This window comes from Aquila chrysaetos, chromosome 7 (assembly GCF_900496995.4).
Source record: "Aquila chrysaetos chrysaetos chromosome 7, bAquChr1.4, whole genome shotgun sequence".
NCBI classification, from domain to species: Eukaryota; Metazoa; Chordata; class Aves; order Accipitriformes; family Accipitridae; genus Aquila; species Aquila chrysaetos.
Window position 1 is genome coordinate 4,292,459 of NC_044010.1, and position 287,075 is coordinate 4,579,533.

The window sequence follows — 287,075 nt, forward strand, 5'->3', positions numbered from 1 at the left end:
ATTAAAGCAATCAAACTGAGCATACAAGCATAATTAAGGCGCTATTGGTTTATGTACCCTGCAGGCGTTCTTTTAGAATAAATGACTTTTTGGTTTAATTCAAGCCTCTTCCAAAACATCACTAAAACAAAGGGGGAAAGGAATTTCTCTCCATATATTCGCCAGTAAAACTACTTAGTTTTCAATCTCATAACCTAGTTTACACTGTTAAAATTTCCCCACACTGACAAAATCTAGAGGGTATTGCTGAATAAAGAGTGTAGCTTTAAAAGAATAAGTTGGATCTGGACAACAAGAATCAAAGAGGAGCAAGAGAGACTTCCCTGGCTCTGGATCAAGCCCTTCATAAAAGAGGAATCAGCTCTGCCGTGCCAGCGTCGGACATGATGTTATGAAAGTGCCTTCTTTCCCTGTGAAGGAAAGGTACACAGAATAATTAACAAGGCTGGAAAAGTGTTTCCAACCTAGGCGGGTGGAAAAAGGGGAGAGGAAAATCAGGAACATCTAGTGAGTATTGGGAAGCTGCAACTCTTCTGCCCCTCTGTAAGGCAGGAGTAGGGTTGGCTATGGAAGAGGTTGAGCCCCACTCATGGAGCTCGCCGGGTTAAGCCTTGGAGTAGAGGTTCAGCTCTGACTTTCTGAGGCTGAGCGTCTGCAGAAAGTAGCCACAGCCTGTCAGCTTTGGGAAAGATGGGCTCGGCGCTGTGTGCGCACACACGCGGGGTGGTGGTTTGGGTAGTGGCAAAGAAGCACAGCTACCACCCGTTAGAAGAGTGCTGCTTGTTGGCTCCTCATTCTGCTGGAGGAATACTTCTGCTTCTGAGCCTTGTAGTTATGATGGCCAATTAAGGCCAAGAAAAGACGCGCAGGGTTACCCATGGGCCAAGGCAGAGTTGCCGTACAGTGGGTTGTCAAAGAGTGGGTATATATGCAAGTGAGAAAAATATGCATCTTCTGACCTGGCTGCCTTCAGCTCACAGGAAGGTTGAACAACTGGAGAAAGGGCAGGTGGACTTTATTCGAGATTGATGTTAACTTCCCCACTGATGGGAGGTCAGGGTGTCTGCTAAGTATTCCTAGTGGTCTGGAAAGAAGACTCAAATTTGACCATCTCTAACAGGGATTTGAGGCTACAATATGTTCTCATAAACGTCTTCCTCAGGGCCAGTCTTCCCTGGTTTGTTGTACTGAGGGTCTTTGATTTATCCTCTGATGAGATCCTACACAAATACTCAATCTGACTAGTACAGGCCTGTCATGGTTTAACCCCAGCCAGCAACTAAGCACCACACAGCCACTCACTCACTCTTTCCCCCCCCGACCCCATTGGGATGAGGAGGAGAATCGAAAAAAAGTAAAACTCATGGGTTGAGATAGGAACAGTTTAATAATTGAAATAAAATAAAATAGTAATAATAGTAATAATAATTGTAATGAAAAAGAAGGTAACAAAAAGAGAGAGAAATATAACCCAAGAAAGACAGGTGATGCACAATGCAATTGCTCACCACCCACTGACCGATGCTCAGCCAGTTCCTGAGCAGCGATCTGCCCCGCCTGGCCAACTCCCCCCAGTTTATATACTGAGCATGACATTCTATGGTATGGAATATCCCTTTGGCTAGTTTGGGTCACCTGTCCTGGCCATGCTCCCTCCCAGCTTCTTGTACACCTCCTTGCTGGCAGAGCATGGGAAACTGAAAAGTCCTTGACTTCGGATAAGCACTACTTAGCAACAACTGAAACATCAGTGTGTTGTCAACATTATTCTCGTACTAAATCCAAAATACAGCACTGTACCAGCTACTAGGAAGAAAATTAACTCTGTCCCCGCTGAAGCCAGGACAAGGCCAGAAACGTACAGAGCCAGCTGTTGGTGGTGCAGATGGGAGGACATGGCCACTTGCTTTGAGGACCTGCTTTTCAAGCAGGGTTATCAAGGCCCCCGTTAGCACCGTAGGGTCACTGTCACTCACGGCTATTCCAGCCTTAGCTGTTTGCCCATGGGCCAGAAAAGTGACAGCTCCACAGTCGGCATCTCCCACCTCCAGCGCCCTGACTTAGCTGCTGTGAACTGCTGACTAAACTCATCACACATGTTCCTTCACTCAGATAACCTGGCGAACAACGGGTACTGCTGCAGCTTCCTGGTCCTGGCACTGTCCTCACAGGTGAAAAGTGCCATCTGTCAGGACCTGAATGTTCTGGACAGCTGAGAAGAGATGGGCAGCCTAAGCCATGGAGGTCGATAACAAACTCTGAGTTTTCATTATAGTTCTTCGTGCTAAAAATGAGTCACGGTAGGAGTCAATGGATGTACCCTTCCTCTCCAAAGCTGACTCAGCAAGAGGTTCCAGGATGCAAGGGTCATTTTTTGCCTCAGATTTGAGCACGCACGTGAAGGTGAGAACTGTGGAGATCACAGCTGCCTTTGCTCTCTCCAGGTCTGGCTAGGATCTGCAGGCTTAGTGACGGGAGCGAGCAGCTCCCTTATCCCAAAGCCTTGCCCGGTCAGTGATGCCGCTGCTTCCCCCGGTTGCCTGGCTTAGGGCTGCTGCAGTTCCTGGCCAGGGAAGGAAGCACAGGAGAGCCCTTGTGCTGGCGGATCTCCTGCAGCACCTCCGCAGAGGGGCACCGACACCAGTCCCCTACCTCGCTGCTTCTGTTTTTGTCCCCTGTCCCTGCTGCGTGTTGCCACAGCTGATGTACCATCTGTACAGAACAGACTGATGGCTCTTTCTCTCGCCCCACAGCCTCTGCGGAGGCAAGGGGCTGGCGACTGGCTGCGACAGACGTGCAAAAGGACAAGGTGAACGTCACAGGCAGGACCAAGAAAATCCATCCGAAACCCTGTTCCATATGGAGAAGCACAGTTCCAGCTGTTCAGCCTTTGCAGTAAGCTGGCTCTGAAGCTGCTGCTACCCTGGCTGTAATGCCAGGCAAGCACAGACCCATCAGAGCTGGTGAATAGGGGGAAAGCAGTGGGGGTAGCAGCATCACGCTGGTACAAGGAATCTCGTGATGCTATTGCTCCCCATGATTATGCTGTTAACATCCAAGCCGGGTGGAGTTTAATGAGCAAAGGTAGATGAGAAAAGGAAAACAACTGAGACAAATGATGTTTAAATGTGATGGCTCATTAAACAAAAGCTCTCTGCTATGTTTCTTTCCTTGGTAGCAACAAAAGGGACAATGGCCGTAAGTAAGAGGCAACCCACTGACAACAGGAAGGATTTATAGAAAGGAACACAATTTAGCAGTGCCACCACCAATGGGGAGAGATATTTTGCATCAAGTAACTCAAGTGAAGGGGTTTGCAATGTCTTTGCATGAGGCAGAGAGCTCTTTTCAGCCCAAATCCTAGGAGCTTCTCACTGAATATCAAGGACCAGTCCTGCTTTCCTGCACATCCGAACTCCTGCTGTCTCCAGCAGATGTTTTGGAATGCAGAAGTCAGTGCAGCACGGGCCACGGGTCTCATACTAATGCATCCATGGTCCTCTACGGCCTGGCTTACCAATGCTTGCTTGTAGGGCTTTGATCCTGACCAGATCCTGTAGTTTTTGCTGAACTGTAGGCCTTAACAGACTTTGAGAACTTAGCCTAATCAATCCCCCTCCAAAAGGCAGGAGTAGCTTCACTGGTGTCCTTCCTGCCAGCTGTATAAACTGTTCCCAAATCATCCGAGGGGTAGAGACTCTGCAGACCCCAAACTGAGCAACTATTCCAGCGTTTCATTGTCATTATCCACCTTGTCAGTATATTGTCCTATCCAGCCAGGATATGGAGGACGGATTATTTCCTCCCTCTTTGCCGAAGCCTCAGTATCGATTTTGTAATAGACTGCCTTTCAGCTTTCCAACAACATGCAAGAAAAGATCTCCATAATGTTCATCTGTCTTACAAGGCAAATGGCTACTCTGCATTTGTATAAATCATGAAACTGGGTGTGATCTTCTGCCTGAGAAAAAAGATGCAATCTATCATATTGAAGTTTCTGTTGTGTTATTTATGAGAATGGTAAAGGCAATAGTCTTCAGACATAAAATACCTGATCCCCCAGGAGCTTCCCCCAGTAAGCTCTTGAACTGAGGAGGTGGCCCTGCAATCCAGCAAGAGTGGAGGATGGGGCCCTGGGCTGCTTTGCCAATTCAGAATTTGTCAGGAATGAGAAGAGCTGAGTACATGATTACTTCCGATGTTAGGACATCTTGGATGGCAAGAGAATAATATCTTTACTGCTTTTTTCTTCTTTTCTGCATGGGCAACCTAGCCTTATCAGAAATTACATTTCCAGTCCAGGACTGGAAAATTTAGCCACTTGGATGCCCTAGAAAGTATGCTGCTAGCTCTCGCCATAAGAAAAAAATCTTAGGAGCAGACACAGAGATATCAGATTTAAACACCTTATTCATTGGCCTTTTTGAAGGTCAGGCACCACGGCACTAACCCAGATTCTAGGATTCCTGCTGAAATGGTGGTGCACAACAGCAGTGGTACAGGCCCTTTTGTCAGCTGTGCTCTGCACGTGACTGCGCTGACATTGTAAACCACAGTAAAACAAATAACTTTGTTGTAACTGCTGCAACAGAAGGTCTTCTGTCTCCCAAACATCATTTGATCCAAGAGGGATTGGACTGACTTGAAAGCAGCTTTCATCAACACCCTTTCTGTTCCAAGTGAGGAGCTTGCACCGCTGGAACTGCCTATTCACAAAGCTCATGGGAAGACAGCCAGCAAAATACAACGTCCATAAGGAAAGTGCTTATTGGTTAAAGAGATGGCAACTCTGGGGACAGGAGAAATGTTGCTGAGACAATTTATCCGCAGTGGGGAGTTTAAACATCCAGTTCTCACTCCACTGTATCTCCTGTTCAGTGGACGTCAAAATGTTGCAGTTGAGCAACATCTCATTTTGTGCCGACAAATCAATGGTCTGATTGATTGCCCTCAGACTGATTTTTGTTCAAAATTGCTGAAGCCCCATTGCCTGGATGACAGGAATCAGAGAAATTAAAGTCGCACTGATTATGATGTTATAAAGCAACCTGAGTCTGCGAAAGAATAACCTATATATTTGATGTCAGGGCACGCTGTGTTTGCAGTCGACGCTTTGAAGGCAGATACCTAACGTTAGTCAGAGCAACCTACGAGAAAAACAGGACGCAATGGCAAGGCAAGGCCAGCTGGACATGCAGTGACTGAAGCGTGTCTCGCCTTGGCCTCTGGCAGCGAGTGAATTTCCCAAACTTCTTACTGAGGGCAGGCTTTAGCTCCAACTCCATCGCTCAGATGTGGGCGCGTGGAAAGCTCTGACATCGCAGCCAGCAGAGATCCAGCCAATGCAGGCGGTGCAGTTTGGAGTGCTGCGCTGCTCTTGCTGAAGCAGACACGGTTGGTTGGCTGACCGGCTCTCCAGACTCCGAAGCCTGCATTGACTCGTTTTTTGTTGACTGTAAGCAGATGTTTGGCCCCTAGTTCTCACGTAGGTACCTACAGTCCAGACTCCTACATCTCACACTGGCTGTAAGTGCACGCGGCTTAACTCACTCCTGAGCCGCAAACCTCACCCCGGTGTGCGCCTTGTCAGTCGATAACGATAGCAAGCTCCTGTAAAAAGTGGTTACCCAAGCATAATCTCTGATTTCCTGGGAATATCAGCTTAGTATTTAAGACCAGTCCTTCCACTTCATTTCATGCCATGAGGATGTAGAAAGTATCTGGAAACTGAGTCCTCAGCTAGAATGTCTTCTGAATGGTGTGTTCACAAAACATTCAGTCCCAGAAGTCAAGAATGTATAAATATGTATTTCTCTCAAACTTTTCACCCACCTTGCCTATCTTATAAATGGCTGCTTCTCCTGGTTTTGCTCTGATGGATTTCCTAGAGCTTTCCTAATTCTTTCCAGGTGGCCTCTCTCCAGTTTCACATCTACCGATGACCACATTTTCTTCCTGCATCAACTGAAAGCAGTAACCCCTGTATCTGTTCCAAAACACCTCCCCATGGACAGACCCAGGGGGCTTCTGATGACAAACAGCAAACTGATGCTCGTTCATGTTATTGCTGACATGTAAACCCACCAAGGATGACCAGAACAAATGGGACCTGACTGTCTTCATAAATTTCCTCGAGTGCCTGGTGGGAGGCAGAACATGCTCTTGCCAACGACCTCTGAGACTGCAGTATAAAAATAACCTAAAGCATTTAAAAAGCAACAAGAGGGGAAGGATGCATTTTATGTCAATTCAGTCAAAAAGTCCTCAGAATTAGTTGCCTGAAGTGTTTGGGAAAGCTGACAGAGTATAATAGCACAGAGACTATTTTCTTGCTTCTCAGCAAAGACAGCATTAATCGTCTGGGCTTAATATAGCCTTCCACATGCCAACTGGGTGCAAAATTATGGCTGGTATTAGAAAACCACTTACCATGTGGACAGGCTTAAAGTGCAATAAGCTGTGGGGTGTGGATGCAGATGGAGTATGCCTGAGGACATACAGTGACCTTGAGAATTGTATGCCGTGTCTCTGGGGACATAGTGCCTTTTCATTACAGACCCTGACAGAGATGGAGCTCTTCATCAGTGGTGGGGCAAGGGAGGACTTGGATTTGGAGTCAGGCTTGAATTTTTTGATCCAAGTCTATCTAGAGACGTCTGAGCACAAGAGATTTACCGGGATCGGTTGTATACACCATTATAATATCTCTGTGCTTAAGACATAGACCAATATATGTCAGGATTGTGCCAGGGAGAGAATCCACAGCTTTGGGTGTTTGCAAGAACATTGCGTACAGAAAAAAACAGAGACCTGTAAGCATTCTCCATCGTCTTCTATACCCAGTCTGGCTTGATTGGTGTACCTTCTGCCAAGTAGCTACCCAATAGCTACACTTGCTTTGATAGAAATGGAGCAGAAATATGGCTGGGTATCTCATCTTAGACTTTTCTTAGCTTTGAAGAATGCAGACTATGACAAATAAGGTCAAACCCTTTAACATCCTGTATTGTAACATCTGTACAACACAGCTTAGAGATTGTTGTTCTAGTATTACTACCTAGTAAAGTGGGCTCAATCGCTCAGTGCTTATGTAACGCTCGTTTTTCTGTACATGAATTGTGCCTCAATCCTGTTTTTCTCTCAGTAGATTTTCTCAAAAGTTATTAATAAACAGTTTTGACTAAGAAGTTACAGGTTTTGCAGGGAATTCTTTGTCGTTCTGTCTGTAGTTGGCCTCCTTGGTTATGCAGTGATCTCCCTCTGTGATTTCTGATGAGGGGATTAATTTTAAGAGTATGATAATAAATATACGGTTGGTGAAGTCTTTTGGACAAATGTAAATCTTTGCTAAAATTAGAAGACATTCAGCCTAGCATTTCCGTGGTTATCCAGATACTGACATACAATGACATCATGCAGAGTGAGTCAAGCAGAAGGCTGATTCACGGATCAGGATTTTTGATAATCAACCAACACTAGTATTTAGGTAATTATGTCTGTACAGGTTGTTATGACATGTCTATGCTACATGTAGTGGCAGTTACCGAGACAGCTTCTTTTTATTACTAAAATATACCTTTCCTGCCTTAAAACATTATGACAATCGTGGGAATTTCTCTTACTCCTGAACCACCTGCCGCCTTGGTGAAGGTGACAGGGCTCAACTTGTGTGAACTAATGCTGAACTGGAAGCACAGAGGAGACTACCTACGGCTCCTCATCTGCCTCCTGGAAGGTTGGAAGGTTTGGCAGCAGGGCTGGAATTGAGAGAAGCGATTAAAAAGAAGACGGGGAAGTGAGAACATCCCAGGTTTTTCTAACGGTCATCTTCTGGTGTTAGCGACCAAACTGAGTGCCACTGAGACCCACTAAGCTGAGGGGCTGATCCACGTCCCACCTTCCAGCTGGGAAAGGGGCCCCAGGGAAATGGCTGGATACTGTGCCACCACTTGGCTATCGCAGCTATCAGGAGGTACGAGCATCCTTTACCGCCCTTGTGCAAACCCCTCTCCTGGCCACCGTCAGGAAGGGAGAGTCGTCTTCACAAAAAGCAGCTGCTATGCACTTAACGTCTTGCGTTGTCATCACCGGCTGCGTTGGTTGTTAGTTATATCGGAGATCCGCTTTCCTTCCCAGCCTGAAACTGGGAAGCATAGCTGTGCTCCTCAGCGCTAGGCCACCGTTTGGGCTGTGCACGGAGGGTCAACCCTGTCTCCAGAGCACAGATACGCATCTATCTCTGACCCTTTCACTGGGAATCTTCCAACAAACTGTCGCATGTTCGGATTTGGGAAGAAGCGGCCTTAATTGCCTGCTAGACCTCTAATGCACACATTGCAAAAACTACAGGAGCCTGTCTGAAGGGCTAAATAACAAGGCGCTTGCTCTCAGGCTGGACTGCCGTAGCCGTGCTGGTGTTCATCTGAACCCCGCCAGTTCGAGGCCGCTCACTGTGCTCCTCCCGCTGGAAGACTCCTCACCGTTCCTGCTTCCTTCTCACTTTTCCCCTCCCCATGCAAAGCTCCTTGGCTTTTAGGTGGGGGCACATCACGGCAGATGTGTGTTCTCCTTTGAGACTCGCCCACTGTTTGGCTTAATTAATCCTGACATGTTGCAGTTGTTGTTACGGAAGAAATGTCAAGCGAAATTAGACCAGCTGGTAGCATGAAAACCAGGGAAGCCAGGACTGCGCGGTGCCTCACTTTCCTGGAGAAGTTTGATTTGCTTTCCCGGCGGGGGCGGTGGGGGGCTGGACGGCTGCGAGCAGAACAGGCTGACCTGTGTCACCCGCTCTCAGCCCAGTCCCCTTGCACTGGGATCCACTGAGGGGACAGCGAGGAACCGTTCCCCAAATGAGCCCAGCAGGAGATCTAGCCAGCAGCAACTGGTGTGGCTGGGCTTTCGTGAGAGCTAGGACAGCCCTGGGATTTGGCTTGGTTTAGGGTCCCGGTTCCCTGAAGCGTAAGGCTGCGAGGAGCTCTGGAGCTTAGTTGAGCTCCTTGGGGAGGAGAGGAGCATTGCCGAGTTGCTTCTTTATCTTCTTTTATTCTATCTATGAGCACCTTCAGCTGCTGTTTCTCACCACTTCCTTCACCTTTATATCTATTGACTTGAATGATTTCATACACCAATCAGTTTTGTTGGATTTATCAGCAGCTTTCATGCTTTTTTTTTCTTAAAGCAAACAACCTTCATATTTTGGCTTTCCATTAGACCATCACATCTGAGCTCTTTCCTTTCTGCAGTGATCTGATTTAATAAAACGAGAAGCTAGTGTAATAATACACAGTGCAGCTGCACAATGCGGATGCATTGTAAATACATATTTCCCCCTATATGAACATGTCCTCCTCTGCGCTCTCCTGTGGGACATCTAGCTTGTAAGCCTGCAGACGCCAAAGGCTGGGAATAGAATTGCAGTTACAGAGAACTGGCTTTGACACTTAAATATCACCCAAAGTTCGGGAGCGTATTTTGTGCTGTTTGTCTTGGGGATGCAAGCAAGTAAAATTTTCCTTCTGCTTGATGCATTGGCAAAAAAGTCTCTTTGTTCTACCACAGACAGGCACTTACTTGCCAAAGGGATGTTACTCATATTTAAATATGAAGAACAAGACCTTGCCATGGCATGGTATCTCTGGCTTGCCAAGCTCAGAAGTAAGTTTGGCTTCTAGTAGTGTGGAAGGAATATATTTCCCCTGTTTTGAACACCCAGGCTGCACGTCCTGTTGCAGGCATTGGAAGTCTCGCTCCTGATGTCTGCGCTGGAGTCAGTGCAGGAGTGCTTCTCTGGGACTCCTCAGGGGAGCGGACCGTGAGCTGCATTGCACCACGCAGCAGAGAAGGGAGCAGGGACTCAGAGACGAGTGTGGAGAGGAGGAAAAAGAAGGATGGTTTTGTGAGGGCCCTGCCACTCCACGGGGGACAAAGGGATGGCTGCAGCGGAGGTGCTGGCTTTGGTAGCCGTGATGGCAGTAGCTGCTCTGCACTGTCGGGCTTCTTTGCGCTGCACCAGCGAGCTCTGAGCCCTGGGGCTGCTCAGGGGTCGGTCTAGGCACAGGGTTACCCAGGGCAGCAGGTTATAGGAGGCAGCAAGACAGTCGTGGTCTCTTTGCCACTATACCTATGTGTGCAGAAGAAAGCTGGGCTGTTGCCCTCTAACCTGCAGCAATCAGTGCGTCCTGGTTTCTATGTGTCAGCCAAAGCTCAGCTCACCCCTGTGAGAGCGGTCCCACGGTCTTGTGCATTGTGTCCCTCACTCCCATCCCACTCTATGTTCCTCAAATGATCACAGCATCGCTTATTGTCCCTCTGTCGTGGTCAGGGCAAAGAGAGGTGCCCTGTTGTGCTGTAGAAGATCTGGTTTGTGGGGACAAGCCCTCCTCTCTCGCTTAGGGCTTGATCTGAACCTTACTGCACACATCCAAAGTGTAAGAGGGGAAAGGGAATGTGATATGGGGGCTACGAGAAACATGGCTCAGATACCGGTCCCTGATCCCACATCCCTTCACTTCTCCCTTCACTCTGCTCTTCCAGAGGTGCTGCTCTGCTAGGTTGAATGTCATCAGGCTGCACAAAACACTGTCTGCGGTCACAGCAAGTCTGCCTATCCTCTGGGTGATGAGTTTCTAATGAATTTATAGAAGGGGACCTGAACCTGGTAGGCATCCCTGCTCCCTGGATCCTAATGTCCATTTCCTTGCTGGGAGAGCTTCAGGAGCTGCGAGTGTGGGGAGCAGCCTCCTAGCCCTGTATGAAGGGGTGCGTATGTTTGCACGGTGCTGATCACGCCGCGTGAGGTGGGAATGCTCCTCTGCCTGTGTCTCTCCGCACACCAGGGCTGCCCCGCAGCACGGCTGCTTTGCTATTTTTTTGCACAAATCAGGTGTATTTCACCGACCAAAACTGCCCACGATTCAGGGGCTGTGCTAGACTAGAGCTGCCAGTTTAAGGCATTTTAACACAAGCGCACACAGAGCCCCTTGGTGCTCTCAAACCGGGCTCCGTCTTGTGTATCAGAGTGTTTTCCATCGGAGCCGGTGAGATGCTGAAATCCTGGGAGCTCGGGAGCCGTTCTGTGCACTCAGAGCTATCTCAGGGCTTCTCAGCCATGTCAGCAAGACTGACTGCTTCAGAGCTGAAGGACTGAGGCCAGGCCAGGACTTTCGAGAGGAGCTGCCTTTGGTGGACCATTGGAAGTGTTCCTCTTCTTTTGTCCTTCATGCCTACAAGTCCGTGTCCTGCATGCTATAATTCCGTGTCCTGCATGTCTATAGTTCCATGTCCTACAAGTCCTCTGCCTGCTTGAGCACAGCAGTAGCCAGCCTGGCTCAATGATTTGGCTTAGGTGAAGCAGGCAGTGGGGTCATTGTCCCATACTTTAGTGGGCACGGTTGATGGTTGGACTCGATGATCTTGAAGGTCTTTTCCAACCTAAATGATTCTATGATTCTATGATTCTACTTTGCACCCTTTGGTCTAGCCTACTTGGCTCAAGAGCTGGGCGCCGCACCTGATGGAAGCCCTCCTCCGTCCCTTCCCTGCTGTTGGGTTGGGCACAGCAGGCCACTGCCGCGAGTGATGTGGGCTGCACTGGCATCCAAACAGGTTTTGGTCGGGGGGTGATGCCAGTTGCCTTTATCCCAAGCCTCCGCAGGTGAGCAGAGGTAGCTGTACTGATGGAAAAGGCGGCTGCCCCAGCTCACTGGCACTGCTGCCCTGTTGGAAGCTGCGCGTTCCGTTCCCTCATCCAAGTTGTGCAAAATCCTCAAGCTTAGCTCACGTCAACCGTTTTGATGGCTTCAACTAATCCGTTTGCTTTCTCTGTGGCTCGGATTTGGGAAGGTTCCTGTGAACTGGTCTCCCAGCAGCGCTGTGTAGGCTCTCGCAGGGGCAGCGAGAGCAAGCTGAGGTACATCTGCTCTTCCACTGGCATGGCTGAACCTGGGAGAAGGCACGTCTCCATCGCCCGAGGCCTCTCCCACTCACAGCCTTGCCCTGCGTTAGTTAAAGCAGCGCAATCTCCACTCCGAGCTCTCTCATGTCAGTATAAAAGTGGCTTACATCTGCTTTTTAATTCATAATTTCCTTACAGACTTAACTTGGATCATCATAAGCTGTTTCCAATCCTAGAGTGTGAGTGAAGGCGGGGGGCCTTCAACTAAATGCATGTAACACCAGCACAATTTTATGGGTGGGCGAGCTGCAAGCAATGTGACTGAAGGCATGTGAATATTCACAGCCATTAAAGTCAAAATAGATACAGTGCGGATGGCCTAATAGATTCAAGCAGTGAACGCAGTAGCAGGAACTGCTGTCAGTGTCCATGAGGAAAGAAACGCAAAGTTCATTCAAAGAAAAAAGAAAAGTATATTCACTCTGCGTTATTCACCCGACCGCAGCTTCTTCTCAGGGAGACCAAGCTGTTAATGGCTGGAATGGGGGAAGGCAAAGCAAAAAGTGCAAGAGAAGTGGCAATAGAAACAAAACATTTTTTCATGTTTCACCTATTGGGGCTAAACTATTAAATGCATTTGCTCAGGGCGGGAGGATGTGGTCTCTGTGAGATGTGGAGCCCGCAGGCAGGGACAGCGATGCGCAGGGATACCCCTGAGACTTTTCACATTGGCTCTGAAGGGTGCTCAAAGGAGGGTTTTCCACTGGACCCCCTCGAAGGAGGGAGAGAGCCCCCCACCCTTGACTGTGGGACTGCAAGGTAGTAGGAACGGAAGGATTAGCACCTGGCTGGGTCAGGAGGGAAGACCTACTGATGGTTCTCTTGTCCTTATGCCCATGCTGTTGAGTAAACCACTAGGAGTTAGCTATCATTAGTGTCTCAACAAATTACGGTAAGTTTTGGGGACCAGCTCCTCTGGGCGCTTTAGTAAAGCTGGGCTTTATTAGACATCTCCCAGAAAGTCAGCAGAGTCTTTGCACATTTGCTTCAATGTTATTAATTTACAAGGGTTACTCAATTAGAAGAGTCCGCTAACTCGTAAAACTTTACTTATTTACACTGTTTCTTGGAGAGGGATTTTCTCAAAGCGTGATGATGATGAGCTTAGGCATTACAAATCCTCTTGCTGCTTTTGTCAACAGGCAGCTTGAGAGCATTAATCGGAGAGACGCACGCTTCCCGGAGGTGGCTTCGCTCCAGTTCCCCACTGCCGGGCACGACCCTGCGAGGCACCAGCTTCCCCCCGAGTCTGGAGGAGATCTGCACACCGGCATTAGTTTTTCCCAGGGCTGGAAACCCCATTTGAAAGGCAGCAGCAAATCGGGATGTTTCTCATGACCCCCTTTTTAGGCAACAGGCAAGACAAGGCTGTCTTTGCCTCAAAAAGCAAAGCACTCTCCCTAAAGCGTGCATTTTAGCTCAAGGCAATTTTCTTGCACCATACGTGTCTCTACCGCATGAAGCTTCAGCAGGGCAAGATGCGAGGTATGCTTGGGCTTCAAAGCACGCTCCAAATTACTTTCCAGACAAGGGGAAAATCTCGGTTCAAATGAGTCCTGCAGAGAAGAGCAATGGAGCGCAGGGTGAGGAGGACTGGGAGTGTTTGTGACCTCCAAGCCCTCAAGACTGTCTTGATCACCTTGACGAGTGTCGCAAGCCCTCCTTGTTTGTCTGGGAGCCTCCAAGTGATTTCAGTCCAAGCCAGTTATGCAGCTCTGCATTATTCACACAGCAAATGTGGTAGGTAAATGCTGCTGATCTGCTGCTCCTGGGAGGTGCTGGTATACATTAATGGTATGAGGAACTTGGCGCAACTTCTGCCCTGCCCCAGCCCGGGGTGTTATTTATCCCTGTGTCACTGCTACAAGTGAGATTTAACAAAGAGGAGTTTCTCATTCCTGCTAGTTATTGAGATTTTGCTCTGGGCACTTGGTGAATCCTCATCTCCCTTGGTGTGCAGACACTGTTGGTGCACGAAGCGTGAAGTTTGAACCCACCCGGCAGACTGGGACAAGTCCTTCCTCCACAATGGATTCACTGAGATGGTGCTGGGGAAGGTAAACCCATCCACTAGCTGGTTTGGGCAAGAAAGCCACTCTCTCAGGCAGTGAGAAATAAGGGTAGCATCAAGCTGCCCAACCAGGCAGATATTAGACACATGGAGGCTTTGACACAGGTTGTGTAGAAGTGAATTATTGCTCCTTTTGACCCTTTGTCCAGTGTCTGCCTGGCTGGCTGCTCGGACTTCTTTATGTGTTGTTCAGAGCATTATTCTGTGTATTGACATTTGCTGCCTTTGAAAGCTGCAGGGAGAGGATAACCCACTGCCTCCTTAGGTGGAAAATGCCAATAATGAAATCGGATGCAGCGGGTTCTCCCTTCACTAAGAGCTCCACGGTTTCACGAACGTGTCACGAGCGTGTTGGTAGCCTTTGCTGCCTTGAAGGGGTTTGCTTCTTGAGGCAAATTGATTTCCCCTCAGAGTCAACATGAAAGCAAAGTTTTTCAGCCCTGACTGTTCTACAGGTGCCAGTGCAAGATCTAATATATGTGTTAATGTGCATGCAAGGATGTTGCTAGGAAACTTGTGAGAGCTAAATGAGGAAATGCTGTTAATAGAGGCAAGCGACAGGGCCTCAAAAGTCTGTCTTTGCAGTCTTGCTGATGGTCGTTATTATATAAATGGGGCCAGCTGTGAAGTTGGGTTGGGTCATCCCCTGGTGCCAGCAGGCCTGCTTAAATAGCAGCAAGAAGAGGCTTGGTCTGGCTGTTGTGGTGGGGTTTTGCTGTTGTCCTGTCTCAGATAAGTTTTGCTACACCATCTGCTTCTGGAAAAGATAGGTAAGTGCTTTTTTTTTTTCTGGATTAGCTGCTGGGGGCTTTGCTCTGCCCTGTTTCACTGTACCTATTTGACACTTGCTGGTGACCAGTCTGACCCAGCCTGTTGCAGACTTGTCTGAGCCCCAAGTTGGGGCAGTGCTTTCCCAGCCAGCCTGAAAATGTTTTGTGGTGCCTAGAGCGCTGAGGGAGGTGACTTTTTGCCACTACCTTTGTGTGTGTCCAGTGAGCCTTTTAGAGTTCAATTCAGCTCAAAGGTGATCTTGAATGAGAGATTTTCCTCCCCTTTTTGTGGTGTAAGAGGCCTATAGAGCCCAAGGGATGCAAAGTTAGCAGAGACTGCTAATACCTTACATTTGGAAGAGGCCAAAAAACTTTTGGCTCAGGTTGCCTGTGGATATACTTCATACATGATCAACCCAAGTTAACTCCTCTAAAAGGCATATTATTTCTGTAACAAGCGTTGCTCTTTCTGCCATTACTGACCCCAAGAAGCAACCCTTTTTGCTTCTTACAGAGGGTTAGGGAGTGCTGAACTTCTCCTTTTTTGGAGAAGCATTAGATTGTGTATGTTAGGTACTTTCCAGCTGCTGTAGAAGTTAGGGCTGGCAATCCTGGCTTGCTCCCAGCTGAAGCTGTGACTTTCTGCTACTTTAGCATCTCTTCTAACTTCTGCAGTACATTGTATTTCCCTTCATGTCATCACTTGTTGCATTTTTTTGGTTTTTCCCTAGCTATTTCTAAAAAAGCCAAACAAATTAACTACACTCCAGCAGCAAAGGTGGTTTTTTTGGGTATAACCATTTGTTCTCTCAGCTAAGAGTGGCCTGCAGGTGCCTGCTGTCAGCTGGAGAGGGAAAGTCTTTGCTGTGGTGTGATGTGTGGATGGGAGCAAGTTGTGTGCCAGGTAAGCTTTTTTGGAATGAGTTGGGGATGGAGTTGTTCCTTGTGTCTCCTGAAGTACAACTTGTTTACGTGGCTCATCCTGAAGGAGCCCTGATAACTTTTTAGCCCACTGCATGCAAACTTCTATTGCAAAAAACTTCACTGGAATAATTAATGAGTTAAAAATGTTTATTGGAAGAATTATCTCCTCCTTGGCTCCCTAGTGTTCTGATCCAGAGACTTATTTTTTTAATCTTGAAGGCTTTGCATGCCTAAAAGATTGTCTGGGTTTTTTCCATCTCTTAGCTGATCTAATAAAAATTAATTCCTTTCCCTACAAACTGTCTCAGCTACAGCCTAAAGCCTTCACAACTACAACAATACTACTACTGTGAACAAAGTTGCCTCCATTTCAATGAATCCAACTGTGCAGAACTCAAAGGGAATTAGCTGTGCAACCATTTAAAAATGACTCAAATGCATTTCTATGCACAAAAAGTCATAGCATTAAAATCTTGAGTCTTTTTAGGACATATGTCCCCTTTGTGCAGCTGTGCCCTTCCCTAATAGCATGAACCTCCCATTTCTCTCCCTTCACAACCATCAGGCATTAAAGATGAGAGGGTTTTTGTTGTACAGGGTTTTTATGCCTAGAAAAGCATCACTTGCCCAAGGCTGAATCTGAATCTTGTCTGTCCTGAGTGGGGATAGTGTGGGGAGAAATGCCTTTGAAACTGATGAGTTATTTGTAACACTAGAACACGTCTCGGTGAAGATGGATTAATGGGTAGAGTACAGCTAAGCTGGTGAAAGGTACATGATTAATTCAGTTTTGACAGGACTGTATCATTTATAGCCTGGATCACACCTCCAATTAGGCATATCACATTCTTTATTTCCACAGCTGTAGAGTCTAGGAATACCATACCCGAATGTCAGCCGTAGCGTGCTTGGTGCTGTACAAACAGAACTAAAGATACAGTGTGAGAGAGAGCGCATCTGAAAAATGTTGAGGCTCTTTTTGGAAGGCAATGCTGCTCACTAGTAAAATATTAGACTATTGCAGCTTTCATGCTTAATGAATTCCTGACTATTTCCATAAAAGTCCCAGTTTCTGTCGTTGCAGCCATTCCCTTGCGGAGGCCAACTTTGATTCCAAGGAGAAATAAGCTGAGGAAGGCTATTTAAGGGGGCGGGAGAAGCGCTGCAAAAGTGGATGTCTGGTGATGCTGTCGATGACGTGTGTTTTGGGCCCCAGGGTCACCAGAGGTTGAAGTTTTGCTCACGAGGGATGTGTGGGTTCCTGCCTTCTGGTGGGCTGAAACTGGAAACCTACTGGTGGGTGAAACACAGGACTATAGAAGAGAAGGGGAATTTGCCTGTAAAGAAAGCGGTCTGTCCCAGGCAGAAACAGGTCTCTGCCTCGTTATTGGCATGACCAAGGCAATGAGGGAAGCTAGTTAGGCTGGAACTCCTGGTTCCTAGAAGGGCATTAGCTGCCTTTGCTGCGGGCCCATCTCTCCCCATCAAGCAACCTAGGTCTAGCAGGCTTAAACTGAACTGCTGCCCCTTTACGCCGTGGGGAAGGACCGCCTGCCAAATGATTGCGAAGCAGATGTCGGTCAAAACCCCGCGTTGCGCTGAAGACCTTGCTGTTGTACCTCTAGCTGTAGGACGTGCGAAGCTGTCGTAGGAGCTCTGCCGCGCGTCTCCCCGTCACACCTTGGGGCTGCTGTTCGCTGCACAGCTTGTGCTCCCCTTGTTAGCGATTTAGGAAGTATCGCTGCATAAATCAGTATGCAGGGAAATAATTTGGCGTCTCTGGCAGGTGTCTCTTTTCCTGTAGTCTTCCCCAGTATTCCAGACTGGATTGGTAATGAGCAGAGCGCTATATTTGTGTGGAAGTGAGATGCCAGCTCCTTAAGGATTCATTTATTGGGCTGCGGGCCAAGGCGTATTCTGGCCCTTGATTGCATGGTACTTGCTGCATTTACCTAATCCAATGGGAAAGGCTTTAAATTTTCAGTCCGACAACATGACTGCACCATTGCACAGTCCTCTGATTTTCTTACAGCAACATGTGTGTAATGAGGAATGGGGCTAAGGAGGAAAGAATGAACAGTGGTTTTTGGTCTGGGGAGGGTCAAGATCTGCTCTATGGCTCTGGGCTCCTTCTGGCACAGGTAAGATAAGGACTGTGCTCTTGTCTCATAAAATGGATCCTGATGTTGTGAAAAAGGCGCTTCTGAAAAACCTGGTTTGTAGCTGCTTGCCTTTGCCTTCCTAGAGAAAGCCAACTGCTTTGTTCCCTTTTGGGAGAAGGATTCATCCTTGGAGATGACACCTCCTGGAAACCATTATAGAACATATCAGCTCCAGTTACCAGGGATACTATGTTCTATACTCGGAAGAAATCTGTGCCATCTTAAACTGGAATTTGGATGGGTGGGGGAGGATAACTTCAGAAAAAGCTGCCCTGAGCCGCTGGGGGTAGGATCAGGAGTCCATGTGAGATGTCCAAATGTAACCTTAAGCGCAAGTGTAAACCCAGTCCCAAATTCAGTAGTACCTGCATCATTTTTCAAATGGTGGTATGTCCAGGGAGGTCACTTAGATCTTTCCTGTCCTACATACGTGTTAAGTTGTTAAACTGTGTTAGTGCAGATTCCACTCTGAGAAAGCTTGAGTTGGTTAGCATACCCTCTTATCTGGATGAGCTTGCTGTCATTCTCTACTGATTAAATTGGATTGAGATCAAGTACTGTTGCAGTGATGTAGAGGCTTTGGTTCACTACCATGTGTGAAAACAAGGAGAAGCTGAGGAAGCTTGGCTTCTTCAGCCTGGAGAAGAGCAGGGTCAGGGGAATACCGGTCTTCCAGTGCATATGTGGAAGTCATCAAGAAGATGGAGGCAGGCCCTTTTTGCTGAGGATAATTAGTCGCTGGAATAGGTAGCTCAGAAGTTGTGGACTCTGTGTCCTTGGAGGCTTTGAAGAACTGACTGGTCAAAGCCCCAAGCAACCTAGTCTGAACTGGATGTTGACCCTGCTGAAACTGTTAATTTGCTAATTATTTTTTTGAATTAAGAATTTTTAAGTTACTTTCCCCCCCCCCCCCCAACTTAGTTGCCTCATAGGCAATACTTTTATTTCAAAGCTTTAAGAAAAAACTTTCAAACCTTTTCTGTATTTGAGAAGCTTATGCTGGAATCTCTTGACAAAAAGATGCAATGTGAAGAAAAACACTTTTGGTAAAAATTCAGTTGAAAAACTTGGATCTGGTCTGTGCTCAGTTTTAGATGTGTCTAGACAGAGTGAATAACACCGGGGGTGGTAACTAGGACTTCTCAGAATTATTTCATATTCATATTCCAGTTGCACCCAAGGGCCTGCTGGTAATGAAGCCTCCCATAGGTTGGTCCAGCGCATGCCTTTGAACAACATGCAGATGAAGAAAAAAGTGAATTTATTATTAAGGGCTTAATTTAGCTAAACTGAGTTGAATCTGTGCTACCAAACTGAAAACTCCAATTGGTTTCCTAAAAGCCTGATCCTCTATAGCTGTCCAGCTGGGTTTGAAGAATGTGTTTCTCCCAGCAGAACATGGTCTCTCTGCCTGACCAATGCTCAATTGCTACTACCTCTTATCTTTTTGGGAGCCTGCCGTTTTCAAAAGGACGATCTCAGCGGAGGTCACACGCTCCCTGCTCCTTATACCAATATAGTATAGAGAAATGCAGGCGTGGTATGATAACAGAGGCCTTGAAAGAGGGGACAGACAGCGCAGAGGAGAACAGGCATGGGGTGATGAGAAAAGAGGTGCAGGATACCAGCAGAGACCCCAGCTCTATAAACAGCTCACCAGTGGTCAGATAAAGAAATGCGGACATGAGAGCTGGGCAAAACCAGTATTGGAGGAAAAAAAAAGAACAAAATACAATATATGTAAAGGTTCTCCATATGTAGTAGTCCTGGTTTTGGCTGGGGTAGAGTTAATATTCTTTTTAGTAGCTGGTACAGTGTTATGTTTTGGATTTAGTATGAGAAAAATGTTGATAACAGATTGTTTTCAGTTGTTGCTAAGTAATGTTTACACTATGTCAAGGATTTTTTGGCTTCTCATGCCCAGCCAGCAAGAAGGGTTGGAGGGGCACAAGAAGTTGGGACAGGGACACAGCCAGGACAGCTGACCCCAACTGGCTGAAGGAATATTCCATACCATGTGATGTCATGTCTAGTATATAAACTGGGGGGAGTTGGCCGGGGAGGGGGTGGGGGTAGACTGTTGCTCAGGGACAAACTGGGCATCGGTTGGCCAGTGGTGAGCAATTGCATTGTGCAGCACTTGTTTTGTATATTCCAATTCTTTTATTATTACTATTGTCATTTTATGATTGTTATTATCATAATTTTCTTCCTTTCCGTCCTATTAAACTGTCTTTATTTCAACCCATGAGTTTTACCTTTCTCCTTCTGATTCTTTCCCCCATCCCACTTGGGGGTGGGGAGCGAGCGAGTGGCTGCATGGTGCTGGCTGGGGTGAAACCACAACAGTAGTAAATCTGGATGCAGTGTGGACTTCTGGACCAAGGAAGGAGGAGTGAGATGTAAAATGTTGCTAGAAAATGTATAAACCCAGCTCCATATGGACCTTAGATGGAGGAGGAAGAATACATCGGCATTGTGCTCCTCCCTGCAATGAGAAAGATGGGATGTTTGCCAGGAAGCATGGAAAAGAATTTCGGACTTTTTCCAAATAGTAGTCTTTATTTTTTCCTTTAATAATTAGATCTAGGCAAATAATATTTCTTAGATTAGACTGTTAAGATTTCAATTACACTGACAGTAAACTCTTGGGTTTGCATATAAGGTCTGTTTCTGTCTATAGCAAGAATTTGAGTGCAACAGTGGCGCTCAGCAGGTGAGTGGTAGCCATGAAAAAATAAAACAGAAACAATGACCAGAAGAGGTAATAACTTCCTTGGGCTCAGTTTTGTGCCCTCTGGCATGAAACATTCTCCTGCCCTTCCAACTTGCAGTACTCCATGAGACCAAGCTCCTCTTGTGATGTTTTCTGGAGAAACTGGCAAGGGAGAGATACTGCAGGCTGCTGCCAACTGTAAGTCAGTTGGCACTAGGGGAATATGTGAGATGCAGTTTTCCTCTAAGGCTGGGGGCAAGCAGACATTTAAATTGTTGCCTCTGCTAGTCCAGTCCTGAACTCGGGGCTCTACTTGCTGCATCTTCATTTATTGCTCCCTTAACGTGAGAGGGACCCTGTTATGACTCCTGGAGACTTGACTTTTGCGTGCAGTGGCTGTGCTGCAGCAACAGCTACAAAACCTAGAAATGCTTTTGTTGGTGTGACCGTTCTGTCCCAGACCGTTTTGCTAAGATAAGCAAAAAGTAAGGCAACTGGTGTAGTGGGTTTTGTACTGCTGAGCGAGGCACCTTGCTGAGACTGCTGGTCTCGTTTCTCATACTGTAATGGTATTGTTGTTGAAAGCGTTCATTTTCATTCACCTTTAGGAGTTTAATTTGCATAATCATTTTTCTTGCAAGGCTTCAGAATTGGCTGATCTGGACTCTCCACTTCAAAATATCTTAACTGTGCTTTTCAATATGCGCACAATGCTGTGAGCTAGAACAAAACGATCTTGTTGTGTTACCATAGAGACATCCAGGGTCTAAGAAGGGTTCCTGCTTGAAATTGGACTGTTAAAGGGACAAGGGGCTGTTAAAATTTGATGGAGGGCTTAATCCTTGACCAGGCACTGGTATAAATCGGTGCCATCAGGGTGAAATGAACTGGCAGTCCCAATGTAGTGCTTTACAGACAGCATTCTTCAGTCCAACTGGCCCAAAGGGCTGTTGTCTTGGTAGATTCAGAAAAAAAAAAGTGGAGGGAGGGGGGGCAAGGTCCAGGAAATTAACTTGAAAAATGTTAAATCAATTTACGCTTTTCCTTCATTTCCCCCCTTCTTCTGATTTGAGTGCTAATTAAGAGGCTTTCCTTTGCACTTAGACAACTCAACTTTGCTTTTTAAGCATACATATTTAAAGCACCACTAAATGAAGGCAGGGGTGAGGGAAGGTGCAGGGCTGACAACTCTGCTCTGGAGACTGAAGTCCTATGTTCACGATTAAAGGCAAATAGCGGGACTATAGCTGCATTCCTGTGACCTGGAGAAAACATGATTTGGACTGAGAGGACACTACCTTCTATGAGCCTGTCGAGTTTTTAGTGTTGGTGCTGTAATTGCCAGCTATAATGACCATTTTGTGCAATGGAGGGAGAAGAAAATGTCTTGCTATATACATAAAGGGAAGCAAAAATTGGTTGGGAGTCGATTCAGCAACAAAAACTTTTGGTAGTTAGCACTGTCTTTGCTTGGGACTACAGTGTCTGGGCTACCTATGGGAGTGTCAAAAGGGTGCTTACAAATCCTACTTGCCAGCTTATTTACAAGCCCCAGTGCAAAATGGAGAGAGAGGCTGTACTTTACCCCATGTTAGTTAATTGATGAGGACTCTGGAATTGTAATCCCTAAATGGGCATTTGAAAGAGCATTGGTGAACATGTTTTGAAAATTCAGCTTTTGTTGTTGTGTGACTGGTGGGAGATGCAAATCTGCCTTGTGTTATACGTGGAGCTATTCCTCTCCTCCCCAACAGTGGCTGCTGGTTCAGGCTCTTAGGACTGTCTGGTGAGGGCAGAGTTTAATCCTTCCTGCTGTCCTTAAGTCAGCCCTGATGACTTCTTCCTCTGGCTTAAACCCTGGCCCTGATGGACTCCTGTGGTGACTGTTTTGTTGTGTAGCGATCATGGTAAGGTCTCTAAGAAAAGACACTCCTGCTGTCTCTCTGCTGTGAAACAAACCCTTTCTGGCCCAAGCTAGTGTGAATTGGGCACACCCTGCCTTGCATAGGAAGCCATGGCATACTGCGCCAAAGCAGTATGTTCAGCGGAGCTAAATTTGTGCACGTCCAAGATGCTATTAACTCCTCAGGCGCCACGTACTCTGACAAACACCGTGTGGCCCATGGCTAGCGCTAAGCAACGGCAGGCAATACTGTCAATAATAGCTTGGGAACTTGCATTCCTGTCAGCGGTGATTTACAGGGTGGTTTGGAACTCCTTCCAGAAGAGGTGAAAGGAAGATCAGCTGGCATGGGCGCAGGGCAGCTTCCCAGCAGCACAGCAAATGCTGCTACAAGGAGCGGTTTGAGTCTGAAGTGGAGCACGGGCAACCAGAAATGTTAAGCAGCAGGTTGTGTCAAAGTGCGAGCTTATGTTTTGTTCTTATATTACTGTATTCTTATGTTGCTTCTAAACAGAAGACTTCATTCGTTGCCACGTGGCTGCTTAGATTTTGGAGGAGTCACCCTTGGGATGTGGTTGGCTCCTTGCGTTGGAGGATCAAGTCAGACCCAGAAGTTGCTGAGCACTTGTCCCATGAAAGCACTGACAGACAGGAGAGAGGCGCATGCTCCCCAAAATTTAACAGTCGCTTTGGTGTGGTGGTAGTAAGTAGCATTATGCCTTATAGGTGGGACACCTTGCCCAAATTGACCTTTATGCCAGTAATATGTAACCCCCCCCCAATCACTGCATGGGCCACCTATCTCATCTATGGATACACTGCACTGTGAAGACCAAAAATCTGATCTCTCTCCTGCCTCGGTCCAACAGAGTTGCTTTGCTCAGCTGCAGAGTAACATAGACAGTATTGTGGTCTGAGCCAAGCAACCCTCCTGAACTGGGAGCAGCCGTGAGGGTGCCACGGACACCCACGTTGCTCTATGGGCTTGGCAAAGTTGGTGTTTGAACGTGGAAGTCTCTGCCCTGTGCTCTCTAGACTGTCCTGTATATCCCCAGGGTTTTCACCATTACCTGGGATCTCTCTGGCCTTTCTAGATAACTTACTGGATTAAAAGTTATCTCAGCAAGTTATTGATACAGGCACCATTAGTGACACTAAGGTTAAGCAAAGTGGCTGTATGTCCACTAGTGCAAGGATTTTAGCTGCTTGTTTTCCCAGGCTCCCTATTCTTTTTTAGTCCTCACAGTAAAAAGTGAGTGGCTGAAAGACGTTATGTGTGGTTACTAGTTGCCAATGAACATCAAACAGTTAAGAAATGCAGAAAGCTGCAATATCTTTTATTAGACCAGCGGATGTAATAAGGAAAAAACAGATGAGTTTTCAAGGATGGAAGCCCTTCTTCAGGTCAATGTGCCCAAAAGCGTGTTGGTATTTTTCAGCTACATCAGCTGGTCTAGTAAAAGTTATTGCTTCTCTGTAGAAGTTATTGCACCTCACATATCTTTAGACCATCACAGCCACAGCAACACTGCTACTAAACAAGATTCTCGAAGACCCATTTTGTATCCCAACTGCAGGAATATGTCCACATGAGTCTTAACTTTAGTGTATTTCTTCTCAATTTTGTCATCTATTTATTTTCTGTCACAGCTGTGTGTAATAAATTCTTTCAGCAGTTCTGGAAAAAAAAAAGGAAGAGTGATTGATTTCCATTTTCTGAGCTTTATGGGGTGTGCTACTTAGAAGACTTGTCATTACCACCATTTGCTGGTGTTTAGCGGAAGATTTAATTCACCTACTGTAATGATTTGGGGAAATCTGTCGATGTACAATTTAGAAAGTTATTATGTAAATGGCAGCATTATGAAATGCTTTTATGTGGATGCAGCATCCACCATTTGCTAACAGGGGTGGCAGCATGTGTCTGACAGGGTACAATGGACAGTTGTTAACCACAGCAAGAACAGCGTGTCCAAAGAAAAGATTTAGTTGAAGCCTTGGGGAGCAATTTGTTCCAAACATGTCTGCGTAGACTGGGTTGGGGGGAGCGGAGTGAGAAGGAGATGAAGGATTTCAAAATGTTGAATAAAAAGCTTTGGTTTTCTAGACGTAGGCTGAAACACAGGAGGGCTCTGGGCAGGAGGAGGGAAGCAGAGAGGATTTTGTAGCTGAGGAGGTTTGCTTTAACTGTGGGAGCAGCCAAGTAAAACTCGGAAGATGTAGAAAAGATGAAGAGAATTGACAAGATTGTGGATTAACTCAAAGCGCATTGGGATGCTCCAGGGATGGTCAGAAACCACAGAGATGGGATGCGTAGAAACGCATTTTTTCCCCATGCTACTGAGGAAAGGAGCATCTTGCAGCGCGCTAAGCAAAGCAGGTGTGTCGCGGGTACTACGTGCCTGCGATGGAGAAACCAGACAAACCAGTGTGCCCACGAGGGTGGAAAGGTGGAGGGGAAGCAGTGCCCCAGCCCAGCTCCTGCGTGCTCGCGGAGCTTGGCCGTACGGCTCCCTTCCCATCGAGTGGGGACGCGCAGAGAGAGCCTGCTCCCAAGGCGAGGGTCAAAGTGGCCCCAGAAAAAGAAACGGCGCAGTGGCCTACTTCGGCGCTGCAAAGTTTGAAAGTACACCTAATCCACACGGGTTTCCATGGACACGTCCGCTCCTGCCATCTGGCATCGAAGGAGCGCGGACATTTGCCGGTTGTTTTGGGGCTGGTTTCACTCGGATATTCCCAAGGTCTCGCTGCGTGGCTGACGTGCAAGCAGAGGTCATTGCTGTGGCAGGGATCGAGTTATCCTGACGGGCAACGCTCGCCCGAAAGCCTGCGTCGGCGATGTATCGGTGTCATGGTGCCTGTGTTGGACTCTGACTCCGGACAGTGAGGGCAGATGAGGGTAAACTAGTAAATACCCACCTCTCCCAGGCCTGAGGCTCCTGCTGATTCCAGTATGTCGGCTTTCATAAACTCAAACCTTTGTGTTTGGGACAGTATTCCTGTGTAACCATCCCTGTGGCCAGGAGAAAAAAAAGAAAAAAAAAAATCTCCTGGGATAGACGAGTTGACAGGAGTATTGCTGTTTCTTCTGGTTAGTGACATCTGTTTTGTATACACAGGCGTTCAGCAAAATAAATCTAGGGTTTTGTTTTATTTTTTTGATTGAAAAGGTACAGAGATAGTTAATTGGGTGTATCTCTGAAGGTCTGTCATATTTCTTCTCAGATAGGATTAAAACCGTTCAATCTGCAAACTCTATTTCCTCTGTCAAAAGGAGATAACCAATTCCACAGACTGAAGTTATTAATGATCAACTGAGTGAATTTTATCCATCTCTTTATATCTTGGAAGGACACTTCACTGAAGCTGATTTTGATCAATTTGTAAGCAATGTCACCTTCAATAAATTCCCATTTGACAATAGATAACCCAGTAACAAGCTGGGAGACAGCGAAGGTGATGTAAGACTTGGCATCTGTTGTAGCTCTTGAACCCAACTGCATCCCCACTGTTTGTTTTTAGAGCCATGTTAAGGGAAAAGGGGAGGAGGAAAAAAAAGCATTGTCCTGGAAAAAAGCTGCCTTTTCAGATTTGATTCGGAAAGATGGTTTTCCCTGAGACATGAGAATTGCATTACTTATCATAATTCTTTCAAAAGAAAAAGCAGGTGGGAGTGGTTTAACTTTTTTTCCTCTTTCTGTCCTTGCCCAGCCTAGCGTGTAGTCTTGGCAAATATCTTGGCCACTCAGTTTAAGGATCCCATGTCTGCTCTTGTGAGCAGTGTAACACAACTGAGTCCTGCAGTGGTCACCTGCCAGCATCCGATGCTTGGCATATCGCAGATGTATCTCCTCTATCCACGATGTACTATTCCATCAGTGCTAAGGAAGAGGTATAGATGCTCACTGGTGGGAAAATAGAGTGCTGGAGCAGCAAATATGTGTCTGCTTGCAGCTCTAGCATCCAACAGGCTGGAGTGTGCTGCATTCCCTGAATAAATGGTTGGCATAAGGCTAATATTTTGGGGAAGGCTCAAGGGCAACTCAAGTAGAAATTCAGAGTTCCAGGAACAATATCTCCTCGTCCACGTCCTTTCTGTACAATCTGCAAGCTATTTTTGGAAGTGGTGGTAAGGTGGAGAGGGAGCCAGGGTGAGAGGACTGACTGGTGCATCTGAAGATTATTATTCCCTGTGGCTGCTCCATCCTTCTGGAGCGTGGCCACAGATTGTTCTTGCAATTGCTGCGAGAAGCAGCTAAAGTCACTTGCTGTGTCACTGTGTTACGCGGGTATGACGTAGTATCTGCTGTGGTGACGGGATTCTAAAGGTGATTAAAATACTCCCTGCTCCTACCAGCTTGGGTCAAAAAGGAGTCGTTTGGGTCCATTCTGGGCAGAAATGCTTTCTCTGACCACCAGGCTCCTGATTCACATTATGCTCGCTGCGCTCTTTAGGAAGCACATTAATTCAGCCACTGTACAGGGCGAACTGATCTTTGCTGTTTACCTGCCAGCTGATGCACAGCAGGTCGCAAGGAACAGTCCAAGGCGAGCTGGGATGGCATTTGCCAAATGCAGTGTGTCCTTATACTAAAAAACACACTTATTTCCATTAGGTCAAGAGAGCTTCCAAGTCTTGGCAGATCAGGAAAGCAGTGCAGCAGTCCTAGGGAGAATATGCGGTTTTTCTTGTTTGTACTTGATTTGTCTTTGCCTCTTTTCATCCCCAGAAGTTTTCTGAAGGAGTAAGGGTAGTGGCAGGCCGTTATGCCCAACATGCTCTGTGCTCTCTGCCGTTGACTTTGGTGAAGGAGGTTATGTTTGGCGAGAAACATTCGAGAGCTTTCATTGTAGTTGGGAGCGTGGACGTACCCATTGCGTTCCTCCAGGCGGTCACTGTACGTACCCACGAGGATGGGGGTCTGCTGGAGCTGCTTCTCATCAATAAGAACATCAGGTTCCTCTATCCTTTTTCTGGATGGAAAATACAGCAGGTCGGCTGAAGGAAAGAGAAGCGGTCTGAGGGAGTCTGAGAAAACTTCAGTCCCCATATTGCCGGAGAATGAGGGAAGCAGCTGGGCTACGACTCTCCCTTCGGTGCTTTTCTGAAGTGTGTTATGCTTCAGCTGCTTGAGCCTTTGCCAAGAGCTGGCTCCTTAATGGAGCAAAACTACCTCTTAGCCCGCCTGCCTGTGGCAGGGCTGGAGCGGAGGGTGTTTTTGCAAGAGTGCTAGACCTATGAGACTGTCCGCGTTGTCAGGTTTGATGCCTGAGGATGTGCAGCAGGCACCGACACCTGGAAAAGACTGGGGCTGCATCCCCTGAATCACTGCGCGGTGCCTTCTCACCCCATCGTACCACACCACTCATTGAGTGACAACCCAGCCCACGTGGGAGTCAGCAGGAGTTTTGCTGCCTGATAAGGGCAGGTCAACCATTGCTCCTCATAAATAGTGATTTTTTTTTTTTTTTTTTTTTTTTCCCCAGAACCAAGAAAATCAGCAAAACTGGTCTGTTGGTGTGACACTTTTACCTAGTCCTCTGGTAGAAGGGTGGCAAAGCTTGATGCTGGGCAAGGCAGAGCTTAACCTAGGCTGGTTAGGTGGCAGCTAGTTTCCCACTTACTGATTCCACGGGCACCAACCTACCTTTTTCATGTTGCTTAAAGGAATTTCTGTTCTGCTACCCCAGATGCTTTTCCTTGTCATCTTTGCTCCCAGGTGCAGCTCCCACCTTCTCAGTGGGAGTGTGGTCACATAAAGGGTCAGCACAGCTTTTGAGGCAACCGAGGAGGTAGAAACCTGAGGGGTGCTGGGCATGGGGATGCTCCCAGGGCTTCTGGCTGGGAAGAAGGTAGGGAGAAGCTTCACAAGGTGGATTGGCCGCCTGCAGGATGCAAAGGCGGCACGGCTGTGCTTTGGTGGGGAGGAAACTTTGGGTAGGGGAACGACGCAATGGTGCGTTTTGCAGAATTGTTAGGGGACTTTCCTAGCCAAACTGCTTATTTTCACAAAGCAAAACTAACGTGGTCAGACTTGGACAGGGAGCTGGCTGTGTGTGAGGAGTCGGTCTGTGCGAGCTCTGCTTTGAGCCTTTCCCTGGATCACCACCCTAAATTTGGAAGGGGCTCCTTTCCTCCCTTCCCACCCTCTGCTTGCACGCTCGATGCTGGATTTTGACTGATTTTTCTGTGTAGCCTTAAGGACTGCAATTAAGCTCACGACCCTAAACGACACAACTTGTTGGTGACTCTTGTGTTATTGTGGGGCCCCAACTCCAAGAACTGCCTTACTCCCTTCAGAGGTATCTTGGTCTGTTTTTTAGGTGTAGTGAACGCTCGCGTCCCCCACTCTTGAATACCGGAGTAAGGGCGGCTCATACCTTTGAACAGCAAGCCGGCGATGTTTATACCGTGTGCTGCAGCGGTGCCCGGTCCCACGCAGCCCGTCCCAAATAATTTGCTGCGTGCTGCTGCTCTCTTCTTCCCTGCAGCTGTAGGCAGGCCCTGGAGAGAAGCAGCCCCCCCCCCCCCCCCCCCCCCCCGCTGAATCTGGAAAAGCTGTTGGGGTGCAATCTCCAATCTCGGACCGCAACTCCTCACCCTGGCCCGTGTAGCATCCCTAAGGATGCAGCGGCACCGGGTTAACGGTGAGGCTGGGGGGGGGGGGGGAACCCGAATTAGTGGATGGCCAGCGCAGAGAAGGAGGGCTGGTGGGATGTACCGCTGTTTGCTGGGACGGGACGTGCGGGGGCTGACAAGCCGCAGCCCGGCGGGTTGCGGGGGCGGCTCGGGGCCGCCAGGCTGCGCTCTCGGGCCGGTCGCCGTTCCCCGCCGCCCTCCCCGGGGCTACTTACCGGGGCTTTGGGGCACGGCGGAGCCTGGGAGCGGGCGGTCCCGGGGACTGGAAGCGACGCTGGTCCCGGCATCACCGTTATCATCCCCGGTGGTACCTGCCGGGGGGGGGGGGGGTGGGGGGGTGGGGGGAAAAAAAAAAAAAAAAAAAAAAAAGGGAGAGGGGGAGAAAAAAAAAAAAAAGAAAAGGCAGGGCTCGGCGACCCCGCTCTGCTCCCCTCGCCCGGCCCCGGGATGACGCGGCGGCGCCCCGGAGGCGGCGGGAGGTGGGTGCCGGTAGCCCTGGTAGCTCTTCTGGCCCTGCGAGGTGAGTTGCTGCACGGGTGGGAACGGAGCGCGGGAGCCACGGACGGGGCATCACCCGTGGGGTGGGGTGGGTGCCGGGGATGGGGCGGGCGGGGGGGGGACCCCCCCGCCCGCCCCATCCCCGGCACCCACCCCACCCCACGGGTGATGCTCGGGAATGCGGCGGTGGGTGAGGGTTTTTTTGCAGGCAGGCGTGGGGAAGGAGCGCTGCTCCGCTCGGCTCCTTTTGCTGCCTCTGCTGCACCATCCTTCTTACTATTTTATATGTATATATATAATTTTTTTTTTTTTCCTTACTGTGCTGTAAAACTTGCTTTAGGCCGGGCTTCGTTGTCTGGGCCTAGCCCCTTGATAAGCTCACCTGGGTGGGAAAACTCTGGTCTAGCCTTCAGGCCCTGAGGCAGTGGGGAACTTTCTGCAGAGATGGTGACAGGCTGCCCCTCTGTGTGTCCCCCCCCCCCCGGGGCGGGGGTGTCTTTCCCCGGCCTCCTCTTCCTCCCAGGTGCACGGCAGGTTCCTTCAGCTCAAAGTGCCTACCCCTGGGGATGTGGAGAGATGGAGAGCACTCCATCCCCTCCTACCCCCCCCAGAAGCCCTCCCGAAATAAGGTGCGTACCCCCCGGTCCTCTGTGTGGAAAGGGAACGAATTGCATGTGACAGATGCTACTCGCATCGCTTGGTGCATTGCTGGAGAGCGCTAGGAGATGCTGTGGTAAGGGCAACAGGAGAAACTACAGAGCGCTAAATGTTCGGGCTCATCTGTTGATCAGGTGGCAACGCCTTCTTTCAAGGAGTGCCAAACTTCAGAGCAGGCCCGCTCCGTTGCCTTTTGTCGAGGTCTACAAGATAATTTTCTTAAGGTCCGCTCGTTTGTGCGGAGGTTTGCTAAGTAGTTTAGTGGAGGTCTGCCCAGCAGTGAGCAGTTCTGCTGAGCCAGCCGGGCACTGCTGCTGCCCACCTCTGTGACTGGGAAACTGGGAAACCTCCTGCAAGTGATCCCTGAGAGAGCAGGAGGACAGTAAGAAATGACGGGGTCTCCCACAAGAATACCGGAGATGTCTTGGCAAGGTCTGGGTGAAATTTTCTTGCAGTCCGGGTCTGGATGGAGTCTGCTGCTTGGGTAGCAGTGCCTTGGCTCTCGGTGCCCTGCGAGGCGCAGCGGGCCATTCCTCTCTGCCCTGGACCTGCCGAGAAAAAAGTCTTGTGGTGGACGAGGTGAACTTTTCCCAAATGCCTCAGCCCCAAAAGCACCCTGAGCACCATCCTCAGGAAACATTTGGGAGTCTGAGTTGCATGCATTAAATGGAAATTGCACCTGCTGACTTCAGAGAGGTGAATTGTGGAAAAAAAAAGTTTATTAGCATTTAATTGAAAGAAATGATCTCCGCTGTTTCACACGTCATGCCATTTCTTTACTTTTTGAACTTTTCTCAGTTTGGGAAGTGAGTCCAATGACTTTCAGGTTCTCGATGCCACAATTTTTTGTCTGCAGACATTGTAAAGGTGTAACTCTAGAAAGTTACTGTGCCTACTGCAGTTAGAGGCATATAAGTGATGAAGCGTTTCTGTTATGTGATATCACCGCTAAAACATATAACAGTAGCCAGATTTAAGGTTAAAATTAAAGGGGTGTTTAATTATCTCTTTAGGCAAAAAGATTGACTCGATATTTAATTTTGGGTTTTTTTGGTTGAGGGCAGGTAGGGACAATGACAACAGAGACAACTGGGCACAGAAACATACCTTTCCATGAAATATTTATCTGCAATAGTGTAATAGTTTTTCTTGTGCTTTCCTTAAAGGCTTAAAGATTACCTGAATGAACCATCTGTGTCTCAAGCTTGTTTTTTTTTTTTTTTTTCTTTGTCTTAGGAAAAGTCTTTAGAAGGTGGTGGTAGATGAAAATAGCTATGGTACACAGTTACTTCTGTGTTACACAGTATGGCCATATTTTCACTGGTTCTTGAATTTGAAAAGAAAACCCTGATAAGGTATAAGGAACAGACAGATACTCATGAAAGCTGAAATAAAATTGAGAGAGTTTTTTCTAAACAACATTTGCAGAAGATCAGTAAGTGTATTTCTGCTCTGGGTTGCTAAGTCTGGTAAGGGAGAGTGATTTTTTTTTTCCCCTTTTTGAAGCTTTATATTGGTTTAGAGGATAGAGAAGAAATATGATGGGGTCACATGCAAAGTGATACCTAAATGGAAGGTGAAAGGTTTAAAAGTTAAAGGATCAGAAGCTGTAAGAGTGTATATACAGAAGAAATACTTAATGCCAAACAAATGAAAAGTGTGGTGGAGGAAAGGTCCCTGGAGGTCGTTTTGTCATTCTTGCACTTTATGCCTATGATAAAATACAGTCAGGCTTTGTAGTGAAATGTCAATCAAGTATTATAGTCCCATTTTCTTACATTGTTTTGCAATTTGTAGAATAGCAATGATTCTTTTTAACCGGAGCTAGATGACTGCTTTTTTTGGGCCTTGTAATACCCATGTTTAATGCTCTTGGGACAGGGGCAGTGTCTGTGTTTTCCCTCTAAAGCATTATGAGCATAATAACTTTTGTGGAAATAATATTTTTCAGGCTCCCTAGAGAAGTTTAGGGAAAGATAGGAGGGAATTCTGTTTAGAACTTTGAAACCAAACCTGTGATTGCAAGTCAATCCTGCTACGTAGCCAGAAATAGCATGCTTCAAATTGTCAAACGTGTTAGAAATCACACATCGGGTACAGCTAAACTGCAGAACCAACTTTTTTTTTTAACTGTATGGTGTTTGGATCCTGTGACATAGTATTGCAACAGGTGAGATGTCAGCATGTTAGAGTCTGTTGCAGCTGGATCTTGCAAGATGGGGGGTGGTGGTGATGGTGCATGTGCATGCCTGGCAGTATTGCATTGATGCAACAGCTGGTCTGCAACTTTTTACACAGGTCGGTCTTTCCAGTCCTCACCTGAAGTCACCCTCCTGCCAGTCTGAGGTTATCGCGGCTGAAACCGGGTGTTTAATTTTTGGCCTTGCAGCACCCTTGGGGTAGCCCATGTATCCTTTCCAGCCCTGCACCAGGTCCTCGGTCCTAGCAAGAGAGGACTGTGGCAGTCCCTCGCTCTTCCATGCTTATGCATATTTTTTTTTTTTGGAACAGATTGCCATTTGTGTCAAGCTGTGTGGTTTTGTGATGTGTAGATAAATCATTTTGCTCGCAACCTGACCTTGGTCCCCAGTGGTAGGCACAGATGCATTAACTACTTCTTGTGTCTCTGAAGTGGGCACCCTTCCCTTATTTTGGAAACTGATTCTTTATCTCTGTTTCTTCAGTATTGCCTCAAACCCAATTTTCTTTTGCAAGATTCCCTTCTCCGAGGGATCTCAAAGTGCCTCGAGAACAGCTATATTTAGCTGTTCAGTAGCGGTATGGATATACAAAGTATGGTATAAACAACTCATTAAGAAACTTAGAAATCAGTTTTCCTGCCTTCACTGGGGAGATGTGTGGGGTTTTTTTTATTATACCAATAGTACAGATGGAGAAAGTGAGGCTCAGAGGCTTCGTGACCCACTGAAGGTCAGCGGCTGCTAGTAGTAGTCTTGAGTGTCTTGGTCCAAGCTGTAACCACAGGAGAATGCTTAAATTTATGCAGCAGGTTAAGCAATACTGTAATGGTACTCTTTAGGGATGTTCACTACTAAATTGTGGTGAGTCATCTATATTTAGCAGGATGCTACTATCATTGTGCTTTTTAAGTAAAGTGCTTTTAACACAGTTTATTTCAAGGAGAAGTGCATGCACTGAAAATCTGTTCTTTGTAGTTTTCTCCTCGTGGAGCATTAATGCTGCCTTCCCTTTTGTAAATGTTCAGAGAGAAATTTAGCTCCTGGTTGTTTAACAGACAGTAGCGTAACAAAGACAGTTCCCTGCTTAATACTACCTTGTGTTTGCACAGTCATTTACAAACATTAACTAATTGAGAGCCTCCAAACTTACTTTGTGAGGACAGTCAGTTTGATTTATAGCATGGAAAACTGAAGTGTACAGAGGTGAAATGATTTGCTTGCTGTCAGGTAGGACATCTCCCCAGCCTCTCCTTTGGGGAAGTCACAATTACAGGGCTCCTAATCATGTGCCACCCCACTTTTCTCTCACGTTTCATGTCTGATGCACCAGAGAGAACACAATATTATTAACCATGCACAGTGAGCTGTTGTGGTTGTGTTTTTTCCTTATATGTTTTAATCTCTTTGGTTTTGGAGGTCACTTGTGTCCATTCTGGCTCCTGCCTTGTTTTTCATTGCTTGAGCTGGGCTGAGGACAAATGCTTTCTTTTGTCAGGATTGAGGAATTTGGCTTTGTTCTGAAGGGAAATACAAGTTAAATGGTTTGATGGTTTTGAAAGGAAATTTTTGAGAGAAATTCCATCTTGGGACAACCAGTATTGTATTTCTTTGTGGAATTGTATTATTATTATCATACAAGAAAATACCCTTAAGCAAAAAGGTATTTTGATGTGAAAAGTCAAAACTTTTCATCCCAAAGATGCTTAAGTCGGATGTTTCTGTATTTCTGACAGTTTTCCCCTGTTTTTTCTTTTGAAACACAGTTATGATTTTACAAAACATCCCACGTTTGATAAGGCTTGGTTTAGTGGAAGTAGCTACAGTAAAAGCTTTTGTGGCCCCTATTGTTTTTCTACAGGGCATTTTAAAAACAGCAGCAGTAAAAACCAACTTGCAGCAATTGGTGGTATCTGTGTACGGTCTGTCTATTATTTTTGCCATCTTGACACACGTATGCAAACACCATATACACGTATATGGCATTGCCCGTGTCCTTTCCTTACCTGTCATGCTGTAGAACGCTGCTTCTACCAAAAGAAGCAGAATATGGTGTACAAACTAAGACAAGTTTCTATTTAAGAAATACATTATTTCTATTTAAGAAATACATAAGAAATATTAAGAAATTAAATACTTTGTTAAAATTTGTTTCCCCTTTTGGAGCAGTTGCTGGAGAAATCAGAGCAGGACTCGCAGATCGAGCTCAGTCTCGTTACTAGCGCACGTGCAGAGCCACAGCTCTCCTCCTGGCAGCACAGCAGTACTTGTGCGTTTGCGTACCTGCATGAAGTTAATTTCAAGTGTAATTTTGGTATTAGATTGATTAGATCACTTACTTAGGGATAAAAACTTGTGCATTTTTTTTCTCACATCCTCACGAGTCACCCTAGCTCTGAGAATGTGAGCTAGATTGTGTTTCACAAGCATCAGCAGGAGAAAGCTGATGTCTGAACTCCGCTTGGTTACATCTGGGCTTTGGTTTTACTCAAAATGCCAAAGCCAGGGATGTCACTTTGCAGGGGGGGATGACACACTGCTTAGAATGTGTGGTGCGTTTGTCTAAGCAGTGCTGGGTCAGGTCAGACCGCTGGTCTGCAGAGATGGATGCTTCACCGGGGGCTGCCGAAACCCCCGCAGTGCGCAACTGGTGCCAAACGTTTAGCAAAGAGGAGTCTGGTGCCGTGCCAGTGCTACAGGTTACCCTAGAAGGAGGTCGGTGTACGCATCGCTCCGGACTTCAAAGCCTACTGAAGCCAATTTTCTCTTAATTTCAGGGACTGCCCACGCTCCACTTCCTTGCCATAAAATGAACCGAGTCAGATATTCCTCTTGCCAATGTAAAGCGAATAAAAAGTCCATCCCCTCCCTTTTCAGAGAAGCCCCCTCCGCTTGCAAAGCAACAGGCACCAAACTTTTCCCCTTGTCAGAAGCGAGGCCGAGCTGGGCTCACCGAGCCCCCTCTTGCAGCCTCTTCAGTTATCGGGGGGGTGGGTGCGTGGTCCCGCTGGGCACCCAAAACTCAGCCTCCCCAATGGCGTGGGCTGCCCGGGCTCGGCTCTTCCCCTGCCTGGTCTATTAGCAGCCTCTGCCAGGAGCAAGTGGGTTGGTACACCCTCTCTGCATGCCCACTGGGGAGATTACTTCCTAATCCTTGTTAATTAGAAGTTGGCTAACGCCTGGAAGCGTGAGGGTGTAGTGCTGCTATGCTTTTTTTTTCTTCTTTTTTTTTTTCTTTCTACCTGATGTATCTGTGGATGTTCCCAGTATCCTTATAAATGCACAGGCCTCCGTGATTTCTGCTGAGCTCTTCACTTTACGATAACATGGGCTAATCATTCCTGGTAGTTAATTATGGGCAGTCTTTGAATAAGCAGAAAAAGTAAAAACAGAAAAGGAAAGGAAAATCATCATCGTTTCCTTATGTCTGGTCACATTTCCTGCTCTTGTGTTGTATTGAACAACCTTTTGTCTTTCTCTTAAACCAAACTAAAAACATAGAAGGACCTGTTTCACTTCTTCATACCCCTTTGATAATTTCTATCTAACTCCTTTCCAGGTTAAATTGTCCTAATTTTAGCTGTGCTTGACCAGTAAGTGTTATTGACTGGTGAATTTGGTGTGCCTTCTGTGTTTTCAGGTGTGCCATCCAGAAGTAACCGCAGCAATTCCAGCTGAGGGTGCACTGTCAGTGTTCACAGTGGCATTTTAATACATCCAGCATCCTTTTCAGCCTCCGCCTTTAGACATCCTAACAGCTTGCTTGCTTTTTTGACCACCATTGTATGCTGAACAGATGTTTTCATTGAGCCGTTCGCAGTGATACCAAGATATTTTCCTCAAGTGATTACATTTGAATTAGAGCCCCATGGTATATGAGTAGTTCAGATTATTCTCTCAAGTTCTTATTACTGTCCATTTGGTAACGTTGAATTTCATCTTGCATTATGCTGCCCACTTGCCGAGCTTTGTCAGATCCCTTGGAAGTCTCTCTCAATCTTCTTTTGTCTCAGCCAGCCCAAATCACTTCGCCAGCTCCCTGTCTCTCTTCCAGATATTAAGGAATAGATTAAACCACCCCAGAGCTGGTATGAAACCTGGGAGTAATCCCTTGTAATCGGGGCCAGAGCAAGGGCAGGGGGAGAAGGGCTCCCGTGCCCGGGCACCGAACGGTGGGGCAGCAGCTCTGGGCTCAGCCTGAACCCGGCTGGCATGAAACCCACCTGGGGGGAAGGCAAGGGGGGGTTCCCACCTCTGGCAAGCAGAGGATGGGGCTGGCACCAAACTGGTATCCTGCCCGGAATGGTTTAGCAGGTGCGCTTTGAAGTGACTGAAAATTAATCACTTAGTCCTGTCCTTTTCCTTCCAAAACTTGAGTGGATTGAAAGGCCACAAGTTTCTCTGAGCAGAGATTAAGCTGGTTTGTCTCCTGTTGTGTACTTCTAGGGGCTTAGGGAATTTGACTGGTTTTACCGATCCCTGCGGACACTTCCAGGTTAGCCTGTACCCTCCCTTAGGGAAAGGACTGCTAACTTCAAGGAACACCTGACTTAGCAAGAGCTTGCATGTCTTCGCTAGCAGCGCAGCCACTTGAGAAATGTCATTCTCCTACTGTTCAGCACTTCTGGACTTGTCCTTTGAATATATTGAAATGGTTGTTTTTTGACTTTTGCAATTTGGCCTTCAGTTTTGTTCTCAGCCCTCCTAGCTACCATCTTATGAAGCAACTGCTTAGACTGAATGACTTCTTGTTCCTTTTGTTTGACCACAGTGTGCTTGCTTCTCAGCAGTTGTTTTTTGGGTTTTTTTTTTTTTGTTCAGGGGCACTGACTACCTTTTCAGGATGATGCTGAGATTGCTTCAACACACCACCATACAGAGTGTAACAACTTTAATTCCTCTGCTTTTGGGGTTAGGCTGTTTTGACCATTTTTGCTTGTAATCATCTTTTCTAATGTTTAAGAAGCATGATGCAAAGTTCTGGTACTGTTTTTCTCAGAAGGATGTTAAATTTGATTATGTAGCAGTCAGTGTTACTTTGACTCAGGTTGTTCTTTGCATCAGTTGCAGCGTTTTAGCTTCTGAGTGCCCTGGGACTGGCTGTTCCAAGCCCTACCTACGCTCTTTAAGACGCTGCAAAATTGTAACCTGCTGTGACACTTAGCTAATTCCTGTGTGTGTTGCTGAAGTCGCTATTTTTTGCTGTTTTCTTTGACTTTGTGGTTCCTTTGCTTTCACTCCTCGTTGTGCAGTAGATATTCCCTTCCTGATTGGGAGGCCAGTGGTAAATCCAGGTTGCTGTACTGAGATTTGGTGTTTAGTTAACTTTTCTCCCTCTTCAGCCTTGACTATCTAGATGGGATCTGTGCATTACTCATCTTGCAGTTTGATATCTCTGCCCTTTTGCCCACGCTAGATTTCCAGGCAGGACATTACTGTCTGAATTCTGCAGCTGTGGGCCCACGGACTATGAGAATGTTGGACACTTCAGCCGTTAGTTATCGTGGCGATTTCATCCCTTTCCTGTACTGTATAAAGCGGTTATTGCATCGTGTCGTAGAGATAGGTTTGCTGCAGGCTTCAGCATCAAACCTGAAGTGCTCCTTGGAGCCTTTTGCTCCAGCTTCACACCGCCTGCTCCGACCCGTGTTCCCGTGCGGTCTATCGGCGTCAGCCGCCCTCTATGAAATGTTTGGTTTTGAAGCAATATCCCAGAAAATACACTCCTGCTTCTTGGTTAAAGGGTCTCTGTGCATCGCTCGCCCTGTGCCAGTGAGAGGGGCCTGAAGCTCCCAGTGACCCTTGAAGAAGGAGAGAGGGATGGGTGACAGGCAGACCCTGTTTTTGTTTTTTTTTTTTTTTTTTTTTTAGTGAAGCCCTGTGAGAAAAGGTGCCGGAGGGCTTCTGCAGGGTGCTGCTGGGCTTATGTGCCTGCTGGGCTGCTTCTGTAGCTGAGCGTGTGCTTGAGCTTCGCTGTCTGACAGGGTTTGATGCCTGAACGTCTCTGTTGGTTGTGGAGCTGCTAGGCTGCAAGCTCGCTTGGTTTTCTGGCTGTGTCTCGGGAGCTAGTGGCTCAGAGAGGTTGAGAGGACCTTGGCTACTTGGCAGAGGGACAGAATAGCCTCAGTCTGTCTGCAGAATCATCATGTCCTTGGCTTGTCAAGGGCAGCCCTTCCTTTTGCCCCTGAAACAGCTGGTGTGCCCTGGGCCCCTATTATGGGACTCATCCGCAATGAGCGCTTCCCTCTCCTGCGCTGAAAATGCCTCGGACACAGAGCGTAGGTTTGTGTTTCTCAGCTGCATGGAGTTGCAGCGAGGCTGTGTTTTGCTTGTTCTTTTGGGGAATGCTCTGTGTTTAGTTCTTTAGTAGCTTTTTCTTTATGCATAGTCTCATCTGCTGCTCTACCCCTATTCTCAGTGGCTGCTTTTTTTTTTTTTTTTGGTAAGACTGCATTTTGGCTGCCAGTTGTCCGTGTAACCACAGAGTAGGTTACAACATGGGTAGGCTTCCCCCACCCACCCTGGTCCCCATCCTCCAGCCCTCTTGCACTAATCCCCCATTTCACCCTCCCTGGGTGCTCCAGCCCTGAGCCAGCGGGCTGAAGTGGAAGGGACCGCTGCGGGTGAAAGGGAGAAGGAGCTGAAGCATCCCACAGCCACCGGCTTGTGTAGCATCCTAATTACAAATAGCCCTTCTGGCGTCAGCAGTTTGTGGGAATAATTGACAGGAGGTGCCGGCGAGGTGCTGAGTCAGAGCGAGGTGTGCTTGCCAAGTCACTGCAGCAGAAGGAGCCCGCTCGCCTCGCGTGGAGGGAAGCCAATGGACGGTGGGTTTCCTAGCTGCCTTTTGGGCCTCTTTCTTTCCTTTTTCTGAGGCTGCAATCAGGCAGCAGTGATGCTATGTATGTAAGGGAGAAACCAGGCGATGGGGGGAGCTTTTTTCCTTTTTTTTTTTTTAATTGGCTGTCAGCACTGGGGATTAGGAAATGCAGGCTCTGTTCCCACCTGCTGCCACTGGGTCTCTGCTGCCATTTCCATGCCCTGAGCAAGTAGAAGAGGTAGAAAACACATGTTGGGGGTCAGGGACAAGTGAGTGGCCCTAGTCACAGGTTGATGCCTCCTGGGTGAGGAAAAGGAGTGTGTGACACCCTCAACCGGGCAAGGGGGATAGCTTAGCAAGCCAAAAAAGCTGCAAAATAAAATGACTGAAAAGGTGTTTTGGCTTGTCCTTCCTGAGGGTTGCTTCTGCTGCAGCGTCCTACCGTTTGTTCAGGGGTTTGAAATGAATTGTTTGACATGCAGGAAGATGAGAGCTTGTCCTATATATATCCAGCACCTGATGGACCTCCAGGTCAGGCTCGTGAGAGCTTTGCTATGTACTCCTGACCTTCTTGTGTGGCTGGCATCAGTGTTTATACCACAGCTGAATCTGTCCCAGAGACCTGGCTCCTTTTCTTTTCCTTGCTCCAGGGTGACTTCAGACTTCTTTGTCTTTTTTCCCCCTTTGTAGCACGGGGTACCACTTTCCTGCCTCAGACAAAAGTCGGTAGTTGTTTGCGCAGTGATCTAAATATATGTGTCTGATGTGTGCTGCTTTGTAGGAAGGGTCTATTATTTTTGCTTCAAGTAGCCACTTTGTAGAAGGAGATGAGGAGCATGAAGGAGGCCCACATATTTTTCAGAACCTTTCATATCTATGCTGTGTTCCACCCACCCACTTTTTTTTAATGCTCATCTTAGTATAATCTTTCTCTCCACTGACTTAAGTAACAGCCGTGTTATCTAGATCATCATGCAGCTGATGGGAAAACTGAGGCCCAGAGATGGGAATTGCCTTGCTCATGGTCATGCAGGATTCCCATGGCCAACCTGGGGTTGGAGCCTGCATCTCCTGACTGCCAGCTCGTCCCTTCTCCACGGGAGCGTGCTTGCCTGTCTGCTGATTTAGTCAGTGGCCTGATGAATATTTTCCCTCCTGACTTTTCGTGGCAGTGGCTCTTGGATGGTTATTGATTTTTTTTTTTTTGAGTCTTTAAAGAAAATCTGCAGTGACTAAATCAAATGCGGTTCTTTCATCCTTGCCTTGGCCACCTCCACAATGAAAGTCATGCCCGGGGACCCCCGGAGAAGTGGCACTGGGGGCACTGGGGAGGGGATTGCATCTGTATGTCTGTCCTCCTTGCCTCCAGCTTGCTGCCTCTTCACATACTGGGTGCAACCCGTGATGCTGGTGGCAATCTTAAACAATCTGTGGCTTGACGATGTTTTGGAGGAAGCCTTGCCCCACTGGGTTCTGCTGTGAGATCAGATGGCGATAGCTTTGCCATCAGGCTTGGCTCGAGAGGCCCAGCATGGTCTGCTGCAGGACTGGCCTGCCTTCAATTTGTATTTCTGTGTGAGTTTTGCCATGGATGGTGGAGATGTGCTAGCCAGGGCACTGCTATAGAGATGAGTGGATCTGGTCCCCCTGCATTTTGAAGAGTCGCCTTCATTGCTCAAGGGAACCTTAGTCTCCATCTGGCCAAACACAGCCCTTCCTCCTTATCCACTCTCTACCCATGCTGTGGCTTCACTCTGGAAATGGAAAAAAAAATAAAAAAATAGAGCGTTGTCTGTTACAATTGGGATTTTATAAGGTACCTATGGGAATTAAGACTCAATTCCCTCAGGTTCCTTTTAAACAGCCTTGGCTGATGTGAATTTATGTTGAAAATCAGCAAGGAGAGGAAGCAGTCCTGTCAGCAGTGCCATAGCTATTCTCCCTGTGTTTGATGTGGCAACTGCTGCGATAAAGCTTGCTTGGCTTTTAAGGTCTGTGGGTCAGGAGCTGGGACCAAAGTCTTCAAGAGGTGTCCAATGTGAGTGGACCCTATGCCCTTGCCTCTTCTGGCCCTGTGCTGAGGGTCTTTTAAAGCACTCGTAAGTACTGTGGAAATACTAGTGTGTAATAACACTGTATGTAGGGACTCTGTGCTGTTTGGGGCTTGATAAATGCACCTCATGTCCACTGGGCCAAGCACTAAGCCTGCTACGAGTTGGTCCAGGATGACAAAGGTCTGCGAAACCAGCTTTTCTTTCATTTCCAAGGAGTAAAAATATGTATGCGTGGTGAGGTGTAATGTTTAATTGCAACCCATTGCCAACAGCAGTGATAGCATTCGCTCTGGAGACGATTGGGAGAATATTTTGACAACTTCAGGAACCTTTTTTCACTCTCTTCCTCCATAACCAAATAACCACAGTTTGCATCAGTTTTGCACAGAGAAATTCAGTGACAATCATCATCGTTTTAATTAAAAGTAAACAAATATGGTATTAAAAAAATAACTGCTGAGAGACCAAATGAATAGTGGAGCATGGCTGTCACTTAGAACAAGTCAGGAAACAAACAAGACGCAAAAGCTGCCTTCGTTCTTGGTTATGAGTGAGAACCCTTTCTGGGATTTTGTTTTCATGGCTAAAAAGAATTGTGTACTGTATTTTAAGTTCCTCTGGGGAATTTCTTCCTCTGGCCATATAGCCTGGGCACAGCTGGCGGCTAGTCTTGCAGCTGGAGGAGGGGGAAAGCGACTGGGGTGGGGATGCTGCTGACCCTGTGGTCTGGTGCAGAGCCAGTGGGTCCTGGGCAGCCACTGGTGTCCCTTGCCTGTGATCCGCTCCTAGCTCCTCCTCGCCCCTCAGCTCTCTGTGTGCCTCCTGCATCTCTCGCCTTTACGATGAATGTTTGCTGTGTGGCTTGACGGATGCAAAAATACCCGCTCCTCGCTGTAAGTTTATGTGAAATGGACCCAAATTGTGGAAATCTCATGAAATTAGCCAACTGTGTAAGATTTCTATTCGTTTTGGGTTTGCTCAGAGAACAGCTTGGATTTTTCTCCTGGATTTGAAGAGTTATTCAGCCTTGGAGCTCAAAATCAAATCACAGTCTAAAATCAGGCCAGGTCTCCTTAGCTCAGCTTTTAAAACAAAAATGTATTACACTCAAAGTGCATTAAAGACAAAAGGCTGCCTTAATGCAATAATATAACTGGACAGTCAAAATAAAGCAGCACTGAGAAATGCATAAGTTAATGATGCCTTGTTATGTATCCTGTATCTTTTATGGCATGAATTTTATAGTTTAAGTGGTAGTAAGATTAGAGGTAGGTGAATAATTTATAGCAAATAATTTATTTAATGAATTCCTCTTCCATTTCTATTTGCAAAATGTTTGTGAACATCCTGTGGTTTCTTTGCATTTTACTTATTTGAAATTACTTACTGAATAGCTTCTACAAATAATATTTGACATACTGCATGCTTATGAGCAGAGGGTTTTTTTTTTCCTGTTTCCTTTGGGGGGGGAGCAGTATTTCTGCTCCAAGTTTGGTTGCTCGGCACTGATACAGAGCAAAAGTTCACGCCATAGTATTTCACTGTCCTGACAGCTTAAAGTAATTGTTAGAAGTAAGCTGTTTCTGAAAGGTACTGAGAATTAGCTATTACTTTTAAATAATTATTCAGATAATTTACGTGGCTGGGCAAGTTCAAATTTCACTTTTGCCAGCGTGTGCTAAAATTGCTTAAAATGTGTTACTTCCTTGTACATTCACGTCACTAAATTAGAATAGTTGCAGAAACGAACAGAAAGATGTAAGGTCCACAGTCAGCAGTGTGCTGTGCATATGCTTGACTGCAGGCATATTCCTGAGTAGATGCATAAGTGGTAGAGTGGCAAATTATGAACTTCAGCATATGTTTAAGTGGTTTGCTGAATTAGGGCCCAAAATATAGAACAAAGCAAATTTATCTTTCATGAAAGTGAACATATGAGAGAATTTTGTTTCCTCATCTGAAATTATGGGGTAGTGCATCTTTCAGATGGTGGGGGGGGAGGTGATGATATAAATATTGCACTAGCTTTTGCAGTATTTCTGATCTCATCAAATACAAGACAGTTCATCTGAAGTTTTCCACGTGTGTCATTCTGTGCTTTTTTCCCTTAAATATTGGGGGAAATAACATGAAGAATTGAACCCCCCCCCAGGGATTAGTTTTATTTATGATTTTATTTAAATCTTCATCTTCCAAGATTTCTCAGATTTCAGAATATTTTCCATGTGCTTTTATTGGCTTATCTGTCTTAAAAAAAGTTAATTCAGAAATATTGAATAATGCTTGAAAAAATGACCCTCACAGAAAGGAAAACTTTCTCTGGGTCTGTAAGGAATAGGTATGAATTGCTTCAGCATCTTTAAAGGGCTGTTTTAACAATATAAACTGGGAAAGGTCTACACTTTTCTGTGCATCTTTTGGAGGCTACGCATTGTGGAAAGCAGCTTCTGAAGTTGTGATGTACCCTTCAGCTCTAACACAGGTGGCTTTTTGTTGGCCTGCCTGCAAAGCACAGTTAAATAATTAGTTTTGTGGGTTTGTGAACCAGCGAGACCTCATCTCCTTTCCATTTGTGCCTTCAGGCTGACCTCTGTGGAGTCTTTTATGTCTAGTAGAGGGTTGAGCGTGGCCTGGTCTTTCCAGCTAGCAATGAGTATCTCACCTGTACCTGCCCACCTAATTTCATGAACCTTATGAAAAGAAAAATAACATCTTTGAGGCCTTTTCTCTTCTGTGAGAGGAGGGATGGGTCCAGGTGCCTCACGTCCCAAGGAGACAACTCTTTGTGGGCCATGATACCCATGGGCATATCGAGTGGAGTAGCTAGCAGAAGACCACAGACAGTTCAGACCAGTGTGGTCTGGGAAGAGAAAAAGCCATCTCTGGGTAATGCTGTGGGGGAGGCAGCTGCAGGAGTAGGGGCTGACTTTTGGGTGAGGAAGAGTGACTGTTTCTGCTGACTCGCAAGAGCTCAAACGACCTCTCTGGAGCAAAGACTCAAAGGAGTAAGATGTTGTTTCTTATGCCACAATGATCAGAAATGCATCCAAGCCATGCTCTGTACCAAAAGCCAGACCAGATATATCACAAGGACAAGCCAAATGTGGTCATCAGTGTCCATCAACTCCTTGCATGCATCGACTTACACCATGTACGTGAGAGGAGGGCTTTTTCCAAAGGGAGGTTTTTTGACCTCTGGACACATTTATTGCCCCTTAGGGTGATGGCCTAGGTCCTGATCTTGCACATATGGAAGTCAAAGGGGCAGTTTTGGCTCTGTGTGGCTGGGGAGGTGAGGGAATGTTTGTCGGGCAGAAGAAAGCAGCGCTGGAGCTGGACTAGCAGTGTGTGCTGTGGGGAGGACTGGGGAGTCCCTAGACTGATGTGTTTCCCCATCTATATTCCTATTTCTCAGTCTGTGCTCCTTGTCCACCTGTCCTCTTCCATGTCCTGTTGTGTAATTCCAGCTCCAGGGACGGAGAGGACCCTGCAAGGAAAAGCTGGCGGTGGAATTCTGAATTTTGCACGGGCAGTCTTCTCTTCTCTTTGTAGGGCTTTCAGAACATTAATCGCATAAAATTTATCCAGGCTTACTGCTCATCCCCGGCACCTTTAATGACCCCAGCGATGAACATTGCGAAATTAAAAAGCAATCACCTATACCAAACAAGATAAACAGCAAATGGTCCCAACACTCTGCCATGTGTCCTTACATGCTACAGGGATGCCTTTAGCAGCAAAATAAGTAGCACTGCGTTAGGTTTACAGCGGCAACGATGCTATATCCTGCAAGGGCTGTGGGCATTCGTATCTATGACAGGAACAGCATCAGGAGACTTCTTGAGGCAATTGCATCCTTGTTATTTTGGGACCAGAGCCTGGTCAGCTCAGGAAGGTGGGAGATCAAAGGCCACTTCTGAATTTAGCTTGGGCTCGCTTTCATAGAGCCTTGGGATGAAAATGGCAGAACAGGTGAGTTTGAGAAGTGTGGCTATGTCTCCATCCAGTGGCTAGTGCCACTGATGACGAGTTGGCATCCCACAAATTCAGCTTTATATGGGGAGATCTCCCCAAAGGATGATGTGGCAGAGGGGAGCCTGCCTTCCTAAACCTGACTTTTACAGAGGTCTAAGATGTGTCTTAGCTTGTCTTCTGCCTTTCTCTGTTGCTCCCTCTTCAGTGTTATAAACATAGATTTGTTAATAGTAGCAATAAAACAATAATATTATAATAATAATTATTATTAACTGTTTTACACTCCCTTGGGAAAGATCCTGGTTGTACAACTGGTTCTGCAGTGACTCCTATGGGATGGCGCACAGTTTCAGACCTAAATGGCTGTGGCCATACATCAGGCTGTCTGTGTGTCTGTCACAGTCAGCCAGGACAAGTCGAAACAGGCAAAAGGAAAGAAAATAGACAAATTTCCGCATCCACAGCAGCTGGAGTGAATGTCAAACAGATGGGCTCTTCCACCCCGATTATCCTAACCTCCTAAATATAGAAATATGGGCTTTTTTTTCCTCTTCTTCTCCTCTATTTTTTTTATAAATTTAAATTACCCGAGGGGGTGGTGTTAGCTCATGCTAGGGCAGTGCTAACGAGTGCAAATAGAAGTCATCTGCTGACAGAGTCAGATCACGGCTTCTGCTCATGACTACTCCCCCCACCCTGCCCACACACGCTTTTTCCATTGGAAGTGTGGGGTCCGAAGCTGTCCTCTCTGTGGGGCAGGGGAAGCTGTATGTGTGCGTGAGCAGGCTTTTATTTCAAATCCTGCCCGTGGTTATGCAGATACACAGAGTAAATAAGCACCAAAGAAAATGGGTAAGAACTGTATGTCCTCGCCGCCTCCTGCAGATGGTTTGGTAAGTAGATGGGGCAGCTGTACTTCAAGTCGCTGGAGGAGTTTGCAGCTTTTTTGGTTATCGTTGCACAAGCACACTGATAGGTGTGGGTAGAAAGGCGCAGGGTCTGCTTTTATCCTGTCCCCACTCGTATTTTTATGCAGCGTGCAGAGAGATTGAAGGGATGACTGCTGTCATCAGGCTGGCTGGCCATTCCTGAACACCCTCATCCCTTTTGTCCTGCAGTGGTTGACACCAGTAAAGCAGCAGCGAGGCAGCGTTTTGCGTGATTTTTTTGAACTTCTTTTGATGTACGGAGGACTTGCATAGGGAAACTGATTTTTTTATTATTTTTTTATTTCTGTTTTTTCCCCCTCCAGTGGGGAAACGCAGCACCTCACCAATGCTGTGTTTTCCATTCATCTTCCAGATTACTTTTTTTCCCTGCGTTTTCTTGTCCTGGGACTGAATTTCATACCTGTTCTCAGGCTGTTGTTCCCTGACCAGCCATGGGAGCAGGAGGCAGGGAGAGGCAGGAGGAGGTTCTGCTTGGAGAGCATGGTAAGAGGAGCGTGGAGCAAGCGTGAGGCCGTGTGTCTTGCCCTTGCCCTGTTGGTTACGTGCACCGTGGTGGGTGCGCATACCTGGGGCTTGCTCTCCCCACCTCTAGGAAGGGAATGACGGGGGGCTTGTTTCCGACGATGCTGGCAGGGCAAAACATTATGTCGGCGCTATATTGTTATTACTGCCGTAACTATGGCCTAAGATGTGTTATGAGGATAAAGGTTTGCAGCAAAACTGCCCTGACTTGGGGCCCAGCCAAGCAGATCTGCGATGTTTTTCCCTTGTCATTATGTACAAGGGTGTGTTGTGCTCTGTGGATGTATCTACACTGGCATCAGTGCAGATATACAAATAGACCATGAATAAGACTTCAGAGACTCTGTGAAGAGATTCTTTATCTTATGGGCTGCTCTCCATGTAAGGAGAGCGCATGGTTTATTAAAACTCCCAGGGTTCATTTTGCTTGTGTGCTCATGCTCTCCCGCAGAAACCCAAACAGTTGCAGCCTTAATCCCACGTGCCAGAGCACCATAAGTACCGTTGCCTTCTATAGGATCTGCATCTTCCTTGGAGGTCTCCTACGTGCAGGAGGGGTCGACAACCATTGAAGGAGGCTGGCTGGGGAAGGTATGGAGTTTCCACCATGGAAGAAGGCCTTTAAGAATAGGTTCAGCCAGCAGCTGGCAGGGTGACAGAGCTGTAGGAAATCCTGCCTTGGGGCAGAAGGATGAAGCTGGTGATTTCCTTAGGGTTGCTGCGCAGGGAATTGTTATCCCTGGGCTTTTCAGGGTAGAGCGCTTCCCTCGTAGCACTGAGGTCATGCAGAGTAGCGTTGTCTGGACCGTGAAGCACCCAGGTGCTATAGATACTGGGTAGCACAGGGAAAGAAAATGCATCTGGAAGCCTCCCCTGGAAACAGTGTGTGTTTTGGCATGGTGCGGGTTATTCCACCGATCGTAAGCCCTACTGGGGCCATGCTGATGTTTGCACTGTGTTCCCTAGAGCCTGGGTCAAGAGAGGGCTTTGCAGCCTGGACGCAGCACCAGACCTGAGCTGGCTTCCACGTGTTTGCTTGGGACCCGGGATAAGCTCTCCCAGCTACCACGTATAAGGGAATCACGGCGGAGAGACACCTAATTGGCTTTGCAGGAGAGGAGCTTTGGCACGGTTTATTCACTCTGATTCACGAGTGGCTGTATCAAACCTGGCTGGCACGGCGCAGGGTCACTCAAGCGTTTCTGCGCTGTGCACTTGAGTATTCCTGACCGGCAGCAGCTCAGGGGTGCGGGCGCAACCACGCCGGCTCTGCCCGCTGCCGGCTTGGCAGAGATGCCTCGCTTAGGCTCTGAGCCACTGCGTGCTCGATCCGTCTCTCGCAGCGGCTTCGCCTCCTTCATGCTGTGCAAGAGCCGGGGCTAGTCGGCCAGCCGGACCTGCGGTAACCCCGATGGGAGCCACTGCCGTATTTCTGCGCCGATGGCACGGTTAATTTGCAACCTGGTTAGATCGTCTCTGGAGATAATGGTATTTTTAGGAATTTAAAAAAAAAAAAATAATATTGCAATCAGGGAGGCTGGTTGTGCTGCTTGTGTTTAAGGATACCTGGTATTTTCAGTTACACTTTTTTGCCTTTTCTTGCCTCAGTTTCACTCTTGATAAATGGGGTTAACAATCCCCTCGATTACAACTGTTGTCCCCTGAGTATCTGTGGTGGTCATTATTGTTATTCTGTCTTTGCTTTGAGACACTTAACTCTATTGCCAGGTTTTAAAAAGATGGGCTGAAACTCTCCTGTCTCTGGATTCTAGCTCAGACTGACTTTGTATGGAAAATCTTAGCTACCTCTCTCCTATTTTTGAGAATAAGCTTAGGGGGGAAAAAAGGGTTCCTGCATTTTTGAGAAGGAAAATGTTTTCTTTTGGATGCTACCTTTATCATAGAATCATTTAGGTTGGAAAAGACCTTCAAGATCATCGAGTCCAACCATTAACCAAGCCCACTAAACCATGTCCTTAAGTACCCTGTCCACTCGCTTTTTGAATATCTCCAGGGATGGTGACTCAACCACTTCCCTGGGCAGCCCATTCCAATGTTTGCCAAACCTCTCAGTAAAAAAATTTTTCCTTTCTACCATGTTGTGCAGCCAGACCTTGAAACGCAGCAGAAGGGTGGTCTGTGTGACACAGGTGTGCTTTCTGCCACCTTTGAGGAAAATCTACCTGAATTTGGCTAGGTAAAGAGCCTTTGAAAAATCAAATCTGATCTTCCATGCGCTCAGCAGATGCACTGTAGAATTTAGCAAGGAAGAAAAAGCCCTTGAATTTTCACCCCCTTGCAGCTGCTGTGTGTGATGGGGCTGTTCCTCGTGCTCCCCACCAGCATGCAGACCGCGCTGAGCAGGTACTGGGACAAACCCAGTCCTCCCCTGGAGATGCTGTGAGCTGAGCTGGGGCTGGTCTCCAGCCGTAGGAGCGGGATGCAGGTCCATGTCTCCCTTACCTGCTCGGGGGATTTCCTTTGTCATACCTGGAGGTGATGGAGGAACAAGCCACCCTGCTCATCTTCAAGGAGACAGGGAGGTGACTAAGGCAGGGGATGCCTGGGGACAAAGGAGCGCGGTGGGAGCGGGACTGCGCCAAGGGATTTGGGGGAAGAACGGCAGAAGGGGAGCCAAATGGGACTGGATGGAGATGGGGACTCACTGGGGGTGAGTCACATCGATGGGGAGTCCTCTAAGACTTCTCTGCTTCAAGCTGTCCCAGCTCTCTCAGCCTCTCCTGTGGGGGACAATGGTCACGCAGAGGGATTGAGACTGGGAGAGTCTCAATCGATTGGACTGAGATTGGGCTGTGCTTTGCGAGGGACCCCGGCGCCTGATGAGGCTCGGAGGAGAGGGGCAGGATGAGTCCGGGACTGGCTGGGCAAGCAGACCTGCGTCCCATCCCAGAGGAACTGAAAAACTAGAAGAATTTGCTTGTGAAGGATGTGGGATGCTATACTGTTGAGTACCCTAAACCTCCACAGGGACTCAGCGATTCTATATTCTCACTGGGACTTGAAGGTATACCACAAATAAAAGCGGCAGTCACACATTTAGTGTAAAGTCAGTAAAACAGAGGATTAAATATATGCTCAGTTTCTGTCTATCCTGGAGGTTGAAAGAAATAGGAGCAAACGAAAGTACATGATATTTCTATTTTTTGTTTTAGTACATGGTCAGCTATATTTTAGCAGTGCCAGTGTGTATGTGGTGTCTGGTGCTGTTGCTTTTCTGGCAGCCTCTGGGCTGAATACCTAAGCTGTGTTGGTACTTGAGTGATTCAACAGTTTGCTTAAACTACTGTGGTGAAGGCTGGTACTCACACAACAAGGGTTAAAAAGGAGGTGAATTAACATAATGAAGTGATAACTATTAATAATTGTTATATTAGTAAAAACAGTGATCAATTTAAAAAAATCCAGAGAGTTTAAATCTCTGCAAAGTAGGTTGCCCCTTTTGTCCTTTCCCTACAAGTATGTTATATTGCTGAAATTTCTCTTGTTACTTCTGCGCTGAGCACTTACTGGTGTGGTGGTCATTCACTGCCTGTTTGAGGTTTGCTGCTGTCCCGTTTAACAGGAGAAGAGTTTTGGTGCAGTGACGCCATCCAGCAAAACATTGTAGGACTTTGGCAGTAAAGGTATTTAATCGTTGTTGCTGGCAGTATGGGCAGAGTCTGTTTCTTCCTTCAGGAAATAAAATAGGAAGGAAAAGGAAAGAGATGACTCTAGAGGAAAGTAAATGGCTTCAGCTGATGATTGAAAAATGTGGAGAGGATGGTGGATGCGAAAGTGATAGGCACTGAATTTCCCCAATATCTGCATGTGGTGGGTGCAATATGTTTGTTACCCAAATGGAGGAATCGCAGCTGGGGTCTCTGGCAGCAAGGACTGCCAAAAGTGGTGGGTGAGCTTACGTGTGCCGTGTTACCTGCACTTCTAGTCTCTTCCCAGCATCGCGGCATCTGGGGAAGAGGAGCCACCCAGTGAGCTGGGGATACTGCTTTCCCTGGCAGTGGTCAAAAGATGCTCTTTGGACATTAGTGCTCTTCCCTGCTTTTGTTTTTATTTAGAAGGGTGGAAGTTGAGTCTCTTGGCTGGATGTGATGTGTATTCTGTGGAGGCTGTCTAACCCAGCCTTTTGCCAAGGTGCACGGTGGGACTCCTGCCAGTTCAATTAGGCCAAATATACCACACTTGGGTGCCTAAAGCTGGACACCTACATTTGTATTGAGGCACATCAGGAACCATCACCTCCTCTTCAAAGCGATAAGCTGCTTTCTTGGGAGGCTGAAGTTTAGTCCCAAAGCAGGTGCTGAAGATGTTTGGTCCTGCTGAAGCAGGAACCCCCAAGAAGTTAGGTGTCCCTTCCTTTATGACATGAAAGGGTTGGTCTGATTCACTCTTACTACCTGAACTTAAGTCCCCAACCTACACTAACTTTGAAGGCTTTTGCTCAAAGCCCTTGTTCAGAAGCAAGATAGATTGTGGTGTTTTTTCAGAGCTTGGGCAGAGAGCAATTTGTACAGCACGAGGTGGGCAGACAGGAGGGAGACCGAAATTCCCAGAGCACCTTCCTCCTGCCTCACGTGGTGCCTGGGGCTGCAGCAGGTCCCTTGGAAGCGAAAGGGGAGGCTGATCAAACACAGTGCTGGTAACAGTTGCTGGCATGGTGTTCTCCCTCCCTCCCTGCTCCTGCTTCTCCATCGCAGAGAAAAGGCACTAAGGCCTGTGAAACATGTGCTGAGATCACCATACCTTATCAACTCTAATGAGCTGGCCTCCTGCCACTGAATGGGGTTTGTAAATATTCCTTACTGTCCTCATCTACCTGCTCCTAAGTCTTTGTACAGGCAGGTTCAATTGCACGAGTGTTTGGGAGATGGCTGTTCACTGCACAGGCATTCCTGGGAGCAAGCAAGAAAATTTTCTGTTTAGCTTTCCTGGCCCGTTGCTCTCAGACTGTGTCAGGACCCAGCACCCTGTGATCGAGGTTACCAGTCACGACCAAAAAAGCTGGTGCAAGCAAACTCTCTAACTCACTCTCTCACATAGAAAGCTTTTTTTTTTCCTTAAATTATTCACCAAGAGATTGCAAATTGAGAGTAAATCATTTTCAAACCGATTGTGAATTGAGAGTAATTTTTTAAACTATGTATTGTGAAGGAATCACGGTTAAAATGGGCACCAGGCGTTACCTGGAGAGTAACTGAACCACTTTCTCCTACAAAAGTCAATGGCAACAGGAGAGCATCCTCCCCTTCCAGCCCTCTGGTCTCCAGGTGTTTTAGCTGTGTGTGAGTCCCTATTGAAAGTATGAATGGGACTGGTGCTGTGAGAAACCCACAGATAGTGACTCTTAACTCCGAGGGCCGATACGCATCTAGAGAGAGGTTTTATTGCTCTGCAGAACACATTAGTCTTTCCCAACGTGGAAGTGTAGCATTTTAATCTAAAGCAATCTCCCTCCCACCCTGGTGAGCCTTGAAAAGATGCATTTCTGTTGTGTCTGTCCATGGCACTTTGCGCTTCATCTTAATGGCTTAAAGAAAGGCTTTCTTACTTACTGGGGGGGTTTGGAGACTGCCAGGTTTCTGGGCAAATGTGAAGCCTTCCCTGTGTTTCTCCATAGTTTTATTTCCAAGTATGTCCTGTTGCCTATTAAGAAACAGAGCAAATGGGAAACCTTGGGAGCAATTACTTTCTAAAGCGAAGGGTGAAGGTGGGCAGGACACGCACCCCCATTTCATTTGTTCCTTTGATTCTTGCTTTCTACTCTTCCCTTTTGAATATCTTTCCTGTGGATGACACAGGGGGTTCCTGGCAAGCCCAATTAAGGGTCAGAGTTCAGTGTATCATTTGTTCTCTCTCGTGCCCTGTGATCGTGGTGCTGTAATAATTGAACTTTGGAGTAAGTCCCAGTCTGTTATCCCATTACCAACACCAAAATAAAAAAAACCCAACCAACCTAACTCTTTGTTTTTGCTCCTGCCTGAGAAAGGAATGTGCAAGCTAAAGGTCATTTTTAGGCTCTGTCCTTTTCCCAGTGTCCTGCCCAGAGAAACTGTGCATGGGAGTGGGGTGCCATCAAGACTGGGGGAAGAGATGTTTCCTTGCCTGGTCAAGCCTGATCCAGGATGAAGACTGGGATGAGGAGAGAAGCCTGGACCTCGGTTGTTGGACTCTGTAGGACAGCCTCTCCCTCCCAGGCTGTTGTTGGGGTTGTTCAGCCTGGAGAAGAGAAGGCTCCAGGGAGACCTTATAGCAGCCTTCCAGCACCTAAAGGGGGGATGCAGGAAAGCTGGAGAGGGACTTTTTACAAGGGCATGTATTGATAGGACAAGGGATAATGGCTTTAAATGGAAAGAGAGTAGATTTAGGTTAGATAAAAAGAAGAAATTCTTCACTGTGAGGGTGGGGAGGTACTGGGACAGGTTGCCCAGAGAAGCTGTGGCTGCCCCATCCCTGGCAGTGTTCGAGGCCAGGTTGGATGGGGCTTTGAGCAACCTGGTCTAGTGAAAGATGTCCCTGTCCATGGCAGGGGGTTGGACTAGATGATCTCTAAAGGTCCGTTCCAACCCAAACCACTCTATGATTCTACCTAGAATTAATTTAGACTGATAGCACCACAGGGTAGCACAAGCACAGCTGTGAAATTAAAGCCACAGGTCGGCTTGTAGAATTTCCTGTGATTGAAGTCATAATGTCTCCTCTTAATTAATTTAATTCAGGTTTAATTTATTGAGGGTTTGCCTTGATTTATTCCATTGCTGAATTGCTTGCTCAGATGGCTTGTGTGAAGAGCCACTGCATCTTCTTGCAGCCTGGAAAGGCGTGCTATCATGTAATGATCCAGCACAAATTACTGATGATACTACCCCCATCCTCTAGCCTTGTTCCACCCCTCCACCAGGAAAAAGAAAAGTGAGAAGGAAGGGATGGATTCACAGGTTCTTCTGCTTGAAGAAGAGAGAGAAATTTCTTGGGACTCGATAATTTTTGCACGGGGTTATCAGCATGTCTCTGTACCAGACCTGCTACAATTCTGTAGGCACATGGCCTTACTCCTTGGGGCTGTTATTTCTCCATGGGTAATGTGGGTCATTTGTGTTTGGGATGTGCTTTTGGGATCACAGGCATGTTAGATGCCTGACCTTACCGAATTTACTTTTCACGGGGCAAGAGAGCTGAGCAGTTACACCCAGTGCCCCCCTCACCCTCGCCGGGGAGGTTGGATTCCCTTTATTCCCCCAAAGGGTTTTTGTTCTCTCCCCTTCCACCATCCACTTGTGCAGTGTGCGTGCTGAAGCGTATCTCCCCCTCCTCCATCCCCTCCCTCCCCCCTATCCTTTCCCCCATCCGAAGTCTCCCCGTGGCCTCGAAGAGCCGGCGATCCTCCTCCTTTTCCTCCTGGCTGGGTGCGAGGCCCTGATTTCCATTTCAATAGCAGGCTTTCTGCTGAGGCTTCCCTGGCGAACAAGGAGCCCACTGTCCGTGGACGGGATGTTCAGCCAGCCCTGACGTCCCCACCGTCCTCAATGGGGCTTTTCAGCCCCTCTGCCGAAATCCCGGGCGCCGGGCTGGTGGGGGGCAGGCTCCTGGCCCTGGGCAACATGCCACTCATTTTAAGCGGCCCCAGCCTGTCCCCACTTAGGGCTTTATGGTTTATCAGAGGCTTGTTTGACTCGCAGCTGGTTTTCGTGTGGTGCCGAGGTAATAAAAAAAAAGGAGGGATAAGTCAAACTGGAGTGGCGGCAAGGGATGGGGGATGCAGTAGGGTCCTTTGCCAAAGGCTGGAATGATGCACGGGGGTGAGCACGCGTCATGCCCAGGGCTCCTGTCTTGCGAGTTCACGCCGATGCTTCAGGTCAGAGGCAGACCTGTGCCTCATCCCTGATGTTTTCTTCTAAAAAAAAAAAACACATCCTGCCACGCAGGTAGCTTTCTGTATTGGTGTTTTTTTCCAGACACGCAGCTCTGACTCCCCACCTCTGAGATTTCAGGGTAAAGGCAGGACAGAGGAGCAACATCTAAACCCCTGCCCTGGGACCTCTGAGCCTGAGCAAACCAAACCCTCCTGCCCCATCCCACCACGCCGAGCGTGTCCCCACGCGGGACCCCACAGCGATCTGGTTGGGTTTGAAGCGCTGGAGTCTCATTACTGCAGCCAGATGCAGATGAGGGCTGACAGCCCCCTCTGCTAATTTTTTTGGAGCTTGCCCTCCAGATGATGCTGGTGCAGGTGTCATGACAGATTGGTCTCTGCCACAAAGAAGCTCCTCTCCCTAGCGAGGTGTGGGAGAGCTTGGCTGCTTCTCCTGCTGCTTTCAGCTTCCAGGAGCTCTTGGTGGCACGAGGAGTCCCAACTGGAAAGCCACAAAGGAGCTCCCAACGTTGTGATGTGCCAGAGTGACTGTAGGTGCTGCTTTTCTGAATGGTTTTCCTTTTTTCTTTTTTTTTTTTTCCCCTCTATGGGTAGAGGTAAGGGACTCCAGGTTTGTTTGTGTTTTTCCCCAAACAGTGTCACACCGATGACATTTAAATTCTGCAGAGCAGGCACAGAAGGGGCAGCAGCAGAGCAGGCTTCCCTCTCCGCTGCCGAAGGAAGAGCCAGCTGGAGTGTGGGGACAGTGATGAGGCCAGGCAGACCTCTGCCAAGGCTGGCAGCAAACAAAGCCCACTAAAACCGGTTACAACGTGTTAAATCGCTAGTTCACAGCAGATGAGAATGAGAAACCTTTCTCTTCTGTCAGTATGGGTAAATTGCTGATAAGGAAAGGTAATGCTTGCTTCTGGTCACTTAAAGTTTTAATTTAGCTGCGCCTCTCTTTCTCTTTCTTGATTTTTTTCCACCGAGTACTCTTTGTCCTCCACTGATGCCCTCTTGTGCGCTGAGCTCTTGCAGTCCTGTTTTCCCCTTGCTAACGAAGATGTTAATTAAAGCGAGCTGCACCCCTCTGCAGCATGCAAACGGTGAAGCGTGTGCAGGGGCCCGGAGGTTTTGCCTTCGCCCCCTCCGTTTCCACCCCAGCTCTGGCAGGAGGGTAGGACGAGGGTGGCGGTGAGTCCTGCGAGGAGTATGGGGCTCATCCGGGTTGGTGGTGGAGGCTCGGAGCAGATTGGCGACTGCTTCTCTGCTGCCAACGGAAGCACTGGAAATTCAGCTTTTTTTTGATCCCCAGGCTCTGGGGGTAGGTGATCCGAGCGATGCTTTCGGTTACCCCGATGCCCTTGTCGTGGAGCCAGCCCCGTGCGAAGGACAGGCTGATGTGGCTGCCTGCCTGTGCCCATGGGTCAAGGGGCAGAAGGGAGAGTACGAGACAGACCTACAGAGGTGTGGAGGCTCCTCGCTTGCTGTCCTAGAAACCACTGACTTCAGGAATTAGGCATTGAAATATTCCCAGCACCTGGACATAAACAATTAGCGCAGACTTCGAGCAAATTGGTGGCAGTACCTGGGAGAGGTACCACGTCACCTTCCCAGCTTGGTGGCATAACTGCAGGATGATTCCTCCTCCTACAAGAAGTCCTCTGGCTGCCTGTATTAGCACTGACAAACTCATCGTACTCTCAGCTTTCATACACCCCTGATGAGTAAGAAGGGCTTTCTTTTTAGGATGGAGTCTCCCAATTGGGTCTCAGCCTAGAGGAGGGAATTTCCAGTTGTTGATTTGGCAACATTTGTGTGTGTGTGTGTCTTTATGATGGAGTGGTATCACTATGCTCTGAGAAGAAGGTGCTGTGGGGTTGGGAAGGATGGTGCCTTTATTTTGATCTTTTGGGAGGGGTTATTTGTAATATGAAAGCATGAAATTTAAGTATGTAGAAACTCAGTCACATTTTCTTTATTAAAAGAGCCCTTCTTGCTCTTTCCCATGAGAAAGGGGAAAAAAAAAAAAAGAACAGGAAACAAACTGAATAAAAAAATGTATACAAATTAGTGTTAGTAGCAGCACGTTTCGAGGAAGTGAAGCACTCGGTGCTGTTTGAGGCTATAGGGGCTGGTACGCTGTTATGCTCAGCACTTCACTGGAGGAGCTACGATAGCTGACAGTCCCTGTGGATGTGCCCAGGGAACACTGCGGATGCTCAGAGCCCAGCAGGATCAGACCTTCTATTAACATTACCAACTTGATGAAGCGCAAGGGGCCCAGAGGAAAATAAATTTGAGTCCCACTGGAATTCTCGGGCTCCTGTGACAATTTTCAGTATGGAAACTTTAGGCAAGTTTTAACATAGCCAACAGATTGTCGAAATCTTTGTACTTCTGTGGAGTGCGTAAACTCTGCAGGAGGGGACCTTCTTGCCAGTAGCTTTTAAATGCTGCACTCCCTCTTACAGAGTTTACACTAGTGAAGCCTGTGGAACTTGTTCAAGCTGAGCAGCTCCAGTTACACGTAACTGATAATACTTAACTGAACTGATCCTTTATTTTTTTTAATAGTGGAGGTTGTGGGGAATTCAGGGAGAGAAAAATATACATGCTTGTGTTACCGTAACATTAATGTCTCAGACGAATAGGTTTCTAAATTGTGACATTTGGCAAATGTTATCTTGTCTTCATTGCGCTTGGAGAAGATTGTATTTTCAGTATAAATATTTCTTTGTGTTTTTTTCAAAGACTGTTTTGCTGGATGTTGGGTATGTAAAATGCTGAGATAATGTTACTATGAGAATCCTTGGCATTTCATTTCCAGATTAGGAGCATTTAGCTATGAGACTGTGATGATAGTTCAGCTTGTTGCGTTTCAGTTTTACAAACCATTCTGCACATGGTTATCACCTTGATGACTCACAATTAAGTAAAAAGAAATGCAGAAGTCACCCCCCCAAAAAAACCAAACCCAACAGTAGCTCTAAATACTGTATAAAACCCTCTAAATCCAGCTGTAAATATGGTCCTGGAAACAGCTCAGTGTTTTCTCTGACAGCTGCATTCTGAATTCTTAGGACTTTGAACTTGCATTTCACCTGCTGGGAAGGGAGCATCCCTTCACCAGCATCTCTGTGTAATTCAGCAGGACACGTTCACTAAGAAAGGAAGCGCTTCCCAAGAGGAGCAGACTCTTCAGCTGCACAATAACTGGGCACTTGAATTCAGGTTATTTATTTTTCTCCTTTTTTTAATACTTTTTAAAAAAAATAATTTGTGACACTTGTATCTGACTTGCTTTGTTCCTTGGGGGTTTTTTGTCCCTTTTGGACCCATAAAGGAAAAGGGTCCTGGGAACTGTTTGTTTGCCCTCTTTTGCTTTCCCGCATGACCCGCAGTGACTACCATTGTGAGCGGGCGGCGAGGGGAGAACAAACTGCTTACGTTTGTCAGAGTTTTGTGGGTTTGGTAACAGTGTGCCCCTTGTTTTAGATTCAGATACGTTTGTCTGAACAGCCTGGGAAGGAGAGGTGGGTTCCCACCAGCACAGCAGGTATATTCCTCCAGCAAACCCGGGACCCTGGCAGCTGGCTGGCTCCCGGCTCCTGCTGCCTGCCACGCTGAAGAGGGGGGACCGGGAAGCTCCGGTGGGCTGGCGCTTCCAAGTATTCATCAGCAAAGTAAATTATTCCAGTAGAAGCCATTTCCCTCCCCGCGGCACCTTCCTGTCTCTTTTGCGGAGAGGATGCTGCGGCAGCAGCTACCGCTGCATTTCGGCAAGTCTGTGCAAATAACTCGCAGCAAGTCGCGGAGAAAATGTCTTCTTTCTGCAGGGGTTTAATTAGGCTGTGAATCACATTAGCGGAGAGGGCATACTTACTGTGCCATACGGTGGACATCACTCAAGCTGGGCGTGAAAGGGCAGGCGCCGCGGGGCGTGCAGCAGAGACCGAGCCATCCTGATTTTGTTCCCGGTGACTCGCGAAGGCTGAATAAAGCGCAACGCTTGTAGCGGTGCACCTTGTTTGAGCCTGGTCGCAGGATACGATGCCAGAACTGTGCTGGACCTCCGGAGACGCGAGTGCTCTGGCAAGAGCATCCTTGCGGAGTTGGGATGTGTTTTGGGCAGCGTATGCCTGTGCTGCTGTGCGTACGCGTGTTGTCATCCCGCTGTCCTACTAGGTCAGGCTGTGTTTTAATGGTGCGTAAGGGAACGTGGTGTTGGAAAGATCGCTTTGCTCCTGTGAGTGGGCTCCACGTTGCCCTCCGAGCCTGTGTTGGAAGACCCCTAAGCTTTTTGTCATCTGTGCTTTAAATTGGCTTATGGGCAGGGCAGTGGGGATGCTGTGGGGGGCTGGAAGGGGGGACGTTGGCCAAGCTGGGTCTCAGGAAATTTTTTCCTGCTCTTTCCTTTGTAATTCTTCATGAGAACTTAAAATCAGGGGATGAAACAGGAAACAGATCCCCCCCCAATGCTATTCTCAAACCCAGTAGTGATTGGAAGGAAGAGAGTGTGCATAAAGTTAGAGTGTGCAGGGAAGGGTCTGGGCTGGTTTATTCTGTGCTTGAAGCCTGAGCAAGCAGCTGGTGAGTGCAATCACATACACGTGCACACACAAACATAAAGCTCTGCGTTTAACAGTAACAGCGCAGTAGCATGGCCTCTGTATATGAAAGATCGCGTCTGTGCTAAAGGGGCATCACCCAGGGAGATTCATGTTTTCAGGGACTAAAAAGGAGAAAATCACTGATATATATTGCTAGAAGACCAAAAAGGTTGCAGGAGCAGAACTAACTGTGCTGTTTAGGCTTCTTTTTTACACTTTTAGTTATTAAAATGCTCTAGATGCAGAGGAGCTCTGCTCATTATTTATGAGTATCGCTACCGCCTTGAAACGGAATCTGCAGGCACTTTGATAAATGTGGTGAAAGCTTGTCTGGTGTCACTGCCACTTCTCTAAAGTGCCTCCTGCATCCTCTGCTGAATTGCTGTTTCATCAGTTTGGACGGCAGCGTTCCTCAGCGAATTGCAGTAGAAGTCTGGTTGCATCATCCCACGCTAATGGGAACGGAGCAGGAGGGAGTGAGTGCCGCGAGCGTCCTGGAAGAGCGAGGCAGAGCAGGGGCAGGAGGAGGGAGACAGCCTTGCTGAGCCCCACTCATCCCTCCGTCCTGGTGGGTTTGGTTGGATAAAGGTTCCTGTTCAGTATTGCTGTGAGCACACTTTTCTCTTGCCCTGTGCTGGCAGCTAGGAATGGCACTGCTGTTTGAATCGCCCGTGCCAGAGAGCAGAAATTAAATTGTTCCAGCGGCAGCCCCTCCTTCCCATCATCCTGATGCCCATGGTGAGGACAGGGCTGTACGTGGGGCTGTCCTGACAGCTGAGTGCAGGGAGCTTTTCAAGGGCTTAAAGATCCCCTGGGATCAGAGAAGACAGAAGTGTTGATGTTGAAAAATCTAGGGACCAAAACACAAAGGGAGAAAGTTTGTTCAGAAAAAAAAAAACCAAACCCGAACAAAAACCAAACCCAAACAAACCAACAAAAACCAATCATCGACAACAAAAAAGCAACCTCCCAAAACCTCATCTCCTCCTTTGGGCAGAAGGAGTTCCTCTTAGCTGATCTTGCTAAACAGGAGCTGTGCTTGTGCTGAAGCAGGTGCCTGTCAGGATGATGAGGTAATGGAAAGCTTGTCCTACAAGGGGAGATTAGAAGAGCTTGGACTGTTTAGCCTGAGGAAAATGGTTGTGGGAGTGTGAGAGTGATCTGTAAATATGTCAGCAGGTAAACAGTGTGATGGGGGAAGAGCCTTTTAAGGCTAAGGGAAGGTGCTGGCAGCAGTACAGGCTCCTATAAATCAGTTGTGGTAATCTAGTCTGGGAATTAAAAGCAAAATTTCAAACCATTAGCTCAGGGAAGTTTGGGAAGAAGCTCCCAAGCAGAGTAACAAGAGCAAAACACCCATACAGTCTTTAAGATAAATCTCAATCTGTCTGTGAAAGGGATTATACGATGGGGGCCGGGCTCTGTGTGCTAATAGATTCTGTCCTACGCTGCTTCCTATGGTCCTAGTCCCACATTAACCGTGGAGGCTTTATGTATGAGATGTGCCTAAATAGAAATCATAGATAAAACTTTAAGTGGTTTGCAACTTCAAACTCATTTCTTGTGTTTTCTTTTTTTTTTCAAATGGCTCCTTTCAGGCTGTCCTTTTGACCTGAACATGCCGCAGCAGCATTTCACCCGGTGCCCAGGTTTCCCCTTCCCCCTCCTCGAGCCATCTCACTTTTGCGCGAGCTGTTTCCACCAAAGCATAGCGCAGCTCAGCACTTTTGAGGGGCTGAAAGCTATTTACCAGCTAAGAGGGCAAGAGTACAAAACTATTTTCAGTGCCGTGACCCACCTCGGCCAATTGGATTGTGCGTGGCAATCCTATTTGGTGGAGATGGGGTCACGTAACCTGAAATAGTTTCTGCTCTTTGCCTTCACCTCGGGCTCGCGTGCCTACGCAGAGACCAGGTTGCGGCGGCTGTGCTCTCGTACCTGACCCTCTGGATGGGAGAAGGGCAGTGTGGGGTTTTGGGCTGAAGCTCCCGCTCTCTACCGGGAGGTTGCCCCTTTCTCCTCGTTGATGCCCTGAGGAGCGGTGTCCTCATGTCACGACATGATCTCTGCCCCCTCTGGAGTCAGGCAAGGATGTGTCTAGCTCTGACCTTCAGCTCACTAAGCTTTCGTCCTTCGGGTTTTTTGCCTTGCTGAAAATCGGTGGGGCTTGTGAAGTGGCTGGGCATCGAGGAGCGGCTGCTGGGCGGCGTGGAGGAGTGGCAGCAGGCTCTGCATCTTGGGTTACTGGCCCCCCTGGAGCACTTGGGTGCTTACCAAGGAATTACTGACACTTTGACCCTGAATCCCAGCTCATCCTGTGGAGGCCCCAGAACTGCAGTGGAAGAAGCTTAAGCATCCACGCTTTGTGCAGCCATCGTGGGAGCTGATCCCTGGCTGCGCGGTGGCCGCAGGGGTGATCCGACACAAACCCGGTGCGACCGAGGAGGGGGAATGGAGCGAGGGCCAGGGCTAGGAAGGAGCCTGATGATGTGGGTTTGCTCAGTGAAGCAGCTGGCGTTACAGCCTAGGTGCCAGCCTCAGCCTAAACCTGGGTTTATAAAACCTGGGCTTATACCCATGGTTTTGGTGGGGAGTGGTACCTCGGCATGCCACTGCAGCCCTTCTATTCTTGCCTGCGCTCCCGCATCCTAATGGCTTGTGTGTCCTAGGCCAGGTAGGAAGGGTTCAGGAGTTAAGTCAGGTAAAGAAAGGCACATCAATAATCTCTTATACAGTTCACTTCAAATGTTTAAGGTTATTTAAAAGTCCTGAAAAATCTATTGCCTAAATGAAGCCAAGAACGGGAAGGGCTGCTTAGCCCAAACCGTGCATTTCAGACAGGATTTGAGGCTCTCGGTTTTTTCTGGGTGCAGTAACTGAACAGTGCACTTGCAGGATGTGTTTTTAGCCCAGTTTTACTGGGAGGGAAGGATGGTGAAGGTGAAGCAGACAGTGCAACCTTATAGCTTTCTACCTTGTTGGCCCATTTCAGCCCTGTTTGACAGGAGTCTCCAAAATACTGCATTTGCTAGAATAAATCAAAACACACAACCAGATTAAGAAAGGAAACCAAGTTAATAACCCCACTGAGGGAAAGGAGCTCTGTAGCGTGAACTTAGGTAGATTATTAGGCACAAGAAATCCCAAGCCAGTAGATTGCAGGAACCTAGACTTCAGTCCTCCTACTCAGGGATTCCTTGAGTATTTGGGATGGGGGTGTGTGTGTGTAGCTTAAGGTCTCTCTCTGAGCTTGTACAAGACTACAAAGTGGGAATGTTGCTGAGTTTTGTAGTTACCGGTTATAGCTCAGCTCAGCTGAGGCGCTTTCTGGCCTTGATTGCTACAGCTTTCAGTCCTTTGATTGACAGAGGGTACCCTGCACGCTGAGCTGGGCTCACATGCCTGACTTCTCTCACATCAAAGACGAACAACTGTGGGCTAATCCCCCGGGCAGCCCCGATGGCGATGAGAGATCCTCCGCTCTCCTTTGAGGGGTAAGATGAGATGCTCCCTCTGGCCCCGGCACAGGTCCCGCAGGTGCCGCTTCTGACTTGCGCCTGTGCTCAAGAAAGCCATCCCATTTATTTCAAGACGTAAAACTTTGCACGGCAGAAGCATGTTCTCTGGAGGAGTGGGAGGAACAAGAAGGCTGTCTGAGGATAAGGTGCAGTCTAGTATGAAAGACTTTTTCCCTAGCTAAAGCGTAAACTGGAGTTTGTGCTGTGTCACTAAAACCAGCGTCGACTCAGGCACGGGACTTTTGTTGCCGTGGGTGCTGGACTGGGCTGAGCCTGAGTCTCGATGCGTGTGTGGCTCTCTCGGTGTGCGGTGAGCCTTTGTCCGCCTTGCGATGCGGTAAAACAGTTGGCAAGTGTCGTCAGAAACCAGTGCCTGCAGTACTTTGCACTGCTTTAGACAGCGCTTTTCATCATGGGCCATTGCAGATGCTGAGTTAAGCCTGGCAAGAAACCCAGGAGGTAGGTCAAGTATGCTGCAAGCTGGGAGAGTCAGACTTGTGGAGTCACGGGGTGGGCAGAGCAGGGGCAGACCCCTGGCAGACTCCTTCTTTGCAGCCTTCAGACTACTGGCGTTGGCTACGTGTTGGCTTGGCTGCTCCGAGCTGCAGCTTCTTCCTCACCTGCCCCTCTGGCCCGTACAGCAGTAGCTGCTGCGTGGGAATGAAGCGCTTTTTCTGCTACACTAATCGCCAGCGCTGCCAAATTGGGCTAGAGTTTCTCTCTTTCTGCCCCAGCCCAGTATTCTCATTCCTCTGTGTCTTTGCAGGGATGGTATGAGCTCTCCCAGAGACATTCAGCAGTGGCATGTGATTTATCGTGGTTTCTTTTTCCTGCCTTCTCACAAAGGAAAACCTTTTTCTTGTTTCAGTGTTGGCAACAGCAGGGGCATTGGATTTGGATCCAGCATGAGGATTAGCAGCCAGCATAAATCCTGGGTGGGTTTTTGGAATAAAAAATACACCCAATTCATCTCACTGTCATTTGCGCTAGGTGTCTTGCAAACCAGATCTTCAGTTAGGCAGGAAAGCCTGAACCAACTGGAGATGAAAGGATCTTTCAGGCCTGAGTGCTGGCATCCCTGGAGGGATTTCCTTCCAGGCATTTTCAGTTTACCTGGACAATACTCATAAGCTTAGCCTTTCTTGCCCATGCTTTAATCTCATGTTGCAGACTGCCTGTTGGTCATCTGTGTAGGGTCAGGAGGGCATTTCTCTCTCTGATCAGCATGGCAGGATCTGCTGTAATCTGGTTGGTTTTTTTCCCCTCCTCTGTACTTTGGGGCATGATCCAGTCTTTCAAATTTCTGGGCGTTTTTGCCCAATGAATTCTTCCCGATGGTGAAGACGCACAGCAGAGCATTGCTTGCAGGGTGTTAGTGGAGCACTTCGTCTGCTCTTCTGTTCCTGGGCACTCTGTAGTTACAGCTTTGGATCTTCTACTGTCAGGGACACAGGACATCAGGAGGAGGGCGAAGTTACTCTTTGTGGGGCCTTTCTGTATCAAAATGTCCATTGCCAGACTGCCAGCAATTACACGGTGCTGCATTTGGTGACCCTGATGGTCCATTCCAGTCTCTCCTTCTTAGCGGCTGGGATGCAATTCATCCGAGGACTGGCAGGGTGCTCACAGTTGGACTTCCTCGGAGACTGCCATTGTGTTTTCCTGCATCCTGCTCCAAACGGAGCCTATGTCCTTGTCCTGCTCAGATTTGAGCGCTGCTGGGCTCCCCCATCTCTCCCTCCCTCTCTCCCACTTGAATCTTTTTGTTCGCCTCACTTCATTCTGATTTGCAGCAGTCAGGGTATTAAAAAAAAAAAAATCTATCAATAATCTGGGTTTAGAAACAAGCCTCCAGGGTGTTTAATTAAACCCAGTGTGATAGAGGCAGCCAAAAGGCATGCATGGGGGGAGTGTGTGTGTGCACAGAGAGCTGGCCGTGGGGGAGCAGCAAGTGTGTACGTGTGGGTAAGAGAGGGAATAAAAGATCTGGTTAAATAGATCCTTTCTATCCATGCTCCAAATATAATGTTCTTAAACGTGTAACCCACGAGAAAACAACAATCCCCTTATGAAATATGCGGAGAGGCTTGTGCCAGGAGAAGGTCAGCAGCCCGGCTTCGCGTGGCTAGCATGGCTGTGGGCTGGGGCAGAAAAGGGTTTTGAAGGGAAGAGGTGTCCTGGCTGATGCTTTCCTGGCACAGGGGCTGGATTTTCCTGCCAGGATCAAGCTGGAAGGCTGATGACTCTCACCTAGTTTGAAAGAGACTAAATGCAGCCCGGGGAGGGGATGTGCAGGCTGGTGCTTTACCTAGGCATCGGCTAGTGGCAGAGAAGATGGGAAAAGTGGAGTGGAAACAAAGCTCTGATTTTTCACCTCCTGTTTCATCCCTGGCATCCATAACTTCCATGTCTTTTTCCTTCATGAAGTACTTACTACCTGGATTTCTTAAAGAACAGACTTTTTTGTCATGAGTCATTCTGGAGGAGAGAAACAGGGAAACCTGTGTGCGCCAGGATGGAATACTTCAGTGCTAGCAGATATGCCTTTTCTATTTAAATTAATTTCCCTTTCACCATCTTCGCGCCTTGTCCAGTTTTTCTGCTTGTGTGTTTTATTTGCCAAAAATCGTTGGGTTCTGCTTCCCCTTTGCTGCTGTGTACAGTCACTCCTCACCTCCCTTCCTCTGCTGCCCCAGTAATGGGATGCCTGAGACCCTGGTGCCCAGCAGCTTTCCCCGGTGAGCAGGCAGGATCCCCAAGGATATTCGCCCCTTCCAGGCAGCTGAGGGTGTAAATGGGGTTTGTGCCCACCGCAGTGGGTCCCACAGCGCGCGGTTTTCCTGCTGCCGGCGGTACGGGGCACGGGTGCTACAGCTGCGTGCAAAGCCAGCATCGTTTTCACGTGCCTGGTGCCCATTTAAAAACAAGGGGTGGGGAAAAAAAAAAAAAGGCTTTTTGTTTTCCAACTGAAATAGCTTCGACAAGTCACAGGCACCACCTCAGTAAATGCAACTGTTGTGTGCGGCCCCGCGATGACCGGTTTCGTTGTGCTCGTCCCCACGCGGCCGTCGGGCCCCCAGGGGCTCTTCTGAGCCGGGGTTTGGCGAAAGCCAGAAGACGTGGTGGTGGAGAACAGGCAAAGGATGGCAACCCTTTGCAAATAACCTTGCAGCCCTCGAGGGTTGCCGAGTGTGAGAGGTAGCCGCTGCTGAGCTCTTCGCCTATACGAGAGCAGCAAGCCGTCGTGCTTGCAGCGCTCGCTGAAATAAAAGGAGTATTGCAGAAAGGTGTTACCTAATGATGGTTACTTTGCATTCTATGAAGCCTACAATCCTGCGTCTTCCCTGAAATTACGGGATGGTGAAAAGGGTTAGGGTGGAAGGGCCCATCTAGCCTACTCACAGGCGGAGCAGTGCAGCATGTAACTTTGCATTAAGGATTTTCAGGCTTGGTGACTGCACTACCTTCCTCTTGCTTTCCAGCGGTCTCTTGACTCCCTGAATGTACGTGGAGCCGTTGAGTGTGTTGGGCCATCGGGGAGGTTGGCTGCTCTGTCGAGCTCCTGGTTCAAGCCTTCTGCTGGAGTCGCTGCTCCTCCATGATGCCGTTTTCGTGCTGCAGCAGGTCACGCAGGTTCTCCTCGGCTCTAATTAATGCTCCTGGCAGTGATGACAAGTGGCCCACAGAAGTGTGAATCTAGTTTAAGGAGACTAAGAAGCCAAAAAAAAAAAAAAAAAGCCTTCTAATCTGATCATTATGCTCAGGCCAAGGGATCAGCAAAATGATCAAGTGAGGAAGAGAAACAACTTCTGGCTACTAGATTTTGCATCCCTATCCAGGCCAAGTGCTGAGGGTAACTATTAACGATTGCACCACGGTGAACATCAATCTTGTAACAAGCCTGGATAATACCCTCTGGTGAATTAACAAGGACCGCTGATATCTAAGTGCTTTTCAGCTGTGTGTTGCCAGGAATAAGTCTCAATTCTGGGGGGCCTGAGTCTCTCTTCAATCTGAGTTTAATTCCCTCCCATCTGCTGTCTGCATTTCCCGACGATCCTCACCCAAGTAGGGCACGGCATGTGTTTTGAGGGGAGCGGGGACATGCTGGACTCTCGGTAGGCTGAAATTTCCTGGGGGGGGGGGGGGGAGATTTCTGCCCTGTGGGGATATCCACGGTCTCTTATGGTCTTTGTACCCCCGCATGTGCAACCAGGCGCTGCCTCAGCCGAAATGTCCTGGGAGCCTCCGTGAAGGTGGCTGGTAGAACAAAACCACCCGAGCTGGTGCAGTCTGGAGCGTGGGACAAAGGCGGTCTCATTCCCACCATTGCTGGGAATAATGGGGATAATTATCTCATTATTCCTGCAGCCTCCACAGCTCCCACAGAAAGAGTAACTGGTGTGCAACAATGCCTCTGCTGTAAATAATGCCCTCAGCACATTCCACTGAAGCAGAAGACGGAGGTATAAAACGCTGCCTGCCCTCGGACCACGCTCAGATTCACCACTTGGGTTTTGGTCCACTGAGCTTTAGGTGTTTGGTTTGGTTTTTTTTTTTTTTTGAAAGCAGGGGAGGGAGCACTGCGTGGGCTTTCTAGAGCTTTATTTATTTATTAAATCAAGGGCACGGGTGCATGTTCGGTTTGCAGCTGCTTGGAATTGTGCAAAAAACCTGTGCCACCCCTGTGCCGGACATGACTGGCAATGTCGCGGAGTGGGCAGGAAGGGGAACCTATGTCCTGGCTATGCCAGTACAAAATTAGGGGGTGCCACTTACTCGTCCTGGACCCGTCAAAATACATTTTCATCTGTAGGCCTCAAAAATGTCCCTGAGAAGCTTGTTTGGCAGCAGGCAAGGCTAGGGGGTAGGAAGGGGAGAGATTTTGCCAAGGTTTGCGCAGCCTGGACGGAGCTAAAAGCAGAACCAAGTGCCGTGACTCAGGTTTGTTCGCTTTGCCTTGTTTTAAAGGTGTCCCATAAAAAGAAAAATATACTGCCATTAGAAGCAGAGATGTTTCTTTTGTCAGACTTCTGCACATTTCACTGATCCATTGCTGGTTTGTGGAGGTTACTGCAGCGCTGCTGATGACTGTGCCGTTATCCATGGGTGTTTGAAATCCCCTGGAGTATGTTTTGGTTCTTTTCTCTACTTGTTATTCACATGAGAAATATCGGGAAGCTGTCTCCCGGGTTTTCCTGGAGGGCTTCTGGGAAGATTGGAAAGGTGTATCATGAAGTTTCCTCACCCTTGTCTGAAAATTGTATTGGCTTTCAGGAAAACAGTTTTTTCTCACGAGCATTTGTCAGGCAACTGGCTTAAGTAAGTGTTAACATAAAGCAGAGGGTGAGTTTTCAATGGTTCCTCCAGTTCCCTGGCTCAGGCTTCAGTTCTGTTGCTTGTGATGTGACTATTTCATTAGCTCCCTGGAGACGTTTTTGGCAAAAATTAGGAAGCTGAGACCTAATATTTCTAATGTGTCTTAAAAAGAATTTAAAAAGCAGATGTAAAAAACCTATCCATGCATAAATCTTTCACCTAAGCCCCAGACTATTGCAAACTGATAAAAACAAAGATCCAAAGACCGAAGCATCTTTTTCTTGCAGCCCTGCTGGGAGCAAGGTTGGTGCTAGCTGGCATGTGAGTTTTCTTGGTGTGACCGCTGTGCCCCAGAGCAGGTTGCAGGGAGCTGGGGCAGCCCCCATCGCTTTGTTTTAAGCTCTGCCACTTTGGTGCCTTGTTTTCCAGCAGGTAAAACTGGGAAGGGTGACAGTCGCTTGTGGTGCGGGGAGGCAGTGTGCAAATTAACGGGGCTCGTGCCTCTGCAAAGTGCTGGATGGATGTAAAATATCCTTATTCCCTGTCGGGTCCCAAACCGAAAGCCCCGTGAGGCTGTGCAGAGGAGGGATCCTTCTTCCTTGCATCCCATCTGCAAACCTCTCCTGCCAGCAGCCTCTGCTGTTCCCACACTGAGCCGGCACCTCGCTGGTACGGTGGGGTGGCCAGCCCTGGGTGGATCTTTCTGAAATCCTGGCCGTAACCTTGGGAAGTACAGGCTGCAGCCAAGCAATAAGACTTCTCCATCTTTGCAACGCCATCTGTCTCCTCTAACTTTCTGTAATCCTTCAGCTGCTGGATTAGAAATTATCACTGGGCTGGACTGAATCCAAAGCAGAGTTCCTCCTTCGAGTGACTCGGGAGAGGAGAGACTCGCTGAAACCTGATGTCTTCCCACTCCTCCTCAGGGCCCTGCAGGTTGCCATCAGCCCAGCTTGGGGCATTCTGGAGTGGTAGAGCTGTATTTCTGCTTCGCATCTTGGCATCTTCTTCCTATGCCACGTTGAGGTGTAGAGAGGATGGTGCTGGGGGCTGAGCAGGACCAGTGCAGGGAGGGGAGCACAACCAGTTGTTTCTCCTTTGGCCTTGGCTTACTGAACAACATGTCCAATGCTGGTGTGCATGTGGTAGAAGTTCGAGTCCTGCATTTGCTCGTTATCAGTCTGCCTCCCTGGAATCAAAGGAGAAATTGATCTTTCCTGTGCCTTTTTTACAAGACCACGTATTTTGGGGAGGGCAACAAATTGCTTCCTTCCCATGCACCTTTTCCAACATCCACATTATTACTGTGACATGCCTACCGTTGTCAGATGTTTTAAGTAGCAAGGAAACATCTCCCCCCTTTTTTTCCAGCGCTGATGGCAGTCTTTCCGCAGGGGACACAAAATGGGGTGACGAGGCTCAGTGCAGAGCGGTTGCTGCATGGTGCTGCCGGTGTCACCCAGCCGCTGGAGCAGACCTCGTGCCTTTGTGTCACCAACACATGCAGGGCTCTGGGACGCAAGAAAGCATCTTTCCTGCTCTCACCCCACCGCTGGTAATGCCAGTTTTAGCAGGGTGAGTGCTGCTAGCTTTTCCTTCATGTTTCCCAGTTGCGTCTGGAAGAGGATTTAGGGACCTGTGGCTTAAGTGTCCATCAGTGACACTGAGGTTATGACGCTTGCCTACCCACAGAAGTGCTGCCACACCAAAGAACAAAGCACGTGCCCGGGGTCCCTCAGGCTGGAGAAGTCGGTGTTCTGCCTGGGATGGTGGGGAAGGAGGCGGTGAACCATCTCAGTTGGAGGACCTGGGGAGATGCCTGGGTCCTCGTGCCAGGGCATGAGCTACAGTATTGAATAAAGGGCTGGTGCTGCTGGTTATAGGCATTACTTTAGGACGTGTTTTATTGATGTTGAAATTTGAACCAGAAGAGGAACAGCTCAGTTATTCCTGCTGGTACTGCATAACCAAGGAGCCATTAAAATGTATCTGGGTGAGCAGCGCTGGGCACATACAGAGGCAGCAGGTCTCGGTGGTGAGAAGGGGTCCTTTGGTAACAGTCGTTTTTCTGACAGAAGCTGCACTTTTGTTGCCGCTTCCACAAGGTGCAGCAGGGAAAGGATGACTGCCCGGAGGATGCTCCTGGGAGGTGAAGCCATGTATGGTTTCCTCAGGGAAGAGGTGGTTTCTTTGGTGAACCATCCCTCTGTGTGCGTGTGTGTTAGTGGTGATGAGGTGTTACTTGGTGTCATCCGTCCCCACCTCCCAAAAGAACCTGCACTACAGAGAGGGGAAAAAAGAAGGATGAGGAGCAGGGGATTTATAGGCTCGCAGGGAGGAGACGTGGGCAATGCCTTCATGATATATTGCAGGTAGAAGCTCCCTTGACCTTCCATCCGAGCTGGTGGATGAAAGCTGGTCTGAAAGCCATGAGGCTGCTTCAGTGGAGTACTCAGCATGAGCTAATGCACCTTGCATCTCAGCATGCTAACCACAGCTATGCAGCTTTATCTGCTCAAAGGATCGCCAGGGCTTGCTTCTGGTTGCAATACACCAGGTAAATGTACCTGTGGCTTCGCTGATGCCATCTTCTTATTATAAGCCCTGCTTTTCCCAAAGTGCAGCTCACCTCCAAGTGCATGTTTAAGGGAAGGCTGCTCAGGCTGCCCCCTAAACAAGTAAAATGGCTCTAAAGTGCACCAGCTGGTCCCATCTCCTTCAGATATAATTGTTTAATGTGCATGTTGCATGTTAGTCTCAGCTTGGCAACTCGACAGTTACGTTGTGATTTGATCCTGTCATGAGTTCACACGTGGATCTCAAATATCACAATGCAAAGTTGCAATATGACCATTAGTCTTGAACTGTACCTTTAAAAATAAGTCTGAAGCTCCTAATTTCTGTTTCTCTATAAGGTTGAATATTCCCACGTTGTGGACACCTTTGGAGTCCTAGCAGATGGCCTGCAGAGTGTCAGTGTTTGCGAAGTCACTTGCTACGGTGGTTGGAGGATTAAGTTGGGATGGGGTGGTGTTGCCCTGAGAAATGATCCCCAAAATGGGTAGTTTGGAGAGTCCCTTCTATACACTGTGGTGGTTTGCACGCAAACCTATATTCATCTATTCTCCTCCTGGGATTTGCTGTTTCTAGGGAGGAGAGCAGATGAAGACTTTTCTGCAATTTCAATGGAAGCTGGGGAGCTCTTAGGCAGGCAGAGCAGCTCCTGGCATCCCTGCCTCTCTGCTGAAGAAATGGGATGACTGCTAACAGAGATGTGAGGTGCCACTGTCCCTTTTCATCCGAGGGCTGAAAAGCACTTTACAGGCATTTAAGCTTTACAAAAATCTCCCTGCAAGGTGTAGAAGGAATTCTTTACAGACGGAGAAACTGAGGCAAAATGCCTTGCTCCTGCTTGATCCATTCATCATTGAAAGAATTGGGGACAGGAGCTGGGGGTCACCTATTCCTAGCCCTGTGCACTGACCACAGCATCTTCCCTCCTGGTCACCTTGGGAGGGACACAGCCTACACGGTAGTGCTCCTGGGAGGGCTTCCAGTGTCTGCTTTGGTCAGGAGACTACTCTGCAAACGCTTCTCCTCCATTCATGCGATGACACGTTGTGTCTGACATGGTTGTATTGTTTAACCACCCCATTTCAGGTCTGACAGCCTGCAAGACCCATCCGTATGTGCCTCCCATTCCCTATCCCTCCCTGCTTTCAGTCTATGCCAGTGCGCCGATTACCTGAATTGCAAAAACCCCCCACCTCGTGTGGGCTTTTATTTATCTCCTGGTGGCTCTGTGCTTCCCTTTCCAGGTTGCCTCGCCAGCCGTGGGTGCAAAGAAAACCCGTCTGTGGGGGAAGGGAGCAGGTTGGGAATGCCCACCCTCTCGGGGACACGTCTGGTCCTGCATGTTGTGAATGAGAGCTGCTATTCCGTCCTCTCTTCCTCTTCCCTGCAGCGAGCTGACCATCTGCTTACCTTAATGGACTAGAGATTAGCCCGGGGGTTAAGTTATCAACATAATTAACCTAGATTTCTCCTCTACGGCTGAGACAATTTTTACTTATCTACTGCTCAGGTGATGTTGTGAAATTCGGACGGCTCTCTAGGAACAACAGAAACTGGAGCAAGTGGAGGGGAAGGCTTTCAAAGTTTGAAATTACCCTGAAGCCCCCAAGGCACAGAGATGAGAGATGATGAAGCTTGCACAGGGTCACATATGTTCTCAGCTGTGAGAACGGTATTGCAGAGAAGTCTAATATATTATTAATACTGCCTATGCCTTATGTGGAGGGCTTTTCAGCTCTGTGTCTCAAACCAGGCAAGACTCATTAGCTCCATTTTATGGAAATTTGTTCCTGGAACATATGCAGAAAGCTAACAAATTGAAAATATGTGACATCCCTGCCTTTCTGCCCAGCGGGCATAGTGCAGAAGACTGTCGTAGGTCTACCTGTAGGATGCTTCCCAGCCTGTGCTCTGGGTACAAGCAGGTCAGTGACAGGCTATCGTTCGATACTGTGGTCATGTATCACCAGATACTCTTTTCGTTCTGGCTTAGTATGCTAGAGCTAATGCGACTCTACAGCCATGCGTGGGTGGCTTTTATGCAGCCTTTTCCTTGACACTAAAAGATTGCACTTGCCACTTCAGAGCATCCCCAGCTGCCTTTCCTGCCCTAGATTCAGTCTGTGTTTGTGGACAGTGCTGTTGGACGCGTGCACAGGCAGTTTTCCTTGGCAGGGCCGGCGATGGGAAGGCAGTGCCTTAAATTTCAGAGGGCACCAAGTTCCTGCATACACCCCCTGAGGCTCTCCTGCCCGTGGCTGTGGCATTTGAGCCACGCATATGTGCTCTGGGCTCAATTTGCCATGGGTGGAGGTTTCTCGCAGAGGCTGCGAGTGTGGGAGCGCTGCCCGACCCATCCCTGCGGGCACTTCCCATGCCAGAGGACGTGCCACGAAGAACCGGAGGAGGGCTGGCGTGTCGTCAGGCTTCAGAGCCGGCACTCAAACGATCATTGTAATTACCGTCCTGAAAGCTTTTAATCCCTTGGTTAAATAAAACCAACAAATGATAGTGGGAGTAGGAAACTGCAGACAGCCGCGCCACGAGCGATGAGATGTGCGAATGAAGAAACACCCGCGCCCTGCCAGAGACACCTAATCTTGCTAATGATGAAATTAGCATGCAGCTTTGGTCAGATCCCACCCAAACCTCCGTGCTCGGCTCCAGACATTGTCACAGAGGCAGGCAAGTTAGAAGGAGTTCAAAGAATAACAACAACGATTAGGGTGCTCGAGGGGCCCCGAGGTATGAGGAAAGATTAAAGCAACTAGGTGTGTTTATCATGGGTAATTGGTGATTAAGGGGGGAAACTTAACTGTCTTCCTGTAATTTGAAGGGTGTGAACTTCAGGGAGAAGGAGCTGCTCAGCGGGGGTAACAGGAGGTATATAAGTAGGAGTGATGTGATAAAGCTCAGGGAAAGAAATGTAGGTGGAACATCAAGAAAAGCTCCTAACAGACATTTTTTTGGACTGGCTTATGAGTGACAATGGTAAGAACATCACTCTTCGGGGCACGTATATACAGACAGGAAAACGCTGGAGGAAAGACCCCATGGTAAAGTATTCTGTACAGCCAGGGCTGGACTGTTTGATAATACATACATGTTTTGTCCCTTTGTCCACATCTTTTTTTTTTTAATATGAAGATACAAGCAGCACCAGCGCTTGTGATTTTTGGTGGAGACGTGTTGCAAATGTTACATATTCCAGTAACGCTTTACCCCACACTGTCACTGTTAAATCTGCCTGCTGTCAAACTGTAGTAGGGTGTCAGTCCTCCTGTCTCTTTGATAAGGTCTGGGAAGGATTTGGTGGACGTTGGCGGCACCGCACCTCCCCGGACTCTGCAGAGGGCAATTGTCCTCGGTCAAATGGGGAGAGCTCTGGTGGTGCCGAGTTGCTTGGAGATAGAAAAGCCTCAGAGCGTGCCCACGTTGATTTTTGTACGCGCTGCTTGGTTTGCACTGCCAAATCGGCGTGCCCGTCATGCTGCTGGGTTTGCACTCTGCCTTCCAATAAGGCTTAAAAATTGCAGACCTTTCCTTTTGGACAGCAGAGCCTCAGTCGCAGTGTAGGGAGGTTCTCCCTTATCTCGGGCAGGAGGGATTTGAGTTTTCTTACGAGGGGTTTGTACACCCAGTCTGTGCTCTTGGAGGCGTTCAGAGGGACCACGGCCGGAGCACAGTGACAGCCACCTAACGCATTACTCCTTCGTTGTCCCACGATTGCGCCTGCGCAGAAAAGGCAACATCACTCTCTTGACAGACAGATGAAATGTCTACTTGAGTGCTTCTAGTGATGGCTGTGCTGGAGCCTTCTTACTTGTTAAAAATATAGCCTACCACTCTTCCCAATATTAAGCCTGCCTGTACGCTGCTGGGGACTGCTTCCCATATACAGCTGATCCCCTCCATATGCTTACACATCCCCCCCCCAGCTGCCTACATGTCTTCCATAGAGTTCGCTGAGTTTTTGCTGGCAGAAAACATTGCCTAGAATGGATTCCCATTGCAAGCATCTCACCTCATTAATCTCCAAAACATAATGTGTTTACCAAGTTTACAGCTGCCTATGGGAACCTATCTGTAACGCACACAAATTCCTCATCTCGTACCTCGTCTGTTCTCTGTTCCCCTCTGCCTTTCTCCCCAAACCTGCACGATGCCCCCCTAAACGCGTTCCTGTTTTGCGCACCAGCTCTCCGGAGGCGACGGCTCCAGGTACTGGCACGGCAAACGCTGTGACGTGGTGCCCGTGCTCTGCTGCAGCTCTTACCCGGGGCGGCTGCTCCCCATCTTCATCATCCTAACGCAGAGTGACTCGGCTCGAATGCCCCTGCAGTAACCTGCTTGGCTGTAAATTGGAGACCTTTACAGCTGAAGGTTTGCCTCTGACATCTTTTTTTTTTTTTTAGCTTGCCCCGTATTCTCTGCTCTGTGAGTGCTTGCAGACGCTGTTGCAGGTTATACTTCCAAAGCAGACTGCATTGTAATTAAGAGGCCCCAGAATGAACTCAGCCTAGCAGTAACAAAATGTAATAAACTGAGCTCCTAACAAGACTGATAGGAGAGCAGTCAAGCTGCACTTGCCTGGGATGTTTCAGCATCCACACAGACATTTTACCTGACAGAATAATAGCAAGTTTCTTTCAACTGTTATGTTCACCTTCTCTGCTAGGGTCTGACAGCTGCTGTCACCTCGGAAATCACCAATGAAGGGGTGAATCCTTGTCTTTCCAGGGAGGTAACAGCACCAGCTAAACGATAGAAGCTTTCATCCTGGAAAACTTCCAGACACCTCTAGAGAGGAAAATCCTGCCACTGACGCACACTGATGGTAGAACTGAATAATGCAACCAACGGCAACTGCAGGATCGATCCTTTGCCTCCTTCCCACAGGCAGGCAACCCTGGACAACTGCAGTCTGTGGCAGAATGCAGAAAATCAGGGTCTGTAGGATGATGCTGACACAGACATCCAAATTTTGAGATCTGATGTCTTGAGGAACTGCAGGCATCTTTCAAGTAGAGTTGTATCAGCTATTTCACAGCCAATACGTACTGGCTAGGCACTGTAATGTTTGCTGACTTGCAGCTAGCCTGTTGGGCTGGGAGGTTCCATCCCTCTGCGTTATGGCCAGCTTCTGGTGCAGTCTGGTCTTAGCTTGCTTCAGGACATGCAATCGAGCTGCTAGTCCTGGCTCCACCAGTGCGCAATGAACCCCTCGATCAACTGGCCTGGATAAAATTTGGGTGGGTCTTGTTAGTGGGTCTTGCCTTCCTTGCCTGGCAAGGTCTAGTGAAAAGCAGCTTTCTTGTCATCATGTCATGTCATCATGTATCTACGAGAGAAGGCAGATGGTTGTCTAAAGAGCAAAGGATCCTGACACCCCACAAAAGTCTGAAGTTCTTGTCCAGGCAAAGGTCAAGACTATTCCTTGAAGGCATCCCAAGCCCACAAGATCTTGTGGGACAGTGTGAGACAGCAGCTTGTTGGCTGACAGATAGTAAAGATCGAAAGTAGTCGTCGTCCTCTGCGTCCGAGCCCATGTCAACTCAGGGAGCCATCGGCCTTTGGTGAGGCCGGTCAGGGTGATTGCACGGCGGTGAGGACGTGTGTGCCAGCAAGGAGCAACCCTGGCCTGACTCTGCACCTGGGAGCAAACCTATGTGCGCAGAGAAGGTCCTGCTCTTCTTTCCACCGGCTCCCGGCCAGAGGATGGGGCAACTCCTTGGTCGGGTCCTTCTCACGGGCAGCTTCGGACGGAGGGAGCGGGTCGTCGGCTGCTGGGCGGGTGACTGGTGTCATGCTGGAGGGAGCTGGAAGCGCTGGCGGGGGTACAGGGCCGGGCGGGAGGGTTGTGTCGCAGGTCGGTGCGGTTGTGTGAGCGGCTGTCGGTCTCCTGGCATCTCCAGTGGACTTGACAGCTGTGCAAACAGTGCAGGCGAACTTATCCGAGGGGAAGTGACAGCGAGGAAATGGAAACGTCTGGAAGCATACCAGGGAGTGAAGCCTCATCATAATATACCCCCAGGCCAGATCAGAATTACTTTAGTGCAATGATACATTAGGTTTTTTTTCCTCTGCTTTCCTCTCAGGGAGGAGACGGTACAGATCTTGACTGGTATTGCTGAGTATGTAAAATGTCATGTTGCACAGTTGAAAGAGATGCTGGCCAAAGGAAATACGAGGCCTGCACAGAAGAGCTAGCTTGAATGTGCATTTTTCAGGATAGCAGAGCCTGGGCTTTCTGGACTCAACCTGCTTCAGAGTTCTCTAAATTTTGCAAAAGGAGCCCAAGTCATTTGGGGCTTCTGCTGGTCACTCATAAAATTCCAGAAGGAGTTTTCCCTACCCCCTCCTCCCATGTATATTTACATTTGATATTGGAGAGTGGGGTGTGTGATGTATTTTCACCAGGATCGGATTTACTTTGGTGTAACAGGACAAGATCTTGCCCTCTCTTTTAATATAGCCTGGACAACATGGAGAGGTGATAGACCATGCGGTGACCATCTCTCTCTTCCCCTTTTACCATCCTGCCAGAAAAACAGCATCTGGTCTTGATTTTCACCTTCCCCTGAAAGGGAAGAGAAAAGATGGGAGAAAATAGCGCACTGGACGTGTGTGGTGGTGCTGCAAATGTCATTAGGAAACCTTTGAGGCCAGTGGGCATCTCTGGTTGGTGGGTCATGTCGTGATTGGGGACCGATGTTTGCCCGCAGTGGGGCTGTGACGAACAAACACGTTTCAGCTTTTTTTTCCTCTGCGTCGTGATCTAAATAAATCTGAGTGAAAGGCGGTTATGATCATTTATCATTTGATGAGCTTCAGTTTTGTCTCTGGCAGATACTAATAGAGAAAACGTTGTCATCCAAACCCAAGCAGCCTTCAGCTGGAGTTAAATTACAGCACTGCTGAAGAGCGACAGATTTGGGAGAGAAAATAATAACAGGTGGGCAGATTATTAAAATACAATGCAGACAATACCTGGAGGGTAAATATAATCAGCTTTGAGATGGCAATGAAATCTGAGGAGCGTTTTGAAAGTGGAGAAGGCTGGTATACATGTGCCTTCACAGTGAGGACCCCTGGTTACACAGCTGGAGAGCTGATATCTTTATTTTAGCAACTTGTTTTCCATCACACAGGAGTGCTTCTTGTACCTGATAACTCACAGGCAGCCTGGATGCATCTTATTTTGCCACGTTTCGCAGTGGGCTTCCCGCAGCATCCCAGCAACGTCTTGCTGCAAAAGCAAGTGCTTCGAGAGGCATCGCAGGGTCTAGCTGAGAGCCAGCCCTGCGAACCACGGCGTAGCTGTGAGCGCGAGCAACGCCGGTGTTGCTCACCCCTGATCCCAGAGGAGCGGTCCCACAGCTTCTTTGGGTACAGGCGACGTCTCTCTCCGGCTCGGGAGTGCTTTCTTCTCCACCTCGTGTACAGGCTCAGCCTCGTTCTCCCAGGCTCCTGCCCCGTGTATCATGCAAGCTTTTTGCTCTGCCTGCCCTGCACGCTTTCAGCTGTTTGCTCTACCATACGTTCACTTCAGAAGGCCGTCTGGGGAAGACATATTCACGCCAATAAAATTGCTAAACTGCCAGCGAGAGCGAGATACGGTTTTAGTAGCTGGCATAACAGTGAATTTGCTGACCTGGCACAGGAAGGGGAAAGGGAAAGGCTGGTGAATTAATTACAGTGCTGAGGAGAGCCTGGCTTATCTTGGAAGCGGTTCAGTTACTTGGCTTGAGATAGGCGTCCAACTGTCGTACGCTTGAGGAGGTAACAAACGCACGAGGTTGCGAGTCAGGGCTGCTCAAGACGTGGGTCTGTGGATGGCATAAGCTGTTTTGAGACCATGCTGCAACCCTCTGCCTGCCTATCCGTGACTTCCCACCGCCTCCCCTATCCCGGCATTTGCAATCGCCCCCCTGAGCTGACTCTTTAGCTAGCGGCACAGTCGCTAAGGCTGACGTGAAGGAAGCGGTGGGAAGGTGTGGGCAAAGTCGGGACATCAGCAAAGCACGATTTCAGTCTGTTTTGGTTCCTGTTCCCAGCTCAAATCCCAGTTCTAGCTCTGCCACTGACCTGGGCGATGGCAGGTTACCTCTCCACGCCTCAGCTTGATCTCCTTAGCCCAGAAGTGCTGCCTGCCTTGTACACCCAACGCTGCTCGCGATCATCCTCGGAGAAAGAAAAAGGGCAAACTGCTGCTGTGGTCGGTCTCGCCCATTGCGGTCAGCATCCCCAGATGCTTCCAATTGACTACATAAACCTGGTACCTGCCTTGTTTTTTCAAAGCCGAAGCTGTCCCTGGAGCACCCCAGCCACGCTGCGGTCCCCTGTCCCACTCGTGGGGCTGGAGGAGAAGGACTCGTCTCTCAGCACTGTTGCTTTCTCTCCTGCACCTCATCCCGGGCACCAGCTTGGAGAAAACAAACGGAAGGTTACTATCTCTGGTGGAGTGTTGAATGGGGTGGCTCCAGTGCTTCCTAGTTTTCTAAGAAATTTCAGAGGAATACACAGGGGGCAAGCGAGCCTCAAACACTCTACCCATAGGAGGCTTGGAGGGTTCAGGGCTCAGCAGCACGTACCAGTTCAAAGAGAACGGCATCGTGTTGAACAAAATCTCCAGTGATTTCAAGTGTACCATGAGTCTAGAAGGAAGAGTTTCCCTTGCGAAAGGTGTATTCTCTCTAAAAGTAAAAAATAATTATTACTGTAGTGGTGTGATACTGTTACCCCTCACATTTACAAATCCTCATCACCAACGGAAGAAGATTTGAATACATTTTGAATACAAGTGGTCTCCTTAGGGATCATCTTATCTGTGATGTATGACTGATAACTTGGCCAGAAAAAGGTTATTGCAAGAAATAGACTTGACCTTTTAAGCGTACAACAGAGGTTTGCAGCAATAGTGAGCACCGCACTTTCTAAATGAATGTGTTAGCAGGCAATGAAAGCAGAGGATTGCATCTAATTAAAAATGTATGTCAAAGAAAATAGATGGAATAAAAAAGGGTAAACAAATATTAGAGAAGATAAACATATTGTCATAACAAAAGTTAGAGCCAGCCAGCATGGGGAGGGAAGGGTCCTACGTGGAACAAAAGCAGCCATTTTGAGAGCTGTGCTTAGCACTAGATTGCAAAGAAATACAAAAATAAAATGCAATTATGACTATACAGCTGGAGGACAAAGCTATTATGATGATGGTGCAGAGCCATCGGTAACTGTATGATGAGAAAATGCAAAAATCTTTCTGCCATCTGGTCAAGTCCAGTACTTACGTAGTTCTCGTTGTTAATGGTCCTCACATCAAGTATGTATTGTAAGGCTGCATCCTTAGCAATATTTTAAGGCTGGATCTATAGCAATAGGACGTATGATTAGACATGCAATCAAATGCACACAAATCTCTAAATTTCTCATCAGCTTTTTAAGAGAGCATTCTGCCTGGTAGACAGTTAAAACACTTTTTTGCTGATCTGCGCTTGTCAAAGTCTCTTTGGCTTCAAATACCTCTGAACAGAGTCTTCCCTGAGCTTGGCTTGCTGGTTTTGCTGTGCCTCCTCTGCAAAATGAATAAGTTATTGAGCAAGTATTGGCTTGCTATTACTCCATCCAGTCTGACCTGTGGAGGGGCAGGGGGGGGATTAAGATAGGGAGCATGTAATCACCTGAGCTGGAATTTAGCCATGACACTGGGCTTATCACTTTTAATCTTGTAAAAACAAAACAAAAAGGACCACAGGATCTCTAATGGCTAGAAGCGGTCTGGTCCTCAGCTTTACCTCTGGCCTCAAAGCCTGGGTTTCCAACAGCACGGCTCTCCCGTGGGAGAGGCTGCTCTCCCAGCCAGGGCTTGGCAGAGAGAACAACCTGCTAACAACTCGCCTTGGGCAGCGTTTTATTTTTTCCCATGAAGGTCTCCTTGCTTTGCTATAGGCTTTTGCCTGTTTGGGCTCAGTGAATATGGGAGCAGAGCCAGCGGGAGACCGGGCTGTAGCAGGGCTGTTAAGGAAGGGTGGCTACAAGTTTCTCGTGTTTACAGGGATGATTGCTTTTGACATCGCTTTCGGTGCCTCTCTGGGGAGGGCTGAAGGGAGACGCGATGTCAGAGAAGAGGGGACCGAGTATGGGTTGGAGCGAAGCAGCTCTGTGAAATTGAAGGTGGGATCACCCTCGCTGCTGCCGTTAAGAGCTTTGGGGCAGAGCACGGGAGGATTTCGGTCGCAGCATCTCGGTGTCTCCTGGTGAGATGCCCGTTCAGAGACGCGATTCCCCAGCGTGGTCTGACCTCTGGGGGCCCCACTGAAGAGGGCCGAGGGTGCGCAGCGGAGGGATGCTCTAGGCTGTGTAAACACTTTTGATTCAAAGTGATGGTTGCCCAGCGGTAGCTAGCACGAAGGACTACCTGGCATCAAACGCCCCACGGAAAACTCTCTCCAGCCGCCGTCGGCTCGGCTATCCCTGGGGGTGCTGTGGAAGGAGAGTGACTGAAGTAGTGGATTCGGTCCACGGGGACCCGTCCTTGGCCTCAGCAGGTGCCCCAGACCCCCCGGTATGGCAGGGGCACAGCCACTCCGAAAGGGTCGCTGCCTTCCACGGCTCTGCTGGCAACTCCGCTGGCTGTGCACCGGGGACGCAGGAGGAAGATGAACTAACGGTTTTAGTTGACAAGGCTGTCTTAATACCTGTGTAGATCTATAGGCAGAGTTGCCTGAAGGAAGATGAAAAATTAATGGGGACATTTTCACCCTGGCTGGCTCACATGCCATTTTAATCCCGCTGCCAACGTGATGGGCGTTTCCGCCTGAAAAGAAGTGTTGAGTGAAATCCAAATCGTTTGACAAGGAGCAAAAACAGCTACGGATGGGGCTTGGGGCAATAAATCAGGTTGTAAACACTCTGCACTTTGAGGAAAGACTATAAGCAGATTTTGTTTCTACGATGGCTCAGGCCAAGGTCTAACCACCTCTAAAGTGTGGACTGTCTTCAGCAGAAGGCAGTCTCTGCTGCAAAGGGGTGGTAGTGGGGAAGCCTGTTTTATTCCAGATATTAAGGCTTGGTCTGTGTGCAGAGTAGCACCTGTGTAATGGAAGGTATGATTTGCTAAAGTGTGCAAATCTTTTGTCGGTTCCTTTGGTTGAAACTTAGCACCTCAATGTTGAGGTGGTAGGTAGCATGCACGGTGACAGCTAATGTCAAGGGAAGTATCATAAAAGCAAGGGCTGCTGGGTTTTAGACAGAAACGCTGAACAATGTGGTGAGCTCAAAACCTGGGATGAAATAGAGGATTAATTACTTCTGGGGAGATGGCAGTGGGGTGTATAGGTGCAAGAAAGTTAAAGCAAGAATTGGGAAATGAAAGAGTATTCAAGGTTCGTCCAGGCCATGCAGTTCAGGTTATTCCACCAGCTCCCAGGGATCTCTACCTGGGAGCTGTGGGGTGAGGAACCAGTGAGTGCACCCCAGGGCTCAGGGTGAGAAGGGACACGCTGCTCTCCATGTAGTCCTCCAGCACTCACTGCGTTATCACAACTCGTTCTTTGTAAGCCAGGCCAAAGGACTCATCCTCTTTCCAGAGAGATCAAGCCCGAAATGTAAAAATAGTCCGATTTGGACTGGAGCTTAAACCTAAAGTGATTACATGACTTCTATTAAAGCAAAAAGCAAACAAACAAACCCTATTTTCCTCCGGTGATTACATAACTCACAAATCAGATGAATGGGCAGTCTTCAAAGCCGTCACCAGAGGAAAGCACCTGTACAACTCAAACCCAGTGGCCCTGGGCTGCGGGGACTGGTGCTCCGGTGGAGCCTGAGCCTCGGAAGCGCAGCGCTCGCCCTGTGCGTACCTTGCAGCTTGCTGCTCCTGCTTTGCAAGGGGATGCGTGCCTTTTCCCAGCTATATTAGGTGGCCTCGTAACTTTGCTTTTAGAGTGGCGTTTCTTATTGCCGTGCTGTCTCTGCGGTGCAGGGTATAGAGCTGCAGCGGCAGGCGCTTGGGCTTTGGAGGACCGCTAGCCGAACTGGTTTTGCCAGTGTCTCTGCAGCAGTGCGGGAGCTGTGTATGGTACTGGGAGAGGTGTGAACAGCAGAAGAGGTTACATTCCCAGATCTTCTCTACACACACAGTGCAAATAAATAGTCCCGGAGAGCTGCATGGGCAGTTGATCTGAATGGCAGACCAGGATTTCACTGCAAAAAGCTTCAGGGAAGACTTGCGTAAATCAGTACCTGCTGGCGTCCTGCTATGGAGATTTCCCATAATACAGGGAAGTTTACTTAAGTGGAGCTGACTTACCCCAAATAATGTTTTTTCTGAACCAACAGCAGTAGAGAGATGGCTGCATGTTGCTGCTCATGCTCTGGGGGATTTCTCGGGTACCTTTATCCTCGTTGCAGGTCATCAGTCAGTCTCTTAGCTGGAAGTTGCTGAGTCTGCTACATGTTTTTGTACACGCTGAGGATGAGGATATGATCTTTTATCTTTCTGATACATAGCTTGAAGGGCTTTGAATTTTTCCTGCCCTGAAATCCTGCTGGAAACCTGGCTTGCACAAGGTCATCGTACAGTGGCAGATTTGAGTGCAAATCTCTGAATTCAGGGTCCTCCCGGCCATAGGCTGGGGGTCCAGCGGGTCCCTGGCCCCGACACGTGGTAAGGTGGTGGTGGAGGAAGCGAATGATTTCCCATCAGCTTCCTTTGCCTGCCGCTCTGGAAGTGAAGTGTTGATGCAGGGGACAGCATGGCAAAATGTGTTAGTTAAAGGCTGGTCTGGGGAAGATAGGCTTGTAGGGGATAAGGGATATGTCGGGACTGCGTAGGTAAGGCACAAGGTGTCATCTCGGTAGGCTTATGGGCAGGACTGGGGGACCCCTTGCCCACACTGCTGAGTAGGTAGGGGTTATCTGCAGGAGTGGAACCAGCATGTGGGTTTTAACCTGGACCCCTACCGAGGACTGAGCTCGTGCCAGGTCCAAAATGTGTGTGCGTGTGAGCTGGGGCAGCAGCCACAGAAGAGCTGAGGATAACCCTGCAGCAAAGGTACTTGTCTCAGGGGAGGTGAGGAGCACCGGGCTCTCCTAAGCAGCTGGGCTACTGAACCTGAGACACTGAAATAAATAGGAAGCTGAGTAATCCAACGTACAGCCTTGCACGTTGGTGATGGTAAGAGCTCTCTGCCCTGTGCTGCTGTCCCTTTATAGGGTCTTTTTCTTGCACTTTAGCCTCTTGGAGCTGTATCCTTGGGCTGTTTGCTTTTCACAAAGGTTGTCAAAGTTTCACTCCCAAGAAAGGGGTATGGCTGTCCTCTGTCTGGGGAGAGTTCACAGGCAGAACTGGGTAGAAACAGGGGCTTGTGCTCCTTTATGCGAGAGCGTTGGGCATCCTGCCTCCAGCAAAATGGCCAGCGCCTGCTACTTTGTAGGAAGGCCCCCTCGCCAGCCCCGCTTGCCTTTATGTCACAGGATAGATACAGGCAGACAAAGCTTTCGTCGCCTGCCTTGGAGAGGGTTTTGAAGCAGCCTAAGATACGCAACAGTAAATTACTAAGGAATTTCCTTTGTACGTTTGTGTGCGTGCATATGTATGTGTGTCAATTTGTGTATGTCATCTATTTCTCATCATCAGTCCTCCCAGCTGGTTGCTGAAGCTGGGTGATTATTCTGTGGTCAGAGTGGGCTGAAGGTGGAAATGATTTTATTCAGAGAATCTCCTTTACCAAATACAGCACTTCTGCACACCTTTTCCAGAACATGTTTTTTTGTCTCCTTCTGTAAGGGTTTACTATTGCCTGTGCAGACAATATTTCCAGACAAGATCTGTTACTATATTCTGCTTTGTGCTCTGTTTTGCCCCTCTTTATCTCCTCTCAGATCAGCTGTCTAATTCCTTCTTCTTCTTCTGTTAGGCCATTACCCGATCTCCTCTCTCCGAGTGCCTCTGCCACCCTTATGGCCCTAGCTGCTGCCAGGCTTGCAGAATTTCAGCAATACTGACAAATCTCAGTTTCTGTTAGATTTTTCCCCTTCCTTTCAAGCACACATCAGAGGCAGAGCTGGATGTTCGAGCATGTGGTGGGGGGCTCCTGAGTTTGCAGCAGATTTTCTGCAATAAGTTGCAGAAGGTGTTTGCAATGGTTGCTCTTGAAGGGGCGAGCAGACCAGTTCATCCAGAGAGGGGTGAACTAAACCCAAACATGTAACTGCTGGCTAGTTAACTCCTTAATCACTGACCAATAATATCCAGCAAATGCGTGAATACCTCAAGTCTTAACTGCCTCCAACGTATTGCTGAAGTGTGAAGAGCCCTGTTGTCTCATGCTCAGCTGCTACAGCCTCCTGACAGCTCCTCTGCTTCAGAGACTTCTCGTGAAGTCGTTGATAGTTAGGGGCGGGGGGCGGTGGAGGAATATAGGAAGGAGCTGAATTAAAGCGCATTTTCTGTAAAAGCAGTTAATATAGATAACCGCATCCCTCAGCGTGTGATGCACCTTGCATTCAATTTGCTAAAAACTTGCATATAGGTGACACGGCTGCTGCCCCTGTGTCAGCATGTCGGTGTCTGGCTCTCAGTTGCTGCAGAGTACTCGGGGTCTACCTGATCCAGTTTGGCACCTCTAAGCCATAAGATTGGTGAAGCTTTGAAGCCATCTGGGGAGGGGGAGGGAAGCCGCCCGTGGAGAGCGGCTGGTGAAATATAGACATAATGCTGCTTCCAGTAAACCTATCTATGAAAAAGGGCTGTGTTTCTCTAAACTAAGGCAGTGCCAGCAAACCAAGGTGCTCAGTCTAGAGCACTAAAATTTCTTGTTCTTGAGGTATTTAAAGAATCCTGCATTATTGATCATGATATCCGTAGGTATCGGTTTCTCTAGACAACTTGATTGCTCCAGCAATCTGTATTGATTGCATTTATTGCCACATTAGCAAAGGTTGGGGTTTTTTTTTCCTGAATAGCTCTACCTAAATGTATACCTTCTTCTACCAAATGATGCATGCCCATTCTCTGTGTCGCAGAGATGCACTGCACAAGTGACACCTTGATTGTGGTTTTCCAGGTTACTGGCAGGCTTTGTCCTTCTCCTGTTACCCCGTCTTTTTTGATCGCTCTGTTACGCGTGTGAAAGTGCCTTCCATTATGTTAGACCTGCACTGGCTGCTGGGTAGTGAAGTAGATCCATTGCTCTGCTGAGTCTGGTACCTCACACACAGATTATATCTAGAGTTACCTCCTTATAGATTTATAGCTTTTTTTTTTTTTTTTCTTCTTGTTCATGGTCTCATCGGCTTTCTGCATCCGTGGTCTGTCCCATGGTAATGCAGAGCAGCTGGATCAAAAGGGCTGCAACCACAGGTGAGCTCTGTCTCTCACAGAGCAGATGAAATACGGGGTTCTGGTCCGAACCATGATGGGGTGTAGCACCGTACTCAGAGTTCCCTCTGAAAGGTGAAGCACCAAAGCCCAGATCTGAGACTGAACTCCTCCAAGGCTCCTGGACTGAGGGCTCCAGCCCACCAAACTGTCCCCTTCACCAGTCCTCTCCAGCCTGATCGGTCTCACCACCTCGGTAGTCCCGCTGCCTTGCACACTGTGCTGCCATCCTGCCCGTGCTGTGCGCCTTGCTCATCACGGTGCTGTGCCGTGCTGTGAGAGAGGCACGTAGGGTGCTCCTCTGACCTGTTCGTGTGTGCTCTGCACTAGAAATGCCTCATCTGCTCAGGTGGAGGGTGGGTTTCTTTTTTTTTCCTAGTGCATCATTGGTCTCATAAAAGACTAAGTGACTCAGTTCAGTGGTGCAGAAAAATGGAGTCTGTGTTTTCTGTCTAGTGGCTGTTGCTTCTTTTTAGTTTTCTCTGAGACTCATTTGTCCCCAGTCTCCCAATTCCTCCCAGTCCAAGCCGTGCACAACCAGGGGCTCTTACCCTTGCTCCTGCATTTCTCCCACAGCTTCCCTCCCTGCTCCTCCTTGGGTTTACGCGCAGACGCGCTGGTCGTTTGGTCGTGGGACTTCACCCAGTGTCTGGTGCGGGATGCTCGAGGGCAGTGGCTCCTTTTCCAGCCGTGCCTATCCGAGAAGCCTGGCTATCTCCCAGGCTTCATCCCATTTATCCGCCAGCCCCAGGCCACCCTCGCCTCTTCACCATCCGTGAGCCCTGGGCAGCTCTTCCCTTTCACTGGTGGCTCCCAGGGTGCTGTGCAGATACCCAGCCTCTGAGCCCGCAGGATCCTGGCGGAGCTTGTACACCCATTTTCACTTTACCTGTGATGTGGCACCATTTTTACCCGTTGGGAGCCACGTCCCAGGAATAACAGGTCCACAACAGGGTATGAGCAGTGCCTGCCAGCGCTGCTGAAGGGCTCCCGGCACGCTTGGTCTGACTTGCATGTTGGAGTTGAGTCCGTATTTGCTGTGTCTTTGGAAAATTTTGGGAAGGGCAGAATGAAATTTGTTGGGTTTGGCGGTGCGCTCTTTCGGCCCTTCCTTCTGCTCGGGGCAGGGGTGAAGTCCGTGTATTTTTATCTCCACTTGGGTGCTGAATTCCATGTCTTTATTTGGCTCGCCGTCTTCGTCCCTCTGCCAGGATGCCTCTGGCCGTACCTGGTTATATCCAGCCCTTAGGCATGCGTTTGGGGATTCCTAAGAGGGTGGTGGCCACCCCCTCCTTCTCCACCTGTCATGAAGATTTGGGGATGGGGTGGGGATAAGGACTCGGGCAGCAGTTGTGCCTGATGGATAGAGTTAATCCCCGGAGTCTTGAGTGTCTCCTGTTTTGCTGGCCCGCCGGGTTTCCTGCCTCCAGCCCCTGCCCTGCTAGGGTAGGGTTACCGAAGATGCGGGGGGGTGGGAGCCGTGGCGGGGAGCGTGTCTATTCTGAGGAGCCGTGTTCGGTTACCGCTCCAAACCCGCGGCATGCCAGAGACGCTCGGGTATCGCTGGCGGGGAGCCGTGTGGTACCGGGGCAGGAGCTGCAAGATGGGAGCAGAAGAGAATAGCCAAGGACCTGCAGGGCTGTGTGAGCCTTTTTTTTTTTTTTTTATCCAGACAATTACAGATATAAAACGTGTTGGTTCAAGACCAAGAAGCAGTGGCACTAAAAGAGCATAGAGCAGTTCATCTATTAACCTAAAATTATTCCTCTTCCTGAACTCCCCACTACTCTACCTCCTTGGCAGTGAGGCAGAGGATACGGATCTGGTTTTTGCGTGGATAGCCATGGTGAAGCGACTTGTCTGAGGATATGGGGGGGTCGTGGTGCAGGGATGACCAAAGCCTCAGTCACAGATGGCCTGGTAGATCTGTAACTTATCTGCGAGATGGTAACGCACTTTGCAGAGGTTGCTTGCAGATACTCAGTTGTTCCGAATATCTCTACGGATAATGATCAGGCATCATTCAGATGCGAAGTGCTGTTCAACACACTTTATGAGCCCCTGAGGTACAGCAGCTCAGTTTGGAAATAGAGACAAGAGACCTCATGATCTCAGGGCCAGGGCATAAGGCAAGGATGTGACGAGCAAGTGTACTCAGCTTGGGCTTGCTCTGATTTCTCTGTGCTTGCTGGCAACATGTAGGTGAATGAGGACAGTGCTGCACGTACATGTGTAGCTAATGGCACTATGCAGTGCGTGGGCATGCCTAGGAGGAACTTGCTTACACTGATTTGCATTTGTACCTACCTGGTACTTACCCCTCTTTTATAGACCTTTAAAGAAAATAGTCATTTCACCTGCTGACATAAAAAGAAAAGCTCATTTGGCAACTTGGCTGCCTGCAGGTTCCTGTCCTATGTCCCCAGCACTCTTGCAACGCTATCTTCTTCTGCTGACATCCCCAGGATCAAGCACCACAGCATTTGCTGAGAGTCCACACATCTTCAGGCACCCCATGCCATGCCAAAGATTTCCACCCCCCTGCCCCGGTAACACTCAGCTCCTTCCTACATCTCTTGTGACCTTTGGAAATATCCTTTATTTTCTCCTCTCCTTCCTATTTGCTTGACCAGGTACTGGGCTGGCAAGTACTTGGCTTTGGGGTCTGTGTGTGGCGATTGACTGCCTGGCAGGTGAAACCAGGCAGCTGGCTGTTGAGTTGTTACAACGGTTTGTCACAACACTAAATTTACTCATCCCCTCAATGTCACGCAACTTACAGGAACCTAAATCTTGGAGGTGTCTACTGCTTTGTTAAATTTTCTGACCAGCAGGTTTGAAAACTGTGTGGGTGATAAAATACTGACGTACACCCACACAAACTCACAGTGTGATCTCAATAAATGACATAAGTGTTGTATATATAGACAGTAATCATAGCTTTTTGGCTTAAAACCAAGTCCGCCTCTCTAATTTCACTACCAATCAAATTTCATCATTTTTCCTTCTAAATTATCTGTGCAAACTCTCCTGGTCTTTTCTGAACTTCTCTGGGGTGGATATTTAGTGGGTGGTCATGCTGAGTCCCAGGTCTCAGGGCTGCTGTGGTCCTCTGGCTTGGAGAAGACCCCAGGCATCATGTCTGTACATAGCTCAAGTCCCGCTGGGTCAGCTCCCTGCCCGTTTCCCAGGCACAGACCCTGTGTGCAGATACTGTGAAGTCTGTGGCAAAATATCTGGGCTTGCTTATCTTTGTTCCCTGCTTGGCACTGCATGTGAAATTCCTGTTTGAGAGGGATGTAGGAGAGCCGTATGGGAAAACATAGCACTGTTTTGTGAATAAAAGGGTATTTACAAAACAACGGGGTTTGTTACAGCTACATGCAGGCTTTATACCAGACAGCGATGCCAGCATTCCTAAGAATCAGCAAGCAGAAAGACTATTCACAGGCACAGTCAGCTGATTAATTTATTCACTGACAGTAATTCTTCAGGACAAGCATTCTGGAAAATAGTATTTAGGAAATAAAATCAATAGTCCTTTTTAAGAATTCCAGAGCTATTAGGGAAGGGAAGCAAAGTTGCTTCATACTTTTCATTATGTGATGCTTGATAAAGCACAGAGGAATCATATTCTCTCAGTACGAGCATTTTCGCATACATTGCTACAGTAACTAGAACTAGTGCCTGCTGTCTTGCAGCTATTACTGATTGTGCTGCCTTCAACTGGTATGTTCAGTTCTTACTACATCTTTGCCTGCAGACTGCCAAAGTTTCATGTTTTTTCCTCTAGATTTTCACCTATAACTCTATGTCTGTACCCTTGCTATGAGCTTTTTTTCTACAGGGTGCTCCTCTGGTGTCTCCTGCTCTCTCAAACTTCTGTCCTTAGTTTTAAAACTTTCCTACTTTAGCCCCTCCTTCATGCTTTTTGTGTTCTTTCCCCCAAGCCCCCCACCAGCTCTCCATCCAAATACAGTTTATTACACTCTCAGTCATCAGTTCTGCCCATAGATATCTCCCTTTACATTTTCTTCTGTCGTGGTGTTTTTTCTTTTCAATCTTGCCCTCCTTTTTTTTTCCAGGTCTGTGCTACCAACTTGTTGTGCCCTGTTTTAGCTTGTTTAAGACCTCCTTGGAGCCATCTTTTACTCTTAACATTATCAAAGACAATGACTCCCTGGGGTCTCTAAGTGCTACTGTAGTACAAATCCATACATAAAATTCGTCATCTTGCTAGGGCACATTTCTGATGTCCTAACCTAGCAATTTCCTTGCTCTTAGTGCGTGGGTTTTTCAAATGATGTGATAGAGAAGTATATTGTAGTCACTTAGCAACCAGAACTGGCTTTCGAAAGCGAAAATCTTGGTTTTGTTTTGTAATTTTGGTTTCAAGAACCTTAAAATTAACAATTGCGTGCTCAGGAAAACAATGAAGCATTTTGCAGGGTTGCAGAACGAAGATACCCTGTTGGTTTATGTGCTCGATTGCATGCGTGTGTGTGTGCATGCTGACTCGCTTGCTCTTCCTAGTTACAGATGGGACAGCGTATTTTCTTGCGCTCTTCTTTTGCACCTGATTTTTAGGAGCGTTGTTGAACTCCACTCACAGTCAGTGGGAACTTTGGTGCTCCAAAAATCTGGAAAAATCAGTTCCTCTGCTGCAGACGCAGGCTGCCTCCGATGCATCCCCAGCTGTGAAAAGTTCCAACTGCCCTTTATTCAACAGCCGGCGCTTCCAGCTTTGTCCCTGGCAAATTCTGCAATGCAGCTCTGAGTGATCAATGCAAAAGTCTTTGGCATGTGAAAACTAGAAGTGTGGGGCCAGCGCAAAACAAATTGAATTGCAGAAGAAAAGAGCGGAGGCAATTCTCCCGATTGCATTATTCAGCTTCGCATTTATTTAATTAAACCCCGGCATTTTCTAATTAAAACGCAGCCCCTGCAGAATTTCCCGGGGTGGGGGAGGCGGTGGGCAGGCTTCTCCGCAGTGGCCACCGGGGGCGAGGGGACCTGGGCCGGGGGCTAAGGGTGGTCCTCTCCTTCGGTGGGGATGCTGAGGGACAACCGGGGGGACACCCTACCCAGGGAGGGACACACACACACACACACACACATATATATATCCCTTTTTCGAGGCAGCGCACTGCCCTCTAATGCTGCTCCCTGGTAGTGGAGGGGGGAAGCCCTCCGGAGGATGCTGGCTGAAGGATGGAAGCCCTGTGGGCTACCTGTCGAGGCTTTGGGGGAGAAAAGGAACTTTTTCCATCCTGCCAGGGATGGGGGGGAATGCTTCGCTGTTTTGGGGGACTCTCCGAGCCCAGCCCTGGTGTCAGACCCATGGTTTTGCCTCTCCATCCCTTTGGCGTGCCTGGCGTTGCGGCTGGGGAAAGCCTTATAGAGGGGTTGCTGTGATGCCTTCTGTACCCAGGTGACTTGTGCTTTTCTTTTGGGGAGTAAACCTTTCCTGAAATTTGCTGTAAACGAGCATCGGGCCAGAAATACTGCCACAGGGCTTTCTTTTTAGCTGTGACGACCTGTGTCAGGTGAGGCAGTGGCTTGAGCTGCTGTGGAGACAGCGCTGCCCTTTTTCCTTTCCCCGTGCTTCAGAGAGGCACGTCCAAGCTGCGTATTGCAGTTATGTCAGAGATATCCAAAATAACTATATCTTGCAGATCTGGGCCGGGGAGGGGGGGAGCTTCCATTGCTTGAGCCTGTCTCTGAAGAGAGGAGCAAGATTTGCTCCTTCTGCTTCCTAGAAATGAATGCCTAGAGGTGGATTAGCCTTTGCTTGCTTTGCCAGGGTGCCATTGGGAAGGGGCTTTGAGAGGTGCAAGAAGGCTCTGGTGGCCCTGACTGTGGGCTCATCTTTTTTAATCATAGCTCCCCAGAGGGAAATCACTGCATCAGACACTGCCGGCGTTTTAGACGCTGGCTTGTGGAAGCCACGGTGCAGCACGGAGGAGGCTGAGCACAGCCACGGTGCTAGCAGGCGAGAGCTGGAGGAAGGCTGTGGAGATGGGTGGCTGCTCCGTCTCGCGTGGGGTGACCTCTCTGTGGCCCGGGAAGGAGACCCCAGTGCGGGGCGGAAAGCTTCTGCCCGTTGATGGAGGTCACTGTTTTCCTGACCTGAGGGCAATTGGGTAGGAAGCTTGGCTGGGAATGGCTCATCATAAGACTGTCATCAGTTGGTTTAAGTCGATACCAATTACAAGGTTATTAATTAAAAAAATGTGACTGCTGTGAATAATGATTGTAACCCTTTATTTTCCAGGCAGTCACATTGTGTACATCTACATGCACTGACTGGGAAAGGCTGTGCTCCCTTACACATGTCTTTTAAGTCTCATAATAACACCCTTTTAAGGATTAGGACTGATTTTTTTTCTTCAGAATTGGCTTTCTCCTGCCTTCAGGAATCTTCTCTGACTTGAGACTCCCTATTCATTCATCTCCTGCTGTCTGAGAAAACATTAAAAGTCTCTTAAACGCAGCCTATCATGAAAGGGTGACTGTTCAATCAGGCACGGAAACCCGCCTGATGTCATCTCTCATTCCCAGGAAAGTTTTCTGGCGTTCCGCTAAATGTTCCTATACTTTCATCTGTGGGAAGGAGATACCGGAGTAGTCACCATCCTTCACTGGCGCTGAGATAACAGCTTGGTGCTCGTATTATGGCATGTGAGTTGTCTTCTGGGGTCAGCCTCCTGACCGTCTGGTTGCCGTGTCCTGGAGGAGGGAGCTCGGGGCTGGCTGGTCCACATGAGGACAGGAGTGTTTGCTCAAGCAATTACTGTGTTAGACCCGTGCCTCTGACGAGTTTCCAGCGTGGCCCGGTGGATCCCTTTCCACGTTCGCAGAGGGGGCACAGTCTGCGGGGGGAGAGAGGAATCGAGGGAGGTGGCGAAAGGACTACCTGTACGCTGTGGTTTGCCGCGTGAAGCATGGCTTTAATCTTGCGGTACCTCATTTCTGTTCTGCACAAGAGCAAAGAGGTACCTGGCTTTGGTTTCTGGCTTACCAGCCAAACTTAGAGACGGCTCCAAAATGAGCGTATCCCTGCCTCCAAACCTCCTGTCTCCCTATACCTCTAAGGCAAACTCTAAGCCTTGCGGTGCCGTTCAGCTGTGCCCAGAAAAAGTGCAGTTCCCCCGCTTGCTGACACACAACTTGATGGACTTGGGGGCATGAATCCTCCTCGGGGACGCACGTAGCCCTGGCTCCATCACCGCTGGGCAGGACAGATGTGAATCCATGTGCGTCGGTGACGCAGGCAAACTGGATTTGGCCAGCTGCCGGGGCTTTGAATGTTCATTTTAGGGGAGGGAGGGAAGGAGGACAGAAGAGGGGAAAACCTGCCTTCTGCCTGCTCCTGGTGCTGGGGAGCCTGGGGAGGGAAGGGGGGGCTGTGAACAGAGGAGGAGGGCTGCTGCTTTGCCAGGACGTCCTTTCCCCGTTGGATGGCAGAGACGTAATATCGTGGGGCCAACGCACGGGAGCCCGGCTGGAGCTGTTTGTCCTTTCGCTGCATCCGATGGATTTGCGTGCGCCTGTGTGTGTGTCGCTTTGTTTTTCCACCTTGTGTTTTTTAGTAATAATCCCCTCCAAGGTTACAGAGATATCGTTTGTCAGGCAAGCCGACAGAGCTCTTTCTTACTATGGGATTACATAAGAGAACACAGGCTTTATTACCATTTTAGGACGTATTAGCATTGTGGATTATTTCCATAGAGACTGAGCACAGCGGCAGCCTTCACTCCGGTCTCCCTCAGCCTTCCGCCCCCGCACCTCTTACTTTTTAAAAATAATATTCATTAGCAAACAAATAAGCAGGAAGCATCCTGGGAAGCCCGGTCCGTGATCGGTGGTGTATGCGGAGGGCTGACACGAGTGCCAAGAGCGCATCTCAAGAATGCGGATGGAAGGAGGGATCTCAAAAAAGACGATGCAGAGCAGCAAGAAGGCAGACGTGCCTTCTTTATTCCTGCTCGTCCGTGTGCCTTCTTGGGAGGCTAGGGAGAGCCACTGCTCCTGCCTTGGTCATTCACTGCCTGTGGGATCATGGCAGGTCAGGTTGCTGCTTCGTGTCTCAATTTAACAGTCTGTAAAATGGGGGGTTTAATTATACTGGGGTATTCTGTTGGCCAGAGTAACTCACGAGCCTATGATTTATTCACAGCATCTTTTCTGTGACAAAAGCTGATCCCAAAACAGCTGTCTCCTGCTGGCTGTGCATCTTTTGAGCTGCCGGTAGAGTAGGAAAGGAGTGCGAAGCATTGCTGTAAATAAATGAAACTGCACATTCCTCCCTTGGAAAAGCATCTTGCCATACATTTAAGTCCTGCATTTCTGAACGTGTGCTGTAACCATGCTGTGGTAAGATCTCCTCCGTGGATGGACTAGCAGGGGATATTTTAGTTCTTTCCCCTTTTCCATCGAAACTTGCAGAGAGCAGAGATGTTCTTCCTCAGCAGGTCTAGGGGATCGCTGAACTGTAAAATCTGGAAACCGGTTTCCTCCTCTTGGCTGTGTCTCTGCTACAGCGCAAAGTATTGGCATTTCTCACGGCATTTCTCAGAAGCGGTACGGGAGATTTTTGGCCTTCATCTGTGCTGGGGGTGTCCGTTACACGAAGCGGTTCATCGTGGGTCTCAAGCTGCATCGTGTGGAGCTGATAGTGGAGTAGATAGACACGACTGCCAAGGCCAATGTCGGTTCACCGGTCAGTGACTAGTCTCCAGGTCTGGAAGGGATTCTTTTGTTTCACCTCTTGCCTGGTCTTTTCAGGGCTCATAAGTCATCCAATTAGTGTTTCTTCTCCTGATGCTGCTCATATGTTACCTGTAACATGAAATTTGTACTAGATCCTGAGTAACTCCCAGCTTGGGGAACACCTGCAATGTTTGCACTGCAGTCGTATGTCACAGCTATCCCCCAGGGCCAGTCTTACAAGAGAGCAATCAGACAGCTAACTGCATGCAAGAAAGAGCCTGCTGCTCTGTTTCTTGAATGCTTCTGTTCAGACCTATGCTCTGATGGGAGCTGCACCTGCACACCTCTCCCCTACCAGTGAAACCCACAGGCTCCAGGTAGCAAATATACTCCGGTGGCGAAACAGGCTTCTGCAGAAGAGGCACTTTCTACAGGAAGAGCAAGAGCTAACCAAAAAGTCACCGAGGCTCAGTCATTCGTGAGTAACTTGTTGAAGACAGACAGATGGGGAACTCATGGTCATTGGAAATGGGGTGGGAAGATGCTATTCAGTTCTGCAACGGTTGCGGTGGGAACTCAGATGAGTTAGTGGACACCTGAGAAGCCGCATACCGGATGGTTGTAGGAAATCGGTCTTCGGATATTCTGCTGCTCAAGAAGCCTTTTGTTCCTCTTTTAAAGAATAAATTTAACCAGAGTGCTGAGGAAGTAGCTGTCCTGTTGCACCTGGGAGTTGCACCATTTCTGTGATTTACCGGCACAATGCATGATCATTAATAGCATCCTCACCTGGGAAGTAAACTGAAAACCTTGAGCTTTACCTGCAGGCTAATTGCACCTGAGTTTTGGCATCTTTGCTGCTGTTTCAAAAAATTAAGTATATGAATTAAGTGTATTTCTTGCCTGTGAATATTCTCTTTGCTGCTCTAGACAAGTGGGTCCAAGAGAGGAAAAAAAGGAAGTGAAGTTCTCATCTTTGTGACCGGCCTGGACTTACCACCCTTGTGTTCTCTCCTGTGCCAGTCTCCCGTTTTCTTCTCGACAGAAAGGCCTAAAAGCCTTTAAAACCCCTCAGAGACGCCAAGTTTCTAGCTAAAGACTTGTGGCCGTGTAGGTAACAGAATGCTTTGCTCACACCTATAACGGTTTTGGATCTTTGAAGATTTTTAGCCGGATTCCTCGTCCAGTCCTAGGCCACTGGCTGGCCAACAGAAAGTGTCCTATGAGCTTTAGTTTCTACAGGGCAGATCAGGTGTGATGTTTTAAAGACTGATCTCAGTCCTTAGAGAAATCTATTTACAAAAGTCCTCCGTAATCAAAGATGTCTTAGCCTAGCCAAAGTGGGCTACTACAGCAGACCCCAGTGACAGGAACCTATTTGTGGGAAACAGCCTGAGGAAAAGCTGTTTGGGCTGGAATAAAAGTCCATAGGTGCTTGAACTACTGAGACCTATCTAAAATGTCCTTACTGCCCACCCTGTTTACTGCTGCTTGTGGAGTTAATGTTGAAGGGATTCAGGTGTGTCAGAAGATGAAGCCATCGATCCTAGTGGCTGGCAACCTTACCCCAGAGACCTGACTTTCCCTCAGCTGAAAACAAGACAGTGAGGAAGAGCTTCCTTAGGTTAAATTTGCTACAGTTCAAAAAAGACTTGTTCTAGGATGCTTCTTATCAGCTTGCTGAAATCACTAAGGAATCCCTTAAACATCAGATCCTAGACACACTGCTCTGCAGGGCTTAGGGCACGCACTTTTCTTCCCGGCAGCTACGCAGCATCCGTACACTACACCACCTTGGTCTGTTTCTTGAAGATTTTGGGTAATTGCAGGTGGACTGCAAGTGTTTGTGCCTTGGACTGATGGCTGACTGAATGAGCAAATCTGCAGGCCTATGCAAGCTGTGGGGCTGGCTGTATTTCTCATGCAGGCACACACAATATGCATTTTTCCAGGGGCCTCAGGGAAGGGCACACATCTGAACAATGGACCGTCTGTGGCAATGATTAGTATCTATTTATCACAGCTACTGTGAAAGCAGGGTAGCAGATAAATAAAATGGAGAAGGACCTTCTTTCTACCACATCAGTTGCACGAGTGCTTTCACCTCATACTTGCTCATTCATGTGGCACAAATCAATTTTCCTTGATGCTTAGCCGGATTGCATCTGCAGAGCTACAGGGAGGTGAGCAGGCATCATTTCTGTCTCTTGTGGTCCTCAAACCCTCCTTGAGCTAAGTTCTGACTGCAGATTCTCTAGTGTCCACAGCTGCTGAAGATGCAGGAAGACATCCATCTTAAAGCTTGACTACCTTGTGACTTGCCCAAGGCATCTGTGAACTTTGGTGCAGTGGGAACCCTGCAAAAACGTTTGTCAGTGGTGGAGGGTGACCACTCGAGGTGGGGGCCGTTAAACTCTGTCAGAGCCTATCCTGCCCAGGAGCCCTGTGCACACAAGCTACTGCCTTGGGAGCCAAAGGCGTAACTTAATTCTTGGTTCTCTGTTTCTGTTTGAGAAATCCCTCACCAAAATAAGTGTGCACGAGGGCTTGGGGTGCATCAGACCTGCTGCACTGATGACTGTCTCCTGCATGGAAATAGCACAAGAAAGCTGCAAACGTGTCCTAGCTGCAAGCAGCCTCGCACTGCATGTGGACAAAATTGTTCTTTTTTTTATAAGTCTTCAGACTATTCCTGTACAGGGCTGATGAAGCTCTAAAAAGACTATGGCAATAGCCAAATTTCTCTTTTTCTGCCCTCACGATTTTACTAGATGAAGAAAGGAGAATTTGTTGAGGGGCACCCTGTCATGCAACCTTCCTGAGGGTATTGTGTTGGTGTGACCCCTGTGCGGCTCACAATATACCCTGCAACCTGGGAGAAGCCTTGTCCAATATGAAATTCCTTATCTACTTACTCTGTGTGGTCCTGCCTTCATCCACAGTGGGAGACCTCTCAGGGACCTTAGCAGCCAGCTGTGGAGCAGTTTTGCACATCTGTTCCGAAGGACTGTGGTTGTGATACCAAACCCCTCATGCCTGCATTGTATTGAGACCCTGGTGTTCTTAAAAATTGTCTTTGTTAGACGCCTGTCCTTCTTTAGTGTAGGATTTGAGCATTATATCTGTGGTGTATTTATACTCACCATACCTCTAAGAGTTGCTTTATTGTCAAAAGTCTTTGTGCTTTAGTCCGTGAAACGAAGATAATTATTCACCTCTGGGCAAATTATATGGTATTTGGTGGTCTGAATTTCCCTCTGCATGGGCTTGCCTCTGTGTTGAGATCCTCTGAACTGTGCCTGAGTTTGATGTCTTGAGTAGGCAGCGCGACTGCTCTTCCAAGTGACTTCCAGGGTCACATATATTACTTGCGGCATAGAAAGGAGGAACCAGAAGCCGAGCCTTCAATCTCAGAAAAGCATCCTCATTTCAGAGCTGTCCTCCCTTGCCAGGTACACTAACACTAACGTTTCCATTTGTGGAACCCAGTTTATCTTTGCAGCACGGAGAAAAACAGCCTTTGACTTATAAATTGAGCACATTTAATGGGGAGCAGCACAGGAGGAGTCATTATTAATAATTATTTGCATAACAATAGCCTTTCTTCCGTAGATCTCACAAAGCTGGGCAAACATGAATTAATTCAACCTTAAACTACCCACACGGGAGGACGCAAAGTATCATTATCCACATGAACAGTTTCTCTGCATGATTTTACTAATTATAGTATAGCACTTAGGTGTTGTTATATGTGCTGTATAAGACGGTAAATAACGTTTTACAGAGAGGAACAAAGGGCATTTCTTGCCCAATCAGGCTCTCTTTCCAGCACTCACACTATACCGTCTCCAGCAATGGGGAGAATTATTCCAGCAGAAGGTGGAGGAAATGGGCCATCAACGGGCAGCATGGCCAGAGCTATAAATTGGTGAAATGCCTTGCCTAAACCCCGCAGAAGCGGGCCTGTCAAAGAGCTCAATCTAGATAGTAACTCAAGTTGCACACCCTCCACCATACCAGAACAGCTTTTGCCTTTCTCCGTTTGCTTGGAGGAATCCCATTCCTGATCCTAGCGAGGCACTGTAATGCAACCTTCCCCAAAAGGCTGAGCTGTTCCAGTAGCACTGCCTTAAGATGTTACTGGGCTGGTCCAACGAGGTGTGGGAGCATCTTCTGCTTCGTGATGCTTTGAGCGCTAGGGAAACAGCTACTGCCTCAGAGCCCTGGGGAAGGGGCACTGAAATACTTCCAGCCGTCTGGGGGCCTGTGTGTATTCCTCCTTCCTGGTATCCGAGATTTCCAGCAAGGCCTTTGCCATCCTTTCTCCCCTGCTAAGCTCATGGAAAAGACCTGGCTCTAGGTTTTCCTGAGGACAGCCCAGCAACTGGGCATGGCGGTGTCTGAAATAAATATAGTTTTGGAGGAGAGTTCATTTCCCCTGAATTAATGCAGCCTGACACAGAGCACAGGAGCATGTGCCATCTGGTCAGATCTGCCTTGATTTTGTGAACAAGGGGGAGGGTAACCGATACTTTTATGAACTGCGGTTGCTGCACAGGCGAAAACAGTAATCGCCTAGGTACTGAAAATGCGAGATGCTAATCTGAAATTAAAATGGGTAAACGCGCACAGGCCCGGTAAGGTCGTGAAGGTCAAAACCTTGTTCTCTAAGGAAATGAACCTTTTTATCTTGAGAAGCCCTGGGCACAGCCATGTAGTCCATCAATTTAATAGGAGGCGGTGGGGTAGCGTGCTGCTCTTTTATTTCAGAGCCAAGCTTGTTCCCTGTACGTGTAGAGCGTAATGTAATTTCCTTCCTTCATCCCAGGATGTATGTGTCTTCTCTGCAGAGATTTCGCTCCTGTATTACCCGTCCATGCCCCCTGCCCCACCTCGGGCCCTGTTTTGCCATTGCCTTCCGATGCCGCTGTATAAATTGGGCTGGAGGCGTCCCTCTCGCTACTCCTCAGCGAGAGAGTGGGCATCTAATTCCACTCTCGCCTGTAGTCCTGCCGAGCACATAATGAAATGGCCAAATTCCGCCGATTCTCCCCGGGAGGGAGTCGGAAACGGTTTTCAGCGGTATGTCGTAACGCGAGCTGCGATGGCGGGGAACCTGGAGGAGATCCTCATCTCTTTCCTCGCGCTGCCCGCGAGAGCAGGGCTTGCGTGTTCGCGAGCAGCGGGCGAGGATTCTGCACAAGCTGCCGGAGAGTTCAAGACAGCCATGTGTGCCCCACGGCCATGGCTAGGAAGTCACGGTTGGCCGTGACTTCGGTACAGGACGGGCTCCTACGGCCAGCCGTGCTGGCCTTAATTTAGCAGATAATGGCTGAGTAACCCAGAGGCATGCGTAAGGCAGGAACGGAAAGCGTTTGCCTTGTTTTCCTAACGAAATTGCTCTCTGGCCGCGTGCCTTCTAAATTTTCAGCCATCGTCCTGTAGTACAAAATAGCAACCAGGGCTCTGAAGCTTCTCTGCGGATCAGGCGAGGCTGGCCCGCGGTGCCACCAGTAGCAAAAGGGAGAGCGGGGAGGTGGTAACAAGCCTGCTTTCACGTGCAGAAAAGCGGTGGGGGAATCTGTCGGGGTGCAGGTAATAAGTAATAGTCTCTTCTTACCTCCCTGAGGTTCGTAGCACCTGTGCTGCTCGGAGGTAAAACCTGCGATCCTTTCGTGTACGTTTGGGATGAACCAGAGCTGTGGGCTAACTGAGCGTAACAAAATCGGGGTGCGGGAACAACAGATGTGGTCATTGCGTTTCTTCTGGGAGCGTTTGCACGCACGCATGCCCGAAGCCTCTGTCATCCAGGGATTCGTTTCCCCGAAACGCAGCCCCGCACCTCCCACCTAAGGGGGTAATTTGTCTCCTGCAATTAGGTCTTCCCTTGCCGTCGTGGGTTCAGCCCCTCGGTGGGCAGCGGGCAGGGGCGCAGAGCCAGCGTGCGCCTCTTGGCGTTGGGGCGAGCGGCGATTCACTGTTAGGAAGGACAAAAATTGGGAGATGTATTCTCTGTGCGGTTCGTTCAAGGAGAACATCGCAGCTCTTCTGGCCGGGAAAGATATATGGGGAGAGGATGTTTCTCCCCGATGGCTTGGTCGTTCTTTTGCCCTGATGAAAAGCAGGAGCAATACCTTGATGCGTTCCTCCCATTCTCAGATGGAGTAAAACTTGCTTGGCTTTTTAGGGGGAGGCACATTACAGTGCTTGGGTGAAAGATGCTATAAAAAAGGGTGAAGGTTTATGTGGCCTGGCAAAGCCTAGATAAAGGGTCAAGGTTTAGGTTTAATTCATGACAGGGAGATTCTGGCTCAGGAATTTCCATCAGTTTCAGAAGTGCTGAGCTCTGATCATCTGTGCAGAGGGCACATTTCTGTAAAGATACTGTATTTGTTCCTGCCCCCAGCCTCCATCTTTTCTCTTGGAAAGGAAAAATCTCCAAAACCAGGCAACTTTAAATACCTCTTCTCTTTTTTTTTTTTTTTTTTTTAATCTCTTGCTCCCAACCTTGGTTTTGTTTCTGGACTGGAATGCCCGATACTATCATGCAAAGGTCTTTTATTTATGTTTGGCTAGGAGCTGACCAGATGCCCCAGCCTGTGAAATAATCACCATCTGTTGATTGTAATCGCAAGGCAAAAGCCTGGAAGGCTTTTTCAGTGATGTATTCAAAGAACTGTCTCTTGAATTTTCTGAATAAAAACAAAAGCTTCTGCTTTGGGTCAGATTTTTTTTTTTTTTTAATACCTCCCCACGTGCTGAATGCCTATGAATAGCTCTGCTACTCATTCCCTCCTTATCAGAAGCAATTTGGCTTTGCGCTTTCTTTTTTTTTTTTTTTTTCATTGCTGTCTGAGAAGGTGGCACCATTGCTGTGCCCTGGTGCATTGCGTCCATCCTCTGCAGCTTGGCGCTTCAACGGGGAGCACGCTTGTCTGAGGTCCCGTACACAGCGAGTTTCTTCTCTCCCTCTTTTTGTCTCTCTGACATCTTGCCATTCTTACATCAGTCAAAGATGTCTCTGGGGAAGAAGGACAATGGCGAATACTGCAGGTGCAGTGAGAATCAATAATTCATTTAATCATAAATTAATAAATGATGATGATGCTTGGGGAGAAGGGGAGGAAAAGAAAGAACATTAATAAAGTGGTTTCCAGATCAATTCCACAACTCTGAGAGACTGAAGAAAGGCTCCAGAGGGCCTGAACTTGATAATTGTCAAGGTCTGTGGGATTCCCTCGCTACCATCATTGCTGCTTCTTGGGTTTAATTCAGTGATACGGCCGTTATCTGTCCCCCTCGCCTGTGGAACGTGGAGGCTGCAGAACTTCGGTATTTGCAGGACTCGGAGCAAAATGCCTCTGGGTGGGGCAAGTGAGCTGTATAGAAGTTTTTATGCTTGCTGGATAAAAGCTTTGCAGTTCCTGAAGTGCTTCTGCCAGGCATTGAGAGGAAGGCAGGTCTCCAGTCCTAGCCCCCAAACAGCTGAGCTTGCTTCTCTGGGACCATGGGGCGCAACTGAGTACTGCTGCCACCGGGTGAGCTGGGAACGCTTAACGCTGCGCTGCATCTGGTCCTGCCCAAAATTCATGGTGGGGAATGCACATATACATCCCATCTGCTTGAGACTACAGCATATGAAGGCAGGGCAAGCCAGGATTTAGCCATCAGAAAATGAGGAATGAATATAATAAGGATATTAAGTGTATTAACCTCCAGAAGACATCTCTCAGGCAGGCGATGCCTATTTATTTCAGTAAACGGGCAAAGACTCCGAAAGCCCCTATCACAGCGCTCCTTCGTCCTGCGGTAATGGGTGTTAATGGGTGGCCGAATTTGTCACATGAGTTACCACCAAGCAACGTTGCTTTCCAGTACTTTCCTCTCCAGCGTGCTCTGTCCTTCCCTGCGCCTGCAGTTGCACAGACCTTTCGCAGCAGCTTAGATGAAGGTCCTCGGGGCTGCTGAGCAATGTTACTCGTTTTCTTCTTCGTTGACTCTTAAGTAACAGACATGGACATCTCCTGACTTGAGGGTTAGATTTGTCTTTTTGAAAATACGTAGCACCCCGAGGATGTTCCTCCCTGGATTTAGCGCTCTGTGGGCATACCTGCAGTTTGGGCTGATTTAAATTTCAGTGAGAGATAGGAATGTTCATTTTCGTCATTGTCCAGGAGAAGAGGTCAGGTCTGTTTATGCAGCGTGGTAGTGCTTAGAGGGATTCGGAAACCGTGTCCCCCTCCCAGCCCTTCTTGTGGTCAGCAGGCATCTGGAAACATGACCTCCCTAGGGACAGGAGGTCTTTATTATGTATTTGTGTGTCACTGTATTAATAATGGTAATGAATAGTGGAATTAGAGCCTTAGTATCTCTTTTACGTAACTCTGCATGTTGCTAACGGTCGGAAGATTAGCCAGAGCTGCTGAAACACCCAGCAATGCTGTTTTGCCTCAGTAGTGGTTTGAATTCTGCCCAGTGCTCGTGTACCGAGTAAAGCGCTTTTCCTAAAAGGAAGGAACAAATCGATGCAACCAAGAGTGCTGCTGGAGCTTGGGAGCTGAGATCTCAGACAGTGCAAAGACTGGGAGAGAGGGAAAGGATCTCCAAGATGTTTTCTCTGGGTGTGCTCATAGTACCTGCTTTCTATGCCCCTTCTTTCCTTTCTGTTGAGTTACTTCTAATTTTCACTGATGCAGAAGCAGAACTAGGCCAACTTATTTCCTGATATAAGGTTTATTCTTTTTATTTTTTTTCTTTTCTTTCTGGTTTAATCTCATAACTTCTAGTTATTACCTCCTCCCACTCTGCAGTATTCACATGCATCAAGTGTATTTTACAGTTTACTTCCTTGGGGGTCATTCCTCAATAAGCTGTACACATTTAACCCTTCTTAGTCTTCTTCATAGATTCTTCCAGGTCTGTTTATCAATTGTCTCTGATGTTGGTTTTTTTTTTCTAGTTTGCTGCTCATTTATTGCTGATGAGGAGAAACTGATGGAATGAACAAAATTGAATCCTTGGGCTGGTTGCATTGAAATGGTGCAGAAACTCTTTCCTCCCTCCCTTTGCTGTGATGGGATGCCCCTCTGTTCACCACCCAAAATTGCAAGAGCCTGTTTTGCTAATATAGCACGTCAAGATTTTTTTATTTGCTATTTTCTGTAACCTCAAGTCTCAGAGAACAAAACAGCTTCCGTGCTTTCTCCCTCCTGCTGAGTATCCATCTTTTGGATTATTGCTCTCTAGGGACATTACCTGCATTTTTCTATTTTGTTGGGTTCAGCTTGTGGCTTTGATGAGTTTAGATTCAATCACCCTCTGTCCCAGTCATGCTACTCTCTGCTTTAACTTTCGGACCATTGCCCACGCATGCTTAATTTTAAGGAGCTCTGTGCTCTGTGTTCGTCGAGGGCCTGTTTCTTTCTCTTCCATTATATTTGCAATTTCTCTGTAGGGTGTCAGCTGCAAATTTCATGGACAGTTAGTGTTCGTTTCCTGTGACACTGGTTTAATAAGATCAACATGGATGCAAACCCTTTGGCACATCATTTGTCATTTCCCAGTCCAACAAAGCGTATTTTCTTTTGGTACCTCTGGCCAGTTTTTTGATCCGTGGGCTGTTGGTTCCATTCAAACTGACACAGTGGGGCAATGTCAAATCCTTCAAATTCATAAAGCTTCAAATTCCCAAAGCTCCACACTCCCTTTACTACCTTTCCTCTGGGTGCTAGTTGTGCATGTGTGTTAAAAAGAAAAAGACTTTCACTTGTGTATCGCATGTGATTTTATTCTTCAGATTCTTAATGACCCTTCATATTTGTTTCATTATTTCACTAGGGATAGATATCGACTTGGACTTAAACATTGCCAGCTCTGTTCCTTATTGAAAATCTTTATTATGTTTGCTTTTTTGTTGGTTTTGTGGAGCCTCCCTTGCTCAACGTAAATTGTCAGATTATTTGTCACTGGGATAATACGTTTGTCAATGCCTTTGCCATAACAAATTAGGCTCCTGATCCTGCATACATTTATGCAGGTGCTTATATGTATAGATTGCTTAATGTTCAGCCCTGTATTAATTCTGTTGAAGTGAAAAATACTTTTAAAAAATGTCTCTGTCTTTTCTGGATTGAGTTCTAGGATGTCGTTTGCTTTATTTGGTTTGTGAACATATCATTCTTCAAGTTCTTTTTCCTTCTGCTTTTTTTAAACTTGCTTTTTTTTCCTTCTTTCTAGTCCAAACTTCCTCTCTCTTTATTCTTCTGGCTAAGGACAGATTTAAAAAAGCTGCTCAGCCATTTCTGAACCATTAATTTCATCCTCATCCTCATTTATTAATGAACCTACCTTCTTTCTGGTGCTTCTTCTCCTCCTGATGAATTTGTAAATCCCTTCTTATTCCCTTCAGTGCCTTAGGCAACATAAATTCATTTGCTTTTTTCCCCTCGCCCTTATCTTTTCCCTACAGCCTTAACTGACTCTGTATGTTCTTGTTTAGTCACAATCTCCACTTCCATTTGCAGCACAGAACTTTTCTTGTGATTTTCTTAATGAAAAGGCGTCAGTAGGAAAACACCGTGCTGTACAGTGCAATAAGATCTGAAGTGTTTCATTTAGAAGTTGTGTGTGGTGGAGCTTTCTCAGGGACAATTTATGCTAGGAAAGTCACTGTGTGGCAAAGCCAGCGGTTTAGTTTTAGCGTGTCTTTGGCTGAATTTTTAAAGCTCTCACCGTGACTTGAGGAGGGCAAGACGGGTGGCTGAGCAAATGGGAATTCCTCTTCTTTCTGAGTGGTGTCATCCACTGTGCTGTGTTGGCTGTTCATTGCGAGAGCTGCTCTCCTTCCCCGGGAGGAGATGTAGAAAAGGCTCCCTTTTGAAGGAGAGTTCTTCTCACCCAAAGAGGGTGGTAGGGGTCTGTGAGTGCTTCAGCCACTTGTTGCTCAGGCAAAGGCAGAGTGCCAGGAGAAAACCTGAACTGAAAAAATGAGCAGCTGTAAGAGGAGAGAGGAGACAGGAGGTCTTGCCATCCTTCCGAGCTCCACTTCAGGATGGGTTGGCAACACTGCTACACTTGAAGGCAGGCATGGTCTTTGAGCTCCGTCGCAGAAATGTCCCATGGCCCCCGCGGCTGTTGCTAGCAGAGATGGAAAACCTGCCCTTGGGGAGCAAGGCTGGAGACTGTCTGGTGGAGAAGTTGCTTCACAAGGTCTGGAAAAAATAAACTTGGAGGCTGATTTTGGAGGCTCGTTAGAGAAGACCTATGCAGCCGAGGCTGGTCTTGTGACCTGGAAAAATGTCTGTAACTCAGATCATGTGAATGGGGCTGTGCCGTGACCTCAGAGAAGTCTCTCCTATGTTCCGTTTCAACGTCTATAAAATAGGGACAGCGATGCAGGGATGCGGGGGTTTGGCCGACTACTGACTGTGAAATGCTCCAAGAACCTGCATTGAAATGGCAATATTTCTTTCTTGTAGGGAGTCAGCGTGAAGGTTTCGGCGGGGCAGGGCAGGAAGGAGTGGGTTGCATTTAGTGGTTCCTACCACCTCTTTTGGGGATGCTCTTACCCACCCTTCTCCCTCCCTTCTTCCCTCTGTGGGTGCCATGGAGAGCAGCTACAAATAAGCAAAGCTTAATGAGAACAAGAGTTCTCATGTGCCTCTGGGACCAGAATAGTACCAGCCATTGCTTCTTCATCTTCCCACATCACTTTGGCACCCTTCCACACTTCCTGAAGATGGTCAAGTCGGGAGTCGTGCAAAGTCCTGAGGAGGTGAAAGAAACAGCACAAAATATGCTTAAAAATAGAAGTTACCTCCATAGACCCATACTTCCCCCCTTCTCCTGTGCCCCATAGCGTTGTGCTACAGGAGGGCAGGGAGTCTGCCAGAGCTCTGGTCAGTATGTTGGGTGTTTGCTCAGAGGAAATGTCTTTTTGTTTACATGGGGGAGCAAGAAGCTTAGAGAAGAAACCTGGCACAGAGCAGTTGGGATTCGGTTAATCTGCTTAGAAATACATTAATCGGAGGATCGGATGCTGTCAACAATACTCTTTCCCCCTCACTCTCTTCCCTCTTTCAGTACCTTTCTCATTGCTGCTCCCACTGGGTCCTGCTCCTCACCCTCCTTCCTCTGTCCCTCCTCTCCCCTGCTGTGAAAGTCAGGGAGTAACGAAGGACAAGGAGATTAAAGCAAAATTAACAAATAAAATATAAATCCTAGATCTAAATGAAAATTAAAAATGGATTTTTGACTGTTTGTTTGTTTCCCTAAAAATAGCCTTGTACCCCAGCCAAACTAAATGCAGCCAGGATTTCCCGGGAAAGTTCTGGGGGAAAATAGGTAGGTCCCAAAAGATGAGCAAACAGTGGAAAATAGCGTCTGCCCGCTTCCCCCCCTCGACTCCATCCATCTCCCCCCACTTCCACTGGAGCCTGCAGGAGAAGCTGTGGGGCCACACTGGGACATGGCATTATCACAGCGACCGGAGAAAGGACTACTCCAAAGCGTCAGCCCTCATCGCCTTCAGGGTACTCGGCTTCTGGCTAATCCCTCTTGGTTAACGATGGGCATCCATAATTGTCAGCGGTCACAATTTAGTGGGTGCTCTGATTAAAACTGGAGCCAGGCGGTTCAGATTCTCTTTTCTGCAGTTGGGATAATAATATGCGCAAGGACGTTACTTGTATGGGGAGAGAAGCTCTGAAAGATGGTGTCGCTGTTAGGGACGTATTCCTCGACGTCTTGTTGCTTTCCTGCCTGGCCTCTGGTGAATTGGAAAGGATGCTCAAAGGTGGCATCCCGCGGCTACACGGAGCTGAGATTGAGGCTGAGTCTGCTGCTTTCTGAGCTCTGTTGTTGTAGAGTAACTGTCGTCAGAGGAGTATTTGTTCTACATGCACTGTCTTCTTCTAACACTTTTGTTTTATTAATTTTTCAAGAAAAGCACAAGAACAAAAAGCATTGCAGCGAACAAGATATCAGTACTGACTGCGGGATAAAGAAAGAGGTAGATAGTTACTGCTATCTACTCTCAATGTTTGCTTTGCACTCACGGTGTTTTATATTCCTGTTTTGTTCTCAGATGTGCAGCGCTCGGTTGTTTCCTTCTCTGTATGAAGGTATAATCATAGACAATGCAGGATGTGGGGTATGGCTTACTTAATTTCAAGAGAAACCTTTAACTTCAGGGATCTCCTGACGTTTGAGCCATTGTTTTAACAGCATTACAGTTGCATTAATTTTGGAGACTTTGCAATCCCGTGTTAACCCAAATTCCATTGAAGTCAGTACACAGACACCCATTGTCTTAAGCTGGGGTTGGTTCAGGTCATTACTCTTCAAACTGGGCGGAGGAAAGGATGGGGATAATGGGAAGGATGCTGTGGTATATCAGAGCTCGGCTTCTTTTTGTGCTTTCATGGGTGAAGCAAAGGCTGGCTAAGAAAAAAATTGAGGCGGGTAAATGTTTTTACAGGAGGATTTTTTTTTTCTTTTTTTTTTTTTGTGACGGAGCAGGAGGCATGAGGGGAATACAAGGCTGCTGCCTAAGAGTGCAGCAGTACTTGCACTAAATGGGAACAACAGAGTGCTTTGGCCAGGGAGTTCTTGGTGCATCATCCCGTCCATGGGAAGATGTGTCCTTGTGCCAGTTCCCCTCCTCGGCTCCCTCCTGCTGGACCGCTGCACTGAAGAAAAAGTGACAACCCACCTCCGGTTCTCCTCAATCTGCTTTAGAGGAAGATCCAGAGGAAACAGTGCCGTTCCCCTGTTTATGCATATACGTGAGCAGGTGCTCTCAGCTATTTGAGGACGTGTGGACCCCTTTAATCTCGATGCACCCCATCTCTGCTTGGCATGTCTCCTCTGTTCCCCCAGCCACTGCGGTGCACCGTGACCCAGCTGCTGGGTGTCTCAGTGTGGGCAGAGGTGCCTGCCGGCTGTGCCCTGTGGGTCCTTCGCAGGTCTCCCTTCCCTAACGAATTCGTTAGTGCTGATCTCGTGACCCGTACTATCCATAAAGCCTCGATGGTCTGGGCCAACAGCTTCACAAGACCTGGGCTTGAGCATTGGCCCTGCAACCAACAAGTGGTCATAAGACTTTCTAGAAGGCAATGTCCAGACGTTGCGCCAGCAAGGCAGAAATGCTGAGTTAGCAAGTTCACACATTCCTGCATCTTGGCTTTCTCCCAGCAAGTGGGAGGTAGAGAACCAATAAACCTCGCAGAGATGTGTGCCTTTGACAGCAGCCCCATGTACACGAACTGCTCTATTGCTCCTGGGCAGGAGCTGGGGCTCTGATACCTGCTGGATGAGGTTGTAGCACCGAATCAGTGCATTCAGGGATTTTGTCTGCCTGGGCAAAGGAAGGTGTGATGGCATTGCTGCATTAGTTCTGTTCAGCAGGAGTAAGAGTCAGAGGGAGGACGGGGCAGCACAGATCTCGCTGTGAGCTGCTATCAGGAAAATACGCAATGTCCTTTCCAGAGTGGCGTCCCTGCTGGTTTTAGCATGCCAACTGGATTAAACCTAGTATAGACACATGTACTCATGCTGTGTCTGAGTTTTCCTTTTGCTGAGGACAAATACTTCTGGGTTCGGGGCTAGCCTGTATCTTCATCTCCAAAATGTGTGGAGCTGGTCCAGGTTTTTCCTTCAGCTGTATGTGTTGATGAAAAATGGCTTTTTTAATCAAAGACTTTCCCAGAAGCTTCCATTACATTCTTGTCTTCTTTTCATTTTTTCTAAGGAAAATGGTCAGGGTAGGAGAAGGAAGCGGGACAGGTGGTTTTTAATTTTTTCTGACACAGCTTTCAATTTTCACTGAGAGGAAAAGGGAGGGAAAAGAGGACTGGAAAGAAGTCAAGGGAAGAAAGGAAAGGAAACCTTTTTTGTTGCTTTTTTCATGTAAGTGTGGTGCTGGAAAACTCTTGGATACTTTTCTCCTTCTTTTCCTCTTCATGATCTTATTTCTTGTTTTCCTTTCCTATAGTTTCCCCTCATCCCAGGCAGTCGCTTTCCTGAGAACATAAATAGCCACAATTGTTGATATTTGCATGGAAGGCTGGAAGGGAAACTTGCAGGAAAACCCAGTGACTGAGGTAGAAACGTGCCTTGGTATCAGCCCTGCAAGCTAAGCTGGTGACCTCTTCTTGATCTCTGAAGCTGGTCACCAGTCTGGCAAGCTGCTGAGCCAAGAGCTGGTGGATGGGCTTTGTACTGGTGTCAGTCTGGTAAGCCAAAGCTAGAGAGAGCATCACCCGCCCGGCTGCTCCCGCTTTTGTGTAAGCAGGCGAGTTTGATCAAGCGGAGCTGCCCCTCCTCTCCTGGAAGAAGCAGGAGAATTTCCCCCTTCTCTTCTTCCCTGCATGTGGAGGAAGGTAGTCTTTTCCTATCAAGTCTGCTGGCTCGAGAAGTGAGGAGGATTTTAAACGGGAATGGTGCCAGGCAGGGAGATTTAAGACCTCTTGTTATGCTCCAGTGCTCCCGGCAGGAGGTTTTTATCCATGGTTGTTCTCTGCCCGAGATTAGCCACTGCTTTTTCCATTCTCTTAATAGCAGTGGCTTTGCTGGGTCTTGCCTCAGGCCCATCTAACCCTGTAACTGGGCTACTGGTTGGAATTTGCATTGCAGCAGATACTCAGAGAAAGAAGATGTTCAAGGAGGCATCTTTTCCCATGTACCTCCTCCCTGGAGTGTCATGAAGAGAGAGATGGAGAGTTGCTTGCCACCAACTTCTTCCCCTGCCCAGGGTGTTGCCACTGGCTTCCTCGCTCATAGCCAAGCTCTAAAATGACACAGTTCGGCCTGATGTGCTCCACCTCCAGGCTGTAAGTTGGTGCGGATGGTGGATAGTGGGTTGCTGGACTGAGAAGGGGAGTTGGAAGCACCAAGGAGATTGCATCTCCCAGCGTGGCTACGTACAACACGTGCACTACTGCTGAGCAAGCTGTAGGTCCCTGGGGTGAAGTGGGCTTCCTACACATCCCTTTTTTTTCTGTGGCCTCCTTTACCTCTCCTGGAGCCTGTCCCTGCAGTTGAAGCATGTACAAAGGTAGAGCTGCAGAAGCTTGAGAAGAAGATCTTGGGACATCTTTTTAGGTCACTGATATGCGGACTGTGGTCTGCAAAACTGAGATGAGCACTATGTAGGTAAACCCTATTAAATTGTAGCTTTTACAAACTCAGCGGTTTCATGCAGCTGCTCTCCAAAAACCAGATAGTAGATAGTGGGCCAAATGTTCAGGCACTGATCTGGTCCGTGTGCTGCTCAGGCTAAGTACCTGGTTAAGCCTCAGCCTGCCCTACACCCTGCCTTCAAAAGCTGCCCGAGGTGGAGTTTTCACAGCCCCCCTGGAACAGTTTGTTTCAGAGCTTTGCTGTTGTCATAGCTAGATAGCTAGTCTGAGATCTCGCTGCAAATTTTGTTGCTAATAAAGATGATCGGTGAGGAAAAGAGAACTATTTTTCTCATGCAAATTAAAAACATACTACATTTATCTTTTAGCATTTTTCTATCTATTTTTCTTCTGTTTCTTTTCTGTCCCTTTGATGTATCTCCCTATCTCTAGCTCATTTCCTACCTTCATTCCTCCACGATGATCACTTTCTCCTTTCAGAAGAAATAAGCATCTGCCGTGTTTTATGGGTTGCCACTTCATCCTGCCCGATCCCCCATCGTTAGAAGGCTCCTTCCCCTCTCTGTGCCTGGCACAGATGAGTATGGCAGATCCCTGCAGAGGGTCCTGGGCTTTTGGGATGCTTCCCAGCCAGCCAGGCAGCACCTCCAGCCCCATCTCCCTCCTCTCTTAACCCGAACAGCTCGTGCTCAGACCCTAATGTTATCGCTCTTTCCTTTTAGCGTGGTGATGCCTGGAGCTTTCAAATATGTTCATTAATTAAACCTCGTGGGGTGTATTCCCTGCTGGCCACTCCGTGTACGTACGTGGAGCCGGCGGAGGGAAGGAGAGGAGAGGGGAGAGGACATGCCTGGCGCCGGAGCATACGCTGCGCATCCTGCCGGTTCGCAGGCTCGCTTTAGCAGTTGGTCATTCCTTAAAGCCTCAGCCCCCTGCAGAAGTCGAGAGGGCTGGCATGCCTCGAAGGGGCAAAGAGACGCGATCGGGTTTGACAGGATTTGCGCCGCAAATTAAGTGCTGAGTGTTAACGTTTGACACTCCAGCTCCACGGAGCTTTTGGGTAGCCCCTCGCAGAGAAATCTGTCAGAAACCCAAGCATCCAGAAAGCAGGGGGAAAACCACCCTGCCACCTCCTGTTTTTCGCTTCTCGGAGGATGCAAAACACCGAACCGGTGCTGCGTGGCCTTGTCAGCTCCAGTGAGCACCCCGACTCCGTTGCCCTGGGGAGGAAGGTGCTGTCCTGGCAGGGAGCTTGCGCGCTGCCGTCCCGCGTCCCCGTGTTTGCTGTCTCGCCGGCGCGGGGCTGGAAGTATGGGCTGCAAAGTGAGCGTCGATCCCGGGGACCGAGGATCCATCTGATGTCCTTCAACTCGGGGGCATGAGTTTTCCCCTCGGCCCCTTCCCGTGGTTCTCACGGCCGCGGCCAGTTGCGCCGTTGCAGTGGTGGGCACAGCCGCGCTGCTTCCAACCACGACCCCTTGGGTCTCGGCGGGGGGGGGGCAATATTGGTGTTGGAGAGGAGATTTGTGAGGGTCGCTGACAGGGCTGCAGGAAAGAAGGTAGGTGAGTGGATGCCCAAGTCTCTTCTCCCTCTGCTAGGGAAATTGCTGAGCTGCTGGGCATCATTTTAGTTGTAATGGGGGTGTGGAGGCAGCATCACCATTCCTCTTGATTAATTAAAAGAAAAAGTATGAACCAAACCCATTTAATTACTTTGAGCCAGGGATGTTCATGCCAAAAGACTGATGGAAACATGTTTTCACTTGTTAGACTTCCACCCTCCAAAGGTAGCTCTATTTTCTTCATCTGTCCTCTGTGGTTACGGTTTGCTGCTGCATGTGCTGTCTGAAGCAATGCTGTCTTCCAGCCTAGCAGAAGTGCTTTCCTCCTCTGCTGTATCACTTCCTAGAGCTTGGAAAAGACTTTAACATTTGGTGACTTGAGCGTAGAAATACATATTAGGAGGTTCTACTATAATGAGAAGTGGGCAAGTAGTTATAAAAAGCTGTTCCTTTGATCAAAGTCATCCCTGGATGGGCAGCAGCCTTGTGCCAGTCTCAGTACAGCACAGCCTCCCGCAGTACCACCTTGTCATTAGAGCTGAATTCCTTCCCCGTGGCCTGTGTTTACTGTGAATGTAAATAGCATCCCTGTGGCAGCCTCAAAAGACAATTCCTTCTGAGCTTCTCATGTTCTAGGATTTATCCAGTGTAGTGCTGGTCTTTCTCAAACTCTTGGTTCCTCCTGCTCGGAGACTACTCTTGTCCTGCTGTATTGTTCTTAACCGTTCCGCATATTCTCCAAATGTCTGTGGAGATACGGGGCTCTCGCAGAGGCATCCAGCGGGCAGCCTTTCCATCTATGTCTGTGGGGTGTGTGTTTTAAGACATGCTGGTTTAACTCTGTGATCTCTCTCTGGCTGGCCATCGAGCATATACAGTTGAGTTTATTCTTTTCTGTTTTTCAAGAAATGGTTTTCCTAGGGTCATATTCTAGCTTGCAATCTATTGCTTTGAGTATTTATTACTTTTAAGCTGCATGTAGACCTCGGGGTATGGTTTCTGCTCCTTCCATCACTCCCTCTGCTTGTTCACCTGCCTTCCCTCAATACCACGTGCCCAAGCTGGTGGGGTGAGGGGACGCTGCCCCATTTCACAGCCAGGCAAATGGAGGCAGGGAGCGAGGCCGCAGTCGGATGCGCTGCCCTGACTGCCGCTGAGGTGGATGGAGAGGTGGGAGGCTGTCCCTGCTCCCCTTCCCCTGCCAGAGGTTGCCGTCAGTTCAGGTTGCCAGCACAGCTGCCTGCATTCTTGCTCTTTAACCTGATCCTCTCAGCGTGACCTACAGTAGAAAAAAATTTGGTCTTACCCGCTAACGAGGATCTTTTTGCCAGAGCTGCGTGGGAGAGCTATTACACCGGCAGTTATGCTGGCAGAGCCGGGAGGGAGGCAGCGGGAAGAGGAGCGGGAGGGATGCTTACCTGCACCCCCGGGGGCAACCAGCCAGAGGAGCAGGTATGGCCTCAGCGTAAGCGACTACCCCTCTTTTCCCAGCAAGTTCAAACTGCAGAGCCCAGGATTCAAACCCAGGTACAGATTTTTTTCAGTGGTAGGCCAGGCCTTGGTGCAGTACGTTTTAGCCTTCTGACTTTAGGCTTGTTTATCTTAGCTGGTTTTTATGGAGACCGAGAAGTAGCCTGCAACCCCTGAAAGGTCTGCGCACCAGAGGCTGGAAACTCCTCCTCTACTAGCCGAAACCATCTTCGTGTTTACGTGAGTGTGTGCAGCAGCCTCTCCCTCGTGTCGTCATCCTTGAATAGGGGAGAGCTGGTGTGAGCACTCGCAGAAGGCAAGGAAACCAGGTCGGGTGAATACTGTCGAAGCAAATTCAGGCTTATTATTCAAACAGATGTTCATGAATATATTTTGCCATACTTGCGGAGTCTTAATTGTAATCTGACTTGATGGGCACATGGGTTTAAAAGCAGAAGACTGAGTTTATGGAAGGAGAGGTGACCTGGGAGATGAACTACCAAGCTGGGCTCTGGAGAGTGAGGGTTCACATCTAGCTCTGCACAAGCATGGGCAAGTCACCTGGGCTTATTGCTCCTTGCCTCCCCCGGCTCCCAGGGGTGCTCAGATCCTGCTGGGGGGGAACACATCGGCATCCTGAGCAGAACTGTTTGCGTGCTGGATTGTGTGTTCATTCGTAATTGTTGCTTTCCTTACTTTCCACTCTTGGCAAATACAGTGGAGGTTTGCCACCTTTTTTCCCTCCTGCCTATCACTCCCCTGTCCGCGAGACAAGGGCTCTCCTCCACTCCTCTTCTGTTTTCTCAGCTTCCGTGGGAAGCTGTCAAAAGCTTTCTTGGTGGGGCCCCTCCTGCAAAACCAGGTCTCTGTGAAGTTTTGGTGATACAATGACTTCACTGCCTGGTGAACAAGAGGAGACTCTGGGAAAGAAGCCAACGCGTGATTCTACTACAGTGATTATTATTATTGCCATTAGCAAACGCGGCAGGAAAAGTTACGATAAACAAGGGAGAGATAAGTGCGATTTGTACGTGTTTAATCTCTTCTGTGTGTTTTGTCTTTCTTTTCCTCCCTGTTGATAATAAGTACTGCTTTAAAGCTAGGGACAGATTGCATCGTTTTCGCCCAGCCTCCGATGACATCGAGGTTGCCCGTTACGCGGTGCAGCGCAGCGTATTCCGTCTCACGCGGTACCTTTTGCGCGGCAGGTAGCGGTCTTGACTGCAGAGGAGAGGTTCTCTCCTCCGATAGCATCTGGGGGGTCAGGGAGGCATCGACACCCCCTCCAAGAGTCGTGCTCGCTGCCCGCGCACCTTCCTCGCCCGGGATGTGCGTGGGCAGCGCTCGCCTCGGCTGGCGCGGTGGTTCTTCTGGCGTGGACCCAGCTGGCTGCAGGTAAGGGCAGCCTCCTGGGGACGGGCTCAGGTGGCGGATTTGGAAGTAGACGAGCCTGCGAGCGCAGAGAAGAGGGTAGGAGAGAGGCTGCTTCGTGATGGTAACTGCTAGCGCAACTGTGCTGAGGTGGCTGTTAAAATGCTTAAAAAGAAAGTTTTACCCCTTACGGTAAACGATGTGGTACCACAGAGTCTAGAGATGGAAGCCTCCTGCTCAGCCTACTGCAGCGTTGTAAGGCTGCAGCTGGTAAGAGAGCAAATGGCTCCAAAAATACTTGTAAAAAAACGCAACACCTCTGCACATGCTGCCTGGTCCCTCAGTCCACCCTCCGCAGGCAAATAAAAAGGGAGCACAGAAAAGTAAAATTGAGGGCTCAGCTTCATGCCCCATGTTTCTAGATGAGAAACCTTATAGCAAGATGGCACAGGGCAGTTTGGGAACACTTCTTCCTTCCAGGATGCAAAATATTTTGGTGAGTCCTCTGGAAAACGTCCTCTGCCACAGTGAGTTGTGGCATCCTGGACCAGGCACAGACGGTTTTTTCCTTGCGGCTGTGCATCCCACGTCACTTTGTTAAAACTGGGGGTGTTTGCGGGCACCAGCGAGCTCAACGCTGGGGCTGACCCGCAGAAATCGGTGCGAGTCCTCCCCAGCATCGCCAAGGCACTCGGGCAGAGGTTGAGGCCGGTGATGTTTTTGATGCCCGTGGATAGGATCTGGTTTCAAAAAGGCACAGGTGAGGAGGTTGAGTCAAGCCATGAGCCTGCACTACTTCTACCCCTGCGAAGGAGGGGAGTGCTGTTGGGAAGAGTGCCGCTTGTTCCCGCTGGCTCCGGGTTTGCTCCCCAGGACCACAGATTGAGTGGCAGTACTCTGAAACGGGACCCGGACACCCTGAGAGTGAGCATTTCCCAGCGCTTGGGAACCACAACAAGGCTTCTCCGAGCTTAAAGGATAGGTGGGGAGAGCAGCGAGTACCTGCTCTTGGCTTCAAGAGAAAGGAAAGAGTTTGGAGAGACTGCTTTATGCAGACTAGCACTGATCTGAGCTTTTAATAGTGCAACGGAATTGTAAGTGTTCCAAACTGAGATTTTTTGAATGAATTTTTAATCCAGGGTTTCACATTAAAGATTAACATGTGTGTTTTGAATTTCAAAAAGGGAATTTACCCCCAAAAGGCTAAGACTTCCTTCAGTGGTTTCTTATGGTTTTGTTCTATTTTACTCTCCCCCAGCCCCGGGTGCATTAAAGCAAAAAACAAAGGAAAAGGAAAACCCAGCATCCAGGCTGTGCTTGGGGAATTTTCAACTTGTTGTTAAACCAGTGTCCAATTGGGCTCTTTCATATTAATGCTGCTCTGTGTGCTCTTAGACTTGGCAGGAGTGACAACATCCATGTGAAAAACTGAGCCAGCTGTGCGGAAAAAAATCTTTCTTAGTTCAGAGCAGTTGTGTACTTTGCTGCTTGGGCATAAGCAGCTTCTTGCATCTGTTGTGGAGGGAAAATGTGCAAAGTGTTTTCCTGAGACTCTAACTCTAAAAGACAAGGCAAGCCTGTAGCAGCTTTATGTTTGCAAAAGTTAGCAGCTCTTGTAAAAGGAAATTTAGGACATCGGGGAAGGGAAGAAGAGAGGGCAAGCATAAAATCAGACAGAACTGTGAGGCTTGGTCACCCAGAGTTAACTCTCAGGACTTGGCGTCAGAAAAGAAGGGAGGCACATTGTCATATACAGTAACAGCAGCAGCTGCATTCACAAAGCCTCTTTCCTGTGTTTCAGGCATGTTACGACCATACTCTGTGTTTTCTGAAAACCTCCTTAAGAGTTTTGGAGCATTTTGTGATCATTTGACACTTCTTGAGGGTAGTGCTGCGTGCCTCCCAGCCTGGAGCGCTTTGGGGCAGAGCCTCTTGCAGAAGGCGTTTGCTCTTAACAATCACGTTGGCCTCCAACAGAGCTGAACGTAGTGAACCTTCTTGGTTATTTTTTTTTCTCCTTGATGAGAAATGCGTGCGTTAATTTGAAATCAATGCTAATACTTGGCACAGTGGTGGAGACCGTGATTAATAGGCAGAGCAACGCCCGTGAATCAGGTACCAAAGTCCTATTCTTGTCTCACCATTGACCTGCTGCGTGGTGTTTAGGTGAGTTATACCCTCTCTCCATCTTGGTTTTCCTCACTGCAAAGTGGAGACCCTCTGCATTGCCCCGGCGCCTTACCTGGTAGCATATTTTAGAGCTACCGGTGCAACTGTCTGCACTTGAGCTTTTCCAGCACGATGCTGGGTACCCGACTGGAGAGCAGAAGGGCTGGGACCGGCTGCTGATGAGGATGCTCAGCATTTGTGACAAGTCAGGCCCAGGGATCTCAGCTTGGACGCTTAGAGCTGCAGATGCCTCAACCCTGGGTACCTTTGCGCCCTGCGCTGTCACATACCCGCACGTCAAAAGGGCACGCAGCAGACGGACAGCAGGTTTGCATTAATCTGGCTGCGCGCATTTTATGTATTGGTCCTGCTTCCCCCACGCAATGTGGGAATGATAAGCCCAAATGGCTGGAGAGTGGGGAATTGATTTATAGTCGGCAACATTCGCAGCAAAGCTTTGGGTTTCGGGACAGGGAGGTGGGGAAGGCGGTGCTCCCTGAGGACGGGGAGCAGGGAGCGAGTCTCGTTCAGGGAAAGGACAGCAAAATGCTTAAATGGATGTATTCCTGTGGCTCATGTGTGGACGTGTCTGTGCCTGACGCTGGCAACTTGAGCAACATCAGGACCAAATTTCACATGGAAACACCTACAGCTCCTGAACTCTGGGTGATCCCATGAGAACATTGGGCTGGAGTTGTTTGTAGCTAAAGCTGGTAACAAAGTGGTCATCTATTCCAGGGAAGTCCTAACGTATCTTCTCTGCTTCGTTTCACATCACAGGGAGAGTCCAGATTTTTTTAGTGGATGGAACAAAAATCAGGGGAAATTTCCATTGGGAAAAGATACTGCTCACGTGATGTCGAAAGGCCATAGCGTATTAAGTATGTGTGTGCATATAACACTGTACCATTACTGAATAAAATTATACGAAGTTAGAATTTATGTAATATCTAAATACACGGCAAAAGTTTAAATGGATTGAAATAAAGTGTTTTTACCTTATTGAACTGAAGTATGCCAATATTACCATAATTAAATGGGAAAGTCGAAGCAATTCATTTTGTCTTCACTCACTGAAAATGTCATCAAAGTTGATATTCTTACAACCTATTTTGATTTTAATGAAAACTTTTTTTTCCCGGTGGAAAATTGTCCTTTTACAACCCCTTTCAGACAGCTTAACTCATAATCTGAAACATTCAATTACTGACCTGACATTTGCCAGATCAGAAGACAAATTTGGGTTTTCCTTTCTTTTCAATTTAAATGAAAAAGAGCTTGCCGCCTTTGTTTCTTTTCTGTTTGTTTGCTTCTAATAATTTTAATAATTTTACATCCAAAGTAGTTTGGGATTAACAAAGTTTCAGATATGAAAGTCTAATGCCTTTGAACATCCCCATGAAAGCTAGCTTCAATCTGACTGCTTCTGGAGACTGAAAGTTACGCTTTTATGCTTTTATCAGGCTTGTTTTCAGCATCATGTATGAGACAGGGAGGTTTCACTGTGGTTGTGCCTGTTCTCACTTAAAGACTCTCTCTCATACCGTGGACCACAGGAGTTTTGTTATCAAAATGGATGCAAATGTGATTAGACCTTTAAGCCCCGATTTGGCAAGATACTTAAACATGTGCTTAATTTTTAAACATCAAGTGTATTTCCAGTGACTTAACTGCCTTCAGTGGAATTGCTAGGACATATCAAATCAGCCAGGGCATCGGTGTCCGGCCGGGTGGCCCCAGCTCCGTGTGGGCATTCTGCTGGCCACGCAGGCGGCGGCGCAGGTGAAGTAGGACTCGCAGCCGAATCGCAGAGCAGGAAAATTTTTAGAGGAGCTCAAAGGCACGGTGGACACCAAAGAACATCTGCCAAATATCCTTTCACTTGCAAAGCTCGTGTGCTCCGTAGGATGAGAACGTTTCATACATGAGACACAAAACTGGGGTGGAAAGCAGATAGCCAACTTGTTGGCGTTGCCTCAGCCGAAGGTTGTGGGTAGCTGGACCTAGATCCTTTAAGAATCTGATACTCATCCTGGTGACAGTCCTTCCTGACTTCTCAGTCTCTAAATGAAAACTTTTTTTCTCAGAAATGGCTAGTCTCTGTCTCTTCAGGCGTTCCTTTTATTTTAAATTATTTAATTTTATTTTGTTTTGTCTTAGTCACCCCTTTGTTGGGGGACCAGCCCATCATAACCTCCCACAGGCCATCATAACCAACCATGGGGTGATGATGGTGCTGGAATATCCTGGTAATGGGGGAAGGCAGGTAAGGTGGGTACCCTAGGAAGCGTTGGGGGAGCTCCCCTGCTTTTGCCTTGGAGACGTGGGGCCATTTCTTGGGGAGTTACTTGCTATCCTCACGTCCCACTGTTCATGGTCCCCTGCACTTCGTTAACCCCGATCCCAGCTCCCACGCTGCTACCGCAGCCCCTCATTCCTCTCCCCCAGCGTCTCCCTCCTGGGGCTGCCCTCAGCCCCTCTCCAGCCTGATGCAGGTCTGGCCCAGCCTTCGCTCTTCCCCGTTGCAGGGAATCTTTCTCACATAGGAAATCCCAGCTCCTTGGAGCCCTCCTTGTTGACTTCAGTGGCTTTGTGTCATACGTGCAGCCCTGCGTGCGTGGCTGCCCTACTATTTGGGATGAAGCCCATCGACATCTGGGTGGGTGGATGCATCGTGTTCCTGTTTTCTTGCTGCCTCATCATTTCTGGAAGACGCAGCAGCATCAGCAAGGAAGGCCTGGGTTTCACGTGGCCAACTGAGGTTCCTGGAGGATTCCCAGAGGATAGCAGTGGTGTCTGCAGTGAGAGTGCCACGCAGCAGCGTGTCCCTGCATCTTCACCCAGCCTGTGCCTAATAGGGCAGGCGCTGTCTTTTTTCTGTCCTTCGCCCTCTGCTCTTCCTCCTTTTTGTGGGAGGATGGACATAGCTCTCGGTGCTTTGGGTAAAAGTAGTTGAACTGTAGTTGAATTGTAGGTTGGGGCTATTTGCGCTGGAGTTAGCCCTAATGATGGTAGTGTCAGGGCAGGTGAAAAAGCCACTCGGGCGTGAGTTTGCAGTCTGTGTTTCAATGGCATTTTTCTCATAATGGGGGCAGGAGGTGGGGGGATATGCAGAACGCATATGTCTCGATGCATTCGGTGTTAAAAGTCACTGATGAGCCAGTTCTCCTTCCCCCATCCCCACCTCTTTTCCCACGCAGCTGCACCCCGCGGTCCTGCCTCTCCCCACCACACACAAGTCGTATATTCCAGCCTGCCCACTCATTCATCCTGCCTTCCTCTGTGCCAGCTCCCCTTACTGGGCTTTAATCTTATTCCTTATGGGCTCTGTCCTTCCCACTCAATATACCATTGAACATATTTAAGCCTCGAGTTGTTTTCCCTTATTAAGCAGTTTATCACTATGTTGCGCTTTTTTTTTTTTTTTTTAAACCAGGAGAGAAGGAAGAAATTTATTCTTTTGACCATAAATCATTTACAAAGCTGCTGGGCCGTTAATGTATTTTTTATGGCTCGGCAAACAGAAAATAGGAGTGAGTGTCTTAGTAGAGTTTTGCCGACCTGTTTTAATTTCAGCTTCCTAACCCTGACTCTCTGTTCCCCAGTCTTGGGAGCAGATACATTTCTCTTGCAGAGGCACCAGTGGATAACTTCTCTCGAAGGAGGCAACTTTGCTGTGTCAGCAATGTCACATGCTGTTGCCAGCACTTGGCACTGATCTGCAGCGTGACACGTCTCTGCTGAGTGGGCTATGCTGGGAGAATACTAGCAAAGAAATGGGAGGCGGGGGTTGGAACTCGAGCCTATTTTTGCTTTTAGATCCTGGGAAGACCTCTAATTAGTTTCCTGCTCTGGGGTAAGCAAGTTACATACAGCTCTCATCTCATCCCATGCAGCCTCATCCTGTACTTTGTATGTTGTGGGCTCAGCTGGCCTCAGGTGTGGTTACAGATACCCATGGGGATGCTTGAGGATGCTTTCAGAGACAGTGGCTGGCCATGGTGGTGCTTCCCAAATGTTAAGAGCTGGCTCCTGTGAGGTTTTGCAACCTGCTTCAGGAAAACGAAGCCAATGTATGCCTTCGCGGCTCTCAGTCAACTCTGTGCCTTTTCCCTCTTTTAGGAAAGACAGATACAACTCTTTACTGTAAAAGGTGCATTTTCCTTTGCGATGTGCTGTGACAAGCAGTGAGATAATTAAAAGGAGGGATGTGGGACGTTTATGTTGGCATCTGAGCTAGATGAACGGGAAAGTCTGCAGCTCCGAGCTGTTGTTGCAGGCTCTTTGCAAACTCAAGCTGATCTTCCCACCTTAAATATGCTTGCATGAACATTTGATAAGCTTTCATTCCCAAGTCACTTCAGCTAAAGTAACTGGCCGTGGTTGTGTAAAATGTTCCCACCCCTAGACGTTCATTACTGTTGGATGATGCCTCCACTGTAGCAGTGAGCAGAACAGGACAGCGTGTCTGCAATGCAGCTTTCCCCTTTCACAGCAAAGCAAGTTAGCCTGTCCTTACACCTTCCTCAGCAGGTTGTGCTAATTAACGCCTGGCTGTGAGATGGAGGCACAGCTTCCTTTCTGCTTTTGCTGGTTTTGGGGCAATAACCTTGTGCTGAGCGACAAGGTAAGCAGCAGAGGATGACAATGTCTTAAGTTACTGCAGCAGGATTCCCCAGAGCTGATCTATCACAGGACTAGGGGTGAAGGAGGAGGGACTGTGTTTGCCAGTTTCAGCTTTGTAGAAGGTAAAGAATGGGGAGATACCTTTCTGTACCCAGCTAAACTTTCCTCCTTGCCTGTACCTGTGATTTGGAAAATGGTGCTTCAAGCATCTCTGGAGGACCTTAGGAGGGAAAGAAATGACTGGCACCCTGTTGCAAGGACACATCACCCAGTTTGTACCTCCAGTATGCTGCCTCATTGTGGCCTTCAGCTGTCTTCTGTAGACAGATTGCATGCTACTGATTTGCCCACCTGAGTCCTGGGGGGATGAGTCATTGATGACTCCAATGCTGGGCACAGCCAGGAATGGGCAAAGTTTGACACCAAATGGTCCCACAAAATGGGCTGAATTAGGTTTACCCACCCCTTCCCTCTTTCAATTCAGGGGAGCAATGAGTGAGCACTTGAGGGAGTTCCTGATCCCCTCTGGGTCCCCTCTGGTCTTGCTCATCTGCCAAAGCAAAAAATCGCCCAACCTCAGTAGTGCAGCTGCTCCTCGAGTCCTCTGCAAATGCTGTGAATTCAAGGACTGCCAGCTCAGATAGCAGCAGTCTCTGTTTGCAGCCAGTGCCGCATGCATCGGAGGGAAGCGTTAAACTTTCCATAATGTACCTAATTGTGCAACACTATACCATGGAGAGGGGATTAACGCATGCCCCAGAGCACAGCGATTGATTAGTTTTATCCTAGCTAATGTCATTGAGGATGCTATTTTTGTTCCTATCAATGTCCCTTCCTATTTTTATAATCTTGCTATAATACAATGCAGTTGTTTTTTTATCTCTAACTTGCATGCATGCTGCATCCGAAGCAGCGGAGATGCAAGGCAACCATCCCAGCTAGCAGGAGCTGCGAAGAAGGCGGCTCTCCTGGCAGCTTCAGCCAGGCTGGATAGAGACACAGAAGAGAAGCCAGTACTGGGAGCACAGCAGGACTGCAGAATTGGAAAGGACCGTTTGGGTCATTGGGCTCCAGCCCTGCTATCCTCATGGCATCTGTAAACCAGACTTGGGTTCTTGTTCCCACTTTGTACATGTTAGCAAGCTGCTCTGACACTATGCTCTTCCCACGGTTCAAAAACCTCTTTTGCATTTCAAGACTGTGACTAATTAAACACAAGCATTAAGATCTGTTGGAAGACCAGCGTTCAGGCTACACAGAGAGCTTAACATAATGGATCCCTGCTACACGGAGAGCACAGCCCCTCTTGATTTCCCCAGCAGGTTTGAATGCTCAGCAGTTCAGCAAATCAAACCCTTGAGGTCTAAACCTGAGCAATTGATAGGGGCTAATCGGGAGCCTCTGAGGATACCTGGAGCTGACTTGCTCAGCAGGACCCAGGGAGTCTGTGCCACTAATGGGGAAGGAATCAAATTCCTCAGTGTGTCATGAGAGCCACTTTTCTACCCCCTCAAGAGCTAGTCCAGCTCCTCTGACAAGGACGTGGGAGGGAACTGACACCATTCTTGAAGTATGTCTAGCTGAAAGCTTTCCTGCCTTTTTTTGGTCTTAAAGTCCAGTTTTCATCCCCCCTGCGGCTGCAGGTTGGGGAGGTCAGGGGCAGGGAGATGTGCTCCATGTCATCTCAATCAGACAGTTGTTTGAAATCTTCCTCGCAGCTGGCCTGCAGAGAAAGACCTATTTCTAAGAGGGACGATGGCAGGGGTGGTAATGACCGCTATTCACCAGGCCAACAGCTGAGGCCAGAGCAGAGTGGGTCAGCGGGAAGTTTCACTGTTAGCTTTCTGTCTGGTTCAGATGAGGTTATAGATGGTAAGGGAGAAGTGGCGGTGTGATCAGCACAGATTTACACGTAGCCAATGTCCCTGATCAGCTGGTCTAGTTCTTGGCAAGAAATGCTGCAGGGCTCAAGTTCAAGACCCTGACATTGTGTTTTCTCCCTGGATTAGTGTCTGCTAGCCCGCATATCCTACAGGGTGGGCAGCAATCCTGAGATTGCTCTTAGTGTGGTAAAATGGATCTATTTACTTGGGAGGCTCCGTGCTGGAAGGCTAACTAGATACCACCAGTTGTGTCTAATGATTTCTCCAGGGATAAAGGTGCTTAGAGGTTAACTTGGCTTTTGACCTGCATTTAACAGAGAGAGTAACACTGTATACACCTTAGAGGAAAAGTTAGTGTCAGTGTAGGTTTAACAACTGTGTTACGGAGAACTTGCTCTAAAACCTAGATGCTAGATGTGATAGTTTTCTTGCTGTTTGTTCCAGTCTGTCCTGCAAAGCCAGCAAAGAGAGGAAGGAAAGAGTTGGAAATTATTTTGCCTTATACGCTGTCAGGTTACTATCCCACTGCTAGACCTGTGAGCCAGAAAGAGCCAGCGTGAGCCTGATTTGGGATATTGTCCCTGTTCAAATAAAGGGAACGGGCTTACTCCCAATAAATTCTCCATCTGGTGTCTGAGAGATTCAAAGGTTGATGCAGCTGTTTCAGAGAACAAAACGGCTAAACTCTGTCTAGTTGCAACCTCTCTTTTTAGCTCTGAGCTGTGTACTTGCCCATCGTTGTGGCAGGGATAGTGCGGAAAGAGCTGGACAGGGCGAGGGGAAGGGACAGGGTTGGCAAGTGTGACTTCCATGGCCGGGATGCAGAGAGGGAAGAGGCACCACTGGTGAGAGCTCTGGGAATTACCAGAAAGCAGGGGCTGCCGAGTACTGGACCAGACTGCTACGCTGTGCTGCACAGTACAGACGTCGTCTGGGGCTTTAAAGACTAAATTAGACAAACTTCTGTTGGGAGCGGCTTAGGCAGCGTTGATTGTGTCTTGAGGAGCAGCTATGCTAGAAAGTCTTGGTCCCTCTTTTCTGGCAGAAGCATGACATTTTCTTGGTGTCCTCAGTATGCCCCGCAGGCTCTAGGGAAGGTTCCCTGTAGCACCTGTATAACATGTGCCCACAAACTGGGGCACGGAGGCAATCAACCCGTAGATGTCTCTGGACCAGAGTTTGCCGCCTTCTTGCTGTGAGCTGGCAGAAGGGCTATAGTGTGGTGGAGCCCTCCCTTCTTCTCACCATTGGTCCCAGTATAATTGTTCCAAGGAGGTCTCTGCCAAGCATCCTCCCCAGGAAAGTTTGTGCTAGGACACATTGGCCCCAGGGTACAGTCTGCTATGAGAGTGTGCATCTGTCCCAAATGCCTGCCCTGCAGAGTGACTTTGGAGGCTGGAAGTTTTTCCATGGTAGAATTTCCTTAGTGAACTGGAAATAATTCAGCCTAGCCGGGCATTAACTCAGATCTGTGCTCCGTTGGAATGCTTGGTGTGATGCTGGTTCCACGAGCAGGTTGGAGCCTACCGCAAGCTGCCTCCAGACACGAGGCTGGGTAAATACTGCTTTTGATTACATAGATTCTGAACTAGCAAGTGTAGCACATCTAGAATGACAGGAGGATACTCAGTCCCTGGTGCAAATGGGCAAGACCAGTATTCAGACAGCTTGTTGAGCAGCCTGTTTGGATGCTGTCATATCGTGCTGGATAACTTCAATGTTATCAGTGCTTGCAACTGCAAGTCAGGCTCCTTCGGGGGCTTTTGAACGGTTGCTGCAGTAGCAGGTCCTGTGGCAGAAGCACTCCCTGCATCTGCTGCTGTCTTCTCCAGCTGTGAGTCACTCCTTGCCGGGCTGTAGGTTTTGCTGCTGCTCAGCGTGTTGGGTTGGCAACGTACCTCAGCTCATCTGGGGTGGGAGACATTTCTCTTCTTTAGCACAGAAGGCCGTTTTGGTCCCAGAGTCAGAGATACGAAGCAGGCCAAAGGCACAGTGACTTGTGTTTTCCTTTCATCTCAGGAAAAAGACTGCTCTGCGGTTTTTCCCTCTGTTGCCTGCAGTTGCCAGATCGAACATTGTGTTCCTACCCTGTTCTTGAAACTTTTGAGCGACCTCAGCTTTGCCTCTCTAACAAGGGACCCAAAATGTCACACTGCCAAAGGCGCCTTCCCCAGCACGTGCCAACAGGGTTGCTAATTGTGCTGGGACTGGGGGTGGGGGGAGCCATTCCCTGGGTTTCGGATGCAAGCTGGTACAGCTTGAAGCTTTATTTTCATTTTCCCCCCAGCCACGCATATTTCTGCATGTTTTCCCTTGAGGTCTGGAGACGCAGAATGCACACAGCTGAGGTATTTTTCATCCCTTTCACACCTCCCTCCCTCCTTTCTCCCCTGGCCATTTGCTTCCCTGGCTTGCCAACACTGCAGAGCGAACCTGTACTCTGGCCTCTGCGTATGCAAAGTCATGCTAGCCCAACCTCCCACGCCGTTTGCGTATCAGGAGGTTGCTGCTAGCAGGTGCCAAATGCTGCTGACTTGCCAACAGTTTTGGGGGGTACTTGCAAAGTAGAGAGTGTCCTCCAGAAGGTGAGGGAGGGCAGGAGCTGGTCTTTCACGGTTTGAATGACCCTCCAGAGAAACTTCTATTTTTCTGTGGTTCTGGGAGATCGACGCTCCTAAGCTAAATACGGTGGTGGAAGACCCTCTCAGTGCATTATACTGCAACCCAGCCAAGTGATACCCAGATATCTCGCTGAGCATGGTTGCTTCTAAAAACCAGGTGCCGGGGAGGATCCAACAGTAGAGGAGGACGTGCCGTTAGCACGTCTTCAACAGCGTGACCACGGTGATTCCTGAAGGCACGGCCTCTGAGGTCCCTGTGGTCTGTGACCATCTGTCATCATGGTGATACGGACTGGTGATTGTGCATCGGCTGTTCACGTTATAAGCTGGCCCATTGATGCGAAGTGATGGTGGTGGAAGTCCTCATTTCACTCAGGGGGCTGTCAGCCAAGGTAATTTGCTGGTCTCGCTGGTGATCTCTGGCAGAGAGGTGTGGCAGCGAGCGGGAGCTGGGAACATTTTCAGTCAACTTAGTACGAGTCAAAGCGCTAGGATGTGCCCATGTCTTTCAGCTTCGCTCCATCTGGTATATTCTGAAGCCTCTCAGGCTTGCAACCCTCGTAGGGCAGGTAGCAAACATGTGGCAGCATCTGCCTCCTCCTGATACCCAGCGGAGAGGCAAACGCTGGTTGCGGGACCGGGATCTACGCGCTTGTGTCATGCTGTATGAACTATCCACATGGACCCCTTCGTGGATGCGGGGGAGGGAGCTGAGTGTGCTACTTGGAAAAGCAGCGGCGAGCCACAAAAATGAAATCAGAGTGATTTGTTGCCAGGATAATTACTTGGTCCTGGAAATATGAAGAAACTCTAAAAGAGCCTTTGTAGCCAAAACATTGCTCTGCTGGCTGGTTCCCTGATAGGGGGCAAAAAAATGGAGCATCCGTTCTAATTAGTGATGGGAGCTTGCTGCATCAGGATCAAAGGAGAAAGCCGTTTGCTGAATCAAGCTAAGATCAAAGTGTCCTACGTACAGGAAGGGCCCATTCCTCTTTCTGCTGACAGTGGTGTACCCTGCTCTTCCTCCAGGCATGCTGCTTACAGGGATGCTTAATTGCTAAGTAAGGAGGAGACTACACATACAAGAGAGGGTGTAATGGCCATTGTAATCCAATTCTAAGAGATGATTTGGTGGTGATCGATTCTTATTGTCTCTCACAAGTCATTAAACTTCTCCGAGTGCTTAGAAAAGATCCGGATTGTGTACTTTCGCAAAAGGACACCCTTTGCAACATCCTTTGCTTGATTTTTCTGACCTCTTATGTGTAATTTGACTTAGTAGACTGTGCCGTATGTGTGTGCATATATCTATATTTGCATTTATATCTACCCAAGGGAATTCAAGTCCTCATTCCTTAGGCTGCATTGAAAAATCCTTATCCCAATAGATATGCTAAATTTGGCATCTCTTCCTCCCTCTCTTCCCTGCCTCCCTCCTTTTGCATTAATGCAAAGCCACATTTTTGCAACTCCTAATTTTGAAAAGTTTAAATACGTGTCGTTTGGTTGAGTTTTCCTACTAGGTGTCTTCCTGGGCATACGGGTTTATAAGTGTATGTGTCTTTGTGTGCATCTACCTGTGTTTTGGGCCATGAGAATTGGTGTGGAAGGATGCGGTCACGTAGATACTTGCATAGATGGGCAAGTGCACGTCTAAGTGTGTTACATTTTCTACTAGTCTGAGATACAAAGAAAGGTGCTGTAGCTTCTGAAGAGGATTTGATCTTTGCTCTTTCAGCTGTCTCCCTGGGAGAGGAGTCACGTTGTAGTAATGCCCCCCCCCCCAGCGCCGTGTTAACACACCAGCCTACCTCCCTGTTTATGGTGGTGGAAGAGGACTTTGCCTACGTTTGGTCTCCTGACTCTCCTGTCGCCTCGTTCGAGCTTACTTGTCAGAAGCGGTTGTGTGTGTTTTCCTCAGCTGTAGCCCTGCAGGTGCCACTTAGCTTAACAAAATGAGTCCTTGTCTTTAAGTGCCACCTGCCTTGTACGCATCCCGGGCCAAAGAGCAGCTGGCGGGCCCTGGGATGTGTGAGGAAAAGGCAAGTCTGAGGAGCTGGCTTGCCCGTGGGTTTAACAACAGAGACAGGACAGCATGGTGTGTCAGGGGTGCTCATCTTGCATGCCAGGTTCAAAGCAGCTTCCCTTGGCAAGAGAAATGGATGGGGACGTCAGCTCTTCTGTAGTGCCACCCACCCCTCCAAAAAAAAAAAAAAAAAAAAAAAAAATCCCACTCCATGGCTTTCAAATTAAAAGGGATGCTGTGGTGCCTTGAAAGGGGGAGGAGATTATGGGGCCTGTGGGGTGCTGCAGGGAGAGACTGGGGTACTGGCAGAGCAAAGGGAATATTATGTGTTTTCTTTCCTTTTTTAAATTGTTCATAAGTAGATTGGGAAATTCTCAAATGTATTGAAAATTATTTTTACAGTGAAGAGATTATGCATGTTCTATTTTAGTGTTTTTATTATTCTGCAGGATGTTTACAATCAACTAATTGTAAATATTAGGAGTAGTAAGAGGGTGGTTAGGTACGAAAATCACATCATCTTGATGATTGAGTGATTGATGTTACTAACCCTGCAATGCAAACTGTAAACTCTAACTTTTCCAGTAAAGTTGTTGTTAGTGAATACTCACACTTAAGTATTACGTTTTCTGAACGACAAGAGTTTGAATGTGTGGCTTTTTCTTGGAGGGGAAAGTGGAGGGCACAAGAGATGGGGCTGAAGAACACGTGTTGCTGTTCCAAATCAGATGAGTAGTTGGTTTTCCTCTGATGGAGAACGTCTCATTAAATCTACGCTGAACATGGCAGAAGAGCTTTCTGCACTGTGTTGAAGAGAAAGGTTAATCCAATAAATGTCCAAATTTCTGTGACTCCCTGCACACTGTTTAGCACATGGATGATGCTAGACTGGATGAGTAGTCATGGCAAGGTAGCCTTCAAAGTTAGGCCTGCAGAAAACAATCCCTTGTCAGGGTCATATTCAGTAAGAGACGTCTCCAAAGTTGACATCAATTACTTCTGGGTTTTGGGGTACAGCCACTACCTGGCCAGCCATAGGCAAATGAGGATTCCAAAACCATTCCCAGTCTGTTGACCACAGATACAACTGGAAGGCAGATGCCTTGTAATAAAGGTGATGCTTATTACTGGCTCTTCAAATTATTTACTTCCACTTGCTACTGACAGCGTTGCATAGGAGATTGATGGATTAAGCTTTCATCAGCTGTTCCTCATCTAGGCACCTAATTCTCTGAGATGTTAGCACCAGAGATGAACTGTTTCCCTAGGAATTTCCAAAATGTTCCATATTTTTAAGTATGTTCCAAGCTTGTGAGGAAAGTCAGACTTGGGTTTTTTTTCTGCTAAGTAAGAAACTCATGAATTTCCCTTGGAGAGATTAAAATGGCATTTTGTCTGGCTCTGTTCTGAAGCACTTCTGAGCCTCTCTGAAATACCTGGGGCTTTGGAGGTGGAAGATATGGAGGAAGGAATGGAAGTCCAGAGAAGGTTGCTGAGAATTTACAAGGTCCTGGGGTATTGCAGCTCCAGAGTAGTCAGTCCAAACCCAGGAACTCATCATAGGTTGTTGAGGTGCTAGAAACTTTGGATCTGTAGCATCTGAAGCGCAGCACTCCCAGGCTCTGAGCACCCCATCTCTCCATGAGGTAGGCTGGGAAGGATCCCAGCAGACAAGCATGCGAGAGACCACTCACCTTTTTCTCAGAAATTAGCCAGTTCTATTTCTTCGTAGTTCAAATAGAAACCTGTTCTTGTGAATCATCTCACCTTCAGCAAACCAGTGTCTCTTGGCAGAAAATAGAAACTGTGCTGGCAGCGCTTCCTGGAGTCAGCAAGAGAATGGGGTGGTCCACAGACTACACCTGGGTGCTAGGAATATTCTGATATTGCCTTGGAGCTTGAAAATTCCTTACCTTCTTTAGCAGATTCCCACATGCTTTGAACAAGAAGATAGTGAGCTGTCATATAGAGAGATGTTTTTTGTAGTCAATATTTTGATTTTGTGGGGAAAATGGTTTAAAGAATTTTAGTGCTACTCAAAATGGTGGTGGTGACTCCTTGGTTAGTTTCATTTGACAAGATTTTGGCAGTAGGAGTGGAGAGATTTCCCTGTGTGACTTGCAGTCTAAAAACTGCAACCTTGAGGTGCTGCGCTGGGAAGCTGGGGCTTGTCAGGCTTTGAGTCCTGTCCAGCCTGTGTGGGATGCAAAGAAGTAGATGGTGGAAATGCTGGAAAATAAATGAGATTTGTTGAGACCCTCCATTATCAGTGGGCATTTTTCACCAGCTAGATAGAAGTCCCTGGACTGGAAAAGTTTTAGATTTTTAATCCTGTAAATTAAAAATAGCACTAAGAGGTTTCCACTCATGCTGGACTATGAGGTGTAGAAGTGTGGGGAGAACTGTGTTTCTCTCTTCTTACCCCTTGAAGGTGAAGACTTTTAAAATGCAGTTTCCTTTTCTGTTTCAGCAATGTTTGGTATCATTAAGATTGATGAGCTTAAAACATATTTCATTACCTCTTAGACACAGCTTGGCTGCTCTTACAGCTCTTGCCCCGTCACCAAAAAAAACTTGTTGTTTTGAGAGGCTCAGAAACTAGAGAGTCTCACTTAAAAGGGCCACCTATCTGCATTTGCCTGTGAAAAAGGTCTGCGTGAGGGCAGCCTGATCTGTTGAGGGAGGAATATAATTCTTTTTAGCCCGAAGTACATGGTAAGGTACAGTTGTGTAACAACAGGATGCTGCTGTCATGACCTGCAAGTGTATGGAGCCACCTGCAGTGCTTGAACTGGGTGTCCTTCTCTTTCCAGGTCTGGTGTGTCCTCTGGAGGTGTCAGTCAGTTCAGGGAGTATCCAGGTTGCCCGAGGCCAGACAGCAGTATTGCCCTGCACCTTCACCACTAACGCTGCTCTCACTAACCTTAATGTCATCTGGATGGTCATTCCTCTTTCTAATGCCAACCAGCCTCAACAGGTAGGTCCTTTCCTACTGGAGCATGTATTTCTTTGGGGCTTTCCTTTTCCTCACCCTTTTCGTGCTGATCTGGATATAGACCCTTTACAATGCTGAGTCGCTGGTTGTCCCAGAACTTCAATGTCCCTTCATTGCTGAACATGCCCTCTGGATCTTACATGAATCTGTTTTCTTCAGTGCTTTGTTAACTGATGCACGTTGTGTCCTCGGCTGGATGTGCAATGGGGGCAGGTGTACGTGGTACTGTATTGCTGCCCTGGACCTCTGGTGGTTTGTGTGTTCAAAAGAGCGCAAGAGATGTAATCCAGGTTTTGGTGCACTGGATATGAGATTTGGAGGACCTGGGAGCAGCTGCAGGATTAAACCTGTGAAATCTATGTAAAATGTGCCATAACATATGGCCTGTCATAGACTCGTGTCCCCTTTTACTTCCCTTCTTACTTTTTCACTGTCTGTTGCTTATGCAAGTCCATTCTTATGAACATTAGCAAATGAGAGTCTGTCGTGGTGGGCACAAGAATCACATCCTGAGATCTGCTGGCCTCGTTTTTGCCCACATACTCTGATAGCAGAAGAATGTCCTTGCTTTGAAATGCATTGGTCTTGGGTCACACTGCCCCCATCACATTTGGTATTCAGTTGTGAGAACAGAAGACTTGGGTATCTATCTGCTCTGTTACCTCTGTGAAGGTTTTTGTTGACATAAAACAGACTACAGAGTGTGTTCCTCTTTTAAAGAAAACACCTCTGCTAGGATGGGTCTGCCTGGGACAACCTCATATTGAGGTCTGGTTATTTAGAGGTCTTTTAGGAACTGGTCCTTTTGGCTTTGGAAGCTCATGTTTTGCTTGCTGTTCTTCCTCCTTGCTCAGCTCCTGCAGAGTGTTGTTTGAGCCTTCCTTTCTTTTCCAGGTTATTCTCTACCAAGGGGGTCAGATCTTTGGTGGTGCACCCCAGTTCTATGGGCGAGTAGGATTTGCTGTGACAATGCCAACCACCAGTGCCTCCATCTTCATCAACAACACTCAGCTATCGGATACTGGCACATACCAGTGTTTGGTCAACAATCTTCCCGACCGAGGCGTCAGGAATATTGGAGTCATTGGACTTACTGTCTTGGGTGTGTTTACTGGTATTGTGGGGGAGAGGGGAGGAACAGGGACAAGGGGATCCTCTGTGCATGGTAGTGCATCGTAGCAGAGCAATATGGTAGCGCATGCATTAGAGCCCACGGACATCCTGTGGTGAGGGATGGGCTGCCTTGTGGGTATTGTGGGAGCTTGTAGGGCACGTAGCCTTCATGTGCAGGTAACATATAATGGAGTTTTAAAATACGGTGGAGAGAAAGCTTTTGTGGCAGCGTTGTGTTGCAGAGTTGCAAAGAAGCATAAATAAAGTACAAGGGCAGCCTGGAGAGCTGAAGGGACCGTAAGAGTTTTGTGCATAGCAACAGAAGAAGAGAATGACTTTAGATCTTTGCTTCCTTTTCATGAAAGCAATTAGTACTGGATGCTCCCTAGGATGTTAAATACTCCAGAGTGTGTGCCATTAGGGGGATATGAAAGCAAAACCCAACCACAGCAAATTCTGTCTGCAGCTCTGTTAGCTCTCACCACCCTTGCTGCCTCAAAGACAGAAATGTTCACCTTCTTTTTCTCTAAGGCGGGATCTAAAAGAACTGGGTCCTGTGAAAGTCAGCAGTAGTCTGTAACCCTGATGGGCTGGTGGGTCAGGAATCTTTGTGAATTGTCACCCCCCAAACCTTAATGGGTTCTTGTCTGCTGCATCCCTCTTGTCCCCTTGTCAGCTTATGCCAGAGTCCTTACTTTCCCCAGCAGCACGTGTCCAGAAAGACCCTGCAGAAACAGCTCTACTGTTTGGTCATATTTCCTGATCTGCTGTCACCTTCCCCTCTTCTCTCGCAGTTCCTCCTTCTGCCCCGCTTTGCAGAATCCAGGGGTCCCTGGACGTGGGCAGCGATATCACACTGACCTGCAGCTCGGAAGAAGGCATCCCCCGGCCAACATACCTCTGGGAGAAACTGGACAATGTTCCCAAGTTGCCCCCAACTGCCACACAAGGTGCTCGTTCTGTTGATTATCCTCTTATTTCCCAGGTGACAGCCTGTGCTTTCCTTTGTCTGAGCCACCAGAGGTGGCATGGCTCATTGAGTGTCTGCCATCGCTTGCATGGTCACTTTATTGGAACGAAGATTCCTAGAGCCCATGGTGCACTAGGTACCCTCCAGTGGCCACTTAAATTTTCATGGTTTTTTGGTACAGAAACATGTTCCCCATTGAGGAACAAGGGTCTGGTTGAATGGGAGAGAGAGAACATGGTTGCAAGATGTTGGCATGTGGCTGGAGATTTCAGCTGCTGACTCACCTGCCTTTTAAACCAAATGAAAGGTTTATAGATTGGAAACTGGGAGAAGGGAGGCAGAATCATCCCAGGAAAATACTGCCAGTTTCTCACAACGAGGTCACTGTTCTCTAGTAAGTTACTGCCAGAGTTGCCTTTCAGATGCGTGTAAAAGCAAGGCTCTGATCAGACTGGGTATTGCCCAGCCCCAGGTCCCGTGCATAAGATTTCTTAGCCTAGATGTCCTGACCAAGTAGTGATAGCTGTACTTTTGCCCTTTATCTTGCTGTGTTTTAAGAATACACAAGCATTTTAGTTTTACATAATTCAGGAATGAGGAAAATTGGCAGAGCAGGTGGTGGGGAGCCCAGGGATGGGAGAGCAGGGGTTCTGCAGGGCAGGATTGAATTTAGCAGGTAGATCTGGATATAGGTAATTGCACATCTTTTCTTTCCTCCCTTCTCTCATACAATGCTGAGAGTCCCAAGCCTTCATTTACAGAAATTCATCTATTAGAAGAAAAAGAAACATCAAGTGTAAGCTCCTTAAGACCTAATCTTGTCTCTGCGTGTGCGCGCGCGCACAATGCTTCCATCTCAAGGTTATTTCCTAATTTATTTCCCTCTTAAGAGTCTCACACCAAAATTCTGTATTTGCTGACTTTGCCTTTTCACGGTTTTCCTCAAGGGGGGGAGGGATTTAAATCCTTCTTTTCTCTCTGACTAGACCAAGTCCAGGGCACTGTCACCCTCCGAAATATCAGCACTGTGTCCTCAGGTCTTTACCAATGTGTGGCTTCAAATGCCATTGGAACCAGCACTTGCCTTCTGGATCTGCAAGTCATTGCACGTAAGTATTTTGCCAAGGGAGGCTTGGCCGCCTGCTTCTGTCTTGTGACAGTAAAGTGTGTAACCATGGTTGCTGTGAGCCACCATGTGCCTCGCTATCAGAAGATCGTTGTGCCCTGGAATGGGGACGTTGCCTTTCCCTCCTCCCAAGCCACGGTAGCTTCAAACGCTCATGGTTGGCCACAGCCCAGCCCTGATTTCTTCTCTATTTTCTGTTTAATTGTCCCCACAGCCCACCCTCGGAGTATCGGCCTGATCGCAGGAGCGGTGGCCACAGGCGCCGTCGTGCTCGTCGTTTGCATTGTGTTGGTGGCCGTGGCACTGTTTTACTGGAAAAATAAACACAAAGAAGAAGAAGAGGAGGAGATTCCCAACGAGATAAGGTAAGGGTCAGGGAAAGCTGGTGGCAGGGGACCTCTGATAGCCCAGCAAAAGCAGCGGCTCGCAGGAAGGCAATCAGAAATCTCACTCTTGATAATCCTGGGTGTGTTCCCCTGGACCAGGGGAAGATATCCATCCGTATGTGTCCAGAAAATGGAGGGAGCAAATGAAGAATGGTAATGACAGATTTTGTTTTCAGTATTGCCTTTATTGAGAGCTTTGACTAGATGTTGTTAGCACCGTAGGAGAGTGACGTGGTGGGGATCCTGACCCACAATACCAGGCAGTGATAGCTGCAAAGCTCTGGAGATACAACTGTGATCTTCCCTGGTGTTACAGCCCCAGTGTTTCCCTCTGGTAGCTTCCTGCAGCTCCCCTGAGGATCAGCTTCATTGGTTGTACAGTCATACTGACTGCCTGCAAAGTACCAGTGGCTGTGACAACCACTGGTTTTGCCCCCCTAGACACGTGAGCGTGGGTCATTTGCCTCGGCGGTAGGCAATTAATGTGCATAGAGGTGGGTCCTGCAAAGAGGGATGAGCAAACAGGCCAAGGAGCAATGCTGGTTCACTTTGGTGCTGTCCTTCACCTTGAATTGATGGCGCTGACCCCAGCAGGGTATTCCGGGGGTGGGGAGCGTTGGGCAAGCGGGGCAGCATCCTCCGTGTGCCCTCACACCCTCTCCTTCCCAGGGAGGACGACCTGCCACCCAAATGCTCCTCCGCCGCAAAGACATTCCACGCCGACGCCTCCTCATCGGAGAACGACACGCTGACCTCCTCCAACACCTACAACAGCCGCTACTGGAACGACCCCAAAGCCAACCACGCCACAGACTCCTTCACCCGCTTCAGCAACAGCAACGATGCCCACCAGCCCCCTTTCTCTCGCTCGGGGAGCACGAGCACCCGCCCCGTCTATGCTAACGGCGGCCACCCGTCCCCGGCTCCCCCTAAGACGCTGGTGGTGACGGCCAGCACGGCGCCGTCCCCTCAGGAGGTGATCCGGAGCAACGGCTCGGTCAGCAGGAAGCCTCGGCTGCCGCACACCCGCTCCTACGCCGTCAGCCAGGCCACGCTGGAGAGGATTGGGGCTGTCCCCGTCATGGTGCCCGCCCAAAGTCGGGCCGGTTCCCTTGTGTAGGGCAGTGCCAGAGGCCAAGAGCCGAGCAAGGGGCCTCTCGTACCCGGTGGGGCGAAGAGACCCTACTCCATCCCGAAAAGCGGCGAGGCGGCGGGGGGGGACACACGCTCGCCTCTCCCCCCTGCCCTCCCCTTCCGAGGCCGCTGACGGCCGGTGGGACAGCATCGGCTATGCCGTATTTCCCCCCCCCCGCCTCCACCCCGGCTGTTGGGGCTCCTCGCGCCGGTGGACGCCGCAGATGTGCCAAGGCTTTTGGGGGAGCAGGGAGGTCGGGACGTGCTCCCCGGCTGCTGGGCCCCGGCCGGGACGTGCGCCCAGCCTTGACCTTGGGGGGGGAACTTTTGCTTTTGTTTCCTGTCGGTTTTGTTGGGGGTCGATTCCGTCCGTTTGGGTCTTTCAGGGAGGTTTGGGGAGATATATATATATATATATATATTATTTTTTTTTTTTTCCCTTGTTGTTGCTGTTTTATTTCCAAGAGGACGACAGCCTGCGTCGGGGCAGGGAGGGCTGAGCCAGGAGGGGTGCTGAGGCAGGGTATGCCTCAACATGGCGGCCCCAGCCCCCTCCCCACGGCCCTGGCCCCGCTGCCGGACGAAGGAGGGCAGTGCGCCAGAGCCAGGCGTGAGGAGGCATGGGCCAGGCCGGAGGGGTGACATGAAGGCACAGCCACCAGCCCGGCCAAGGGGATGGCTGGGGCAAAGGCACGGACCGAGGAGTATTTGTCGTTATTTTTTGCATTTCTCGCCCCCCCCCCCCTCAACACGCACACAGACACACACACACACAGGTCTTCCTCAGACTGGGTGTTTTTCCCCGCGCTAGCTCGGGGTGCCGGCAGAGCCCTGTTCGTGGCTGTGGAGGACGCAGCCATCCATTGCCCGAGACGTTGTGTGCGGGGTGAGGGCGTAGGGCTTTTTGGGGTGTTGCTGGGTTTATTCAGGAGGCAGAGAGGAACACGGTGGTGTGGCAGAGCAGCAGGCAGGTCCAGAGGAGTCTGCTGCCCCTGGGCTGCTCTGCTTCGGGGCAAGTGGCTTCAAAGCCTACAGCTTTGGGGTTTGCATGGTGGGTTTTCCTTAACAGGCTATCCAGGGCTGGCCGGCGTGGCAGGGCATGCGTTGGGCTTGGGGACCTTACATAGAGGCATCAGTTTTCATTCCCACTCTCCCATGCACACAGACTTCCCAGACACTGAGGTTGGCAGGATTTGTTTCCAAATCCCTTTCCTTAGAAAGAGTGAAAGTAGGGGCTTAATGGAGGGGGTAACCCTGTGGAAGCCCACGTGTTATCTCCCTGCCTCCCCTACTTCCCTCAATGTCCCAGGGCTGGGTACTGGTGGCATCTGCCGGTGGCTCTGCCATCTCCTCGCAGCCAGGGAGGTGGTTGTGGCTGGCACCTATCCTTTTTCTATTGCAACTAAATAGCCTTAATCAAAGCCAAGAGTTGAAACCACTGAAGGAACCTGGTGCTATTTGGAGGGCTGGACTGAGGGGTTGGGTCTTGCCCTCCTAGAGGACACTGGCTCAAAGGGGCTGTGCCTGGATGGGTGTCTTGGCCCTCCTGCATAACTCCAACCCTTGCACACACAAAGGCAGTGGTCACCTCCAAAAAAGCACCAGAGCCCTCCCAGGTCTGCTCTTGGAAAAGCAATGTGGGGAGTCATAGGTGACTTTCCGTAGGTCTCATGTTGGCAAAAGGGTCTGTTTAAGCCAACAGACTCTTCCTCATCCCCACTTTCCTTGTCCCTGCACGGCTTCACTTTCCCTAGCAGTGCACAAACCTTGTGCAGGGCCTTCTGCCTGAGCGGTACCTTTCAAATGCAAGCACAGACTCCGAGGAAGAGGAGGGAGAGGTGAGGGCTGGGTTCCCACATGGACACACTGGCTTTTGGGGAGGTTGGGGGCTCCTAGGCAGCACTAGGTTTGAAGGTTGGCTGAGATTTTGTGCCTTCTTTGCTTAAAATAGAAAAGAAAAAGGAGAAAAAAAAAATCCAATCTCCCTTCCCTCCCCCTCTACACAACTCCATCCAGAGTGGGTGCCAACCCCCCCAGCAGTGCAGGCAGGCAGTTGCTCTGTGTGTGTACGCACATTTCACCGGAGCAGTCCTCTTTCCTGCCTGTCTGCTCGCTTTGCTGCTGGGTGGTAGGATTGACGGGGGAAGAAGAGTAGCTTTAGAAACACTAATGTGGGAGGAAAAAAAAAAAAAACGAACCTACAATCAAAGAAAAGCCCAGACACATTCTCTCTGCTTTTGTACAACCCCTGTGTGACATTTAGGGGAACACTGCCCTCAGCAGCCCCCCTCCTCTACTGGGAGAGCTCTTCTGGTTCCTACACTCCATGAGACTGTTTGCTCCTCTTTCTTTGTTCTTTCTAATTGTCTAAAATTCAATAAAACTTTATTCATATAAAAAAAGGACTTCTTACTGCCTGCTGCTGCTTCCCTCCACCCCCTATTTCTGTAACTACGATGAATTTGGCTGTTTATACTCATCCTTGATATGACTGGCAGTAAGCAGCGACGGTGCAACCAGGACCTGCGTGTTTTTAGGCCAGCCAGTTTGGTAGTGAACCCTGATCCTATAGCCTTGTTTTTCTCATTCATAATAGTCTGACACATTACCCTTGAAGGTACAGTTTCCCAGGCTTGCAAGGTCTGTACTTCTCCAGACAAAGGTGAGTTTTATTTTCTGTCATTTGGTGGGGGAGATCCTTTGCTGCTTTGAGAGTTGTGGGAAAATGTTTTTAAAAACAGCCTAGCTTTGCTCATGTATTGGTTTTCTAATCTGAAACATGGCACGTTCATTCCAGATTCAAAATCTAAACCAGTCACCAGGAAGGTCCTCACTGACTTTATTGGGCTTTTGAGTAAGTTTGATGGGGGAAACTGTCAGGAAGTTAACAAAGGTGCTGATCCCCATAGACAGAGCATGGGAAATGTCAGCGTCTGAGCATTCACACTTCCAGGGCATAAGGGGACTGGGAAGCACACGTTTCTTAGTTTGTATCAACAGCTGCTAGCAGAAGATTATTATTAGTTAGGGCAACCTGATGTTTTGCTAAAGATTTTGCATTTTTCTCTCTGTGTTTCATTTTCACTGCTGATTCTCTAAAATCCCCCAGATATTCTGAGAATGATTATTAAAACCAGAAATGTACAGATCCAACAGCAGTGGTAATTCAGCCCTGCTGCACATGCATCATGTTCTCATTCCTTGGTATTTTCAACACCTAGTTTAAAATACTCCTGTAAATGTGTTTTCAGCTATAGGCCTTACAGTAAATGAGATGACTGCATTGCCATTTTTTGAAAGTTGTCGTAGGAATCTTAATGTTTGCATTTTTCATCTTTTGATTGTGCAACCTTGATGTGACATTAATAACATCTTTGCATTTTATTCCCATGATAGCCCTGTCAGTATTCTGCTATACTATCCATTTCTTGCCACTGGCTTGCCCCTTATGTCATTCTTCTGCACATCTCTGTCTATTGAACTAGAGCAGAACTTCCTAGGATACAGGATAGTTTACTAGGTTTGTGCAACACCTAGTACGCTGGAGTTTTACCGTAATGCTGTAAATTGTACCTTGTGAGGCATTGCTGCAATACAAATATCTAGCCAAGAATAATACCAGTTAGATGACTTGGTAGTGCTCCACAGTGACTATTTACCATTAAAAACCAAACAAAGGTTCAAGCTATTGTAGTTGTAAGTGGAAATCACTAGTGAAATGCTTGAGTTTGCTGACAGCCTTCAACTCCAGCTGTGTGGTAGGGATTATCCACCACAGTGGGTGCCACGGATGTTACTTTAAATGTCAGTACCTATCGGTTATATCACTTTCTACCAAAGAATATCAGAAGGAAACTTGTTCTAGCACAAGCAATTAACGGTACATTTGAGTGCTGAGACAGAGAAATAACCATAAGAGGATGCTTAAGACTTTAGAAGTGGACATCTTTTTAGAGATTGGTGTAGATGAGAGCTCAATTTAAAACATTTGGGAAATCTGGTCTGTAGACTGCCAGAAGTTTTTTTAACTTACACAGCTTTTGGACTTGAATCTGCTGATTCATCTGAACTAAAAAAAATAAAATTACCCAGACGCATGCACTTCAACAAACTCTTGCCAGAACACAGACGAGTTTCCAGCAGAAGCCAGTCTCCCAGATGGTGTCCTGTCCAAGACTGCCTGGCTTCCCCAGGAAGATGTGGGATGCTCGGGAGATCAATACTCCTTATGTCAATGTTTAGGTCCTCATGAAGAGTCCCTCAAATCAGGGTAGCCTCAGATGACACCCAGGACCAAGGTAACTGGGTGATTGATTTGGTACTGGGCAGAGGAAATCAAACTGAAATTTTTTGATTCCCCTCCCCCCAAAAGGAAAGATATTGGGGGAATTTTAATGATAAATTTCTGGTTTCGTCAAACACTTTGGTAAGTTTTTGCATGTTACTGGATTTCTCTTGGAAGCAATCCTGGCTTCATCTACTTTAGGCATGCAAGTGCCTTTCTGTGTCTGCACTCGAACTGGGATCTTCCCAGCCATGGTGCTGCTGGTTTGTGAGCAACTGGATGAGTCTGTGCGTGTGTGTGCCAACACAAAGAGCACCCAGAATGATTCAGCAGATTCTCTTACGAGGGTCTTGAACGTTTCTAAGACAGAGGGTAGGGAAGACTGAGGAAGCAGATCCCTTTCACATGTTCACTTCAGAGCAAACCCAACAGATCCTCCTGTTAACTCTTATGGCCTCTGCTAAAGGGAGGCTTGGAGCAGAGCTCCTGTGACTGAGTTGACCTTCTCTCTGTGCTTTTTCCAAGTGCTGCTGGCCATCCTGCCTGCAGCTTGTTCTCCTGATGCCAGCAAAGCAGGGGTTCCCCCACCGTGCCCTCGTTACAGTTCTGCTCGCGAGTAAGGCAAGACGTGCTGGTGAGGATCAGGAATGCGGGTGTTGAGAAAGGGAATTCAGTGTCACTGAGCTGTGTCTCTCCTCAGGTGGGAAGTAGGTGAACATCAGGGACAAAACAAGCCTTGAAAGCAGGGAGAGTGAAAGGCTACGGCTCTTTTTTTCAGACTGCTTTCTTCCATGTCTGCCTCTGCATGTTGCAAGTGCCAGGAGGGTGTTACTGAGAATTACCAGGTCTGTGACCTCCTCAGCAAGGGAGGGCACATGCAAGGCATTTTCTGAGCCTGGCACTAGCCCGGAGCTCTTGTTGCTAGCTGGTGGGCAGCGCAGAGAAAGGTTTCATTAGGTCACCTACACAGCCATGGAGAGGGAGTGGGAGAAAATATGTGGCAAGAGCTTTGGGCATGGGTTGGTGAATGCAGTTTTTTGGGGAGGAGAACCTTGGTAGCCTTGGGACTTCCTGACTCTAGGGCTCTGGCATATTTTCTTTGATGAGTTTCCATAGACAGCGACAGCTAAAAAAGCACTTTTCCTTTCCCTGTGGTAGAGGCTCCCTTGCTTTAGAGAGCGCTGCTGATGTGTAGGAACAGGACAGTGTGCATGGTGAAAGATCAGACTCTTCACTAAGCCTTCTAATGCCATTTTCTGCTGGTCGTTTGTTCCTGATTTCCTCCTCCTTCCCCTCTCTTCCTCTGTAACATGTTTGAATGATAAAGTGGGTTGGCAGGAAATTTAATCTATCCATGTAAAAAACCCAGCCAAACAAAACCAAAGCCCCGAAACAAATAGCAGCAAAGAAGAGAGGAGATTAAGACGCAGCTTGCATGGCTGGCTGGCAAGTGATTCTTTAGCACTGGATATAGTCTAGGTCAGCTCCTGGATTTGAACTTATTAAATCATACTTGGGAAGGGATGATGACTTCCTTCTTCTTGATACACGTTAATGGGAAAACTGATGTGGTGCATGTGCACAGAGAAACATTGGCTAAGAGACCTGATACAGTAAAGCCTAGAGTCTCTGTAGTTTAGCTTGCTTGTATTTATACCCACTGTGTTTGGTACAGGGGCTGAGCTACACAGCCTGCATTCCAGAATAACTGCAGAATTTCTCTCAGGTACTTATTTTTCTTGAAGGATCTCAAGACGCTTTGGCAAGCTGAGTATAGCAATCACCAGGTCATTGTCCATGTGGGCATTTGAGATGGGGAAAAGGTGCATGGTTTGGGTTGCAACAGCAGTACTTCAAGCTGTGACGCTTTCTAAGGTTGCACAGTAGCCTAGAGAATCTTTTTTAGTGCTCTGCGTCACTGGTACAGCATTTCCACTAGTGATCCTCTCCTGTCTTCTTAGACTGAGGCTTGTGGCGAAGGCATGTATGTCCCTGTGTCCCACATGAAGGACCAAAGGCAGCAGAGGCTAGAATTGGCTCAGTAGAAAAGCCAGTGTGGCTTTCGACTCTCAAAGTTAAGGCATATCATTAGGGACAGAAATTATTAGAGAGATGTGCCATGAGCATCATTAGTGCTTCTTCCTTTTGGCTGTGGTTTGCTGCTGGAACAAATATGCACAAAACCAAAGACTACCTTTTTGTGACACGAACCACAGAAATGGGTGAACAAGCACATAGACCTCTCACCAGTTCTTTCTTAGGTGCACTGGGTCAATGGATGCAGAATGCAGTCTGTTCCTGCTATCCATGAACACAATCTCCATGTTCACAGTTTTCTTTGCTCGTCTTCCTTGTGCGTGAATGCATCCTCCGTGCACCCATCCATGCTCAAGGACATCAAAAGAGGTTGAAAGCAGGCACAACCGTAAAGCCTGTGAACACCCCATGCCTTTGCTAAGCCCAGTCACCTAGAGCATTCATCCCATCTGCTTTCCAGGCTAACCTGTTGCACATCTCTCAAATCACGGTGGGTTTTGCCTCTCTTCCTATCCTTCCACAAGTTGCACGCTGGCCTAGGGAAAGTTAGTCACTTCTGGGAAAGTGAACAGGGAGGCTGGGGGCTGTTGTCCAAAGAGCAGCTGAACACTAGGCATTTATTCACTCTCTCGCCAGATTTGGGTCACAACGCTCGCCTTTTTTGGTGGCTCTACGGTGACATCCTCTGGAGGGATGAAGAACTACATCAGCTCCTGTTCACTTGTTCAGCTTGTCTGCACCAGGCTTCACCTCCTTACTAGCTCGTAGGTTGGTTTCCTTTCCTTGTGGTCCCGCAGAGAATAAAGTGCTCTGTTCCTTGAGTATGAACACCTCTTCCTTTTTTTCTCCTACGATTGTTACTTAGGATCTGCCCTCAGTACTGTGGTGTCTGCTATGCCACGGTGGGGGTGCTCGAGTGCTTTGTCCGTGTCCCAGAAGCAAATGGTTTTCACCATGGCCTGCCCTTAGCTTCCCAGCTCCTCCTCTTGTTATAATGGTCTGTGATTCAAAGGCATGGGGAATGGGCTGATACATGTGCAATACTAGGGAACAGATGGGACACAAATAGTTAGTGTAAAGAGCTGCTGCTTCCTTATTTAACTGTATCCACCAGTACAACTGACTTTTTATGGGCTAACAACTGACTTAAATTTGTCCTTCTGCCCTACTGTTGAGGTTGAGAGGAGCTGCCTGACAGAGTTTTCTAGCTCCTCCACACCGGAGCAATGCTTCGGAGCCTAGGAGAGCACCCAGCAAGAAAAGCCACAGCAAACTAAGTCTTATGTGCCTGCCAGCCAGCTCTGGGGAGCCAAGGCTTCAGCGACCTTGTGAAACCAGTGTCCATGTCCATGCTCAGTAATGGGACCAGATTAGTTGCAACATCAAGGACATCTCAAGTTCGGGTTCAGGTATGAGAGCCAAGTACTTGTTCAGGCAAGTCTGGTAAGGCTTTTGTTCAAAAGGCAAGGTGATTATGTGCAAACCTCCCAAGTTTGATTTTCTTTTCAGCTACGTGTGGATGGGATATAGGAAACATGACCCTAATAGATTTTGGATGTCACCAAGACTCCAGAGCTTTTCACTTTACACAGAGCCATCTCCAGCCCCAGGCAGTGGGCTCCTGGGGTATTAGAAATCAGAGCTTGGTTCCAGATCTGTGTTTACCGAAAGCTGGTCTATGAAATGGTCCGAACCACAGTTCTAAGCCCAGCTACTCAACAAATACTGTTTGCCTTTGAAATGCAGCTTATAATCAGGAATTCCATGTCGTGCCCTCATTTCTATTCTTGTCGGTCAAGTCAAGAACATACAGCCCATGGGGCTTTTCTGGTAGCCTTTCAGCTGGGCTTTAATATAAACATTGTGCCCCCATCTCTCCCCAGCACACACCAGATACACAGTAGGTTTAACCTTTCTTTCAAATGACATGAAGTTCCTTGTCCACTGGCTGGGAGGGAGCTGCAGTGCCTGACGGCTGTGTCATATTTCTGAGCGTGGAGTTCAAGGTTTGCATTAAAATTGATCAAATCAGTCTCTGCTAGTTTTAAATGATATTTGTTGGCCACAAAGGATTCTCGAGCTGTAGAGTTTTGTTTTGTTTTCTTTTACAAAGGTTTTTGGAAGTTATCGGTGACTGTCGGTCTTGTAGATGTAACGGCCACGTGTCTTTGCATCGTATTTCAGTACTCGTAATTCGCAGCATTAGGCTTGTGTTGTTCAGAGCTGTTGCAAATCTGTTGCTTGTTAGACTGAGGCACAGAGGGAAGAGAACAGCCCTCACAAACGCAACTGCTACACAAGGTAGTGGTGGGAGAGAACAGGTACTAGGTGCTAGGTTGTTTAGAACATGGTCACTATGATTCTCCCAATGTATTAATTTCTTTTAGGTCCTTTTTGTTGTTCATTTAAAGCTTCTGGTGGCGTTTCTGCTGCTAAGGTATACTTAATGAACAGGAAGAGTATCCCTTTTCATGCTAATGGGTTACCTTTAACACTTGCTACTGTCAATGCTATTGAAGTGACTGGGAAGGGCTCCACCCCTGCATTTCCCTTCCAGTCTTTATCAGCAATAGGATCAGGGACAAAATGAAATTGTGGTGTGACTTAGAGAAGCAAAGAGAAACCTCTGTTACCTTGTCTCGGTGTGAGAGTGGCATGCAATGAGATGGGGCTGTTAAACTGATTGAGTTAACTTGGGGCAAAGCCCGATGTGTGCGTGTGTGCGTTTGGGGCCGAGAGCAGTGTAGTTTGATTTAGGTGAAATGAATGAAGGCAGTATTAAGTTAACTTGCAGCAAGGGTATTCACCCACAGCAGCAGCCCAGTGTACTGAACACTGGTTTGCAGGCCAGCTGGTATTGAAGCCATAAAACATCTTCATATAGTGAAGCCAAGTTATATTCACTAGCCAGTCACATCTCAGCCACTAGGGAGTTAAATTCAAACTCCGTTTTGAGCTTAAATATAAATGTTCTTTAAATAATTCTTTACTTTGTAGGTATGTGATTTATATCCTTTAAGGGAAGGAAATTACTCAAGAGGATAGAAAAAAAGCACAGAAAATGAAGACAAATACATCGGCGCTTGTGATCCAGCAGATGTGCTGCTGGGGTACTAGTCAGACCTGGGTTTCTCTCTCAGCTTGTCATTGACTTGCTGCATGACCTGAGGTAAGTAGGGATGCAGACACCCATCCTGAGGGACCACAGCTGGACGCTTGGAGTGTATGTCAGAGACAGACCCGCTGGTTAATCTGAACATAGGCGCCTGAGAGGGAAAATGTTAGCTTTACTCTCTCTGAAACTTTTGTTCCCCACCTGGAAAATTGATATAATCATAAAGAACAGGCTTGAGAATGGCTTCAAAAAAATCATCTAATCTACACACACACGCATGCACACACGTGAGCGCACACCCCCACAGGGTCCATCCTAAGAGGTTCAACTATATTTAATCCCTTGCTGAAAGATGGTTAACTTGCTTTTAAAGATCTCTGCTCAGAGAGTCCACAGTCTCATTAGGCACAGGGGTAAAACAGAATGTTTCCAATATTGGTTCTGCCTGCCTGCCTTATAAGAGTTTTATTTTTTAAGGATAATCTGCATCTTTCTTCATATGCACATTGCCAGCCCTGGGTGTTAACTTTGCCAGATGCTGCAGAGAGGGTATGCTAGGAATATACAGATCTTTGTACTTCTCATTAATTTACTTTTAACCAGAGACTAGGATTTTCCTTAGTGCTAAGACTGCCTAGTTCCTTCGCTCCTCTCTAGCAGGGTTGCAGCTCTTCGAAGTAGGTGACCAACCACACTCAAAGTAGCCCCTAGGAGATGCAAGAAGGGATTTAATTCAGTTCCAATCACCTTTGGGAAACACGGTGACTTTGTCCCGTGGACAGGAAAGCCACGGGGGGCTGGTTTTATCTAGCATCAAGCAAACTCAATCCCAGTGGTGTTCCCTGAGCACAGGAGAGCTGTGTATTACCTCCACAGGCAGAACTGTGGTTAGTGTACACCTGGCTAGAAGTCTTATTGCTCCCAGCTAACCCCAGAGCCCTCCTCAGACCTGGATGGAAAGGCAAACCCTTTTTTTGCCAATTGGAGGAAAAAAAGGGAGCTATGGGTTTCATGTTTCTGGTGTTCCTTGTAGGAATGGAGAGCTTTGGTTACCATGCTGCGTGGCCTTGAAATAGGGAGCATCCACCAGGTTTGGGGAGCAGGAGGTGGGCTTTAAGACTTGCCTCGCTGACTGAAGGAGCGGTGCTGATCTGTGGAGTGGCACAAAAGCCAGTCTTCTCTGTAAACCTTGGAGCTTGTCAATGCTGCACTGTGTAGTGGTTCAGCTTGCTTTCAGGATACCAAGTAAAAGCAATCAGCTCTGTTGCCCGGGCTGCTCCTGACAGGACGGCTGCAGCATTAACAGCTTCCCAGCATGTCGGTTACTCACAATCAGGGAGTGTGCTCAGAGGTGAGCTGGTGAAAACAGCTGTTTGTTGAGAAGTTGTTGAGAGCCTTCACAGTGAATACGGTTCCTTTGCACAGTGACAGCCGCAGCACAGGCAGGGGCAGCCGCGTCTTTGTGCTGTCCCTCCTCCCACACCTCATCCCCGAGGCAGCTGTCTTTTCAAGCCAAGTCCCAAAGGCACAGTGTCCTACTCCCTCAGGCTCCTGCTCTCAGACCTCAGCCCCTCTGGCTTTCTCCATCTCTTCCCCTCTTCCACCCATATATCTTCTCTGAGCTATTCCCTCCCTTGGTGTTTGCCTCAGAGAGGACTTTCTTCTTGTCCCCCGCCTCTGCTTTGCCTCTCCTGCTGCTGACAAATCTGTTCCCTTTCTGTGGACTCTGCCATTCCTTCTCTTCCAGTCCCTCCCCCTTTCTTTTCCTGGTCCCCCACCCTCTTCAGTCCTGTCCCCAAAGTCCATGAGGCTGAAGCCTCTAGTCTAGTTTCCTCTTCCTCACTTTCTGGCTTTCAAATCTGTGGGCTTTCCCTCACCCTTCCTTCCTCTTCATCCACCTTCTGCCTCCTCCCAATTACCTCCACCTCTCCCAGTTTTCCCAGTTCTGTGGTGAGGCCCAGTTAGCCCCAGTTTGAGTCTCTGAGGGAACTCAGGAGGCTGGCTTGCAGGTTGTAAAGATGATCAGTTCAATGATTTCACCAGCACCCAATGACTTTGTTCTACCATCTCTCAAGAGAACAACTTAGTCTTGTCCACTCCTCCATAAATCAACGGTGATGGCAGCACACCTCAGAGTGAAAATGGTGCCCGTGTTAATAGGCAGCTGCTTATTTCTTGGCGTTTACCCTGCCTCCAAGGTGCAGAGCTTCCATATGAATGCTGATAACAACCCCCGATGTCGCAAACGATGAGAGAATCTACATCCGAATTTCCCTACCCCTCCTCTAGAGAGATACAAATGGACATATAAACAGCCTTCATGTCAGCTGTCATTCATCAGGGACAGTAAATAAAAGGAGTAATGAAAACAGCCAGCCCTGTTCCTGACCCCCCTGCCAGCAGGCTTAGCAAGGAGGTCAGACAGACCATGGAGACCATAGTGGCCCTTGTGAGCTGCTACAGAGTGTTGCTGCTAGACAGAGTGTGAGCTGAGCTGGCAGGAACCAGCGTTTGGAAGAAGCCAGCCAGGATACTATGTGGACACTCTATACTGTGTGGATACCTTGAGGACAGAAGGCTTTCATCCCCAGGGCTGCCAAGATAGCAGCTTCAACTATCAACACGTACCCTTATTGCAAGGTATCAAAACCAGAGCTTGATGTTCGGCTGCCAGATGGAGCCTGCAGTTTGGAAAGACCAAAAAAAAAAAAAGAAAAACTTTGGGCAGAAAATAAATCTCAGTGACAGGGAATAAATAGAGAGCACCGAGTCGTCATTTTTAATAGACTTTTTTTCCTCCAGACCATGACTGCACTTAAAACCTTTGAAAATGACGGTTCCCTTCAGGGTCACCTCTGCACGCCCCCGCTTCCCCTGGCCTGGCTGCTGTGACATTCGGCCACCAGCGTTGGGGCTGGAGCCCCCGCAACACGGTGTGCCAGCCCGATTTGAGCTGCAGGCAGCAGGCAGGCAGCAGGCAGCTTGCCGGGAGGGACCGTCGGAGGGCAGCAGCATCAAGCGCTTCGGAAACTGCGCTCCAAGAAACCTTCCAGCGTGCTCCTGACTGACAGTGGTTTGCACCTCATCTTCAGGACCCGGCTTCTTTCCAAATCCCAGTCGCATCGGGCTGCGTGGCGGTGACACGTTAACACGCAGCATATGCACCTCATTTCCCTATTCACTGGGCTATTTGTAAACCTAATTTAAGTGAAATCTCTCCCTACTCTTAACGTTTTACATAGCTCCGAAGGAAAGGGTGGGAGAGGAAAAAGAAAATCAAGAGAGTTGCCAGCAACGCACCTTTTTTCCCTCCCCTTCCAGGACGGTAGCTTTGTAATCATTCATTTGCTGCGTAGGAAGGACCTGGCACCCTTCATTCATATAACCCTGGGTGCAACCTTCATGCCTTCCGAGGCCAGTGTCAGACAGGAAAAATCCTCTAGGTTTCCTGGGAAAGGGTGAAGGAGACTGAGCAGCAGATGCACTTCTAGCTGGGATCCATCACCCTCCCGCTTTCGTGGGGAGAAGGGCCTGCCTGGGCGAAGGGTTATGCCGAGCCGCTCCAAGGCTGGGGTGGCAGCAGGCAATACACAGAGGGAAGCAGTGGGATTTTGAGAGAGTGCACAATTTCTTCCAAATTATTAAAGATGTCATGTGTTTTGTTTGCAGATTAGTTTGGTTTGTTTTTGACAAGACTTACAGCTGTGACCCCTCCTCAAGGTGTCCCAGCAAGTAAACCCCATGAAATTTGATTAAATTTTACAGTTAGAAAGGTAAATTATTTCACCTCCATAAATTTCTGCCAAAGTACTTTTAACCAGCTATGGGCTTTTCCCTCTCATTCTTCCCCGCTGTGAAGCAGCTTTGCTGTTCACTCTTTAACATCTGCTGCTGCAAACCAAAAGGGGGTTTCATCTCCATCCTAGGTGAAGTACTGCTTTTTGTTTGTTTGTTTGTTTGTTTGTTATCATGATAAAAGTGGTAGGAACTTTTAAAGATAGAAAAAAGCCATGGCAGTTGTTCCAAGGAGTTTAGAGTCTGCTCTCCTGAAGGATGCAAGAAGACTGACAGTAAGATGAATGAGCGGGCACTTCTCATGTGTGCCTTTGTAGTTTCCTATTCAGTAATGTCTGTGTGTTTGGAGGAGCAGAGGAATGCTGGATTTGCTCACAGGCATTTGAGAGAAGACCTTGGAAAGGCAAATCTCTTGTAGGGGGAGATTTGGAGAGGGGCAAAAACAGCTTCGCAGAAGGGATCAGGGATGAATCTTTGGTCACAGGACCCTTTTGGAAAAGGCGAGAGAATGACTACTCAAGAGGCTTCAGCAAAGGTGCTGCTAGAAAGCTGAGTGAAGAAACAGGTGCAGAGAAGTGGGTGGAAGAGGAGTTGTCAAGGTGAGGGCAAAATGCTTCAAATGGACTGGGAAGGGGAAAAAGAATTGGTGAAGAAAGAGCTTGGAGGTGTTTTGAGCGAAAGGTGCTCAAAAGGGTAATGACAGCAGTGTCTTGAATAGACTGAAGCTCAACAAGTTTCATGGACAAAGCTCAAGGTAATACAGGTGTAGGGAAGCTTTTTTTATCTTGTATGCATTCTGAAGGCTATGTAAGGGGGCTTTTCTTATACAAAGAATACAAATACCTTTCAATTGGCAGCTTCAAGACATGTATAACTATTGTTCAGCCTGTACTAGACCTCCTTCAAAACTGTCTGGCAAAAAAGAAAGATAGTAAAAAGTTCATATGAAATTTCCGTGAAATATTTTCACAGCAAATGTCTGCTTTTCATGGGAAGGAATAGAAATATTTTTTTTATCACAAAATGAAAAGCTTTTAGCTTTGGCAGTTGTTTACTGGGTTTAGATATTTTTTTCATTTTCCTCCCTCTCCCGACCACCTTGTTTGGTTTCTTCTGGCTTTGAGTTTCTCAACTTAAAATCAACATTTTCTCCAGCTGGGGACATTTACTATTCTCTCCTGGCTGCCCATGTATTTACCTGAAATCTCAACTGAGAAGGCCTTTGGATTTGCTTCTCCATCATGAAATAGCTACACAGAGCAATTCAAGCCTCAGAAATAAGAAGCCTTACAGTTAGCAATGTTGCATCAGCCTATGAAATCTCTTCCTAAGGGCATGCCAGTGGTGCTGAGACACACATAGCCCCTGTTGTTACCTGCCTGAGATTTTCAGGGCGTTGCTGCCCTGACGAGCTACTGATGGAGAAGCAGGACCACCAGGTGCAGCTGGGTGGCTGTTCAGAGCCCCTGTGCGAGTAGCAGCTGGATTTGGCAGTACTGGCAGCAGCAGGGACTGCAACACAGTGATCTGATGTGAAGAACATCTGCTGGAGACAGATAACAGGACGAGAGAAGCCTGCAGGCTTGTTGAATGGTAACTCAAACTTCAAACTAGTGTTTACAACACATTATGTTCTACTTCATCTACTTTCTTCTCTAGAGAGGCAAAGGATTCTTACAAACACCCTGGAAACATGCTGAATGGATTAACCCACTGCAAACCAGGTTGGCAAGAGGGAGCTAGGTCTGGCTGTGACTCAAAACTCACCCATGTTACTTCATTCTGAGAATATTGGGTAAGCCGAAAGCATCCATCTTCCTTGGGTGACAGTAGAACAGATATCCTTGCGCTACCCAAGGAGATGCTGCACTGTAGCCAGTGTAGCCAGCTACAAGATGTAGCCAGCTTCCCAATTATGTCTGGTGGTCACCCTTCAGGGAAGAGTGAGGACATGAACTCTGACACTTCACAACCGTCCAGCAGAGTATTCCCATCCTGCCTCCATACAGAACGATTTCAACTGGGAATCGCTTTGTTCCTTTTCCAGCCCGTTGTGTTGATGTGGACAGCTTAACCCACCCAGTTAGATTGAATAGGCTGATTCCTACCAGGGCTGAGTGAACAGAGGGAGAAATTCACTGTGAATATTGGTTCATATTTGAAAGTGAATTTTCGTTCAGAACAGAGACACGTCCACATGAGTGCTGCAGCTAAACCAACCAAGCATTGAATTGAGGCTATTCATAACAAACTGCCCATGAATGGCCTGCAGGGCAAAAACTATCTGCAGGAGAAATTCATGGGCAATTTTGACTAATGAATGAATTTGGGAATTTGGCTTTCAGTTTGCAGACAGTTCACAAATAGAAAAAAAAACAAAACACGTGAAACTTATTGAATAAATGATTTATAGTGAAATATTTGTTCAGCTCTAATCTCTGTAACGTGTATAGTTTATGGTGTTAGAAAGCACTTTAGGATTAGCTGTGGGAGCTATATGTCAATGAATGGTCTGTGAAAAACCATTCCTTTCTGAACAACTATATGGAGAAGTGTTAACGTCACCTGCTGCAGAGGGAGCCTGGTAAGGGGCTTGTACTTGGGAAAGGACTGTTGGATTCCAGCAGTGCTTTTGGGCTCTTCAGAGCAGAAATTAAGGCTTGAAATCAGCCCTCCTTGCTGACTGCAGTAACTGAGGACAAAAAGGGTGAATATTAGGGCTTATGCATGGGAAGGTTTGGCAGCCTTTTGAGAGTCATTTTACTTCTGCAATGATATTCACTGAGAAACTGAGCTGTGATCGATTTTCACCAAGGCTGTAAGAAACATAACTCAAACGTTGTTATATAACAAGGGTATTTATATATTCGAGGTGCTAAACGTTCATCTGCCTGGAAGTGCCTCACAGCTAGGCACAGCATGCCTTTATGCCTCTATTCCATAGCATTTTACATGGTGCTAATACTAACAAGTCCTCCTGGGAAAACAGTAACTACACCTTGAGTGAATATGCTTTCAGGTTCATGTGGAGATGTTCCTAACTATCCTCTCTTTGGTGGTCACCTAGATGCTGTTCCACGCTGCATTGCCCCATTTTAAGACCAGCTTGCCCCTTCTGTGCATGCCCTCTCCTACTGCAGGGTCACTTTGGCTGCCTCCTACCCATATATCCGAATTCCTACGAGCAGCCTTGAGTGCCTGTTTTCCCTGGCAAGTAGTGAGGAGTGGGACCAGCTCAGTGCTTCTACATGACACAGGCAACAGAAACTGCTCCATCCCACACCTTTGCAGCAGCAGTAACCAGCTTTGCTTTGGCAATGCTGGAAGTGGAGCTGACTTCTGAAGCTCGGCCGCCACTGAATCCAAGGAAAGCAGCCAACAGTGAATCCAAGGTCACTCAGAAAATGATGACCCTAGAATGAAACTGAAAATGTTCCTGTTCTGTGTTGGGAACCCTGGACGGCACTTCTGCAAGCACTCTTAAGTGGTCCAATGAGCTTTTTGCAAAGCCCATCCTGCTTTTGCTCTTTTCGCCCAAATGCACTGAAAGCTTCTAAGCTGAGTCCAGCTGCGGGGGGAGATACATGCTGCACACAGCCATCGTGTGAAGAAAAGCTATAGGAGCAGCTCGCCTGCAAGTGCGGTGGAGATTAGTAACAAACATGGCGTGGCATTTCATTACAAGCATCTACAGGGAGTAAACGGCATTGTATGGATACTGGTTTGTGCTGCTCCTGTTTCTCACAGTATTATCAAAGATGGATCTCAACCTTCCTTCCCTTACAATCAATGCCCATAGTTGTCTCCATGTCCCAGTCCCGTTACTGCTCCCTGCTCCCTCTTCCACCCCTTCATCTATCCACTGCGGCTCACTCGCCGTATCTCCTCCCTGTCCTGCTCCAGCTGCCGGCTTCATGTGGGGGTGTCCTGGTTTCAGCCCAGCCGGTAACAAAGCACCATGAAGCTGCTCGCTCACTCCTCAACCCCCAGCCATGGTGGGATGACGAGGAGAAAATATAAAGAAACACTCGTGGGTCGAGACAAGGGCAGGGAGGGATCACTCGCCACTTATGGTCGCGGGCAAAAGACAGGCTCAACTTGGGGAAGAAACAAAATCAATTTAATTTACTACCAATCAAATCAAAACAAGGATAATGAGAAATAACCCCCAAATCTTAAAACAGCTTCCCCACCCTTCCTCCTTCCCGGCTCAACTCCGCTCCTGGTTTTCTCTCCCTCCTCCTCCTCCTCCCCAGTGGGGCAGGGGAACAGGGGCTGGGGGCAGCTCGCCATGGCTCTGCCGCTCCTTCCTCCTCAGGGGGAGGAGGACTCCTCGCTCGTCCCCTGCTCCACCGTGGGGTCCCTGCCACGGCAGACAGTCCTCCACGAGCTTCCCTGGCGTGGGGCCTTCCCGCAGGCAGCAGTCCTCCAGTCCCAGCCTGCTCCAGCGTGGGCTTCCCCACAGAGCGGCGGCCATCTTGGGGGGCCTCCATCCCCCTGCTCCAGTGTGGGCTTCCCCACAGAGCGGCGGCCATCTTGGGGGCCCTCCATCCCCCTGCTCCGGCGCGGGCTTCCCCACAGAGCGGCGGCCATCTTGGGGGGCCTCCATCCCCCTGCTCCAGTGCGGGCTTCCCCACAGAGCGGCGGCCATCTTGGGGGGCCTCCATCCCCCTGCTCCAGCGCGGGCTTCCCCACAGAGCGGCGGCCATCTTGGGGGGCCTCCATCCCCCTGCTCCGGCGTGGGCTTCCCCACAGAGCGGCGGCCATCTTGGGGGGCCTCCATCCCCCTGCTCCGGCGTGGGCTCCTCTCTCCCCGGGCTGCAGGTGGGCATCTGCTCCCCCGCTCCCCTCCATGGGCTGGGGGGGGACAGCCCGCCATCTTGTCTCACCACCGGCTGCAGGGGCATCCCCTCCTTCACTGACCTCGGTGTTTGCAGAGGGGTTCTTCTCACATTCCAACCCCTCTACTCACTGCAGGTTCCCCTCTTAAATCTGTTATCCCAGAGGCGCTACCACCTTCACTGAGGGGCTCAGCCTTGGCCAGGGGCAGGTCCGACTTGGAGCTGGGGAAGCTTCGAGCAGGTTCTCACAGGAGCCACCCCTGCAGCGCCCTCCCCACTACCAAAAAACCCCGCCACATCATAAATCCATAACAGGGGGTTAACTAATCTAGCATGTTCCATAGTAGACTTCTTCACGATAGCAACAGTGGCAGAAACAGATACAGCAAGAGCAAAGGTACATTGGCTCATACTCTTGTTCATTGCTTTTAGTAATGTTGATGTTTCAGGAAATATATGGCCCAGATTGGACTATGAAGACATTTCCAAATGCATAAAGATTTTAAAGCATTGCAAGGCTTTAGAACAATTACTGTCGAATTCTATTAATTTTGTGGCGTATTTCAGATGCCAAAAAAAGAAAACTTACAGCAATGATAGTACTCTATTTTGGTACAAACAATGCATAGCAAAGCAACTTTCCTGGAAATGCCCGTCTTGCAAACATTTTGCTTCCAATTCTGACTCATCTAGAGGGAGAGGGACTGGAGAAAACTATCCTGAAGCCACAATGGAGAATTCTTAAGTTAAATATGATCTTAATAATATTGTTTGGTCTTTTTATGACTCACTTCCATTATTGCAAATCTATGTTTTTAAGTGAACGTATTCTTTTATCCTTAAATGTTACCTGGTGATAAAGCGCATTTCTGAATAATAGGACACACATTCAGACACTGCAATCTTTTAGGGCTGCTTTGCCATTATTTAAGCTTGGGCTGGCAAACCCTTGTTTCATCTGCTGTCCAGTGTGTGGCACTGTAAAGTCATGGGGAAGTCCACCTTTGTGCTACAAGGAGCAAGGCCTAGACAGGCAGTATAGGCTGTTGGGTTGTGAAGAGGCAAGAATTATCATGAACATCTTTGGGAAGGGACAAAAGAGTCATAGAAGAGAAATCAAGAGAAAATAATCCAGCGAAAACATGGTGCTAACTTAGGATCAGTAGAAATGCAGTGAACCCAAACACCCATTCACAGAAGTATGTGGGCATGCCTTTTTAATTTTTTTTTCCTCAGCACTACTCTTAAAGAAAGCAGGAGCCTGAACGGAGAGTCCAGAGGACAGTAATGAGAGCAATCAGTGTTCTGGCAAATATGACCTATGAAAAAAGATTGAGTGAATTTGGGTTAATTAGCCACAGAAAAGAAGGCTGAAGGGGGAAGGTGGTAACAGTCTTCCAGTATATAAAAGGCTGCTGCAAGGAAAAAGACAATAAACTGTTCTTCTCATCCATGGTGGATAGGACAAGAAATAATGGGCTTAAATTGCAGCAAGGAAGATTCAGGCTAGAAATAAAATGGCAATGGTAGAGAAGGACCAAAATGGATTGCCTGGGGAGAGTGTGGAGACTCCATCACTGGAAAGCTTTTTAAGAGCAGATTAGGTGGCCATTTGCCAGGCATGGTTTAGTTCTAGTTCATCGTACCTCATGGCAAGAGATGGTTTCCTGAGGTTTCTCCGTGGCTTTTTTCTTTTTGGTTCCGGATGTGCCTGGGATTCAATCAACTCCATACATGGGTTGAAGCACTGGTGTCAAAGGCAAGAAGAATGGTCCAGTCACGCAAGGTGTGAAAAGAAGATTGATTCAGTGCTCCCTCGGGCTGTCCTAAGGAATGCTCTCAAATGCCTATTGAAAATACACTCAGGTGGGTTACCTTCCAGTTGTGGTGGGAGGTAGGTCTTAGAGGGAGGGCTGGAAGCATGGAGGGTTGAAATAAGAGGTGTCCTCTGCAACAAGAGATGGCCTATCATGTTTATTTTTCAGGAATAGATGGAGATGGCTCAAGGTAGTTTGGTCAAACTAAGGTGTTAAAATCATGCTCAGGCTTCAAACTGTTTTTCAGTTCTTTTCTTTAAACCTTCTTTAAACCTTCTTTGTCCTGATGTCCGTTATTGCTGTAGTAATTCCTAGAAGTCCTTTTCCCAATGCTGGTTTCTGCTGTTCCTGATCTTTCTCCTTTTAACCCCAGAGGAATTAACCAACCAGTCCATCTGAAAGCCACACAATTCCTCCTCCTCTTCCACCCTCTCTCCGTCCTTTCATCCTGCCACGCAGAGACCACACTATTCTTAACGCTGTCAAATCCTGACAAAACCAAACAGAACAAATACTCTCTGGCTGCTGTGTTTTCATGCCCCAGCCGTTGCCTTTCCCCTCAGAGGAGGCGGACTGGGCATCTCTGACTGTTTCTTTGACCATATGGTGACACCATCTCTGTCTTTGTCAATTCATAACGTTCAGAAAACGTTCACTTTCTGCTCCCTCCCAACCCCCAAGGTCTCTCCTGTACTGTCCCAGATGTTATGCAAAATACAGCAGGCATTTATCACACCAGGCATGTTTAGATGATTTATAAGGCAGTACCACCTGCCCTTCAGTCTCCCAGAAACATGGGCTGCTGACATTCTACAAGGAATCGCCTGTTCCTCCAGTCTAAAGGCCCGGTGACAGGCTCTGCAAACCAGGTGGGCTGGCTTTCTCGCACGCGAAAGAAGAATTGTAAAGGAGGGAAGGAAGAAAGCAAGTAGTTTGTCGAAGCTTGTTACAGCAGACCAGACCCTGTTCCCAATGTTCCTGAAATCATGAGCCTTGATTTCCAGACCTTGTCACACTGAGGAACAGATCACGCACGCTTTCCTTGTTGCTGCTGTGCCAGGCGAAGGGCGCACCGACTCCTGCTTTCTGACATGGTCCCCCCGCCTGGGTTAGGTTTCTTTTTATACCTACCTCCCGAGGTGGTTTTTTGTCAGGATCCCACAACTTGTTTTACCCATCTGAACTAGGTTCACAATGACCTGTTATTAAAGCTAAGCCAACTCCTTCTGCCTGAAATGGGGACAGGATTTGTTGCAAGAGCATCTCGGTCAGCAGATCTGACCGAGCAATAATGTATTCTTGGCTGCAGCTGGAAGAGAACACGGCATCCAGCCCTGGTATTTGTGACTGTGGATGTGTCACCAAACCCATGCAAAGAGAGCTATGAGGCCTTATATTATTGTAAATAAGTCCAATAATGTTTTTGCCTGATGTGTGAGGGACAGAAAATAAGGATAGCGAACAGTTAGGCTATGTCTACACAGTCTGGGAACATCTTCTGTGCAAAGCTATCAACAGCCTAGGTGAGATATGTTGCAGTTTTTCCCACAGGGAGCTCTGAAGGGAAATTTCCACTGGCCTCCTGAAGTCAGGGCTGGTTATCCCTGCCCTGTAGAGCTGTTTTATTGCTGTACTCACAATTATTTCAGGTGAGAAGCAGTGTTCTGCCAAGAAAAGCCGATCCCGGTTAGTATCTAGTGGAAGTGGTAAGTCCTGCTTCTCACTCATACTGCTGTGGTATTGAAAGCCTAATGAAAACCTAAATCCAAACCTTCTCACTTCATGGTTTCTCATACTTGTGTGCCATCACAGCCATATTTTGCCTCTTCTGATCACAACATCTATCTGCGTGGCCTCTAGTTTATCAGACAATATTTTGAAAATGGTGCTGGAAACATTCATGATGTCATAGGAGATGAAAACTGGAAGTTTGTTAGTTCAATCCCTGCTCCAGCCCCACATTTCTTGTGTTATCTGATGTGAAACTCAGTATATACTAGACCAAGGAGTGTAGAGCAGAGCAAAGCAGAATCTTGTACCATGGTATATTCCCTTAAAATGCTTGAAGGTTAATGGGAGTGAACATGGAGCCCCACATATACAGTGAAGTCAGCCTCGATGAGCAGTGTGCATGCACTTCAGGTCAGGATAATTTAGTTAAAGCAAATGAATAACAGATATGGCCTTAGAGTAGATTTCCTCTGAGTATGAGAACAAGCCCAAAAGGAGAGGAAAGTAGGTGTAGAAAATGGGCAACTCTCTCCCAAAACCATTGTGATCCTTTGTCTTGGTGCAAGGCAGAGGAGACTGAAAGAGGTGGAAAAGTAACTTCTCCCAGTAGGAGACAGTGAGCACTTCAAAGGAGACAGCAGGTTATGATGACAACCCTTGCCAGTGCATGCAGAAAGTACTCTGAGTCTGGGGAGATGGGCAAAGATACAGACCCCATCCTGCAAGTGTGGGACGCAAGATACCCTGAGGCCTGGAGATCTGTGAAGAAAGCCCTGCACAAAGTCGGTCTCAGCAATGCCTTTGACTTCTGCTCTCTGCCTGCTCTGTACAAATACTTAATTTCACCTCTTAGACAAGCAGGTTTTGTCCAACACTGTGCATCCTTCCTGAATAAATCAATGAGTGTTCAAAGTATGTGCCTTCTTCCACTGCCTGAGGTAAATGAGTGCAATGCACTCGGTTCCTTTCCATGCCAAGCCCAGACCATGCGGTTTCACTGCATTTAGCAGGAGGTAGTGGTTTGCAAGGTACTGGAGTGGGCTAAAGTTTCTGCTCACCAGGTCTGTGTAGTGAAGCCTCCTTTATACACTGCAATGCCCTCTTCTCAGAACTGCTGTATTTTTTCTTGCTTTCAGATAGAATTATTCTGAGCTCTGCCGTCACGACCTTTTACAGCAAACACCCATCTGCAGTATTTCCTTAATGATAAGAAATGCTAGATTTCAAGTCCCTCAGTTTTCTGACAAGAATAACAGTGCCTCTTCCGCTAGAGTGAAGGGCTGGAGGCATTGTGTATTATTGCCGTCACTTTGTGTTTCTGGAGGTAGATGTTTGGTTAGACTCTCCCGTGATACAGATTTGCCAGGTATCCCTTAGCCGTCATCAGAATTTATAAAACAAACCCCACCTGACCCCCAGTGACAGGCTACTGAGACAGGAAACCTCTGTTAGTCCACAGAAACCAAGTAAATAGGGCTGGAAAAACCTCCAGAGTCCACTGCTGTACCAGAGAATGATTGTCTCCCAGACAGCTCTGCATGAGCAAAGCAACAGGCTTTCCTCAGGGAGACAGGTCAGCATCTCCATTATTGAGTGTGCCCATCAGAGGCTAAATCTCCACCCTTTTAATTTCACCCTGTTCTTCATAGCTGTAAGACCTTTATTCCTCCCAGGACAATTATTCTTCCATCAAATACTTGTAGCAGGTTAAGTATGCTCCTCTGGGTATAGCTAGGCAGCAATACATATTTAGCTCTCTTTCCCTCCCCAGGAATCAATTTCCCCAGGCCTTTAATCATGTTTACTGCTCTTCTCTGAATCTGTACAGTTGCTGGTATTTTGCATTGGTTCCCATTCATCTCTGGGCTTTTTGACGAGCTGTGAGGCTTCATCTTTGCCTTTTTTCTACCAAAAGAGAGGCAATTTAGCGAAGTAGGTAACACTCTGAGCTAATGTCCTTCTGTGACTATGATTCTCTGCCTCCCTAAACTGCTGGGCGATCTTGGAGGTCAGTTGCTTGTTGCAGTCTTTCTCATGGGGTGAACTGAGACAACAACGGTTGCCTCTCCTGTGAAGTGCTTGGAGATCTATGTGTGCAAACATGATAGAAACACTAAACAGCACAGCTGTTACTGCTGCCTAGAGGAGTGGCTGGCATCAGGAAAGGATGCCAGGTTCTCGGGCAGAGCCCTGCCCAACCTCCCTCCCACACCCACACATCGGTGGAGATGCATTTGTGTTCACTGACGTCCATCTCTGCTGTGCAGCTCACATCTCTGAGCTGTGAAAGTCTCAAAAGAAAGAGGACAGCTTGAGCTCGAGCTGGGGGCAAGTATGTTGCTTAACAATTTCACCTTCCTCTGATTCTTCCTTGTCAATGAGGGACCAGGACATAAAGTCTCAATAAATTAAGTCATTATATTGGGTTTTAATCTATCTGTAATATTTCACTGTTGACTTTTTTAACAGAATCAAGACACTTCTTGGCAGCTTTTTCTTCTTACTCACCCTGGTATTTGACCCCTACAGGAGCAGTTTGGTTTCTCCCAGGATCTTGGATGCCAGCAAAGAGCTCTGCTCACCTTTCTTCCCTGCCATCTGCCATCCTGGCATTTCTTGGCCTCAGAGCAGCAGATCAGATTTCACCTTGATCAAGCTGCAAAGCATTAAGGTAAGAGCCTTGGTCTCCAGGCACTGTGGCTTGGACTAAAGTGGGATACCACAGTGGGCATGAGGTAGAAGATTCCTGCCAACGAGCCTCCTGGTGCCAGTGCAGAAAGCGTGGATACCTCCTGGACAGGACCTGAAGGGAAAGGCAAAGCAGCTGAGAGCTGGGTGGCTCTGCTTTGCCAGATCTGTTCAGCAAACACTGCTGGCTGCCCAGCTGTAGGGAAGTGACTCCAAGCCTACTTACTACAGGGATCCTATCAAGGCTGATATGTGTCTGCCTGGCTGGAGAGGCATCATTAGACAGTGGCAGAGACAGGGCAAATATGTGCCAATGGATGCGAGGCTGGAAAATGTGCCAGGCTGAATCCTACAAACATCTTTCTGTGTCAGGGGGGGATGAATTGTAGGGAAAGGGGTTTGGCTCCTTTTAGAGTCAGGAGAGGGAGAGAGGTTTCTTCAGTGGGCTGTTCAGAGACGTGTTATGGTCCGTGTTAGCTGATGCCCAGAGCAGGACTAACACAAAATTCTGGTCTTTCATTTAGGATGTAGTCACTCTCCCACGTAGTCACAGCTACTGTCCAGCTCTTGCAGCTGCTAAGACTCATAGGTTACTCAATTTTTATTTATTCCAAAGCTTCCCAGATGCCTGTAAGTATCCTGGGTTGCATGCAAATACCCACGGTCTGATGGCTCAGGCAAAGAGCTGAGTACCACCTGCCAGAACAGTGCTGCCACCTGAACAGGAGGGGCATCCTCGCTTCTTGCCCTCTGCAGATGCTCACAGAGCATGGCCTGTGACTGACATCTGCTATTCTACAGAGCAGGCTGGCAGTAGGTTGCTGAGAGGTGAAGTGCTGCACAGTGCACCTGCCTGAGACATGAAAGCAGTGGGGCACATGAAATTATGGAGGGCAAGCACAAGGGCATGGGTGACTGAGAGCCAGGATTTGAGAGGAGAAGACGTAGTTACAGCTAACGTCAAGAAAATAAGGCAGGGAAGTAGGGAAGTTTGGAATAGAGCTAAGGACTAGGAAGGTCACTGGGGAGCAGTTTGCCCATGACGCTCAGCAATAACATTTATGTACTGCTACAGCTTTTAGCCAGACAGACAAAAGAAGAGCAGAGGCCTTGAGACCTAGTCCCAGCCCCAGCCTTGCACCCTCCAGATGGGCCTTAGCTTCACGTAGGTTTTGGCTGGAATTGTGGTTAAGTGCCATTGCAGAGTGGGTTACTTTTGCCTAGACAGAGATAAAGGAGGTGGGTGCAAGGAGGAGGAAGAGCCAGTAAAAGATGAAGCAAAAAGTGAGGCATCCTGAGTGAACAGTGAAGAGGCTCAGTGTTTCTTCAGCCATTTCCCAGGCCTGGAGACCCGCTGAGGGAGTTTCACGTGATGAAGAACACACCCCACTATATGCATTTATGGCTGCTCATGGCATAAAACTGTTTTGAGGAAGCAGCAGGGGGGAAAGAGAGAACAGGAACAAGGTGGCGATGAGAGCAACAGCTTACTCTGAGAAAGGTGACCAGGTAAAGGGAGGCTGCATGAACACAGACAAACTTCAGATTTCAATCAAAAGTGATGTGCAGTATCAGCAAATACATTTTACACAAGAGCTGTTTGTACATGATCCTTACTGTGATGTGGCTGTCAGGATACCATGCTGTAGAAAATGTGGCTATTGTACGGGATTCAGTGTCTGGGAAGTATGACCACCTTGTTTTTTAGGAACTTAAACTCTTCTCTGTTGAAAGAAGCTACTGTTTGGAAGACAGAGAGGAGGCAAGGGACAAGCATAGCAAAAGGCAGATACAGTGCTGCTATGGGGCAAGGAGGGGTGACCTTAATGGCATGTGCACTGGGGACTGCTCTCAGCGTTCACACCTCTGTGTTTTCTCCGTCCTGAATTTCTGAAAAAGGAATATGACACACGTGTCCTTTTTCCCCATTGTGTCCTGCTCCCCCTTCCCACTGCGTGAGCTCACACTCCTCTGTGTGGTGTCCTCGTAGCTCCTCGACTAAGTGGGCATGTGATGTTTAGATGTGCAGTGTCATGGTACATCCAGACCAGTGGAGCTGCTTAAATGGCACAGAGATATGTGAAAGGAGAGAAGTTGTGGACCATATGCCCTCATTCTGCCTTTTAGTATATAGATTATGGTCTACGTCTTCAGGGTCATTTTGTTTCAGGGATGGTTTCTGTCCTTCGAGGATACTATGTACAACATTCATTTTTTCTCTTTGCTCAGTGTGATGGCTATTTTGGAAGCCATTTTAGATGCCACATTCTCCATTTATGCTGCAAAGGGAAAATGTAGGCACTTGCATGAATATTTTGGATTGTGACTTGGCATGGGAAGGAAAGGTGAGCTGTTGCTGTGATTAAATCCTTGATTGGCACTAGTTGCATGTGACAGAGCTGGTAGTGAAAGCACAGGCAGGTGTCTTTGGCAGACCGAGCTGGAGCAGAGTAAAAGGCTACCACTCCTTAGGCATGCTTAGATGAGTGTTTTTAGGTCTCAGCTGTGAGGGCAGTCCCCTCATATGAAGGGCTGTAACAAACAGCAGGAACTGCTATCTTCTTAAACTATGTTGGCTCAATCTGTAAAAAGATGCTAGCGTGGCAGTAAAAGAGGAACTGTCTGCAGATGTACTATAAATCTGAATTTGTGATCACTTGGCTTCTGCGTTAGAGCAGTGTTTGGAATCTCTGACCCTGGGCATCGTATGAGGGAATGGGCTATCCACACAGGCAGTTTGCAGTCGAGCACTCAAGACAGATTGTGAGAGAAGCAGGAACTGTGCTATCATCCTGTTTAACAGAAGGCAGCATGATTTTCAGTTGTCACAAGCTCTAAAATGCCCACTGAGGAAGAGGTACTGTAGCTAAATGGCTGTTGAATGTCACACCCAGGCTGCCCCTGGGAGCTGCCAGTTGGTGTGGCGATGGTGATGCTGCTTAATGAAGGTGAGGTCCTTACTCTGCTCGTTCACAAGAAAGATGTTTGCCCTTGCTTAAATGTTTCCTCAAGGTAAGAGTAACAAAGACTGGAAGGTGTGAGCAGCTACTACTTGAGCAGAGAGGCTATTCTGAAGTAAAAAGCTGCTCAGAAATCTGCCAGGAATAGAAAATCTGAAGAAAGCCATCATGCTGTAGTGCCTTGTACCATAGGTGAGGGTGCGCTGGATGATGGGAGATATTGTTCCCTCAAGGATACTGACCTACTGGGAAACTGAGGAGCATCATCCTTCCAAACTACTCCTAGGAGGCAATGGATCATTGTTGGGAAAGGTACTCAGCTTATTGGTTATCTGCTGTAAACTTAGGAAGGGAGCTGCGCTTTCCCTCAGTACCTCTCACTTGAAATGTATCCAAGATTATTGACTTGAAATATGAGGCCATAATATGTTTATAGGTGGAGTCTAGGCACAAGAGAGAGGCAAGGAGCACAGCATGTTAGCATGGATTACAGCCCCAAAAATACCAGTCACACAATCCATCTGATTTCATCTGAGAGAAGGGAGACAGGGAAGACAGATGTTTGACGATAGGTTTTTTCTGAAGTGGTGAGGTGATGCTTACAAAAGGGTGCTTTTTAAAAGGGGGACTCCAAATATTTTCTTCTGTTCAGCACAGGCCATGTCCCTTTGCCAGGGAGTACTTAGCTAGAGATTCGAGCGACTCAGGGAAAAATCATCACTTGTTTTCCTGTTTAAGCAAAGATGCTTTCTCGTAATGATAACCAAAGCAGGAGGCAGCATCTCTTGGCAAACAGAGTGACATTAAAAGCATTTGCTGGAAATGCTTTCCACTTTGTTCCTGAAAAATGTTCAGAGTGTATTGATAGAGTAGCAGAGGACTCAGTTGTGCAGCAGGGGCCCAGCTACTGTAATTTGAAGTTTGGGAGGGGAAGGACCAGAGGAGTGGTGAAGACCCTCTGGTGGGATCTAGGAGTTTCCTCCTCCAGGAAGCTTCTTATATTAAACCCACTAATCATTTGATGCCATCTGGCATAATCCTAAGACAGAAAATATGCTCTTCCAAAGCATGTTTAGAAGCTACTGGGATACGTCATCTCTGGCGGGGGAATGATTCACCAGCATTGGAGAAGAAAACCACTGGGGAAATCATCCCTAGCATACAGATGAATCCAGGAATAGAGCCCAGCAATGTTCCTTTGAGCACATTGCTGCTCTGTACCCGTGGGATAAAGGCAGCAGCAAGGGCTGACATGGGCCATGTCTATTCCTCAGTGAAAGCGAGTTGTGCAAAGCAGCACAAATGCTTTGCACCCTGCCTGGCTTTGGGCTCTGTGGCTCCTTCACAGCCAACCCATGGGACTGCTTTGGAGGCTGCGCCTGGCAGCAAGGTATCATATTGAGTATATGTGGGCTCCTGTGGTCCCACATGTGGTGTGAATCATAGTTCCACTGTGTCTGAGGCTACATTCATAGCTTGCAGCATGGAAGCTAGGCAAGGCTAATCTCAAGGCCGCCCTGTAAGGCATCAGTGGCTGAAGGTGCAGAACAGAGCCAGGATGCACACTGCTGGACTGGAATTGTCTCCAAGGCCTAAGTTTCTATCTGAAGGAAGCAGAGGCTTTACAGGAGCTAGTCAGAGATGAACTGAACTCCTACAGGAGTTAAGGCCTGTCTGTCATCCCACTGACCACTCCTCAAAGTCCAAATGTTTCCCCTCACAAAAAAAAGTGCAGTAGACCTTAAGATACAAGCCCCAAACCCTGTTGAAGCAGGAGGAGGAAAGAGGAAGAGAATAAACCAGAAATGAATCCTAGTGCTTCACATATTCCTTGGAAAGATTTAACGGTACTTAGGGCAACCGAAAAAAAACAGTGTAAGAGTCAATGCAACTAACTTTGCCCACTGTCTAACAGCCACCCAGCTTGCTTCTATCCATTGAATCTTACAGGAATTTATAAAATTGGAGAAGCTTCCTTGGCCTGTGGATATCTTACAGGGCCTCAGCACAATGAGGGAAAAGCTTGCCTTCTGCCACAGAGGCATGCCTGCACCTGGGACTCCATGCCAATCACTTGTGTATCAAGACCCTGAGTGCACCTGTGTGGCTTAACAACCCTGACCAGCCTCACCTGGACCCTCCATCCACGCACCCTCCACCATTGGTCCAGGAACTGCTTTTAGGCTCCAAGTCAGAGTTTTAGTCCTGCCTTGAGCCACCTTGTAGATAGTCTTATCTCTAGCTGCCTCAACTAAGTAGACTTTCTGCATGAACTCAGGACCTGGCTTGTTTCGTTGTTATTCATCCCTAGACTGTTAGCAGAACCTGCTCCTGCCGTGGCCCTGTTTGGATGCCGTGGTGCTGTGCCTCTGGTTTGAGGGGACACTGTGGGTATCTTCAGCTCCTGGCTCGCCTTCCCGTGTGGAGTAGCTGTGCTTTTGTTGCCTCCTGATGTCAGGTGAGTGACCTCAGCCTGGAAGAAAAAGGGTGGAAAAAGTGGAGTGTTTTGTTGGCTTCTTCAGCAGCTGCTGACCCAAAAAAAGTTATCTGTGCGTTAATGCTTCTGTTATGGAAATCAAGGGATTCAGAGTAAGTGATCACTAAAAGAAAATGACAGACTTCCTCTTTTTTTTTTTTTTTTTCCCATGTGGAAAAGAAATGCCAGCCTTTCTTCTTTATTCACTTGTTTCTACTGACTCTGGTGCCAATAGCTTAAACGAGTCTGTCTTACAAATCAGGAGCTAGAATTTGACCTCTTAAAAAAGCTGAAATGAAGCATATATGTGAGCATTAAAATGTGCAGGACATCTGCATTGCCTAATCTGCATTCCTTTCTAATAGGGAAAAATAGGTATGTTTTTACAGTGCCACTAACCTGTGGAACTCACTGCCACATGATAACTTTGGGGTCAGAAGCTCAGCAGAATTCGGAAGGGGAAGGGATGTTGAAATAGCCAGTGAAAGCATACACAATTACATTAGGTTAAAAATGCAGAAGGAATGCAAACCTTCATGCTTGAGGGTATCTTCTCCCTAATAACTGATGGCATTAAGGAGGAAACTTTCCCTATTGGCAGGTTGTTAATTGCATGATTGCACATGCTCTTCTGCAGCTTCTCATGCTGTTCACAGTGGGAGTCAGGACCCTGCACTGCCATGCCCTGCAGACATGATCCAGTCTAGCATTTGTTTTGCTTATTTCCTCATTTTGTGAGATACCCAGAAACTAATGGCAGGGGATGCATTGAGAATATAGTAAGCGAGGTGGCAGCAGTTTAGTAGGAGGTGAAATTATTTGTACAGTGATGTGTTGACAGATGTGTGAATTGTACACAAACACAATACATGAAGCTGTGCAGCAAAGAAAGGAGTGGCATGTGCTTCTAAACAGGGTCTTCCTTGCTGTGGAGTTCTCACTCCTGCTGCTTATTTTCCACCTCCAGTCTTAACAGTAAAACTCAGCAATCTGTGAAGTGCTGTGAAACCTGTCTCCAGGTTCTGGTGTAAGCTGCAGACCTGCTCTTCTGCTGGCTCTTCAGGGCTGCTGTAGGTGCAGGGTAGTGCTGTAGAAGGGAATGGAGGCCCGTGGCTGTGAATCTAGACAGTGCTCAGGGCTGCATGGGGAAGGCGCTGTATAAGACTAAAGATGATAAACAGAAGAGAAAACTCAAGGAACAAGGATTCAGTCACTGTCAGAGCCAGGACAAGAAACAGTTCTCAATCCTCTTGGATGTGCCCCAGCCATTTGCCAAGGCTGCTGGACTTGTGTGAGACCTTTGTACTAGAGACCTAGAGGAGTGTAAATGAAAGGAGCAGGAGGATTATCTCTGTGGAGACAAAGAAAGAAGTTTCCTTGTATCTTTCCTTTCCAGGTTAAAAGAATGGTAGAGGAAAACATGTTTTGTGGCTTTCTAGAATTTTCCTTGACACAGTAGCAAGTCCTAAAATGAATATTGCTATAACTTTTCTGCTCTTTGCTGCTGTGGCAAGAGGCTGTCCCCATAATGCCCCATCTTGTCTCTATTTGTATTGTACTCACATTTCCCAGCCATGTCTCAAATGGGATACAAAGAAGGAAAGTAGAACTTGCCCTGAAAGTGTCACCCCTAATTAATATCCTCCAAGGCAGCTCCCTAATTAGTATGCAGATCTGGTTTCAGTGCAGCTTGTTAATGGGCTCACTCCTCAGAGAATGGTAATTGGGTACGACACTGATATACTATGGTGTTACAGGAACCTGCCACAAGGCTAGGTCCACTGGTTAGGTAAGTGGCAGCCACCATACCGGGAGAACAGGTCCTGCTTGGGCAAATCCGTTTTTGGCTGAGAACAGTGTGAAACAAGAAGGGGCAATCTGATGTGGTGGAAGAAAGAAGCCCAAGGTGTGATAAAAGATCTGGCTGGCAGATAGGCTGAGGAAAAGAACTTCACTAACTCATGTCCTATATTCTCCACATCTATGTCTGCTCATGCCCCTCATTCATGTGCTACAGCACTTCTTCCTCACAGAAGTGTTCTGAAGTTGCTCTGTCCAGCTCTGAAAAAGCACATCAGTTCTGTCCTTTAGTACTCCTATAGTCTCCTGTTTCTTGTCTTTTCATGACCAAAAAGTGTATATGTTTATTTGATATTTTTGTGACAGCGGCAGTAAGGGACAGAATCATTCTGCAGAAGCAAAATCTGATTTCTGTGGAAACATTCCTTGCAAAACCTTTAAAGTCTCTCGCTGGCATCTTCTGTTTGGACATAATTTGAAATATTGGTGATATTAGGAAATACTGGGACGGGGCAGGGGGGCGGCAGGGGAAATCCAGCAAAAACCCTCCAAGGCCTCCCACAGTACAAGGCTCATGGAGCAAGAGGAGACAAACTGAAAAAAAGACCTCTTTTTCCAAGAGGTCAGTCCAAAATGCTGGATTCCAACATGCTGAGCCACCAAGTATGTGAAATCAGGAGTCTCTGAATCAGTGAGTCGGCATTGACTTGAACAACCTTTTCATTTCGGCACTCCTTTGGCTTCTTGGAGTTGTTTATATGTGTGGCTTCTGTATTGGTGGCACCAAGCAGGCTGCCAGACTCGTCTCTTGCAGCAGTCTATCATGACCATGAACTCAGACGTACAGTATTTTATCCTCCATGATTACTATGATCCTCTGAGTGTATAGGCATTTTTGCCTTCTCTATGTACTCTTATAATCCTCTTTTCTCTGCCACACAGAGGCAGAAAGACAGTTCAGCAGACAGAAGGCTCTCCCTCTGTCTGATAGCCAGGGACCAGGACCACCATTTTTGGCCCAGAGAAATCCTTAGTGCAAGCTGTCAGTCAGTTCCCACAGACAAGCCTTGCACTTTGTTGGATGCAGTTTTTCTGTGACGCTGTATACTTGTGCATGAAGTGATGGTGATTCACCATGGCAGCTGATGACAATATGGCTCTTATCAAAGGAGCATGATGGAGGGAGTGAGCCAGTGCATAGCCAGGGACCAGAGACCTCCATCTGATAAGGACCTTGATTTTTTTTTTTTTTTTTTTTTCTTCCCCCAGTACCATTTTCCACATAGTCATGAACTGAAGATGACGGGTTTTTTACCACATTAGTCAAACCTTTCTAAGCAGCGAATGCGAGGAGCTTCTGGAAGCTGAAATTCTTCTAGATAGAAATAATCCATTGTTACAAGCCTAAATCTTAGAGTTTGTTTAGCAGATGTTTAGAAAACAGTCAATTAAAGGTCTGAGCCCAGGGAAGTTAGAAATTGAAAAGAAGCTGCATTAAGGAGTGAGCTTTACAAAGCATGTATTCCCTTTAAAGCTGAGGTAAGCCAGGGCCAAACAACATGAAGCTGAGTAGATGAACCTTCTGTACCCTTGGGGATATTCAGGTTTTCTTAGCAATGGGAGTCACTACTTTAATTAAGGGTGCCTGCAAAAGAGGTTTGGTTTGCTTGTGTATGAATTCCCTATGTCTCCTGAATGATACACAGTGGAACTCTGATGGGTTTTTCTGCTCTTTGAGCTTTACTTCAAAAACATCAGGACTATTGAGGCTGAGCTTTCCTAAATTTGCTGAAGGATTCACTGTTGGACTAATTAAAAGGTCCCTTTCTGCCTTAAGTCTTAGCAAAGGTTTCCTACCCCTCTTGCTAAACAAGGCACTAGAGTAAAGTAAGTTTCTGAAATGCTAGGATGTTCAACTCTGCTACAGCAAACTAGACAGATTAGTGTTCAGGTCCTAAACAACTAGCTGAATTTTAACATCCCAAGCTGATTTACCATCCCTGAGGCTTAGTGAAGCATTGGGCACAGCCAAGGCAGTAGCTCTGTGTCATCTGAATCCTTTTTTGTCAATATGCCTTGGAGTGAATGAGCGCAGAGTAGTTAAGACTCCGATCCCTCACTAGCATCTCTGAAACAAATAACATTAAGACAGATGCTTGGTCTAAGTGCACAGCATTTGCTTTTCTCTGAGGAATGGATAGTCACCACAGCACCTTTCAAGCTGGGTGCCTTGTAGCCATGAGGACTTGTGATCTCGCTTAGCCTGGATGGGACAGGATCAGATATCTGTGCATGTCCCCTCATACCCTCTGACTATGTCCTTGAACTGTGCCAGCCCTAAAACCTTTACCCATGTCTCTTGTACAGATCTTTGGAGGAATTTGAAATGCTAACCTGACCTTTTGTCCCCTTAGCACATTGTCCCAAGACAATTTGGTGGAAGAGACATTTCAGTTGCCCTCGGATATTTCATAACTTTAAATATTTTATAACAAATTAAATGTTAATTGCGTGCTGTCCAGGGGAGAAAATCATTGTAGTATTCAATTAACATTTAATATATTAGCCATCAAATATTTAAATAGCTCCTATCCAATGGATGTATTTCTTCTGCATTTTCTGTGTGGATCCCTGTCTTAGCTTTCTACAGAACTTTTCACCAAGATGCCACAGCAGAATAACTTTAAAAGGCTGGAAAAAAAGATCACATTTCTGCCTGTGTTTTCTTGCTTTTGAAGCTTTCCAGCACAATATAAAAGCTCTGGATACTAGCATGGGGGAAAAGCAACAAGGTGATGGCCCCCGCAGTATTGCTTTGCTGTTCTGCTCGTTCACCCTGACTACAAGTCATGACATCTTTGAGAAGGTGCCTAGAGATCTCTTAATTATACAGTTGCTTCCTTAAGTCACTTCAGTGGCTCTTCATTGTGCTGTGCATCAAAATCAGCTTCTGTTCTCAGGGCTCTACATCTCATGGCTCCTGCTTATGTTTCTGATTTGGTTTGCTTTTGCAGCTTCTCCCCTTGATCTGTCCTCGGCGATCACTTCTTTCAACTTCTTCCTTCACTGACAGGTTTGTCTTCTTTCCTGTCATCCTCATGTGCTTTTGATAATTTCCTATAAGGTCTGTTCATCAAGCAGCTATTTTATTCTAAAACTAGCAGACCTTCTCCCCATCCCCTGAAAAGAAGTGAAAAAGTTCACTTGTTACAGTAACAAAACAGATGGGTCTGTGGGGAAGACATGATAAAATCGCTGCTTGTAAAGCTTGCACGTAACAGAGATGGCATGTTAACTAACAGCAGGACGAGGCCAATTCTATGGAGCGATGTGTAAGCATTAGTAAGCAAGATGTATATTATTCCTGTGAAGCCAGGCATCACAAAAAGGAAACTGTGGGGCAGGCATTGGCTGGGGGAATTGTCTCTTGTGCTGGACAGATTTGGTAAATCACTTTGGGGTTCTGGTATTAATGGGCTGAATGCAAGTACTTGGGACGTTGTTCAGGGACATCAGAGTAGGAGACAAGTAGAAGGTTTGCCCCATGTCTTCTGTTTTGAGAGGTGTTTTATGTTAGTGGGCAGATAGCCATGCTTGCAAATGTTGACTGTGGCAGTACAGTGGTCTGTCTGCTTGTGAAGTGGTGTTGGTGATTGCAGGGAGCTGGGTTACAGCTGGAGAACTGTTGTAGAACCCTTCGAATGGAAAATCCTGTCTGGATCCTGACCACAAGCCAATTGTGTGGTCCTCACCAAGATCCCAGATATATTTCCCACATTGTTTGGAGAAGTCTATTTCTTATCAGGTTTTCAGTCTCTTGCTCTGTTCCAAGGTGTGATGCTTGCATATGTCTCCTGGCTGTCCTGGCAGAGCTGAATGTGGTATATTGCTCCTTGCTGCAGAGCCTTCAGTAAAATGGATTAAGCAGATGTATATTGGTATACTGATTCCAGGTCTTGTTTCAGTTTTGGAGTCCACGCATCAAAAGCTGAAAATGGCTGAGTGAACTACAAGAAAGATTCAGGGTTGGGAATATTCTCGTCTGCAGAGAAGGCATTGACAATTCTATTTAGCTTATCAAAGTGAAGGGTCTTGATCATGGAATAAAGCTAACGGGGGAAGAATTTGTCTAATCTAAGACATCTCTTTAGTACTCAAAGGTGTGAAGAGATTTCAGAACGGGAGATGGAAGCTAGACAAACTGGGAGTGGAAATAAGGCATAGCAGAGTAATGAGCTGTTGGAAGAGCTCTGCCAGAAGCAGGTTAATTCACCAGCACTCAAGTCTTCAGTCCAGCCCTGGCAGCCTTCTACATGGTGTGAGCCAGAAGTCGAGCGTGTGAGGCAGGAACTGTTGGCGGAGGCTATGCCTTGTGCTCTGCAGGAGGTCAGAGTAGCCCTGGTTGCTCTTAATGTCTGTACCTGGATAACAAATGATGGCAGTCACAGTTCTGTGGCCTGCCTTTTCTGCTTCTGTCATGGTATGTTATCTTCAGGGCACGGAAGGGATTTCTGAGGCCATGGACCTTGGCATTTCTGAGATACTCCAGTACTTTGTATATTTGTCACCAGCATTTGCCAGCTTTCTTGCTGGTCAGGTGTGCCAAGTTACTATAGCCAAATAGTACCTAATTTAGGCCATATCCATGTGGTCATGTCTTTAGGCAGTTGTGCATGAGCTCTGTGACATCCAGCACTAGCAACCTGTGCCCAAATGGCGGCATCCATGCTATGGGGCAGAGTATTCTCTGTGCTTATCTTGGCCCTGTCGTTACTGAGGCTGGCTCTCCTGACTTTTTACTGCTGTGTCTGCCTTCTCTTCCAGGGGAAAACAGGGTGCTGGGAAGGCAGGGGAGAACAGTGTGGGCTCTGGTCTCATTCCAAGAGCCCACAGTGTAAAACACTGTTGTGTAAACACAACTAATCTGAGGTTAACTCCCATTGCCCCTCCTTCTCTTACCTCTACAATAAATTGCCCACATATCTTCCTGATGGCCTCTTTAAAGTAGAACAGATCAATTATATGGAAATATATATGTAGTACTCTAAAATAACAAGCCCTTAAAAACACCACACTGAGTCTGTGATGCTCTTTGCAGAGCATGGAGCTAATTGGTGTGAAACTGCTATTTACAAACAGTTTATCTCCTTGCCTGTAGGTTTCTAGGAGGGAAGGAATGGGGATGTCTGAAAGGAGGGCTGTACTCTTTGCAAATATCGCTGTTTCTGTGAGAAATAGAAGGGTGGTGGCTATTTCTCTGGCTTTTCATGCAGTCAGGGATGCTTCTCTTCTGGACTAGAGTCCTAACTATTTTCCCAATCTGTGCAGTACTATATGTATTATTCCATTTCTTTGAGGGCCAGTACTTTGGTACCTGTGTGGAAAAGCCTTAAGGTGGCTTTTAGGAGCTCAAGATCTTCTTGAAGGCTTGAATAAATATAACTTTAGTGTTTCATGTCTCACTCCCTTCTCTGGGGGGGACCTGCTTGGGACTGTCTCTGTCTCATCCCTTCTAGGGGGAAGCAGGAGAAGTGGGAGGGAGGATGGAAGATCATGGCGTGTGCTCAGTGCTCTTTCCCACAAGGAATGGAGGAGCAATATTTGAGATTTAGTTGATTTAAAGATTTAATTTTCGGGCTGGCTGTCCACTTGGTCTCTTGCCTTTGTGGTGGTGGTTCCAACCTTTTATTTCAGTGCCTTCACTCCTGAGGAAGGGGCCTAGGGTACTTTCCTCGTGCATGCCATCACTGCCTTTGCTGGGGCAATGTTCATTTAAGACAGGTACTGGTTTGGCTCCTGCACTGCTTTTTGTTCTGCATCCCGCCCTGCTCCCCAAATCCATCCTCTCAGCCTCGTGCCACCTCTTTTCCTTAAAAATCCCACAAAATTAGCACAACCTTTCTTTCCTATGCTGTTGGGAAACCCACTCTTTCTTACCAGGACTACAGAAGGGGCCTGCCTATTTTCATCCCTCAACCTAGTTTCACAGCTGCACCCATATTCTAAGCCTAACCATATGCTCTGAGCTGTGAGGACACTTTGTCCCGTCTTTGCTTTGTCTTTTAGACTGTCTGCTCCACAGGAAGAGAACTGTGCCTTTCCACTCTGTGCAGCATCTGGCAAACTGAAGGCACCTGGCATACTGTCAGTACTTAACAGAAATTAAATAGTAATAATACAAAGATACCTAGAGAGTTTAGAGACTTGGTACAGAGACAAATGAAGATTCAGCTTGGCAAAAATGAAAGTTAATGCATCTGGCAGTGATGGGAATGTGGAGAAACGTAGCCCTCTGAATATTTGAAGTGTGTAAACACCAAGTGGAGAAGGAATTAGTTAATGTGTGTTGGGCAAAGCTAGCAGTGATTGGAAGAAATAAGAATGAGAAAACCCTTATGGTGAAGTTCATTGAGCTATTAAATAGTTTCCAAAAGGAAAGGCTAGAAATTACTTTGCCTGAGATGCAATAAAAATACTATAACACACTGACTGAAATTCTGGGACCACTCAAGTCAGTGAGGAAATTTGCTCTGACACCATCGAAGCCAAGATTCCCTCCCCAGATAAACATGAAAGTGAATTGGCAGAAAAATTGACCTGTGATTGAGTGTTTGCTGTTTTCAAAGCTGTTTTGATAGTTTCCCACCAATGCAATATATAAAGGTGGCTTATGAGAAAATATAAACATAAAATACCAAGTATGGCATTGTATATAAATAAGACCAGTGTTTTACAGATTCAAGGCACTGTTATTCTACATAATCACAGCATGCAAACATCTGCAGAGTATGCAAATAATATATGGAGGTATTTAGTATCGGCACCATATAGATTCTTGGGGAGTTGATAGAGAACAGTGGTTTTCAATCTCTTTTAGTTTGCAAATCCCTACAAAATTTCCTGAGACTGAGGACCCCTGTATGGTGAATTAACATAACAGTCTCTCTTGTTTATTTTTATGGAAACTGTATATATTCCATATTTAGAGATCCATGGATCTCTAAGGGACCAGAATCAGAATGTGAAAACTCTGGCAGGAAGATGTCTGGGTTGTAATCAGGTGTGATACATGCTTGTAAGGTGGTTATACTTAGCTATATTTTGATGCAATTACTATTTTGTGGGTTTTCAAATGCAACTTTTTCATTGTCGGAAAGCCTTGGTTTGTATGAAGATCTCAATGAATATTGAGTTTGACCTGCATGTGCTTGCATTTCTTTATATGCTCCGGGCTAAGCATCAACCTACAATTTACCTGCAACTGAAGAGTTAAAACAAAACAGCAGTCAATCTTGGATGAAGGTTAGTGATCTCAACAGCTCATCACCAGAAGTTACCACCCTCTGTTGACATAGCTACACTTCTTGACAAAACTGATAGGTGGCCTAAATAGTTAGGGAGTGATTATTCATGTGTCTTTGTCAGGAGATCAGAGATGACAATAAATTGTGGCAGTGGATAAGTCGTTTGCCTTGGTAAATTTTTACTCCCCAGCTGCAGCCCACATAAGATGTGTAGGCACAGTCCCAGCTGAAGAAAGTTGTGTTTTTTCTCTGCCTGCTGAATAAGTCTTTGACATGCAGTGGTCTTGAGTGAGTTCTTCCCGGGTGAAAGTGGGAATAACAGGTAGGCAGTAGCAATCGAAAGCTCCTGACCTAGAGAGATCAGAGCAGTATGGTCTGCCGCTTTTGAGGGATGTCATGACAGCTGGCAACAGGAATGGAAATTTTGTCCTGAAGGCAGTTTTGACATTTCAAAATTGTATGTTGTCAAACTGGGATGAATTTTAGTTTAATTGCAACATAAATATTTTAAAGATATCTGAAATACCTTGTGAAATATGTATTTACACTCAAAGGTGTTTTGATAACATTGAGTCATTCTTTTTAATACAGTCGATATATTCATGCAGACACTACACAGCTCAGTTCTCAGATCACCATTTTCTGACAGAAGACTATACTGTTTTTAAAGATTTGGCTAAGGAATGTAAAGCTCCTGCTCCCCTGAGAAGAGGAATATCAAACACTGTTACTAAAGGAGAGGATTTAGCATGCCAACATCATACTTACCAGCTCAAAATGAGTGTATTTTAATTTTTCTCTTTAATGCTACACCTATTCTTACTTTTTCATGTCTTTCTAAAGCCCCAAAGTGTGTGCCCCTCTAATTTAAGGGGCAGAATCCTAAGAAATGCTAAAAGCTGAATATTGGAAGTAAAAAAAAAAAAAAAAAAAAAAAAAAATTACACTGGAAATGGGAGGCAACTTTTGACAATGGCAATGCATCTGCCATGGAAGTTTACTGAGGAGACTGGTTAATTCATCTTCCTCTGGAGTCTTTCTGTTGAGCTTGGGTATCTTTCCAAGAGATTTTCTAGCATGTCCTCATGTATTAAACTTGATGTGGTGGTAGAGGAAAGTAAAGTCCCCTCACCACAGATATTATGTCTGAAATTCAAATGTCTGTCTAGTATAGGAAGCCCATGCTAACACTTAGTGGTCTAGTGTCTGTTTCTGACAGCACAGTGATGATAAGCAGGATATAAATGATTAACTGCTCTAATGCATCATCATGGAGGCATGGGGTAGAGGTGAGGTTACCAGGAGAGCTTTTATGGTAAAAAGGTCTTACTGCTGTGGAATTAATCTTAAGCTTGAAGTGGATATGACTGTTCTCTGTGCAGAGCACAAAACAAGGTGGGGGATGGCAAGGGGTTTTCTGGGCTGGCTGCTTAATTTTCTTCACAGCTGCAAGACTTGCATGGAGGTCTTCTCTTGTAGTGGGAATGATGGCAGCTCAGCTATTTGAACTTTTGATTTCTTAATCATTGCAGCTCAAGATCACATAAGTCTTTGAATTTTGCCAACGTAACTGAATATATTCTTTCTTTCTCTCCTGGACAAGGTCAGATAGCTACTTGGCCTTCTCTCCTTGGGATGACCTTCAAACTAAAACTGTATTACAAATTTCCACTTTTATATCTTTCCAACAATTCAAAATTACGTTACTCTCGCAAATTAACTGAGTCCCTGCCCCTGTCCTTGCCCTCGGCTCCTGATGGATTTTATCATTTAATGAAGCTTGATTCATTTTTTTTTTCCCCCAAGTTTTATCATTTATTATTAATTTTAAACTTTTTTGGGTTCAGAGAGATCGTGAGGTTGCACAATAAGGCCATGCTGTATTTATAAACCTGCTAAAAATTTACAAACAGGAGATAATGTGCCTATCCCTGTGGTACTTAGTCATTACATTAGGGAATCAGGAGACACAAATGGCACTACTAAATCATTGTATCGTGGATTATGAAGGCATAATATTAACTTTTTAGCTAGGAATGGAAAGACGTTTCCCTTTGTACTAATCACTACCATTATTTGCATTGTAGTTGAGCCTAAAACATGAGTTTAGCTCAGAGCCCCATTAGGTGAGGTGGTGTATAAATTGTGCAGAGGGAGAAGACTGCTGATGTGTTTTACTCCTAGGAAGTGCTGATGAATTGCAATCATGGAGACTAATTAAAGCATCTGGATGGATAGATAAAATGGACATAAAACAGATTTAATTGACGGAGAGCGGGGGAGGGTTTGACAGTTAATTAATGTTTTTCATCAGTTGTGGATTTACAGGAGGAAAGGGGAAGGAGGAGGCTGATGGGGTCTTAGCCCTTGCTAATAGCAATACCTTGTGTATGGGAGTGCCTGGGGTCAATTGGAGCTAGAGTGTTCAGACACCCATCTTTTCTTTGCCACTCTCATAATGGATGCATTTGGCCTCAAAAAATGCTTTTTATGTACAGATTTTCCCCACCTCTCAATTTGCTCATGCCTTACGCTTTTGAAGGGATGTGCAGAAACATCTAGGAAATTCCCATGTGCAGATCCTTGCAATGCACATCCGAGACAGAAATAGACCAAGGCCCTAGAGGTCTGCAGACCACAGTTTGGAAACACTCATCTGGAAAATGGGAAGTATTAGACATACACTGGATATAGCTGTTAATGTTGTTCTGCCATTTGTGTGTTATGAGTAAGTCCTAAAGATGTGTCCCTAGACTGAGGTCTGTTAAGGTGAAGGATATAGTCAGTAAGAATACAGGTGGTCTCCAGGCTTCCAGTGAAAAAGTAGCTAATACTTGGCACCAGTGTGCATGGGGAGCTCTGTATTTTTAACGGCCTTTTCACAAATGGCTATTAATCTTCCCAGCCTCCAATAGGAGGGAAGGGGGAAACCATTGCAGCAGGTATTAATGCAAGAGGGTTTAATCTTATCCTTCCCGAATTCATAAAACCAAATGGGTCTTACATATGCTAATGTACTGCTACCACTGCCGATGTGGTTTTGGGGGTTATATATACTTGAGAGCTATTCCTATTGTCATATTCAACAAAATACTAATTTCCAGTGGAAAAAGCTCACTATCAATTCCAAAGAATACATATATCCAATATCGAATAGCAACTGCATTATGGCAATGACATGCATGGCTTCAAGTCCTGGTACTGACATGGCCCTGAAGTGCTTGCCTTTGTGAGGTTCTACAGTACTACCATGCTGCGGGGACCAATGGAGGGATAAAAATGGGAAATGATTTGCCCAAAGCCACTCTTAAATGCAGGCTGGGGGAAGGGACAAGATCCAAACCATGGCAACTGGAATGCACCGTGCATTTTGGAAAATCCTTGCTATTCAAACCTAGTGTAGCTTGATCCTTCAGGGCTCCTCTGTGATGTTCAAAAGCAGTGCAGAGATGCTTGAGCGGGTACTAATCAGGTTATCTCTGGACTGGAAAACAAGGCATCTTGCTGACACTGGCTTTATTGTTCTGGGGTCCCGTTGTAGCAACTGCACAACACTGTACCAAGTTGAAGTATCATATCAGCTGGAGATAGCTTGGGGAAGTCTAAGACTTCTGTGCAGAGAATAAGGGTAAGATATACCATTAGATATTTAGAGCCTATCCTATGATGATCAGCCTTTATTATTAAGGGAAACCATCTATGGGTGGCATTTTACCCAGTGATTGTGCCTTTAATTTCTTCAGCTTTGTATAAAGACTTAATCTTGTGCCTGCTCTCACTCCAAAATTTGCTTTGATTGTGTGTTTGGGACTGAACCAGTGACTCTAGCATCTTGCTCTGTAATTGGGCACTGATCAAAGGTGATATAAATGATGTTGTATGTTACCTGGCAGCAACTTAGTGTAACTTACAAGAGCGTACAGTCAGGAAATAAATGATGCAGGAGCAAAGGCAGCTCAGTGAAAGGTGTAAGACAAAGTGAGAGTGGGAGGTTCTTTATCTTAATTCTACTTGGTAGTTGCTTTTCTATCCACCTAGTTCTATTGGCCTGTAAATTACAACTACTTATCAACCAGAGGTAAAATGCAATATCATTTCAGTCACTTTGAGTTTGACCCAAAGTGTTTATACCCATGAAAAAAATGAATGATTGCCACTTATTTATTTATTTTTACAAAAATGATAGGCCATTGTGCAGGAGAAATAAGCTTCAGCTGACGTTCATAGCTGTTCTTTTATGTGGGAGGCAAGCAAAGTGAAAACAGTATGACACGCATGTCTCTGCTGGACAGTATTTTGGAATCTGCAGTTAATCTGCTCAAGGGGATAACAACATGGGGAGAATGCACTGCTTAGCAATAAAATACATCAATACACCCAACATCGCCACGTCAATAAACAGTGATTAAATTTATAGCTCTAGCTCCACAGTTGTTCTGCCTGAAAACCCCCAGGGTGGCCTCAAAGTCCTCTGCTTCCAATCCAAACTGGTGAAGCCACTGCGCTTCTGTCATCCAAAAAAAAAAAAAAAAAAAATTGCTTTGTGTAACAACAGATCTCTTGCATGTCCAAGTTAAATACAGAAACACCAGAATTCTTCTCAGGAAGGCTCAGTTAGGGAGGGTCTCCCATCACTTAGTGATCATCTGAGCAAATCTAAGAAAAAGATGAAATTGGTTACAATGAGTAGCCTCAAAGCTGGAGAGAGGCAGGAAGAGCAGCTATTCTCTGCCTGTTGAGGCTTCCTCACTTCACCTGCTGGGGGCCTTAATACCTGCTTCAGAGACTGCAACCAACATCAACACTTTCAGCAAAGGCTCCTGCTTTTTTAGATACCTACCATTTCTGGCTGCACTGGCTGAGGCACATGATAGCTACATTCAGGCCAACAGTTAAAATGCTTAAAAGGGACAGATGTGCCTGATATTGTGGGAAATAAGTTAAAAATAATGGGCAGTGGACTGTCTCTTCCAGGGCTACTGAAGTCTGGTTTACAGTGTTGTCCATGGAAGAGTCACATGCCTCAGTGCTCCAAATTTTTCTTCTAGGATGACTCTTTCTCTCCCTTGACTGTACACGGAGCCTGGGTCTGACAGCTGTGAATCCTAGGCAGTCTGAGATTCACATCACCCTCTTGAATTTAGATGCCATAAGCAGTGAAGAAGTCACTGTGGCCTCTGGTGTGAAGCTGGGCACTCAAAATCAGGTTACTATAAAAAAAAAAAGACTAACCTGAGATTTCACAGGGAGGAACATGTGTCAACATAGCAGTTCAAAAGCATTTGGTCTCTAGCTGAAATTGCAAGGAAAAGTAAGGAGGAGAGTGAATTACCTACACAGACTCTCACTGGGATGATAAATCTACCTTGTGAAGGGAGAGCTCTAGAACTCCACCCTGCACCTCTGTACATTACCTGTTAAATCTATACTAGAACAACAGTTTAGAGGGAATATGCTAGTTACCTTATCCATGTCATGGCTCTTTCTGTGGTCTCTAGTTCAGGGCTGCCCCAAGTGTTCCTGAAGTGTCAGAACAGATGATCATCCAGGGGTCCTTAAATTTAAAAAACTTTAAAGCTTTGAAATCAATGTAGTGAAAAAGGAGTTTTGTGCCTGTCATATATGAAAAGGAACAATTGATATATCTTCTGATCAAAGATGAGTGTGCCATAAATGGATTACAGCTGATTCGATCTATATTGACTTTTGTAAAGCACCCACCGCTGTAGAATCTAAGCAAGGAAAGATCTGATCTATAGATATACATTCATGCATTATTAGAAAAATTAAATACAAGCCAAAATAGATGTTCTGTGAGGCAGAGGCAAATTTTCTGCTTGAAAGCAGCAATGAGCTTCTTATTGTTTACTAAATATTTGTACTGGATTTTCAGCATACAGAGAGATCATAAGCAAGAGATACAAGCACAAAACAAACAAGAAAGTGAGAGCATGCAACAGAAAGCAAAGCAAATTGGTGCATTACAGGATTTTCCAAAGCACAAATGATTTTCATGTAAAAAGCAAATCCTATGCTGTATGAGATAAAGAAACATTTAGCATAAATGTGCATCACTGACACTGATAGCGGAAATGGATAGTAGAATGAGCTGACCAGATTTGTCTGCTTTTTTTTCCACCCCTGGAATTTTTCCAGTAAATTGTTAACAATTCTAAAGAAGTTTTGGTTGGGTGATGACTTATCAACCTTCTTAATGATGCTGAGCCAGGGTATGAGCTGGCATTTTCCCAGGTGGTTTAAGAGGTCTATGGGGGAGGTGACTGAAGTCACCCTTCCCTCCCTGCCCTACGCAGGCTTGTAGCTGTGCCATTTTAAGCACACTCCTTAGCATTGATTGCTTGTCTTACAATGCTTGATAGTCATTGTTCAGGCTGTGCATCAGTAGGTCTGCAGATTACCAGGCTTTAGGAAAACGGACTTGAAAACAGTGTGTTTATCAGAGTACTGTGTACATATATATGACTAGCTGTACCCAGCACACATGACTTTAATACCCTCAGCTGTCCTTTCTGCTCCTTTGCTGGAGATGACTGGAAAGTTGGCAGAATGAGGCATATGCCTGTGCTCCAGTGGCTGCAGCTTTCATCTGATGTATTAGCACAAACCCACCCTTCATTGGCAGTTTATGCTAATACACCAGCCTGAGCTAGAGCATTCAAGGTGCAGGCACATGTTTCTTCTGCTTTACCTGCTGTTGGGGCAGTAACTTCTGGCAGAGGGACAGGGCAGACAGCTGGGGAGAGGTAACATCTTAAATCACATCAGCTAGGCTCTTTGGAGCTCATCTGTCAAATACCTTTATACACTCAGAATGGGTGTAAATTGACTCTACTTTGCCTGGCACCATCAGTCATGCTAAGGAGGACAGCTTGGGACAAGGGCATGAAGCTTCATCATAGAGTATGCCTGCTTCCATGTTGTGTGTCTGTGCCATCCCTTACCATCTTTCCTGCTCTTGAGAGAGAATGAAGTACCTCAGCTTGATAAATTGCTGCATCCTTGCTAACCACTGAGAGAAGGCTGGGACGTAGAGCCAAGCACTGGCCCCCAGCAGTCCCTGCTGCTTAACTGTTAACATGTTCCCTGCCACCATTTCAGAATATATCAACTAGCGTTCCCACTGGCAATGCTGGGACATGATCTGGGAGATGGCAAACACAAAGCATGTAATATGCTCCTTGAGGACTTGTTTCAGCCTGGTGGCTGAGCAAAGGGGCTGTAGTGGGAGCTGCCTCTGGAGAGTGGGCATTGGTATCCCGTTACCTCTCGTACCAAAAGTACGGGTTCTGGGAACAGGGAGTCTGGGGTTCAGACATGGCTGGTAAGATCAGTTCTCTTGCCTTCAGTTTTCACTATGTTTTCCTGATGGCATCTCACACCAACTTGTGCTGTAGCTTCCTAGATAAATTCATGCTCAATTCTATCTCTGCAATTTCCATATCATGTTTATTCAGAATAAGTTGTTTTTGCTTCTCTCAGCCCTGCGGGGCTAACCTGTCTTATGAAATTCAAATGTCCTCCTATTGCTTTCTGTCTTGTAACACTTCTTTCTCTTCCTCCCAGCTCTTTGTTGGCTTCATGGACTGTGCTAAGCTTGCCGGAGGTACCGGCGGGTCGAGAGGGAGACTGGCTGCCCTAGCCAGCCCCAGAGCCAACTCCAACCCCTTCATGTGGGCTGTATTCTGGTGTATTGTGCGGTACTCTTGAGCACGAACATTACACAGCTGAACGCTCATTCTTGCAGAACCTTTTTTCCGATTCTACTCTGAGGAATAATATACCAGCGGGCCAAAGATCTAATACAAAAAGCATTAAGAAGATAGGAATTTCTCCATCAGCTCAGCAATTTTCAGAGTTTTACTAAAGGAAGCTTCCTATTTTAGGGAATATTTTATCTCTCTGTTAATGCCTAATGTGTTGAACTGTTACACAGGGTTTTGCTATCGCAAAATAAGATGATAATGACAATTCCTGCCTGTGTAGCCAATGATTCTTTGTGCTACTTATAGCTTCTTTCATTCAAGGATCTCAAAGCTCTTTATGCCTTGGCTCTTCAAAGGACCCTATTTGCTTAGACACCCAAATCCCACTGAACTGAGTGCTTAACTCCCAGAAGATATTGTAAAAATATTAAATATTTTAAAAATTCTAGCCTATGTCTTTTAACAAATAAGTTAAAAATTGCATTATTCCCCCTCATAACAGCATGGGTGCTTAATAACACATGAAGAATCAGAGTTCCAGAATGTATTTGTGCTGATCTGCAAAGGGAAAGAAGCTGGATTTAGTGGTTTGGTTTTTTTTCTATGCTACTTTATAATACATTGCATGTTAGAAGAGCATGAAGTGTCCTGCAGGAAACAAGGGGGGTAGGTGTGCTCTCACAAGGTATTGTGCATCATGGGAGAGGTAGGCTACTCAAGGAGTGTGGCCCAATGGGAAGAACAGGGGCCTTGAACCCCAGAAGCTGTGCAGTACTTAACAGAAATGCTGGTTTTGCTCCAAGTTTGGCTTGAAAGGAAATGGTTTGCTCCCCCCCCGCCCCATCCTGTTAAACAACCTCTTTTCCCCCTTCTTTGGAATTTCTTCTTGCCATCAGTGCTTTAACTTTTACTGGGCTGAAAGCAGGAAAAAGTTTTCTTTAGTAGTAGATATGTCATTTCTTGCTCAGCTCCTGTTGCAGGCTTGTCGGTGTGGTTTGAGCATGTAACATGCAAGTGTTTTAAAAAGCAGTCCAAATAAAGAGTTAGGAAACTGAAGAGACAAGATTGAATGTCTTGGCAAAATCATTTAAGTTCTTTCTCCCTTTTCCACTGTGGAGAGGCCTTGGTATAAGGCAAAACCCAGCTGAACTTAGCTGCAAGTAGTTTTAGTCCATTGTGTGACTATAAAGAACCAGAATATTCCAAGCTTAAGCAGGGAGGTTTATTGCTTTATTTACAGTCATACATATCACACAAATCCTCATTTACACAAACGGCATGCTGAAGGCAGTCTTTCCCTGTGCAGTGTAGGGCTGTGACCTTGCCAGATGCTGAGGTCGGGCAGCTGCTCTAGAAAGTATTTAGCAGCCTAGGAGGTTAAGTTTGACAATTCCACCTCATGCCCTGCTGTCTGAGTGCTCCTGCATGCTGCACTTGCCTGCCTCCACAGATAAACCTCATCTTCCCTGATTGTGAGATTTAAGTTTTTACCTGAAAAAGACCAAAGGTTAATGTGCTAACAAAGCAGCATGGTTATTATTTGGAGTAGATAACAAATAGTTCTGTGCCCTCTGGTGCATAGCTTTAAAACTCTTCAACGAAGGGGAAATGGTGAAACGGTATTCTGCAGGAATGCAGTTTGAGCAGCACAGGAGTTATGTTTGAGTGGTTTACCTTAACAGGAATTTTTACATTTCCAGGTTGTTTTTATATCCTGGCTTCTTAAAGAAGCAAGGAACAGGCAATCATTCTGTCTGCCTGCATATCAACCTGTCAGTCCTGCTCTTCTCTGGTATCAGTTGACTGATTTTGGCCAAATTTCCTAACAGGATAGGCAATTAAAAAAAAAAAAAATTATTCCTATAAGTACCAAGAAAATTGGAGGCTGGGCTAGGGAGACAAACTTAAATGAGTGCCCTCACTGGGAGAAGAGATGATGGTGAGAACTAAAGTGTGACATGCCCAGTGTGGCCTGTCAGCTGGCTGATGAGCATGTGCATAGCTTAGAGCAAATGCAGCGTGTGCTGCCTCTTGTCCTAGCTTCGGTTAGGTGACCATGGGGATGCTGCATAGATGTATGCATGGGGAGATGGGGCTCTTGCTATTTAGGACCAAATGATACTGCAGAGACTAAATGGATTTGGATACCAGAACACTTTAATCAGATATTTGCATTTTTATGAATTGCACAACTTCTCTGTTCAGTGGGAGAGATGATGCAGCCCAGAAGAAAAATTGGATGGGTCAGCATAGCAGCTCCAGCTGTGGCATGTGTAGTCCCCATGCTGTGTGGTGGGGTCCCTTGGGTTTTCTCCATGAGTGACTCCAGGTGCTGTTGGATATAGGGTTTGGTAGAGATTACCGAATGCCTGATTAGCCCATTAGCTCAGTGCCCAACAACTCTCTGTTGCCACTGCTGGTGTTCTCAATCTGCTCATCTGGACAAGTGGTTCTTGACATATTCTTGCTTAAGTTACTCTTCTATTCTTAATTATAAGTTATTCCCTTATCCCATAAGGTTAAAGTTTGTATGCGAACATCATGGTCAACTAGGCCTAAATGCTAACTGCTACAAGGAAACATAGGGAGACAGTACAAATAAAGTATGTCCATAGGAGAGATAAGAGAATAGCTGGAGAAAAAAACATATGACGTAGGGCTACATGGGACGTAGGACAGAAATGCGTAAGAAATGAGAATTGTTCTCTGCTGTTGCTTGCAAACAACTTAACTTCAATGTTCTTGAGAGGCAATATGCACTCAAACCACTGATATGTGCCCGCAACCTCAAATTCACCTTAGCAAAGTTTTTCTGTGTGTATTGGTTATTTATTACTGCTAGAGCACTGTGGATGCCCAGGGGATTTCAGCAGCATGGGGATATGATTACATTCAATAATAAAAATAATGTGCTGTAATAAATCTGTCACTTAGGGTAGAAAATATTGACTGTTAATAAAATTACCTGTAGTATGGTCTAAATTATTTTAGTACTATTAAAAATTCCAATTGCCATTTTTGTGGAGATGCAATTCCTTTTACTGTGGGTGCAGGAGCTGATGGGTGGATGGAATAAAAGAGGACCGGAGAAAGGTGGAGAACTGCAAGGCAGGGCCTGAAACTGTCACAAAGGAATCACAGGAAACAACAGTGGCTATATAACAGAGACAAAAGGTCATATTCATGGTGAGGAATAATCACTAATTTTAGGAGGGCAGTGGCCAAAACTGAGCAAACTCCAAGACAAGGAGCATCCTTGGAGCAGGAGCATTCTTAGTGTGGTTGGGGAAGGACCTGGAGGGTTTCTGGAGGGCTTGGTGGCAGGTTTTTTCCTTTTAGGCCATCTCCAGTCTCCACTGAGTTCCTTCACTGACTGCTGGGAACAGACAATTTAAAGCCTTTGGTGGCTCTAACCTATTAGAGCTGAGCTTCATGGGGAGAGACCACACAGGAAAGTAAAGCAAATGAGCAAATCAGAGGAATGGTGTGGGGCTGGGTGGGAAAAGGAATTGGTGAGGAGGGTGGCCAACAGGAGAGGACATGAACGTACTTGTGGTTGGACTCTATCTTAAAGGTCTCTTCCAATCTAAATGAATCTATGATTCTACTTACAGGGCTGCATGCTGCTTTCTGTTTCTGGGGGCTGGTGTTGCCAGAGAAGGGGAGGGGATATGAAAGTCCTATTGTCATCCCTACTGAGAACGTTGGGGTGGCTGACAGAAGAGGAGATGTTGGAGAGCCATCTAGGATGAAAACTGAGTTGGAGCTGGAGGTCACTTGTGATTTCTCAGTGGGGAAGACTGAACCATGTGGTTCATAAGGACTGAACTAAGCTGCAGTCAGGCATAAAACATATTCATTTCTATTGAAGCACCCAAAGATGAGGAGGAGGTATGGTCTGACTATGTCTCTAGGTTTGTCTAGGACTAAGAATAAGGGAATGCAACCAAAAAGGAACATGAGGTTAAAGGGTGGGAGAGAAAATGGGCAAAACTTTCCTCAACACAAGAAATCTGGGAAATGACTAAGCAGGAACAGTGAGAAGTTCTCATGCATGAAAACAATGATGATTTAGCTGGCATTACAGAAACTGGGTGGGATAATGCACGTGACTAGAATACCAATAAAGGAAGATATGATCAACAGTAGAGGAAAAAAAAAAAAACTAGGGCAGAAGAAAATGAGGTTGTATAATGATGGATCAAAAAGGTCATTCAAATTTTTTTCTGAGCTGAATTTTTTCCCTTGTGTAGAACTCCTGACCTGACATTCCCATGTGAATCAGGCCCACTATATTTTAAGAGAAAAAGCCAGGTCATAAAAAAGATTTTATGGCTTTTGAAAAATGAGATACCCATAAGATACACATTTCCTTTTTAAGTGATCCTGTAAGCATGATCTCATAGTTACAGCATGATGAACAGAGGGTCAGTGTGGTTTCAGCAGATACAGGGCAAAGAATTTGTGATCTCCTTTGAAGCAGTGAGCTGGGGCTCCCTTTAACCTCTGAAAGAAGCAGGATAGGGCGAACTGCTCAGCTTAGCCCTCCCTATGCAGACTGACCTGGCAGTGGGTAGGTATCAGGATACTTGCTTGGCTACCTTTCCACCTGTGCCACCAACTGACTGCATGAGCCTGGTCAAATCACTGCTGCTTTTTTCATTGATTGGATGGTTCAAATAATGCTGATCAGCTTCACTGTGGGCCATGAGGATTCATTAGCAAATGTTTGGAATATGCTTTGACATCCTGCAATGATCATGGCTAAATAGACAAATCAAAACTTAACCTGACCTCTTCTAATAGGGTATGTGTTATGGTGTCGGTTCCTATGTCCAGAGAGCTTGGTCTTTGAATTATCAAGGGATTGAAGATCCAAGCATTGCTACAGATTTTAATTCAGAATGGTCTCCATACCAAACAAACAAAACAGTGTGTCAAAATGTTAGAAGACTTTGTGAATATTTGGCAGACAGTCTTGTCTCTTTTTGTTGTCTCTTTAGAAAAAAAGAAAGGAAAAAAAATTGGAGGGGGAAAAAAAAAGACTAGAGGTATTCCTCCATCTAACTGACTTTTCTCTGAGCATCATCACAGTGAGACTGGTTCACCTAGAGTAAGGCACATAGAGCTTTTATTTTCATTAGTACCCTGAGGGCCAAAAATAGCTGTGGCAGTGGAAGCTGGACTCTTTGCGCTTCTGTGTGAAAGCGTCAAAATGAAAGGCACTCAGCTTCACTGACAGGTCCCAACCTACGTTTCCACAGTTGATAGTCAAAGTAAATCTCTTTAGACATACTCACACAATGAGTTTTGTTTGGATTTATTGAGAAACTGAAATGCTATTTTTGGGACAATGACATTATGCACTCTAGTTTACCCCAACTGGAGTATGCTCGAGTTAAATGAGGCAAAGAAACAGGTCATTGTGGTATAACAGTTGCACCTGCAACAAACAATGAACTTTCTGTACTGAAGTGTGGCAAAAATAAATAAGGAGATATTTTATATAGTGGTCACACACTGTAAAAAAAAAAAAAAAAAAAAGTTCAAAACTGAGAAAAGCCAGATCAAACTGTTAAGAAATAATGGAAAAGCTTTCAGGTATTTTAGAATCAAAGCATGAGGGGTTTTTTATTATTATTACTGAAACATTTATTGGGGAAAAAGACCACTGCTGGCAAAGAAATATTTCATCAGAGACACTCATACGTTGAGTAGCCAGCAATTTTTCTTTTGCAAGATATTTAAAAAAAAAAAAAAATACTGTAAGCAATGGGCTTCTGAGCTGGTGGCCAGTTGGATGTAAGAAAGGTTGGGGAGGGGCAGCTTCTGTGGTAGGCTGAAAGTAGGGGCTGAAATCTACTTGGTCGGGCAAACACTGTCCACATAATCCAAGAGTCCACTTTTCAGGAGCATGTGAGCTTCTGATATTCCCGTATCCAAATGAACATCCCAATCTACTTAATGTTGCCCATCCCAAACCAGAATTTCTATGGCCAAGTATGGATCTGGAAGCATTTCTGCTGCCTGGGACTTTCAGTTCAGCTCATTATAGAAGGGGAGGCCAACCCCATAATTTCAAACAGTTTTTTTTGCATGCAGTGGCTTCAATCTGCCCTTGCAGGTGATAAATGATTCTCATTGCCTTGGTAGTTCTTCACTTTCTATTATTGCTGGGGAATCAGGCCCATGGTATTGGTTCTGACCTATCTCTAATAAGGATGCTAAAACTTCCTGCAAACCAATTATGGAGTTGATAGAAAGGAATGTAAAGCTGTCCTCTAGTATGAGCTGAAGATGGGGCATAGAGAGGATGGGAAGTATTAAAAACACAGTCTCGTAAGCCCAAAGGCTAACAATATCAAGACAACTTAAAATACAAGGTAGATTAAAAAAAATCCATTTGGCTGAAGGGAGGGTGTGTAAAGGAATTGTATAGAAAATGAACAAGCAGGGAGATGGAATTGAACAGATAGCCACCAGTGCACACCTCAAACCAGGGAGGGGAGGAAAGAGAAGCCAAATCAAATCATACTTGCTTGGGGCGGGAAAGAAACAAGAAAAGGCCTTATCAAAACATCCAGAGAGAATGAAGCAACCGAGAGAGTTTTCAAATGAGAAAGTGAGGCAGGGGAGAACAGGAGAGTGGTGGAGATTTTTCAAACACTCTTTTTGCTCAATTTTCTTTGCTCCAGATCACATAATTAATCCTCCCGCAGGGCTATTTTTGAATATCATTGACTGCTTAAGACGTATACACCCCTCCCAGCCCACTCCCTGCCACCATTGGAGAGCATCTTGTGGATTAGCACCTTCTGAGAGACTGCCCTATTAGAACCACAGAGTATTTGTTGGGTTTTGGGAGCAGCAGTCACAAGGGGAAATGCCAGAAGGATGGAGCTGACATCTGCAAGTAGCCCTCGTGCCAGTCTTCTGTAGCTTATGCCATTCCTCTGGGATTCAAATAGACCTTAAAGGATCAGCAAGGCTTCTGGGCAGATTCCTTTATTTCCTCTGTCAGCAGGGGGATGGAGCAGGGACAGGCACTACATCTCTTGATTAGGAATATAGAGGAAACTCCCCTTTGGAGCATTTTCCTCTGTCCTTGTCCCTTCCAATATATACGTATATACTTTTTTTTCCCCCACAGAGAGGCAGCAAGTGAGCTTTTACCTCCCCTTGCTGAACAAGGGTCTTAAGATTATCTTCTAACTTTCAGTGCCTGACCTCAGTGAGACAATTCAGGTGAGCCTGGTGGCGTTACCTTGCTGATTCAGAGCCTTAGTTAGATGATAAAAGCGAGTGCAGGAGATCTGTTATGCTTCAATTTCAGTGAGGCAGCTGAGATAATGCTGCATAATAGAAAGAAACGAGATGAATTCCTAGCTGATAAAACATGCCATCAGAGGGATTAGGTATGGCTTGACAGATGAGAAACAGAATGAAATTAATGGGTTAAAATAGAGTAAGAAAGGCTTTTACAAAGAGATCAGAGGAAAAAGTAGCAGTAGGGAGAAAGTAGGTCTATTAGTAAATGAGGATGGGAAAGAAATTAATGATGGCTCAAAAATGGCTGAGATTGTGAATTTGGTTCTCCCTCCCCCCAAAGCATCTTGAACAAGATAAAAAAAAAAAAAAAAAAGAAAAGAACAGTTTGAAAATGAAAAGGACAAACTGTAAAATAGCTGTTAAAGAGCAGGTTTGGGAGGCTTACAACAAGATGTGTTGTAGGTCAGCTCTTCTGGGTGAGGTACTTTACCAGAATGCTTTGGCCCTTTGGGACCCATCCAGCCCTAGTTAGACCCAGCTGGGATCATCAAGCAGTCTCTATAAAAGGCTCAGAACAGAGCTGGCAGGTGACCACAGGAGATGATCCATTTTTGCAGGAGTCACAGACCCTAAAGAGATTTGAAAGGAAGGGGAAGTAGGCAGGAGCAGTAGCAGAATGGTTTTGGCTAAAATAGAAAAAAGACGAGAGTGCTGTGGCAGAGAGTGGAGTTTATCAGCAGGCATGCTCAGGACTGGAGGGACTGACCAGCTGCCTTACACACAGGCAAACACCTGCACATATGTGTGTGCTAGGATGCTTGAAGTTGTTAACTTTGCAGCAATACTGGCAATTATTTCTGAAAAAGCAGGGAGATCTGAGGAGATACTGAAAGCTTTAAGAAAAGTGAGTGACTTTCAGAAAAGAAGTGATCTTGTAAGTAACCATGTTTTCAGTCTAATTTCTGTCTTCAACAAAATAATAGATAGAATATTTGGAAAATCACCAAAAAGCTCATAGATAATGGAACTGTAAGCAATAGCAAGTATACAGAGAAACCCCATGGCCAGACTAATGCAAGTGCTTTTTGTGTTGGAAGAGTGTAAATTTGGAAGACAAAGGGCAGATATAATATGTGGATTGTAGCAAAAAATTGAATAACTTTACACTCTGTATTAGCTCAAGTGAATTTAGAGAGCGATGTTGGAAAGTAGAGCAAAACCTGTCCTTGGGACCTTGAAACCAAGATTTTCTAAACTGGCAGTTCACGTGGCTTCAAGGGAGCCATCCTTTTCCTGGCCTGGCAATAGCTTTGGGGGGAAAAAAAAAAAAAAACAACAAACAAAACCAAACAAACAAAAAAAAAACCTTGGGGCTTGACTCTTTGGAAGATCCCCAGTGTTACCTGACAACTTTCTTTCTCTGTTCCTTTCCTGGAAAAGTAGCACTGGAAGATCACTGAAGAGGTCACAAAATCTCTCTTTTCTAACATTTCAATGTTGCTCTTACCATGCTTCTCTAGAGCAGGCTGACGTAACGAGCACTATGCTCTGGAGGCTGATCCCATATGGGGACTTTGAATATGATGTGAGACTTTTGAAAATGTTTTGACTTTCTTTCATAATGTTGACCCATAAGCCACAGATGTTCCATGCAAAACATGGTTGGCTGCGGCCACAGTCCTTCATTGCTTTGCAGACTGCGTCTAGTACTTGGATTGGGATGAGAGCATTAATGAACATAGTGAACTAAAAAGAGTTATCTCCTTTCTCTCTCCCTGCCTGGACAGGAATGTTTTTCAGTTGAACTTGTCTTTATAAATAATGCACTATTACACACAAATTCTATTCATCATTTTAATTTGTTTCCTTTCACCTCTCCTCCCCCCACACATGTTCCTCTCTCTGTGGACATTTCTGTTCACTTTCTCTTGTTCCCCCTTCAGAGTCTTCTGTTTAAAAAAAAAAAAAAAGAAAAGAAAAGGAGGAAAAAAAGATTCAGCTGAAAGGCTGAAGTTATATTTTGTTTATCTGCAAGCTGTCTGCCTGCTGTCCAGATATGTTGCTATTTTGTCCCAATGGGACAGAGCAAATTTTTGCAGTGAAAGTCCAAAACTGTTGGAACTGGGCAAAGCCGTAAGTCCCTTGTCACAAAGGTGGAGCTTGGCAAAAGCCCTGCCAGCTGGGAAAGTCTCAGAGGCCCAGGCTCACATAAACACCCTGGTGGGCAATTGCAAGGGACTGCTGAAGGAAAGGCTTGCTGAGATTTGTTTCTCTTCCTCGATGCCCAAGCTCCAACAAAAGGGAGGACAGGAGAAGGTTTGCCCTTCCCTTGGTTCTGGTGCCTACAGTAGTTCCTGGCTTTCTCTTTGGCCCCCTGGAATATGAAACAAAAGGCCAGTTAGCTTTCTAAAGAATAACAGCTCATTAATAACATGTTTGGAGTTTCATAGAAAACCAGTTTAGGAAGAATAATCTAACCTGCATGGGGGAAAAAACACTGCTCTGCAATTCAGGCAATGTGGGGAATGTGTCCAGCTCTTCTGTGAGCATCCCAAAAGACCTTGACCACCTGATTAAGGATCCCAGAACCTCAGCTGCTCATCTATAGAATGTAATTAATAATACCAAATACTTGTATCTCTGTCTTCAATGGCCCGGGGGTTTCTCTCAGTGTATGCTTATCCCATGCCTGGCACGATGGACCTGTGAGCATTGGTGAATAATTACAGAGAAACATTTCTAGTAAAAGTAGGTTGGGGTGGTGTGAAAGAATTTATGGTGGTTACAGAGCACTAGATAAAACTTGATCTATGGAAATATAAATACCTTTCAGACAGGACGGCTCAGTTCTGCCAGGGTAGAGGGAATGAATGCTAATATTTGCACCTTGGGCAGTCACCTCTTTTCCCTCTCCTGAAAAGAACAAAGGTAGTGCTGTCAGAAATTGGGTCACTTGAGTCTTAGTTGCTCCCCAAAGCCAGAAGGTGCTTTCAAGTACCTTGAGATGTGTTGGTTTAGCCCAAAGATGATAAACTTGTAACCCGGGGAAACCTTCCCTGACTTAGGCTGGAGCAGCACTAAAAGCTTAATGTGTGTGGCATGACCTGTCTGAAAATCTTCATAAGGAAATTCTCATCCCTTCAGAAAATGGTAGATCACTGGAACGGAGATGTTCTGCAGTGGGGTATGAGATTTGCTGAAGCTTGCAGCAGAACGAAGGCACAGATATGCTGCCTGGTCAGTATGGCTCAATGCTTTGTATGTTGTCAGTGTCCCTAATAACTTCTCTTTTCCCTAGGGGGGGTCTTCTGCTGAGCCGGGTGCTTCTGGCTTTCCAGGCCTGCTTGAACTGAGACTCTCATGTCTTTGTAGGTAGATTTTTCTTCTCTCAGCTCTCTGCTTTGTGAGGTCACCAGCCCTTCAAATCTCTCAGCTGCCCAAGAACTCTTCTCTGTAAGTTACCCAGCTCCTCTTAGCTTCCTGGGCAAATGGATAGCCTCAGGAGCCAAATACTTGGGAAGGAAGGTGGGATGTCCTAAAATATTTCTACTTTCTTCAAAACTTGAACCTCTCATGGTTTTACCCTGTTTCATCTTAATGAAGGACGATTTCTTACAAAAAGAGAAAAAATAAAGCTTACAGTTCTTTTGGGGAGTGGGTAGGGAGGAGAACTATCTTTTCTGGCTATCTCTAACCATGCCCTGTACTCAGTCATTTACCTATCTATTTATTTCTGATCTTATTGTTGGGCACACATGTGAAACACCTCACTGTCTGCACCAGTGGGAATGTTACACATCCCCTTTGTCTCGATGTCAATATTTATGCCATGAGCAACTGGTCCGGTCAAATGCCACTTCCAATTACGGAAGGCCAGTCATCTTTTTGGAAGGGGACTATTGGTCAGGGGGTCCCTGGAGTGAAGCACAGAAGGTGCTGGGGAGAGCATGGGAAAACCACCCCCTCGTTAGCTGCCTTCCTATTGAAACCCCAGTGCGAAATATCCTCGATGTGCCTGGTGTTGTTGGGGTTGGGAGTGTATGCGACATCCAACCCAGGGAAGAGTTGCTTAGCAACAGTGTCCTGCCCTCAGGCTGCCCGCAGCTGCCTGTGATGTTCTGCTTTGATGATGGAAATTCTTCCGTCTTGTGTTCTGGGGGCTCTCTGTGTGTATCCCGCTGGGTATATGTTGTGTGCATAGATTTTCTATCGAACCTGTCTGATCTTACCAGCTTAGATGCCAAACTCACCTGCTCTTGCAGTTTGAATTCAACTTTGCTAATTAAGGGCAACGGTTGTTTTTCTATCACCTAGTTTGCACAAGAAACTTGTACCAGTTGAGTGCAAGTGATGTGCAGGCTGGTTGGATAAACTGGTTCTTTCCCCTCTTTTGTGGAAACTGCTTTTTCATGTGCTCTTGGGGTGATCTTCCCATTAGAAGGCTAAGTGTGGTAGCCTACAAAAGAGGAGGGGCTTGTGCCAAGTCAACTCATAGATACCTAAAGCAATTTTTAAAAAATAATTTAAATGACTCATGCTAACAGGCTTGCTCAATGTTAAGTGATCAAGTTATTGCTGTGACTCTTGTTTTGGTGAACACATTTTACTTGGCAGCTGGGCTGAGGACAGAGAGCAATGGATGGTTCTGCAAACAGCTGAGTCAGGGGAAGACACTGCAGTTGCTGATCGCTTCCCCCATAGTGCTGGTAGTGTCATTCTCAAAGACTTGCCAGTTGAGCTGCTGGTCTTATTGCTCCTCTCTCTTTCAGCCTAAATCAGTTAGTTTGGCTTGAAGACTTAAAATAGCAAGTCCCAAAGCTGGCAGAGTGGACGAGGCTGTTAGCTCTAGTGGAAGGTAGTTCACGGGAGGATCCACTTTCCTTGATTTACTGGATACAGCAGAAGATCCTGTGTGCAGTCTTAATCTTGTGTTTGGGCAGCTGCCATGTTAATGTTTGGTTACTCCTTGAGCCCCAGTAACTTAAATGCTTTAGAGGATGGTACCATATTCCTCTGGCGTAAATCACCTAAGAGTTGTTCAGAACAAAATGACTGTAAGAGTGCTGAGTTGGCCAAGTCTGTGGACAGACTTTGTTAAAAAAACACGTCTCCCTTGTGTGTTACCTCTGCTGACAGCTCTTTGGAGAGGTAGCAAGCAAAGGTGCTGAAGATCAGAGCGGAAAATGGAAATAGACAACTCTAGCTGTGTTTAGGTGAGGACTTGTTTGCTTCCTGTGGTGCTTTCTCAAGATCACTGTCAGAGTCTCCACAGGAAGAATTTTTCCCCTGTTCCTACTGTCTCTGGGGAACTGTTTGATAGGCACAATGGATTTGCTTGCAAGCACTTTAAATAATTTCCAGAGCTTTAAGTCCCAGAGGGGGTCTAATTCCAAGCTGAAGCTGCTCAGTGGTTCAGGTCAGACCCCTGGAGACAGACTATCTGATGAGCAGGTTCACCCTACAGGGCAGGGGATGTCTCAAGTACCTTAAAAGATAGTGTTGTTATTTGTAAACACATGTTAAGATAGTTTGCCTGCATTATGTTATTACCATAATCATTACTTTTACTACTACTCTGCAGGTTTTGCCTAACAGCTCTCATTTATACATCTTGAGGCCATTTCTGCTTCATGAAATCATGAGATAAGAGAAAAACAGAGATAGAGAGTAGAGAGCGAAGTGACTTGTCCTGGTGCGTGCAGCAGGCTTGTGGCAGTACCCACAGCTGCTCTCATCCAGAATCATCAAATCCGCTCCCTGGTACAGAACCCCTCTCCTAATGACACTTCCCTCTAAAGAGATGGAAATTACTGAGCTCACAGCACTCTCGAACCATGGCTCTTTTCTTTCAGTAAGTTAAAGTATGACTGTATGTTTTTTTTTCTTGTTTTATGTTCGGTGTCTGATTTAACTCCAGAGTCCCTCTTGTTCCCTCTGCCTTTAGTGGGAAAGGTAATGGTACAGATAACAAAAGCAGTGTGCAAAGATCTTGCATTGTAAGAAACCCAAGAGATTGGTGTGGTAAGGAAGAAGAGTTAGGAAGCAGCTGGGTGAGAGGCAGGTGTTGTGGAAAGCATTCTGGTTGTTCGCTTCTTCTCTTCCAGCAGTACTTAAAAATCCATATTTCCCTCGTAGAGGAACTGCAGTCACAGAGAGAGGCCCAAGTCCAGTCCTTCCCATGCTGTGGAGGAAATCTGCGTGGTACATGTGTTATTGCAGTGTCTAAGGGCAGACAGTCATATATCAACAACAAAAAAATCCTTTTCAAAACTAAGCAATCCTCATTGGAAACATCACTACTTCTAGGCCACACAAAATAGACAGTGGTCTGCAGTCTTGGCAATGCAAGTTAGTGAAAGGAGGAAAAAGAATGGGTGAAGCATAAAGGATGTGGAAAAAGAGTGGCAGAAAGGGACTGGAATTGAAGGAGTAGAAAGGGTGTTACATAAAGTAAGAAAGGTAGTTTGTAGGAAGAGGCAAATTCTTTTGTGAGACCAAATGATACAGCTGGAAAAAAGTGTAGGGTTTTTGGCACAGCAGCCAAAAAACCTCATGTGGTCCCTGCTGGAGACCACAGGAGAAGGTGGCTACCACAGTATCTTGACTTTCCAAACTCTGGGCTCTTTTCAGACTTCTCTTCAGGTTTCTCTAATGTGGATTCCCACTGGTGACTGTTTAGGGCTTAGAACAGGACATATTCCCGTTTGCCACGTTACGCATGGGGGAACATCTCTGTAGTGCTGTGGGGAATCCCTAGCTGTCAGGAACTGCTCTGTGCAGATCCATGTCCGTGGAATGGCTGGAATGTACCAGCTGTAGGGCAGGAGTGGAGGTAGGTCATCTGCTGGAGAGGCTTAAGCCATTACAATTCATTGGTTTGTTGATACTGAAACCTCTTGTGGGATAGGGTCACTGAACACTAGCAACCCTACTCTTTATACCTCCACTCCCCCGCCCCCAGCTTTAAATAATTCTAGGTGCTAGGGCAACTATACAGATGAAGCTATTAAGTTTGTCCAGACAGTGTAACCATACTGGAAACTGGAAAGCAAGAGGACCTGAAAGCTATGCAGCAGACGTGGGAAAAGTCTGGCATAAGCATGAATAAGTATCTAGAGCAGGGAGCTCGTTTTTATTCGTTGCAGCAGGCTCCATGTTCACCACAGCTACTCAGCTGTCTGAATGTGTATGTAAAGCAGTATTATAAATCTGTTGTGCTACATGCACGTTTTCATTCCTATTACACTATATACATATTTTATTATGTTTATCATTAATATTCAGCATGGGGTATTAGAAGAAGTCAGAAGCAGTCAGTTCTGCTATGGTTCCTCCAATGAGCTCTCAGAAGGGGTTTCTGAAAGCTGAGACCTCTTCATTTCTGCCTTGCCTTCTATGAGCTCCCTCTAATGCTCATGAGACTGTGCTGCATTTCCTCATCCATCCCTATCCCATCAGCTTTAGATACAATCAGGAGCAAATGCGCAACCTTTTGGCATAAACCCAGACTTTGCCTAGCAGGGTGAAAAGTGACTAGGTTTATAATTAGTGTCGGTTTGGGTCTTTTGGTTGCAAAACTGGAAGTTGCCCCCCTCAGCCTTTTCCCTTTAATAATAATTAATTATTAATCACACCAACAGAAGAGGAGGGAAAGGAGAATTACTGGTACTGTGTGGAATAGACATGATGGGAAGAGGTAGAAAATTGTCTGATAGGAAGTTGAGACTCTGGAGTCTGATTTGAGGAAATATTTGGCTCATTAATTATTGCATTTTGAACAGGCTCTGAAGCCCACTGGAGAAAGTATTTCTCCCCTTCCTTTGCCTGCCATGTGCAAGCATATGCTGGAAATCTCTATTTGCTCCTCTTTCTGACCTTAGCACTGCTCCGAGGCAGCTGGAAGCTACAAAGGCATTCTGGTTAATTAGACAAGCAAAAAGTCCTCTGTGTCCCACAGTGCTTCAGAGAAGTCTGCATCATCCTGCAGGACACCACGGCAGAACTCCTCTGTGGCTGAGATGGCAAAGCTCTGCCGGGGCTTTGATTCTTCCTTGCCAAAGTAAGGGATAGGCCCAAAGGCAGAGTCTAGGAAGAGACATATCTAAAGGGGAGCCATTTGAAGAAAAAAGTTAAAAAAAAATCCAAAACCAAAGCAAAACTAAAACCAACCAACCAAAAAACCCAAAACAAAACCCCAAAATGCACAGTGAATTTAAGCTGCCCACAAAGTTAAGGCAAGGACTAAGTCTTTCTCAAAGATCATACTTGACTGAGGTAGCTGTGCTTGGTGCTGATATGAGATAGGTGTTGCCCAGTGCAAATCCATCTCTTGTAATGATCATACTGGTGCTTCAGTAACAGTCTGTCCATTTCCTTCCCCCCCCCCCCCCCCCCCCCCCCCCCCGCCTCCGTCTTTCTTTCTTGTAAGGCAAACCACTTCCTTTCTTTCCCTTATTTTCTGTGACCTCCCCATGGTTCTCAGTGCTACTGATCAAGGCAGTCTTCCTTGGGTGTTCTCTCTCTCTTTTACCTCCTGGAGTGAATTGTGCCTCACCAGCTGCTGCTCTTTCACTGCTGTTTGAACCCTCTTTCCTCTTCTCTCTGCCTCTCAGACAAGCCCTGTCATTAGCACTGCTCCCTTTTCCCCTGCCAGTGCTAGCTGTAAGGCTGGTGGTGTCACTCCTGTGTGAGCCACGCTCAGCTCTCACATCTCCTTCAGCTTACCATTTCATCTCTCTCCTTTGTCTGCCTGGACTCTACCAAATCTCAGCTCCACCGTAACTTCCTACCTCTGCAGGCTTCATGCAAGGAACTGTCTGTACCTGGCTGAAATGCTCTTCTTCCTCCTTGTGTGGAGGAACCTGTTTTGCAGGGTACTCATCACAGAACCCAAGGCATTGATTTTATGCTTCTTGGGGAAATGACTTGTTTCTCCATGTCTCTGTTTTTCAAGGTGTAAAATAAAGAAGGTGATGCTGATCTGCCTTTTAAAAACATTTTGAGATCTGTGGGTGAAAACTGGCAGATAAGTGTGCGGGACAATTGTCAATATGCTTCTTCTAGTGCCACCTTTTACTGAGATCTCGCATTTAAATTAGTCATGATTTCCTTATTGATATCTTCTCTGTCAGGTTCATGCTCCAGCATCCCAGGCACTGACACAGACAAGCTGCTTTTGCCACATCCACTCCTTTGTTAAAATCCATAATCATTGACTCATCACGCTCTGACCTATTCACAATTATCCCTTATGTTATTCCTCCCAAAGCCATGCTGGGCACACCACCAGCAGTCAGGAATACTGCAATTCGAGGGGAGGTTGATTAGTGTTGAGGAGAGGTAATTCCCCAGTACGGTGCCCAGACCTGAGTTGCGTTTCTGATTTTTCCCAAGCCCTCTGCAAAGACCTGTGACATTTGTGTGATTGTATCGGTTTCAATCAATGCCCCCCCCCCAATTGCTGCTCCTTCCCCCCCTTAACCCCTCGCTGTCACACTTGACCCCAGGCACCTTCTCCTGATTGCTCCTTCCTGCTCCATTCCCTGCTACCACTGCTTCCCTGCTCCATCGCTGTCCCTTCTCTTTCCTCTCCGGGCTATTCCCACCTTGTTTCCCCCACCTCTCTACCTGCAATCGGAAGCCCCATCTATGTGCTGTGTGTGCAATACCGTAGCTGTCTGTGTAAACCTTTATCTGCTCTTCTACTCTCCTCTGTAATGAGATGCGGGATCCTCCGTGTGAAGGATGCTACACGGAAATAAATTGTTCTGTGTACTTTTCCGTTATGCGAACTTACTGCGCCAAAAGAGAGCTGTTTGGCTGCTTTAATATCGTCTTCCCGTCACCACTTGATGGTGCTCTTGGACATAGCAATTTTTTACTGTGCTACAAGAGGGGCCAGTGCAGCCAGCGTCTCCAAAATTGGCCACTAGCTCTGAGGGGCTTCATTATGCCGGAGCTCAGTCCTAATCCAAAACTAAGTTCAAACCCATCTTTAAACAAGGTGCTACTTTTTTCTGCGATGTAGGAAGCAGCATCCTAAATGCTTACCTTTTAGCGTAAAAGCCTGCTTGCTTCTTTTTCTATTCCCTTTTCTATTGACTGGCTTATTTTCTCCCTATTAGATCAAGCTTTTTTCTTCCATTTCCTACTTTCCTGTTTTTTTTTTTTTGTCTCACCTTTCAGATTCCGTTTCCTTCATGCTGCTTTCACCTATCCCCTTCCCCACAATGCCTCTCCCACTTCACCCAAGTGTATCTTCCTGCTTCTGTTGTCGCTTCTCTGCTTTCCCTTCCTCCCCTTTTCTCCTACGGTGCTCCCTCTAGAGTTCATAAGCTTAGCTGTACAGTCAAGTCCCAGTAAGTCATAACAGAGCCTCAATATCATTTTCTTCCTCTTGCCTCTGAAATTCTCGTATCTTGGCTTCTGCTGCACTCTCAATCACCTTGCATTAAAGAAACCTAAAGAACTCCAAACTCATCCTCTTTTCTGCATCCTTCTTCCTCCCATGACTGACTTTCTAGCTGTGTTGTTGGGAGGAAACACGTGCCCTGCAAGCTAACAGAGGAGCCTCAGTACAGAGCACCTCAGAGAAATTCCCTGGGCATCTGCCAGAGCCATGGAGAGAAACATCTGAACTGCCATGAAGAAATTCTCCTAAGAATGTTCACAGCGATTCAAGCGCAGCGTTCATGTTATTGGGTATATGCTCTCAGAAGCAGAGTACCATGTAGCTTTGGCTGCTTCTGTTTGGGCTTGAGGATCACCAGTGCCATTGTAGCTTGAGTTAAATTTCATTTTTTCACTCTAGATTAATGGTTAAACTCTCCTATGGGATGATAGCAGGCTGCTATCCAAGCCAGAGGCCATGCAAGCACTTTAGCCACTCAGGAAAGACAATTTCAGTGGGCACTGAAAAAATAGGAAGGGTGTGTATGCATGTGAAAGAGAGAATGAAACTTCAACGCAAATATGGAGGAAGAAGGGAGTTGAAGTACAGCCTGTTTAAGCAGCTGGTAGCCTGACCCTAAGGAAAAGCTTAGAGAGTTTGATGCTGTGAGCAAAGAAACCGTCTCTGGCTTGTTTGATTTCTCCTGCATGGAAGAAAATATGACTCCATGCATTCTTTGCAAATAAACAAGATATCATAAAAGAAAGACTTCTTTCCAACTCCCGATTCCCCTGGAATAACCCACAAGACCCTGAATTTTGGTTAGCGGAATGGGGGGCAGGAGGGAAAATGATGCTATGAATTTTTAAACAAAGAATCAGAGCTAGAAAATGTGTTTTATCTGTGAATCTCAAAGAATCTCAAAGCAATGTATAAAGCAGGATTGTTTTCTTCTCCCATTTTATGGAGATGAATACTGAGGTCACACAGTGAGGTGAGTGTTTTGACAAGGGACCTCCCGTAACTCAGAAATTGAATTCGTAACTCCCTATCTCTGCCTACAGCTATGTACCATGTTGCCTAATGCACTGTCAGCAGTCCAAAACCACAGAGAGGGAAGGGTTATCTGCTGGTTAAAGGTGATGACTCTCAGCTTTCGCTCTGAGCAGTTTCACTGATACCACTGTGCGATCTTGAACATTTTGTTTGGATTTTGTTGTCATTCACAGTGATGTAAATGGGGAGTTCTGCCTTAAGGTGTGAGCCCCTGGGTCAGCTCCCAAGTCCTCATCTGAAAGAACCCCAGAACCATGCCTAGAATTGCCAAATTTCTCCTGTGAGACAGGACCTGTGCTGTACAACATCATGAAGGCAACGGAGCTGGTGGGCCAGACTTGCCATGTACACGAGGCAACATTCCAGTCATCTAATCCAGTCCCTTGTGGTCAAAGCTCGTTTATTTTACGTAGTAGAAGTTTCCAACCCACGATGTTCCCATAGCTCTGAAATGCAAGAGACAGCCCTCTAACTGGGATACGGTGTCCTGACTGAACCCACGTGAGTGAGATCAGAATCAGTCTCTCAGCACTTATGAAATGATTATAATAATATTGACTTAGTGGGGCATTGTGACGATTAGTGAAGGACTGTAATATATTTTGAAACCTGCGGATGACAGTGGGAGAACATAATGATCGTTTTCCTCCTTTAGTTCTTCTGTATATGGATCTCAAAGTACTCCATTAGCATTATTAAACTCCAGAGTTCTGTGTGAGGGCGTTAAGTAATTAAATGAATCCATGGTCACAGGAATAATTTTTGGTTGTCTCTACACTGTACATCATGGTGACTTCTGTCTTCATTGCAGCACCAGTGATATAACTCAGGTCTTCTTGTGCCAAAAGAACAGGCGCCTGCCACTTAAAAAACCTATAGCATCTCCATTAATTATGATCAGCATGGGGACTATGCATGCTGTTTAGCAAATACTGAGTCTAATAGGCAGGATGTGACGGTTTGCTGGTTGCAGCCAGAGTGTCTTAGCAGCCTCCAGTGTCTGCTGGATTCATCTCCCACGCAGCTCTGAGGGACGAGGACTTGCTTTACCTCAGAAGCAGCCCCGTGTGGGAGAGAGAAGAGACTTCTTGTTCCCTGGAATAGGGTCAAGGCCTCTTTGAGTTTGGTTTCTCTTAAGGAAGCAGAGCAAAAATAGAGGTATCTTTCAAACATCACCTTTTAGGTTGTGCTTGCTATTAGTGAGCTACAAAACATTTATGTAATTACCTCGGGAGTTCTGAATTCCCTTCTGGAGGTACCTGCTTTCTCTCCTGTAATGAAATGGAGAGCGTAGACTCCTGGTTTTGGTCCTCTGAATCACATCTCTGTTAGGTGCTCTATTAAGACTGTGAGACTATCTCGCTAATGCCCTACTCGGCAACCCGCTTCAGTCAGGGACTGCCCCCACCCTAACCCCCTGCCTCCTCTCAGCTTAGATCCAGTTCCTCCAGAGCTGCCCAAACTCTACACTGGGACGTCTTCAAAAGGATAACGTCACACCGTATCAGCCCCCACATTGTGAGCACAGTATAGGCTTCGCTGCCTGCTCTTGTCAGCCTAAATATAGTTATATCCCTCACATGCGACGAGGAGAACAATGGGATAAAGGTAAATTGAGGGGATGTTCCTTCCACTCCCTTTTTCCCATGAACAGGCACGTCTATGTGTTCAAGTGCAATCAGAAAAAACTCTCTGAACTGGTTGGATCTAAGCTAGCAACCATCGTTTCTTTGCAAGTGGGGCACCAAGTGTGAGATAATATGTTTTAATGTGTCTGGAGGACTGCTGGCTCCTGCCAAGGCTGCCTCAGCAGGCAAGGGGAATGCGTGGACTTCAACATGCTGATCTTACCGTGGCTTACAATGCTGATATTTGAATAATCATGTCAGGGTGTTAAGCAGAAGACCTTGCTTGGGTGACAGTAGTAATTCTCTATTCTCAGGGCTGCTCCTCACTATTCTCTGGAGAGTCACATAAACATTTATTTCTGCATCTGTTGCGCTCCTGCCAGTCACAACTGCTTGAAACAATTTGCATATATATATATGCACACATATATATGCATGTATATATATATATGTATGTGCATAAATAGCCCATACAGCTTTATAAAACAGGTGTGACTGTGGGATGAGAAAGTAGTTCTGTTGAGGTGCACAGTGAATGCCAAGAGCTTCCAGCATGACTGAAGTTTCCAGTCTAAGCCTCAGAAATGTTTTTTCTTGATTTCGGGGAAAGTCATTTACTTCTCTAGCACAGCAGTTGCACTCGGCAGTGCTTGAGTAACAGGGGAGGAAGGAGGAATTTTTCTTTCTTTTTGCTGTATACCTTTGCAAATGATGACTGGTAGGCTAGGAATAGGGCTGTTTGAGCTATGAGGTCTCGTCTGGGCCGGTGAGATTTATCTATACATGCTCAGAACTGCTGTGAATGAGCAGGCAGGGTTGCTGCTTGTCTTGCTGTGATCACTGCCTGGCTCAGCGCACCTCTCGCATCTCCCAGGGCTCCTGACAACTAAGGACTTGGGTGGGGGGACGGACTGCAACTGAAGATGCAAGCAGGAACGGGGCAGGACAAAATGAGTAGGGACACCTAAACGAACCATCAGGAAAGCTGGCATCTAATTCCAGCTCTTCCACTGGTGTGCTGTGAGGGCCCAAGCAAATCAATGCCTTTTGCTGTGCCTCAGTTTCCCTGTTAATTAAATGGAGATAATAATACACCTCTCACAGGAGCAATGTGGTGAGAGATCAGTCAATATCTTTAAAGTGCAGTGAGATCCAGGATAAAAGGTGCTGCGGAAGAGCATTGTTAAAAGTCCACAGTGAAACCCCACGAAACCTCCTGAACTGAGCCCTCTTGTCAACCTGGATATTTTCACTGCACCTTTGAAGATGAAACTCTGCCGCTTACACTACTTTGCTCCAATTCAGTAGGTTTTAAGAGGCCACAGGGGGACCTGTTAGAGTTAAAATGGATTGAAATTGTCTTTGAGCCTCTAGAATAATGAGTATTTCCCTTTCTTTAAGTTTTTGGATCTAGATGAGATGCCGTTCAGTTGCTGTCATTCTGCCAACGTACGCCTTTCCATTGCATTGAAACCTGAACTCCTAGGGTCAGGCATTTGCAAGCAGATGAACATTTTTTTGGAAGTACATTAAGCAAAAGAAACTTAGGTAGGAAATTTTAATTACTTTTAAACTCTAAGCTACATCTTGTTCTCCCCATTATAAACCATTTTGATTCTGTATTACGCAGATGCTGGCTATTCCTATTATCTGCATTAAGGTGATGATCTTCTTAGTGTCTGGGCACATTTCATGATTATTATTATTTCATATCTCAGCAGTGCCAAAAGGAAAGGAGAGAACATTAGATGCTCAACTAAGGCCTGATTCCTGGACCTGGCACTGGCTTTCTGTGTGAACTTTGGCATGCCGCTACGCGGCCTGTCTTTCTGCTTCATTTTCTCGTCTCTGAAATGACACTTCCCTGCTTTACGGGGTCAGCGCATTCATTGGCACAGGTTGGGTCTTACAAATACTATACAAAGGGAAAGGCTTGGATTTGTGCCCAGTTGTATTAGATGCTGTACAGGTATCCGTGAGGCTGTGTCCCTGCCTTGCAGGGTTTGCAGGTGAATGTGATGGTAACCTACCAAAGGTGTGTAAAGAAGAGGGAAAGATATGGTTCCTTTGTACCATGGGAAGTGAGACTAAGTTAAAACACCAGGAAGTGTTATGATAGGAAGGAGAATGAAACACTGAAAAAGGCTACTTGGAGGCACCATGGGGTCTCTCTCTCCACAGGGCTTAAAGGACAATTTTTATCTGAACTGCTATGGTCGCAGGGGATTCTGCTCCTGGGCAGGGGGAGAGACTAGATATCTTCCTGAGTGCCTTCCAGATCCATTTTTAATGCTTGATGACCACAGGGGTTCCCTCTAGAAGTGGAAGTAAGACAGTGTTTTTTCAATCTTTTTTTTTTTGATATGTGGAATCCTAAAATATTTTAAGGGGAGGCGTGAGCTCCTTTAAGAACCATGTGTTTGGCAGGCTCCCCAGCAGCATAAGTAAACTTGAATGAAGGTGGCTTTCTTAGTCACCTTTGGTGGGCCTTTGGAAATAGTCTCTGATCTCCATCTGCTGTGGTGTTACCCGATCTAAGCTGGCCCTGCTTAGAGCAGTGTGTTGGACCAAATGACCTGCAGTACTCCCTTCCAACCCAAGTCATTCTATGAGCCTATGATTCACTTTGCTGCTGGGAAGTCTGATGGGCGATGCAGATTCAGCCCTACCTCTTATATTTATACAGACAACCAAATCAAGGAGGGTATAACTGTGCTACAGAATCATAGAAAGGCTGATTGGATGGGACCTCAAGAGATCACGTAATCCAGCTACTCTGAGCCTATCACCAACACTAGATCAGGTCAGCCACAGCTTTGTTGAGCTGAGTCTTGAAAACCTCCAAGGATGGAGATCATACAACCTGATCTGTTCTGCAACTTAGTTGCTGGAAGAAGGCTTGCTAAAAGTCACTAAGCGTGCTCTCTTTGTGATGTTTAACATGAACAAAGTCCACTGCTGGGAGCATTCTCTTAGGTAAAAGCCTTCCTTCCTGCAACCTCCCTGTGACTTCCCAGTTCAAATCTAAGATTAGCCTTGATAATCTATGCTGAAGGGAATTATTGCTTGCTGGTGATAGTAAGAGAAGCGCTTTTAGACAGCTAGGCTCTTTCTTGCTCCACTTGGGCTTGGAAAAGCCTGGCCAAAATGACAAAAAACATGTGCTGCAGTCTTTTGCGATGGTCTTGATTTTTTCCTACTTGCCCCAATGTCCAGTTTCTGTATGAACGAGCCAGTGCTTGTTGCCCCCAGAGAGCACAGACGCTGACATTTTCTGTGAGCCAAGTCTTCCCACTGCAATCTCATGAAACATGCCCTCATTGGCAGTGGGTTACAGGCTTCCACCTGCGAACCGAGGGCTCACGACAGATGGGTCTAAACCACAAAGTTTGGTTTTGGATTCAGTTCTGGAATTAAACACTTTGAGCTGGAGTCAAAAGCAGGGTTTTTATTGGATCTTTCTTTTTTTTTTTCTTCTGCTACACTTTCAACTGAACTTGGGCTAATCTAAAGCTTAGCTCCTCATCGGCCAGATGTCTGGGTGAAATTTTGCAGGAAGCGACATGAATCGGGGGAAAAATAATTTCCAAACCAAATCAAAGTCAAATGTAACTGAGTAGCTCCCAGATGAAGCTACTGAGAGCATAAAGGAGATTCAGTTCAGACATACGTGAACAGGTGAAATACCTATGTGAGAAAGGCAAGCTTAGTATCTCGAGTCTGTGCCTAAGCTTATGGGTGGCTGAAGAATCTCACTGTATTGAAAACTCAAGACTTCTGTATACATCCTTACACTGTGAAATATGCTATGGTTTGTACAGCTCCTCTCCATTCTTTCCAGTATCTGATCACGTATCCCTTTTTTTTTTATTTATTTCTTCTTTTCGCAAAGCATAAGAGAAAACAACACAGGCAAATTTTGCAAAATCTATTTCAAGTCAGTAATTTGCTAAGTGCTCAGAGTTTGTCTCTTTTTTTTCCCCCCGTGTTAAGTAATTTATAAATAAAAATAAATTCACACTCGCTCTAATATTTGCTTGTACTTGAATTCTATTGGCGAGATGTGTGAAAATTGCCTGATGGTTGAGATCACCAGCAAAAGCAAAGTTACAGGGAGTAATTATGGATAGTAGTATAGAACAGAAGGATAATTTGATCTAAAAATTCGATCTAATGCTCTCGTGCAGGGACATATTTCTCTGGGAGAGGAGTTTGTAAAACAAAAGAGAAAAAACCAGTATGGATGTGAGCTGGGGAAAAGCAATTATTCTCTCATAATATGGGAACACAGTGTGCCTGGCTCAGGAGAGGTATGAAATACGGGAGGAAGAAGGGGCTGCAAGGAGCCTTTATGTGTCCCAGCAGGGTTAGCAGGAAGGTTATTCAAAATGTACCGGGAAGACACAAGCTCCTGAGCCCAGTGGGGCGAAACAGATGTGTGAGGAAGGATGCGCAACGCTGTGCGGGAGGAAGATGTGTTGATGTTTTAATGGTGAACGTGAAGGAGGTCTAGGATGCATCAGGCCTGCTTTTGAGGTCTCTGTCCTGTCCACAACACAGATCAGAGGGGGCAAGATGTTGCCAGGGTTGTGAGGCAGGGGCCGAGACCTTCTGGCCTCCTGCATCTCTCAAGGCTCTCTGTAGGCCTTTAAGAGAAATACAGAGGAGCAGAATTTCCTAGCTTTGGTCTTCTAAGCACTTTTCTGGGCTGCAGAAATGCTGGTAGAGGATATGACTTTCTTTCAGGGCCCCTATTGCCCTCTTGAGATTGACCAGGGATGGGTGAAGACCTCATGCTTTTCTCCACGCGTTGACTGCAATTCCGTCCCCTTCCCGTGTGTAGCCCCAAAGTCACAGCAAGGCTGGCCAATGGAGCAAGCATCTCCCGTCATCTGTCCTTGTCTCGGTTTCGCACGTCCTGCTTAAAAATGGCGATCTCGTGCTAGTTCTTGTCCCATGAAAACAAATGTGCACAAGGTATTGCAAAATGTATAGTGTGAATGATTGTTATTACCAGTAAATACTTAGTGCTCTTCTGCCTGACCTCCAGTGTTGAGGTCCCAGAGGGCAGCGGCTGTCCGGATGCACATCTATGCTTTAAACACCTAGAGAAGTGCCAGTTCCCCACAGGCACTCACCAGGTTAATGGCAATATGCAGCTCTGCTCGCAGCTAACAAGATTTAAACACAGGCTAATGACTGCATGTTTTCACTTTAATCAACACACAAATCGCCCTTTTATTATTATGTTGGGGTTTTTTAACTCCAATTTAATTTATAATTGAATTATGCTCCAGACTGTAATTGTTGATATAATCCACGTCTCAAATTCCATGTTCGCTTAGTGCTACACCCTAACCTTTCGCCGAGGGGCCCGAGTAGCGCAGTGAGCAAGTCAGTGCGCAGCACTGGGTTCAACTCTTGATCTGAGCACTAGAGAAACGCATTTGATGGCCTCAGGCTGATCTACCTGTTGGAGCCCTGTGCCATTTCCACAGGCTCCTTTCTCCGTGCCCTGTGCTAGAAATCACATGCCGGGAAGGGAAAAATCATAGAACCATTTAGGCTGGAAAAGACCTTTAAGATCATGAGCTTTTGAGAATCCAATTTGGCAGTTGAACATGGTAACCACCCTCTCCCCCCCACCTTAATTTTGTTCCCTTCATTAAATGTCATCATCCTGACAGCGGAGCTTTGGCAGGAGACTCTGCGAGCTCTCCTGACCCTGTTCAATGCAAAAGAAGTTAGCTAAGCTTAAATTACTTTTCAGCATAGAGGGCAATAATGCAGAAATAGGTGGATTCATAAGACTTTGTTTGCCCGTGCCCTGAAGTTCAAATTGCTCGGAGGCCTGTGGGTGTCTGCCTCCTCCTAAAGTCCATGGAAGTTGGACTTCTGTTCTAACTAACACCGTCTCAAAGGCAGTGTTCCCTTTAGCGTATGTACGGGCAGTGATGTTTCTGAATACGCTGCTTTGTTAAGGCACTTTAACATTAGCCATGAGTAGCTAAAGCATTGAAATATCATTTTTCTATATGAGGCATTGAGTGATACTTGAACATCACATTAGTGAAAATGTGTTAAGCAGTGAGGCTTTGAGGATATTTTTTACCAGTGGAGGTATAGCTGAGGCCAGCTCTCGGTGTGGCAGTGATTTAGCATTCTTAAAAAATGCAGAGCTGATGTGGGCAGCCCGGGGCTGGGAGAGCTGGAGGGCTGCAAGGCAGTTGGCAACGGCAGGGCTGCTTGTGGGCAACCCAGGTCTTAGGTAAAGAAATATGGATGTCTCGAATGTTTAGGCTTCCGGAATGGCAGGCCATTCTGGTTTTGAACCACGAGTAGATTTTACCCAGATGTTGTCAAGGGCCTAAGAGTGCCATTCTTGAGAGGACCCCAGATTTCTTACTGTACTCGGACCCATCCTTTCTCAGCTGGGGGGGCAGCAGGCAGTGCATCCCTGGCAGAGCTGGGACTGGCGCCTGACTCCCTGCTGAGTATACCTTGATATAATTGTCCAGCAGGTCTTGGGAGAAATCAGTTGAAGAGCATTTATAGCATATTTCTGTTCTTTAGGTAAAACTAGCAAATGTGAATACTCTTTAACTCTCATAGTCTGTAAATTCATACAAAGAAAAATATAAAGCGGAATCAAAGAGAATGACAGACTCCCTGGGAAGTCTCCTAGCCAGGAGATCACTTCCCTTGCTCCCTGCAAACGATTGCTTTATGGGGTACATTGAAGTCTGATCAAGAGCCCTTGGCTGATACAAACTGATGCTGGGTACAAATGCTCTATTAATGTCTGACAAGAGAAGTGAACAGAAACTGCCCTAAGTATAGCCCCTGGCTGTATACGTGTGATGTTGGCTGCTCGATCCTTCCGGGGTACCAGCACAGATACAAAGCCCTATCTTCATTGAGCTGGCTGGTCAGCTGCTCTGGGGGGCCTGAAACACATTCTGCATCCTGATGCAGGGTTAGGAGGGATGGTTTCAGCAGTGCACATCTCCTGGTGGCATATCCCTATTCCCAGGAATAGGACAACTTAAAATCCCTCATTCCTCAAGGCCCCACAACTTGTTGCAAGACCCAGACTGCGAGGACCAATGGGCCTGGAAAAATCTCTTACCATGGGAAAATGTGAGCAATTATTCCACTAGAGGTGTCCCAGCCTTGGGACCTGCCTGGACTTCTCTGGGGGTGTCACTGGGGGAGTAGTTAGTGGTGGATTTTCAGCTCACTGGTGACTTCCCCATGCTCCCTTACGAATACTCCTAGTGCACATTAATGCACAATAGTTTATTCCACTTTCAAACCTGCCTCACCTAAAGGCACTTGTGTTTTCTGGCAGGGTATCCATTAGGGAATGAATGAAGGGTAGTTAGTGTGCTATAAAAAATCACACCCTTGCTTATTGCACACTAACTTCACTTTATACGCAGAATATTCCAGAATGAAGAGTGTTTTCACTTTAATCAATGCACAAACTGCCATTTTATTATTATGCTTTATTTTTTTCTGATGTAATTTATGATTGAATTATGCTCCAGACTGGAGCATAAAAAATACTTTTATTCCAGTATAACTACTCCCCTTTGGAAGCAGAGTCATTATAATGGAATAAAGTCCATTTTATTCCAGAACAATGTAGTGTGCTCTACCGCCAGCAAAGGCCTGAATGTTGTAATTTATAAAGAGGGAAAAGTAAGGGTGAGAACAGGGGGGAAATTAAAGCAAGGATAGTTAACTGATAAAGGTCTTGAGAATATCACGCACGTGAGGACTGAATATAGCCCATAGTGAGGAACACTAAACATCCACAAACTAAATAAAAATAATAAAAATGCCTCCCGCCTTCCCCTCATACATCTTACGAGGTGGTAGAAGGGGTTGCGGAGAAAGGATTGATGTCTCTTGCTGGGAAGTGAATTATTCAAACTCCTGGCTGCAGGGAGCTCTTACAGTTATGAATCCCGGTCTTCTTTGTGGTTGCCAAGGCAAAGGTAGTCTCTGGTTCTCCACGGGAGAAGGGCACCCTTGGTGCTATGTTCCCCCTTGCTGCCGAAGGCCAGCTCCGTGTCCTCCAGGTCTCTACGCCGCGCCAGCCGGGTACAGCAGAGGCTCCCTGAGCCCAAGAGCTAGCTGTGCTGCTGCTCGGGGCTGGGTGGTACAGGCGTACGGGGGATGTATCCCTCAAGCATCGATGGGCAAGCGGTCGCCTGGGCAGTGACAGCCTCTGTGCTCCTCTCTGTAGGATCTGCTTTGGTCAATGCATTTGGTATTTGTAACGGCAAAAATCCCTCCTCCAGGACTACCGAGATGCAATCAGGTCCAAGTAGCCTGCTGAAGTCACTGGCAAACCCCAAATCCCAGGTTTAACAGGACCTGAACACGTGCTTTTTACCCCTTAAAGCAGTGAAGCATTATTTTAACCAGAGGGCAGTTATAGTTCACTAAATTCAGCTACAAGAGGAAACGCAATCGCCTTCAATGTGCTTGTTTGTTAGTAATGGGCCAAACAGTCACATCTGTCACACCATTGCTGTGCTTTTGCACTTCTTGGATAAGGACTTGGCGAGCTTTTAGGATGCAGCGAGAGGAGACAGGTGTTTTTTTTCTCTCCTGTCAATAATTCCCAATGTGGCGAACAATTTGATCTTGTTGAGGGCCAGGACCTGTCTTTCAGAGATTTCAAGTTATGATGAAAAGGAGTGAAAAATGGTTTTTCTCCCTTATGCTGTGAGGGATGGTAAACTTATCTCGTACCCCTTACCCGTACCTGCTCTGGGATCAGAGTGCACGAGACCACACTAATCCCAGACACGTGGCTCTGCTGCCGGACTTGCCTGGAGAGAGGGTGGAGAGCTGCTGGCTGGGCAAATATGAGGGGAAACAAAGCCTGCCTTTTTGCTGTCCCATTTTGAAACAGAGCTGGTGCTGGGATGGGGGAGCAGGTGGAGAGTCAGGGTTGTGCATAAGACTAATATCATGATGCTGTACCAAGACAGTACCTGACATTTTTGGTAAACTCTGGTGTATGTTTGAAGTGGACGTGTTGGTGGGGTGTGAGCTTATCTCCTGCCACTGCTGCATACACAGCTTTGAAGAACAGCCCAGTCAGGCTACGGTGCCAAGACATCCCATCTCACAGCACCTGGGCAGGCTGTCCTCGAGCTGACCATGAGGTCTCCTCGCTGACCCCACACATCTTTGAGAGGTGCGGAAAAGTCTGTCAAGATCATGCCTATCCTATCCTGGCAGTGCCACTAACGCTGACACCAAAACAGCAAGATCATCTGACAAAAACCTGACTCATTTCAGCTCAGCTTTTATTTCAAGGCACGGGCGTCCTGCACGAGCAGCATATGTGCAGAGTGATAAGGGCCTTTAGAGGAGCCCCAGAGAGATATGGGCTGGTGTTCGCTCCGTGGTGACTGTATAACTAGAGGTGGGCACCAGGGTGGCAAAGGGAATTTATATGATATGTCAGCTAGATACAATATCCTTCAAAATATATTGTCTGTTTCGTGAGCAGGGGTTAGTGTGTCTCATAAAACTTTTGGCTACACATAAGGAAAATAAGTATTAAAAGATTTAGGTATAAATTCTGGCAGGATCAAATAAATCCGGCTGCTTCGGATAGGTAGGCTCTGCCGCCTTTGGGGAAGAGGAGTCTGTGGGATGAGGCCTGAGCAGACCTTTTTCTGCACTGTGAGTATATTAAAAGTGGTGACTCCAGCGGCGACCGGCTCCTCAGCGTGGGGGAGGCTGACCTCCTGCCTGCCCGCTCTGCTCCACCCCAGATGTGGCAGCATCTGGCAGAGCTGTTTACAAGCCGCCTGGGGATCCTTCATATGACCTTTCAGGCTGGGCAGACAGCATCATTCTCAGGTGAAGTCTCCTTCCCGGGAATGTGTGGCAGCTTTGGAAAGTCAGCTAAGCTCCTGCCTGGCTGCGGGCACTGCTTCAGCTACTTGAGTCCAGGTGGGAAAGACCCTGCCAGTTTTGCCTGCTTTTGAGCACTCCTCTTAGGCTATTGTCTCTCATATTTTCTTTACAAATCTATTAGCTTTACTAGCCCCATTAAATGGCTATTAGGCTGCCCATTAGCAGATGCTGTTGATGGTTTCACACAGAGGTCTCAGCATGGGCTCCTTCTTTGTAAAAGGCAAGGAGAGAGAGGTGGGGTTAAGGAGCCTGGACCAGGGCTGCGGTGTGAAAGAAAAGGGGGAAGGAGAAAAGCCACTGCCACTACCAACTGCCCTTCACACAAGAGGGAGAGACCTCTTGGAGGGTATGCGTGTGGGGCAAGGTGATTGGAAATAAGGCAGAACTAAACTGGGTAAATCCTGGGTCAGGGCTGGTTGCTTATGCATCAGTGGAAGGACCAGAGTCCTGCATATAACAGCTGCCATCAGGTTCTCTGTCTCACTTTGGCACCAACATAGCCTCAGAAACGCAACTAAAAAAAAAAGGTAAACCAGAATCACTGTTTGCGGTATAGGAAGCTCCTGGAAAAACCAAGAGAAGCATCTAAAGGCTGGTACTCCAGATCGCAGGCTCTGCCCACCTGCCAGGCAACTGTCTCGACAGCTGCAGGGCCATGCTGGGCTTTTTGCAACACTGGGACTAGTCCAAGCGCGCGCGGCCCAGGCTGGTGTCAGAACAGCTTTCGTCAGGAGCACAAATCATGCAATTATCTCAGCCTCCGTCAGCTCCGCGCTGCCACCTCTTCGCATTTCAGGTCGCCTAGAATCAGCTGGGTCCTCCCTGCGGGAGTCCTGGGAGGCAGAGCAAGCCCTCCTTCCTAACAGCCCGATTGCAAGGCAAGGCTCTGCATTGCCTAAGGGGGGGAGATGCAGGCTTGGGTGGGCTTATGAAGGGACAGCAGCAGCGTCCACAACGGGGGAAGTAACAATTACGTTTCAAAAAGTGGTGGAAATTGGGCAAGAGGTGGCCACGTTGTAAAAGCGATAGTCCCGCACAGATACACATGTGTGACTGAGAAAATACCGAGTGGATTTATGTCATAAAGCTCTGCCAATACCCCTGATCCTACCCTGCAGCGTCCTCTCCAATTCCAGTTCTTCTTATCTTCCCCTAATATGCATATGTGCACACACAGAGAGAGTTTTGCCAAAGCACCCTCTGTCCTGACCCTCTTCTCTGGCAGCTATAGCGGTTCTGGGTATCCCCGAAGTCGGAGCAGAGTCAGGCAATCATGCTGAATTGTGTTTAGTGGAGCCAGGTTATTGCGATGCTGAAAAATGAGGACAAGATTGAGGCCATCAAGCTCATTTCTATTGTTCATTGGAACTCTAGATGTGAAAGCTAATGGATTTGGATTGGTTGCTAGCAGCAAAGCCTCATCAAAGATCTTTTTTTCCTAAGGGCATTCAGTGCAATTCACTGATTGATTGGAGGCTTCAGACAGTTTGAATGTGGATCTGTGTTTGGGCTGGATCAGGCGCTCAAGAGGAAATCCAGCCTGCTGCCTTCAGTCTTGTGCAGGAATACAGCAGCCTCAGCTCTAGCAGGCTGGGAAACTCTCAACAGAGGGATGCTTTTGCAGACTTGCTTTGTTACCTTGCTGGGTTTAGGCAATGGGGGGAAGAGGAAGACAGCCAAACCTCAGGACTAGCCAACAGAGTTTCGCCAACGGAAGCTTCTCTTACAGGACAAAGGTACAAAAATGGTCTTATGCAGAGGGACAGCGTAGGCTTTGAGGAGAGGAGTACAGAAAGATATAGAGAAGTGTCCCCTGCCAGGAAGGTGGAGGTGGCTCTGAGGAGGAGATGCTGAGGCATCCAGAAGATGCTGAGGGCTCTGCAGAGGAGGCATAAAGGTTTAGGTACCTCAGATGGGCCAGAGGTAGGTGTCGAGGTGGATTCTGTATGTGCGATGACAAGGGTTTGCGGGGGGCACAAAGGACCTGAGTGTGACTCAGGCAAAATATATGCTATCAGAGTTTCTGATTATAGTTTTACAACTTTTACTAAAAACCCTTCACTCTCCATCAGGAAGCCAGATGAGTTACAGATCTGTGTGTGCCTGTCAGGTGCCTGCTGCTGCCATGCCAGCTTGTCTTCTGTTGGCATTCATTTGGGTAGTTTACTTCTTTGTCTGCAGCACAAGTAGTTAATCACATGGAGAACCTAATTAGGTGGTAACGAACCCAGGTGTCTTACTTCTCTCAGTGTAATAGGACATCTGCCACTGCTCCAAGAGCACTTTACAATGACTGACTAACAATGGCTGTAATGTATGGTCATGAAGAGAGAACAGCTTCCTTTAGTGCCTCAGCTAGGATGTGGTTAGTTGGGAAAGCCTGAATTCCCAGTTGCTTCGCCCTGTACCAAAAACCGCGGGTGCCTGGCTGCCAGGCAAGGGGAGCCCGATCCTGACTGGTGCAGGTGAGAGAGACGCAAGGAGCTGCTGGGAAGCACAGGGTCTCTTACGGGACAGGACTGGTGAGCACCGGCTGAGCGCAAACTTACGTCGTCAAAATGTTTTGGACAAATTTGTTCCAACAGAGTGAACTTACACCAGCTCAGCAGTTCACCTGACATGGCTGCAGAGCCTTTGATCCGGTCCTAATAGCCTCAGGATCAGATTTACTGCATAGTCCAACCGTACCTACTATGACTCTCACGGACACAAAATGGTCTGTTTTTTCTGCCTGGCACCTAGGTGGGCTGGTGTGGCTGTCACCAAATTCTGGCCTGCTACTTGCATAGGATTGCTGGATACTGGCTGGTCCCATGTTGTGGCCAAATCTTGCTATATGTACTGTGTTCTCAGTAAGATTGAGCAAATCGTTCACAGCTAATAATCTGGCAGATGCATTTCACTTCTCCCTCTGTCTGAGGAAGGAGATGATAATTTTCTCAAAGCAATGCCTTCAGCCTTTATCTGCAAATGCATTAGTTCTCCAGCCTGCTGTTTAAATCGAGCCATGTCACCTTGTTGTGGCTGGGTGACAGTCACATTAGGTTGCCTCTGCTCCCATCTTCTGTGTCCCTCCCCACTCAACTGGAGGAGCGCAAGTCTGGCTTCCAGGGCGAGTGCTCACAGAAAGAAAATCAACACTTCCATTTTGTATCCTTCTTTCCATACGTTAAGGTAGCCTTTGTATCCCCAGAGCAGTTCTGGGAGCTGAACCTTCCCTTGTGTGGTCACAAGAGGCCTCGTGTCCTACCCCAGTAAATAGCCAAAGCTAGTGGGTGAGAAAGAGACATTAATTCTAATTGTGTGGCATTACACCATGACAAGGTGTAGGATGTTTCTTCCTGACCCAAGCTGCTGATCGGCAAAAGCCCTGAAGCATGAGGATTAATAAGTCTACCAACATCTATCTTAACTAGCATAATTGAGAAAGCTGTTTCTATTCGTACTACTGTCTACTTCCATCTTTTTTGGAATGTGCTGAACCATATCACTCTAACCGAACAGGATACAAATCCATTTAGCAAATCCATAGCTCCTTCCCTAACCACATGCAAATACTTTCTCCTTATCTTGCTGACAAAAGTGCTGTGGAAGGAGAAGTACAATGGGCTGTACTCGGTGTGTGTACCTCCCCCAGGCAAGGAAGGAATTTTGCAACATGCTTCAATGAGATGTTTGAAATCCCTCTTGTTTAAATTGTCCCAAATTTGTTGGTGCTTAATCAAAGTTAAGCCACATTCTAGGCTTTTCTCCTTCCTTTTCAGCAACTAAGGAAATTTCATGCTCATGAAGCTCAGTGACTAATAGCAGTTAATAGCGTAGCAGCAGATGGCATACGAGCTCTGTTAGCTTCTACGCTGGCTGCGCCAGTGCCCCCCACAAAGCGGTCCTGCTGTTTCCATCCAGAACCCCACACCCAGCTCTCCCAGTGCCCCCTCCTGCCTTGCAGCCCCCCAGTATCTCCCAGCCCTGGGCTCCCCATTCCAATGCTGCCAGTGCCCTTTCCAGTCCCCCCGGCTCCTGCGGCTCCCCCAGCCCCGGGCTCCCCAGTCCAGCTCTGCCAGTGCCCCCCCCCCCCGCCCTGCAGCACCCCTTGCTAATCTCTCTTTGTTTTCCTTAGCTCGCTTACTACTTGCCAAGACACCTCAGTTGTGTACACTGTGATTATACTGAAGATACTGGCAAAGGCCCTCATCAGCTATTCTGGCTTTGTGACTACAGAACCAGCAAATGATAAGGTCTCTCCTATTTCATAAACATAAATGTCACGGGTCTTACTCTGCAGCTCTTCTGAACTCCGCACTTACTTTGAAACCAATGGGAGCTCTGCGCACAAAGCAGCTCCCGAATAATCAGGGTCTGTCAGCTCTATAATGTCACAAAATATTCCATGTGTGCAAATATTTGGATTAGTATTTATTGGGTGTCAACAAAGTGCAAATATCAACCTGCCCCAGAGATACATTATAACTTTCCAGGGTGGGAGGATGGGGGAGAGCACTGCATGCTCGTAAAATAGCCGCGCGTCTGATACCAGCGCTGAATGCCTGTGATAATACCCGCTGCTTTTTAAGTCCATTCCACTGAAGGATTTAAAAACCGTTCATGAATTAAGGCTGACATTTTCATTTAGAGGTGGCGGGTGGGTGGAGGCAGTACATCTCTAATTTGAGGCACTCTGGATCTGATTTCTCGAAAAGTTGCTCTCCATAGTTTGTATTTGAAATTGGAAGCCTTGGGCAAAATTAAGAAGATAACTTACGGAGCCACTTCCTTGAGACCTGCAGGGACTTGCGCTTTAACCAGTTTGCTGCTCCTCCTGTCTCTTTTGTTGACCAGTGCTGTTTAAACACACCTTTCCGGAAGGTTATAAAAGGCCACCGAGGTTTTGGCTGTCTGTTGCTTGATGGAGTTGGATGCTGAAGCCACCTGAAGCCCTTGGTTCTTCTTCCTGCAACTAGCATTTGCCTCATGAGCTTGCTAAGCATTGCTGGCTCTGTCTCAGAGTTTGAAAACTTGTGACATTGCTAGAGAAGGTGATTTACAAGTCAGTGACAGATGCAGTTGGGCAACCCAATTGTCTTGGCTCACAGACTTGGACTCCCATCCCAGAACCTTCTTTCATGGCAGGTGACGCTTGTTGATCCGTGAGACTAGTTTTTCACTTCTTATTCTTGATGCGAGGCAATGAGATGTGAACATGAAAGCAAATACCAGCTATGCTGAGAAGAACTTGACCTTTCTATTGTTATCAGTTGCAAGTTGATTTTGAGATTGCTCTCTTTCTCTCTTTTTTTTAAACTTCTGGCACTTTCTGTACCCAGAAGGAAATATTTTATTAGAAAGATTAGTGTCTTGGATGCCTTGTGGCACCCTCCGGCCAGCAACAAAGCACACCACAAAATAAAAATGGAGAGGACCCCCCCAGGGAACAAAGAAATGGAACCAGTGGGAATTTTTTTTTAACTTCTTTAGGGTCTGCATGCTTTTTCAATGTCTGGACTGCTATGGATTCTTATAGCTCTATGTCTTCAGGCCCTGCTGTCTGTCATGTGTAATGCACATCATACACTGTTGGTGAGCAAACAGCTTCAGTTAATATTGGAAGCTCCCACAGACTTTTTTGCTAAACCCATAGCATCACAAGACTCAGAACTACTCAGCTGAAAGTCCAGGCGTTTCAAAGGCGAGAGGAAGATCTCTAATGTATCTGCCCCAGAAGGTTAGAGATATAACAGCTTCTAGCTGTTATTCAGAGTTTATGCAGCAGAGCTCGTGTGCACTCCTTATTTGTCTCAGTGCAAAGTCAGGCAGCTTAAACAAAGCTTTTCCTCTGCAGGATTTGGAGCAGGGGGACACCAAAGACCAGTTCCCATGTCCCAGCTGAGGGGATTGTATCCTCTACTAAAAAGGAGTAACAGAGCTAAACCTGGCAACTTGAACCACTCTACTAGATTTCATAGAGGATATTTGTACCTTCAGTATCACCTTATGGCCTCTTCACATTAGGCCAAAACTAAACTCATCACTGTCAACTTCATGGTGCAAGGTAACAAAAGAGTGGGTTTAATGGAGGGATAAACTGAAAGCTTGCTGTAGCCTTATGCATTTCCTTCAACTTGATGGCTCAGTGAGTAAAGAGGTGAAAAATAATTCAATGCAGCTTGGAGTTTGCCCAGCCGAACAGACAGAAGACTCGAGAAGATAGGTAATTGCACTGGGAGATACCAGAGGAAGAGTATGACTGGCTCTACTACCTCTCTTGCATCATGAGTCATGATAAGTTTTCTCCTATCCCGTCTTGTCTCATGGAGGTGGGAAAAGGGTTTTCACAGTACATAAAACATGCAGCCTGACAAGTTTTGGATTTCGGTGGTGACTGAAAGGTAATGCTATTATGTAAGCAGTCATAATAATAATAATTACTACTATTATTCTGAGTGAAGAATAATTTTTTCACAGCAGGGGGCAAGTCAGCCAAGCTAAATTCAATCTCTCCTGAGGGGTTCCAGGAAATTGCCTCATATTCCTTCACTCTTGCTTCCATTTTTGTATTGAACACTGCCTAGGAAGTATGTGATTGCACCATGCCTGTATTTTTCACCCTTAGACTTAGAGGATGGCACACTCTATCCAGGGATAGGGCGAAGCAGTCTTTCCCTTCATGTGTTATTTCACTGCCTGCCCTCCCTCTGCACATGCTTTCCAGCTGCTCCATCCCTTTCTTTACAGCTCCTGTGTACACAGCTCTGTTGTGGCTGGTAGATGGCCCCCCTCTTTCCATCCAAGCTTTCACGGTGATTTTTTTTTAATAGCTTGAAGCGCTGTAGTGCTGCCAGTCCATCAATTAGTAAAAATGCCCATATGGCCCTGCCTATAAGCTCTGTTGGGAATATTTTGCTGTGAAATCTGCTCCCTGCTCTTGTAGGCCCCTGGCTGCCTTTTCCTCGGAGCTGCAGTCGGGAGGCATCAAAGATCTGGAGTGAATCTTCGTTGCACATGGGCTACAGCCAGCCTCAAACCTGAGAGTGAAGTGGACACAGGGGGAAGTGAGAGATATGGCCTAAGCAAGAGTTTATGTGTATGTGTACCATGCTCTTTGGAAGCTGGTTCCAACTCTACAAACTTTAAAGCTGTTATCCCCTGGGAATGCCACTGGGTATATTGTTGTGACTTGATCCAGGTATTTGAGAAAGCCACAAAAGAGAGTGATGCCATTATTTTTGAGCCACAACTAATCTATCAATAAAACAGAGATTGTTGAACAAACTTCTTTCCAAGGAACAACAACAATCATTCATTTAGGCACAACTAAGGACCTGAAACAGAACAATTTGAAACACGACGTCTTAAATAAAAGATCTTTAAATAAAAAAAAAAAAAACACCAGATAAATAAGCCGGTAGCCAGTACCAGGCTTTTCCAGGAAGCATATGAAAAACAGGCAAGTATAGAGAAATTATTTCTTTGGGATGTGCTTCTAGCCTCCAGGGATTGACAATTTAGGGACTACCTCTGTCAGACATTGTTCAGCCCACTGAACAGATACTCCGTATTGTTTAGCTCCACTTGAAGAGTTTGTCTAATCCCTTTTATGGTGGCTTTTCTGCCCAACATAGGATAAGATCCTTCCTCTGCAATATTGCACTTCTCAATTTATTTGTTGTGGCTAGTTGACAGATTCTGGGTGTCTCAACAGCCTTGGGAAATAGACAAAACCAGATAGTATTGTTTCCCTCCAGTGAAATGTAAACCTGATTAGCATTCTGAAAATCCAAGTTGAGGATTTTTTTGATTATCCCCAGCCTCTGTTACATGTGCTAGATACCTCTGGGGATGTTGCTGGACAACGGTCTATTCTTTCACTGGGCTATTGACTACATGCCAAATAAGATTTCTCTCCAATCAAACACTTCTGAAGATTTAGACACTGTCTCTATCACAATTGCTGGTGTCTAGTAAAACAACTCAGTTCATTTGCTACACCTTGCCTGGGTCACTGGGGAAGTCAACTGCGTGGGACTATTAACACCCCATAAAAATACTTTCTTAGCTTTAAAGCACTCTGCACTGAAACGTCAGCAGCACCGGGGTGATGGGCTGCCTGAAGGCTGCTGTTGTGAGCACAGCGTGCTGCTGACCCTTTGCAAAACAAAACAAAGAGACAGTGCCTAAAAAGCAAAGCTGCAGGGCAGTACTGAAAATCTCTTGTGGAGGCATGGGGAGCACAGTTCCCATGGCCTTGACAAACCACCGGCACACTAGCTACACCTGCACTTACAGAGAATAGCATGCTAAGCTCATCACCTCCTAAATTTTATGTCCTGATCTATCAAGTTTTATGACGGCAAAGATGATTATTTGCATAATAATGTGGCCTATAGAAACGAAGTAATTCTCTGTCTACTCTAGGATGATACTCTTCCTTCATATTGTTCAATAAATATCTGGCTTTGGTTCTCCAGCACAGGCTGGGTTTGTGCTGCAAATAACGTAACTCGATTGAGTGCAGTGGAGCTTTGCCGAATTAAGTGGCGTGGGCATCAGTTCCCAAGGCCACGAGAACTTGCATTGGTTTACCTGGAAGTGGGAGGGTTACTGTGTCTTCACAGAGATCTGACAGCTGCATGGTGAGCTCTGCTCATTACCAAACTGTCCTTGGTACCAACAGCCATGGTACAGCATAGCCTTCAGTGCTGCCTTCTAAACAATTGGGTGTTTTGGGGGGTACTTGGCTCTCAATGAGCTCCATGTTGCACCGGCTTCGTTGTTCATTGAAATCGAACAGGGGCATGTCTGTGTGTGCTGTTATTGCACCGTCAGTGGTGTGATAATGATGTAATCACACCTACATGGAGTGTAGTTAAACCAACGCTGCTGTGGATGGGGATTTTTCTATCGTTTCACACCTGGTGTGGACTAGCTATGTTAATTAGCCATTTCTGTGCAGACTGGGCTCTAAGCTGCAAGGTCAGGAAAGCGTATAGATCGTACTGACCACTGAAGCAGTTACGTTTTGCTCTAGCATATAAAGTTCGTAGAGGTGGGAACTATTACTGCTGTGTTTAGGCTAATAGTGTCGCTCATGAAGATGGGAGCCACGTTCCTTTGATTCTTTCCAAACTCATAAATTGAAATGATATGTTTCTGAGTGTGATAGGAAGCCTTTATTCATAGTTTGGAAGTCACCCTGTATTGGACACTTTTGCTGGGTTCTCAGAGGTGCTGCTTCTGTGGACACTGACCGTGGCTGGAGGGGGGCGTTCTTTCATTCCTATACTGACTATTGAAAGACTGCTGAGATACCAGCTCAAGAGCCTTCACCTGATCTCTGTTACCTGCTGCTGAGTTCCAGCAGCAGAATAATGGACCCAAAAGGTGTAGGAAAGGCAGAGGAGAGAGAGCACAGGAGTTCTAGGTTCCCCGGTTTAGCTCTCCATCAATACTTCCTCCATTTGCGTCATTTATGCTGCAAAAGCACAGAAGGCACCTACGAGTTGTTTCTCACTCCGTGCTAGTTAACACATGGTACTCACTTTTTTCCATAGTCTAATATAAACAATACATTCCTGTGCATTCCTGTCTCAAGCATTTGCTGTCAGTTGCACTTACATGACCAATTATTTCTGAGTCCTGTCTATGCTACAGTTAGCAATCTTGTTCCTTTAATGCGTGCCAATGAACATTGGTGAAAATAGCTTCCAAAATACTGAAAGCTGCTGCAAAACGAAAGGCGACTGTCTCCTCCTTGTCCTGTTGATAAGGACAAAAATTAGTGGATTTTTATTACAAGAGAGATTCACTGGGATAGATTCTCCAATGGTAAGGGCAGAGACTCCTTGGAGCAGATCATGTAGGGAGGGAGTAGTCTGGTGTTTTCTTAAGAACATGGTTAGACAAGTATGGTGAGAATGGACATTGGAAAGGACCTTGATCTTGTGATGTCCCTTTCAGGCTCATCCGTGGCACTACATAGTGCTTCATCCCGCTTCTCTGTTTTTTCCTATTCTTTTTTTTTTTTCTTCCTTCTATTGCTTCCTTGCTGTTCAGTCTGAGTCTGGCCAGACCTGAAAATGGAGTTATTTCCTGGGCTGAAGCCATGTTAGCAGCAAACTGTCCTTGTAATAGGAGAGAGCCAGTGGGAAGGAGCAAGAGTGAGGAAGCCAGATGTTGTCTCAAGCCAGTGATATGAGCCAATATCCACTGGCTGAGAGCACGAGCTGTCCATGTGTCCTGCCCGCAGCATCAAGCAGAAACTTCTGTCGTCTTCCACCCCCTTGGGCGCGCTTGCCACGGCTGTCACAAATCCAGTGCAAATCTTAAATCTTAACACATATCATAGCAGAGCTGCTGTTCCAGACTGAACGGCCTCTTCTGTGACCCCCCCCTCGGGGGCTGTTTTGGGGGTGGATCCTCAGCTCCACTCTACACCAGCTGGGGGTTTGTCCCTCAAAGGCAGTTACCAACAAACCTGGAAGGCTGGTTCTTTTTCTGCTAGGAGAGATGAAAACGGACTCGGCGTATGGAAACCAGCTGGGAAGGGAGCAGAATTGGCCCAAACAGCTCTGGCTTAAAAGAGGCAGCAGCATGGAGAGAAAGTGGTGGGAGGGAGCAGGAGAGGGAAGGAGAACCGGAGAGGGGGAGATAGTCATGTATATAGAGACATGAGAAATAAGCGTCAGCTCTATCTCATTTTTCTGAGCAATTTTGACAGCGAGGTGCCATGGCCTTCACTGCCCTCAGCTCTTACTGTCCTGGGGTTGATGTGACCTTCTTGCTTCTCTGGTTTAAAATGGTTTTTATTCTATCAGTGGCCGATTCTTTCTCCCCACCCCCAGCTCATTTTGCCTTTTACAGCATGCTAATGAGCAAAGCGCTTATGCAAGTGGGAGGCAGAAACAATCGCTTTGAATAAGGAAGGAAATTGTCGGGGTAGAGACAGCATCCAGCTTCACTCCAATGAGTGCCTCTCTACTTTGGCTCTCGTGATGGCCCTCTTGCTTTACACTACACCTGAAACCGCAATGTTGGGTTTTTTTTATTTATGTGCTGAAATATTAACACTGATACCTGACTTTTGGGTAATACTTTTATACCACTTCATATGCCTATAGAATTGTACAAGCATTAGCACCAATTTTCATTTTCTTGCTGTACAAAGATAACCCAAAGGGGAGAAGGGTTTCATCTCTCCCTAGCTTGCTATCTCTATGCAAATTTTGTGTCCATTTCTAATTGTTCATTTAGAAAAGTGATTTTATGCTGTTTTATCAGCCACCCTTAGTGTGGATGCAGTCACACTAATGTAAAAGTGCTGGAAAGCTGTGTAGCTTACTCAAACTGAACTATTACTTGTATGCAAATAGAAATGAGCCTGCCTTAAGGGGCTGTTCTGTTTTTTCCAGCATTAAAGCAATGTATATGCTAGTGTGAGCAAATATTTAGAAATGTCAGAGGTGTTCTGGCTAGTATTGCCCGATTTCAGTAGAGAAAAACCTCAAGGATGTTTACTGTAAGCATTGCAGGATGCAGATGTGAATTCTTTAAGGAAGGTTTTCCTTTACCAAGATGTTAACTAGCTCCTGAAATTAAATGTGATTTTGTCAATGCTTGTTTAGGAAAAAGGGCAGGTAGGAAAAGTAAGACGTTTGTAGGAAGCTGAGAAGAACTAGCAGAACACAGGGTAGTGGTTAGGTAAATCAAGGCCCATTTGTTTTCATTTGACTCCAGGAGTTAGCCATATAGCTCACAGCATGGATACAGGGACATTTCTTTCTTTCAACAGTAGGGTTTCTCAAGCACCTCCTGGCTATGTGGAGGACAGAAGCAGGCTGAAACTGGGAGGTAAGAATAGGCTTTACTTCAGGTCAAGAGAAATGTCTGTGTCATGAAGACTGTAGTCTGGACACCAAACTTATGGCAACTTCTTCAGCACTTTCCCATCCAGTATCTCGACAGCAAAATCTGGGGCAACCCAATGCATCTTTTATATGAGGGCTTGTGAAAAAAATTTAATGGCTGTCATGTAGCTCCTGTCCTCCCAGTCCTATAGTATCCAACATAGAACTATGCCTATAGGTGGGTATAAAAGGGCAGAAGTAATGACTTGGGGTTCATTCAGAGTCTCACCCCTGCCCAAAAATTCTTTCTTTATTGCCATCATTTGAATTTTGTTTTATTGTCTCATATAAAAATGTAATTCATCCACTTCTTCAGCTTTTCAGGGCAGATGAGACCTGAATGTCTAATGTAAACCTTAGTTCTGTGAAACGGAAGCTGCTTAGTCTCCTGCAGATTTGTGTCTCAAGACTGAGTCCCCGTGTAGGTCTTCCAGTGTTTGTTAAGTGGCAAGCACACACACACACACAACTGTTCTGTCCATAAAGACATTAAAAGGTCCTCCTCTACCTCTCTGGCTTTTTGCACAAAACTGTTCAGAGCTTAATATCGTTGAGACTTGTGCTCCTCTGACAAGCTGCAAAACAAATAGCCAATTGACTCAATGGCTGTTAGGATAGACTCACGTACAGACAGTATATTCACACGATCCAAAGAAAATCAGGATAAAATTAAGCAGAAATAGGTGCTGTTTGCAGGTGAGCAGGATCGTTTTTCATCAGTCACCTGTTCTGGTGGGGAGTGCCTTAGGATCTTGGGGATTCTTTGGGATGGCAGCGCAGGGAGAGGCTGTGCTGGTAGGACACACAAGAGCGCAGAAGTTATACTGCAGGTTTACCTTGCAGTTCTCATTGCCCAGGAGAGCATAGCCTCACACATGAAGTGGGTGTTCATCAGTCAGTGACGCACACTGGATCTTGCCTGGAATTTAGGGTTTGTTTAATTAATTAACGTATAGAAGCACTAGTTTTAGGGCCAAGCTGTTTCATCCTGTCGCTCCCTACCAGGCTACGTACACTTGGTCTTTGTAGCCTATTCACCTCTGTGTTGACCAGCTGATTTTACAAGTCTCCAGTGGCAGCTAGAATTTTAAACATTTTCCTTTGGCTAGCTTAATGAGGTTGCTGAAAAGGGATGGTAAAGCTTCTGATAAGCCTCTTGATTTTTATTTTTATTTTCCAAGCTTTATGTGAATCAGCCCTTTTGAATTCAGCCACTAGCACCTGGAAAGAGGCCACCAGCACTTGGGGGTTGACAACGTTATTAATGCAAGTCATTATTTGTGAGAACACGCTCCTGGCTCATATGAAGCATGTGGATTCCCACTGTTTCAAAGGAGATGGAAATACCTGCTGTATGCAGATAACCAACCCCCCTCCGCCCTTTCCTAACTGACAACGCCCACCCCTCAAACTTGGCTCTCTCCAGCAGCCCTCTGGATGAGCAATGTGTATCTGCTTAAGGGCCCCTTTGTGAAACTCCGAAGGTTTTACAGCAGTGTCAGGCTAACAATGTGTAGTATAATTTAGAGAGGAATGGGGAATTATTCATCTGGGTTGAATCATAGTAAGAATTTCTCTGATTTCAGGGGGTGGAGAAGAGGGGTGAAACAGTAACAACAACAACAACAACAACAAAAAAAAAAGAGAAAAATAACCTGATGGAGCTTGAAACTATTTTTTGGCCTGTTTTCAGTTATTTGGTGCTTTTAAAGTTATTCTCCTTTTTAACAGTGTGCAGATGTCTATATCTGTGTAGGCCCATTTTTAAAAGAACCAATGGAAGTTGTGAAGGTAAAAATAATTACAGGCAGGGAGGTAAGCGGGCCAAATGCAGTTCAGGTTTGCTGAAGTGGAACCACCACAAACTAACCAGGTACTTTCCTTGGGGAAGAGAACCAACTTTCTAGAGAGAAAAAAACTGTGTCAAATCTCATTTATTTTGGACTTCAGAAAGGTGATACCCCATGGGAAATTACTACCAAAGGCTGGAGAAGACAGGGATTAGGAATAAAATTGCAAAGAAGGAGTGTGCTGATGAAATTAGCTGATGAAACAAAACTGAGGGACTTTCAAGACAAAAGAGATATTGTGAAGGAAGCATTGGGTGACCTTGAGGATAATAGAAACAGGATGAAATTAGATAGTGCAGAGTGAAAGGTTACATTCTCGGGATTAACATGAGAATTTTTGCTATGTGCCAGAATAAATAAATTCATAAATTGGAAATGACAGATGGGAGAAAGGACCAAGGTATTAGCCATCCTGTGATCAGCTAGTACAACCGTGAGCCACCTCTGGGATGCAGGTGAGAAACAAGCAAATGCAATCTTAGGATGAGAAGGATTTCTGAGACAGACAGGGAATTTTTAATGTCGCTGTATGAGGCTTTGCTGAGGCATTTTCTGGAACATCGTCTTCAGCACCAATCGGTCATGTGCCTAGCTGAGCTCCAGCAGGAATGGATGCTGAAGAAGACTGTGGGGGTGTCCAGGAGAATGGCGAGCCTGTCATATGTGAGGAGACTACAAAAGTGCTCCACTTGTCTAACAAAACAAAGGCTGAGAAGGGATATGATTATTCTCTATAAACACGTTAAGGGGATAAACGTCAAGGAGGGAGAAGAGCTATTTATGCTAAAAGAAAATGTTGGCACAAGAGCAAATGGGTATAAACTGGCCATGAATAAAAATAGGCAGAAAATTAGAGAAGAGTGACTAACCACGAGAGGAACAGGGCTCTAGAGCAGCCTAGACAACTGGTGTAGATAAGGCATACATTTACAAAGGTGGAAGGAGGCATGAGGAGTGCCTATGCCCCCCATTAGTGATGGGTGAGCACTCCCACAGCTTGAGCCTGGGCTTGAGACTTGTGCTTGAGACACAGCTTGAGACTTCTCCGTCCTTCTCTCTGCCCCCACCCCATTACGATTAGGGCTTGACTCCTCTTGCTACAGTGGAGGCAAATGCTCTTACTGCTTTTAGGGTGGTGTTTGACCAGTTGAGAAAGGTGTTTATCTAACATGGTGCCTGCAATGGAGAGGATTGGCTTCTGTACCTCTGTAGTATTGTGTTCTGAAGTCTTTTTCATCTCCAGGATGGAAATGAATCGTCAGTTTTTCTCTTTTAGCGCTACATTGCAACTTCCATTACAGCAAATGTGAAGGTGCATGATAAAAGTAGCTATGTTTTGGAGGGATGTATTTACTTCTATGCTTCCTCCTTTCCCTCCTGTTTACCTCTGAGCTGGATTTAATCTTTTTTTTGCAATGGGGAGAACAGCTCTTCCACTTAATGGATTTCTTGAGAGAGCTGTAGCTTCTTCATGGGCAAAGGAGGCTTAGGAGACAGGGATGGTAAGAAAAAGGGTGGGTGAACCGTTCTTTTTCATTTCGCGCTGACTCAGTGGTCTCTGCATTGTGCTTGTGACATGGCTGAATCACCAGGGGAATCTAGGCAGGACTCCTCTGATCTTACTTAGGCTAACTTGAATTAGGAAGAGAAGGAAAAAGAGAAAAGGAAGACAAAGAGGAATTTAACTCTCACAGGAGATTCCACGTACATTCCTTGTGGTAAATAATCCCAGGTAAATTGAATCAAGTGGATCAGAAAGACATACAGCATACCTCTTCATTTCAGTTTGAGAGGCGGAGATCAAGATATTGCATGCTCATAAGCAGAGTATTGCTGAACTCTTAAGAATTGCTTTGACTAGTTCAGGCTCTATCTATCACATTTGACATTCACTAACACATTGGATTTTTTCAGCTTTCACGCCTCTCAGCCACCAATCCCATTTAAATGTTGAATATTGCCTTCACTCTTCACTGCGAGGTAAGACCCTGTTTGTGAACATCTGTTGTCTTTGCGGTAGCGATGGAGCAATAGGAGAAGGGAAGGAGCACAAAAATTGCTCGAGCTTCAAGCTTTGAGTATGGGGATGGTACTGATCGGGAGCACAGGGTGGTGAAATCAGCCTCTGAAGTTAGACGCAAACTAAGGTGTAATTCCTTGTGTAATCATGGATGTATTCCAGTGCCCCAAACAAGATTAGAGAAGCAGACTGATAGGATTATTTTAAAATGCAAGTACAGAGAGGAGAGCAGATAGAAAGTCCCGGTGTGCTGCTATTCTGTCCTGTGTTGGGACTGTTGTACATTTAAAATACAGGTCAAAGTATCAGTTTGGCTTACTAGTATGTATAAGCCCATCCAGGCCTTAAAAAGTCCCTTGCTGAGTTATTTTATTTCATCTGAAGGCTTGAAGAAGTCATGTGCCAGCCCAGGCTGCGTCTCCCCTTGGATGGTGTGGGTACAGTCATTAAAAATGTAGAAAAATCTCTGAAAAGTACTGACAAACTTGATAATGGTGGTGGTGCTGGCTTAAAGAGAGACTGGGGAAATAGCTCTCTGAAGCATATGTGAGTTGGCTGAAGCCTACCTAATGTAGGGTAGGCTAATCTAATTTTAATCAAGATACGGCTGTAGCTCCTACAGCTGTACCTGAATTAGATACGCATTTGCCCGCTCACATAGCGCTAGCTTGTAGCTGCTGCAACACAGAGGTGAGGCCAGGCTGCAAAACCTACCCGTGAAAGTGTGCATGCTCAGCTCTGTACTGCCATGACTCTGCTACAGATAGTGGAGACAGAATTCAATCCACTGTGCAGGTTGTATCAAATACTCAAGGGAATTTGGAGTAAAAAGGGTTTTTGGCATTTCTGTCACTTAGTCATGCCAGAGTGGGTTTTTTGCTGCAGAGCTAACTGCTTGCATCTTGTCTATGCTTTTCTATCCAAAGCATCACAGAGTTAGAGCCAGAATGGACCATTGTGGTCCATCTCATCTGGCCATGTTCAAAAGTAGGCAGTCTTAGACCCCACCACCTCTCCCCTCAATCATTTAAAATTGTATGCAGCTCTTGGGAAAATCACCAGTCTCAAGACGTGATAGCTGCAGATGGAGAGTCTGCTATACCTTCTAAGTAATGTATTAGTATAGTATGTGCAAGTATTTGGCCCTGGGCTTTTCTAGCTTTGCTTAACAAGTCTTTTTTTAATCATGCACTCCTTCAAGGCTTTCCTACAGACCCACAGTCACCTGTGAAGAGAATATATTATGCAGAGACAGGGTAATCGGGAATGAGAGGAGAGGAAGAGCTTTATAAAACTAGGAGGCCTGGAACAATTAAATTCAACCGAGTGACAGAGCAGGCGAGATGAGTTGACAGCAGAAAGATAACCTGTTTGTAAATGCAGCCCTATTTTATCTTCCCACCAATTAAATTAAGTTCTCTTTGGCCTTCAGATAAAAAAAACCCAAACTAAATAAACACTGTTATGCTGCATACATCTTAATACTTCTAATCTTCTGACTAGCAGAGCAAAAAATTAATATCTTCCTGCCTTAGTAAGAGGGAAAACAGATGCCATGGGGAGGAGGAAATGGGAGAGGATGAGCAACCCTAGGTTTAAGTTTGTGTGTCTACACGCGCATGCACACACACACGCGGAGTCAAAAATAGCTTTGTGAAAGGATTTTTAAACCTCCTTGTAATAATGCACATGAGTATGCCAAAAAGGAAAACAATGAAAATACAGCACTTTGACTTTACCACAGCGACCCCGGGCAAAAGCATCAGTCTAGCTTCGGCAGGTTTGTCCCATTGCAAAACTAAAGGCTTCTGCCTTTGCTGTGCCTAAGCTTGAGGATAAAGCATACGTGTTGGCAGCCCCAAGGAAAATCTAGGCCTGCCTTTCTCCGTGAAGATGTGGAGCAAATGAGTTGAGACCTATGCCCTTTCATACCACTGCTCCCTGCAGTCTCAGGCAGCTGAAGAAAAACCCTGAGCAATTTCAGTGGTGCCGGCAGAGCAGTCCGGTGCAACACTACATGCCTGTGGTCTGCGCTCAGCTGGAGTAAAATCAGGGAAGCAGCCCGTGTGATGAACCTGGCACAAGGCCACGGAGCAGAGATGCTCCAGGAGTCCCAGTGCAGAAGATGATATCATGTCCTTCAAATGAAGGATGCCCTCAAAGTTTGGGCTTTTCCCCATCCCCTCAGTTTTTGTCTCCCTTCCATTTGCTCGGCAGACCTCGGTGCTGGAGGAGCGTGTGATCGCGCCGCTGCCGTTGGAGTCCAACATCCCCACAGGCAGAAGGGGAAAGGAAGCTGATGAATATTGCATGATCAGAGCGAGGGAGAGAGACGGGGCAGTGGCTGCTTTCCTCGCAGCAGAGAGGCAGACACACACACACACACACGTCCAGGAGATGCTTGCAACATCAGCAAATGTCTCTCTGGCCTCTTTTCCCCTCTCCTTATCCTGCCTCCTAACAGTTCCAGTGCTCTGCGCTGCTGACCATGGCTCACCGGACACCGAGGCACTCAGGTTTTTCTTTTGGGGGTGTCAGAAAACGCTTCCTGCTTTTCCCCACTTTCATTCCTAGGCTGAGATCTCCGATGGGAGAGGCGAGACGTGTTTCCAGCTCATCCCCTTTGCCTCGGAGGTGCCCTATTCCTTGTATCACAAGAACACATTGTCAAACAAGCCCCAGCGCCTTGGCCTGGCTCAGTTGCTGCTGCGGCTGCACGGTCGCTGCTAATACACAGACCAGCGTGTCAGGCTTGTAGGGCTGGATCTCTGCTGCCCCAGACCCACGCGGTCAGAGCAGCAAGGGCTTTTCCTCATTCTGCATCGATGTTGATGACAAGCGCAACTTGCTGTTGCACCAAGTTGCTGCTCAAGCAGCGTAAGGAGAGCTTACAACGAGAAGTAACTGTCCCCTGAGGATGCTGCCGGTGCAAACGGAGCTGTGAAGGATTGGGGCAGGAGCACGCTGCAACAAAGCTGAGTTCCTCTTCTCAGGCATAAGCCTGGAAACCACTTTTTCCTGTCCCTTACCTCTCCTCCACCGCGTCAGGCACATGATGCAGCAATTAAAAATGCCAGTACTAATCCGTCCATGCAAGTCTGACGGGACCAAATGCCCTGCTCATCACTGGGAGCAGAAAAGAACTGTGGACCTGGGATCTAATTTAGACTGTTGGACGCATCATTTCCCTTTTCTGTACCAGCTTTCTCAGACATAAAATAAGGAATTTACCATTATTCATAATATTCCTTTATTTCGTGCTGCTGAGCATCGTATCGTCTCTGCAAGCAGCCGGCACAGTTTAAAGCAACTCTGAGGCTCCTGCTCACCGCAGCGGCTTGTTTGGTGATGCAGAATTGTAACTACAGATAATAAATATTGTGCCACTCTCTTTGGATGCAACTGTCAAACTGGACAGAACTATGTTTGTTTTACTCCCTCTTGTAAAAAAAAAAAAAAGCTAGCTTACAAATTTCAGTGCGGGAAAGTTTGCCTTCATTCAGACTAAATGTCTTCTGGTTTCATTTTATCCTATTATCCTTAACCAGCCTGTCTTGGATCAGACTATTGCTACTTTAGCTTTTCATATGAAGACACTTTCTGTAGTTCTGAACAAAAGCTCTTAACTTCTTTTTGGTTTATGTACAATTCCTATATTTTTTTTTTCTCCTTGAAATGTATTTGCGACGTGGACCTGAACCACAAATGTTATTTTTGTGACCCAAATTCCTAAGCACCTCAGCATGTTTGGTACATGCATGTTCACAGGTGCAAACCATCAGAAGAGGAAAATTATGTGTGGGAAGGTAATTTTTAGAAGAACTCTAGATCAGCTTTATTTTCTTTTCATTGCCATTGATGATAAAATGCCACTTCCTGACTTCAGGGGGAAACAGAACTGAGTTAATGTTAAAGTGTTTTGAAAATCCCACTCACTATGTAAAAAATCTGTAGTAGTAGATCCCCAAGGTGAAGATTTTATTTAAACAAGACAGGCAGTTAAGACACAAAATGAACTAATGAAATAAACAAAAGATATCTCAGATAACTAAAACTAGAAAGCTTTTTTAAAAAGCTAATTCCCACAGTTTCCTATCTGTCATTTGTTTATTTGCTGTATTTCCGTCCTTTGGACAATATAACTAAGCTAGTGATTTTTTTTTTATTTGACTTTCCCATGCCCTTTCAATCTAAAATGTTTCTATTTTCCATTAAAATAGGAAAAAAAAAAAAAAAGTAAAAAGGTCTCCATTGAAGAGATCAAAACATCTGTGTCCTCTGTGACATCTTCGTGGCTCTGTCTCACAAAATGACTGCGGTTCTGTAGGCAGCAGAGATACCCTGGACACCCAAAACATACCACGAGCAAAACAATTTTGTAAGTTGGCTGTATAAGCAAGCACCTTTTTATATTTTCAATTCTCGCATCTAGCTGAGCTGGCTATGGAGTACGTCAACAGAAATGAATCACTGTGTGATAAGCTATGCCGTAGATTTGCTGTGCGTTAACTGCTCTGTGGCAGCTTTTTTTGTGCTTGTGCTTACCTCGTGTAGAAGTGATCCTGAAACTGAGGTAAAAGTGTGAACTTGAGCGGCTACCACAGATTAGCTACTGCAGTATTAATCCACTCCAGGTAGCTAGACCAGCTACCCATTGGATGGGAAGGGGTTGAGAAGCAAAGCAGCTTCTTCAGGGATGCAGGCAGTATTTATAAGCCGAGATCATCTTCTGCTTCATGTTTCCTTCCCTTCCTCAAGCTTCTGTGTCGTCTCAGGCTTTCTCTATTTTAGTTGGGTCTTTTTTGCATGGGACCGTTCTTCTGTTCAGATGAGCTTTTAAAGTTTTAACCTGCTGCTCCGCTGCTGTGTTTTGTAAAGTCTGAGTATCAAACTGAAAGGATCCAAAGTCCCGGTGGGGTAACTGCCTCGCTTTCTGTGCACCTCTGACCCTGGGGCCACAGAGGCTCAGAAGGGCTGTAGATGTTTGCCTGTGTGGCTGTGGTAGTGGAGTTACTTCCCAAATTCTTACAATGAATGCATCTGATTTCCTTGTGCGTTGCGCTTCATGCATATGTCTATGTATTCATACGTGCACTGCAGTAAGTTCTTTTTGAGATGTGATCACAAATTGTTCTGTTTACACAGAAACCTAAAAATGCTGCACATACGTGCATGTAAGATTATAGGAAGCATTTGCATTATTTGTCAAGTAGTGTGTTTTATTGCTCAGTGCTGTGTGAGCAGGCAATAAAAAACTTTGCTTTTTGTGTGATTCAGACCTTTCCCTTCCCTCTGCACACATTCATCTATTTTTTTTTTTTTTTTGAGGGAGACTTAACATTTAATATTATTCTTACCCAATAATGGTACTGGAGAGTATTTTTCAGATGCTGCTTCCTCTACTTCCATTCTGAAATTTGTTTATTTTTATTTAGAAAATAGGGGTGGATTTAGGAAACTAATTTCAGAACAAACAGCAGTGGATAAATGTGGAGCAGGTGCTGACAATTTAAGCGGGGAGGAATGGCTGCAAGGTGCAAATATATTTTCTCACTGCCCATCCCACGGAGGATGTAGCAGCCTTACCTCAAGCGGGCAGGACACAAGCCTTAGTTCTGTCTAAATGCAGCTCAATTAAGAGTATAAAAGTGTTCTCCTACTAGCAGGTGTTTTGTTTTATGAACTGTTGGGCAGCAAGAACAGGATGGAGCTAGTAAAGTGCAAAGGGACTCCTTTGGGAAGTACGTTTTGGATGCTCTGGTGCTTCTTTTCTTTGATCCTACGGGCTCCTGATAGTTTGAGATGTGATTATGCTGGGAGACCATCGTGTCCTTTGCTGCTACTGGAAAAGCGTGCCTCTCACCCTTCCCACAAACAGCATTGCAATGATTTCCCTTCTGAGTGCTGCGGGTAAGTGAATTACATGGAATGAGATTTCCTCTTGTCTCTAGATAAAGCTGGGTGACCGAGTGTAAAATTGAGAGAACTTTGCTTTCCCAATCTATCATTGCCCTCCCTTAGTCCTCTCTGTTGCTTACCTGTGGGGCCTGATTCACTGCAGTTTAAAATGGTGTGAAGGCAGCATAAAAGAGAGACTGCTAGCTCCTTAGTGTGAATTGTCCGTCCCACCGAGATGGCTGTTGCTTGCTAGAGCTGTGGCCCAAAGGGCCGCAGGTTTTTTCTGCCCTTGTTGTTCGTTCTGTTTCACCGGTGCAGCAGGTCTCATCGTGCCTTCTCTAAGGGGAAGGCTGAGCCCATAATGCCCACGGACAAAGCTGTGAAGCATCTGGCTCCTTCTGCAAGGTCTGCGCGCGCTCGGTACCCGCTTCACAGCTATGTTCAGACTCCATGTCGGTAAACAGCCCCTCTCTGGTTAAAGCAGCTAAGCTTCTGATTGCTATAAGCTCCTCTAAGACCTGATCCTACCTGCTCTTAAGGCCTGATCCTTCCCCTAAGAGAAGGGCAATTGGTGGGATGTACATCACATTAGCAGCTAGGAATAAAAGCTGGTTATCTCTCACCCAGTTACTCTAGAGGTCATTGAACCAGCATTAGAAATGGATAAGCTAAAGCTTATAAGGAAGGTGCCTATGATTGCTGTGTGGCTGGAGGGAGGAGTAAACATACGGGTACACTGGACTCTGGGGTAGTGTGCCAGCTTGCTAAACTAAGCCTCTGCTTCCATTGTAGGTAAATGGAGGTTTGTAACAAGTTTCTATGTTATAGAGGCTTCAGCGGTAAAACCAACCTAACCGTGGGGGTCAGAAGAATGACCTCTTTCCAGTCCAGGACTGCAATACAATCTTTAGTCTGCCTGTGAAAACTCTCCTGGAACAACTCTTATGCTCTTACCCCAGAGATCAGTTTTTGAGCACAGTGTGTGAGCAGTTAGAACTGGCATGACAGGGGGCAGCAGCTTGTGACCTTTCTGGGTGAAAGGAAGAAAAGTCTGGGACAAGCACAAGCTTCCAAAACCATCCTTGCTGTCTGACTGCACTTGTATGTGCAGGCTTTGGGATTCTTCTGCAGGTATCTCTTCTGAGCTCACGTGGTGGAAATGATAAAACTGAAACCTGTAGCTGATGGTAAAGAACCTGTTCTCTGCATAGAGCTAGCTGATTGCAAAAACCTGAGTGAGAAACAGTAATTGCTTTCTAAAAAGATCATTAGATGTATGAAATGGCTTTTTGAGTGCACCCCTTGGAACAGGGATGGGAAGGGGGATAACTTGGCTGTTGGCTTGTAGTCATCACCTGGGTTGGAGTCTGAGGCATTTTAACTCCAGCTTCTCTGCCTGGATGTTCTGCGTAATGCTGCTGGTGGTGGTCTGATCTCAGCAGCAGGAGGACTATGATAGTTGCTGTTCCCCTTCCTACATGTTAAGTGACCTAGAAGGTAGACCTTTCCTTGAGCTAAGAGACCTTCTACCGCTGCCTAGTGTGACACGACACACTACTTGTTAGGTATTAGACCGTGAGATAGAAAGGAGAGGTGGCAGCTTCTGAAACCGAAGCAAAGCTTCAAGCCTCTGTCAAAGTGTTTTCATCTTTCCTGCTTTTTAAGCTAGAGAAAATTATAGCCTTTTCCTCATGACTACCAGGCTTGTACATTTAACTATCTCAGACGCTATGAATCCATTGTCAATGGCTGGATGACAGTGTTTGGCAATGCTGACTTGAATTGTTTGTGCTGCTTTGCCATCCTCTGAGCGCTGGGTTGGGGAGGATAAGCAATCGAGGTGTGGTGACACAGGAGCTGCTTAGGCTAGTCTTGCTGGTGCTCATTGCCTCTTCCTAGAGCATTTGGATCAAAAGGAGACACAAGTCAAGCCCCTTAATGTATAGAGAAAACAGGTGTTAAGAATCTCCTTTGTGGGTCTGGCTCTTAACCTTTTGGCTGACTGTGTTGCTTGGTCACAGCTTAACTCCAGGCTCATTTACATTGAAAATGAAAGCCTATAAACCATGGAATGATGGCTTTGGCTGTGTCTTTTTTTTGCCTTGGAAACATGATGAATGTTGTCATATAATGTTGCCTGGACAATAGGACTCCTGAGAATCTCAAAAAAAAAAAAAAATTAAAGGTGGTCTCAGCTGCTGTGAAGTAACTCACTGTTTCTCTAAAGATAAGAACTCAATAGCCCAGGGTGAGGGGATAGAAACCAGCTGTGGTCACTGGGAGCCAAAAGAGCTATGTATACCCCTGTCCTGGAGGAATGGAATTGATGGCAGCAATAAAAAGTGTTTGGCAGCTCCCTGGTCAGTACAAATACTTGTAGCGAGTAATTCTAGCTTTTCCTTTGCTCCCTGTTCTGGAAGAACAGAATTACTGTTTCCTCCTTTGAGAAGTGGAGATCAGCTTGGTAGCAGCATGACTGACTAGCTTCAGTGTGATTCTTGGTGTGTGAAGACAAGGTACTACCTCAGAGAAAAGCTGCCAACTCCTAAATTGAAGAGATGGCTGTGATGGTTCACGCAAGGGGAAAGCTCTGATGGAGAAAGGTACCTTCTTTGGCTTTAAATGGAGGTGGGAGGGGACACCTAGGCAGCAAATGGCTCCAAAACAGGTAAAGGGTGGTAAAGGACTCTGAAGGCTTGAGAAATATTGCCATTGTATATGGCAGCAGTATTCTTTTAGAAATACTGTGAGGGTTAGACAGGACACACAGTTGCCTTGAACTTAGGTTTTTCTCTGTTCTCTGGAATATCTTATGATAAACTTTTGGATCAAAGGAAAAAGATGTCTTTCCAAGAACAGGAACTGAAATTATTTCTGAGCTTACCATGTGCTACGTCAACTAAAACATCCGTAGCAGAGAAACACTTGCAAATGTTGTGAGGGACTTCTGTGGAGACCTCCTTTGCACTTGAAGTGGAATGTCTGGAGGTAACATTTGTGCCTAATTTAGTAGCTTGTGCTATAATAACAAAATGCCATTTACTCAAAAAGCCATTCGTAGTCTGTGTCCTTCATCGTAAGAAGATCGCTCCGACATAGCTCTAGAACATCCTTAAAGAGTTCATGAATTAAATTTACTTCTTTGTACCGTTTCTGTGGTACAAGCAATCTTTTCTTTTTTACGACATCTCTGTGACCCTTGTGGTGGCCACAGCTAGACAGTATTCATAGCTAACTTTAAAAAAAAAAACAAAACAAAACACAAAACAAACAAAACCAAAATCAACAAAAAACCCTTCAGGATTAATTCCTAAAAGGCACGTTGTCTATGGAAAGCAAACTACAGCTACTCATATGTTTGTTCACCTCCTGCCCTAAGCAGGCTTGCAACTAGGATTTGAAATGCAGAGGCCTCCTTTCTTGTGAACTTCGTGTTGATTCAGGAAGTAGCTGGTTCAATATCCTCCTGGGAGGGAGGCAGTATTAAATATAATATCTAGTGATTGGAACTGTGCAAGAAAGCGCTCTTGTATTCCCACAACTTGAGCAGAGTAATTTAAAGTCTCTCTAAAATGGGAAAGTAATAGAATAAACCGCTGGTTTTCAAAAAAAACCCAACCAACCCTGTACTTAAGACACCTGCTGGCTATGGCCATTTCCAGAAAGGTCAGACAAGCAGCTGAGTGAGTTGTACCCCTCATGTTGACCCCGTAATGAAACAGTCCGGGCAGAAGACCTCTGGGCTTGCCTTTGCCATAAGGCAATGCTGCCTTACTGAGTGTGTTAGTCTCAATGTCTCAGTTCTGAACTTGGTAGAGCAGGGGCTTAGGGCAGGGGCACTTAACTACAATGCACAAAGTGCAGTCCCTGGAAGGTTGGTTATTCTGGTGTGATCCTCCCCTACGCCCCCATCCTCCCTTCTAAACCACAGAAGTATTCTCCTGTTGAAACTGATGTATATCAGATATGCAATTCCATTTTTTTTTTTTTGGCAAGAAACTTTGTCATCTTTCTGACAGCTTTCCAGCCCTTACTCCAGGATGTCATTAAATGAGACAATTTCATCAGAACCAGCTGTGGTAGTCCTGATATCACCTCGCCCTTTGCTATTGGGCATTGGCAGCACCTGCAGACTTCAGGGATGATGAGCAAGAGATTCCTTTAACATGTGCCAGACTTGGCAGACTCAGTATGTTGTTGGCTACAGCTCCTAGTTAAACTCCTGGTCCTACGTTGTATAACTCATCCTAATAGAACACAATTTCTGTCCTGAAGAGCTGCAGGCAATTAACACTCCCTCTCTTGAAACCTACTATAGGAACGTAGCCTGATTGCTTGCTGGCTAGTAGTAGGAAACACCAAATTGTCTGAGGGGAAGGAACATATGTATAAAACAGATCCTTGAGAAAGAGGGAAGTCAGAGGTGGCTTTGCTCTCCTTCTTCCTGACGAAAGGGAGGTACGAGGAGAGGACAGATGGCAGCTCTCAAATGATAACTTACAAGGACTGCCTGCTGTCCTCCTGTGGCAATCCAGTGTACACCTTATGGTCACTTCTCTGTGGCCTCTAGAGGGATGAATATGCCACCACTAACCTGGACTCGTTGCATCTAACCAGGAGGTATGGTGAGACCTGCTGACGAGTCATCAAAAATAATGCCTTTGTTCAGTAACAATTCCCACTGTCTGCTGGTGGAACCCTATTCTGGGTAGGAAGGAATCGGTGAAGGTTCTTCTATAAAATCTTAACTCTTACATTCAAGGTAATCTAGGATTGGGGTAAGGCATATAAAATATGATCAGCCTCCCTTGAGAAAGGCACTAAAATAGATTCTTTCCTCTTTCAGATATTTAAGATTAAAAAAATCAGATGAGTGAAAGAAATGCAGTAGAATCACCTTTATCTTTTGCAGCTGTACTTCTTAAATTTTCGTTCCCATTTAACTTTTCCTTAAGTCTGTGGCTTGGACTCCTCTAGTGAGACTGTCATGAAAGTGTCCCCTTTCATCTTTCTTCCCGCACCCTCCCCATGTCACTAGACATTCAGGAATGGATGCTCATGAGGGGGTTTGAATTTCCATCTGAAGTCATGCCTTTTTGACACTTCTGTAATGCTTATTTCTGCTTCCTCCTGTGCAGGAGGCTGGAGACCACAGGATAAGAGAATCAGCTGGTGGCAGACAGTAATGTGAGAAGCCAGAACATTGGGACTGTTGCACAGCATAGCATTTTCAGAGAACTTGTTGGAAGACTTGTACAGGAGAGGCATTAAGAATAGGTGATTCTGCCCTTCTGGGGATGTAAAGAGTACAGGTGACTTGACAAACACTTTTCTCTGCAAGTTTCTTCTGAAAAGCGCTTAATTGTTAGCAGTTTGGCTTTGGTGGATTCTACCTTCCAGCAGGCTCTTAATGGACTGACAAGCTTCATCTAGTGTGAAGCTTCTGCACCATCTGCATAAGGCTTGCTGCTCTGGTTGTAAAGAAAACCCATACAGAAACTGAGGGTGTTCAGTAGGACCCCTCTGATATTTCTGTAGTAACACTTTTTTTTTTTTTTTTTTCTTTTCCTGGGGGAAGTGGCACAGCTCTAGACATAAGCTCTGTGCTTTTGTGTCACTTATAATATCGTAGAGGTGCACCGTACTCCTCTACAGAAATTCTGTGGAGCTCTGGGTTGAAAACAGCCTGAGGTAGTTCCTGATTTTAAAATTGGATCTTTAAGACTATCCTTGAACTTCTATCTATTGATCCAGACCTTGCTGTTTTCACACCAGCTTTCAAATGGCTAAAACCATCCTAGCTAGCCCCCTAGTTTCAGTTCCTCCTGAGTTATCTGCTAAAAGTTAGGGCTTATCTGAGCTTTGGCAAATGATGAAATAATGAGCTATTTAAGTGTTAATGTGGGGCTAATAGCCCATGTGGATTCACTTCAGTTCCTTCTGCTTCTTTCCTCCTAGGTTTACTTTCACTGTAGTGCATCAGCCTGTGTCGCAGACGCTATGAAATCTTGCATACCTCACTGACCTCCCGAGAGGTAAAAGCTTTTTTTTATTATTTTATTTTTTATTTTGAGGCAGTACAAAAATAGGAGGCACCAACACTGTTTTCTGCAGTGAAGGTGTGGCTTCAAATGCCTTGTGCCGTGAAGTCTAGGGTACCAGCTCAGACTGTGGATGTAGGTAAATCTGTGCAGGGATTTCTTAAGCCATACAGCGTCAAAAATTGAAGGTTATCTATGTATCTGTGCGCTTGTACTAGCCTTTCAGGAAGTTTCTCTGAATTTTCTGGAGTCTCTATGGTTGAAGACCAGACATGGGGTTGTACTGATTTTTAGGCAACCACTATATGCTTTGAGAATGAAGTGGTATTAAAGGCTATGCAGTCTAAAATGTGAGATCGCATGGAAAGCCATGAGCTTTTGCAAAAGCTCATATATGAACAGGAGAGCTTAACTAATTCGTGGATTTAGTTGGTCTTTTTTGAGGGTAAGTGCTCCTAATCAACTGACTGGAAGGAGAAGGAATGGCTGAGCCCATCTGTGTTCTGCTTCCTATTTCACATCAGGATCCAAGTCCATCTCAGAGAAACTCTGGCCCACCCTATCACTCAACACAGGATCACTTAATGATGTCCCCAAATTCTTGTGTTCCTCCTGAAGCTGTGGCAAGCTATGGAGTTTGAAAAGCATTATAGCTGGGGTTAACTTGCAAGTTCCTTATTATGAGTCTGCATGGGCTGTTATTACAAGAGCTTTCCTGTAGAGTCAAGTGAGTTAAGTAACTACAAGTCCTCCCGTGGTAGAGTGTCTGCCTTAATACTGACTTCTGGGTGGATATTTACAAAGGGTTGAACTTGAGAGATTGCTTGCTAGCAATATTTGTGACATCAGTGCCATGCTGAGGAGCAGGAGAATCATCCTCTGTCTCCTGTTGCAGTTCTGGCCTGTATTGGAAGGCTTCTGTTACCAGCTCTCGTAGTGACTTACGTTGCTCTAGAGATAAGCATTCTTAAGCATCGCTTTGCTTCTGGATTACCTGAAGTGATGGCTTTAGTTCTGATACCTGCAGTGCCTGGATCCCTACCTCTGAATTACTAAAGCTCTGACAATCTTTGAATTGTTCTTGCTACCTTGTATGTGAAGTATTTTTAAAGTATTTAGAACATTACAAATATTTTTAGAGGACATGATGATTCTGTAGACAAAGTATGTTCATCTGATCTGTATGAAGATTAAAAAAATTCTGGTGTTTTTTTCTTCCTGCCTCTCCTGTACTCAGATATTTTTCTGGCCCTGATTCTGTAGCTTCCCTCCTCTCTTCCTGCCCTGTTTCATAACTACTTCTCTCCTACATCCTTTAAAGTGCATTTTCGTTCTACAGAGACTCTTACCCTCATCTGCTCTGACAACCTAAGATTCTTGCTGGTCTATTAATTTAATATTTATGAATATAAGCAGAAAGGGCTCCAGTCTCTGTTCCTTGGTTAGGACAAGGGGCAAAGTCCTGCCTGCTGTGATCATTAAGTACTTCTTCTAAGGCCTGGTTAAGTCCCTAACAAGTCAGCTGTCTGCGGGGCATGATACCATTTACTTGTGTCTGGGAAATTTAAGACTCGGTGTGAAGCCAATCTGTATGCTCTGAATAATGACCCCTGCTTATAAGATAGGACACAATTTTTTATGAAATGTTTTGGGGAGAATTAAATCTTTTCTTCTTCCATTTCACCCTTCCTCCTCTGTCCAATCCTACTTTTGGAGGGATTATCTCAAAATGTAGCCTTGAAACAAGCACTGAAAAATGGAAAGGCTCCAGCTACTAACCTGGAACTTGAAGTCAAAGGCAGAATGGGAGGACAGGGTTATGCCTGTAACTAGTGTTATTTCCTCATGTATAAGTCAAGGTACTTACTAGGTGCAGTTGAGTTTGAACTGTTCCCTGTGTTATTGTAAAGGTATGAAATATGCTACAGACACTTACAGAAATGTGATGGAGACAAGGCAGGTCCCAGAACTGCTGAAGGGGCATTGGAAAATAAGAGATCTCGCAGCTCCTGAGTAATGAAGCAGGTGGGGAGAAAGGAGTAGCCCCCTTAGAGCAATGCTGATGCTTGTCCCTGAAATTCATACTGCATCCTAAGCACTTTTGCTGTCTGTTCTTTGGAGGCAAATGAATTGTACTTTTGTGTGAGTAGGTGACATAAGACATGTCAGTGTAAGTGAATAGACAGCCCCTACAATTTTTTGTAGCCCTTTGACCACGTGTTTGCTTCAACTTGGAAAGTCCAAGTACTGTTTCTCCCACAAGGTTAACCTCAACTTGAAAACAAAGTAACGTTAATATTCAGAAACTCTACCTATAATAGCAACAAAATGCGTTGCTATCTGTGTGCTAGCAGTTGAGCATGATTCTTTCTTGTCGCAACTCAAGCCACATGTGACTAGTTACGGTGACACTGTATGATCATCCTGCAGCCTAATGATACTGGTTCAACTGCAGTGCAACCCTTCTCTATTCTTTCCACGCTGGTTTTATACTCTGGCATTACTTTGGCTAGCTGAGACTGACTGCAAGGGCTTGGGAAGATTGGTTTGGAATTCCAAAGGATTTTGATCAAGTGGAGATACTGTCCAAAATGAACCAGATGGAATTCAAGACAAGTGTAGAGATTTACCCTTAGGAAGGAGAAATCAAATGCGTGAATACAAATGGGGGATGACTCTCTCAGCAGCAGTGCTAAGGGAGACCTGTTGGACTAAATGATCTGCAAATGGTGAGAGTCTCATTCCACCTTCAAAGGAAAAAAAGGGGAAAGGGAGAAAGAGCCCTGAAGGAAGGATTAGAGTAATGCTTGTCTATAGGGAAGGAGGGGAGTACTTCTAAGGAGGCTTTAGCTGGAGCATTTTGCTCAGCCTTGGTGACAGCTTTGGAGAAATGGGCTTGAGGAAAAAGGAGCATTGTGAGGACAGCCGCTCAGAGGAAGCACTAAAGTACAGAGAGATGGGAATATAAGAGGGCTCATTTACTGGAGATTTGGGGGAAGGGGGGAATGTTAAGTAACTTACCCTCTGTGGGGGTGAGGAGAGTATGAAGCAAGGGCAGACAATTCACTCCAATAGATGCATCAAGGAGGCATTAGAATCATCCTCATTTTATTTTTTAAGTGGTTGGATAAGGATCTTCAGAAATAGCCAAGGTAGGGCTGTCTCTACTTTCTTAAGGAAAGATAGGAGGGGCTTTCCAGCCCTACGTTTTCATGATCTGTCAGTGATTAATCAGATTATGACTACTTCATTTGACCTCGAGAGAAGATATTCTTAATTTCTAAATCAAAACTGCCATTTGAGAAAAATGAGTAGTGGCTTTGGGACCTTCCCATGCCAGCTCCTCATTTATTCCTTTCTATTTGCAAGTTGTGTTCGCTGGGTAGGGACCAACAGTGCCAAGACTGTCCTCCAGGGTACTAGTACTGGAAGCATAGACAGAATTTACAGTCTCTGCCCATCTTTCTCCTTGTCTCCAGGATCAATGTAACTCAAACTTACTTGTAGGTCTCCCATTGAGGGTCAGGGTTCAAGAGTCATCTGCTTTCTGAACTCTACCCTGCTCTGTTATTCTGTTTTTTTTATCTTGGAAGAGTTGTTAGGAAGTAGATACTGCAGGCAGTAGCTGACAAACTACAAGCTAGTAAAACACTGACCTGGGAGACAGGTAGCAACTGAGGCTGTGATATGAAAGTAGAAAATCCTGTAAACTACAGTTGTAAATGCACTGCAGATGAAATGGCCTTCCTTGCATTGCTGCAGCAAGACTAGGGACTTTATCAAAGGTAGCTTACAGGATATGTCAATCTTGTGTACAGCTGCAGTTAAAGAAAAGACAGGCCTTAATAAATCTCTCCACTGAAATATGCTTTCCTTCCCTCTCACCTCTGCTGTCAATGGCTTGCTTTCGGTTACCTTTCTAAAAGGGGAGTGGTTGTATGTGCTGAAGAATCTCAAGATTATTTTCCTGCTGTTCCTCTTTCCTTTACTAACTTGCTCAGTCTTTCACTCTGCCTTGACAAAGGCTGTTTTGCCAGAGAAACTGGGCAGTAGCCAAAAGGCCACAGTAGTTCAATGAAAGTATCGAGTGGCTGAACTAAAGTGTTTGGAGTAATGCTTCAGAAGTGTCCTGGCTAGAAGGAAAGGCATGGCCCAGGCAATAAAGGCTACTAATCTTGCTTTTCCCTGTGGTTATGTGAGCTCTGGGAGCATGATACACCATCATGTACAGCTCTTTTGTAGCAGATACACACCCTTGTTCCAGTGAGTACGGAGATAAAGTGGGCAACCTTCTTCCCTGTGAAGAAAGGGAGCGGGTCTTGCCGACGCAACAAAAAATTCTGCAGGACACAGAGGCCACAGGCTTCTCCTTTGGAAAATGATCTTTCTGAATATCCTGGGCGACTTTTATCTGCAGCATGAAATATTGACTGTGGCTGTTCTTGAGGTGATCTCCAACTACTGCTGTGGCAAATGAAGTGTCAGAGACCCATGGTCTGGGGGTCCTTTGTACAGCAATTACCAGGAGTGGAATAGGTCACAGGGAGCATCCTGCCATCCTGAGCAGGGAGCGGAGCAGCTGAACTGGATCACTAACTTGGAATCCTAGCGTGACTGTTGTACATAGTAAGGTTTTTTCCCAAATACTTCCATATTCTGTTTTAATACCGTGTCGCTAATTGTAACATCTATGTACTGTGAAATTTGCTCAAGATGCTCAGTAAAACATCTGCTGACACTTTCAGATTTGTGCTCTTCCTGAGTGGCTTAAGACTATTGCCCTACTACCTCGGTGTCCAGAAAATCTGGACTGTAGCTGCCCAACGGTGGGGTAAGGGAGGATGGTGGTAGGGTTACAATTGCTGGTAGTTTATAGTCTGGGTAGTTTCTGACTAGCAGCTACAGCTAATGCTGTGACCATGGGGGACTGTGGCAAAAGGTACTTACTGTTTTTCCTTAAATGTATAGTGATAATATACAGTTGCTGATATGACTGCCTGAGGAGATCTTGGCGCTTTCTAATATAACATTAAGCCTTCTCCATGTACATCTTGCTGCATTCTAATGTGTCTCGCAAATGCTTCAGTAGGCAGAGACTACAGTGAAAAAGGTATCATATTCTGTTAATGCTAGTAGCTCAGTAACAACCTGTGTGAGATGCTTAGTCAGGCTGCAGCTGTCATGCTGAACATCTTTCCCATTGCAGGCGTTAACTTCACGCTATGTAGATGCAACAGCGCGGTCCTCCTACCTGAGGAAGTACACTGGGGGAAATGTGCATGTGTATGTTAATAAACTGCACCCTCCTCCCCCTTACATTTGTTTAATGAGGTACCTCAAAATGCTGAGGCTTTTTTTTTATTAATGTGCATAGCTAATTCACCCCCTTCTGGTGCAATGGAGAAATGAAGATACAGATTTGAGATGGTGTCAAGTGACTGACACCTCTGAGGTCTGGGCTTGTGTCCTCTGATTCCTCATCTGCGTTAGCCAGTAGTCAAGGTACTTTTTCCTTACGCTCAGCGTCTTTCTTAGAATTTGATCATCAAATCCATTGTGAAATTCCAGAATTATTTTTGCTAGTGGTAGACTACCAACAGGCAGTAGATGATCTCTCGGCCGTAATGGAAAGTGTAGTGTAGCAGAAATGGAGGAAATCCAGTGTTTGATGAGCGAGGGTTTTGCATCAGCTGCCTTCTACCTACTTTTGTTACCAGATTCCTGCCTGTGACCTGTTATGCCTCAAAACTCTTAAAATTACCCCTGCTTGCGTAATTTGGGATAGCTACGGACCTAAATGTCTTCATAGATGGACCTATAAGAACTTTGAGTATGGGCTGTTTTCATTTGAAAAGCGCTTCACCTGATCAGGAGCCAGAAGGCAAGATCTCTGTCCCCGTCCGAACACTAAAATTCAAAACAGCCTCACTCCCAAACTCTTGGGGTTCAAGTGAGGCTTTTGATACTGGATTACTTTGAATGGAAAACTTCAAACTGGCTGCTAATCTTTTCCGAGTCAAATGTATCAAATTGTACAGTAACACTTACCTTTTTAAGATGCAAGTGCAATAAGGTGAAAGCCTTATAACTACAACTGGTTTAATGAAAACCCTTTAATCCCATTAGTCGGTGAAGCACTATGAGAGCCCCTTCTGTCAAACCTGCGCTTCAGACGTGCTGTGGCCTCAGGCTATGTTTTGGAATTGAAGTTTTAGCTTTCTGAATCCCAACCTGATCGGCAATTTAAGTGTAGTCATTAGTGTGGCAATTTTGAGCCTCTCTCCACTCGTGGGCACTGCGGATGTGTTCGTTCCAGGGGTGGTTTAGATCCCAGAGCAGTGAATTGGGCCCCCACTGGTAATAAACTTAATTCTCAAAGTCACCTTTTTCAGATTTCCCCCAGGAACAGTTTATACCAGAGCTCCAAGGATCGAGCTGAAAAGTACTGTTAGACTATAGGTAGAGGTAATATATGGTCTTTCTACTTCGCCCTTCCCATCAGGGTGTTAAAGCTCTGCAACAAAAGGATCCATTCACGGTGGTGTGGATTGCCTTGATGTTTATATGTCCCCCAGTGCCAGGCTTATCTCTTTTAGGCAGAAATGCAGCTTCCTGTTTATTTACCTGTCCCAAATCCAGCTGCATCTCCCAACCTTTTATCACACCTCTTCACGGAGAACAGGTTGGTAAACCTAGCCACAGAGCCCTGTGTGCTAATGCTGCTCTCTGTCCATACTGTCTGCTTTGTCCAGGAGCAAGACTTCACGTCTCGATTCACCGCACGCCCACCCAGCTACTCATGTGAGGGTGGCATCCCTCATAGTTCGGTATTCACAGACTTGCTTCAGCTAACCCTCTTTGAAGGAAAATATTCTGTGTAGCTCTTCAGCTCTGGTGTTATTAAACCAGAAGCAACGGCGTGAAAACGCCTTTGGGCCCTGATATGTTGCAGATTATTAACATTAGGAGAAAGACTCTTAGATTGGTACTTTGCTTTCGTCTCTGCCTGAGGAACTGGTTCCCCACTGCTTTCTGGGTAATTCTCAGTCTGTCCTTCACAATGACACTTGCCTCGTACGTCCTCACAGTGGACTTCCTTAGCTGTTTTGAGGGAACCAGGGGAGATTGGAAAGAGGAAGGCTAATAACGTGCATTTCTTATGTTAGAATGGGAGGAGCTACAATAAAGGTGCATTAAAGTGTAACGTAACTGAAAAGGATGGAAGAGAACTAATAGATATGCCAAAACTGGTATGAATGAAGAAGTAATGGGAAGGTCTGGATGTGGAAGGACCAGAATGACCAGAAGGTGGGCTGTAAGAGAGTCATGTGGTATCGGCACCTGGAGTAGCAGGTCACTCAAATCCCAGCCCATCCGATTCCAGCTTCCCAGGACACCGAGGCCAAGGGGAGGCAAAAAGGAAAGCCTCCGAGTTACGAAGAGATGGTAGCAGGAAGGTAAGTGGACAAGCTAACTCCTGTCTTGGTGCCTGACTGCTGGACAGACCGCGTCTACTCGTATTCCTTAGTGCTTTGTCAACAGGTAGCAAAGACAGTGTGAGTACATCAGTTTTGGTTTTGAAACAGACACTCTCTCCTCTGAGTTCTCATACCGTGCACATGATGTTGCCACTTCATTTGCTGCCCCACCATTCTCAAAGGCTGAGTTGACACTACACTGTGCAGATTTATATCCTCAGTGCCATCTCTAGCTAAGCACCTTCAGTCTCCATCTAGCTTTCCAGGAACACAGCTTTTCCTAATGTTTAAATCAACTCTCTTTTACTGCAATTATATCCTGGAGGTTCTTGCTTGGTCTACCACAGACATAGAATATTTAATAATTCCACTTTTTAATGAAGTTTTACATGTCGTCGTACCCCTTTCTCTTCTCTTTTGCAGAACGAGCCCAACCCGTGATGTTTAGTCAGAGTTATATTTTGTAGACCTCCAGTCATGCCAGTTCTCCACTGGAACAGTTGTAATTGATGTGTGTCTGTCTTGAGGCAGGGTGTCACCAAACTAGGTATGGTACTGCAAATAGTTTGAGAGCACTGAATATGGTGGAAAAGTTAGTATAAACTCACTAACGAGGAGCCAGATCATTAGAGAAAACAGCAACTAGTGAGATGACATTTAATTGGTAAATATAAGCCATTGTAATTGACTAAGGCTGAAGACAGAACTAGGTCTGCAAAAAATTTGTGCTTTTCCTCTTTTTAAAGAAATTACTGATCTTTTGAGAGAAGCTGATGAAAATCTCAGTTTTTTTGGGGGGGGATCACATTCTTTTGTTCTGAGTGAAATGATTTGTTTTGCTTTTAAACTTCTGAGAAAATTTAGTAGAATTCTAAGCAAAATATTGTTTCAAAGTATGTTGTTCTGCTTTTAATACATTGAAGTGAGATGTGGTGAAATTTGAAAGTGCTTTTTAACTAGTACACTTGGGTGAGCTGGACATAAGTTCCAGAAATGTTCTGCTCAAAATCATTTCTTTTCAGAAGTAGGAGGAATATATATATAATATATATATGCATGCATAGGTGTATGTAACATGTTTTTATATATATATATATATATATATATATATATATAAAGTTTACCTATCATATCCAAAACATGCATTTACTTTGCACGAAGCAAAAAAGCAGCAGCTGGTCATGCTGAAAGCGGCTATGGGAGCTGCTAAGCAGAGAGTAAATCTAACAGTGCTCCAGTTTAGGACTTCACATGTGAAAGTGTCATGGCATGGAGGTGGGAGGAACATCCTCTTTGCATAGCTCTAGTGCAACCACTTTTAAAACGCAACATTGCAGTTTGGACACCTGACTTCCAGAATATCTGGCAGGTTGAATGGAGTGCAGAGTAAGAATGTAATCGAGGGTTGGAGTGACCTTATTTACAAGGACAGATTTAAATATGTACAGCTTGGCTAAGTTACGAAGAAAGGATTTGCATTAATTGTCTAGATATTTGGAGAGCTGTAAAGCCTGGAAAGCACGGGCCTGATTAAGGCATCTTAACCACCTAAGCTAATATTTTACAATGGATGGCAGAAAACCGCACGATGGTGAGATGTCTTAACTTGCCAACTGGTCTCCTTGGTGAGACAGAAGGCATCCTGTGGCATGGGGCTTTTCTAATGTGCCTGAAAAGAGCAGCAGCGAATGTGGGTACGCATCCCTCCCTGTGGAAACTCTCCTGCACTGGCTAACAGTTCCAAGTGAGCCAATATTTCTTCTTCCAGATAAACATGCTGCATAATGGTAGAGCATAAGCAGAGGAAGCTGAGTCACTTTTCTGTTACAAATGTTCGAAGAGAAGTTGTGGTTAAAGGGGTGAGTTTTGACGATTTCTTCAACTTGGAATCGTTCTCGATTTGTTGAGACATCTTATTTTTAGGTTAAATGAAAAATTCTGGATTCCTAGTTCTCATCAGACTGTTCTGAAATCTCTCTGGAGCATGGTTGGTGTTCAGAGAACCTCCAGTCACAGAATTATTCAGGCTGGAAGGAGATTGTCTAGTCTAACTCCCCTACTGACTGCAAAGTCAAGTACAGCAAGTAGCTCAAGGCTGTGTCCAGATGGGTTTTGAATAGCTGCCAGGCTAGAGACTCCACAGCCTCTCTGGGCAACTTGTTCCAGTGTTTGACCATCCTCACTGTAAAAAAGTTTTGTTCTTATGTTTAAAGGGAATTTCCTATATTTCAATTTGTACCTACTGCCTCTTGCTCTTTCATTAGATACCACTAACTAGAGTATGACTCTGTCGTCTTTCCTGCCTGCCATCAGGTATTTATATTGATGAGATTTCACCCTAAGCCTTCTTTTCTTGAGGCTAGACAATCCCAACTCTGTCAGCCTTTCATATATCAGATGCTCCAAGTCCTTAATCATATCAGTTGCCCATTGCTGGACTCACTCCAGTATGTCCATGTCTTTATTGCACTGGGGAGCCCAGATCAGGGGACAGCACCCCATACATTGTATCTCCGGTGCTGGGTAGAGGGGAACGATCACCTCCCTTGACCTGCTGTCAATGCTTTTCTTCACGGGAGGCTGCTGACCGTCTTTGCCACAAGGGCACATTGCTGGCTCGTCATCAGCTTGCCTTTCAACAGGAGTCCAAGAACCTCTTCTGCAGAGCTGCTTTCCAACCAGTTGGACCCCAGCACGTACTGGTGCATGAGGTTATTTCTCCCCTGGGTGCAGGACTCTGCGTTTCCCTTTGAACTTCTTGAGATTCCCATCATCTCAATTCTTTAGCCTGGTAAAAGTCCCTCTGAATGGCAGCACAACCTTTTAGTGCATCAGCCACTCCTCCCAGTTTTGTATCTTCTGCAAATTTGGTGAGACTGTGCTCTGCCCCGTTGTCCAGGTCATTAGTGAAGATGTTAAATAGTATTGGACTGCCTGGGGTACACCACTAGTGACCAACCTCCAGCTGGAGTTTGTGCCACTGATCACAACCCTTTAAGCCCAGCGCTTCAGTCAGATTTCAGCCTCGGTCTCCGCTTACCTAGTCCGTAGTTCATCAGTTTGCCACTGAGAATGTTATGAAAGACAGTTCTGAAAGCCTTGCTAAAGTAAAGATAAACAATATCTATTGCCCTTCCCTCATCTTCTAAACTAGTCATTTCATTGTAGAGGCTATCAGGTCGGTCAGGTGTGATTTCTACTTCATAAATCCATGCTAACTACTCCCAGTTACTCTCTTTTTATCTTAATATGTTTTGAAATGGTTTCCAGAAGCATTTGTTCCATCATGTTCCCAGGAATCATGATAAGGCTGATGGGCCAGTAATTGCCCAAATCTCCTTCTTGCCCTTCTTGAAGATAGGGGTGGTGTTTGATCTGGAAATTATCAGTGGAAACCAAGTGCATCAATCCACTTCCCTTTTTTACTTGATTTGGGAAAATTTGTGTTTTACCTGGAAAAAATATTAACAAGTTTTAAAGACATTTCTTAGGTTGGAAGAAATGCTTCCATAGCGAAGCTAGGGCAAGTGTAAGGAAGTCAGAGAGTGGAGTCAGATCCTGCAAGCTGTAGTCAGGAGCAGCTAAAACTTGCAGCAGGAGCTTGATGACACAAAACTAAGAGTGTTGCACTGCTTCTTCCCTTTCTCATGCCAAAGGCAATTATCATCGAGTAACTGGCCACCACAGCTGTCCCGTGCATCTGCAGGTCACTGCCTCGGAGTGACGCCGAAGGGCTCGCTCTTTCAAACTGCTGGGCGAGAGGGGACCGCAGGACCAACCTCTCCACTCCTCGTTCTCCCTCCTGCTTTTGTTCTCTGGCTTAATTCCCTTTTGAAGGGCTGATATTTTATTCAGCAGCCCCTGCTGCGCTGGAGCCCGTGACAGAAGTTTCTCAAAAGCACTCTGTCGACAAAATGATAACAGCTGGTCTTTGAAACTCTGGGAGTGCTAGTGGGAGAGGTGAGGGTGGCAGGGAGCAATGCGGAGGGGGAGAGAGAGGGGAAGGGGGGGACACACAGGAAATGCACTATTTGTTAGGAATAATGAGGCAAAAATATGACAGAGGGTTTTATTGCAAATAATAGACAGTGAACTTCAAACAACAGCGGAGAGTCATTAAAAAAACCACAGCAACAGAGTTAAATAAATGCCTAATTAGCCAGCGCCATGAAGGTGGAATTTACTGCTCCAGAGATTCTTAAGGGAGAGTCAATAAATTCACAGCTGGGTTGGTTTTTTTTTTTTCTTCTTTCCCCTCAGGAACAGAAGAAAATGTGAATGAGCCCAGGGCTGTTCTCAAGGTTTTGGCGGGATTTCTCTCCTTGTTGGCACAAACTGCAGCCTCTGTCTCGGCGGAGACAGGGCTGCCAGATCCGCTCTCCTGAGGCAGCCGGGATGATGTGTGAGTGGCAGGACTGAACGCTACGTGTGTTTGGGATTAAACCGATGAGTAAGCGTCTCTGGTCCTATGGCAATTCCAAGAAAGTATAGGAAAAGGTGTTGCAAGTCTTGTGTTGCATGGGTGTGTAAGACTATGTATATGTATACAGGATATCAGGGTATGTTACTCCTGTTCTTGATTTTTGCATCAGTGTCTGAATCCTGCAGGTCTCTCTGTGTTGTGGGTTTGAGCTATCACGATGCGTGCATGTAGAAGCAGGCTGTTGCGTGTGGATCCCTGCACAAGAAGTGGCATGTGGGTCCACTCTGCCACACGTGGGCACAGAGTGGGACTAATTTTAAAAGGTAACAAACTATACGTGTCATTACAGTAGCAGCAAAATTCTATAATGGTATAGCTGCGCGATACCCCTCCTGTTCCCCTTCCCTCCCCAGTGCCATCCGTACTAGACCTGCATGAAAATGTTCCTCACAAACGCCCCCTTTTTTTTTTTTTTTTCCCCAGGAAAAAATGCAGGTTTGTTCTGAACTGATTCCAAACTGTGTTTCCCTAGGGTGCATTGCTTTCACAAATTGCCTTTCCAACACCTCCTTCTCCACTATGTGCTAGATGTAGCTGAAGACCTATAAACCCGTAAGGCAATGCAGTGAGTTTTGTTTGGTCAATTTGAGGCAGCACCCTGTGCAAGTCCTGTGTCTCAGTTTGTTACTGGAGCTGTAATTGGGCCAGAAAGCAATGCCTGTAAGCAGTTGTGTTAGAGGGACATTTAGTTTGTCGAAACAATTTAAAATAGAACATTTCATGCTACTTCTCTAAAACTATATGCTTCGATTTTGAGATCATCAGAAAGCTTTGTTTTGATCAAAAATGTCAACATTCTGAATTGGAATTTCCATTCCATGGGAAAGAAAAGAAATTTCAATTTTTCATCACCAGCTTATGATGAAAAAAACTTCAGATTTCCCAAGAGATGAAAAAAAAAAAAAAAATCTTCATCTTACTAAGTTTTTCTCTGCATTACACAGTGACTCCCATAAAATTATCTACAGAACAAAATTATTTTCCTTCCCCACTTCTAACCAAAGCGCAGAAAATGCTGCTGCACTTTTTGCCACTTGATTTGAAGCAGCCAGCTCTGTGCTCTAAAGCGTCAGAGGTTCAAAACCGAAATCCAAGCAAAAGCAGCATCGTCTTCTGTAGAGCTCTGCCCGCTCACTTAACCATGCTACCAGTGGAGCAGATGCCCACTGTTGGGGATGAGGGCATCTGTAACTCTGCTAATTTCAAACCTGCCAGGAAAAGGCAGATAGACTTTGTCCAACAGGCAGGTAGGGAGCCTGAACCTAAGGAATGTGACCCCTCTGCTGCTTCTCCTACCCCCAAATTTTTATGCCAAGCCTGATTTTTTTTTTTTTTTTTTGGCTACATGTGCAAAAATACAGACCACAACTTAGAGCTGGGTGGCCAGAGCTGAAGTACAGTAGCATAAGAGAGAAGAATGACTCTCTAAAATGAGAGGAGAGACTGAAACTGTAGACACTTCCTACTCCCATGGCTAAACGACAAATGATTTCAGGAAGGAGCTTTCTCTCAGATTATCTGCCGAGATAAACACTTTTCAGCAAAAAGGTAATGAGAAAAAGCAGTGCCTAACCCCAGGGGAAAGGAGAGAGACAACAGAGATCACATCATGCTATCCGTGTGCCACCAAATCAGCAATTGATGCTAACGACAAATGGACACGGGAGATAAAATCACAGCCGTGCATTGAAGCCTTGCTCTGAGAAGCCTGTGCCTACCTCTGATGGAGACCTGGAGCTCTGTTTTCTCTCTACACCATAACAACGTATGTGCAGCTTTTCTCTCCCAGTAAAATGCTATTGAGCAGAACTGCATGCGAGTGCTGCGTGGGGTGGGTGTGTGAACAGGTCTGCGTGTGGGAGAACATTTGTGTGCTCGCCTGTGAGGGTATGAGCACCCCATGAGCATCTCTGTACCTGTGGGAGGCATAGGACTGGGTGTATCAACCCCTTCGCACCTGCTGTTAGGAGTTAATAGGATTAGTCTGAGGTTTTAAAAGAGTTGCTGTTAAAGGCTTTTTGTGTTAGCTGAACATGTGGGTTACACATGGCACCTTGCTCTGCCTTGTAGGGGGGGGGGGTGGAAGAAATCAGAACGACCACGTGTACTGAGGAGCTGCTACAGGGTATTATCTTCGCCACAGATGGTATTATTCCTGCAAGTGAAGCAACCAAGGGGAACAGGAATTGGATATTGAGGTCACGGAGGGAAACAGCATGAGGCACCACTTACATGCTGGGAGCAAATATTAAGGGATACTAGGGTTTGACTCGTGAGGTTTTAAAGTAGTGCTCTGAAACCACCACACATCATCCATGCCTGGCAGGGACAGAGAGCGGGAGGGTTGTGGGAATTAGGGGACAATCACAGGTTCATTCTGCCTGTCGTCCCGTAAGTCAAAGTTTCTAGAAGAATGATGGGAATGACTGGACCACCCATGTGGATGTTGCGCAGGGGCTGGTTTGGGCTGGGAGGTGTGCAGGTAAGGACAGCATGCTGCACAGAGGCAGCCAGGGATGTCTCAGGTTGTACTCTGTGCAAGGTACAACCTACTGCAATGCCTGAGTATCCTGAGGAGAAGGTTTCTTATGTGGGAGGGTTCCTCATGGTTAGCAGGGTACAAGAGAGGCAGCTGTGCTGGAAGGGGTGGCAAGACGGAGCATGGCAGCCTTTCTCCTCCAAGCATTCAGCATGAGATCTTGAGAGGTGGAACAAAGCAGGCAGGTGCACCAAGTAAAGGAGTAATAGAAAAAAAAAAAAAAGGCAGCTGTAAAAATAACCCCTAGTGTTTAATATGTGGGAGGAGGGGTATGGATGTTTTCAGGTGCTCTGGACTCTCAGTCCAGCCTGTTGCATAGCAGGAGAGCGCGGTGGCTGGCATGAGTGGGCAAACCAGCTTCCAAGAAGTGTTTGTTCTGTGCCAGGGCCCTAGTCCTGCTTCACCCACCTTGGAATTTCTCTGTCAGGTCTGTACAGCCAAGCCCTGGGTGCAGCCATGCATTCTGCGTATAGCATTGCCGCATCTCCCCTGGCACACTGTCTGGGGTGGAGAGGTTATTGCAAAGATCGGGCCACCGCACCCTTAAGCCGTTGCATGCCTGGTAAATTGCTTTTGTTGCGACAAGTCCACCCAGCGGGCCCTGACCTAGCCCGAGCAGTGACATACTGGTGCTGGTTTTGTATCCTGCGCTGATGCAGAGAGACTGAATCCCTGTTTCTGCTGGTTAGCTAGTGTCTCATTGGAGGATTGTCACAGAGAGCACCAGGAAAATAAAATAAGGCTTTCTTTCAGACCTTCTTTGGGCTCAGAAAAGTTCAGGAGGTTTAAAACTGACCTTCTCCTTGCAGAAACTCTGATTCTCCCAACCAAGCTAGTATTGGCTGGACATAAAGCCATAAATCAAGTTCTGACTCCTTTTGAAAGCAGTAGGGTTTTTTTTTTTCATTCCTGAATTTCCATTTTGTGATAGAATCCAGGAGAGCTTCGCACGGCGAGCTTGCGTAATGCTGTGGAAAGGCAGGATACACACAAGAGCACGCTCCAGAAGAATGCCCCTCAGATGTTCTAAGTCAGTAGACCTGAACTGGCTCAAGGTTTGTTCACTGCTTAGGTGACGTGGAGTGGTTTGGGGGACAGAGTCAGCCCGGAGCGGGCTGTTTCCTCCACCCTTTGCTTCTGCCTTGCTAACTCCATTTGACCCCTGCTTACGCTGTGAACTGCCCCAAACTGCACCTATCACATTTTCTCTTGCACCCCTCCGTCCTCACGGTGAGGCATGCGTAGGCACAGGCAAAAGAGAAAATAAAGAAGTGTGCCTTCCCAGGGCTGTTTGGCTGTCCTTGTATATGGACAAGGTGTGAGGATTTTAAGCAATTCTTGCCCCTTGTGATGACCTTTCTGCCATCCTGGAGCAGCTCTTATGGGATCATGTGGAGAGGAACCAGATGGTAGATTAAGACCTAGACTATACAGTTCACCATGCGTAGTTAGTGGAGACAAGCACACACCTTTTCAGGATAGTTTTTTTTTTTTAAGCTGGGTCTCCTAGAAAGGAACAGGTGAAATCCTATGTTTAAGTGGCTGCTTATAGCCAGCCCTATGACAATGCTCTGGCAAAGCAGCTCTTCCTACAGCTCACCAGGATCCCCCTTTACCTCTTTACCTTATCTGCTGCATTTGTACCTGCTACAAATCAGTGCAATTTCATGGGCCTACTGAGGACTCCTTTGTATGACCTCCCTGCACAGAGTTCAGGGAGCACTGCTCCAAAATGCACCCATGCCACAAACTCAGCATTTGCACGGCAAGTTTGGTTTCAGTCTGCTGCAAACATCTCATTGCTGCAATCATCTAGAGTTTGGCAGCAAACTGTTGTGAATTTGCAGAGAGCAGTAGCCTTTGCTTAACAAAGAAAAGTAGAAGAAACAGACATGCATGAAAATAGAGGTATATGTATATGAACACATGGTCCTAGCCACAAAAAGTGTTTGAAATGGCTGCGCTGACCCAGCTGGTGTGGGTTTGGATCTATAATTGCAGTGGTTCTCATGACACTTCCTCTTTCCAAAAGCTTTCTGGCAGAGACAACTTATCTGGCATGAACAACAGTGTGAAATGAAGATAAATGAAGAATATGGGCGCATGAATCCCTAGAAGTAGGCTGGGTTGACCTTATTCAGATGAAAGTTTTCAGGTACTGTTTTGTACTGTTTTTCCTCCTCTCTAACTAGAACAGCAGCAACACAAGTAGCAACTGAAGTAATCAGTAGAGGAAAAAAGCAGCCCTGCAGTTAGTGCTGTCAGCTTAGGGTTTAAGAGACCGCAGCTCATGTCCTGCTTCTCCTGTAAACTGGTGTATAGCCACCTTGAAAAAGAAGAGACATCCTGTGCCTTCACTTCAGAGTCTCGATTTAAGCATGTTTTGATACGCGGTTCGGAGCACGTGTGCCATTCTGGCTGGTACTAAAGCAGCAGCTATAGCCTGGTGTCTCCCCTCTAAGTGTACAAGTGGCATTAGGACAGGGCATGGCTTTTTGTGGCCCTACTAGTTCTGAAAGGCAGGGATCGGCACATGTCCAGAGGCACTGTGAAGGGACTTTTGTCTAGGAGGGTGACTGGTATGAAGCTGTGGAGGCTAGCTCAATAATTAAAAAGTAGATAATTATATAAACAATAGATGAGTGTTCAGGAGGCAGATGTATTTGCCCTTAGTCTTTTGACTGTCGTTTTGAGAGTGACTCCTGTGATGTGTTACATGAGAGGGGTGCTCATCACATGAAATCCCCCGTCCAAGCAGTGGAATATGCAGACAGCTGAAGTCCCTTGTCAGGGTTCATGCCATCCAGGTGTACTCGTTTGGATCATTTCAGGCAAAGGGTGGAAGACCTGCACAGCAGGGAACTTTCCTCCCTCCTCTCCCCTCCCCACGAGTTGTATGCAGAAATACAAAATCCCCATTTTGCAGCGATCTGCTGGTTCTGCTGTAGGTATCTTAATACCATCATGGGTCGGTCAGGTTCTAATTGGCTTTAATTAGCACTTTACATAAGAGATGTCAAATTCTTTCTATCTTTGGAAAGTATTGAAAGAAATCACCTCCGATCTAATCCAGTTGATGGCTCTCTAATCAACAGGGCAAAGACATCTGCCCACACACGTAGACTATTTTTTGGTGGGGAAGTCAGGTTTGATATCTCGAGTCAAATGATCCCTTCAAGGGAAGTTCAGTAAAATAGAATTCCACTGTATTATCAAACTGTAAGTCACAGTAAGAGAAGAGGCAAGTATAGATGAGTCACAGGTCACTGATTCCCTTTTCTCCTGAATGAGGCTTTCTGAATATATTAGAAATTTTTGAGAGTCTCCAACTTTCCACAAGATTCATCTTGTTCCTTTAATTACCCTTAATTTTCAGTTGTCTGCTCTGTGGTGGGTGTTTATGTGTATGGTACTTTACATGCTAGATAAAGATGTACAAAATAACCCTTATGCCTACTGACTTCTGTCAGATCGGTTTTTCTCCAAGAGCTGATTGCAAAAATAGGGATTTTTTTTTTTTTTTTTTTTTTGCCAGTCATATAAAGCACAGTTTTCTGAGGAGGAAAATGAAACATTTGGTCTAAACCTCAGGATAGTTTGATGCTACAGTGCTGCTGTAGTATCAAGAAAGTTGTAGTTTGGGTGTCAGTGAAGTTGGCTTCCTAAAATGAACTCTGTCCCTGAGATCATGGGCGTTTTTTGCAAGCTGGCAGCTCATGGGAGATAGAGGCTGAGCTTCATCTACTAAGACTTTAAACATCTACGGTTTAGATGTCTAGGTCTGAAATCCTCACCCTAGCCACCCTGTGGAGTGTTGCTGTAATTCTCATTGCCAAAGGGCAGTTCTCTTCAGCCAGGCTGCCTGATGAATGGAGGTAGGAGGCCTCCTGCTCCTGTGTCGTCCTCTTTGAGAAAGAGAGAGATAAAAACTACTTCAGCCATGGATAGAAAAGTCTTTCTGCAGAGGCTAGTGAAGCCAGCAGCATGATAGGTGAAGGGAGCAAATGATTGCTCTTCCTCTCTGACAAATGTGATATTCATTAGAATAGCTCTTAGGTGTTTATGTATGGGGTTTTGGGGTTTTTTTTCCATATGAGGATATTTTTGCCACATTTTATTGCCTGGGAGGAAAGTCTTTTACACTAGCTTCTTGGGAGACTACAAGAAGGAATAGATTCTGAACCTGGATTTGAAGAAAGAGGGTCAGTAGGCCCCAGGGAGGGAGAAGGTCTGTGTGGCTAAAAGGAGTGTGAAGGTGGTTGGACTGGTTATACTGCCCACTGGTTGTTGAAAACATGCTTTGTGATAAATTTTGGTACTGAAATAGAAAGCTCTGTCCATTTCCAGTCTTCCTACTGGAAGGGGAAGGGAAATCTAAACCCATGTAAATAACTCTGATGAGTAGTGGTTTCCACCTGCATTTGGAGCAGCCTGAAATGCCTTTGAAGGGTTATATAGAGGCCCTGTTCATCTTAATTGACTTTTTTCATTTTGCTCTGAAACCTAACCTTGAATACTTTTGGCAGAACCATTTCTCCAGCATGTTTGTTTCTCCCCTCCTCTGCCCACCACAGACAACCCTTTCCCCTGCCTTGAGATAGAACAACCACATCTTTGCTTCCTCTGGTGTCAACTATCTTCAGAAGGTTTTTGGTTTGCCGTTGTTTTTCACCATGCAGATTTCCTTTTCTTTCAACACATTGAATTTCAGGCTGGATTGATGGTCCTGCAGAGCAATGTTTTTCTGCGTGATAAATAACACAAGGGCTCCCCGTACTGATCAAAAGAAGCTGGAATTTCCAAGGTGACAGAGTCCATAGATTTTTTGAAGGGTTTAGGTTTAGCATGCTCTGAAAAATCATTGGTATTGTAACACACTAAAAGGGCTTGGCTGACCGTTTGCTTTCTCCTCTGAGGCTGGGATGGTTGTGGCATAGTGACAGTGTGCTGGAGTGGATGTCGTCTCCTTTGTTAGTCAACCTGAACTTCTCCTCTTCCTTTAAACAACCTTTGAGCAACCTGATCTAGTGGAAGGTATCCCTGCCTATAGCAGGGGAGTTGGAAGTAGATGATCTTTAAGGTCCTTTCCAACCCAAACCGTTCTATGATTTGGAAAGAGAGATGATGGTCAAAACAGAGGCCGCTCCGTTCACATGTTTCATTGTTCACGCTGGCTTTGGTGGATGTTACTTTTTTTACCCTCCAGAGCTTAAACACTCATGTGGCTACATGTATGCAAATTGGCAGGATGTCCAGTGCTTTTCACCTTTGGCTTCTGACCCTCCTCCGCATCTGAAAATCACTATGATGGCTGATTAGTTGCCTATCAGATGGGTAGATGAGATACAGCAGAGCTCTTCACCCACCTCCTGAAAAAAATCTGCTGGTATAAATAACCCTCCTGTTGGGCAGTTAGCCAGAAATGGCTGGGAGAGAATGGGACACAAAGATTGCAATTCTTCTGCCTTCTGTGAATCCCTTCTCAATTTAATTGCTAGGGTTTTTTTAGGGTAGGAAAGAAGTGAGGGAAAGAGAGGTGGGATAATGGATAGAGAAGCTAGTGCCGATATTGCTTGCAGATCTAAACGCGTAGGATCCTTTTACTCTTGCAGTTGGGCAGTCTGGTACCTTATGCTACCACAAAAATAACTTAAAACATCCACAAACCTGTGGGAGAGAAATCATAGTCAAAGTAAGTAGAGTAGACAACAGAAAAAAACCCTGTAAGGTCCAACTAATCAGATACCCTGAGATCCCAGTGTTGCTCAATCCTCTTTGCAAAAATTAAGCTGATGACTTTGACCTTTTTAGGGCCTTAATTTTACAGATGTAATGCCAGCACTTAATACTTTCCATGTGTAAGATTCAAAGCAGCTTAAAAAATGAGGGAAGTTGCAGCAATCCTTTATTACAGACAGACTCGCTAAGAGAAATGATTTAACAAAGCCATTAACAGTCACAAGGCTTGCCCGTTCTGTGTGTGCACAAAGTTAACGTATCCTCCAGACTCCGCTTACCTCATCTAAAGTTATCAAGTAGCTCAGTGAAAGTGCTTCGTTAATAATGTTCTCCCCTCCAGCTTGCTGATGCTCTACTCCCTGCCTGAAATCCCATGATATACTGGTTTTTCCCTGTCTCATAAAGGCATACCAGGTTATGCAGTCTGCATTTATCTGATGGCCTTCTCTATAGTGCATGAGTTACCCTTGGCTAATTGCTGGTCTCAAAAAAGTAAATGCACAAAGTAGCATGTTTGGATCCACGTACGTGTTTGGTTCATTACAGGGAGAGGACCAGCTGCAAAGTTCAGTTATGACACCGCACCAAGTATCATCAGGGCTGACTCTGAGGTCCTAAGTTTAGGTCTGAGCCCAGACTGCGTTTTTTTCGGTAAAGACAGTTACCCACCCAGCACCACCTGAAGTCCTCTGAGGAACAGGGCTGTTAGCTTCTGGAAGAAACTGGTGGATGCAGTCAGGCATTGCAGCTTCTTTAATGTTTGTATTTTGCAGCCTGGTGAGTCCTGACCTGAGCAGAGCGGTCAGTGAGGAACCACAAGACCATTTCAGAGATGTGGGGAGCTGAGCGTGCTGGTCAGATGCTCATTACAGTGGCTGCCTATAATGGTGTTTGGCCCTGACAAATTCCCTTCTGTTAAGAGACCCCGCTTCCCAGATTTCCTTTCCTTACATTCTGTATTTGGTCGTGTTGGATGAGGTACACAGGCACCTGAAGCAGTGGCTCATGTGAGGTTTGAAGCAGCAGAAATCAGAGCTGTATTTTGAAGTCTTTTCAGATTCCCCACTGCTGCTTGTTCCATCTCCTCTGGACCTTCCTCCTGCCTGAAATGCCGAAATGAAGCATTCTCTGAAACTCTGATCGCATGGTCTGTTTCCCCCAGCGGTGCCTAGTAGAAGAAATCTTGTCTCTTGGATATCAAATTCGAAAGCAAAAATGAGAGAGCAAATAACAGTTGCCTTAAATAATGAACGAAAGTACCAGGGGATTTATTTCCCCACCTTCTCCCCTCCCTCATGCAGATATTCTCTTCTTTAAAAACAGTTTTCCAAAGTGAATTTCATGCTGGATCGACAGCCCTGCAAAGCAGCATCCTCTGTTCGCATACCAAATGGGAATAACTAATGCGTGGGAGTGCAGACTTTCACTCAGCAGTAGCAGCATGCCTTGGACTTTATATAGCTAGAAGGTTGCACATATGTGAAGGACTAGGGTTATCTCCCTGGTCCATTCAGTGACAAAATCCTGTGCTCTTCTCAACAGCAAGGACGAGAGCGGAGGTGGCAACTTACTCATTGATTTCTAAGGGGGCAATAAATGATCAATTAATGATTTCACTTCTTCTTGAACTTGTTTTGCCTTTGAAATTGGCAGATTGGAATTGATTACGTTGTTCAACTCATATTCTGTGTTTAGAAAAGTGGAATGCTGCTACTTTGCTCCCCTCCTTTCTTTTTCCTTCTACCACATAGCTCTTTCTGTCTTCACTCAATCTGCAGTTGTGATTGGTCATCTAACACACAATATTGCTTCTTACTTAAGGGCAGCAAGCAGGTAGGACCTCCTGCTGTAAATACTTGCCTACAGAAATTTAAAATTAATTGCTGAAAGTTCTTGTGCCAGTAAAAAAAAAAAATCATTTTGATATTTAAAGCAGTGCACAAAAGTGGGTGTGAGGCCACTTGAATTGCAAACATTTAACGACTAAAGCAATTGTTTTTGAGAATTTTCTTTGTCATTTTTCAGATGTCTTATAACTGTGAAATATAGTTAGGGATATTTTTAGGACAGAGTTAGTCAGCTACAATAAAAATCAAATCTGAACTTTCTCCAAATCTGAAGCTGAACAGCTTTTGAGGTTCAGAAAGTTTCAATTAACTTTTTCATGGATTTTTTTTTTTTTTCATTATCACTGTACTTCCAAATGTCCAGGTGTCAGCAGATACCAGATTCAGGGAGCACTGATATGCTCTGATAGAGTCTATTCTTGTGTTATTCCTAAGCTAACCAGAAACAGGATGAATTTGAAGCCTTCTCTTGAAAAAGTTTGCTCTGATGAGAATTCTGTCCCTGTTTTCCAGAAGACTGGATATTTCACATGAGGTCAGGAGTGGCTCAAGCATCTTAACTGGAAAAGGGGTATGAACAAAGTCCAGAGCCAGTCTTTTAATAGCTGTACCTGCATCTATTGTTTTTTGCTGCCTAGCAGCTAAGCTTATAATGTTATTCCCGAATAGATAAACAGATGAAGTTTTATCCTGAACTCATATGTCCCTGAACTTAGGAATCTTGTCCACAAATTCCCCATTGAGGGGAAAAAAATAGTAGTATGCAGAAGGTGTTAAGTGACAGGCGAATTCCAACATTGCCTGGTAGGTTTTGACACCCTGGACTTTTTGTGATGAAGGTTCAGCCAAGGATGTGACATAGAGACAGCGCTAATAGTGTTGATGGATAGAGGAGATAAGTCTGAGCCAAAGATCGACTATTTTTCCAAGCATATTACAGGACTCGCCTGTTCATCAGAGCCTGCTTGCAGTAACTGAAAACAAGAAATCATAAACCCATATACAAACAATCCCATAGAATTTAGCAAACAAAGCTGCTGAAAAGCTAAGAGAAGTGAGAAGGAGACCCACACTGAAGCCTGCTGTGGAATCTTAATTGCAGTATGGTGCACTGAGACGGTGGAGATGGATGGATGCCTTAAACAGATGAGTGGGTGGACAGAAAGTATGAAAGGTGCACGGGAACCCTCAGTGGGAAGGCACTCTAGAAGTCAGTAAAGTCAGTCTAATATTTTCCCTATCCTTTACTGGGGGTGGGAAAAGGCAGGACTGTTTATTTTAGCAGCCTGGGAGATATTTCCCCACTAATGTGCATGATTTGGTAATCCATTTTCCCAGTGTTTTTTGCACTTTGCAAATGAAAAAATGTGTTAAGTTTGAAGTCAAGAGGGTAACTGTAGCAGGAACAATCTCCTGCTTGCCTTAGGTCCACAGGCACACCAGAACGAGTGGGAGTAGAGGCAGGATTTACAGCTGGAATATTGGAGAACAAGTTGATCACCTTCCCTCGGCAGGCGTAAGGGATGTGTTGGAATTTCCCCCTGACAAAATCGAAATGTCCACATCCACCTTCCCGAGGACACAGTCCCCTGTGTGGATTCCCTTCCCCTCACATTGGCTCTAGCAGTCTGGATACTTGTCAAATCCCCAGCATGCAGCTGCCTGCATCTCGCGCTCCATTATTATTGCTGATGCTAATCTCTGACCGCTGAACACGGGTCAGAACCAGGAGATAATTGCAGCTCCGATCCGCCAGGCACGGTCCTTTGTGAGTAGTTAATGAGTGTTCAGGAAAATAAAGCAGAAAGAAGAAAAGGGGATTGTGGTTTGCATACAGTGAGATAGAGAGTGAATAGGAGATGGAAGGAGGGGACAATTCACTGGTGGGGGAAAAAGTAAGAATTAGGAAAAAAGAAATCATTTGCACTAAAGCTACTACTGCCTTATTCTCGTTTCGCCCAAGTGGACGTAGCTAACCGGTGAGAAGGGGACTAAGCAGGCAGGATGCAGTGACACCCTGGGTCTGTTTGCAGTGCTTTTGTTCTGGATGCCATGAACGCAGATGTGGGGGTCGTCATCTCCCTGGCCAGTCAGGGGGTTACACCAACAAGACAAATATCCTTGCGCTCTTTGCTCTGAGTTATTTCCTCTCCTTTACTCTGCATCACACAGCCTGTGTTGATGAAGGTGCCCTCTAGAGATTGGCTATCTGCTCCTAAAATTGGCTTTAGCTGTCTCTTAGCTTGAGTGGCAGTGACCTGTATCTCTGTATCTGAATTACCAAACTTTATTCCCAACTCTATCTTTATATCACATACAGAGGGATTGGTTTTGGTGTCTGAAGGAAAAAGGTGACTTTTATCGCATCTTTACCAGGTCCTTACTCCAAGCAACGGTTAGCTGCACCTAGTGATCTGTGTGACACGACTCCTCATGAAGATCCCAGAGAGCATGTGTGTTCTCTCCTATGGAGGAGATGGCTCTACCTGCTCCTGTGACATCTGTCACAGGGGATAAATGATGCAAAATGGCGACACAACAGCTTGGTGGTCTGGGCATGTCTGGGTTTCTGGAAACCAGAAACCACCTCAATGGAGGGGAAGGAAAACTGCTTCCTGCAAATGAATTAGAGTCACTGGGGATGGAGTTTGAGGGGGAAATAAATGATTGCGGTACGTGTTTGTGTCCATATGAGTCCCCTCTTCCTAACGACCATGTTAATGTGCTCATAAAAAGATATGGCGCAGGGGGGACGTGACTGTTCAGGCTGATTAGCATTTTATGGCAGAACTAAGCTCCATGACAAACGGCTGGCTGGGTGGGCTGTTTTTACAACCCAGAAAACTCTTACTTTAAGATGCTGAAAGTATGAGTTCCTTTTCCCTATTTTGAGTGCTATTACATTAATAAGATTAGTTATTATTGACCTCTGAGGGGTCCTGCAACTCCCATGAAAACCCAAGATGGTGAGGGAGTTTTGGGGTGACCGAGGTGAGTCCTAACCAGAAGCGCTCTGTCCTGGCACAACAGGGCAGGGCACTGGGCTGGCAGAAGTGCCTACAACCAGCTGCAAAGCACACGTGACATCCTGGGGGCTCTTGGACCTACTAACCAGAAAACTAGGTATTGAGTCCTAATGTCTTGCCCCTACCCAGTCTTCCTCTGCAGTTTGCCGTTCACTTTCAGTGAATTAACTCTGCTTTCAGTCCAAATTCCTGTGTGCCATGGGTCTGCATCGCTTTGCAGTCTGGAGGCATGTGTGGTTTTCTGTTCTGGTGAATGACCTACATCCCCTTTGTTTAGAAAGGGGTGAGGGTTTCCTCAGGGTGAGATACACCATGGATGCATTTCCAGGTTTGGAACAGCCTGTGGGGTCTTGGTCCAGTCCCAAAAGCTGCTGGGACAGATTTATGCCTAACAATAACAGCTGAGAGATGAGGTATAAATCGATAAAATGGGATGGCAGAAAAAAAAAAAAAAGAGGGTTTGAATCTGGCTGTGAATATGCCCTAAAGAGCACCAGCCTTTCCAGCATGGGGACTATTGCAGATGTCCATGTAGAGAGTCTGTTGCTCAGAGCTGTGGAGCAGGCTCAAAGAGCAGGGCTTTGCGAGGCAAGGAGCAGCTCCTTCTGCGAGGCAGCGAGCAGAGGGACTATGTGACGGCGAGCATTTATCCCACGTGCTCTGTGTTGTCTCTAGTGATGGAAGGGCTCCATCTGGTTAGAAGTCTCAGTATATAACTGCTTATCATATAATGTCACTCGGAAGTCAATTTTTTCTAAGGGGGGGAAGTGACAGGTATTGAATAGCCTAATGTCAAGAGAATAACAGGTTTTACGCCAAGAGATTTAGAAATGTGAGAGAAGTGGTTTTCAGGGCAGATCAATTCTGTGAGCGAATGTGGCGCGTTGTGTTGGAGAAGGGATGCAAGCCCAGCTGCAGTGATGACTCTCAAGGGAAAGCGTAGCAGAACAGGCAAGACAGAGCCGTGCATCCTGCATGTATGTGTGTGTGCGTGCACATGCGTACATTAGTAACAAAGACCTCAATTCAGCGCTCTGCCTTTATTCAGCCATGGATATAAGTATGCGTCTCTATGCATACGCTGAAGACTGTTAGGACAGGACTTCACGGAAAAGCTGGAAATAGCTTTCTGGGCATTAGAAATGATTCCAAGTACACACTCAAGTGTGTACTGAACAGCGGACCAGAGCCGTGTGAGATACTTGCAAGGAAACCTGAAAGTATGTAAGACTCCTTGCATTTATCTTGCTGCTGACTCCACCCTGGAGCTTGGCAAAACGTTAAGAAAAAATGCACTTGCAGAAATGTGTAAATTTCTCCTCCAGTGTGTAAAATGGGTGCATTCAGCATGTGGTTTCCTTCTCTTCCCACTGTCCTGTCCGGGAACGTAAGGGGTGTTAGGTATTACTGATACAACAAAAAAGTTAATTGCTAATTCACTTAACTTGAGGACTCATAGAAAGATCTTGCAATCAAGAGAATTTAGTTGAAAACCCCACAAGTAGGTTTTCACGCTGGAAATGTTCATCAGCTCACCCGATAGATAAGCAGGAAGTTACCAAGGGGCAAGTGTGGCCAGCTGGGGCTAAGCACTGCAGCTCACAAACTCAGTATTTGGGGTCATTCCACCCTCAAAATATATGATATAATATGGGTATTTCTCACGTAAATTCTGATAACATAGATGTAAGGAAACTGCCATTTGCACAGGGGTATTCCACAAGCTGGGACAGAAAGGAGAAAAAGGCTTATTGAGTAAAATACTTGTTATTAATAATTTGCTCCATTTGCCTTAGTTTGTCAAAAAGTAAATTAACCTTTTGGTTAATTCAGGGGACCGCAGCCCACTTATGGTCTCCTTTAAAACTCACGCGAATGTTGCAGGCAGGTTAAAACCTAAAGGAATGAAAATGGGAATGTTTTCCAAGCTTCACCTGTGAGCTGCAAATGCCATGCTGAGGTGCCAAGATGAAATCCCTGCTGTAGTTTTCTCCTTTTATCAATGAGCAGTGAAATAGTTAATGATAGTGGTCTTTCTACTGCCAGGGAGACATGGGAGCCCTTGAAAGGGGCAGGAGGGTTCACCTCTCTCAGAGCTGTAGTTTTGAGGTGTACTTTTGCCATATGTTTCGGATGAGAAGCTTAAAATCTCACTCATGTGTTTCTCCCTCATTCAGATTGTGACAGCTCCGCAGCCCCGTAGTTACGGTTCCCTGAAACAATTGCTTAGAGGGCACCCACAAATGTTCTTGCATGCTATAATGGGCACCAAAGCCTTGGTAAAGCTGAATCCAACCTTCAGTCCCCGCCTTTGCAAATGACTGGTATTCCATCATCTTTGTTGATGGGCTGTCTGAGGGTGTTAGTAAACACATGGGAGCCCAGGCTGAAGTTCAAGACAGCGGGAGATGTCCTTGCATGGACATGTTTGCCATTAGCTGCCAGGCCCGCTCCTGATTGAAAATTGTAGCATTGCAGAGCAGCACACACAAAATGAGCCAGCAGCCTGCCTGGGCTGCATATGGTGGCTGGAGACGGGGTACATTTGGTGAAAATAGGGAAGCTGTGATGATAGGGAATAATAGCGGATATTTCTGCTACGGGATTGTTATGTCCTGAACACAAGATGTGCTTTTGATGAGAGCAGGATGAGTGGTAGGAAGCTTCGGCTTGTCATACCTATAGCTTTGTTCATCTTCGTGAAAGAGTGTTTGTAGTGCTACGTGGGCATCAATGGCTTGCTTCTGGGGAGGACATGACTTTTTAGTTCCACAGTAGAAGCAATGAAGGATCTACCTAAAAAAGAAGTCCCATAGAGAAGCCACAACAGTGACATCCTTCTTGGCAGAGATATGATAAAAGTCGGTGGCTGTGACTTGGATCTTTCCTTCCAGGCAAAATGCAGCAGTCCTTTCTGGAGAAGAAAAGGCTACCAGAGGCAAAACTTAGGAGGGCCAAGATAAAATGAAGGGAGGGAAGCAGTTGTGAATGTGACACTGAAAACAAGCAGGTAGATAGGACATGTTGGATGCAGAACTAACTGGAGAAGCAGACCTGAAAATAATGAGGGAGAAAACTGCTGTTCATTATGGTTTCTGCTACATTCAGGGAAATAGGGCTTGACACTGGCATTCTTTGCAAATAATCAGGATTATGCCAGTGAGCTGACCTGATTCAGCTCCAGGGCTGGAGTTCTCCATCTGTAAATACTGCTTAATTGCTCAATGCAAAGGAACAGCAGTGCTGAGGCCACCACTGAGGTCTCAGTCTCGATTCCGTCGTCTTGATCTCTGTTCTCCTGACAGAGACTCATGGGATTGAAACAGCTGTGCTTGAGTTTTCTGTATGAACCATACTCTGCTCTTTGCAGACTTTTAGAAGAGCATGCTTGGTACCCAGAATGGCAAGCCTGATAGAAGGGGGTTCTGCCAACTAGCTTTTTCTTCTCTCTGCCAAGCTGCTTCTCTCTTCTTCTGCCTCGGGAAAAATCTTGCTTTCTTCTTCCTTAGTGGCATGGGTTACACCATGCTGTAACCTCCCGAGACTGGACTGTTCCAGGGCACCCAGCAGAGGGGCCTGGAGAATGAAATTTGTGGTTTAAAGCAGTGTACTGCAGGCTTCTCATGTGGGGAGAGAGACATGTGCTTGAGGGATTTCCCTGTGCTTCTCTGAGGCCTCCGTGAGTTGTTCCCAGGAGCCATGAAGGTCTCTGGTAAAAGCAGGTCCAAATCTTTCTAGTGAAGAAGGACCTCACAGCTTCTTTGATACTTCAGATTAATCAAGGAAAGCTGTTTCTTTAGTGCTGATCAGACTAATCTTCCCATCCCTTGTGTCTTCCCTGCCAGTATTCAGTTTAGCACTGAACCAGGAGGTACTTAGTGCCCATACAAACCAGGACACTTACTTAGACCTGTGTATACAGGTGGGACATGAAGAACCCATGTCTGTGAATTGCCCAAAGAGCAGAGCGTCTGTAGAGGCACAACCATGAATCCAGACAAGGACTGTCTGAACTGGGACAAAATATTTAGTGCTGCATTGAGCAAGATGGGAAATAACACGCTTGGGGTTGGTACTCCGATGCAAGGAGTACAATGTGATCCCCAGTCCAAGTGGGATTTGGCCAGCCCTTATCTCATCTTTGTAGCCTCTTGCCTGCTCATGGTGGCCAAGAAGCCTTAGTGGAGCTGCACAGGATGCACGTCTCATATCTAACCTATTGTATACAGAAAATTTGGGCTAGCAATAGTGCTGAAAGATGGTCTTTCTGACAAGGAATCACCTGCCATGCAAACTCTTGAAAGCGTGGCTAGGAAGCCAAGGCTGGGGAAGATGCCCAAGCATTATGACATCCAGATTTGGGTTGAAGTCTGAGCCCATCCTTCCCCCTTTCCAGCACACAGCACTCAGTTCGTGTAGCAGGATTCATGTGCTGCATGTGAGGCTGGAGCACTGCAGCAGAAACCAGAAGTGAAAGGTTTATTACGGAGCAACCAATTGAAGAGCTGGTATCTTAAATGCATGAACTCCAGCCTGGCCTGAACCAGCTTCTTCACTAACTTAAATGATTGCATCCTGCTAGCCTTTGATGCCAGAAAGAAAGAGACTGTCTCTTTAAATAGAGGAGAAAATGATAGGGGTGAGGTGATCTGATTAGTCTGTAAGATGAGCGGAAATTAGTTATTTTCATCTTTAATCACCCACGGGATGGGCCAATTATTGAGCTGTTAGAGACCTATTAGATGGTTGGGAACTCACCCTTCCTCACCTCCCTCCCCTAACCCGGCATGAAATTATTGAAGTCACTCAATTTCACTCTCATTGAAACCCATGAAGGGAGATCTCACAGCTGAGCATGGGGTGGCTGCAGAGGCCTTTTTCTAATTACTAGCAGCACTCTAGCTTCCAGAAATTGGTTTATTGATTTCACCCAAACTGCCTCCCTGAAAATGCAACCTTCGGGTTTGCAGGAACAATTCTATCTATCTGTTTGTCTGTCAGCCTATCTGCTTGTCTATCTATCCTCTCGTTTGACTAATGTGGGAGAGACAAACAAAGTTTTAACAGCCGCCTGTCTAATCAATGCAGCTTGTTTATCTGCTCTTGAACAAATTTTAATTTTACACGTGTATTTGCCAATGTATTCAATGAGTGCTGCTTATGAACAAATTGCAACCTGTGGATTCCCCACTAATTGGATTTCCTAAGTGTGTTTGTTATTTGGTATTGCTGTGGTGAAAGACGATTGGTCAGAGCCATTCGCATAGCATTGGCCTCCTCCTTCCCTGCCTCTGACTGGGTAAGTGTAATTAACAAAATGAAGAAGGCATAGGTAAGCCATTGTGCTTTGGGAGAGGGAATGAATAATTTGGGGTGTGAGAAAGAGTGAAATTCGGGTTGATTTTTCTTTCTTGGAAATCGGATTTAAACTTAAGGCCCCACTACTAGGAAAAAAAAGAAGTTACGTGCTGGGGTAAGAGTTGAAATAATTTTTTCCTGTTGCACTCACAGAAAGCAATCCTCAGAGCTGAAGGCATAGTATTGGTAGCAAAGCTGTGGCTCTGTCCTTGCCTGGCTTGCCTAGCCGCACGTGTTTCAAGACCTTTAGCAGAGAGTTGTGCAGCACTAGCTGCAGAGATGTAGTTGTGTGCTCTTATCCCTTCTGCCTGATTGCATTTGTGCCAGGCCTCTGTCTGGGGGGTTGTAAACTGTGCTCCCGCTTGGAGGTCTGTGTTACTATTCGGTGTGAGGAGCTGGAGTTTTGAAAGGCACCGAAGGCGTCTTACAGGATGCTTGAAATTGCCTTGGCGCTGGTTTCAGCAGAAGTTAGGATCCTGCACGCTGGCTGCTAAATACTTTTGAAAATCCCAGTATGTGTCTAGCTGCATCTTTTGGCCTTTCGGAAGCAGGCTCCAATTCCTCGGGTGCCCGCGTTATTTTGCATAACATTTTCAAATGCATTTGTTGAATATGGCCTGGCAACTTTCACCTCTGGCTGATGCTTGCCATAACCATTGTCAGAAAAAAATTTGTGAATTGCTGAGTTAATAGCTCAGTCCCGTTGTGTAAATTTAGCTGCCTCTTCCCGCTAAAGATGCTCTAGGGTATCTGAGACAGCTGCAGATTACCAAAGACCTGTAGGACACCTGTGCCCTGGGGTGGTAGCCTGAGGTCGTGTGGATATTGTCCCATGGCTCTAGATGACTGTGTTTAAGCAACTGAATTTCCCCTTAGACTGTGCAGGGGAAGGCGGCGTGGGATTTCCCCGTGTAGCTTCTGTACCTCTCAGCACTGTGGCAGGCAATCTGGAGGCCTCTCCTGCAAACCTCCCGCTTCGTTGCAGGAGTGCGTCACCATTCCTCTGAAAACTGGCAGCAGCGTGTCCTGGGAGACAGAAAAGTAGCTAGAAAGATGAAGGGATTACGCCAAAAGGAAGCTTCTGATTTTTTTTAGAAATAAGAAGATTAGTCCTAGTCTGATTTTAGAGTGCATGTCCCTTTCTGGATCCAGCTGGAGGAGTGGAAGAGGTTGCCTACCCTTTACAGCCAGCTATGCCACACAGATGTTAGCGTGAGCCATTTGCCAAAGCAGTGCCCGTCAAAATGATCCCGCTCAGCTCTAATTTGCTTTGTTTCAACTGCCGCAGGTTAGGGAATGATGACACAAGCAATTTCACTGGCAGGTCTGAGAAGGTGGCACCTTCCCCTGTGCATTTGGTAACAGGCAGCTCTGCAGGCCCTGCAGACAGTAGCATTTTCAAGTAACCCCAGTAGACATCTGGTCTGTCTTACACCTTCAGTCACCAGATGACAGCTCAGTGAGTCACAGATCTTCTACTCGTACCATGCAAAGGCTGTAGCCTCTCTCTTTTGTAGACCTTGGGATAAATTCTCATATTATATGCAATGAAAATGAAATCAAGAGAAGGGTGTGGAGTTTGCTATTTTTAGTTGAAGGGGCAGAAAAGACCCTGGGCAAATTCTGTGAAATGTTTGCGCGACAGATCACTTAGCTTAATACACAGTGTTAGAGCTACACTAAGGGTAGATTTGATACAGGAATCTGGGTAATCCTGCACACTCTACCTGGGACCATAGTTCTGCTGTTACTGCAGCTATTCTTTGAGATTTGGGATATTTAAAGAACAGAAGTTAGTTTCACTTTTAGCAGCCTTTGGGCAGGTGTTGATCACAATCATACCAATGCCCTCTGAAGGAGCGTGGACTGCCTTTAGGGTGGTGCTTGTGTAACTGAGATGAAAATTATCCTCTCTCTGCCTTTAGCTGCATCTTATCTGTGCAAAGGAGAAGGGGAGATCACTCTTGGCTACTTGCACCGTCTTTGCTTAGTCTGTCGTTAATTTACAACTTCTGTTCATTTGTAAAACATATTCTACTCTGGATTTGCAAGACGCTGCATGGACACATGCAGAACAATCACAGAAGGTGTTTATGGACACAAAAGGGAAGGCCAGGCTTGTTTAAACCAGTCTTCTGTTGCAGAGTGTGTTTTCTAGCTGTTTCATACAGCTCTGCCTTTTCTTTAGGCATCTGTACAGTGGGGTAGCTAATGTACTGTGGATGGTACATTGGGCAAACAAGCACGGGGCTAACCGTAATGATCTGCCACCATCTGTAGAAAGCATTTAGGTACTATGGTTTTGGGTAGCCTGTAAGCACCTGATAAATACTGTTACTGTGTGTTGGAAGTGATTCGATTGAACTGGCTGTTGCCGTTACAGTCAGTTCCTCAGCTGTTAGTTTATCTTTCTTCTTGTGGCACAGCCCTGGTCCACACTTGGCAGGAGCTTCCCACCCTTCCTCACTCCCGTTCTCCAGGCAGGGTCCTGGGAGCCCCCATCTCCATGCTCACTTCAGCTGGCAGTTCCTCCTCATCCTCCCACCTGATCCCACCCAGACCAGACCCACAGGCATGAAAATTTGTTCCCTTCTAGCTCCTTGCTTCTGGCTTTAGCCTCCACCTCCCTCGGTTACCTTGCTTAGAATTGCCCTAACCGAAGGGCAGCATATCCTTGACCCAGACTAAACAGATGGCATCTCCCTATGTGACATTCAGGCATGAATTTCATGCACAGGCTGAAGGAGAGGGCTCAGACAGGTCTGTTCCCCCTCATTAGCTTTGCCTGACATCACGCTCCAAGTCATGGGGCACAGGAATGGTTGCGTGGCTGTGCAGAGCTGTGCCCCTATCCATTTCATGCCTGGATGTGGCCCTGGCAACACCCATGTCTGGCTTTGTCTGTCCTTATATTCAGATCCCACGAGGCTGGGCCCTCTAAGATCCACAATTTAATCACAGAGAGCTGACACGATGCTGAAAGTGATTTGTTGCGTCCATGCTGGCAGTTAAGTCATTGCCAGCAATTGCATCCAAACGCAATAAATTGCTAGAGTGTGGACTGTTGATGGGAAAGTATCATGGCTGTCATTTCAGCACAGGCATGGATTGCATAGCTTTTAACCCCAGCCCGGACTTTGAGCTGGTCATCTAATGGGCTTCAAATCCTGTACGATCAAATTCTCCACTAGTGTCACTTCCTTGGGTTACACCTTGGGAAAATTTTGCCTCCTGTTTTTTATGAGAAAACAGCCTTAAAAGGAAGAGTCTTATGGGGGAAAAAGGTGGAATTGCGATTAGGAGTGTAAAATACAGATGGTGGGTGTCTTTCAAAACAATTCAGTATTACAGGAAAGGAGGGCTGGAGCAAAGGAGACTACCATCCTGCTTCCCTGCCCCAAAAAGTCTGAGAAGGAAATGTTGATAACCCAGAGCTTGCGTTTGTTTAAGAGTAGTCTGGGATTTACCTAACTTATTACAGCTTTAGTGCACAGGAGCAGTATCAGCAGCAAGGGCATGAAAAATATTAGATCCAGGCAAATAGAATGTGTCAATCCAAAGTAGTAACAACTGTAAACCTTATCTATTTATTTATTTTAGAGCTAGCAGGGGAAAATATATATATTTTTGGCAAACCCTTGCCCCCTTCCCCAAAACATGGCTTTGGACAGTACATTTCACAGCAGCTTTGACAAACGGAAATCTGGGTACATGTTCATTTCCATGTAATGGAGGTATTTTGACACTGCTTTCAAACTCATCTCATTCTGTGATCCTGGACGTTCAGACCTTGTTCCAAAGTCCACTACAGATGACCTTGCAATTTATGTCCATGAGATGTGGATCGGGCTTATATGTGATCAGGTATTTATACTCTGCTACACCAGGGATTTTACTTGAGAGAGATCTGCAGCATCAGAACTGTTCCTTCTAGATTAATTAACAGAAAAATGTTCTCCATGAAGAAAAGTGATCTGTGACTGTCATGGGAGATGACGTTCTCTGAAGTAAGCTAGAGAAAGATAGATGCTTGGCTGGACATTACTGAGATTTTTCAAGTGTGCATGGTTTCAGGTGAATTTAGTGTTGTGGAAGAGGGGCCAAACCAAGGACTGTGAAGACTCATGGACTTATATTACCACCTATGAAGTTTCATATGAGCAAACTTTCCTTTATTCAGACCTAGCCCTGCCAATAGGCCTTTTCCCTCCCCACTTTGGTTTTTGGGCTAAGGAAGACCTTCTGTCCTTTAACTCCTCTTCAGTTCTACAAAACATACGACAGTGTAACAGCATTGGTTGCTTGCACGTGGCACTTGATTTAGTGAGAGGTGGTGTAGATCTCCTGAGCAGAGCAGGAGATCAAATGTCAGCAGACTTGGTCTGGATCCCTGATTTCATCACTGATCTGTAACATGATCTTGGACGAGGACTGTGATATCTAAGTAATTTACTTCCTACATCTGGAGCTAATGGTCCTTACCCATGGCCAAATAGCCCTTGAAGTGTTGTCCACTGTCAGTGTACTAACTCTTATTTATTAAGCACCAAGAGGTACCTAACCCCGTGGAGGTGTTTTATTAGCTGTGGATGAATTTCTTCACCCGTTGTATCCATTGTGGTGGTTCCTGTGCGCTGCCCAGTGCTTGAGCACTCTGCTTCCACTCTGGTGTCCAGAAAGAAGAAGCCAGCACCCCCCCTTGCATCCCATCCTGGGGAGAGCAGCCCTTCTCTGCCACAGAGGGTCTCTCAGATGGGTGTTCCACCTGGTGGCTTCCCCATCCCAAAGGACAATCCTTTCTGCATTTCCCCAAATGCTTCAGCAGTTTTTAATATTCTCCCCATCTCTCAGCTTTTTTTTTTATTATTATTTTTATAGAGCTTCCTTTTCTTAACATGACATTAAAAGGAGGAATAAAAAAGCAACAAAAAATGTGCCAGGGCAGAAAGAAGCCAGCAAGAGTTGCCTACCCCAACGTGGGTGTCCTCTCCCCTCCCTGTGCACTGAGAAGTTGATTTCTCGGCAGCTAGACCCTTTGGGTGACCTATGGAGGCCTGCCCAGTGACCCATGTCCTGTGGTATGCTTCTCTCTCCTCCGTTACCTTGGCCCCCCTGGTCAACAGGAGAGGAAAGAGGGGGATGATGTGGCTGGATCGCACTCAAGATCCAGGCACATGAGGGCCTTTCCCACTCAACCTGTGGGGAATCCAGCTTGGAAAAGGCAACTGAAGAGCAGGGGCAGAAGCAGCAGTCTGGGCAAGTGCCTTGTGGCCAAGAGAAACCTACTCAGGCTGCAGGTTGTCACAGGGAGGAAGACCCCCCTATCGTTGTGCAAGATAGGGCTTTGCTGGCCCTGTTTAGCAGCCTGGTTTCATTGTTCAAAGAGCGTCCTAACCAGACACAGACAATCTAATGCCTCCTGCTTGTTTCTTCATCAGTGTCCAGTACTTCAGCCTGTTACTGCAATTTTTGTTCTCTCTGCCATCCCTCCTCCTCCCCCTTTGCCTTCCCAGAGTAAAGCTTTAACCCACCTGCATTTTCGCCTTCCTGGGAAGCCCTCCCACCTCAAGACTCAAGCCCAATAACCCTTTTAAAATCCTTTTTAAGCTTCCTTACCTAATCCTCCCAGCCAGATGTTCTTCTTAAAAATCTCACACATGTAGATGCCATCTTTTCCCATGGAGAGCCAAGCCCCTTCCAATTCCTTCTGCCACCTGTTCATAGAGGATTTATTTATCTTACAAAAGCCACATTTCTGATGCTGGAAGTCTGGGGTCCCAATCTCTACTGTACATAGACTTTGCAGTTTAGCTGCTGGATTTCAAACAGGACTACAACATGATGTTGTTCTCAATGGTACGGTAATGATGTGTCCCTCCTTCGATCTAGGAAATGGGCCAACAAGGTAAACCACATGTTCAGGCCACTGCAGTTTCCACAAGGAACTTGGATTCTTAGCTTTATCTGGATATCAATAGATGGAAGGCTGTTAATTTTTCCATATAGGGATGATCAGGGATGGCTGTGCGTGAGAGAGGCAGGGGAAGGGGCTGAACAAAGGTTTACGAAAATAATTAGCTTTTCTGCCCTCTCTTGCCAGAGATGTCAACTCTCTCTATCACAGCTCAGCCAGGTGTGAGTAGTTGATTTCTCACCACAGTGACAGAGGTGGAAGCAAACAGCAGGCTGGGGACAGGAAAGTGTAGATGAGGGCAGAGTAGGGCAGCAGTACGGTTTTACAGCTGGTCCAAGTTTCTGTTCCACCAGCAGCCCATCTGCTTTGGGAGATTCCTGCCTCCTTTCCTTTCTTCCAGCCTCCCATTTCTGCACCTCGGCTCTTGCCAGAGGCTTCTGTCCATCTTTGCAGCATTGAGTCAACTGGCAGTGCAGCTGCAATATACATAACCAAGGGAGCAGAAATCTCTGGTGCAGTAATGGGACCTTTTAAAATGCTAATAGAAAGCTTTTAACTGGTTCCCACCTAACAGCCTAAATTAGCAAGGCTCCTCCTGGATTTAGCAAAGCTGGGGACTGCTGCATCTCACCGTGCACACCAAAGTAGATGAGGACTGGAGGTTATTTTCGTTGCCTTGCACTGCGTCCTGTCAGATGGGTGAGCTCCCCAGACTGCTAGGGGCCATGGAGAAGAGTAAGTTGCTGCTCTGTGCCTTTTCCAGCTCAGGCTCCTCTCCTGCCGAGATGGAGCGTACAATTTGCTCAGCAGCAGAAGATTCAGCGTAGGGCTTTTTGAAGAGCCTCTGTGCAATTAGTATGGCAAATTGGAGCCTCCCAGGAGGATACACAGCATCACGCTCACCAGCAACAAGATCTCAGCTCCTCGGTACAATAGGAACCTCATTTAATGTATTAAATATTTAATTAATGAACTGAAGCTTTAATGAGGTGGTGATGAAGATGCCAAACAAGATACTGGCACAGGAATACCCCACCCCAGAGATAACAAACAGTTAGCTACTATTCTCCCAGTAGTATTTTTTTCACTAGCAACACTACTGCCTGGGGAAGCTCTCAGTACCTTTAGGTCTCATTCTGCCTAGTTGAAAGGAATTGCGCAGGTGGGATGCATCCCAGATGTGGGATGGAAAGCTCCTTTACTGCCTGTTTTATTGAGCTGGAATAGATGAAGCAGCTTTGGCTGGGGAGAACAAGAGTGCTATAGCCTCTCTGCTGCACGTGGCCGCCTAGGAATTGCTAACATAAACAGAGATGGCATGAAAAATCACGTGGGTAGGGATGCCATTGCTAGATCCGTGGAAGATCCAGGTTTCTCAGAGAAGGGGAGGCAAGAGGAAGGCATTAGGTTGAAAAAGGGTCCCGTTTTTCCTTGCATTGTATCTACCCAGTGCCACTAAGTTTGGTACAAGTACCAAAATGCTACTTGTCTGGACCAGGCTTCTCCCCAGAGGTACTGAGAGTGAACCTTTTGTGTTTGGGGTTATTCAGTGCGAGAGTGTTCGTTTCTCCTCCTTCACATGGGGTGCCGCTAAGATTGTGGCTGGGCACTGCCCTTGGGCTGGGTCAGGCTCTTTTACCTGGAGGGATGAGGGCCGAGGGGCTTCTTCAGGCAGGAGGTGCTCAAAGAAGAGGCCATAGGGAATTCTGGTGACGTGACAGAAGGATGCGAGAGCCAAGATAATTCTCACCGTTTCCTCTCTGTGCAAGAATTGCTTTAGCTGATCAGCCCCTGTTATGGGAACCTTGGGATTTGGAAAGGAATAATAAAAGATTAATCGAGAAACTCCTGAATGAATTCAATAAAAATGACATATGGAGCGTGCACCGTGATGTTTTTATGATTAGGCTGGCAGATAATTGGAATGAGCAGATTCTGCCCCACGCTTGGTCAGGTCTGGTGTCTCAGAGATCCTTCTGGTTTCAGTGTTTCCTCACAAAGGAAAAAATACAGAGGAAAAGGGAAAGAACGAAAAAGGAGGCAGACCAAATGCTTCTTTGCTCGCTTCAGGAGAAAGCTCTGAGAAAGGTGCTGTTTAAAATGCATTTCGGATTTCAGAATACAATCCTCTATGCCACGGGTTTTGGCTTGATTCACACATCAGCAACCTTGAAACCCGGGGCTGGGCTGGAATCAGGGGTCCTCTGAACGTTCAGCCTTTCTCTCCTTGCTTCCAACTGGTATTTGTGAGCAGCCAGGTCCAGCATAATGGTTAAAAGGCAAAATTTAACACTTGCACACCTCTCCCCTGCCCCCAACCTCTACAGTTGCAGATCCTTTCTCAAGAACAGCATCTCTAAGCCAGGGCCTCAGGTCAGAGCTAAGCCGTCTCTTCCCCTGGGTGTTACAGCACATTTTGCTTGGACCTTGAATAAGACTTTGCGGGACGCTGTTGCAAAGTCTACCCTCTGCTGCTCTGGTTTGACAACCCTCTGTCCAACTTTCCTCAGCCCCTCTCTAACACGACAAGCTTGCTTTTCTTTCAAGGTCCATTACGGCCTCCCTGCCCAGCTGCGGCAGGTCAGCTTCGTCCCGTGGTCAATTCTCTGTGCTGGCACCAGTCACACACACGTCAGTTTTGCAGAAGAGCATCTTCCTGCCTTCTTCCCTGCTCCCTGCCAGTAGCTGCAAAGGTAATTCTGTGTTCTTCCCTCAAATCCAGCTTTATTGTAACACATATTCCTCTCCCCTTTCAAAAAAACCAAGCCAAATCAACCCACCCCAAACCAAAAGCAAGATAATTGTTAGGCACTCAGTGTACAGAGGTCCGCCTGTTAGGGTGAGATGTATGGTCTCATTGCCTCCTTCTTCCCCATCTGTTTCTAGCCACCCACTCTCTTGCCTTATATTTAGATTTTCCTTTGGGCAAAGACTGTCTTTTTGTTCTCTGCTTGTACAGCACCAGGTGGAATGGGACCTTGCTCCATACTTGATGGATAAGAGAGTGTTGCAGCTTTTGTGATAATAAGTGATAATAAAAAGTATTGACTGGTTCACAGCATGAAGCTGTGATGAAATGATGGAAGGTTATATTACACCTTTTATCTTAGAAGGACAAAAAGAGAGGGGGAGAGATGCAAGAACATGCGGATTTAGTTTCTTCTTTTTTTGTTTCTTTTTTTTTTTTCCTGAGGTGGACGGAGTTCTTCAGGTGTCATATGGAGCCCTAAGGATCCATACTCTCTTTTCACCCTATGTTAGTATCCTGCCACCTTTTCTTTAAGGCCATGGAGGGGGGTAACTATTTTCAGGAAAATTCCTTTGGGAGATCTCATTTCACCCATTTTGGATGTTCCTAAGTACTGTGCCTTGTTCTTTATCAGATACAGAGCCAGCCTGTAGATGACGTCCATGTTGGAGCCAGAGGCGTGATTTCAGGATGAATAGAAATAACCACCCTAGCTAAATTAAAGTAGTGGTGAACTTCATGAATGCTAGCGTGGGCTAACGGTTTATTTACGTAGCTTCTCAGATGAACTACACAGGCCTCTTGTAACTTTATTGCTACTCATACCAACAGCATGTGAGACCAAGCTAGCTCATGTATGTCCATGCTTCCTGAAATTTACCCTGCAATTTAATTGCAGCGAAGATGTACCCTGTGTGAAAGACAAAAGGAGCCTCTACCAAGTCTTTTAGCTTCTAGAGCTTCCCTGGGCATGAGATTTCCCATAGAAATGATTCTCCAAGGGAAAACACCGTTTTCTTTACTATCATAAATAAAATACGGCAACATTTGACAGCTTTAAAATGTTAGACTCTGAACAGAATGTTTTGACTTGGATTGGTTCAAACATTTGCACTTGCTGAAATGAATCAAAGCATTTTGCTGAACATTTATTTGACATCAAGTAGCACCTGCCCATGGGGCTGCGGTGCCTCATGGGAGTTGTAGTTGGGATGCATTGTACATACAGCGGTCTCGCGGACTGGTCTGCTTGTCTGAAATACATTTCCAATAATATACTGCAGATACACTCTGACTGAGCTGAATAGTGCAGGGTGAAAGTCAGAGAGCAGCCAGACATTATGGAAGATCAGTTCCAGCACAGGTGAAAACAAGGCTGTGAAACGTTCAGTATAACATCCCAAAATGAAATGTTTGGTTTCAAGGAATGTCAAAAGACATTGTTTAGATTGGAGAAGTGGAAAAATGACTGTATTTCCATTTGTGTTTTTCAAAAAAATTGTTCCTTTGGAAAAGTATGTATTAATTAAGCTTTTCATTCCAACAAATTGCAGTGTTTTTCATGGGCTGGACCACCCAGTTCTATTCTTAGCTAGCATAAGAACTCAGTTTCACAGTAGGTGTAATAGGATTGATTCAGTCTCAGCCACCCCAGGGGTGGAGCTAACCCAATGATTAGTGGCACAATTAATGAATTTTACCCTCGTTGTATGAAAAGATGTGTTTCTTTATTCTTTTCTTTTTTTTTAATTGTTCTTTTTGCATTCTGAGAAGTAATTTTTTTTCCCTGGAAATTGGAAATCATTTGTGATGGACAGAGAACAGACCTACTTGCTTTACGAGCAGCGTAACCCCAACCCTCTCATATAGTTCATATTAACAAAATTAAGAAAAAGAAAGTATCTTCCTTTCAATGAAATGGCAGAGGACGGGGTTGGGGGGAAAACCCTTTCCCTCCTCCTGTCTGAAACGCTGCCACCTCTAGACTGGTGCACCTACTGTTATGCAACCGAGCACAGCACAGCAGCGTGTTAGTAAAGCAATGAAAACTACTGTCTTCCCCAGCTGACATTGCAGGAGAGGCTTAAGAGATAGATGAATTATTACCCTTGGAATTTGCCTGGGATGTGTAGGCTAAGATCTGGGGAGGGAAAGCAAGCCAGGAGATCATAAATGACAGCAGGTGAGCAAGGCCTAAACTGTTTTTCATCTGAAGTGAGATACCTTTCCCGCGATCCCTTAGACATGGTCGCATACGGGGGCAGCTCTGCGCATACTGAGTGGGGCTGCTCTGAGCCTGTGATTAGAATGCACCTATTTAATCCTCTGAAGCTGCTGGATTAGGGTACGGCACTCTGATTTATTTTGTCTGCTTGGGCTGTGTACACACTGTGTAGAGGAATTTGGATCTAATCTTTGCCATCATCATAATTAATTAGATGCTATTCTCCAGCATGTAACGGTGGCGATAGAGCTCTTACATGGATCTGCGTGTTCCTTGCATACTCTGCCGCAAGAAGAGATCTGCTGGGGAGATATTTGTTAATTAATTTTTTGGTTTGTCAAAACACCACGCTGGGCCAAATTCAGCCCTGGTGTTATGCTGTTGATTTTTAGCTTCTAGTTACTTCTCTATAGCCAGTTATGGCTGGATTTTCTTCCAGGCCTGTAAACCGTTGGGGTAGACTGACAGAAAAGCACAGTGTACATATCAAAGGGTGGATGTGCCTCACCCAGGTTCAAATCTGAGTGGAGCATCAGTGGACACAAGGTACCAGCAGCCAAAAGAACTCAAACATGCACTGCTGACCGTTTCATGCCTGCGTAGCTGTGAAGCATTTGAATAGAGGTAGTAACCTGTGCTAGCAAATGTCCATCTGCATTAGGGCAATTGTCTTAGACATCTGTCGGTGGATTTAGGCTAAAACTTCGATGGATTTAGGCTAGGGTTGCACCCAGTCTCTGGATCTTTTCTGCCTCTGCTCAAGAGCATACTGTGGAGGCAGGTTTTTTAATGATGAGCCTCACACAGCTGTATTCTCCATGCAAATTTCCCGTCAGGCCAGGGGCAGCAGTACTGGCACTTGTATTCTGAGCCTCTAACTGAGGGAGAGCTGCATCTTTCCAAGAAAGGGCAGCACAATTACCTGTTTCTACAAAGAAAGCTGAGAGAGGGGGGAAAAAAAGGAAAGAAAAGGAAAGACACAGAAGTCTCATTCCTTTATGCTCTGGGTTCTTTGTAGTTTTCTTTGCAAAGGTCAGAGTTGTCTCAAGAAATGGGAAGTTCTCTCAATCCTTTAAACTCCAGTCCCTTTTCTTCTTAAAGTGGCCTAATTCCAGGGAGCTTAAGGTCTAACAAGGGATTTGATCCTACCTCGATCTCTCTCTCTCTTTCTCTCTCACAGCAGGTTTGATGGCTCTCAGATTGCTCATTTGTATTTTCTTTTGTGAGACAAAGCACTTTGGTTTCTCTGAGCTCTTCCAGCTGTCATACGTGTTCTTTCCTCTGCCTGTCTGGAAGACAACATTCCTAGAGAGGTAGCTGGCAGGAGAAATCTTTTCACTCTAATTATAAGAAAAGGGGTCAGAAAAATGTACTGAGTTAAGCTTTGTTTGAACATCCCTGCAATGTGAAGACCTGATGTCTGAGGGTGCTGAGCAATCTAGCATGCCTCTGTTTTACTGCATGAGATTCTGCAGCCCTTCTCTCCATTGTAGCCATAGCTCTCCTGGTAGGGCTTTACTGTGCTTCAGCAGGGGCAGCTAGTTTTCTTTTGCCCATGAGGCTTATGCATTCCTCCAGTAAAGATGCCCAGCTTAGTGGGACTCATCCCTGCTTTTCCATTGATCTTTCGTCTCCGTAGAGTTGACGTGTCTGTTTGCCTGTGGTCATAGCAAAGCTAGCAAGGTACTAGATGGCACAGAGGTGTTTGAGTTCCTGGGGTCCTTCTCAGCTGCTGGGGAAGAGACATAGTGAAACACATTTTTTCTCTTATACTGGGTCAGTCTCCAGAGCCATGAGAAGTTTCAACCTTGCAAACAGAGCTAGGCAAAAGCCTTTAACAAGCACTAAAAGAGATGGGACAGGGTCTGGGATGAGAAGTGGAGAGCCAAAATTGTGGGTACGTTTGGTCCAAATCTGGCACAGACTTTTAGCAAAAAAACCCAAACCACCAAACCCCCCAAAAACTCAGGGCGAGAAGAGAGATAAGAATTATTGTAAATGTCAAAACATTTCGGGTTTGACTGTAGTGTTGCATTTCTGAAACACTCAAATGTTTAATTTTGATGTTCTTTTCACAGAAATATCTTTGGTTTTTTGAAATGGCATTAACACTGATCTACATTAAAAGAAAAGATTAGGCAGCAGCTTGAATAACCCAGAGAAGAAATAAAACATTGTATTTGGATTGACCCAATTTGGGATTGGCTCAAGATGAAATGGTTGTGATTTACTTCATTTTGCTGAAAACCTTTGCACAGTTTTGTTTCTGTTTGAATCAAAACTATTGTTTTTCTTACTGGGTTTTTCGTTGAGAGGCTGCAAGAAACAAGGAAAATCCTTCTTTGATCCATTTGACCCCTGGCTGCTCCAGCTTCTCCTCATTTGAGCAGAAAGAGATGGGCAAACTAGAGTATCCTAAAAGTGTCAGACTTGAGAGGTACCAGCTCCCAGGTTCAAATCCCCTTGGATCACTCCCGAGATATGTATGTCCCTGATGATGTAGGGCCTATTAAGAAAAGACCGTATCCTCAAGACATCCTTTCCTTAAGTGACACGCTGTCTCCAGTATTTTTATAGGACAGCACTAATTTTTCATAATGAGACACAGTAGGCTCCAGCCCTTTAATAGACTTGTCAAGTCTCATGTATTCAGGATGAAATTAGCTCATTTGGTTCCTGTCTCTCACTCCCCTGTTGTGGTGCTGCTAAGATGCAGATGTTCGGTGCCATGACCCTCTGCTGCTCTAGAAGGACGTGTCCAAACGGAGCCAGGAGGTCTGGTTCTGCCAGGAAGCCAAGGAGCACACATGGCTGCTGGGGCCCTGCAAATACTGCAGTCTGTGCAGTGACTGCTGCAGAATGCCCGATGATCCCCTGTCCACGTCACCCATGCTGCCTGGTCACGTCACCCAGTGCGTGCGTGTCTGTGGGAGCCCCGTGTGCTGGCTCAGAACAGGGATGGGAGGGGAGGCACCTTAGCCTGGGACCTTGTTCTGCTTTGTCCAGTGTTAGAGAGGGTCCATCACCATTCCCCTCTCCTGCGGACGGTCCCATCAGAAGTGACTCCCATCACCTCTCCTTCTTGAGGCGGGACCTTCCCAGCACAGTCCAGTGGGGCAGCCCCAGCTTCAGGATTTACAACAAGCACTTTGAATGGGGCTTCACAGCTCACCACCTCGGCTGGCGTGGACTTGCTCCTACCACCAAGGAGGGCTCAATGATGGCAGCTAGTCTGTGAGGCCTCGTTAACTTGGAGACTAGGATTTAACAATTTGCAGGCAGGCAGATTGCTTGGAGGAAAGGTGCAAGGCCAGTGGTGGGAAGGGAATTTTTGCAGGCTCTGGAGTGTCACCACACCAAGCAGCTGAGGGTGGCATTGCTACGGCTGAGAAATTGGCTATTCTCCTGATGCCAAGAGGCTTATTGTGATAAAATCCCACAGCTGTTAAAAGGAGTAATTCTAAAAGAAAAAAGATTCCCAGTACGTTACCAACACACTGCAGACTGGCCCAAGAGTGGCATTCCTCAGCAGAGTCCGTGACACCTACCGTTACTAATTCACAGCAGCAATGCTTCTGAGAGACTCAAGACTGAGCAGGCGAGAGGTGGGCAAGGTAAGCTTGCCTTTCCCAGCTCTGCTGAGATTTGCTGTGCTTGCCTTCAGGTCACTTCATCTCTGGGGGGCTGGTGAGAGATACTCACCTAACACCATAGCATATTCTGAGATCGAGGAAGGAGGGAGGGACCGAAAGAAGAAGAGAGGATAAAAATGGCTTTGGTTAGGGCTTGAGCCTGCTAAGTTATGTTCTTTTTCAGCTTTCCCTGGTGTGCTGCTAAGCAGTCCCCTGCCACCCATCCCTGCTTTCTTTCAGCTTTCCTTGGTCCTGGCACAAGTACATATCCCGCCGCGTAGCAGCAGAGCACAGCAGCACGTATTGGCACGTGCACCCCTGTGTGTGCGCCGTGAGGGAACGCGAGTGCAACGGTGTCTGCGCTGTGGGCACCCTTGCACCCAGTCTTGTGTGAATGCCAGTTCAAAAAAGCATGCCAGTCCCCATCTAACAGCTGGCACAGCCGAAGAGCTTGCCTGCCTTATTAACAGTCCACTTATCTGGAATCTGCTCACTGAGCAGAAACCGCTCCATAAATCCTCCCGCAATTTGCATTCCTCTTCGCTGTCGCTCATTACCACTGACCTCACTTCTTCTGCTGGAGCTGATCAGCCTCCCACCGTCCTGCCTGCGAGACGCCTCTCCATTACCACAACCTATTAGCAGTGGCAGCAGCAGTGCCTCCACGAATGAATGCACTACTGCTGAGTCAGGAAACGTTCCCAACTCAACTCCTCTCTCTTTGCTCCCTCCCCAAGCCCCAGGAGGGAGGCAGTGACAGCGAACGCAGCTCAATTGCTCTCCCTTGCGTGTTTCAAGGCCAGGCTCCGCATCCCGGGGAGCTCAGCGGGGTCGTTACTGGACTTGCACTCTTGCAGGCACGGGTGGGAAATGAGGTGCGTCGGCTGGAAGTATCTGAAACCAGAAGCGCTTGCTAATCAGCTGTGGGCTTCCCCAATTAGCAGCTCACCCACTTTGTGCATGTGGATGCGGGTTTCTAGTTTTAATATCTGACTCCTCAGTCTGCGGGAAGCGTGTCTCTTCTGCTTAATTCCTCGGGAGTAGAGGAGAAGCAGATACCTACAGACGCACACCTCCCACCGCAGTCGCAGGCGGAGAGGGTGCGTGAGGAGGCT

General features: G+C 46.6%; 1 protein-coding gene across 2 annotated transcripts; it reads left to right on the forward strand.

The window, feature by feature from the left end:
• The first annotated feature begins 29,488 nt into the window (after window positions 1-29,488).
• IGSF11 (immunoglobulin superfamily member 11) lies at window positions 29,489-138,800 on the forward strand. 2 transcript variants are annotated; one of them, XM_030020491.2, is made up of 7 exons: window positions 29,489-29,662; window positions 131,488-131,651; window positions 132,564-132,771; window positions 133,577-133,732; window positions 134,739-134,861; window positions 135,093-135,243; window positions 135,934-138,800. In XM_030020491.2, exons 1-7 carry the CDS (start codon window positions 29,590-29,592, stop codon window positions 136,382-136,384), a joined length of 1,326 nt encoding a protein of 441 aa, XP_029876351.1. In that variant the 5' UTR covers window positions 29,489-29,589; the 3' UTR covers window positions 136,385-138,800. The 2 variants fall into 2 exon arrangements, with proteins under 2 accessions (XP_029876351.1, XP_029876352.1); XM_030020492.2 differs by lacking the exon at window positions 29,489-29,662 and adding an exon at window positions 48,203-48,304.
• Window positions 138,801-287,075: the final 148,275 nt, after the last annotated feature.

What these genes read in the sequence shown, in the direction of transcription:
- IGSF11 (XM_030020491.2), top strand. Translation starts at nt 29,590, where the DNA reads ATGACGCGGCGGCGCCCCGGAGGCGGCGGGAGGTGGGTGCCGGTAGCC. An exon ending in ATGCCAACCAGCCTCAACAG is followed by an intron (nt 131,652 to 132,563) that starts GTAGGTCCTTTC and finishes TTTCTTTTCCAG; the next exon opens with GTTATTCTCTACCAAGGGGG. An exon ending in GGATCTGCAAGTCATTGCAC is followed by an intron (nt 134,862 to 135,092) that starts GTAAGTATTTTG and finishes TTGTCCCCACAG; the next exon opens with CCCACCCTCGGAGTATCGGC.